The sequence below is a fragment of the Heteronotia binoei genome, chromosome 21 (assembly GCF_032191835.1).
Source record: "Heteronotia binoei isolate CCM8104 ecotype False Entrance Well chromosome 21, APGP_CSIRO_Hbin_v1, whole genome shotgun sequence".
Lineage (NCBI taxonomy): Eukaryota > Metazoa > Chordata > Lepidosauria > Squamata > Gekkonidae > Heteronotia > Heteronotia binoei.
In genome coordinates, this window is record NC_083243.1 from 152,804,629 (window position 1) to 153,055,570 (window position 250,942).

The 250,942-nt window shown below is 42.7% G+C and overlaps 2 protein-coding genes across 6 annotated transcripts; both read right to left on the reverse strand.

Moving 5' to 3' along the window:
* Nucleotides 1-9,075: 9,075 nt before the first annotated feature.
* Nucleotides 9,076-72,221, reverse strand: IGSF22 (immunoglobulin superfamily member 22). Of its 2 annotated transcripts, XM_060263229.1 has the most exons (22): nucleotides 72,091-72,221; nucleotides 65,577-65,705; nucleotides 65,226-65,362; nucleotides 64,275-64,374; nucleotides 59,317-59,356; nucleotides 57,803-57,980; nucleotides 57,028-57,141; nucleotides 56,056-56,218; nucleotides 54,325-54,597; nucleotides 52,743-53,027; nucleotides 51,199-51,323; nucleotides 45,096-45,237; nucleotides 40,782-41,078; nucleotides 38,955-39,257; nucleotides 31,872-32,045; nucleotides 25,227-25,355; nucleotides 23,927-24,223; nucleotides 20,417-20,505; nucleotides 18,265-18,457; nucleotides 16,856-17,155; nucleotides 12,985-13,311; nucleotides 9,082-9,387 (listed from the first exon to the last, which is right to left on the reverse strand). In XM_060263229.1, the coding sequence occupies exons 1-22, from the start codon at nucleotides 72,194-72,196 to the stop codon at nucleotides 9,320-9,322; spliced, it is 3,969 nt and encodes a 1,322-aa protein (XP_060119212.1). In that variant the 5' UTR covers nucleotides 72,197-72,221; the 3' UTR covers nucleotides 9,082-9,319. The 2 variants fall into 2 exon arrangements, with proteins under 2 accessions (XP_060119211.1, XP_060119212.1); XM_060263228.1 differs by lacking the exon at nucleotides 72,091-72,221 and having other exon boundaries at nucleotides 9,076-9,387; nucleotides 65,577-65,697.
* Nucleotides 72,222-80,816: 8,595 nt separating this feature from the next.
* PTPN5 (protein tyrosine phosphatase non-receptor type 5) lies at nucleotides 80,817-174,694 on the reverse strand. Of its 4 annotated transcripts, XM_060262538.1 has the most exons (14): nucleotides 140,218-140,325; nucleotides 140,070-140,130; nucleotides 139,756-139,782; nucleotides 139,441-139,560; nucleotides 132,510-132,593; nucleotides 115,654-115,892; nucleotides 114,613-114,802; nucleotides 109,213-109,297; nucleotides 104,078-104,157; nucleotides 102,738-102,875; nucleotides 99,127-99,237; nucleotides 93,182-93,342; nucleotides 89,439-89,552; nucleotides 80,817-81,127 (listed from the first exon to the last, which is right to left on the reverse strand). In XM_060262538.1, the coding sequence occupies exons 4-14, from the start codon at nucleotides 139,546-139,548 to the stop codon at nucleotides 81,031-81,033; spliced, it is 1,407 nt and encodes a 468-aa protein (XP_060118521.1). In that variant the 5' UTR covers nucleotides 139,549-139,560; nucleotides 139,756-139,782; nucleotides 140,070-140,130; nucleotides 140,218-140,325; the 3' UTR covers nucleotides 80,817-81,030. The 4 variants fall into 4 exon arrangements, with proteins under 4 accessions (XP_060118521.1, XP_060118520.1, XP_060118518.1 ...); XM_060262537.1 differs by lacking the exons at nucleotides 139,756-139,782; nucleotides 140,070-140,130 and adding an exon at nucleotides 174,560-174,694 and having other exon boundaries at nucleotides 89,439-89,547; nucleotides 140,218-140,396; XM_060262535.1 differs by lacking the exons at nucleotides 139,756-139,782; nucleotides 140,070-140,130 and adding an exon at nucleotides 174,560-174,694 and having other exon boundaries at nucleotides 140,218-140,396.
* Nucleotides 174,695-250,942: the final 76,248 nt, after the last annotated feature.

Genomic DNA, 250,942 nt, shown 5'->3' on the forward strand with positions numbered 1-250,942 from the left:
CGTGGAAAACATGCAGCTTCTTGGGTTTTTTTTTTATGTGGGGATGAAAAATGGATTGGCTGACCTGCACTGCAGCAGTCAGTGTGAAGACACATGGATGGTTGTTCACAGGACTTGGCTGGATAGACCAAAGTTAATAATTGCAGTATATTTTCCTGGGTTCCCTTATCTTGTGAACAGAGATAATTTCAGCTGGATTGTACAATGTTCCTATAGAAACTCTATTATGTATATATTTTTGGGATTCTGCACTTGCTTGCAAATCAACCATGTAGCTATTTTAGTTCTTAAGTATGAAAACTGGAAAAGAGTAGCTTTAGTTTTTGAAAGCCACTTTTTAGACAGTGACATATCTATAAACATGATCTGTGTACTCCCAGTAGTCTGCATTCTTGAAACGCTAGATACAGAGCCGGTGTGGTATAGTGGTTATAGTTTCAGAGTGGAATCTGGAAGACCCAGGTTTGAACCCGTACTCTGCCATGCAAGCTTGTTGGATGACTTTGGGCCAGTCTCGCACCCTCAGCCAAACCTACCTCTCAGGGTTGTTGTACGAATAAAATGGAGAAGAACCATATAAACTGCTTTGGATCCCTACTGAGGATAAAAGTGGTTTATAAATGATTTAAACAAATGGTCAGTCTCACATCCTGTTATTTAAATATAACTTAGGACATACTTAGACTTATTAAATCTAGCTATGGGGTGGTCTCATAATTTCCTCAGTCCAGACTGGCCAGGGGCTTCAGCCTGTAATGATCCCCACAGCTGACAGCTGTTAGACTGGCATTCTTCAGTGAATGGATAAAAGACAGGGCTGGCTCTGCCACTAGGCAAACTAGGTGACTGCCTAGGGTGCAGATCTTCTGGGGGTGCCAGATTGGACGCTTCCATGTCACTCGGTGATGTTATCGGGGGGGGGGGGCACCAGAAGTTAGCTTTGCCTAGGGTGCCAAACAGTCTAGGGCCAGTCCTGATAAAAGTACTTAGTTTTTCCCAGATGTGTTCCAAAATTGTGACTTGTTCACGTGAGAAGCTGCTTATTGGACATTCCTGGTAGTTGGTTCTTTGAAAATACGCAGACAGCCAAGAAAATACTGACAGGTCTTATCTACATTATGAGTCCGTATTAAATATGCTGAGAAATACTCATTATGATCTTGTAGGGCCCTTCTCCACCCCGGACTTTGGATCCAAAGGGGCTTTTCTGTAGGTGCAGCTGCAGAGCTGCAGCTCTTCCAACAGAATAGCTTGTCTGGCTGCAGAGGAGAAAGAGAATTTTACTGCAGTCTCCCTGTTTGCTCCTCACCTACTCCTCACACTGCCCCTCAGGAGCACAATTTCAGGTGGTAGTAAGACAGGAAAACATAATGTTGTCTTCCTTTAACATAACTCTCAGAAGCCAAGCTACTTTCCCCCAAGGGGATAACTGAGAGTAAATTAAATTGGTACTGCAAATCTGCCCAGAGTAATTCATACCATTCTAAAAGCATGGACCTAAGTTGTGCCTGGCAACTAACTTTGTGGGCAGGGACATGGAGGACACTGGCTGTGTGTGGGCTGTGATGTCACTTCACTCTAAAAAATTGCCAGAAATGCTATGGTAAAACTAGTGAGTCCTAAGAGCCAGTTTGGTGCAGTGGTTAAGTGTGCGGACTCTTATCTGGGAGAACCGGGTTTGATTCCCCACTCCTCCACTTGCACCTGCTGGCATGGCCTTGGGTCAGCCATAGCTCTGGCAGAGGTTGTCCTTGAAAGGGCAGCTGCTGTGAGAGCCCTCTCCAGCCCCACCCACCTCACAGGGTGTCTGTTGTGGGGGAGGAAGGTAAAGGAGATTGTGAGCCGCTCTGAGACTCTGGAGTGGAGGGCGGGATATAAATCCAATATCTTCTTCATCTTCTTCTTCTAAGAGTGATGTGATGTCATTTCTGGGTCATACCACATGTAACACTGCTCCCCCCCCCCCATTGCTGCTCACAGCGGCAGCAGGCAGTGGCAATTGCTGGTGGGTGGGAGGAGACCAGGCAGCCCTACTTTAGCCTCACAGCAATGTTGTCAAGAGACTGGTAGTGACTGGCCCAAAGTCATTCAGTGAGCTTCATACCAGATTGGGAATCTGAACCAAGGTTTCCTCAGTTGTACTTTAATACTGACTCATGACTTGCCCAGCTGCCCAGAAGAGTTTAAACAGAACAGGCAAATCTCCCCTCCCCAACCTGTCAGTAAAACTATGGCTGAAAGAAGCCTTGTCTTTTACACAAAGATGCTCTTGGATTCTGGCACATACATAGCTGAAAACGTACTATGATACACCTACATAAACGCAGATAGGTACAGTTCCATGGCAGAAGCCAAACTAGAGAAAGAACAGCCACTTAGCATCCCTGCTATGGCATGCTATGCTCTCACATGCTATAGTAAAAATGAAGTGAGTCAACCTGATGATGAAAGAATTTGCCTGGGTGTTCTGTGTTGAACCAGGTCAGGGCTGCACAGTTTTATTGGTCTGGAGATAACATTGCTAATTTCCCATCAACTGGTAGGCTGCAGGAAAAAAAAAAGTATTTCCAGAACTCTGCCACTTGTAATTGTCAGATTGATTTTTACTCACATGATTAAAAATATTATTTGAGTAATTGTATTCCTTTCTGAATTGTGGTGTGACCTTTGTGAGGCACATAGTTATCTGAGATAAGAGTACGGTATTTTCATTGAATCTGTTTTGCACTGATTATGAGCATTTCCATTGATCTCTCTTGCAGCATTTAGGTAAATATCCGATTATTGTTAATGCACAGATAAAGGAGGAGATACATTTCTGATGCAAATTAATATTCTGGTCAAATATAGGTTTTGCTTTCCCATAACCAACTACAGCAAAAACTATGTGTGAAAATACCCTTTCTGAGTCATGTGCATTCTTTAGATTAAGATGCTGGCATGGGAGATAATCTTGAGCCTTTCCCCTCCTTTCCCACTATTTCTCTCTTCACTTGTGTGTTTCAGATTGTTAACCTGGAATAAAAACAGTATAACCAAATATGGAGAGGTCCAGAATGTTTAAATAATGAAATATAAAATTTAAAAAGATTTCCTGTTCTTTCACTGCTGGAGTAAAAAACGATTATCCCTTGTCTCAATTAACACTTCTTAAAACAGCCGTTTGATCTGGAATTGGAGACTAAAGAATGTTTGTCTCGAGGCTGAAGATCTCTTTCTTTGCAAAATTCTTCAACCCAAATTCCACACTGTTACCATAATGCTAAGTACTCATTGTTTTCTCTTCAATCACTGGTGTAGAGCAGGACTTTTTTGTAGAAAAAGCCCAGCAGGAACTCATTTGCATATTAGATCACACACGCCTGACACCAAACCAGCCAGAACTGCATTCCTGTGTGTTCCTACTAAAAAAAAGCCTTGGTGTAGAGTCATTTCGTCTACAAGAAATCTTACATTAATAGATGTCCTTTAGTTTGAGAATATAAATTCCCCAAAATAGAAAGAATTACTTCTTTTTTCTATTTGAAGCTTCTTAGTCTAGCGCAGAGGTGTCGAACTCATTTGTTATGGGGGCCAGATCTGACATAAATGTAATGCAAGGTAGCAAAGATGTAAACTTATAAAGGACACAGAAACACAAAGGTTTTTTAAAAAAATAAATAAAACATGCTTAAAATATTAGTACTCTTTCAATATTTTGCTTGTTTAGCAGTTTCTGATATCTGACACCTCTTGCTCTGAATTATTGGATCAATCTGGAGACAGTATCTGTACTGCAGCAATCTTGAGTATGATGTTCAGATGTTGTTCAGGTATGTATCTGCAAGTTGCAAACCTACTTTTGATTTATTGACATTCATTACAGAAATCTTATGATCAATGCTTTTGAGCCTAGGACCCTGGAGAAATGGTTGGGTATTATGAGCTTTTGTAGAAAAATATGTGCTGGTCAAGAACATGTGGAGGCTTCATGACACAGAATGAGGGCTATGTGTTTGTTTTCTAAACTATAGTCTTCCCAGAAAAATAGCTGCAACTCCAATGAGACAGCCATGTATAGTGGTCAGGATCAACCTACTTATCTGGGAAGCCTGGGTTAAAAATCCCCAGTCTACAAAGGAAATGTGCTGGGTGAACTTGGTCTGGACACATGCTCTCAGCCTCATCCACCTAACTGAACATATGAACATATGAAGCTGCCTTATACTGAATCAGACCCTTGGTCCATCAAAGTCAGTATTGTCTTCTCAGACTGGCAGCGGCTCTCCAGGGTCTCAAGCTGAGGTTTTTCACACCTATTTGCCTGGACCCTTTTTTGGAGATGCCAGGGATTGAACCTGGGACCTTCTGCTTCCCGAGCAGATGCTCTACCACTGAGCCACCGTCCCTCCCCGGACAACTGGCTTGTTGCTATTTCTCATCTAAATAGGTTACATTGCTTTCCTACTGAGAAAGACTGGATCATGAAGACATGAATACAGTGAAAAGGGGGAGGCAAACCCAGTTGCATCCAGGAAAGCTCTTTGCTCTGTACCTCCTGTGTGATTCAGCAAGCCTGGCAAAGCAAGCTGTGTTGCAGAAGGAAGCAGACAACAGCCATATGCTCACAGGCCTGATAGGACTCTTCTGGGTGTCCTATCCCTGGGCCACATGTTTGAAATCTCTGGTCTAATCTATGGATTGTATGAGCACACCCTGTACTTCATAGTTTGATCTGGCAATTCTAGTCCTAGGAACCTTTAAAACGAAGAGCAAGCATCACTATATAAAAATGTCTTCAAATGGTTGGCTTTAAATAGCCCATTGGATCTGTCTGCTGCTTTTCAAGGATTTAGAAGAAAGGATTTTAGAAGAAAAGATTTTCAAGGATTTAGAAGAAAGGTTTTGCATTCATAAAGGGAAAGGATTTAAAGACAAGATTGCCATGCTTGCAGTGGTGCACAAAAACTGAAAAAAACAGCTGTTTGGAGGAGGGCGGGAAATCACAGAAGTGGAAAATGTGGAGAATTTGCTCTCTTTTAACATACATAGTAAATGTAATGTCATACACGTTATCACAATGAAGAGCTGTTTCTGAGATAATTACAAGTACAAACAATTTTTTAAAAAAACTAAGGATTGGATCTCAATTCAGGACTTTTTTTGTACCAAGAATTCCTTTGTACATTAGGCCACACACCCCTGATGTAGCCAATCCTCCAGGAGCTTACAGGGCTCTTCTTACAGGGCCTATGTAAGCTCTTAGAGGATTGGCTACATCAAGGAGGCGTGACCTACTATGCAAAGGAGTTCCTGCTACAAAAAAAGCCCTGGATCTCATTGATCATTTATTTGTATGTGTAGGGGAGGCAGTTTTTGCCAATTTCCCCCTCTTGTGGCAGACTTCCAATTCCCCCTCCCCCCCAGTTGTTCCTGTCTCCCTTCCAGTAACATTTCAGGGAGCATTTGGACCGCAGAAAGAGAGGAGAGGTGATAAAGTCCCACTCCATAGGCAAAAATCCTTCCACCCACAGACTTGTGATGGGGGCTCAATCTGCTGTTTAACATATTTAATGTGTTGTTTTTTGGTTATGGAACTAGCACATAAATTTGAGGGGGAAATTAAAATTGGCACCTTTTTGTTAGCTCCAGTTTCATGACAAACACAAATTCAAGGGGTGAAACCTTCACTTTTCACTGTTAGAGAAAGCAGATGAATTTCTATATGGTATAGTAGGGGTGCCCAAACTTGCTTAATGTAAGAGCCACATAGAATAAACGTCAGATGTTTGAAAGCCATGAGACATGAACATCAGATGTCTGAGAGCCACAAAACAGGAAGGAAGGACGGAAGGAAGGAAAGAAATAGATGGGGGAGAGGTAGAAAGAAAACTTTGAGAGCCACACAATATGTGTGAAAGAGCCATATATTGCTCCTGAGTTGCAGTTGGCCACCCCTGTACTATACTGTTATTAATGGGACCTAGCTAGGTGTAGAGTTGCCAAGTCCAATTCAAGAAATATCTGGGGACTTTGGGGATGGAGCCAGAAGACTTTGGGGGTGTAGCTAGGAGACATTGGGGATGGAGCCATAAGCAAAGTTGTGACAAGCACAATTGAGTTCTGGCCATCACATTTAAAGGAACTGCACACCTTTTAAATGCCTTCCCTACATTAGGAATAATGAATAGGGGCACCTTCTTTTGGGGCTCATAGAATTGGAACCCCCTTGGTCCAATCTTTCTGAAACTTGGAGAACATTTTGAGGAGAGTCATGAGATGCTATGCTGAAAATTTGGTGCTTCTACCTTAAAAAACAACCCCTCCAGAGCCCCAGATACCCCCAGATCAATTCTCCATTATACCCTATGGGAAGCAATCTCCATAGGGAATAATGAAGTGCACAGCAGACATTTTCCCCCTCCCATTTCGGATGATTCTGAAGTGGGGGGGGCCTGCTCCCACCTGGAGATTAGGCAACCAATTTGTTGCTAAGATTTCTGAAACTCTGCTCTGTTGTAAAATGTATGATGGTTTTCCAAAGCTCGTAGAAGCTTGTTAGTGAAACGGGATCAAGTACGGCCCTAAGATCATGGCATCTGGCCCCATCACACCATGGCAAATTGAAGGGGAAGACATGGAAGTAGTGACAGACTTAACGTTTCTGGGATCCAAGATCACTGCAGATGGTGACTGTAGTCATGAAATTAAAAGATGTTTGCTCCTTGGGAGGACAACTATGGCGAACCTGGACAGTATAACAAAAAGTAGAGACGTCACCCTGCCAACAAAAGTCCGTATAGTCAAAGCGATGGTATTCCCAGTAGTAATGTATGGCTGTGAGAGCTGGACCATAAGGAAGGCCGAGCGCAGAAGAATAAATGCTTTTGCGCTATGGTGCTGGAGAAGAACCTTGGACTGCAAGAAGACCAAATCAGTCAGTCTTAAGGGAAATCAACCCAGACTGTTCCCTTGAAGGTCAGATGCTGAAGCTGAAGCTCAAATGCTTTGGCCACCAAATGAGGAGCACTCCCTGGAGAAGATCCTGATGCTGGGAAAGACAGAAGGCAAAAGAAGAAGGGGACGGCAAAGGCTGAACAGTGTTACTGATGTAACAAACACAAATTTGATCAGACTTCGGAGGATGGTGGAAGACAGGAGGGCCTGGCGTGACTTTGTCCGTGGGATTGCAAAGAGTTGGACTTGACTGTGCGACTGAACAACAACAACATAAATTTGTAAGAAGCCAGCACCTCATTAAAATAGATGGGTGAATAACCAGGGAAGCAGCCAAGGGCTTTTAGCTAAGGAAGTTTAGGTTATCAAAGGCTGATATGTCCTAAAACAATTTAAGACAATTTCAAAAAGGAAAAAAAGTCATGCAAAATCTTGCATCCACTGCAACCGCTTGTTACACCTCAAATAACTTTTTATTGGGGAATATTAATATTTCTTAGCTCAAAATGGTAGGCCTACGAGATGTGAGGTGAACAGGATCTCTGTCTATGTCTACAGAGATAGACCACTGAAAATCCTTTGGTTAATAATGGATTTTATTATGGCATAGGTTTTCAAATAGTTACATCTCAATCAAACAATTCCAAGCATACAAGAGGTTAGCTGAATCAGTATGGATGGGGGAAGGTGATACAATACCTAGATCTTGCAGGGTAGGCTCAGTCAGAGGAAATGCAAGGCCTCTGGAGGGAAATTTCTCTTGAGAAGAAGGGGGGGTGAGGGTAAGAGGGATGGCTTTCCTTTTCTTCTGTTGCTCCTCTCTTTTTTTTTCCTTCTCCTCCCTAACCTGACAGGTGGGGTGGCCTGTTTTCTAGGGTAAATTATGTCACATCAAGCGATTCAATTACCCAATGAGGGGGCAGAGTGTCACACCAATGGAACATCAGAGTGTCATATGTGGAATATCCAATCAGAGATCATTCGTATCATAGATCCATACCCCAACATAGGAATTTTAATTACACTGGCCACATGACTTTTATGGCTCTGTTTTCCCAAAACTGATTCCTTTGAATCTCCCCAAAAGTGATAGATTTCTCCCTTAGTGTCAGACATGGATAGGCATCCATCAGGTATTCAGGAGACTGGTTGACTTTGATGGCCTTAGCAGTTAATTAAAGAAAAACAGAAACTTTGTTAAAAGTCAAAATTGTGGGATCAGTTTGCAGTTATACCACACATTCACAACAAGATGAGCACTTAACCCTTAACCTTTGTGTTTCTGCTGTCTTGCCCTGAAGAATACCAGAACATATATATACAAGCCATTTATTTGTGTTGGAGTTCCTGGGTTAACTTATTTTTTTATGCTTTGATAACAGGACTTTAAAGGTTGCCAAAAGAGTGAAGGAACTTTTACATCTCTGCCCACATTTGTTCACCTCACTGGGCCTGGAACTCTTCATTCCCAGGAGCAGAAAGATGGATGCTTCTTAACCTTTCAGCTGGCCACCATGTTTGTCTGGCTTGTGAACCAGAATCACACTACAGCCTGCCTTGGGCTAAGAAGGAATTGGATTCTTCTCCCTTATGTGCAAGAGAGACCATTCCAATTCAAATGGGGATTGCTATGTCATATTAATTTACATTGCAAGATCACATTCCAGGGGTGCATGGTTTGGGAATAAGTACAGGGGTGTCTTCCTGGATATCACGCTCCTTGAAATCTATTGCCTGATGTGCTTTTGGAATGCTGTTCATCACTTCCTCATTTAAATGCAGCTGGCAACTCCAGCCTCTCCCCACCCCCAGGATTGCACTGAATTGCTCTTGAGCAAAGGGCTATTGTTTCTGGGAGGTTTTCTGCCATATATTCTAGTCTTGGCATATTGGTGCTGTATAATAAAATACTACCTCAAGGTTTTCACTGGATGGGTTATAAAATACAGCAGGGGTGGCCAACGGTAGCTCTCTAGATGTTTTTTGCCTACAACTCCCATCAGCCCCAACCAGCATGGCCAATGGCTGGGGCTGGTGGGAGTTGTAGGCAAAAACATCTGGAGAGCTACCGTTGGCCACCCCTGAAATACAGGAATTCAGTGGAAAAGACAGTACAAAAATAAAAAGAACAACAGAAACTCAGATGCAGCATTTTTATTTCCAAGGTTCTGCTAGGTCTGACAAAATTTTTAGTCATCTCAAAGCTTTGGAGGCAAACTACGTATCAGCTATCCTTAAGAAACACACAAGGTATTATGCATCATCATCTCATGTAATATAATGGTTAGAAATGGCACAGCAATTTTAGTGCCTAAGCAAAATTAAAGCACCGGAATTATTCTGTGTGCTTAGCTGAATTAAAACTTGTTTCTGTAGGTGTTGCTCACATGATGTGCTTCGACTTCTGAAGGCTGTCAGTCACTGAATCCAGAAGGGTTTTATCATCTTTATCTACAGGAGAAAGATCATTAAACATTATCAGTGGCAGATTAGCCAGAGTGTCAGCTTGCCCAATGACAAGTGGGCCCTCTTAAAAATTAGACAATTTAAGGCCTTTTTTTTTTTTAGCAGGAACGCACAGGGATGCAGTTCTGGCTGGTGTGGTGTCAGGGAGTATGGCCTAATATGCAAATGAGGTCCCGCTGGGCTTTTTCTGCAAAAAAACCCCTGTGCAAAACAATGGTGACCAGGGGGTGTGGCCTAGTGTGCAAATGAGCTCCTGCTGGGCTTTTTTCTACAAAAAAAGCCCGGGACGATATGTTTAAAATGTTAATGACCTTTTAAGTAGCTTGAAAATATAATAGAATTCCAATATAACAGAAGTACTTTATCTCCTGACAACCAACATTTTTAGACCCAGTCTGCCACTGAACATTATAATATGATACCATTGTTTGTCATCAAGCTCTTGGAAAATTCTACCTAGGGTTCCTAGAACTAGAGTCCAGGGCAAGGTATGTGTATTAAGATTTGCATTGAAGCCTACATTCTACCAGCTGTGGGTTTTCCAGTGATGAGAGACTGGTGGGCCTACCTTGTGAACAATGTACTGGCATATATTTGGGCTCCAAATGGTTGAGTTGTATCATTAAATTTATGTGAGGTCACAAGATTGATTGAAAACCAATTTAAACTTTCAGAACATGCAGGGGTTTTAGTCATTCACATTTCTAAATCAAATGCACTGTTGAACAACACAGAAACACCCACATCGCAGCATGTTCTTGAAATGACTGCAGTTATCTCAGGATATGTTGGTTGTTTGAAGCTGTTATTATACAGTGACTCATCATGAGGTCATCCTTTAATCTCTTCAAACCAGCAGGCATTAATGAGATTAATAGGTCTGGCACAGCAAGATTATCACCACACAAAGTTTGGTGTAGTGGTTAAGTGTGTGGACTCATTTGTGGGAGAACCGGGTTTGATTCCCCACTACTCCACTTGCACCTGCTGGAATGGCCTTGGGTTAGCCTTAGCTCTGACAGAGGTTGACCTTAAAAGGGCAGCTGCTGTGAGAGCCCTCTCCAGCCCCATCCACCTCACAGGGTGTCTGCTGTGGGGGGAGAAGATATAGAAGATTGTAAGCCGCTCTGAGTCTCTGATTCAGAGAGAAGGGCGGGGTATAAATCTGCAATTCTTCTTCTTCAAACAGGTGCCAGGTTATGGCTGGAAAGCACACGAAACTAAGCAGATCTGCTCCATTTCTGAGCAGCAGGCTTTCTGGGGGGCTCATGTATGCCACCCTGACCTCCACAATGGAGGAAAGCTGGGTTATAATTTAATAGAGAATGTTAATAGGATACCTCTTTCCTCCAAAAATGCAATAGGTTGCAGTTGAGACCGAGTGGTGTAGTGGTTAAATTGCTGGACTAGGGTAGGACTTTAGTGAATCAGGTTTAAATCCCCACTCACCATTTAATCCGCTTTGTGACTTTGGGCCAGTCAGCCTAAACCACTGCACAGGGTTGTTATAGAGAAGTGAGTAGGATCATGTATGCTGCCTTGAGCTCCTTGGAGGAAGGACAGACTAAAATAAAATGTGTTTAATAAGTAAGTATTTTTCCTTGGGTATGATCTGTGTTCTTTTGTTCCCTGGAGTTTGAAAGCTGGCATCTAAGAGCTGAAGTTCTTCCTGCTTTTCTGTTTTGCAGTGAGCACAGAACTGAAACTGCAAGCTGGTTTTGGCTTCTGTTGGCCTGGCATACATTTGGGCTCTGAGCTGAAGCATTGGTTGCAAATTACAAAAATAAAGCTAAATGATTCAGCCAAGTATAGACTCTTATTATTAGGTCAGCATCAATTTCTAAACTGTGCCTGGAAATGTCATTCTTAGCTTTCACTTTAAAAGGACAAACACATACCTTGAAGCCTGATAACTGGTGGATGGGGGAGGACAGGGAGAGGGCCGGTGTTACCATTAGGCCAGCTAGGCAATTGCCTGGACCACAGACCTCAGAGGCATAAAACTGACAATAAGCATTAGGGTATGAAATCTGTCACATCTCTCAGGTGCAAATTTTCTAGTAAAAAAGGAGGAATTTCCAAGGGTGAATTCTTTATACCACTGGCTTGAACCGAATTAGCAGTTAGCAGGAGATTCAACACAAGGTTGACTCCTGTTTGCCTCTTTCCAAGTAGCCCTCACCATTCTTTAATTATAATCAGAGGAGGCTCTTCTGTGGCAGGCAGCTGCTATCTGAGGCACAACATATCCCTGCCATGGTAATTATTTTTTTCTTGTTTTATTTGCATTCTTATAGATTCCTCTAAAGAAGCATATGTGAAATGTGTAGAGGCAGTATAACTGAACAATATAATTTATATTTCCACTACACTATTGCTAATTTGGGGGGGGGGGGTTGCTCTGTCTTTAAAGTGGCTATCTTCTCCTGTCAGTTGGTTGAGGAGACAAATCATAAGACAACTGAAAATGAACCATCGTGTCATAAAAGCTGCTCCCTGTTTTTCCTTGGGATGATATGAGAACATAAGAGAAACCATGTTGGATCAGGCCAATGGCCCATCCAGTCCAACACTCTGTGTCACACAGTGGCCAAAAAAATTATATATATATATATAATACATACACACACACATATATACATACACACACACACACACACATATATATACACACTGTGGCTAATAGCCACTGATGGACCTCTGCTCTATATTTTTATCTAACCCCCTCTTGAAGCTGTCTATGCTTGTAGCCGCCGCCACCTCCTGTGGCAGTGAATTCCACATGTTAATCACCCTTTGGATGAAGAAGTACTTCCTTTTATCTGTTTTAACCTGACTGCTCAGCAATTTCATTGAATGCCCACGAGTTCTTGTATTGTGAGAAAGGGAGAAAAGTACTTCTTTCTTTACTTTCTCCGTCCCATGCATTATCTTGTAAATATCTATCATGTCACCCCGCAGTCGACGTTTCTCCAAGCTAAAGAGCCTCAAGTGTTTTAACCTTTCTTCATAGGGAAAGTGTTCCAACCCTTTAATCATTCCAGTTGCCTTTTTCTGGACTTTTTCCAATGCTATAATATTCTTTTTGAGGTGCGGTGACCAGAATTGCACACAGTATTCCAAATGAGACCGCACCATCGATTTATATAGGGGCATTATGATACTGGCTGATTTGTTTTCAATTCCCTTCCTAATAATTCCCAGCATGGCGTTGGCCTTTTTTATTGCAATCGCACACTGTCTTGACATTTTCAGGGAGTTATCTACCACGACTCCAAGATCTCTCTCTTGGTCAGTCTCTGCCAGTTCACATCCCATCAACTTGTATTTGTAGCTGGGATTCTTGGCCCCAATGTGCATTACTTTGCATTTGGCCACATTAAACCTCATCTGCCACGTTTACGCCCACTCACCCAGCCTCAACAGATCCCTTTGGAGTGCCTCACAATCCATCGAGAAAGCGTCATCTAGTTCTTTTAGTATAGATGGCTTGGTTTAGCGTGTTGTTTCATGCTCAGTGTGGTTATACAAACAATCTGGTATCAATATCTATAACGCTTGCCAAGGAATAATTCAACTTACCATATACTGTCAGTGTGCAATTGCATTTTTCCTGCCCAAGTTCATTCTCAATTAGGATGGAGTAGTCTCCACTGTCCTTGGTAGTGCAAGCAGGGATCACCAGGGTGCAGACACCACTTGTAGAATTGTACCAGAATTTAGAATTGGCTGTGATGTTGACATTGCTCTTGTATAACGTAACCACAGGACGGGGATTTCCCAAGAAAGCACAGCTCATGGTACAGTCATGGCCCCGGCGTACTGCATGGTTTTTCAATGGGGTGATGAAATGAGGGGCATGGCGCCAGTCCCGCTCATGGTACTCCTTTATCCTGGCATTGAACAGTTCTGTTGAGGACACAATAAGATCAACAGTAGCTCTAAAACACCTCAGCTACATGTTTGGTTTTGCATGCCTCAATTCTATATTGATATAAACAATTTATCTTTTAGTAACTAAAGTTTTTCTTGGGAAGTAGAATCATAGGCCTAAGAACAGTGTTATAATATTTCCAGAACTCCATATCTTTACATGCTGTCTTGGGATGCTTTACCCTGTTTTTTCCATGGTAACTTACTGTGGAATGCTACTTTTGAATGCAAAACCCTAGTTTGAAAACCAAGGATGCAAAGCTCTGAATTCAATAAAGTTCCCCAGGATTCCCTGATGGAAACTAACATGAATTTGAACGGACTTCAGGGGATGGTGGAAGACAGGAGGGCTTGGCATGAGTCAGACTTGACTGTGTGACTGAACAACAACAAAAGTGAAGGTTTGTATCCCCCTGCACTATCAGGCCTTACAGTTTAGTTTTTGTAGGGGTGTTAATTATTAGATTTAAGCTACCATGTTTCTCTGCTTCCATATAAACACAGTATTGTAATTTAAAAGAACCTTTTTGAGGGTTAACAACCAATCTTTTTTTGTTTTTTTGCTCAAAAAGAAGCAATAATGATTAAAAGGAGAGCTTGTGCATTTCAAAGGAGATAAAGCAAATTGGGATGCTTTTAAAGGGGGAAAAACCTAGTTTCTGGCCATGAAGCCAAAGGTGCTAACGTACTTCCAATGCAATCCTAAACAGTGTAACACCCTTCTAAACTTGTTGACATCAGTGGGTGTAAGAAGGATGTACTCTCCTTAGAACAGCACTGTTCTTATAGCAATAATTGACCTTGTCATGATTTTGGAATGTAGCGCAATAGCAGAACCAGATTTTCAATGGATACCTCAGATTGTAGATTTTTGCTGCTACAGTTTTAGATAAAGGTAAACTGAACTACAAGAGTCTACTACACAAGATTTTCCAATTTCTCAAGCTAATATAGCTGAAAACTATTATCCACAGTGCAGGGGTTGCCAAATGTAGGAGGAGATTTTCTGAGCTTCTGTTCTTCACTCTTGAGGCTCAGATTAGATATAAAGGGAAAGCACAATACAAGTTCTCTGGGCATTTACTGACTTATGAGTTTTCAACTCAAATGCAGTCATTTTAGCTCATGTTTGACTGAACACAGTTAGCATCATAGTAAACATCCAGAGAAAACCAGTTTGGTTCAGGGAAAAGTTACGTACATCTTATGGGCACACAAGCAATGAATCTCTCACAGTCTCCATTCTAGACTGAAAAATGTGAATAGAGATAGTCTTTGTTAAAGAAGGAAGAAGAGTAGGAGGAATTGGAGTTGGTTTTTTATACCCGCCTTTCACTACCAAAAGGAATCTCCAAGCAGCTTACAATCGCCTTCTCTTCCTCTCCCCCCAACACACACCCTGTGAGGTAGGTGAGGGTCTAATGGAACTGTGACTGACCCTAGGTCACCCAGCTGGCTTCATGTGGAGGAGTGGGGAATCAAACCCAGTTCTCCAGATTAGACTCTGCTGCTCTTAACCATCACATCACACTGGCTGTTGTAAATGGGAAAACACAAATTAATTGTAATGTACATTGAACTAGAAAAACTCTATAAAGAGAAATTTACAGTCCTTTAGCTTCATGTATGTCCTGGGTTAATTGGTGGAAAGTATTATGGAAGATAAAATTATTAACCATGCAGAAGAACAATTTTAGTCAAGGAAGAATCAGTATGACTTTTGCAAAGGTAAATTTTGTTTCACAACCTTTTGGTATCCTTTGAGAAGGTTATGTAGACAGGAATAATCTAACAATAATATATGCTTAGCATTCAAAAAACATTTTGAAAGTTTCTCAGTAAAGGCTAGTAAACAAATTTAGCATTCATGGGATAAGAGGATATGTGTCTTTTATCAATGTTTATCAATTAGTATAATTTTTCATAATTCTCATAATGAAGTTGTGATGGAGAGTGCTGCAGAGGCTGTCTGCTGGCCAGGTCCCCCCCCCTCCTCTGGCTTTGTCCACAGCCTGTTTGGGGGGGGAGAGTGTGGGCAGCAGTGCAGTGCAGGCACCACGGAGGAGGGCGGTAGGTGGAGCGGCAGGGCAGGGGGGCATTTGCCTATGGTGCTGGGCCGGGTGGGGGAGAGACCCAATTCGGTGGCCTCCTGGCCTGGCACCCGAGGCAAATGCCTAATTTGCCTAGTGGCAGGGCCGCCTCTGTCTGCTTGTAGAGTTCTTTAAAACATCTAGCTGGCAACTATTGGAAATAGGGCCATTAGTCTTGGAACCATCAGAGTTATTAGTATTAGGAAATTTATTTATTTATTTATGATTTATATCCCGCCCTTCCCACAAGTGGCTCAGGGCGGCTCACAACAATTAATCAAACATAAAATTAAACAAGTATTTAAATATATGGGCATTAGAAACATTTAAAACAATTATACTGTCCAAGCACTCATTTAAAACAATTATACTGTCCAAGCACTCATCAGGGCTTGGAGCAAGTGGCCACCCCTTTCCCAGTTCGAGGGAGGAGGCAGATGGTTATCTGTATGGAGAGATACTAGTTCGCGGGTGGAAGAGCAGGCAGAGAAGCAAACAGATTGCTGTGAGTTGGCTGAAGCACTTTGAGGTGCATGGTATCCCTGGGGATCTGGTGTGAGTTAAGAGATCTGCTGGTCTATAGGAGTGCATCTTTGCCTCCACAGGTACATTTATAAACAAAGCAAATACTGCAAAAATGTCACAGGTTTTCAGTATGCCCTTTTCAAACAGAACCAAGTGAGAAGCATATAACAATATGTTTCTCTTGTAATTCTAATGCAGGGCTTGTAGGATGCATTGTAGAGGAAAAGTGGTGGGAGAAGGGAAGTTAACCATTCCTCTTTCTCCAGCCCATGCCACCCCAAGCTGTCTTAAATTCATTTTTTTTCTCCAGCCACTCTTCAAAGCTAGAAGAAAGTGCAATGGGAATACAAGTCATCCCAGAGTCACTGTGAGGAAAAATCAGCATGCATCCTGTGTAAGAGCCTCTCCTACCTCACATTTCTATTACCTTGGAAAATGCAAGCTACGGGCCCCTTCTCTGACTATAAGGTAATGTCTTCAGCTCTCAATCTCTTCCTTTTAGCTACCAGTAGCAAGGCCAGAGGGAGAACAGATGACAGCCCAGAGCCCTTCCAGCATGCTGGTTGAGCCCATCTACCATCAATGATGCTACCCACAGAGACAGCAGTTAAACAACTTTCCTGCAAGCCAGAGCTGACCAAGAGAACTGCTTTCCCTGATCACCTTTTAAATTGTGCTCTGGTTTGTCTTTGTTTTGATATTTAAATGCCACAAAATGCTTTGAAGTTTTCTGGCTGAAAAACAGGGTGAAAATATAGCCAGTCAATAAAAAGGCTGTGATGATTTCTAGGTACAGAGAGACTATGGCAGACTTGCAAGTTTCACATAAACCTGTGAAATCCAGGCTACTGTCTCAACAAAATCATTCTTTGCCACAAATGAAAAAATTAATAATCCATGCTTACCTTTGTCTTTATTGATATGCCAAGAATCCTTTGAATCAAGAGGATCACTGTCACCAATATCATTGCGGGCAATGACTCGAAAGTAATATTTTCTGCCAGGAAGCAGACCTGTAACAGTGTACTTGTTACTGTAAACTTTCTCTGCAGCTGTGAACCATGTGGCAGTACTGGTGTCACGTTTCAGGATGACATAATGGGCACTTCCATCCTCTTTGATATCCGGAGAGTGATCCCATGTCAGAGATACGGTGTTTGGCACCTCCTCATAAAGATTCAGGTTAGTAGGAGGTCTTGGGAAATCTAAGGCAGAAATACTTAATATGAGCCAGCGCTTGTATCTGTTTGAGCCATTCATCCTTCATTTTGCAGCACCTCTCACTAGGGAGATGAACTAGTCCATGTTCTTTTCAGTATATTTTTGGGGCAGATCATACTAATGATACTATGTAATATTCCAAATCCCTGTTGAGGAACCATCAACAGATCAGATGGGCCCATGGCTTCACAGCAGAGCACCTGCTGTGCATGCAGAAGATCCCAAGTTCAATCCCTGGCATCTCCAGCTAAAGGATTTCAGGTAGCAGATGTTGGGAAAGAACTATTTCTGCCTGGAGAGCTGTGGCCAAAGCAGACTATACTGAGCTAAGATTCTCCGGTGGTCTGATTTGTATAAGGCAGTTTCAACTCCATATGTTCAGAATGATGTAGTTCTCATTTCCACTAGTTATCAGATGCCAGTATTCATGTCTCATTGATAACTATGCACCTTGTTTATTAACTGAAATGTTGTCTTCACAGCCTCATAAAACCAACAACAGCACACAGTAGCAGCCAGTAATAAAAACAATAATTGTTTAGTTTATTTGATTTATATAATTTATTTTCTTCAACTGTACTACCCAGATTATATAAATCTTTGTCACAAACAATTAGCTGTTTCTGTCCATCACAGTAATATGCCAGGTGAATGGAATGCTGTGATGGACAGAGCTGGTAGCCACACACCTTTTCACCCTCATTCAACTTCCTGAGTTTATACTTTCACACATATGACTCTTAAGAGGAGGTTCTTATTCTACAGAATAAAATGGCCCTATGCCATGCAGACATTCCCCTACACCCATTTTGGTGTTCCAGTGTCAATTCAAAAGTTCAAACAAATTTCCCAAATAGTAAAGATAATCTGTTCATGTAGACAGTGCATCGCATGCTATACTGGTAGGTTCAGAGGGAACAGTTTCACAATTCTGTCTAATCCCAAACTCACAATCCCAGTCTTCTGTACCCAGGGCCTTTTTGTAGAAAAAGTCCAGCAGGAACTCATTTGCATATTAGGCCACACCCCTCACACCAAGCCAGCTGGAATTGCGTTCTTGTGCATTCCTGATTTTTTTAAGCCCTGCCTGTACCTGCCACTCGCACATGGATGTCATAGGAAGCTTCCCCATAGTCGTTGCTGAGCACGATGCGGTAGAGTCCGGTATCAAAGCGTTTGGTACTATGGATGAGGAACTGGGAGTGTTTTTTGCTTTTGGTGATGCTCTCCCTTCCCCTTGTGGGAATTCCATCTTTTTGCCATACCACAGTTGGTGGAGGGGAGCCCTGTCAGAAACAAAATCTGTCAAAAGCAGAAAATGTAACTTATCCCACCTTCTCTTTCCCTGATTCTTTCATCCGCCTTTCTCTTTACCTGCTCTGTGTATCATACTTAGAAAGAATCATGCTTGCTACTGCTGGCAGGGGAAGGGGTGAACAAAAGGAATGGAAGGGAGGAGCCATGGTTGCTGTTTGAAAGGGATAGAGTGAATTGTGAGCTGGCAACTGTAAAACTGTAAGGAAGAGGGTGAGAATGTGGCAGGAAAACTAGCCATTTGCCCAGATTTCCTGTTGAACTCCATGCTTCTGTGATCATGAGGAACAGCAGAATCACTTCAGTGAATCCCAGATAGCTCTGAGGACCACAAAAATGCCCAAAGTAGCCTTTAGAATGAACCCCTAGCAAGCATCCTGCTATTAATGCTTGATAAAGCTCCATAGCATGGATTGAGGAGAGAAGAGGAGATTACAGGGCTCATAAAGCCCTGATTAATGTGGCATCCCAATCGGCATTACTTTGCATTATTGTGATTACTTTAAAAGAAAATCCTACACATGCAAAATGCTGTATTTCTCCTGGTAATTATTTCAAGTCCAAGGAGTTTTTCATATGCTTATGGAGGTGCTTGTCCTGCCTATATACTCAGTACATAATATGCTGTCTGACCACTTCCTGATGCAGCCTTGTGAGTAATCTGGCTTCCCTGTCCAGCCTAAACCTCCTTTCCACTAACTAGGCTCAAAATTGTTAACCTTACATAGCAATCTGTCCTTCTATAGCTACTCATCCCAACAGTGCTTAGGGTAGTTCCTGACATCTAGCGATCACGTGGGCATCCGCCCTGAGTCCGCTTGCGGAGAGGGCGGGATATAAATGTAAAGTAATAAATAAATAAATAAATATAAAAGTAGTATAACGGGAAGAACTTTACTGAGGACCCAGTTCCAGTTATAGAAGTTCAGAAATATAACAAATTATTTGGCAAGGCAAGTCATTAATAATAAATTATTTGGCATTATTACTGATACAGCAACATCAGTGTGTCATGCTTTATGGAGCAGTGAAAGCAAAATACAGGGTTTTGCCTCAAAAAGCTTACAATATAAATCTATTTAACATTGACAGCAGATATGTGTACGCAGGGAGATATGTGCAGGAATGCAAAAGGTAACAAGGGATGAATGTGAGCAAACAGTGGTACATATACTTAAGTTGACTACTCTACATTCTCCTACAAATGGACCTTGAGCTTGTTTGGAGGTTCTAGCAGGGGAGTGCCGCTATTGTATACCCTTGACCAAAGAATGGTACACTCCTTCTATCTGGGATGGTCATCCTCTTCCACCAAGCATGCAGCTTTGGGAGGGATGCACATGGGAGGTAGGGACACCCGCTTAGCCAGCCAGATCAGCTGAATCAACCTTGGTGATCAATGGGGTGATAGAGGGTGAGCCAGATCACCCTCACATGTGCAGAAATGCAAAACGTAACAAGGGATGAATGTGAGCAAACAGTGGTACATATACTTAAGTTTTGCTGAAGATGAAGCAGAAGTAATTTATACATGCTGAGGCCCTGATCTATATCAAATTTAAAAGGCCTGATAGTATCACCCCCCCAAAATTGACAAAACAGAACATTTAGTAATTTTGTGCCCCTCATAATCTGAAGCCCCAAGTTGTATCTTTAGCTTCTGCATAAATCCAGTTTTGGATGAGGGCTTCCTCTCATGTCAGTTCTGCTAGGCTATCTGGATCAGCATTGAGTGGAATGAGGATCGCACACAAACATATGCTTGCCTGTCACCCTCAGCCCACTGACAATTCAAGCCTTATTTCATATATAAGTGAAAAGAAGGTTACAAAGGAAAGAGAAGGTTACAAAATCTTAATTGCAAAGCAAACTTATAAAGTGTTATTTACATGATGAAGGAGCCAGCTATAAAGAATTAAAAGACAGCTTACAGTAAAAGAAGCATGAATACAGAGGGCAGTCCCCGCACGAACTACCATGTGACTCTTCAGTCTGGCAGTCAGATCAAACTTTGGAGGAGCTAAAAGACAAACCAGCACAACAGCAGAGTGAAAGAAAAATAATTTAAAAATGTCTGCTAAATGGTAATCAAACATTTGCTTTAACTGTTGTATCCCTTCATCTCCAAAGGATATGTAGTTAAACACCAAAAATTACAGCATGAAAACAGCAATAGATAAAAAGTACATTGCTCCAGTATCAGGTCTTTCAATACTGTTATTTTAGGCTAGCAGTATCAAAGAATATTCAAGCTGCCAAGAGGTGCTGGCAAGATGTAGGTGCTCTTGGGGAACAGTCAGATGTGGTCTAAAACACAGGATGTCAGGAATATCTTTCATAAAGATGAATTATTCTTGCTCATTGGGGAGAAATAGCTAGCTCTGGGTACTTATCAAGTATTAGTTGTAGCAAAGAGGAAGTATGTTCAGGAAAGGAAAGGAAAGGTCCCCTGTGCAAGCACCAGTCGTTTCCTACTCTGGGGTGACGTTGCTTTCACGTTTTCATGGCAGACTTTTTACGGGGTGGTTTGCCATTGCCTTCCCCAGTCTTTTACATTTCTCCCCAGCAAGCTGGGTACTCACTTCCCCCCAGCAAGCTGGGTACTCATTTTACCGACCTTGGAAGGATGGAAGGCTGAGTCAACCTCGAGCCGGCTATCTGAAAACCCGCTGGGGATCGAACTCAGGTCGTGAGCAGAGCTTAGGACTGCAGTACTTCAGCTTTAATACTCTGTGCCATGGGGCTCTAGGATGTTCAGACTCTACATATAATCCATGAGTTGATATAGAAGTCTGGTAACTGTACAAGCAGCAAAGAGACAGATTTTAATTGAGACATTAACAGTGCAATCCTAAAGAGAGTTACACCAGTCTAAGCCTATTCATTTTAATGGGCTTAGACTGGAATAAGTCTCTCTAGGATTGTACTGTAAGTTTCTATTGGTGTATTTACATTTGAGTGCAGCTGAAAGGGAGGGCTTTGAATTTGATCAAAGTAGTGGTGCACTGCAGACAGAGTGATGCAGGGAAACATTATGTCCTTGCAAGATGCAAAATTTGCATCTCAAGATTTCTCCCTTTCCCTCAGGGGAAGAAATACCACATCCAAATCTTTTCTTTTACAAAAAGACAAGCAGCTTGGGAAGGGTAATTTTTTTTAAAAAAAATGCATTGTTAGTTAATTTTCCAAAATGAAAATAACAATATGGAAATGGTACAAATGTAATATAAGTGTACCAAGGTCACAAAATACAGCTTGAAGACTGGTCTTTTTTTTTTTGATGGGTAATTTTTTAGGATGCAAATATAGAAAGGAGTGAGAGCCCTTCTGTACTAGCTGTCTTAGTAGTGATTGCACTGTCTTAGTAGTGATTGCACTGTGGGGAAAGAAAGATACCAAGAAAAATACCATTCTTCCAGTCTAGAGTTTCCCCTCCATATAGCTGCATTGAACTAAAAGAAATGCTTTATGTTTCCCTAGGGTTGCCAGGTCCAATCTTCTCCCCAGTTGGGAGATTTGGGGGTGTGTGCCAGGAGGTGGCGTAGTCATTCCTGATGAAGACATCATGCAGAGTGATGTCATCACGTCCTGGATGCAGCATGTGAATGCCCCCAACCATTTAAGGGGAACCTTCCCTTTAAATGGTTGCGGGGCGGGGGAGCAAGGGCCACAGGCAGCTGCCTTGCAAGTGACAAGCTCACCTCTTGCAGTGGCCCCCACTTGGAAAGAGCCATCACCTGGGGACTGGCATCCCTATGTACTCCCTATGTTATATCTAGTTTGGCCAGAGGTAAACAACAGGTGTTTTCTTCTGCTTCTGACCCTAGCAAGAAGAGTGCAACAAAATGACCAAAATAACTGTAGCTTTTTTTGGGGGGGGATCTAATTTTAATTTCCCATTCCCTTATCTCAAAGGTGGGTGGCAACTATGATGAACTGGACAAAATATAGCAAGAGGATGTAGAAGACCTTCTATCTGCTCAGCCGTGGAGCCCACATCATGGTCTTGGAAAGTGACCATTACTTAGCCTAGCCAATCTCACAGAGTTTACGATTAATTGATTAAAGAAAAAGAAAACATTATCCTGGATTTATAATACACAATAGTGGAATTATATAAAGTTACTTATATCACCAAAATATCAATGATATTAGCAAGAATAAGAAACTGGTGGTTGCCAAAATATAGAGTATATTGGTTGGTGTGAAAACAGATAAAATTATAAAAGAACTAAAAACTGCCAATGGTTTTTGAAATTATTCCTGTACACAATATAGGCAAGGAGGGAAATTAACCCCAAAAGTTAAATCAGTGATATACTATCAATTAAATTCTAAAATGTTTTGTCCTTGTTTTATTCCTAAATCACACCTCTCCTTTGTTCTATTCTGTATCAGAAGCAGCTTTACATACATGGTGGAATTTCATGATAGAGAGAAGGAAAAGCTGATTACAATTCAAAGCTCAGTAAGTAAAGTTCCTTTGCATTTGTACTTCTCCCCTCCTGTTTCTCAGAATCTTAGGCCCTTCCCACATGAAAGGATTAGGCAGAAAAATGATCATTAAACTGCTAGTCCTGTACATATTTGCAGCTGACATTTGTAGAAGAAGATGATATTGGATTTATATCCCATCCTATACTCTGAATCTCAGTGTCGCAGAGTGGTCACAATCTCCTTTACCTCCCTCCCCCAACAGTCACCTGGGAGGTAGGTGGGGCTGAGAGAGCTCTTACAGCAGCTGCCCTTTTCAAGGACAACCCAAGGCCATTCCAGCAGCTGCAAGTGGAGGAGTGGGGAATCAAACCTGGTTCTCCAAGATAAGAGTCCATGCACTTAACCACTACACCAAACTGGCTCTCTATGTAGGTGTTATTTTCTGTGGCCCAGAAGGTAGGACCAGAACCAATGGGTTGAAATTAAATCAAAAGAGTTTCTGGCTCAACATTAGGAAGAACTTCCTGACTGTTAGAGCGATTCCTCAGTGAAACAGGCTTCCTCGGGAGGTGGTGGGCTCTCCTTCCTTGGGGGTTTTTAAACAGAGGCTAGATGGCCATCTGACAGCAATGAAGATCCTGTGAATTTGGGGTAGGTATTTGTGGGTTTCCTGCATTGTGCAGGGGCTTGGACTAGATGACCCTGGAGGTCCCTTCCAAATCTATGACTCTATGATGCCTGTAGCTGAATCTTCTAGGTGCATCTCAGTATGCTTCCAGCTTGCAAAAATTGCTTTCTGATATGCACCCACCTTTTATTCATCCATGCTGCCTCAGGCATCAGACCAGAAAGCAGGCAGGATACAAGCACAAAGTGGCTGTAGAGAGCTTCATTCAGTACTGATCTGTCTTGCTAGCATTTCTCCCATCTTGCCCAAAGCTTTGTAGGACAGACATAGCTACAGTGCACCTGAAGGTAATCAGTACTGAACCATTCCCTATTACCTGGAGGGGGCATAGCCAGAACTCCTTCCTTTAACTCAATTGGTTCTCCTACACCAGCTTCATTCACTGCTCGAATCCGGAAGAAATATTTCTGCCGCTCCTGCAGACCCCCAACAGTGTAGCTGGTGCCAGAAATTGGGATCTTGGTGCACTTAGACCATTCCTTGGTGTCTTCAGCTCGCATCTCCAGTATGTATCCTGAAGGTAGATCACCTTCATCTGGCTGTTGCCATGCCAATGAAATGCTTGAATTGGAAGAATCAGCTACATGCAAGCCCTTCACCAGTCCAGGAGGTTCTGAAAACATAGGAAAATATCAGTAATGAACATAATGGCTGCTATGGGGGACTGGGGCATCACAACATTTTGAGATGTGCCACAATTCAAATAATTGTTTCAAAATTGGTGACAGAGAAGAAATGCCTCATAGGCTCCTTTTAGGGTTGCCAAGTCCAATTCAAGAAATATCTGGGAATTTTGGGGGTGGAGCCAGGAACAAAAGTGTGACAAGCATAGGAGTTCTGGCCATCACATTTAAAGGGACAGCACACCTTTTTAAATGTCTTCCTTCCATAGGAAATAATGAAGGATAGGGGCACCTTCTTTTGGGGCTCATAGAATTGGACCCCCTGGTCCAATCGTTTTGAAACTTGAGGGGTACTTTGGGGAGAGGCACTAGATACTATACTGAAAATTTGGTGCCTCTACCTCAAAAAACAGCTCCCCCAGAGCCCCCAAAACCTCCAGATCAATTCCCCATTATACCCTATGAGAATCGATCTCCACATAGGGAATAATGAAGTGTTCAGCAGACATTTCCCTCCCCTTTCCCTCCCCCCCCAACCACGTTTCTGGGGACTCTGAAGTGAGGGATTGGCCTCTCTACTCACGAGTTGCTGCCAACTTCTTCACAGCAGCACAGACACACCATCCCAAGAGGAAGCCTTTCAATCGGAGACTGAAGCCTCCGGAGGTGCAAAGGCACATGGTCCTCTGGGGGCCAGCTGACTGGGAGCGGCAAGGAGTCCGGGAAAGCGGAAGAACCCCTGCTGGGACCTGGGGATTGGCCAGCCTAGCTCCTTTGAATCACCTTCTACTTCAATGAAGTAGAGAAAAGTCAGGATTGGCTCTTAGATTTAAGGAAGGGATGCTTTGGGGAAGAAGCAAATATGCATCTAGAAACACATCAGCAAGTACCACAGCTCCTATGGGTAGCATGTTGGGACATGCTGGACTAGGCAGGTGTTATGGTCAAAAATATTCTTTAATCAAATACAATAGATTAGGACTCGAGACATACTGATAGGATCTCTTGCCACAACCGAGCTTGAAGCACTGCTGGGATGTCCAGGCCCTGCACGATTCACAGCCATAACCCGGAATTCATATTCCGTATCTTCCAACAAGCCATCCACTTTGTGTTTAGTACCTGAAAATGGCATAGAGGTTATAAAATTTTTATAATTAACAGATGGATTTTTAACTACTCAAGACTTTTACTCAAGGAGCTTGAATCAGATTAAAGGAAAGGAAATAATCAGTAAGAAAAGATTTTTCTGGCAGAGAATACTATTTAAATGGCTATAGGTAGGCATGTAAGTGCCATCGAGTCACAGCTGACTTATGGTGACCCCAGCAAAGGGTTTTCAAGGCAAGTGAGAAGCAGAGGTGGTTTGCCAGGACCTTTCTCAGCAGAGCCTTTCTTGGTGGTTCCCCATCCAAGTATCAATGGCACTTAGTTTCTGAAACCTGACAAGATCGGACTATCTCATGCTGCCATGCCTCCCTCAAGGGATCATACTTTAAAATTTACTCAATCCTGACAAAGTGTTGTCTGATAACAGTGGTGCATTGTAGCTTTTTGCTTCCCCCTTGTGGCCACAAAGAAGCTTCACACAGAGAAATCTGCCATACTTTAAAATATTTCACTTCATTAAATTGGCTTGCAGACTGAAAAGGGAGAACAACAGAGAAGATTATGGTACAATTAAGTGACTATGTACAAGTGGCCATTATTCAAGAAAATTCAGGACCATACTCAGTGACACAACTGTACCTATGTTACATGTAACCACAGATTTGACAGCATTAATCAAAGATATTAGTATATTTTGAACCAGCTGCGGATGAGTTATCTGATATATCTGTTATTCTCGCTTATGCTATCAGGCCTTACAGTTTAGTTTTTGTGGGGGTGTTAATTATTAGATTTAAGCTACCATGTTTCTCTGCTTCCATATAAACACAGTATTGTAATTTAAAATAACCTTTTTGAGGAGTAACAACCAATCTTTTTTTTTTTTTGCTCAAAAGGAAGCAATAATGATTAAAAGGAGAGCTTGTGCATTTCAAAGGAGATAAAGCAAATTGGGATGCTTTTAAAGGGGAAAAAACCTAGTTTCTGGCCATAAAACCAAAGGTGCTAATGTACTTCCAATGCAATCCTAACGTACTTCCAATGCAATCCTAAACAGTGTTACACCCTTCTAAACTTGTTGACATCAGTGGGTGTAAGAAGGATGTACTCTCTGTTCTTATAGCAATAATTGACCTTGTCATGATTTCAGAATGTAGTGCAATAGCAGAACCAGATTTTCAATGGATACCTCAGATTAGATTTTTGCTGCTACTACTACTCAACACAGTTTTAGATATAGGTAAGCTGAACTACAAGAGTCTACTACACAAAATTTTCCAATTTCTCAAGCTAATATAGTTGAAAACTATTATCCACAGAGCAGGGGTTGCCAAATTTGTTTAATATAAGAGCCGCATTGAATAATGCCAGATGTTTGACAGCCACAAGACATGAATGTCGCCCAACTTACTGTGGCCTACCAGCTCCAGAAATGCCAACCACACCCCATCCGATTCATTGTGCAATTATATATTATTACACGTACATACATTATTACATAATTTTAACTGATCTTTGATGGCAATAAACTGTGCTAGATAACTAAGATTATTTGCTTCCTGAATTTTTTTTCTTGAAATTGATGTATTTTGGCAAGCAGCTCCCTCAATTGGAAATGAGAGAGAGAGTTGAAGAGGTGGAAAGAAAAAATGAAAGAGCTGGAAAGAGAGGGAGAGACAGTAAATGGATGGAAGAGGGAGAGGAGACGGAGGAAAGAAGGAAGGAAGAGAGAGAAAGGAAGAGAGGAGGGAGAAAGAGAAGTGGAAAGAAATCAAATAGATGGGGAGGGAGGAAGGTATGAGAGAGAAAATATAAAAAAAGCAAATGGGGATGGAGGGTGGAAGTGAGAAAGGAAGGCAAGAAGAAGGGATGGGAGGGAAGGCGGGGAGCCCTGGCAGCCTGGCAGTGCTGCAGTGGCCACTGCCAGAGTGGAAAAAAGGGTAGAGAAAGGAAGAAAAGAAAGAATAGGGGATGTGAGGGAAGATGGGAAGCCCTGGGAGCGCTGCCGCCGCTGCCGCCACCAGAGTAGTGCCTGACCATGCAGCTGACAGAGCAGGGTTGTCAGGTCTGTGTTGGAAAATACCTGGAAACTTTGGGGATGGAGCTGGGGAGGGGGCAGGTTTGGGGAGGAGAGGGGCCTCAGCATGGTACAATGTCATAGAGTGCACCCTTCAGAGCAGCCATTTTCTCCAAGGGAGCTGATCTCTGCCAGCTGGAGATCAGTTGTAAAAGCAGGAGATATCCAGGCCCCACATGGAGGCTGGCAAACCTCTAAGGAAGGAGTGGGGAAGGGAAGGCAGGGAGCCGGCTGAGAGGGAGGGAGGGGGAGGGGCCCTGAGCTTCAGGCACTGCATATGAAAGAGTCACAGTTCAGCCAGCCTTTCCACAGAACATAACACACGGGTTCAGGAGTCTAATTTAATTTAATTTAATCTAATTTTTATATTTATACCCTGCCCTGTCCTGCAAGTGGGCTCTGGGTGGCTTACATCATTAAACACTTTACAAAAACATTAAACAACCCACATCCAGACTAGACAATATCATAATTACAAAATCTGCAAAATTACAGAATCACAAAATTAGCAAAATAGAATCCAACATAACTTAAGCACCTAGATGCTAAGGTACTGGTAAGGTGCTGGGGGAAGCGATGACTTCAGGGGACACCTGCTGGATCAATTAAAAGCCTGGTGGAAGAGCTTCATCTTACAGGCCCTGCGAAACTTGGATAAATCCCTCAGGGCCTGGATCTCCAGCAGGAGCTCATTCCACCAGGTGGGGGCCTGGACTGAAAAGGCCCTGAACCTTGTTGAAGCCAGTCGGGTGTCCTTAGGACCAAGGATCACAAGAAAACGTTGTGCAGCTGACCTCAGGGTCGTATGGGGAGAGGTGGTCCCAGAGATATGCAAACCCCAGGCTGTAAAGGGCCTTAAAGGTAAGAACCAACACCTTGAAATGGATCCAGTACTCTAGGGGTAGCCAGTGCAGTTCACGCAGCACCGGATGCATCCGTGCCCAGACAGGCCTCGATGCTAATAACTGGCCTGCAGCATTCTGCACTCGATGGAGTTTCTGGAGCAGGATCAAGGGTAGCCCCACATAGAGAGAGTTACAATAGTCCAATCTGGAGGTGACTGTTGCATAAATCACTGCGGCTAGATTATGGGGGGTGAGGTAGGGGGCCAACTGTCGGGTCTACCTCAGAAGGAAAAAGGTGGCCCTTGCAGTGGCGGCAACCTGGGCCTCTATAGATAAAGAGGTATCCAGGAATACCCCCAAGCTCTTCACTTCGTTGATGGGACTGAGTACCATCGAGGGGTGGGAGCCTGATCCCACTTCCTGCCCTCCTCCGATCCAGACATAGGATTTCCGTCTTAGATGGATTTAACTTCAGTCAGTTCTGGTGCAACCAACCAGCCATGGCTTGCAAAGCCTACAAAGTCTACAACGGCACCCAGGGTCAGAAGCTTGGGGGTGCTACTGGAGCCTTCTTTGACAATGGAGGTCCAGATATCAGCCACTGCCAAATCCGCCTTCTATCATCTCAGGCGGGGAAGACAGTTCCCTTCCTCGAGTGCGGTGACCTGGCAACTGCGACCCACACTATAGTTACCTCGAGAGTGGAATACTGTAATGCCCTCTACATGGGGCTGCCCTTGTCCTGAATCCGGAAGTTGCAGTTAGTACAGGCTGTTATTGGAGCTCCCCATGTGGGAACACATACAGCTGGGGCTGTGGAAACTGCATTGGCTGCTGGTGGTATACCGGATTCACTACAAGGCTCTGGTTATTACCTTTAAACCCCTATATGGCCAAGGACCTGCCTACCTTAGGGACCATCTCTCCCCACATGTTCCCCAGAGGGTACTTAGATTGGAATGCAAAACTTACTATCGATCCCCGGGCTGAGGGAGGCAAGACTGAAATCAGGCGGAGAAAGAGCCTTCTCAATCGCTGCCCCCCATTGGTGGAACCAACTGTCTGAAGAGGTCAGAGCCTTGAGGGACCTTGCCCGGTTCCATAAGGCCTGCAAGACAATACTATTCTAGCTAGCTTTTAACTGAACCTGCCAAGATATAAGATCAAATTGGATGCCTAAGAACATTGATTGCCATCTGTAACTAAATGGAAATTAGCACCAAATTGTTTTTTTTTTAAATTTTATTGAGATTTGTATTGCATACAGCAATATTGCAGAATGCGGGGGGGGGGGGGAACAGCAATTGTTTACATATATAAGGAATTACTAATCAAATTAATATAACTATATTACATAAGCTAACATTCAGTAGCAGATGTTATTTAACTAAGCAAAAAGAGATTATAAAAGCAAAAAACTTGTTTTAAATTATTTTAACTGTTTTAACTTAATGTTTATCTAAATTGTTTTATTGTGATTTACTGTGTACTCTGAGCCTCCCTGAGCCTGATTTGGCGGGGACAGCGGGATACAAATAAACTATACTAACTACACTACATGAAGGTCGACATGTTACTGTCTCACCATGGCATGAGATTTCTGCATAGTCCATTTCTTTCCTGAAGCTGTAACATCTGGCACTACCAGGGCTTTTTTTAAAAAGAAAAAGCCAGCAGGAACGTATTTGCATATTAGGCCATACACCCTGACATCACCATTGTTTTGCACAGGACTTTTTTTGTAGAAAAAGCCCAGCAGGAACTCATTTGCATATTAGGCCACAACCCCTAATGCCAAGCCAGCCAGAATTGTGTTCCTGTGCACTCCTGCTCAAGAAAAGCTCTGGGCACTACTATTCATATGCAGAGCCTTAGGACTGCATGGAGAGTTTCCATGGCAATTAGAGGCTTGCAAGAATTTTCATCCTGGATGGAAAATTTTTGCATAATGGGGAGGATCTACACTCTAACTGTGATGAGGATAGCCATCCTATGTATATAAAAGGCAGCCCATGTTGCAGATGACTCACTTTTGACACATGCACACTTTTGATGCATGCATACAATCCCTCCTGCCGCCTGTTTTTCTCTCATGGCCAGCACACCAGCCAAGATTTAGCAGCGCTGTGATCTAGCAATACACACTGTTTTCATACTGTAGTCATTGAGGGTTTCCATCATTGGAGTGAGCTAGGCCAAAGACAAGATAAGAAAAGGCAAAGGCTTTGCTTGATAGCTCAAGTCTAAATTTTGCCTCAGATTTTCCAGATCACCCCTGTAAATAAATAATTCCCATAAATTTGAGACCCTGACATGGATAGGCCAGGCTGGCTCAATCTCATCAGATCTCAGAAGCTATGTGGGTTTGGCACTGGCGACTACTTGGATGGTAGACTTCCAAGGAAACCAAGGTCATGATGCAGAGGCAGTCAATGGAAAACCACCTCTGAATGTCTCTTGCCTTGAAAACTCCATAGGGCTGGCATAAGTCGGCTGTGATTTAATGGCACTTTTCACTACCACTTAAATACTGAACTCTGAGTATTTGTGCTGTTTTCACAAGACAACACAGAGTTCAATATAACGATGTTACAGAAGCGATTATTCCATTTAAAGAGCAGCTCAGGCTACAGAAATGCCATCATCTGTAATTCCTGAAACCAAATTTGCACAGCAATACCTACATCCTGCAGCAGGGCCAGCTCTCCCATTAGGCAAACTAGGCGGTTCCCTAGGGTGCTGGGAGGTGGGAGGGGTGCTGAATTGAGCTCCCCCCCTCCTGATGCCCATGGCAAATGCCTAGTTTGCCTTCCTCCCTCCCCCTGCCACCACCACTGCCACCCTCCCTCCTTTCGCAGCACTGCAAGGCAGCACTGTGCTCCGTCGCCCCTCTTGCATGCCACGCCGAGGCTGGCCCTTACCAGCTTCGATGTGGCTGGTGCGGCATCTTATCCTTTGAAGAGCCTGCAAGAGGAGACTTTGCTCCCCCTCACTTTTGGTTTCAGGAAGGAGGGGGAGCGAAGTCTTCTCCTGCAGGCTCTTCAAAGGATAAGATGCCGCGCCAGCCACATCAAAGCCAGTAAGGACCAGCCTCGGCGCGGCACGCGGGGGGAGGCAATGGAGTGTGGCTCTGCCTTGCAGCACCACAAAAGGAGGCAGGGCAGCAGTGTGTGTGTGTGGGGTGGGTGGGCAGAGAGCCTGCCTGGGGCACCAAGTGCCCTCGGACTGGCACCGTTCTGCAGAAGTTCTCCCAGCATATTACACCAAGCACAAGCATCTGAATGTGCAAGTGACAACACATTCAATTCAGGCCAATTCTTTAACAACTTTCAATATGATTTTAAACAGATGTTAGCATGTCTCTAGTCTAGACACAGAGCAGGAAGAAAAAAGGCAGGAAGACAGTGTCATACAATGGCCATGCATTGCTAAGGGAGCTGGGAGAGACAGCAGCTGCTGACTTGGGTTTCAAAACTCCAGTCCTATGGTTCTTGATCAAAAGACAGAATGGAACTTACGTTCTTGATAAAACTTTTTTTCACTTTTCTTCATCTGCTGTTGTAATTTTGCCCATATATAATGGAAGGAATACAATAAATGGCTGACCTTGAATTAGTTCTTTGGACACTGGAACCCACAGATTGCTTCCTTTCTTCCTTCTTTCCACAATGTATCCCATTATTGCAGAGCCTCCATCTTGTGCTGGAGGACTCCAAGTAATAGTGACGGCTTCTTTGGTGACATCAGAAACTTGAGGTTGAGAGGCCTGCCCCGGAGGATCTGAAAAGTGTTTTTGCATGAATGAAGGAATATAACATTAGCATTCTTTAGCAAATTAACTGATTCCTAGACACAGGATAGCTTTCATTTTGGTCCATCCCAATGTTCTTCCTTCCATTTTATAAAAGGGAGATACTGTGGTGTGCTGCTTCATGAGTATTTATGCCCTTGAGCTATTGGGGAAATTGAAATGGCTGGACTGCCTGTTGCATAATGATCTTAGATATGTATTATTACACCAATCCTCAAAAAAACAAAAAATCCCGAGGAAGATCAGAAGAATTGTATACCTCCTTTCTTCTTCCAGATCTTGAATCTGAAGCTCCAGATGGAGTTGCCAGATTCTGTGCAGCTGCCAGAGTTTATTGAGGTACAATGTTGATTTAGTGACACATACTTGGCACAGAGTGGTAAAGCTGCAGTACTGCAGTCGAAGCCCTCCTCTCACGACCTGAGTTCAATCCCAGCGAAAGCTGGTTCAGGTAGCCGGTTCCAGGTTGACTCAGCCTTCCATCCTTCTGAGGTCGGTAAAATGAGTACCCAGCTGGCTGGGGGGGAAGTGTAGATGACTGGGGAAGGCAATGGCAAACCACCCCATAAAAAGTCTGCTGTGAAAACGTTGTGAAACAACGTCACCCCAGAGTCGGAAACGACTGGTGCTTGCACAAGAGACTACCTTTACCTTTTTACTTGTTTTTTTATATCAAAATGCCCAGAGAAGCACAGAATTCTGACTACAGGAGCAACCAATCATCTCCCACACAATCAGGGAGGGGCAGTGGCTCAGTGGTAGAGCATCTGTTTGGTGAGCAGAAGGTCCCAGGTTCAATCCCCGGCATCTCCAACTAAAAAGGGTCCAAGCAAGCAGGCATGAAAAACCCCCACTTGAGACCCTGGCAAGCCGCTGCCAGTCTGAGTAGACAATACTGACTTTGATGGACCGAGGGTCTGATTCAGTAGAAGGCAGCTTCATATGTACATATGTTCAGTAGTCAAACCCAAGTACCCAGTTATTTCCCCTAGCTCTGAAGAATGCTGGCCAGGACAACCCATAACTCATTGCAGAGCAGGACTGTTTCAGAGTCTCCTGCTGTGTGGACTTAACACTGAGTTGTGTGGCATTTCAGTGGTGGGAAAAACACAGGGTAAGCACTTAGCACTAACACTCAAGGGGGACAGCAAATTCCATACTGTGTGGCTAACATGTCTCCTTACAGAATCCTAACAGGTACACTCTCTTTGAAGGCTCAACCCAAAGGGATGGCAATACATTGACAGGAAAGCAAGAGCCAGGTATCCAGACCTGCTTCCCCATCCCCCTTGCATGAGGCTGTGTGCTGCCACCACAATGCAACATCCCAAAACCAAGCCCAGCATTGTGTTCATGTGGAACCACTGCCTCTCAGCACTGTGGTCCATACATGCAATGGGAAAAGATCCCAGGAAAGTTCCCCAGGAGAACTGCCAAGAAAGGGGTGTCTTCAGCCCACATTGGGCTGTTAGCTCATTCCTTTGCCAGGACCAACCCCACCTCCATGGAGGAGTGGGCTTAACATTGGTTTTTTGAGGGGGGAGTCTGACAGCTGTCACACTTTGCTGTATCAGCTTGCCAGGCTACCCTTAGACTCATTTGCTTGCAGGATCAAAGCCTTGTGCAGCAGCTGCAGTGGATCAATAATTTGTTATCACTGAGCATCTACACAGGACAGGTTTGTTTTTGTTTTGCTAAATTTGTTTATTGAAGTATTTGAATCCTGCTTCCATATTACTCAAACAATACATAGCATATATAATATACATCAAATGCTTCTTTCCCCCCTTTTCCTTTTTATTTCCCTCCCCTCCACAAAACGACCAGTAATAATACCTTATTTTATATCTATAGCCATAAGCACATCTTTTGGAGTTTAACCAATACATCATTATTGGCCCTTTCTTCTTCTACCCATCTTATATACTCAAACCACCTCTTCTTAACTTCCACAATTGTATTCTCACCTAGCTTTTCCTGTTTTAATATTGATAATATGTCCAGCTGGATCCATTCATATAAATATCCATTCAATCTGTCTATAGTCCATTTTGTAGCATCTTTCCAGCCAAACACTATAACCGCATGGACAGCTAAAATCATAGTTTTAAATAGGGAGCATAAGCTTTGAAGAGCAGCTACTGACCTGGTTTGATGAGTCATTTTGAGCATAAATCTACTTAAAGATGCTTTTAAAACTGCAGATGAAACAAAGAGAAAATGGCGGCAAAGAAAGAGCTAAAGGAACTGGCTGAACTTATAGCTAGCATGGAAAAAATATTAGAGATGATATTAAAGAACTTCAAACTAAAGTGGAACATTTACCTGAGGAAATTAAAGCAGTTCAGGCATCTGCTGATAAGGCTTTGGAGAATATGAGACATAATGAGAAAGCATTACAAGAACTTAAAAGAAAGGTTGCCTCCTTATCAGACAGTCACAGCCGAAGAAATTTGAGGCTTTCAGGAGTTAAGGAAAGTACCCAATTAGAGAAACTTGAAACGACTTTAATTGAATGGTTTCAAGAGCTTGGGATAAATATTATGGAAAATTACTTGGAACGTGTCCATAGAAGCTTAAAACCAAAACCTAAAGCTGGAGACAGTCCTAGGGATGTTATTATTGCTTTTTCAAGAGAAAAACTGCAAGATAAAGTTTGGAAAACCCTGAGAAAAACTAAAGATTTACAACTTCAAGGACAAAGGGTAATACCATGTCTTAATTTATCACCAGAGACAATACAAGATAGAAGCCTGATGAGACCATACATTCAGGAACTGTTTAACAATGGAATTTTATTTTCCTGGGGGTACCCAGCAACTATCTTAATCTTCAATGATGGAAAACTGAAGAGGGCTAAAACTCCTTCAGAAGCGGAGAAACTACTTTAAAAGCTTAATATAAGCTACAATCCTAAGGACTGCAAAGGGACTGGAGAAGAAAAGAAAAGAAAAGAAAAGAAAAGAAGAAAAAAAAATAAGGACTGAGTTAAAATGCTATGGAGTGAAGAGGAAGGACTGCAAAGGGACTGGAGAAAGGAGAAGAAGAAGAATAAAAAGAAGAAGAAGAAGGAAAATAAAATAAGGACTGAGTTAAAATGCTATGGAGGGAAGAGGGAATGTTATGGTGAATTAAAAGTAAATTGGGTACTGGCTTTCTAAGAGTATAATGCAGGGTTTCCCAAACTTTTCTTTCCTGTGGCTTGGTTATTTCATGGCCCACTAAAATTTGGGGGTGGAGCCAAGAGACTTTGGGGGTGGAGCCGGAAGACAGGAATTTATGTCATTTCCTGTGGTGTCAAGGGCCAAGTGATGTCACTTCCAGGGCACACTGAACCAAAACTCCACCTTTTCCTATGATGTCACTTCCAGGGCACTCCCCCAAAACTGCCTCTTCTTCTGAAGTAACTTCATTTTCAGAAAAATCTCTCTGAAACTCATACTGAGCCAAAATGTGGTGGAAAGTGGGCAGTCCTCTCTTTCCACTCCCACACCTGCATGCACCTATCTGTGTGTTCTTCTCCAGCTTGCAAGCACTCCTAATGCCCATGTTCAATTGCCTGCACCACCTACACACCCCTTCCTCAACAGCACTGACCAGTGTATGCAGTTGGGAGTGCTGTTGCCATTGCCATCAGGAATGACAGCACTGTGTATCACCCACACTGGACCCTGGCAGCTGCTCTACCTCAAAATATGCTGAAGCATTTAGTAGGCCCTTCCTTCAGCTGCTACTACTGGAACCCTGACTCAAGCTATAACCAAGCTTGCTTGGTTTCAAGAAAATCTTTCGACAGCTATTTTTCATACTTTTCTTTGTCTGAAACACTGGGAAATTGCTGTGAAAGGTAGCAGAGAATTGTACTGCAATTAATGAATTAATTTTCAGTTATATGAAGTTCAAAGAAGGATATTTATGAGGGGCCTGCAGCTTTTTACTGGCTGTGTTTCCCATGCCTTTAAAAGCAACCTGTTTTGCAGATATTTAGCCAGTGAACTTCTTTCATCCCTTTTAATATCTACAGGAGGAGTTTAATTTTGGTGTCAGACAGCTGTTAAAAGCAGGACAAGTAAAATGGTGCCAAGTTCATAGTACCATCACTTCCAGTGCTGTTGAGATGCCCACTCCCACTCCTCCTGGCTGAAAAAAACACACACACCCTTCTTTGCCGCCCATACTTCAAGGCACATGAAAGCTCATACCTTGAAGAACACTTCATGGGTATAAAGTGCCAGTAGACTCCAGCTTTTCTTTTAAACACTGGGAGGGGGAGGAGAAGGAAGGAGAGGCAGCCCAGCTCCTCTCTGCACAATACAGAGATGGGGGAAGGAAGGAAGCCAAACAGAGCTCAGGCTTTGCAGCCTGTGTCAGTCTTCAAGGCTAGCTTTTTTCTGCACAACAGAGAGATGGGGGAAGGAACCCAAATGGAGCTCAGGTTTTGCAGCCTGTGTCAGTCTTTGAGGCTAGCTTTTCTCTGCACAACAGAGAGACGGGGGAAGGAAGCAGAGCAGAGGTCATGCTTTGCTGGGGGCGAGGCTAGCTTTGGCTTTTCTTGTGACCCGGTAGTGAGGCTTCCATGGCCCGGTACCGGGTCATGACCCTGCAAATGGGAAACAGTGGTATAATGGATTTATATTAGGATAATGTTTTAGGCAGAGCTGGTTGTTGAATTGAAAAATGAATATGAATATGGAGGGGTGTCTATAGGAGTAGGCAGGATTTCATTTCTAAGACTGAAAAGGGAGGGAGAAATGGAATCCCTTTCCAAACCTTCAAGAAGGGATTTTTCGGGCTATAGGGGAGAGAGTTATCAGGTAATAAGAGAAATTGAAAAAAAGGGAAATAAGAGCACACTGGTGTGTGTGTGTTATAACTAAGAAATGGGAAGGGTGATTAAGTTGCTCTCCTTGAATGTAAATGGCTTGGCCTCGGATGTTAAACGTTATAGACTAAATAAACATTTGAAGGATTTAGGAATAGATGTATTATGCATTCAGGAAACGCATAAAAGTAAACGGGATTTGAGACCATTATTACATTCTCAATTATGGAGTCTACACAGGACAGGAGAGCTTCTGATTGGCCACTGCAGATCCTCCAGGTATTGCTGGATGAGTGTTTCTTAGCTACTGGAATATGTATACTTGTGTGTAAGCAAGAAAACATTTTTAAACTTGGGGAGGGGAATGGTTAAACAATATGTTCATTTGAAAGGGCATCCCATTAAGCAGGGCTTTCTGCTTTAAATGTTGGCTACTGTTGGAGTTATGCACAACCTCACTCTCTGACATTTTGTGATTGGCTCCGCTTCCTTCAGCAGTCATTTTGTGACTTCCTCTGCCTCTTGAATCAGCCATTTTTGGCTATGCCCACCACTCTCTGTCATATTTCCAAAGGTGTCCACATGTATAAAACAGTTGGTGACCCCTGAAGCAGAGTCTCCAGAGTGGAACCACCCCACCCTTAGATATCTCAGGTGATTGGGTGGTGCCTGGTGATGGACCTTTCTCTGCCCCAAACTTTGCAGAGCCACTGTCTATGGGAACAGGCCAGAAGCATTTGTTCTCTTTCGATACAACACCATGATTTTTTTTTTTAAATTAAAATTGTAATTATGTTTTATTGGTTTTATTGGTTGTGAAAATGAATGTTGTGAGCCACCCTGAGCCCGCTTGCAGAGAGGGCGGGATAGAAATTTAATGTAATAAATAAATAATAAATAATGGATTAGAAATTCTGGTAATCCTTCCTGCATATGTAAAATAATTAACTATTCCCAGATCCTGTAGGGTTTTTTTTGTTGTTGTTGCTGCCAGATTACATACTGTACCATCGCCTGAATTAAAAGGCTGATTTACAAGAACTCCTTTTTCAGAATGTTGGTGCTTTTGCGACATGGGTGTTTTTGCACACAGTGGCACATTCAGTCCTTGAGTGCTCTTTATTTGGGGATCACAGAGAGAGATGGGTAACCCTGTTGTTAGAGAAGGACGTTTATGAGTGATGATCAGAGTTTTTCCTTTCTTCTATGGGATAATGCTTTGAATTTAACTAAGTCCTTAGCCCCTTGTTTTTTAGTAATTCAGAATAAATTAATTTTTTTTTAAACTTTATAATTAGAGTGGGCCTAGAAGGGAAAAGGGAGATTTAAAAAATAGTGTGGTAAGGCTTAAGGCTATGTCCATTAAAGCTGGACCACTGAAGAAAGGAAGAGCCCCATGTGGCTGGTGATTATATCAGGGTTGCAGTGGGGTGCTTAGTGTCTTGGAACCTATTCTATTGGCCCTGGAATTACGGGGATGATCTTAAGTGCTAAGGACTCTGTCTTTCTTTTGTCCTATTTTTACTTTTCTGGGGGAAGGGGGTGTATGTCTTGGAGCAGAGATGCGTGTCTGTGGGTGGTTTTATTGCAGCTGGCCCAGCCTTGGCTGGGGGAGGGATGGACATCCCCTCTTGGCTGGGGAGGGAGCATTTCGGTCCACATTCCTTTTTGGGGTGCTGCTATTGTGAATTCTTTCCCCTCTGTCTGCTGGCTATCTATAGGGTGGACGTTGGGAGTGATTTGGGGGAGCAACAGTCAGATTGGTAGCTCTTTATTGGCTGCACCTGTGTCTGCACCATTCACTCAGTGATTGGCAGATGTTGCCATGGTTTCTATGGACATCGGAGCACTCACTGTTCTGTTTGTGTCTGTTGAGAAGCTACATGTTGTCAATTCCTCCTGTGGAATGTCCACAGGGAACAGACCAGAGGTGCCATGCTTATACCAGTGCTCAGATACCTCCACCTGGGGGCCTCTCAGGAATGTACTGTCCATAAATACTGCCTATAAAAACAGAACCACACGGCAAGCCTTCCTAACATGCTCATGTACTTACCAATAGGATCACCAGCAAAGATTTCTTCTGTCTCCAGTGGATCACTCAGGCCCTCTGAATTAACAGCCAGGATTCGAAACTGATATGCCTTCCCTTCTTCTACCTTATCTGTGGCAAATGTGGTGTGCTTGCTATCAATTTCTCCAATTTTGATCCAAGATTTCTTTCCAGATATTCTCCTCTCAATGATAAAGTGAGTCACTTGTTTGCCTCCATTATCTTTGGGTGCTTTCCATTTCATTTTGACACACTTTCCTGATTTCTCTAGGAACTCCACTTTTCCTTGTGGTGGTTTTGGTATATCTGAAGCACAGAAAGATAAATGGGAATAGTAAAAATAATTGTAACTTAGAAAGACAGTGTGGAATAGACTTGAAATAAACCTGGCAAGTACCCCAACTCAGTCAGTCAGTGGGCCCATGGCAAATTCCCAATATAATATAGCTCACAGGAATATTATGAAAAGGGGGTGAATAATGTATGCCATTCTAAACTCTTCAGAAAAAAGGGTGGGATAAAATGCAATCGACAGATTTCACAATCAGGTTTTTTAGGACCTCCAGTACTAATGATGACCAAAGATATATTAATTTCATTGCATGCTAACTTCTCATTTGAGTCACGGTTTTGACCATGCAGAACACAGAGATAAATTTGACTGACGTTCTGTAAGATTCTCAAGAACAGAAAAATGCAGCAATTTGCTAGGGCCCGTTTTTAAGCTATTGACCATTACATGCATTTAAATGTAAAGAAAAACCATGGTGCTCCTCATCCCTCCCTTCACCCCATGCATTGCCCAAGATGTTCACACTTACAACCAAGCATGGTCTGTCCTCTTGCCTATAAACTAGGATTCATTGTTAGTCATAACCTCTGTGTGGAACTTCGGTATAAACTACATTTGCAAGCTGTGCTTTATAATATTCTCTTAACAGAATACTTTTCTCATGCTCTAAAATGGGGACAGATGTCACATTGATCCAATCTCCCAATAACTCTAATAATTTTTCCTGTAAGTTTCCTATGCAGACTGCTATATGTTTAGTGTCATGAGGAAACCTCAATGGCTATGAATTTATCATTAGAATGCCATCACAGTATAATCTTAGGTCCTGGATCCAAAGAACAGTAATGCTACACATGTGGACATGTGTAGGGGAACATGGCAGGGAACCTATCTCCATCTTACCTAACAGCTAACCTACTTTTATCTTCCCCTCTGTCTTAAGCGGTGCCTCTACCCCTTCTGACCACCTCTACCTAGGAAAATCTTGGCCTAGTTGTGTGGTGCTGGCCACTGGGCATTGCCGATTTGCATGGCAGTGAAGCATCATACATGCAGCATCACATTTGAACCAGCCTGCACCAGTCTTTATTAGCTTCTACTAGTAAATAAAATTAAGAGCCAGTTACTTTAGAATGTCCCCCAAACATGGTACCTTGATGACTCTGAAACTAGTTACTTCAAGATCTCTCCTCAGGGATCCTTTTTTAATATACATATCAAATGTACTAGTTCTAATATGCAATCTGCAGAGGAGTACATGGAAGTGAGCACAAAATGTGATTGATTCTGTAGTGCAATCAAGTAATGAAATGGAATGAAACACACTAAGGGCAATGATGAAGACATGGACTAAATTAGCAGTTCTATGCATAATTACTTGAAATAAGCCTGTTGAATGCTTTAGGTCTTTAGGATATATTTTCAAGCACATGGACATAAGCAGAGCCAGCTTTTGCTTACAGAACACTAGTATAATAAATTTGCACTCCTCATAATGTTGATACTGAATTACTGCAATGGATTATTCCAGGACCTACCAACAACATTGAGATGCAGCTGAGCAAAGGCTGTTCCACAATCGCTTTTCAGTTTTAGCATGATGCTCCCACTGTCTTCCCTTACACAATCCTTGATTGTGAGCAGTGCATAGTCATTGGTTCTTTCCATCACTACCTTCTCTTCTTCTGTCACTTCAATACCATCCTTGAACCAGGTGACTTTGGGCAATGGCTTGGCCTTGAAAGGTACCTTGATGTAGGCTGTTTGCTTGGCTTTCACAGTCACTGGATGTGCAGCAAAAGCTTCGAGCACAGATGGATCAATAACAGGAGGATCTTAGAGAAAAAGTTAGCAATATGTCTGAAAACTGCAGTCTGAAATACATAGTGGAATTGTTCATATATTTGGATGCTTGATAGTGCGGTCATCACCTATGACAGCTTAAGTGCCTTTAATCATTACTAGTAGAATTCCTTTCTTAAGATGGCTTTGGCAGAAATTTAGAGTATATACAAAAATATGATTCAGGTAATTTTAGCTAAATTGGGATGTTTCACGCATTAACATTGCAATTTGAATAAAACTTCATCCCAGGATAGCATTATTCACATACTGTATTCATGAATAATGGAACTGGAAGATACCTTGGAGGTTCCAACCCCTTGTTCATCACAGGAATATACGACAACAGCATCCCTGACACATGGTTATACAACCTCTACTTAAAGACCTTAAAGAGCCCACCATCTCCCAAGACATTCTGTTCCATGGTTGTTAGGAAGGTTCTCTTAACATTTGGCTAAAGTCATTTCCATCTAATCTCCATCCATTAGCTCTAGCCCTGCTCTTTGAATGAAGAGAAAGAAAGCCAAATTGAAGCACTCGCTCTCTCTAACCATGAATGCATTATCCTGGATTGTGTGTATACTCCGGCCTCGGGAGACCCCGGTAAAGTCCGAGCCTTGGGAGACCCTGGCAAAGGGCAGCAGCAGCATGGGTGCGCTTGCAGCATGCTCGCTGCCCCCCCGCCTTTGCCGCGGCCTCCTAAGCCTCGGGAGATCCTGGCAAAGGACAGCAGCGGCATGGGGTGTGGGAAGAGGGGATGCCTCCTGGTGCCCCTAGGGCAAGTGGTGCCCTAAGCAGCTACCTACTTGGCCTTCTCCCACACACTGGCCCTGACTGTGTGACAGAGGGTTGGACTGGATGGGCCATTGACTTGATCCAACATGGCTTTTCTTATGTTCTTATTTTAGTGAAAATATCAAGTTTCATTATTATTTAAAAAAAAAAACCCAAACCAAAACACAAAACTATAGCCCTTGCTGCACAGGTAGGATTGAAAACTAGTGAGCCATGTCTGGTAAAATCTCAGCAGGCGAGGAATGTCTGAGCAGGATTTCCAATGGTCCCAGAATGATGCTTCATTGCCTCACATAGCACCTTGTGTCCACAGAAGCAGCTTATATCATGAAGCACAGATGCAAAGGTGCTTAAGTTTATCCAGGCTGAAAATGTCAGTGTTTGTTTGGATTATATTCTTTTCAATATATACAAATTTACACTTCTGGAAGTGACAAACATGACTGTAATAGGGATAGACTAGTTACAAAGAACATGAAACAGATGTTCTTTTTGTGGTTAGACAGACGAAGGCTGGAGCCAGGCCTGAATTTAAGCCTGGACCATTTGCTGAGTTCCTAGAAAAACATGTTTTGGGAAGGTCTTTTTGTATTCTGCGCTTTTAAAAAGGCATTCCAGAAAGGTGTGTGCATTGTCAATTGAAAAGAATGTGTGTAATTCTTATTACTTTGCATAATACATTCTGACAGGTGGGGACCCGCAAGGACTTGCAGGAGTCATCTCATTTTCCCCTCTTCCACTATTTCCTCTTTTCCTTTTCCGAAAGCCTCCATAGCATCTCCCCTTTTCCTGCTTACTTCTGTCCTTCTAAGGTTGCCAACCTGAAATTCTCTTGGAATCACAGTGAATCTTCTAAGTAGAAAAATCAGTTCTCCTTTGTGTTGCTAGCTCCAAGCTGGGAAATTCCTGGAGATTTGGGGGGGAGCCTTGGGAGGGTGAGGTTTGGGTAGGGAGGTGACCTCAGCAGGATATAATGCCAGTTAATCCACCCTCCAAAGCACCCATTTTCTCCAGAGGAACTGATCACTGTTGTTTGGGCAGCAGTTGTAATTCTAGGTGATCTCCAGCTCTCATTTGAAGGTTGGCAACCAAAGTTTCCCTGGAGGAAATCACCACTTTGGAGAATGGAGTCTATGGCATTATACCCCTCTGAGGTCCCTCACCTCTTCACCTCCCACCGTCCCCATGCTCCACCCCCTAATATCTAAGAATTTCCTAACTTGGAGTTGGCAACCCTAGCTCCTTCTCACCCAACAGCCAACCTACCTTTATCTGCCCCTCTCCCCATTTCCAACAACCTCTACCTAGAAAAACTATGGCCCAGTTGTGTGGTACTTGCCACTGGGTAAGGCTCACTTGCATGGCAGGGAACCCTCAAGAGCATGTGGGGGACTTCTTCACTCCCCCTTATCTTCCTCTCCACTCTATTTCTTCTTTCCCTCCCCCTGGCAGCCCCATATGCCCATATACTCTCCCCTCTCCCTGCCTCATTCTGCTCTTCTCAGCCATTCACCAGCATACCTTATATTTGCCTGCCATCTTCAGGTATATTTATTATTTACTGCACTTATATCCCACCTTTCTCCACAGCTTGCATTATTCTTCTGTCTTTCTTTTAATCCACACAACGATCCAATGGGGTAGGTTAGTCTGAAAGTATGTGATTGGTCCAAAATCACCCAATAAGCTTCCACAGCAACTTGAGGATTTGAACCTGGACCTCCCAGACCGTGATCTGAAGCTCAAACCACTATACCACACTGGCTTTCACAAGGTGGCTGCTGCTGAAGAGTAGCAAGCAGCCAGGCCTCGTTGAGTCATGCAAGTCAGGTAGTATCAAGTCATCCAAAGCGTACTGCCAAGCTAAGGTAGCAAACCTCCACATGAGACCTGGAGATCTCCCAGAATTACAACTCAACTCCAGACAACAGAGATCTGTCCCCCTGAGGGAAAAAACAGCTGGTTTGGAAGGTGGATTCAATGACATTATATTAAGCTGAGACCTCTCTCCTTCCCAAATTCTGCCCTCCTCAGACTCTACCACAAAATCTACAGGAATTTCTCAGCCTGGAGCTGGCAACCCCAGTCAGGTCTGACCCTAATGAATTCTGCCTCAAAGGCCAAAATAGTCTGGAAAGGGCCCAGCCTCCTCCCTCTGTCGTTTGTTGACAGAACTCCATAAAAGAACCTAGCAGCAACCACTGAGGAAATCTGTTGCTTAAAGCCACAGGAGCTCTTTTTCTCATTTTTGGATTTTTTACAGCTCCAAATGTATTTTTTTTAGATTTCACATTTTCCCACAAACGGGGCCCTTTTCAGGTTTGCAGAAAGTGCTGTTTTGTCTATTTAAAGCTTCAGTCACTGAATTTAAGTATCCAAAGATTAGCTGCCTTCGCTATTAGAATATATTTTCAACAATTGGTTCTTGCATTATTAGGAATGGGAAGTCAGAAAATGCATTGATTTCTACCCCTGACTACTGAAAATTGTATTCACCCTTCCTTCTGTGGTACTTCGTAGGTTTCTGTGGATGTACTGTGCATACGCTTTCAAGTATAAGGGCCACGGCTTTTTTTGAGCAGGAATGCACAGGAACACAGTTCCGGCTGGCTTGGTGTCAGAGGGTGTAGTGTAATATGCAAATTAGTTCCTGCTGAGCTTTTCCTACCAAAAAAGCTCTGCGCAAAACAATGGTGATGCCAGGGGGTGTGGCCTGATATGCAAATGAGTTCATGCTGGGCTTTTCCTACCAAAAAAGCTCTGATAAGGGTTAGGTGCAGACTTCAAAAAAGTAATGAAGATTCTTAGAAACTGAATTCTATGCCCACATACCTTGCTTGCTTTCCTATGGTAACACAGAACTAGGTCTTTATACAGTCTTGGTTTTTGTATCAAGCTGATGTCCAGCATGTAGATGTAGGGATGTCCTACAGCTCAGTGGTAGAACATCTGCTTTGCATATAAAATCCCCATGTTCAGTTGCGAACATCTCCAGTTAAAGGAACTTAGACAGCAAGTGTCAGGAAAGATCCTTCTCTGCCTGAGACCTCTGCCAGGTATCCAAGGAGACAGTACTGAGCTAGAAAGACTAAAGGACTGACTCCGTATATGACAGCTTCATACGCAAATGAAATTGAGACATGGACAGAAGAGGGGAAGGAAGTGGCTAAGAAGGACAAGGTGAGCTGCAAAGTGAAAAATCTATGCTGTACCTGCAATGCTGATAGTAGCCTCACTGTCAGCTCCTTTGGTTCTGAAAGTGTACTTTCCTTCAAACTGTTCTCCCATCTTGTCAACTATCAGTTTATGGACTGCTCCTTGTTTGACAATCTGGATTCCTCTCATATCTGTTATCTGAAGAAAAGGTTAAAAAACAAAGTTGTCCCAAATAGGAGCCTTAAGGTCACAACTGGAAAGCAGTCAAGTTACTGAGTGGCTAGTTAGTAGATTTGGTATAATGCGGTAACGGTAACAGATAGGTATTGATGTATACATACAGCCTTCCTGGACAGGGATTGCTGTACTACTGTTTTCATCTTTAAAAAAAAAAAAGAGCATGAGAGAGAAGAATGCACAGTCTTCAAAGAATACAATAAAATAATATAAAGGTACATAAAATGACTGGACATTGTGGTAAGCAGTCAATGGTGCTTGAATTAGTACCTATGTTTAGGGGAGTACAGTGGGATCATCCTTACGAGGTTTTCAAGCAGAGGCTGGACAGTCTTCTGTTGGGAATGCTTGTTTGGATTTCTTGCATTCAGCAAAAGGTCAGTGGCCTAGAAAGCCCCTTTTGACTCTATGGTTCTATACAGCAAATGACCTATAATGTTAAGCGTCTGTGTTATGTATGTGCCTTCAAGTATGTACTTCCTGCCGGCTCATTGGAGCCAGGAAAGCAGAGCTTGGGGACTGTATAATAATGGGTAGTGGGATCCTGCACCTATCACAGACCCCTGCCTGTTTGAATGAACCAATGGCAGGCTAGCGCAGGAGATTAGAGTTGTATATAGGTTTGGCCCACAGGTCCTTAGTCAGTCTTTGTTGGGAGCAGCCTTCACCATGCTTTCTTTAATAAAGAGCTGTCCTCACTATGATCTCATCTCTGCAATGCTTTGAACCTTCTATATTATAGTGGCGACGAGGATGGGATCCTGGTAGGCGACGCAGCAACCAGCAACACACTGCACCTCGCAGCAAGCTACCGCTCCATGCATAGCACCGCCATTGCTCACAAGGGTTGACACGCCAGGACAGGAGATGAGTCAGAGCCAAGCTTCCGGCTCTGCCAGCACCGGAGAAACTACTTCTCCAAGGGCCAACCCTGACCAGGCCACGGTGCCTGGCCCCCATGGACAACTGCTGGAGTTCAACCCCAATCATCCTGAAAGATGGGACCGATGGGTGAAGCGACTCAACTTCTATCTCCTCTACCGTGACATCGAAAACAAGCGGAAGCAAAAACAGCTTTTGCTCAGCCTCTGCAGAGAAGATGTGCTAGCGCTGGCAGAGAGCCTGATGTTGCCGGTGCGGCTGACTGATGATGCTGCCACGTGTAAGGCCATCACGGAGAGGCTCACCAAGCATTTCTCACACAGGCCAACACTCACAGCCCTGCAACTAGAATACCACAAGAGGGTACAGAAGGCCGGAGAGACCGTTTCAACCTTCTTAGCGGAGTTTTGCTGCCTGGCTCGAGATTGTGATTTCGTGAGCCTCGACGAAGTGCTGCTGTGCCGTTTTGTGGCGGGCATCTGCGATGAGAAGATACAGGCCAAACTGACGAGGCACAAGAAGTTTACGCTGGTGGACGCCCTGGACGAGGCGGCTGCCTACAAGAAGTCGCATAAGGAGCAGCAGGCCACTGCAACGAACCAGCTCGCCAGTGGTCCAACTTGGAAGACTCTGGTGATCAGAGGATGAATATATAACAATTTACATTCTCACTGCGGCGAGAATTGTCTTCGCTAAATATTGGAGACAAAAGAGCTGTCCAGATCTGGGTGAAGTTGTTGAAAAAATTCTCCAGGCCGCAGAAATGGATATTCTGTCAAATTTGCTAAAAGGGACGCCCGAAAGTGAAGCTAGTAGAAAATGGGAAAAATTTTATAATTGGATAGGGAGAAATAATATATTAGGAAGTATCTGTACTAGTCATATATATGATAAATTAATGTGAATATTCGTTGTTGACTTTTTTGTTTGTTTGTTTGTTTGTTTTCTGTCATAACTTGATATATACCCCAAACTACCTCTTCAAGGATGAATGATATGTTTGTACCAGAAAGATCTTTTTCTTTTTTATGATAATTAATTGTTGTAATTTGGTGAAAATACTGATGATTTAATAAAAGAAACGTTCCTGAAAAAAAAAAAAAGGAAGACTCTGGTGAGGAAGACGCACTGCAGACACATCAGGTCCTGAAGCTCCAACAGCCACGTGCCACTGACCATACCTCGACGGGAGGATGTACCAGCTATGGGGAAGCCCACAAGCGCCGTTCCTGCAAGTTCCAGAATGCCGTCTGCCACACGTGTGGAAAAATGGGGCACCTCGCACGGGTCTGTCGGTCAAAGTCGCAGTGCCCTGGCAGAAAACCAAGACAGAAAAATGGCCACTGCCACGAGGTTGCGTTCATGGAGGACATCCAGGCGCTCACTGAGGCAAGGGACCAGATATGCCAGCTTCTCATGCCCTCCCCAGGCAGGTACAAGGTGACTGTGCTCACAGCAGGCAGCCCCTGCCAGATGGAAGTCGATTTAGGGGTGGGACAGACAGTAATATTGGCCCGGACATTCAGGGAACTGTGCCCGGGGAGAGAAGCCCGGTTGAGCCCATCCCCCTTCGTAGTCTGGAACTTTCAGAAGAGGGAGGTCGCAGTACTGGGAGTAGGAAATGTCCATGTAGAATATGGCCAGTTTTCTGGCTGGCTGCCCTTGATTGTAGTCGAGGGGGACCTGTGCAGTCTACTGGGGCGGTCCTGGTTCAAGGCCCTGGGAATCCAAGTAACCGGCATCCATCACGCGCCCGCGCCCTCCCAGACCAATTGCCAGAGGGTGTGCGAACAATTCCACGCCGTTTTCGATGGCAGCCTGGGTACCTACAAGGGAGAACCAGTGACCCTACAACTAGACCCCAATGTGCAGCCCATTAGATTGAAGGCCCGGTCAGTACCCCTGGCATTAAAGCCCAAGATAGAGGAGGAGTTGGACCGCCTCGTGGCTTAAGGGGTACTGGAGCCGGTGGCGAATGCCAAATGGGAAACCCCCATAGTCACTCCAGTGAAGCCCAATGGCAGTGTGCGCATTTGTGCAGATTACAAATGTATGATAAACAAGGCACTGAAAGGCCACGCTTATCCAGTGCTGGTGGTGAGTCATGTGTTGGCCTCGCTGGCAGGAGCTAAGATTTTTGGGAAGCTCGATTTTGCGCAGGCTTATCACCAGCTTCCAGTAGATGCTGCCACTGCAGACGCACAGACTATTGTCACACACAGTAAGGCTTTCAGGGTCAAACAGCTGCAGTTTGGCGTCAGCGTGGCCCTGGGGATCTTCCAGAACTTAGTCTCTCCTTAAAGGCATTCCTGGGGTCCAGCCGTTCTTCGATGATGTGCTGATTGCCGCAGCCACGGAGGAGGAATTTGCATCCCGCCTCCTAGCAGTTTTACAGCGTTTTGACAGGGCGGAGTTGAAGGTCAAGAGAAAGAAATGTGAACTGGGGGTGATCAGCATTGACTTACTGGGGTACAGGGTGGATGAACAAGGGATTCACCCAGCTAGAGACAAAATCAGGATGATTTGTGATGCACTGGCCCCCAGGAACAAAGAGGAACTAAAGTCATTTTGGGGATTTCTCAATTTCTTACCATGCTTTCCTTCCCCATAAGGTGGCAGTAGCGGAACCTCTGCACCGCCTACTGGACAAAAGGGCTCAGTGGGTTTCGGGTCACTGGCAAGCCTCGGCGTTTGAGGCAATAAAGGACATTTTGACTTCCAACAGCTTTCTGGTGCACTTTTTGATGAGCAGCTGCCAGTCGTCTTGGCCTGTGATGCGTCTCCATACGGGGTGGGGGCAGTCTTAGCTCATGTGCTGCCAGACAGCCACGAGGTCCCGGTGGCATACTATTTCCAAACTTTGCAAAAGCCAGAGCGCAACTACACACAGATTAACAAGGAGGGTCTGGCTATAGTTGCAGGGATAAAGAAATTTCATGACTATTTGTATGGCTGGCCTTTCACAATACACACAGTCCACAAGCCCTTGCTAGGACTGTTTGCCCCTGACCGCCAGACGCCACAAATGCTGTCACTGCGGGTCTTGCGGTGGTCCATCTTCTTTGCGGGGTATCAGTACAGCCTGTGCTACCGACCGGGGAAGGCGATGGGCCATGTGGACGCATTGAGCTGACTGCCACTGCCTTCCATGGACCCAGATCCTGCCCTGGCTTACCAGATAATGTCATTTGGAGTCCCTTCTGGACCGCCTGGTACACGCTATGGACATTGCCTGATGCTCCAGGAAAGACAAGACCCTCTTGCTGGTCCTGGACTGGGTGTGGAGGGGATGGCCGGTGGCCCGGGTGGGGTCAGAGTTCTCTGCATTTGTATCTCATCGGGATGAGTTGTCTGTAAACAAGGGATGTCTGTTGTGGGGAAACAGGGTGGTGGTACCCCCAGTTTTAAGGCAGAGGATCCTCAATGCACTACACGAGACATACCCCGGTATTGTGCATATGAACGCGCTAGCCTGCAGTTATGTCTGGTGGCCAGGGATCGATGATGCCATTGAGTCCTGGGTAGCTCGTTGCCAGCCATGCCAGGAGACTCGGTCCCCCCTGGTCCCGCCTGCATTTAGATTTTGCGGGGCCCTTCCAGGGACAGGTATTCTTCCTGATCATAGATTCCCACTCTAAGTGACTAGAGGTAATCTTGGTAGCATCCACTTCCACCAGGGCGGCACTAGGGGCACTCCAAAGGGTTTTCACCACACACGGGTTGCCAGACACCCTTGTCTCGGACAACAGGACAGCATTCACTTTGGCCGAGTTCCAAGACTTTTGTGGCCGAAATATAATAAAGCATATAAGGTCGGCCCCCTTCCATCCCGCCACAAACGGCCAAGCGGAGTGGATGGTGCGGGCTACCAAAGAATCGCTCTGCTATATCATCCAGGGCAACTGGGAAGCCCGCCTAGCCGAATGCCTGTTTGCCCAACACTACACCCCTAGTATGGTAACTGACCGAAGCCCAGTAGAACTGCTCATGGGTAGGAGGCTTAACACATTACTAGACCGTATGCACCCGGACCGGGCCCCAAACCTACAGGAGGTACCAGAGACGGTCCGGGTGCCCAGGGGATCCGACACAGGGGACCTGGTTTTTGCTAAAAACTTTGGAGGGGGAGCGGCATGAGTCTCCAGGGTACTGGGGGCAGTAATGTATGAGGTCACCTCAGAAGAGGGATTCACAATGAGGTGACACATAGACCAGTTACGGCCCCGCGAGTCACCAGGGGGCAGGGTAGCAAGCCCCAACCAGCCAACAGTCCGGAGGTGGAGACAGAGGAAACGATGGCCCCGGTGGCTGTGGCTCAACAGACACCCGGTCCGCAAGGAGAATCAGAACATCTGGCTGGGGCTGAGCATCAAGAAGACCCCAAACCATTGGGCGAGGCTACAATGCCACTGGGCCCCAGCCTGCTGCACCCGAGGCTGCAAACCCCCCGTCTGAGGCCCCGGAACTCAGAAGGTCAACACACGAGCAGCGCAAGCCTGCGTACCTACAGGACTACATACAATAGGGCTTGCGAACTTAGGGGGGAGGGATGTTATGTATGTGCCTTAAAGTATGTACTTCCTGCCGGCTCATTGGAGCCAGGAAAGCAGAGCTTGGGGACTGTATAACAATGGGTAGTGGGATCCAAATACCTGCCGCCCTGCACCTATCACAGACCCCTGCCTGTTTGAATGAACCAATGGCAAGCTAGTGCAGGAGATTAGAGTTGTATATAGGTTTAGTCCACAGGCCCTTAGTCAGTTGGGAGCAGCCTTCACCATGCTTTCCTTAATAAAGAGCTGTCCTCACTATGATCTCGTCTCTGCAATGCTTTGAACCCACTATATTATAGTCTGAAAATGCTATGTTATGAGCCTCTCCCCTTCACAACCTACTATGGACTTGGTTGAGCAACCAGTTATCAGATTCATGCTAAAATGGCTGCTATACTTTCTTTCACACATTAACACCAAAGGTAGTTCCAGCTACTTAAAAGTTTCATTTATGTAAGTTCCTCTGATAGCAAAATGAATTTCTTACCTCTTTACCATCTTTTAACCACACACCTTCTACCTTCTCATCATTCAAGACAACACAAAGCTCTGCTGGGTCTCCTGTTGGAGCCTGAACATCTGACATGCCACTCTTCACCGTAGCAAATCTCTCTGGAGAGGGTAAAAATACTCTTCATTAGGGGATGAAGGGTGCTGAACAGGAATGCCAAGTATGGCATCATTGGACTTGAGAACAATAAAATATTCTTGAGTTTATGAACAGGGTTTTAAATTCTAATACAAACACTCCCTCAGATTGAGGGGTTTTTGTTACCAGATTTCAGAGATCTAGATAAGCAATGATTAATTATTTGTTGATGTGCACTTCTCCTTTTATAGGCCCAGCATGGAACGGCTCATCCAGTATCTGTGGATGCATGGCTATGCATGGCTACTTTCTCAGGCAAATGTAGTTATGTATGTCAACTGAATAGCTGCTACAATAATTTCTTCCTTTCTGGACAGTACTAAAGTATAACTGAAAGAAGTGATCTGGGCATATCATGGCATTTGAAAAGTTTGGACTACTATGTATGTTATAGTGGGCCTGTAAATCTTTTCATCCCATCTATTACATTCCCCACACACACACGCACGCATCCTCCAAGGAGCTCAGAGTGGTTCTCTTCTGCATTTTACCCTTACAGTAGCCTTTAGAAGTGGTTTAAGCTGAGAGAGGTAAATATAAAAAGCGTCCCTATGAAGAAAGACTGTGTATCTGTAATGAGGGGAGGTTAGAGACAAGGGAACATGTGTTTTTTGAGTGCAAATTTTACCAGAGCATTTGAGCAATTTATATAACTCTGTTCTGCAGCCAGTTTCCGGGGAGAAACATCAGTTTTTTATTTAGATAAGCTTTTAGCAGACAGCGGCCAGGAAATTACTTTAAAGGTGACATCATTTACAGAGCAGGCCTAAAGACATCGGAAACAGCTGATAGGTGGAAATAGTTAATTATTTTAAGCCTAATATTCCAGACTTGAAAGTTTTGGAAATTATATGCCCAATTTTAAATTGTGTTTATCTTGAGCTGCACATTTTGCTATATGGATGTTATGTGTTGTTTGTTGTTGTTATTTGATGGGTCTGACTGTATTAAACAATGGGGTGGGGTGGAAGGAAGGCTGAGAGAGAGTGACTGGCTGAAGGTCAACAGAAAGCTGATGGGAGTCTGTACAGTCCTGACAGTCTTAACCGCTATACTGCACTATTCCCAGCACCTCTTTATATAAGGTTTCATTTTACGGTTTGTGTGGGAAAAGAGATGCCACTGTGTTAAGCTCATCCATTTTATGTCTAGCATTTTACACGCAGATGAACAGCTACACTTTATTTCAGACTATTTAGTACATAATTGTCATGTGATGCACTCCTCAATAAACAAAAGCTACCTGCAGCTTGAAAATAAAAGCAACATGATGTCACTCTCCTCCCAGTTCTATCACCCACATCCCAACTGCTTGGAATCAGAGACCTTTCAGAGGCATAGTTTCATGAAACATTTCAGCACATTCCTTTGGTCAACCTTACCATCCACAATTACGTTGCAATTGCTGTAATACTCTGTGGGGTCCTTATCTTGCATGGCAACTACCATATATTCTCCTGAATCATTCAGCTCAGTATCATCTATTATCAGTTCTGCCGTCTTTCCTTCATGGGTCATGGTATATTTGCTAGATCTCTCTATCACCCTTCCATTCTTCATCCATTTCAAGGTAACATCTTTAGCGGTCAGCTCACAGTCCAGGCAAGCTTTGCTTTTTTCCTTGACACGAACATTTTTCAAGTTTCTGACAAACTTAATTGGAGTGCCTTGAGAGAGGAGACAGAGACTGGTTATACAGAATTTGTCAACCAAATCAAGGCCAAATATAAGACTGGTAGTTTAACATCAGTATATTGGTTCAATAATCATAAGGCAAACACAGAGATTCCAAGACATGGGATTGGTGCCTCTAACATTTCTACCAAAAAAAAAAAAGCAGGTCATCTCCCGATTTGATTCACCATCTAAAAATACCCACAGTGAGACATTACCAAGATTTCCTCCATTAAATCAGGGCATAACACCATGTTTTTTCTGCAATAATCTACTGGAATCTACTGGAAGGCACATTATAGACCCATTCTAGATTTGGCAAACATGTTTGTTGCACATGCATTAGTGTTCCACAGGTGTTTCCTGCACAAATATAAAAAGTGGAAAATATACAAACATATACTACATATCTTTAATTGTAAATACATACATCATCCACAATGTATTTGCTGTACACTACAAATGCAACCATCACATATACCCTATGAAGAATGAAGCTGCTCGTGCAGTTTCTTAATACCCTATTGCAACTTTTGATTGTCTTTGGAACCCTTTGTTACTATACAGAATTTTAGAAGCTCTCTGAGTATTAAAAACAGAACACTTTCCCATTATAGTATACATAGGACAGCAACCCCAGCAGCTTTGTTGGGTAAACCTATGCAAATTCTGTGTCTTAGGTGACTTCTTTCATCTTATTCTATGGTGATAAAATGAAAAAATGATGAAAAGTAAATTTAAGACTCCTTGCACATCCTACAATTTCAATGTCAACTCATACCATGAACAGATAAATCTATCATTTATTGAAATGCATCAAATCTTTGTTGTGCAAATGACACTGCCTTCTCACCCCATTAATTCTGATTTTTTTTCCTGTTATGGTCAACAAGCAACCACAAATTCTTCTTACTAAATTTCTAAAATTTATTAAAACTGACCCCCTTCTTACTAAATTTCCTGTTGCTTCCACATTTCAAAATTTGGCCTTGGTAATAATAATGAATTTATACAATGAACAGTTGATTTGATAGTTATTTTATTATTTATTCAAAACATTTAAAATCTACCTTCCCACCCAACTTAGGTTCCCCAAGGTGGTGAATAATAAAACCATTAAAACAAGATTTAGAACACGTATAAATATATATAAACAATTAAAACAAAAAAACATTAATAAGCAAGACACTGGGCAAGAAAATACTGTAATTTCTTTAATGCACTTCCAATGCCTTCTAATGCCTTATTTGAGTAACACAGACAATGAGAAACAACTTGAGCATTACTTACGCTGGATGATAAGCTCAGTCTTTGTTACTAGTTCTCCAGCTTCAGCACTGATTTCACCCATGTCACTTGGGCGTACATCTTTAATTTTCAGTGTGTGAGTTAATCCATCTTCTGATGAGATGATCTCATACTTGTCATCCCGCTTCAACTCCTTCCCATTGAATTTCCAGGTGAAATTGGGCACCTTCTTTGAAAGGCGAATCTCAAATACAGCAGTCTGCCTCTCAGTTATTTTCAAAGGCTGCAGGTCTGCCAAAAACTTTAGGGGCTCATCTATTAAAACATGAGACAAAAACAATCTTCACTCTTTATATTTGCCCTTAGAAGTTGAGAAGTCTCTACAATATAGGTCAGAACATGAGCTCCTGTACATTAGTGTACTTCTACAAAAATAATGGGTTCAGGTAGCCAGCTTGAGGTTGACTCAGCCTTCCATCCTTCCGAGGTCGGTAAAATGAGTACCCAGCTTGCTGGGGGAAGTGTAGATGACTGGGGACGGCAATGGCAAACCACCCTGTAAAAAGTCTGCCATGAAAACATTGTGAAAGCAACGTCACCCCAGAGTCGGAAACGACTGGTGCTTGCACAGGGGACTATCTTTACCTTTTTACAAAAATAATCAGAATTGCTATGACTTGTACTTGCTGAGGATATGAAATTGAATCCAATGTCTCTCCTCCACTGTCATATTCTTTTAACTTCTTCCAGTGAAGTCAAATGAAGACTCAGCAGAAAAGAGTTATTGGATCCAATGTGGTGGAAGAGAGTAATTAAATAACATTGGTTGTGGTAGATTTTCCACGCTGTGTGGCCTTGGTCTTGGCATTGTGAGACCTGATGTTTCACCAGCAACTGTGACTTGCATCCTCAGAGGTATAACCCAGAAAACTGGAGTTTTCTCTGGGTCAAATTGAGAAGAAGTCAGTAGGCAGGTAATGTATATCTACTCAGGCAGGTAGGTTAGGGCTGAGTCATTATCTTGTGGATGCTTCCTGGGCCTTGACATGCTAATGGAGGAGCTTACCTGAGGGGGTTCTTTTGTATATGGATTGGCTATTTACATTCTAATCCTATCTGTAGTGCTGTTGTAAACTGTAGGACTGGAAGTCATGCCCTATTTGTTTTAAACTTTCTTCCTTCCTGTTGAAATTGTGTTTGTGTTTATGGATTTCAATGGCTTCTCTGTGTAATCTAACATTGGATGTGTTGTCCAGCATTACAGTGTTCTGGAATAAGATATTGTGTCCTGTCTGAGTTAGGCTATGTTCAGCCACTGCTGATTTTTCAAGTTGGCCAAGTCTGCAGTGTCTTTCATGTTCTTTTATTCTTGTCTGGATGCTACGTTGTGTGGTCCTGATGTAAACTTGTTCACAACTGCAGGGTATGCGGTATACTACTGCAGAAGTGAGAGGGTCTCTTCTGTCTTTTCCTGATTGTAGCACCTGATGTATTTTTCTGGTGGATCTGAACACTGTAGGTTATGTTTATAGGTTAAATAACAGTTGATTATGAATTATTTGTTAATTGGAGGAAGATAGAGAGGAGGAGAGTCACTGGATGCAACGAACAAAAGAGGAGTTTGAATCCAGTGGCAACTTTAAGATCAAACAAGTTTTATTCAAGGTATGAGCTTTCATGTGCATGCACTGCCCACCTGGATCTAAACAGAAGAGAGTCACTGGATCTAACTTACAATAATTTCATCTTTCTTACATTAAAAATCAAATTTACCTATAACTTTTAGTCGTGCTGACAGTGTCTTGTCACCTACTAAAACATTGTATGTTCCCATGTCACTTTCATTCACATTGGTGATGTAGAGCATATACTTAGTGCCCATCTGTTTTGTGTCATATTTCCCAAGAGAATATTGAATGCGCAAAGGTTCATCACCCTGCAAAAAAGAACATGGACATCTTTGCAAGAACAAGGAGATGGTTATACACTCAGGGCATCCAAACTTGAGGCAGTAGCATCAAAATGCAAATTTCTACAAGCATAAGCATCATTTGATTACTGAGCATGCAATTCCTGGCACCCTAATATATTAAGTGACTTCACTGAGAAGTATTTTTGAGATGGCCTCTGGTAACATTAAATTTTTCTCTGTGGCATTAGATTTGTGACAGCTCATTTAGATATGCAAGACTTAATTTTATAAGAAAGCCATCAAATGATAACCATGCTTACAATTATAAAGGCTCAGTCTGCAATGGCAGTATAGGGCTGCAAAGCAGTGAATGTTGGTTGAAAAATGAATGTATGGATAATAGCACAAATTCATCAAAAGAATGTGCCATCACAGGCAAGTAAATAAAGGACAGTGAAACACCAGGAAAATTTCCCAAAAAGTAGTGAAAGGAATTGATGTTAAATTGTGTAATATATGTATTATGTTTGTGTTTTGTATGTATTATTGTGCAACAGCATGGGCTGTTTTCACATGGTAAATGTTTGCAGGTGGATTTTGCCATTCTTACACAGTAAAACTCTAGTTGCAAAGCACATTATTTAGTGTGTATGAACACACCCATGAACTACCTTTATTAGTTCTTTTTCAGTATGGCATTGAGTTCAACTGTCTTGAACAACTAGAAAGCCACCAAAATAGCTTGTTATAAACCTATGGCAAGTACCCTTTGATTCCTTACTTTGAAAATCCTACACTTCAACTTTCTTAACTGAAACTGAAATAAAGGTTACCTTTAACCATATCAGCTTAGTATTGGGATCTTTGAGTTCCAAGATAGTATCAAATATTGCTGTAGCATCCACTTTAACAGAAACATCCTCCAGAGGTTTCAGAATTCGTACAGCCTGTAATATCAATTAACTAAGAATAAATCAGAATTCTTGATAAGTTGCCACATCCCAACCTTATTTTGCTTTTTCTTAAAACTCTGCCTTTGATTTGTGCTATTCATGAAAGAGAAAAAAAATAGCAAAATGTGGCTTCTCTGTTAGTAGAAACAAGGGAATATCTGAATCCAACTAATGACTTCCAGGACTATGGATTGAACTGATAATTTTTTATAGCTAAACTTTTCACTGTTTTCAGATTGTGGATATTAAATTTGGAATATTTTTAAAGTTCTTATTGATTTTCACCCTTCACTCAAGCTCTGTATTTTAGGTACAATGTTCCTAGAGGTTTTGTAGATGTATTCCAATTAAATTTTATTAAATAATTTTCTGCTTGTGAATAACATTGCAACACTAGATAACTTTCTGTTGAACCCAGCCATCTTTTTCATTTAAACTGATATAATTCCCCTCTGTTCAGTGGTCAAAGGGGACCCCTACTACATTTTTCACCAACAGAAAAGCTGGTTGGATCCAACCCATTGTCACTGCATAAGGGCAGGACATTTGAAGAAAATTACTGAAATGCAGTCTAAGTAATAGAATATTTTATAATGTACTCATAAACAGATATATATGTTGACCCAGCATTTCATAGTCTGATGGCATCACTTACCTCAACTTCCACTTTCTTCTTCATCTCCTTCAGTTTTTTAAGGAGTCCTCGGAAATCTGTGAATCCATATTCCATACAGACCTTCTCAAAATCCTTCTTGGGTACCTTGGAGAGGATCTCCAGCATTTCTTTCTCATCAACTACCCTCTTCTCTTTTTTCTTTGGTGCCGGGGCCCCCCTGCACGTATGAAATGAACTAGCTGTTTCCAAGAATTCCTGAAGCTGAGGAGAGGTCTTAAGAAAATTTTCAAGATTTTCACAAAAAATAAAATCTCCAAGATTCAATGATTATTAAACTAGTTTGGATCCCTAAAGACAACTTACTCCCAGTCCATTGTGCTTTACTTTCTAGACACAAATATGTTCTGCTACCTTTCCATTCTTTTTGTCTAAGAATGCTCTGAGCTGTGTGGCTTAGGTTGTGTACCGATTCCAGTAAGCTGGGCTAACTGAAGTCTGAGATCCAATTTTCTCTCAACATTCTTCGAGTCATGATTTTACTATTCATTGTGCTTTCCTATAGCTTATAGAAAAGCAGAACTGTGCAGCCCCTGCTCACTTGGTTTGAGAGGGGGACAGTGTTGCAGTTGGCCTTGCCTCTCCTGGTCCCCCACTGGACTTACTGAGTTCTGTAGGGAAGAGTCTTCTTATAACTCCATTGTCTCAAGTTATTATTTGTAATGTGTAGTTTCTGGGTCCCCCTGACCTGATTTTAACTGAGACAGTCAGATATCAGGTATGAGGGAGCTCATTTCCCAAGTATACAAAACACTGACCAATTCCCCACAAGCCTTATGCCGGTCTCACGCTCCTCTTCTCTGTGGGGCTTCTGTCAGGTTTCACACTAGCTGCCCCGGGGCTGCAACTTTTGCGCAGCAAACAAGATCCTCTAAAAACTGGTTTCTGTTTGCTGCACAAAAGAGGTGAAGCAAGTTGCAGCCCTGTGGCAGCTAGTGTGACATCTGACAGAAGCCCCGCAGAAAAGAGGAGTGTGAGAGTGGCATAAGGCTATTGGGGAATCGGTCACTGATTCACTTTGGGACCATGCTTTGGGGCGAGAGGGGCTTCAGCCTTCCCAATGCACAATATCCCTGATCTGTAATGGTCGCAGGGGATACTGTTTGCCTTCTTGAGGATCTGTATATATACTTAAGGGCTACACATTTTCTCACAGATACTAGGAAACTGTAGGATAAAAGTATAATGAGCTGTTGTATTGTCTTCTGTGTTTTGCTTTGTAATTTACCTCGGAAGGCTGGGGGGTGGGAAAAATGTTTTAGATAAGTAAATATGTAAAATTGATTCATGTATTGTTTGCGTTCCTCATTAATGGCAGTGATGCTTATATTCTTACTCATGTATTGGGAAAACTCTTGTAGAAGCAGTAACAGCTTCTTGCTTACTCTGCATCAACCCAACGTCCTACAAACAGCTATACTGGAACATGCTAGCAGGAAAGTCCAGAGCACAGTCTTCTTGAGGAAAAGTAACAGGGATGGAAAGTAGTGTCTTACCTTTTTTTCAACATTTTTTTGAAATCCATCTTTTCTTGACCTTAAAAATGAAAAATATAATAGATAATTAATATAAACAACCTAAATTCTAAAGGGAGTAAAAGGGTTGGCACAAGATGTGAAAAAACAAGAAAAAAACTTAGATCAAAGAAGAAAATATAGAAATACATGTATTGCAAAATAAAGTACGAAAATGTTGTCGCAGAATGCTTGTATGCAAAACTTTTGAGAATTGCAATAATAATTTAAAACATACAGAAGTGAAGCTATAGCTGAAAGATGGGTATATTGATTGGGGTATGTTATATGCCCCTATTTTTAGTATTCTTTGTTATGATAGAAAGTAGTAAGAATGAATTTTCACAGCTTTCCTGCATTTTAAGAAGATAACATTTTATGATGTTTGAAGTTGTAAGGTAACAAGCAGAAGACTCACAAGGATTTTTTGGGGGTGGGGTTCTCATCTTCCCTTCCTAGAAAGGAAGTGACATCATCAAAATGGCGGCACCCGTGCAGGGCCACTCTAGGTGTTTCCAGGAAAACTCTATGGGTTTCCCGGATGCTGTAGCCATATGAGAGGGAAAACTCTATGGTACAATAGGCACCATAGATTTTTTACTTCCCAAATGGCTAGAGCATCCGGGAAACCCATAGAGTTTTCCCAGAAACATCTAGAGCGGCCTTGCACAGGCACCACCATTTTGATGATGTCACTTCTGGCTGACGTCATTGAATCATGTGTGCACAAAGTGCACACGTGTAAGTCCCCCGCTACAGGAAGATGGGGACTTGGCAACCCTACTGAAAAGCCCCCATAACTTCTCCCTTACCAAGGATTTCATGGAAAGGAAAGAAGAAACAATGGGGGAGGGGAAACCTGATGGTCCTCACAAATACTTGCAGGTTCCCTGCTTGTGGATATATATTGAATTTGTTTATACTCCATCTTTCTCCACAATTGGGACCCAAAAACACCCAGTGACCTTCCATGGTAGAGTGGGGATTTGAACCTGGGTCTCCCAGATCCTAGTCTGAAATTCTAATCATTATTCTACACTGGCTTTTGTGAAGTGGCTTCTGTTGAACAGCATGAGCAGCTGGGCCTAGGTAAGGCACATGGTATCATCACCCTGTGGTGCTGTTGGCCATGGCTCTGATGAGTCCTTGCTCAAAGGCCAAACCAGCCCTAGAAAGAACCCTGTTCCCCTTCCCACCTTTTACTGAGAGAAACCAATGTTTTAACTGGCAACACAGTTGTGGTTGCCTAGCAACAGGCACAGACAGTATTTGTTTTTTAAAGCTACACATGCTGCTTCTATTTATTTGGGTTTTTAAATCCCCAAGCATGTGTGTGTGTGTGTTTACGCGTAAAAGCCTAACCATATTGGGGACGACTCACCTACCCTCCCTTTGGCTGAACCATGTGTCACTCAAGGAGCAGCTCCACCCTTTAGCTCCAAAGGAGGACTGGGCTACTCAGGAAACTGCTAGGCAGTGACTATTATTAGGCAACCAAGTCAGTAAAAGACAGGGGGAGGAGGCCCTTTCCAGGCCTATTTTGGCCTCTGAGAGAAAACTCATTGGGGTCAGTCCTGACTAGGGTTGCCAGATCCAGGTTGGTGGGAAATTCCTGGAGATTTTGTGGTAGAGTCTATGGAAGCCAGAGTTTGGGAAGGGGAGAGGCCTCAGCTCAATATAATGTGATAGAGTCCATCCTCCAAAGCAGGAAGAAAGATCTGTTGTCTGGAGTTCAGTTGTGATACCAGGAGACCTTCAGGCTTCACTTAGAGGTTGGCTACCCTATCTTGCAGCACCCTCTGGGTGACTTGATGCCACCTGACTTGCATGACTGGCTGCTTGCTCCTATTCAACAGCAGCCCCCCATGACAGCCAGTGTGGTGCAGCAGTTAGTGCTTCAGAGCAGGGTCTGTCAGACCCAGGTTCTTGCTGTGGAAGCTGACTGGGTGATTTTGGACAAGTCACAGACTTTCAACCTAAGCTACCTCATAGGGTTGTTGTGCAGATTAAAAGCAGGAGAGGAGAATGATGTAAGGCATTTTGGTCCTCCCTGTGGAGAAAGACTGTCCTTTTCCTAGGTAAAGGCTGCAGGAAGTGGGGAGAAGATGGAAAGCTTAAGTCAGAGGTACAGATAAAGGTAGGTTAATGGTTGGCTGGGAAGGAGATAGGATTACCAACTCCAGGTTGGGAAATTTCTGGAGAATTGAGGGGTGAAGCTTGGAGAGGGTGGGATACGAGGAGGGGTAGGACCTCAGACAAATACGCCATACACTCCAAACCAGCCATTTCCTCCTGAGGAATGATTGTTGCCAATCTCCAGGTGAGGGCTGGAGATCACTCAGAATTGCAACTTCTCTCCAGATGGCAGAGATCACTTCCCTTGGAGAAAATGGCTACTTTGCATAGTGGATTCTGTGTCATTATAACCTTCTGAGGTTGCTTCTCTCCCCCTTTGGTCCACACTGCAGAAAAAGAGTATACTTTTCCTAGGCAAAGGTTGCAGATAGGGGGGAGAAGATGGAAAGCTGGTCAGATCACTTTCCCTTCAGAAAATGGCCACCTTGAGGCGCATACTCTATGGTATAACATAACACAACCATGCCAGCACCCCCCCTCCCCGCAAAAAACCCCACAGATCATACCACAAACACACACTGATGCTAAATGCTGCAAGGCCGAATACAACAGGAAAAGGTGACAACAATGTACTGCAGATAAAAGGAATGCCAGGCTTCAGTGCCTGCATGATCATCATCAGCACCAGTCGTTTGACACCACAGCAAATTGATGTTGAGTGCCTATTGTATTTATTCCCCATTGTCTAGAGCTGTATTTATCCCTACAACAGACCTTATTCCTTGTGTGTGTGTGTGTGGACGGACAGACAGACAGACAGACAGACAGACAGACAGACAGACAGACAGACAGATAGATAGATAGATAGATAGATAGATAGATAGATAGATTGATAGATTGATAGATTGATAGATTGATAGATTGATTTTGGATTTTTCTGTGAACTTTGGCTATTCTCGGGTTTGTAGAATATGTCTTGTCTTCTCATGGTCCCATTCTTTGGATTTAAGTATCCACATATTTTGTTACATTGTGCATTGATGATTACCGTAATTAGTCAAGAATGTGAGTGCTTATTAGCTTGACAGCTAGCAATTATTGAAAGATAATTATGAAAAACCTATAAGATAAATATAAGAAACTTAACTGATCTGGAGTGTTTCCTTTGAAGATGCTCCTTTCCTATAAGATGCTTACTTTTAGTAAATCTTTTTAATGGGCTCAAATACTTGCTCTCCTTTAATAATCTATGTAAAATCAGTAGATAGTATATACTTTTAAGTTAAAAGTGTAAACAATTGTTTTAATAAAAAGAGAAAATGGAGGTTAGATACTTTACACCCCAAACAAACACACAAAAATGTTGTTCAGGTGTACTTCTTGCTAGGAGATTAATGTTCTGATATAGGAAAACTAACTAGGTGACTAGGACTTCTTGCTTACCTATGTCTGAGTCAGGTCAAGACCAGGGTAATACAGAACAATCTGAATCTGTCCAGAAGCTGCAGCTAATGCAGAACAACGCGGCTAGATTGCTGGTCAAGTCCAACTACTGGGAACATGTGACTGTGATGCTACAGCAATCACACTGGCTACTGATCTGCTCCCAAGTCCAATTCAAAATGTTGTTTTTGTTCTTTAAAGCATAATACGGCTTGAGACCAGGGTATTTAAATGATCATCTTCTCTCACATGTCCCTGCCCAGGAATTAAGATTGCAAGGAGAGCCATTCCTGTTCCACACCAATCAAAGCAGCTCATCTGGTTGGCACACAAAAGAGAGCCTTTTCAGTAGCCGCCCCACAATTATGCAACAGCCTCCCAAAGGAGGTGAGTCTGACCTCTTCACTTTTGATCTTCAGGAGGCAGCTGAAGACAGTTTTATTTAGGACTGTATTTGACTAATTTCTTTTTTATTTATTGGCAGTCCTAGCAGAGATTTTAAATGCCATCTTTTATATGTTTTATAACTATTTTTTTACATTTATATTGTAAACCCCCTTGGTGCAGCAAGGTAGAAAGGCAGCTAATAAATGTTTTAAATGAAAGAGTGAATATATAAAATCACTCTTAGAAAATCAGAGCAAACCATAGTCTCAAACCCTGGCAGCTTTTTACTTGTGATATCAATTGCATAGATTCTGTGACATCTTTTTTGTGGCGTATTTTTGCATTTTTTTGGTGTGTGTGTGTACATGCATGCATATGTGCCCCCACACCTGGAAGTCATGGTGATCTCTGGTGACACCTGCTTGATAAGCCTTCTTCTTCTCAACTCTGGTATTCTATGGAGGTCTCCCATCCAAATCCTTGCTAGAATCAACTCTGTGTAGCTACATTCTGAGATCTGATGAAATCGGGCTTGCCTGGCTATCCAAGTCAGGGTGATAATGTGACAACTTTTTATTACTTTATTTTTCTTGCTTAGTCTTTGCTCTTTTTTCATATTTTTATTAAGGATCTGCCCCCACCCTGTTTCTGTGGCAAAGTTGTACCAGAAATATGAATTGTTACATTGTTATTATAGTGCTGCTCTATAATAACCAGCATGGTGTAGTGGTTAAGAGCAGTGGACTCTGATCTGCAGAACCAGGTTTAATTCCCCACTCCTGCTCCACATGAAGCCTGCTGGGTGACCTTGGGTCAGTCATAGTTTCTCAGAATTCTCTCAACCCCACCTACTTCACAAAGTGTTTGTAGTGGGGAGAGGAAGGGAAGGTGATGTAAGCCATTCTGAGACTCTTTATGGTAGAGAAAAGGGGGGAGGGAATTAAAAACCAACTCTTCTTCTTCTGTACTTTAGTCCAGGGAGCTTTTTATTTTTGCAAGGTGATGACTTCTCCAAAGTCTTATTTGGTGCTTACCTTCAGCTATATTCAAGGACACGGTGTAGATGATGTCAGCATGGGGGTTGGAAACAATGCACTTGTAATTGTCTGCGTCATCCGGGGTGATGCTCTCCCACTGCACAGAAAGAATAATACTCAGACAAAAGGATCAACAAACAATGCTTATATACTTGTTTGTTTTATTCAATTTCTTTTTGTGTGTGCAGTCAACATAACTTTCTAGTATTGAATTTGTGTTTCCTGAGAATCAAATTAGAAGTTGTGATAGATCAGTTAATGGGCCACTTGGTGTTTTTTAATGTTTAAAATTATAGCTGCATAAATTGGCACAGGGATAAAAGGGGTTGAATCTTTCTTCTGCACCGCTTTTTCTGAATCAGATGTGCTGCTGGGTGATTATTTGCCCCACATGCAAAAAATATACAGTCCCAGGATAAGGTACCAATACATTCTCCCATGTGGGGCAAATAATGACTCGAGGAGGGCATTCAGATTACAACAATAATGCAGTAGAAAGAATTAAAACCCTCCTTGTCCACTGTAGTCTTGATCAGGACTATAGCCGCCATTAAAATAAATTAAGTCAAGTCAAGTCTTTATTGACATAAAAATAACAGTACAAATTAATATAGTGTAAAACAGGATAGAAACACAACTTTCATGTCCACTTGTATGAACATAAATTATTTATGTGATATCCTATGGCTCAACTTTAGAGCAGAGTACAGAAACTTGGCTGACCTCTCAATAACATTGATAGAAAAATCATTCAAGAGTCTATGGACCTTAAGTGCGTCAGAGCAGTCAATCATACTGGCTAAAACAGGGTATAAATACGTATAACATAGATCCGTATACAGATAGCCGTGCAGGAGAACATGAGTAATTGACTCAACACATTTTTGTTTACATTACAAGGAGAAAAATAAGTTTAAAAGATTTTAAAGGGCTGTTGATACAAATTACCTTTAGGACATACTCCTTATTGATGCTGTCAAAAAACATCTTTGATCCTTCTTTGATTGGTATCCCACTTTCTCTTTTCCATGTTACATTAGGTTTCGGATTGCCTTGCACTTTGGCTCGAAATACAGCTTTGTCTCCTGTCAGTAAATGTGGGCAATTATCAAATGAATTTTTAAAAGTATTTTATTTAATAGCATACTACCCATTGTGTGTCAAATTAACCATTTCATTTGCTCAGCTAACTATTCTCACAGTGGCTTTCTGGCATTCATGTATCATTTTTCAACTTTTGGTCTTGAGACAGTACTTCTGTTTTATTAGTGGCAAAGTGATTATTAGGATGCTACTTACCTACAGGAGCTGTTAGTGGATGAGGTTTCTCCAAAAATTCTGGGATGCTCTCTCCTTGAGGGATCTCAAAAGAGTGGGAGACCATGCTGAAGGACTCCACAGAAGAAGATTCTCTAGAAACCACTTCCTCTGTAACCAGAAAAGTATGTAAGTCACATAAAATTTGTTGTGCAGATTTTGAAAGTATATGGCATTGTTAAGCATTTCACTAAATTATTTTGATAATTCTATTCCCAATTGTCATTTTCTCCCTTTGAGTACTGTCATAATAGTCTCTGGATTAATGTCTTCCCAGACTCTTGGTGCTGTACAGAATAATATAGGCAGTTTTGTACTCTGAAGAATCCATAATCTAAATAGTGATAGATGAGGGATGAATGGAGAGGGACACCAATGGGAATAAGGAATGAACACGAGCAAATGCAGTTATGCAGTAAACTATTATTTACAATGAAAGGTTAATCAAAAGTACTGAAGAGTTAATCCTTTCTCTTGGAAGAGAAAGATTGAGGATGGAGTTTGAAGAAAGAGGGAGTATCATGTACATGTTCTGGAATGAGTTTTACACATAATAACAATCAGGGAGAATGCATAAAGACATTTAAGGAAACAGGAACCTTTCAAGTATTAACTGTAGAACTTAGAAGAGTAGAGTTCATATGGGATATATAGGCAGGGAGATTTTTTTTTTTTTAAAAAAAGGATAACTTTAATAGCAAGAACCAGGTCTTTGTCTGGATGCAGGAGATAGGAAACCATTGTGGGTATTGAAGAGGGCCATCAAACACTCACCCTCAGGTGACTTAGCACATTTCTAGTCCTCATGGAACTGATGAGATTGGAAAGAACCATATGATTTACCAATGCAATCTTGCGATTGTCCCAGTTGTAACGTGGGAAAGGGTGCTGCAAGAATCTGTCTTGTTCAAGTGACCTGCAGTATACTCTAGTCATGAAACCAGTTGTAATTCTAGGAGATCTCTAGCCTCCATCTGGAGGTTGGTAACCCTATAATGCTTTGGACATTTGATTCGTCTTTAGGAATAGCTACATTTCTGGTCAGTATACTACTTCTGTGCACTTAACAATGCAGAGAGGGTGGGATAAAATCTAAGGTGAATAAATAAACAAAATAAATAAAGTACATACCATAAAAAATGCATGCTGCTGCTGAAAATGGCAGCCATACATCAAGTTCCTCCTCTCACCTAAAATGACTAGAATAATACTAATAATACAATAAAATATCTAAAATACATTCTCTGGCCCCACTTTATGTTACTGGCTGCTACTGGTGGGGTGGGAGACATTCAGGATTTATTTTTATTTATTTATTCTGATTTGTATCCCGCCTTCCCCACGAGAAGGCTCAGGGCAGGTCACAGACAACAGTTTTACAAGAACATTAAGCAATTATACTAATATAATTAAAACCATTAAAAACAGGTAGTAAAAAATAATAAAGTGTTGCTAACTAAAATCACTGGAAGCAGCTAGTCCATAATAAAAACAGTAAGATTTAGATTTATGTGGACAGTGTGCAGCGAAAAGCTTTAGCAAGGGAGGCCAAATAATTGGGTTCCCACTGCCTCAACTGAAGACCTGGTGGGACAGCTCCATTTTACAGGCCTTGCAAAACTGTAATAGGTCCCACAGGGCCCTGATCTCAGGAACCTTCGCTCACCCCTGGAGAGAGGGAATGTCGGGCGAGGTCCAGGCTGTGTTTCAAGTGTGGCAGAGAAAATCACATAGCCAGTGAATATCCCAGCAAACTGAGAGAAGCCAGACCAGCCACTCCGGCAAAGGGGGAGGCCAAGAACAAATCAGGCCTCATCGGGGCCCCACCCAGAAAAGGGAAGGCTGTCGTGCTGAATTGGCGGGACCCAACCCCCGAGGCTTCGGGGGAAGAAGACAACGAGGAATAGTTGTTGAGAAATGACAATGACCTGCTGTGAAGAGTGTGCAGCAGCAGGTCAACGTGATGGTTGTGCCACTACTGGTGAGAATCTCAGGAACTTTGTATTTTGTGGCCACAAGGTTTTCATGCATCCGGGCCCTCCTAGACTCGGGGTGCTCCAAGGACTTACTGTCTCCAAGTTTAGTGGATGCATTAAGACTTAAGAGGAAACCACTCGCAAACCCCCTACTCTTTGAACAGGACGAGGACGATGGACCCATGAGGGGGGAGCCATGTACTGAGGGAACAGAGATATGCGCCCTGGGAATGGGAAAACATTGGGAACCCTGGACTTTTGTGATTGCACCTTCCACCAAGTTCCAGGCCGTCCTCAGTCTGGAGTGGCTGGTGGACCACGGCCATTTTGTACAATGGAGTGGGAATGCCATCTATTTCCAGAACAGGGTGTGTGATAAACACCATTGGGAGGCAGATTGGGGTCCCCAACCACCCCCCCCGGGTTGAGAAATTGTGTTTAACGGTGCTGGAAGTCTCCTCCATCCTCCTCCATCCCGAATACCAAGACTTACAGGGGGTGTTTGACACTCGGGAAGCAGACGAACTTCCCCCTCACAGACCCACAGACTGTTGGTGGAGGGAGTTGGTGGAGGGAGAACCCCTGCCCAAATCAAAGCTGTATTCAATGAGTAGGGTAGAGAGGAAGGAGTTAAATAAATTTTTGGACATAAATTTACAACGGGGATTTATCCAACCAGCCAAATCTCCACACGTGGCCCCGGTTCTTTTTCGCAAGAAAAAGGATGGCAGTTTGAGACTGTGCACTGATTTTAAGGGCCCAAATGCCATCTCCATGAGTAATGTGTACCCCCTCCCCCTTGTAAGAGACCTGTTAAGCGAAGTCTCACGGGGGAGATTTTTACAAAGTTAGATCTTAGAGATGCGTACTTCCGAGTCCGCATCCGGGAGGAGGACGAATGGAAAACTGCCTTCAACACCCCCCTAGGCCAATTCAAGTACTTGGTGATGCCTTTTGGCTTGAAGGGGCTCCAGGGGTTTTCATGAACTTAATCAATGAAGTGTTACACAAGTTCCTCTACAAGGGCATGGTCTGTTACCTGGATGATGTTTTAATTTATTCACAAGACCTCCCCTCCCACGTCTAGTTAGCGTGCCAAGTGTTGCAGACCCTCTAAGACAATAAACTGTTTGCTAAACTTTCAAAATGTGAATTTCCCAAGACAGAACTCAACTTCTTGGGGTACCGGGTCTCGGCGGGAGGACTGGGGATGGGCCCTGCTAAGGTGCAAGCGGTAGTTGAGTGGAAAGCCCCCAGGACACGTAAACAACTTCAGAGTTTCCTCGGTTTTGCAAATTTTTATACAGGATTTATAAACAATTTTGCAGAAGTCACCCTGCCCCTAACTAACTTGTTAAAAGCCAAAGCCAAAGGCGCCAGCGCTTCAAAAGTGAATGCCAACTTGAATTGGTTCCCAGAGTGCCAGCAGGTGTTCGAGGAACTGAAAAAAAATTTATCTCAGAGCCCTGTCTCATCCACCCCGATGAGAACGAAAAGTTTGTTGTGAAATGTGATGCAAACGATATGGCCCGAGCAGCCGCACTGCTCCAAGAAGGGAAAGATGGGAAACTCCACTCCTGCGCTTACCTGTCACAAAAATTCACCCCCACGGAGTGGAATTGGTCAGTGTGGGACAAAGAAGCATACACCATTAAATTGGCCTTAGGAAAATGGCGGCATTATCTTGAAGGAGCCAGGGAACCATTTGAACTATGGACAGATCATAAAAAGCTTGCGTCACTAACCACCACCCACAAGCTTACTACCAAGTGAGGTGGGCAGGTTTTTTCACAGATTCAAATTCACATTGGGGCACATCCCAGGGAGGTTGAACTTTCTAGCCGATGCCTTGTCCCGCCTACCTCAACATGAAAGCAAATGAGAGGCAATGATAGACTCACTGTTCACCCCTGCCCAACTCAGCACTTTGGTTACCACCCGAACACAAGAATGTAAAGGGGTGGAGCAACCTGATTCCTTTCTGCCGTCTCTTAAGGAAGCATTGGTGGCCAAACTGCCTGTTAGTGGATTACAGCTCGACCCCTCCCGAGGGGCTATGGTACAAAGACAATAAACTGTTCATCCCTGGACCGCTACAAGCGGGAGTGACGACCACACAATTCCTAACTCGGGGGGGGGGATTTTGGGTTTGTAAAAACCATCCACCTAATACAACGGCAATTTTGGTGGCTGGGACTCCGAAAAGATATAGCACAATACATCACCAGCTGCCCAACCTGCATCATGGCAAAGAAAAGAGGGGGTTTACCCCCGGGCAGCTACAGCCATTAACCCTGGCCTCTCGACCCTGGGAATGCATTTCCATGGATTTTATAACTGATCTTCCCCCTTCCCACGGGAAGATGGCAGTGTGGGTGATTGTGGACACGTTTTCAAAGCAAGTCCACTTCATCCTGTGCAAACAGCTATCTACGGGAAAGAAGTTGGCACAAGTTTATACAGCATGTCTTTCGGCTACATGCTTTTCCGAGTAAGATAATTTCCTTAGCAAAAGTCTTAGCAAAGATGGTGTACTGCCTTATGATGCTTTTCCGAGTAAGATAATTTCCTTAGCAAAGGAAATTCCTTACTCGGACATGCTTTTCCGAGTAAGATAATTTCCTTAGCAAAAGTCTTAGCAAAGATGGTGTACTGCCTTATGATGCTTATGGAATAAACTGCTGAAATATTGGACTGTGTTATTCCTTGGCTCGAGGTCCTGACACATGGCTATAAACAGAAACATTGGGAAGCAGCGGCTATGCAAACCAAGTAGATGAGAAAGGCATTTTTTGGCAGGAATAAGTTGGATGAAGAGAAGAAATCTCCTCCTGCTTCTTTTACACAATTATGGCTATATAAATGGAAATGAAAAGTAAAGTAAGTATCTCTGCAGAATCATTCCAATCTAGCTATTGTTGCAATATATAGCTGCCAGGTATCCTGGCTCCTGGGCTGCCAAGTCTCTGTCACTGGGCCCAGTGTGGTTCCTGGCCTGCCATGCAGCCAACACCAGGACTGAGGTAGGTGCAAGCACAGATTATGGTGTTTTTTTTATGGGGGAGGGGGAGGATTTAAACTTCCACTTTTAAAAGTCAGATTTTTCCACAAACCTAGGGAAGCATGTTCACAGAAACACGTTTAGTGTCCATGTGGCCTCAATCCACTGATTTAAGTATCTGCAGATGGGAGCCACAAGTCATTAATAGTACAGGTTACTTAAAATCTCTCTTATTATAAGTTGTCCATCATGAAGATAACCTAGCACAGGGTGTTTCAGTTCCCTTCTTTCTGGACACGGCATCTCCCATCATCGTCCTGAGGTTCATAACCAGTTTTGAGACTCCTAGGTTTATTTCTGCCATTGATGGACAGACAGGCACATGGACACACAGATCCCTTCATTATTATAGATTCATGGTAACGGCAAGCAAAGTGGTTTGTTTTGTTATATTTGGTTTGGACCAGGGTGATAGAGGGAGAAGACAAATTTTTGTCTGAGGGCCCCACAGTTCACTCTTAGCTGCCCTGCTCATTGATGACATTCAGGAAGCACTGCAAGCCTTTTCATTTATTTTTTGCCAAGGCTTTTGAGAGGCTATGAACAGCAAGCATTGAGGGGGGGGCATGTTTGATGTCTGCTGTTTTGTACTGTTTTAATTATTACTCTAAGCTGCCTTGAGACAAGAAGAAGGCAGGGTGTAAATATTTTTATAAAATTATCTTATACATAGTGTTACCTCTAAGCTAAGTTAGTGTGAACTAGCTCACAGATTTTTAGCCTCCAGCTCACACATTTTTGTCTTAGCTCAGGAAGGATGACCCCAGAGCACACTAATTTATGCAGTAGCTCACAACTTTAATGTCAGTTACTCACAAAGCAGAATTTTTGCTCACAAGACTCTGCAGCTTAGAGGGGACATTGCTTATACACTATTTAGTAATATTGGGTTATGAAGATAAATGTAAACCCTGTTTCTTTTTATGGGACTTTAAATTAAACTGTTTATGATATTGAGGGATCTGCGATTTGATTCCCTTATATGTAATTTAAGCTCAAAAATCAGCTACCTGGAGTTGGGTTTTTTTAAAATTTAATGGGGGCAACCTTGCTGGGGAAGTGATTTATTTTCTCTAGGTATCATTTTCTCTGTCAAAAATTCCCCCTCTGCTGCTACTTAAAGCCCTGGGCAAGTGAAAAAGAGACAGTGGCCTGTACTGTGCCCATCTTTTCCCCTCTACTGAATGAAAATCCACTGGGGAGGCAATTATGATTGGTGAAATAGTGTGTAAGTTAAACCCCCTTTTCCTAGAGGCACAGCCCCCATCAACTCAGGCCCTTCATAGTTAATTTACATGTCAAGAGCTCAAAGCAAAGACCTCCAATGTGATGTGTCATTTGGCCCTCAGTCATATTACTTTTCACTTAATCAGCACTAACAGATTTAATTTACAGTTTGCAAATGACTGCAAAATGTTTGGGTATCTTTGTTTCTGGAGATTGTCATCGAGATACTTGCCTCCTACAATTTTGGTGGTCTGAGATGTGTGTTTTACTGAACTGGACATCTCAAAGGAGTGATGCTCCTGAAAATCTGTTTTCATTTGTACAACCTCAGTCGCCATAATGACACACTTTGGCCTTCTGTAGTATTTTATGACCTGAGGAAGAAAAAAAATCTCAATCATTTTTATACTGTCAGAGGAATTATAATATCAATTCCCATTTTTCTTTTTTTATACTATTAAGTTTGGGTGTACTTAAAGCAGTGCTCAACATTTTGACACGTCTCAGAGTGACCAATACCAGAACCTAGGATATATCTATACAGCATATGAAGAGATGGAACAAAACATGTAGGAACAAGTTTGAATGTGAATTTATGGTATCAACAGGAACAGGTTATCCCCTGCTTTAATGATGCCTTAGAATGCACCCAACTGTATTCCATATAAATTATTAGTTTACTCTATAGAAGTGAATGGTAGAACTCTAAACAAGGGTACTGCAACACCAGACAGCCTTGCCCTCATTGACAAAGATCCTTCATGCATAGGGGCAATGTATCTCTGCGTACAGAGATATCTAGACATCCTTGCCATATACAAGACCTCCTTCCACTGATAGTCATGTTGATGGGTCATCCTGCTATATTCTATCTGAGTACTCACAGTTCGTCAAATGACAGCAGGAAACGAAGAGATAGGCGAAAGTAAACAAAGGACAAAAAGCTGAAAGAAATCCAAATAAATTAATCCAAATGAGCTGCTCTGCATCCATGGCTGTCCATCGCCATCTTGGCTTCCAAAAGGTCAAATGAGAAACATATGCCCTGTCTGAGTAACATTTGGTAGCAGTCTGAATAGCCCTGACTAGCCCATTTTCATCAGAGCTTGGGAGTTTATTTTATTCGATTTATTCGAGTTAAGCAGTGTCAGCCATGATTAGTCCTTAGATGGGAGACCACTAAGAAAGACTGGAGTTGCCATGTAGAAGAAGGCAAAGGCAAACCTCTCTGCTCCTCTCATCTTGAAAACACCATGGTTCTGGGGTTGCCATGAGTCAGTTGTGACTTGATGACACACAATTATTAACATTTAGTATCTGAATGAAGTGCAGTGGCCAGTGGCAAACAGTCATGAAACATACTGTTGTAATAAGCCATGTGATGCTTTCCAGATGACAGCTCTGCTTATTTATGTAGCATTTCTAAAATACATTTCAACTGTGCCTTCTACCAAGTGAATATATGGGGAAAGGTTCCTATGGTAATAGGGCTATTACAGGTGGAAGCTACAACTGACTATGTGATGGGACAACTGATATGGCACTATCAGATAATGGACCTTACATGGAATATCCCAATTAACTCTGCCTGGTGAGAGGCCTAACATAATAGAATGTTAATAGAATGCTAATGTATTCAAAATTCTGCTTATTTAGATGTTTTCATTGTTACCCAGCTACTGGAATCAACATCATTCTGCACATTATAAATACCCTGAAGAAAGCATACAAAACCAAGCAAATACTGTTTATATTACATCCCAAACTTAAATACCACAAGCAAAAATGAATTATTGTAAATTGTACCCCTTCTTCTGGTTACTGGGTCCTGGTTCAAATGTTGCAGAGTCCTGGCTAGAGTCCTTACATAACTCAATAGAATTCTTATTTACATAACTCAATAGAATTCTTATTTATTCAATATGTGGGGCATTTTGACAGTTATCCACCTACCAAAATACATGTCATGTTGGACATTTATAAAACACACAAAAAAGATTAAAATCTAAGCATATTATATACCAAACTTCTTATATTTAACATGCAAACATTAATAACTATAAATTGTACCTTTTCTTCTAGCTACTGGGGTGTTGGCTGTCTCTGTCACAAAAAAGAAGTTTCTGGACCATAAGTCCTGAGTTCTGTAGCAGATGTGAACTGGCAAAAGTGTTTTGGCACTCTTGTGAAGTCGGCTGGGTTCTTCAGCATATATCAAATATGGTTCTGTAAATTTCATTCTTTAAATACACACTAGTCCCCAGTGGGCTATGTGGTTACATCCATTTCTACATCTTCAGCACTCCAATTGAGATGACAAACTCTTAAGGACAGATAGGGCCATACAGCAAAAGCCACAGCTAGTGAAGGTTAAATAAAGCACACAATCTCACTGAACTCCTGGTGTGCAATATTTGGCTGTTTGACTCAAGCAACACCAAAAATGCTTTTTGTTTTTTCTTAATCTGCAATGTGAATTTGGTAAAATTTACATTGGCTGAAACATAAAATTATAAGGTTCAAATTCCTAAAGTTCTGTATTTTCATAAGGTCATCTACTTATATAGGCTGTACTCAGACATCATTCAGTTTTCTTTGCTTGCTGCCATATTTCTGCATAGCCTCCCAGCTCCCTTCAATGTAGAATGTGATTGAAAATGTCTTGTTTTGAGAAGTGTTCAAACTGCCCTTTACCACAGTGCACCTGGACAAACTGGAGTTTGCTTGCTTCTCTAAAAACTAGGATTCTAACAGTGCAATCCTAAGGAGAGTTACTGCAGTCTAACCCAATTAATTTCAATGGGCTTAGAACGGTGTAACTTTCCTTAGGATTGCACTGTATACCAGAATTACAGAGCAAAGTGCAGCTGTCAGACCTGGCATATTTTTTTTTATCAATCTCATTAGCTGTAGAAGATGTGCACTATTGGAAATACTCTTATCTATTTAAAAGTGTAGGATGACTTAACTTTTGCTCCTGTGGCTTTGTGGCATTAGCTTTTGGTTCAACTGGTTTTGGAAATTCTCAAGTCAAGGATATGGAATCAATAGCCACATCAAGCAATAATTAAAACTGTTCTTCAGGTCATTCTCCAGGTTTTGAATTCTGCAGTCTATTTCTACCCATACTAGTCTGTTTCCACTGACAGAAGAAGTGGTGGTGTGATTTGAGTTTTGATTTGAGTTGTTTTCCCACTCTCAATAAAATCACCATATTGCATTTGATGCTTTTCCAGCCCCCTGAACTCCTGATGTCTGAACAGGGTATATAGTATTTATAAAAGTACACGTTTTGACAAAGTCTGTAATTATGTATACTACATACCTTTAAACTGCTGTTTTCTAAGCACGCACAACATTCTATTTAGGACATGATGACAATGTTTTAGATTGTCCTAAGAAAAATCAGCAATACTATCATGAGTCAGATGTTCTTACTTTCAGATAGTTCACCAAGCTATGAGTGGAAAACTTCTTTATTTTCAGTAGTCCAATAAAAAGCAGCACTAATAAAAGTTTACAACCCTTCATAGTAATGAAGGGAAGCTATACTGTGAACTGTGAGGTACTACTGTATGAGATACAAATAAATAAGAACATGTCCACCTTCTGACTACTGTCACATACTTTGCAGTCCAAACATGCACAACATCTGACTTTCTTCATATGCAAGTCAGAGTAACAGATGTGTGCCGACCCTCTCATTCTTCCAGTTGTTTACATTCACTGTAATGCCCAAAAGGAAAGTGCAATGCAAAGACTTATAAGTTGGATATGAACCAACATTTTAATGTTCCAACTGGAGGGCAACAACCAGTAAGTGCAAGACCCTTGTGCATCAAGTTGGCTATAAGTCCTGCAACATCCCAAACATCTCTGAATATCACATTATGTTTTACTGCTCCTCTATCTCGCTTTCTTGAGGAGGAGGGGGGTTGAACAAACATATCATAATCTCTCTTACCCTAGCCATTGCCACATCTCCTTCTTCATGACCAAAGCAGAGCAAACAAAATACAGGTGAAATCAGAGTAGTTGATATTATTAAAAAATGTAACTCTTAATTACAAAATGCTGGTCACAGCCCACTCACCAGGCTTTACACTTTCAAAGGCGAACTCTGATAGCAGCCTAACTCTAATAAAAGAAATATATTACAAGAGTACAACGCGCACTTCAAAGCAGAGATATTAAATGGTAACTTGTGAACATGGATCTCAGGACAGAACTTACAATTTATATATTTATTGCATTTTTATCTCACCCTGGCTCTAGGGTGCTCAGAAAAGCACACATAGGCTGTGATCACACACACTAAATAATGTGCTTTCAATTCACTTCCAATGCACTTTCCAACTGGATTTTGCCAGTTTGCACAATAAAATCCAGTTGGAAAGTGCACTGAAAGTGGATTGAAAGCACATTATTTAGTGTGTGTGATCAAAGCTATAGTTTTTCTTTCCTTTTTATTCATGTAACAACCCTGAGAGAATGACTGGCCCAAGGTCAGTACCATGGCAGAGTGAAGACTGACCCCAAGTTTTCCCAATATCAACTCTAAACTCTACACCCAAGTTACAATGATGTACTCTGTTCTTTCTCTGGTTTCTGTAATGTGTAGCTTTACTTATCAGCGTCATAATGTGACATTTTGAGTTCCTGCCTTACTCAAAATTGTTAGTTGGCACTGGCATATGGATAGGTAACTAACAGCACAACCAGAGAGGGGGGGCAGAAAGTCTTTTGGGAGCAGACGAGCTGCTACATGGGCGCAGGAAGGGTGTGTGCCAACGTACAACCGGCGCCGCCACAGTGGAGGGGAATTATGTGAGCGGGGGGCTGCCCGAGCGCTGCTCTGCTCAAGGGCAGTGGCGCCTGAGGGCTGTGCCAGAGCATGGGTGGAAGTGAGGCAGAGCATGGCGTTCAGGCAGAGGAGGGGGTGGAGTTGGGGGCATGGCCAGGCTTATGCTGCTTCCTGAGCAGTTTGGCCCATTACACGCCCCCCCCTAGGAGGCACAACGTTATGCCGGCAAAAATAGCAGCATGTCCTATAGGCACTTGTTAAAACCAAAAATAAAGGTCGCCTCCGCTGCTGCGGAAGCTCACAAACCCCTTAGGGAGCAGCGTGATTGCCTCACCAATCCCCTCGTGCCTCAGCCTGGCAAGCCCCTCCCCGGCGGCCAATCGCGGCCCCCCCTCCTAGAAATATTTCCACTCTGCCTAGCGCAACTCAGTTGTTAGGGATAGGTTCGCATGGCGGGAAGTTCTGCTGGTGAGCTCTCGGCCATACAGACTTAGAGTGAGGGACAGGTAGGCACGTTGGTGACGGGTTTTGCAACGCGCGGTTGCTTTGACAGTATCTTTGACTTGCGATGGGGAGAGAGAGGTCTCTCCCCTGGGGCTAACTGCTCGTGTCCAGGTCTCCACAGGTTCCAGGCTCCTGGAGGCTCTGCATGCTGCCCATGGCTGGGTAAGTTCCACTGTCCCCTCCCTGGTCTCCCCCTCCCTTCACTCTCGACTGCTTTTGTGCACTTGAACCAGGCAGTGGGCTCCGGCAGGCGACATTTGTTGACCCCACTCCCCTGTGCTGCCGCCAGCTCCCTTCCCTTGGTCTGCCCTCTGCCGCATTTCCAACCCCTGGAAGGGCAGTGTGTGTGTGTGTGCCAGCTGCCCCGATGCAGGTAGGTGGGTCAGAGACTGTCCCTTTAAGATAGCGCCCGGCTGTAACACAGTCTGCTCTTCCAGCTGCCCCTGCAGGTGCTCTTGATCTCTGTCTCCGTTTTGCAGATGGGACTCCCAACACAGAGGCTTCTACGTGTGTCGCTCCACCGCCCCCCTCACTCCCTCAGCTGTTTCTGCCCGCCACTCGGAATGGAGCCCCGCCCACAGCGAGACTGCCCAGCGTGCGCCAGGGAGATTGTTGCACTGTTTTCCGGAAAAATAAAATCTGAGCTGTGCTCTCTGTTGTCTCTCCTGCTTGGCGTCTGCTGCATGTTCCCTGGGTAACCCCCCACCCCGCTCTGTCAGTGGCATCTCCAAGGGAATGCCTGGGAGGATGGACAGACTTGGTTTTGGGACGGAATGGTCTATGAGCCGCCACATTCCCCCCCACGTGGCTGGACAGGGGAGGAGAGTGCCGCCCCTCAGCCTGCCCGGGCTGATAGCCTACCCGACCCCACACGGCTGTTTTGCACAGGGCACTAAGGGGGGGCTGATGAAGTGGACTCAGAGTTCTGTCACTGATGCACTCGCACTCTTGTTCTGCGGCCCCTGGGGGAGGTGTTCCATGCACATGGCAGGGGGCGTCAGGGCAGCACAGGGGTCTCTGGGTGGGGGGGGTGGGCTGCTCACTCCCAGACACACATTCCAGCCACTGTCTATGACAGCGAACTCCTGCACTTGGTACTTCCTGTTTGTCTGCCTGCCATTGGCAGAGTCTTTGACAGCGGGAGGGTGTGAGGGGATTGACGGCTTCTCTGTGGTCCCATGCAGGCCTGTCTTGCCCCCACCCCCACCTCGCCACCAAGCCAGGCTTCTCGTGTGCGCATGCCCAGCCTCACTCCTGTTCCCTCCCCGTGTTGGTGGGATGTCTCTCCTTTGCCTTTGATGGTCTGCCCATCATTGGCTCCATTCTCTGTTTGGGGGCGGGTTGGGGATGGCTATCAGCCTCTCTGGGGCCGCCTCTCCCCATCCCTGACTGTCATGAGCTGTGGCGCATGCGCCAGGACTGGCCAATGGGTGGGCTGGCCCTCTCCTCTGGCTGCCTCCGCCTCCCTTGTGTGCCTACGCCAGCGGCATTGCCATGGCGACCATGTTCTTCATGGCAAGCTACGCCTCTCCCCTCCCCACGCTCCAGTGTGCCAAAGTCCTCAGGAAGTCTACTAGCGGCACAGCAGCTATGCCACGGCCAGCCGCCACTTATGTCTGGATTGGGATGCCCAATTTAGTGACTTAAGAAGTATTCAGCTTTTCCCAAATTACACATAGGGTACCAAACTTGATGTGAGGATGCCAGTTTTGGTGGCAACCTAGTATAATTCATACTGTATTGTTCTGCCCTTAGTTCCAGAGACACAGTCATGGTTTTCCTAAAAGTATTTTGCATCAATACGCGTGGATTACAAATTCAAGACAAACTTCCTTTCCTACCTTCTGTAATATGAATACGAGAAATGAAGTGACATTCCTTTCTTTGCTCAGTGGGTATTTGCAAGCTCTCCCCATGACAGTGTCTTTTTTTAGCTCCTATGGCATATTTTCCTTATGCTAGTGTAAGTGGGAAGGCCAAAGCAGGAAAAGCTGCTTAGGAATCCCGCCCCTTGCACAGATCCCTGGGGATGAATTGCCACAGTAAGACTTTGCCTTATAAGAGTAAAGAACAAGTCTTGCAGCTGCCAGTGGGACTTCAGGTCAGAAATAATAATACCTTGACTCAGGCAAGCACTCTGACTTCTCAGAGGAGAAATCTTTTTTTATGGAACACGTTAGAGGAATTGCCTCTCTGTAGATATCTGGCAATTATGACAGGACCTGGATCCGCATTAATTTTATAAAAAAGAAATACTGTACCCAGTAGGAGGAAAGATTATTCTCCCTTACCTCTAAATGTTGATAGTTTATAGAATCCCGGAGAAGGAAGATTTTATACAAACAGCATTAAACCCACTCCCCCATGTCATACATAAGGATGTCTGTCCTGTCTGCTGGTTTCGAATGCACAGGGAATTTCTTTTTAACAGGGGAACAGTCTAACACACAACCTCAGCCTGTGGCATTATAGGAAAAGATTTACCACAGGAACAGAGGACAGCAGCTGAGCCACCAAGTGCAAAGCTAGAAAGCCAGGTCTACAGCCATTCCCTCATTAGCCTAATGGAAGTGAATGGAGGTGGATTGTGCACTTGCTTTATTTCTTGTGAGTTTTAGCTACATGCTTTGTTTGCTTGTGTTCACATGCCTAACAACAATTAATTTGTCTTTTATCAAGAAATGCTACACTTGACTGAAAACAGACTAACTGAGGCAAACATAATATTGTAGAATTTCTATACTAACCAGTTTTATACAATGTTAATTACACAAGTGCATTTTTTTCTGTTGTAGTAAAACAGAATCAAAGCATCAGGGCATAACCACTATATAAAAAACTCAGTCCAAAACACAAAATATTTTTAAAAATCATACAACATCAAGTGTTGTGTGTGTGTGTGCATCAGTGAAATGTCACAGAGTCCAAGTTTTCACAAAAGAAAACTATCAAAATATTTTTTGAAAAATAGGGGGTATTACTAAGGAATGATGCAGTGAGAAGAAAGGCAACTGTCTACAGAATTCATGCCACTATCAACCTGTTAGACTTTCAGTAGCCACTAGGCTCTTTTTTGGCTTTACCCTAACAGTCTGCAAGACCTGAGCAAGGCTGTTGATGATAGGACATTTTGGAGGGCATTAATTGATAGGATCACCATGAGTCAGAAGTGACTTGACGGCACTTAATACACATCTCACACAAACAAACATGTCTGTCCTTGCGTACTGGACTCAAAATAGTGGGTTTTTCCCTCCTAGCATAGCTAATTTGTAGAGATTGCTTTCAGTAAGCAAAGAAAGAAGGCTTCAAGCATTATTTCAGTATGAATCCATTTGAATCCTTTAATGCAGAGGCTCAGAAGGTCTTATGATATACACAGTATCCGGTAGTTTCAAATGTAAAAACAATCAGAAAAAAGGCAAAAAAGTTACTTTCAAGCTTAGTCAACATACACTACAGATTTCAGCAATACATTTATCAAAGAGTTTAACACTGTATTTGGATCTAGTAGCAATCATGTTAATTTTTTTTAAAATAGCAAATTTGACAATGATGTTTTTAAATTTTATAACAAATGAAGCTACTGATCTTATTTACAGTATAAATAGGCCTTTTTTTTCGTTCCTTTTTGGGGGGGGGGGGGTGAGGAAGAAGATGTCCTGTCACAATTTAAAGACAAGCAGTATCTTAGCTCTTAAATGCAAAATAAAGCAATATGAAAGTAAAACTATATATATTTATATATGTATAAATAAATATCTTCTATTTTGAAATTCCCATGTATATCTTCTCAGCTCTGGAATACATACGATTCTGGTTAGAGTTCGGTTGGTTTTTGTTACAACAAATTATCTTGAGTCCTTATTCTTCAGCTGCTGCTCTTGAAAACTGCTTTTCGTACAAGCTCATGACATGATGCACAAACTGATACTGTTCAGAAGTCTGGATCATTCCTCCCCTGGAAAGAAAAGCAAGGGGAGGGGAAGAAGTGTTGGGAGTCAAAATCCCATTTCTTTTTATGTACTAATGATAAAAGTCACACTGTGCGGGTGGAAACAGGACCAAATATGAAGAAACTGATCCAAAGTCTAGTGGTTTTACTAAAAGGCCTTTCATGATCTACCTCTGTTGTGATCCCTCCTGGGATGGACTCGGACTCAGGAACAGATCCCTCAGAGATGACCAGGATGATCCCAGACCAGGAGATCCAGAGGACACCTGGCACTACTGAATCTCCTAAATCCTGAGGCCTCAGTTGAAGAACATGTCCCTGAAGTTTTAGTTACAGATGATGCTACCAATATGTCAAATCCCAGGGCAGCCTGCTCCCTACCTTGTAGGGCCAGATCCCAAACTCCTAGTCCCCAGGATCTCCATCATCCAGCTGGAGAGACAGAGATGGCGCACTATTGAGAAAGCAGCTTACTGATGACTGCCTAAGTGCATATATGGTTTTTCAGGATTAGGGTTTGATCAAGCCCTGGACAGACAAAGCCCACTCTTGCTGTCCAGGATATTTAAGCTGTGGGCAAAACAGTCTTGATGGTTCAAACCATGGGTAGCCAAACATGCTTTACATTTAATTACTTCCTAACAGCCAAGCTACAAAGACAGGCTCACAGGAAGACAGGTTCCCAGCCAGGGGAGCAATTTGTGCCCGGGGAAAAGGTGTAAGAACAAGGATGACTTTGTGGGGAAGGAGCTTGGCTTTTCTCTAAGCCAGGTAGTAGAGATGTGCATTTGAGTATATCCAAACTGAAAATATTTTACTGGTATTTTTGGGGGGGTGTGTGTGTGTTTTTTTTCAATAGAATAAACATTAGATAAACTGATTGGCTATCTGGCATTACTGATCTTGATTCCACCCCCTGGAAATATTAGACAGTGTCAAATAGCTACAGTTAAACGGCATTTAAAGGGCTGTAGAGTTGGCCTCCACCCTTTCCCTGCCTTTTTTTCTTTTTCTTTCATAAAGATCTTTTTATTCTCCAGATCTGGAGCTTACCTCAGGGACCAGAGGCTACCAGAAGAGCTAGGGGAGAGGTTGGGTGCCCTTGCTCTAGTTCCTTTGGTGTCCAACAGGCCTTCTGAGGAGAAACAGGAGGGGAGGCCACAGGTGGCACCAGGAGAAGAGATGGAGGTGCACTGAATCACAGCCCCTTTCCCCTTGAGCATCTCTTCCTGTCCTCCCAAGACACAACATGTATGCCCCAATCTCCTCACAGGAGGGAGCTCCAGGGGTACTCACAACTGCTAGTAAGTGTGGGTGCCCCTACACCTTCATCATCTGGAAGCACTTCCAGCACATGGAGGATCCTTACTTTGTGCAATGGCAGCTGTGTAGGGCCCAGTTCAATTGAGGCAGTGACCTTGTTCATCTCTTGACTACCGGACTGCAGAACCATCTCAAGAAGGGGAGTTACTGCTGTGGTGCCCATGTGGCCGCCACCAGCCACCCAGAAGGTGAGTTGTTCGGTAACCACCTTCAGTTCTGTCCCTGACTGGTCTCTGGTAGGGAAGGGGTGCCAGGCATCTCTGACAAAGATGTTTGGTGAGGTTGGCATTAGGGTGTACAGGGCGGAGGACAGCAGGCAGGGATGAAGATCACTCATTGGTGAGATGATCATTCTAGATGGCCACCCCTTCACCATGGTCAAGCTCTCCTGGTGAGCTGAGTGCATGCAAGCCAAGAGGGGCATGTTGGCATGAACAGAGGGGCAACAGCAGATCTGCTGCTGTTCATCCCTCACCTCCCCTGCTAGGCAGCATCTCCTTTGTGGCAACTGCCACTACAACCTTGGAGATGGAGCTCTTCTGGCAGGCACTTGACCCCTCTTGGACTGAGAGGCACATGAGACAGGATACGGCGGCTGCAGTGGTGAGGGGATACTTTGTAAAGTCCTATGAGCTGCAGACCACCAATTCACTGAGCTACTGGGCCATTATAGAAGAGGTCTGGCTGGACTTCTCTGCAGTGGTCCAGAGGTTCCTCTTGTGCCCTCTGGCAAGTGTACAAAGTTAGCATGTTTTCTCCCATGTGGACAACATTGTCAGCTCACATTGCTCAAGTCTGCTCCCCTGGAGCTGGTCTTCCTGAAGATCAACTTTCTATTCTTCAACTACCTGGTTTGGGACTTTGAGGTTGACTGAAATGAACATGTGCTTGTGCCGGCATCCTCAGTCTGTGCTAGGAAGTTGGGGAGAAATGCTCTTCCCAAAATTAAAATGAAAGGAGTAGCAGGGCAGGTACCCAATCTGATTGGCACAGAAACACACCACCAATCCCCACTGCCGTTCTGAATCCACTGGTACCAAAATGCCTTTACAGAACCCTGGTAGCAGTGAGGCACAGGGTGACATTGGAAGTGATGCTTACAAGCTCACTCACCACGTCATTAGCTACCCCAAATCAAAACTGCATGCTGAAATTAAAACAGTAACACAAAAAATGTTCTTCATCTTTATGAATATGAAAGGGACCGAACAGGTTAGTGAAACTTGTGTGCCAAACAGAAAGCAAAATTCTTCTTTGCAGGGTGGGAAGTGGGAAAAGGAGAGGCTGTGATGGAGGGCAGCTGCAGTACCTAAAGCTCCTCCTCTGAGGCAATGATGGTGTGCATAGCTGACTGCTGAGAGAGGAGGACCCCCTCCCTTTCACTTTCTGAGGCCTTCCCTGGGGAAATGGTTTGTAATGTTTCTCTGTGTTTTGCCCTTGGTTTTGGAAGATAAACCCTACTGGGCTTCTGTGTATTGCCCATGGTTCAGATTAGCTTGCAAAAGTATTCTGCCCATCCTCATACTGCCTTTGGTTAAGGTGGGCTTTCATAAATGTTGTAACCCTTGCTTCTGGTGGGCTCACAAAAGTGCTTCCCACCATGCACTTCAGTGCTCTGCTGAGTATTGCCCTTGCTTCTGCAAAAAAAAAAAAAAGGAGGGGGGGGGGGGGAGCTGGGATTCTCCAGTTTGACATCGGTTCTATTGGGCTTGCAACAAAATCTGCTTGAGTTTGTTGTGCTGAGATTCTCTGGTTTGATAGTAGTTCTGATAGGCTTGTCACACTGACTTGTGGTTCTGTGTGGATTCCTGGGTTCTGCTTTGGTTCTTTTGGTTGTGCTGGTTCTTGGCATGAGAGGCTGCAGTTTTGCCTCTTTGCTTTTGCCTTGGAGAGGAAAAGGCTGTTTTATCCCCCATTGGAAACAACAGAGGATGGATGGGGGCATCCACTCTGGGGACCCATAAAATTGGAACCCAGATCCAATCTTTGTTAAACTTGAAAAATCTTCTGAGGACAGACACTGGCAGCTCTGCTGTAGCTTGAAAAACGGCCCTCCAGACACTTGGATAACTCCTCCATAAGGTATAATGGACCTGAAAAAATTTGGATTCCCAATCCTGCCCCCCAGATCTGAATGCCATACTGGTATAGGAATTCAGGGATATCAAAAATGTCAAAAAAAATTTTTGCTCCAATATATCCAAATCTGAAAAATACCCTCTTTTTTGCACATCTCTACCAGGTAGCTCTCAAGTAGCTTCCCACAGGCTGCCTCCAAGGAGATGGCCCAGTGCATGGGGGAAGGTGGACCTGGAGCCCCAGATTTTCCCCTTGGGATGCAGTGCAGGTTGTGCAGGCTCAGGGCCCTGTATGCCCAAAGAGAAGTCCCCTTAAGGGGCTCTGGGGGGGGGCACTGGACAGCCAACCTCATGCCAAGGTCCAAAGGATCCCAGGGATGTGGCAACAGCAAAGAACATAGGTTGGGGCCTTCCTTATACAGAGGAAGGCCAGATCAAGTGGAGAACACCTGGCAGGGTGGAAAGGGGGACAGGCAGTCTCAGTCTCACTAGACCTGAGCAGTCTAGAAGCAAGTTCCTTCAGAGGAGGCCAGGGGGTGGGGTAGACTATGCCCAGACCCAGGGGGAAGCCCCATTTGCCCTGGCTCCTGACAGGGCCTAGCCCCTAGACTGCAGAGAAAAAGAGAGGCCAGGGATGCCTTCTTCAGGGAACCTTTAAAAGGTGGGTCAAGGAATGGCCAGGCTCTCCTCCAACTACAAAGGGACCTGCCATCCCCCAGGCTACAAGAATCATGCCAGCCAGAAAAGAGGGAACAGAGTCTGAGAAAAACCCCCTTCTTCTGGTAACTGAGGCCTTCTCAAGGCCTGCCAAGGGGAAAAAAAAGAATCTGGAGGGTGCTACATCCCTGGGCTCTTTCCCTATGATGAATCAGACACTGACTAGCCGCTCACCTTAAGGATAATTAAATATCCTCTCAAAGGCAAAGATAGCATTTTTCAGGTTTCAAAGGTATCAGTTGAAGTATGGCATAGGGTGAACGCTGCAAGTGTAACATCAGTACACAACCAACCTGTGGGATATATACTAAACTTTGGTTTGAAAGGTGCCACACTGGAAGATCTGAACCCCTAGGGAGTACCTCTGCCCCTGAAGTACCTCATTAGTTGTTCCTTCTTCATCTTGCCTCCTTGGGAAAGAGCACACATGCTTCAGCGGTTCTGCTAAAAAATTCCTGGTTGATAAGAAAGAGGCTGCATACAACCACTAGGTGGTGTTGTGGCTACAGCAGTTATTGAATGAATATCTTCCATGTTACAACTGAAATGTGTGCGTGTCCCCATGAGGTCTCTGTTAAACTTGGGAAATCTTCTGAGGACAGACACTGGCATCTCTGCTGTAGCTTGACAACTGGTTTAACATCAGTTAAAATGCCCTTTCAAAACTTTCTGTGTCTCTCCACATACATGGCTAAGAGTATTTGATGTCTAAGTTGTCATTCTCCTTACCTGCCATCACCTTGCCAAAGCCTAACTATTATCTATTTAACTCACTAATTTTTCTGGGAAGAGATCAGTCCAAGCTTGTTACCAGGCAATCTGGAAGGGAAGGTGTGCATTATCCAATGTCCCACCAACATTTTATGTATATATGTATTTATAACATTTCTATGCCACCTTTCCACCCAATTCAGGGTCCCCAAGGCAGCAAACATTAAAGCATTTCAAACATTAAAAAAACACTTAAAATACAAATATATGTAAATATTGAAAACAATTAGAATGACAACCCATAAACACAGGAGCACACAAAGAGGGAGGAGCGCTAATAAAAATTAATGAGGGAATGCCAAGCCAAAAAAAAAAGTCTTCACCTACTGGCAGAAGACAATGAGAGAGAGAAAGACCTTTTTTTGGACTGCCACTCACTAGCCTCAGATGGTGAGGGCACCCAAAGCAGGGCCTCTGCAGATGACCAGAATGGTTTGGTACATTCATAAGAGCATAGGTGGGCCTTCTGGTATGCCAGGGGTGGCCAACAGTAGCTCTCCAGATGTTTTTTGCCTACAACTCCCATCAGCCCCAGCCAGCATGGCCAATGGCTGGGCTGATGGGAGTTGTAGGCAAAAAACATCTGGAGAGCTACCGTTGGCCACCCCTGTAGTATGCTGTCCCCAAGATATACAGGACTTGATTTGGGCCTGGAAGCAAATTGTGAGCTAGTGTAAATGGCACAAGACTGAAGTGATACAGTCCATATGGCCCACTCCAGTCTAGCCATAGCATTCTGGACCAAGAGTAGCTTCTAGAAAGTCTTCAAGCGCAGCCACACATACCGAGCATTACAGTAATCTAATATAGACATCATCAGGTCACATACCACAGTGGCGAGATCATTCCTGCTCTGGAAGGGCTGCAGCTGGCTCCCCAGTTAAAGCTGATGAAAGGGGCCCCTGCCCACTGCTGCCATCTCTTTATCTAATAGGAGGCCCAGGTCCAGCAGTATCCCTAACCTGCCACTTTAGGGGGAGTGCAACCCTATTCAAACAAGGAGATATCTTAAAATCTTAACAATATTGTTCCAACAAATATGGAAAACAAAAAAATGACCCACAGACTAGAAACACTCAATTTACATCCCAATTTAAAAAAAAAAAAGATGTCAAAGACTGCAACAACTATCAGACCACTGCAGTATTTTCTCACACAAGTAAAGTGATGCTCAAAATCTTACAACAAAGACTGTTACCGTGTATGGTGTGACCAGAGGGCAGTCCCTTTAAGACAGGGGCAAGCTAAGCAAGGTGCTTTGAAGGCACTGATGAGGAAAGATGTTCTGAGTTCCCTGGTGGACAATTAGGGAACAACAGACTGGCAACAGATATAAGGGAAGTTTTGGCAAGGAAACAGGGGTCAGAAAGGAGGTTGTAGGCTGATGTGGACCAAGGGAACTTGCTACCAGGAAATCCTATTGACCCATACCAGGGTTCCCAGGGCTGGACTGAGCATGAAGAAGGAGAGTTGAATGGTGAGTGAAGGCACCAGTAGTTGGCTCAGGAAAGCTGCAGGAAAAGTAAGAATGGGGCTACAGCTTGTCTCTGTTTACTTGCTTGCAAACTATACTCCAAGGATACAAGTATACTAACTGGTGCTGGTCATAGTTTTAACATACGGAATGAGAAATGCCAGATTTTCAAGCTGGATTCAGAAAAGGAAGAGGCACTAGAGATCACATTGCAAATTTATGTTGGTTACTGCTGCATACCAGAGAATTTCAGAATGAAATCAGTTTGTGTTTCATGGATTACAGCAAAGCTTTTGACTGCATGGATCGTGAAAAGCTATGGCTGGCTGCAAAGGAAATGGGGATGCCACGACATATGAGTGTTTTGATGTGCAATCTGTACTCTGAACAAGGAGATGTCACTGTTAGGATAGTATATGGCAAAGTTATCTGGTGAGCATGCATTTTATCTCCTCTATTCTGTATGCAAAAAGCTGGATTATATTTAGGTGAAGGTAGAGTGAAAATTGGTGGAAGGAACATTAACAATTTGATAAATGTAGATGATGCCACATTATTGGCAGAAAATGGTGAAGACTTGAAGCAACTACTGATGGTTAAAGCAGAAAGTGCCAAAACAGGATTACAGCTAAAAATTAAAAAGACAAAAGGCATGACTGATGGGGAACTATACAACTTTAAGGTTGATGATGAATAAACTGATTGATCAAGATTTTCTATTACTTGGCTCCGACATTAACCAAAAGAGACTGCACCCAAGAAGTCAGATTGAAACGGGGTTGCCCTGACCTGATCTCATTGGATCTCAGAAGCTAAGCAGTGCTGACCCTGGCAAGTACTTGAATGGGAGACCTCCAAAGAATACCAGGGCTGGGATGCAGGAGCAGATAATAGCAAGCCACTTCTCTGAATGTCCAAGCCCTACTAGGGGTTGCCAAAAGTCAACCATGACTTCCAGGCATGCACACATACACACAAATACACACACCCTGAAAAAGAAAAAAAACTGGGAAGGACAGTCATTTAGGAGCTAGAAAGGATCCTTATGGGTAAGGATTTGTCTTTCACTGGCAACCAAGATCAAGTTAATTCATGTCATAGTATTCCTCATTACTATGTATGGGTGTGAAAGTTGGACAATGAAGAAAGCTGACAGGAAGAAAGTAGATTAATATGACATGTAATGCTGGAGGAGAGTTTTAAGGATACTGTGTGCTGCCAAAAGACAAATAAGTGGATCCTAGACTAAACAAGCCTGAACTGGAAGCTAAAATGGCTAAATGGAGACTATTGTACTTTGGTCACATTATGAGAAGACAAGAGTCAAGACAATAAAGATAGGAAAAGTTGAAGGCAGAAGGAAAAGAGGAAGACCCAACATGAGAGGGATTGATTCTATAAAAGAAGCCATGGCCCTCAGTTTGCAAGACCAGAGAATGGCTGTTGATGACAGGACATTTTGGAGAACTTGAATTCATAGGATTGCCACAAGTCAGAAGTTACTTGACAGAACTTAATACACACAGAGTAGCAATAGATTGTTAGAACTCAAGTGATCTACCTGTTACCAATTTCTTTGTAAAAGCCCTCTGATGGCCATGAGAGGAAGAGGCAAGGAAAGTGCAGGGAAAATTACAGGAGGATGCTTCTTTATAATTGTCAAAGAAATTTCCAAAACTGTCCTTATAAATATATCTGATTTCAATATTATTTGTCAGAACAATAAGAAATGAATTAAATCTGTTTTGCTGAGAACATTTCAAAAGGGAAGGATGAGGATAGCCACAGAGAAGAGAACAAACAGGAAAGTTTGTGTCATTTATCTAGCATTGTCTCCCCAAAACTTTCCATATAAGTAACTTGGACAATAATGATCCCTCTTTATCCACAGTACCAACCTTGCAGAATTCTTGGTGACCAGAATTGTTTCTTAAAAGAAAGAAGTTTCTCTTACCTGTCTAGCCGTAGCTGGGAGGTTGTTCGGAGTATGTCAACAACACCCTCATTTTTCAACTGTTTGCAGCAAATGCTGGTGGCAATAAAGCAGCCAGTCCTCCCAATCCCTGCACTAGCCAGAGAGATCAAGAAACTGTGAAGGAAAAGTCTCCAGAAAAAGCATTCACATTTCTTCAGTAAAGAAAAGGGGCATTTTGCACAACAAGAGTGCATTTTGAACAACAGCAAAGAAAGAAAACTATATGAATAACACCATTGCACCATATGAATAACACTGCTTTGCTCATACACATCCTCCACACCAAGACAAAACACCAAAAGGCAGCTTTGATTCTTCTGGCTGGGGATGTAGGGACACTGCACTACACACAGGTAAGCAAGGGAGGGAGGCTTCTGTCAAACTGTGACTGCTTCAACTGTTGCACCATTCCTCTCCCTTCTACCTACTCTGTATATTGCTCCGACTCTTTCCTGAAACATGTACAGTGCAGAAAGCATAAACATGTACAGTGCAGAAAGGGAGGTCTCCTCCCTTATAGAAATATTACCCTTAACATGGGGCACACAGTCCTGACATGCTTGAAAGACTTAAAGCCATTCCACTCTTAATAATGATACTGCTAGACAAACACGAACATGCCTATTGCCTTTTATGTGCATGCAACAGACACAGCTGCCATGCAGTTCTCTACAAGAAATGGGTAAAATTTTGCCCCCATAGTATCCCAAGAAGAAGGGGGCATTGGTGAATACAGAGAACACCAGATACAGAATTCTGAAGCCCACTCACTATTTGCTTCTACTGTGGACCTAGATAGTCCAGGCTAGCACAATATCAGATCTCAGAAGCTAATCAGGATCAGCCTTGATTAGTATTTGGAAGGGCGACCTCCAAGGAATACCAGAATCATGACACAGAGGCAGGCAAGGGCAAACCACCTCTGAAAAGTCTCTTGCCTAAAAAAAAAGGTCTAGTTTACCAACTAGTCGTGCATAATGCTAAAAGTGCTGGAACTTTGAGCTGCCAGACATTCTTAGGATCTCCTGAGTCCTGACTATTCTACACAAAATGCCATATGATAATAATACTTATTATACTGTGGAACATTATTAATTGTTGTGCCTGCCTCTTTACTCCATCTTTTCAATAGGGATAGAAGCCAGGATGACCTCCATTCATATTACAATGCCAAGTAGCCCTCAGCGCAGCCTGCAGCATGCCCAAGAGTCAAGCTTGCATTCCCCTTTCCAGTGGGTGATATCCCAGCAGCCCAGCCCTCTCACTCACCCTCATGGCAAGCAGGAGAGACAGTGGCGAGGGTATCTGGGCATCACCTAGCTCTCTGGAAACTATGATAATACTACAGAGCTTCCAGAGCATTGGGTAATGCCTGCAAGTGACATCATAGCTGCCCCTTGTCCTGCCCCATAAGCTACTGCTGTCTGGCAACCCTACCAAAAGCTGCAATAACTAGCTGTTCTGCTGTGGGGTTACCAGCTCACTTATTCTAGCCTGGCTTTGACACCACTGCAGACTGCTTGCCATGATTGTTTTATTTATTTATTTTTATTTATAGTTGGTTTTATATTCTGCCCTCCCCGCAAGCAGGCTCAGAGTGGGTCACAGCAGATTAAAATACACACCTAGTAATAAATACAAATACAATTTATATACGTTAAAATTCATAAAACAACAGCAGAAAACTTTCAGTATCCACAGGTGTTTCAGTGTTGGGCACATTTGCAGACAAAGATAAGGATCCACTCAGCCAATCCCATAAGGATCTCTAAAAAGGGCAGTTCACCCAAGCAATATTGTCTCCTCTCAATCAATGGCATGGAGTGATAGGGACAGCTGTACCTGTGATTCTCCAGTCTGTCTCTAATCTCCAAAGGCACAGGAGCCCTGCTGGATCAAGAGACCTGGCAACCCTATTCACCAGTCTTGCCCCCAGAACTCTATGCCTGACTGTTCAATAAATATGTTGGTTCTTCCTTGTGGTGTACCCTGGGTGGGGGAGCAGCATTCCATTACACAGAAAGCAATTTAATGAGAGGTTTTTAATGTCCAGAATATGCAACTCCCACTGATGTACAACCGAAAAAGAAAGGAAAAAACCCCTCTGATCATCAGCTTGATATTTTTTTTCAATTCCTTAATCTGGGAGAAAACATTAGGATACAATGCCAAAAAGATGTTCAATGAGCCATCTGGATTCTGTCAGGCCTGATATGTCAGCATGTCACTTTAAATAACAGATGTACTGAGTAACAATTACTCCTTGATCCAAGAGACAACCCCATACTGTAGGTCTCAAGGATGCTAGTAGCTTCTTGTGTAAATTTTCATGGTTTCAATAATTTGGGCAAGCAGCTAGTCCCCTAGGGGGAAAAATGCTAGTTGCGCAATGGCTTTTATCCAAATCTATGGATGTATACAGGATTCTTGATCCGACTGGCTTTTCAAAGGTCTCTGGACTCGCTTAAAATGTTTATTAATCTTTTCTTATTAACCACAGTTGATTTTGCATTGTCTTTATGGCTGGCACTTCTCGTCATTATCTTAATTGAAATAGAACCAACCTCCTGAACATTGTTTAACGGGGGAATAATTTTAAGGTCAATTGCTCATTTCCTTTTTGAGCAGCCCTTTTCCCATTCAAACAAACACAGATGCTGCAACACATACCTTCTGTCATTAGGAGAGAGAAAGGAGAGAATAATCCAGACTGTTTGGACATTTAGAGGTCTGGATAAAACAGGCATTCTCTTAAATTTAAATTGACATAGTAACTGCATGAGCAAACTAGAGAATCAAATACAGTGATTCTGATCCAGGCAAGTATACTCTTAAAATAAATGATAGAAACATGGTATACTAATGCACTGACTGAACATATTACATTCTCATTTGTGGTTTATGTTTATACCAAAGCCCATTACAAAAAGAACTCATTGTTCCTTTTCTGCCTTCTTATCACTTTGCAGGCTGCTTGTACAGAGATGTTTAAATCAGGTTTTGAATGTTGTAACCATGAAGCACACCTGAGAAGGCCTAGGTGCAAAGGTTTCCTGGGATAAAGATGATCAGCAACCAAACATGTGAATCTTTATGGCTGTGGGGGGGGGGGGAGGAAAATATGTAATGTATTGGAGATATTTGAATTTGAATAGATGAATTTATTCCGATATATTGCAAAATAAAAAGTTTGGTCACAAAAAAAATCTTTATGGCTGTGGGATAAACACCCAGGTCAATTAGATCATTCCAAATGAATAACTACTTTTCCAGGGAGTGTAGCCTAGCAAAAAGTGTTAGGGGAGATCCTGGATCCATATATTGCTTGATTGTTCCTTTTATCATAATCTCCGTAAAGATTTATTTTGTAAGCTTTCTTTCTCCCCAGATTTGTCTGTCCTGCCACCGTTATTATTTATTGAATGATACTGAGGGGGAGGTTAGCGAGGCTGTGGCAAAGGCTGACATCCTTAAATTTAAATCTGACCATGTATGAATGCATCTGTAAGCTCAGTTTCATTTTGATTTTATCTCCAATGTTTAAATTTTTATATTCTGTGTATTTTTATTTGCAACTGTTATGCCATTAAAGGTTTGGTATGGTGTTAGGGGAGGTTTAGTGAAGGGAATGTTAGAGGAAAACAGAATTATGTAAATTTCCCCTTTTTCCTCTCCTTTCTCTTAAAGGGTCATGGAGGCTTAATGATGCACAAATAACCTACCTGCAGTGAACGATGATTGGAGCATTTTTTTCTTCTGCACGCTGCACGGCTTCTTCTACTTCCTGAACCAGTTGCAACAGGGGAGGTGCTTGATCGGGGGTCTTCTGGTCAGGCCAAGATGTATACCAGTAGTGTTTCAGAGTCCTTATTTCTTCACCCTTCTGTGAGCCAGTAAGAAAAAGAATAAGAGGCAATAGTGAGAACCCCTTTTTATTTTACTCACTAGCATTTAGGATGACAAATTCTAGAAGGGAAATTATGGTTACCAATAGCTGCAAGAAAAAATGTCTTGTCCCTATAAAAGAGGCATAATGGGATGTTATTTACTAAGTAATGTAATTTACCCCCATATCATGCAAAGCCTCAGATGCCCATTTCCACACAAGACATTTCCCCTCAGGTTTCTTGACTAGGAATGGGCAAAAGCTGGGAAATAGTGGTTGAACTCATGGTTTGCCCGGTTTGTGAACCACAAACTGTTTCAGGGCTAACAAACTGGCTCAGTTCATGATGTGGTAGAACAGCCCCCCCACCCCCGCCCCAGCATGCTAGGAACACCAAATTCACAGGGGATCTCTGGATGACACTCCTCTACTTCCTGCCATGTTTGGTGAGGATTGGGTTTAAGGGCGCAAATTAAGCCCTCCCCCCCAAAAAAGGTGTCCCATCCTTCATTGTTTACAATAGACTAAGGTCACAACAGAGAATCTCTCAGTGGAAACTGAAGGGGAGATTTTTGCAAGCCCAGTAGAACCAATGCAATGTGCAATATCCAGAACCAGTGCAATATCCCAGCAGAGGGATATACTTAAAGGAATAACAGGATTGCCCATTGGCCACTATTAGCCGCTTCTTATAAAAAAAGCTCTCCACAGACAAGAGCTCTGTTCAAACAACCAGCTCTGTCTCTGTCCAATCTGCGGTCCCACTCAGACTTCTCAGTCTGATCTCCACTGGAGCTAAACTGGAACTGAGGAGATTTCTTCTCTTCCTGCCTCCTTTAACTTGTTACATTGGTTACCATGGAGGCGGTTAGCCAATCACAGTGAGTGTCTCAGCTGTCACTCACGTAGACTACTTTCCAGTCAATCGCAGGCTCAATTGAAATACATTACGGCACAAAATACTTGCAATCAGGGGTTGTTTTGTAGAAAAATAGGTGGTTGAGCTCATTAGCATATGCTGCCCCTCCCCCCAGCCAAAAGCAACCTGATGCAAGAAGGAAGAGTCCCAGGTGAGGCCTGCTTGGGCTGGCTAGATATCCACCAGCCCAAGCAGGCCTCACTCACTTGGGGCTCTCTTGGGCCACCACCTCCCAGTCAAAAGGTCAGCAAGCCACCTGCTGTCCAAAATCACATAAGAAGTGGGAAAAGGGTGGCATGGGCTTCTCCAGGGGTTAATGAGGGCTTCTGGGGGTGTGGCTTGCTGGCTGCCTGCTCTCCTAATCCAAGGATTGTTATGCAACTGCACCTAGTATTCAATGGACAAGGTAGGTGGGGAGGAAGAGGGGGAAGCCTCAGAAAGGTTCAGGAGCTGTGCTCCTGTGAGCTCCTGCTGAAACTGAGGCCTGCTTGCAGTGAAAATGCAGAGTAGATTTTCAATTAATGGCTCTGGGCTAAGTCAAACTGCTCTAGGACTGGAATAACAGATCCCAGAGTGGAAAGATGGCCCCCAGAAATAGAATTAATGCTCTAGGTCTGGAATGACAACCCCTCAAGTGGAATGAAGGCCCCTGGGAGGAGCAGAAGTGTTCTGAGGCTGGAATCACAGCCCCTGGCAAGCACTGCAACCCAGTGAAGCATGCTCACAATCCTTCCAGACCCCCTCAGGCCCAAAGACATAGATTCTCTGGTCACAGCTCACTCCAAGGTTAAATTTCTGATTATTCATCATTAGCAGAACACATTGTACAAATAAAAGATTAATTGTACAAATGCAATGGGAAGGGGTAGTCAAACAGGCAGATGTTTGCTGAAGCAGATGTTTGCTGAGGTGGATACTGCTCCAGGAGGTAGGTGTTGTGTTATGATAAGGTAGATGTTGTTCAATGAAGCATGTGTTGGATGAAGGAGATTTTCTTCGGGAGGAAAATAAAGAGGGGGGTATCCAGGGTTTTTCTCACTGAGACTGGGCTGGGTTTGGGGCGAGCCCACTGTACCCAGTAGAGGAAGCCATTCTCCCACCCAAGGATCAAGGATGCAACCCACAGGCCAATGCTAAACCACCTAGAGAGAGGAGGAGGAATGGGGAGACACACAGGGGGAAAACAGAAGGCCTGGATCTTCTTAGCATTTGCAGTCCAGTGAGGGATAACCCAGCAGGGGGAGGTTGATCTTGAGGAAGGTCAACTCTTCTACTCTGGCTGGATCCAGGCAGGAGTAGTGAGGGCAGATAATGTCTCCCAGCTGGGAGAACAACCTCTTCCTCTGGTGGGAGGACAGGAGAGGAGATTCATGGCCATGCAAGAGAGGATGGCCCAGATGACAGACTTATGTGACCAGTACTCCAGGGGATTGGCAGGCTCAGAGGATTTGGCCATGTACTCCCTCACCATCAAATCTGCCAAATCCTCTGCCATTGTATGCCTGGCATCCCTGCTGCTGGTGACCTCTCATTTCACCATTGATGACCAGTAGAGGAGCTTCTCCCTGTTTGGGCTCTTTGAAGCAGAGGTACCAGGTGGCTGCCCCCCCTCCCCCTAGCCTCTTTCACCCATTATTCCCTCAGGCCATATCTGCTGGCCTATACTTCTTTGCAGAGCTTACACTTTCACTCCATGAGCTCTGCATTATGGACATCAATGTTGCCTTTATTCAGTGGCGATACATGCAAACCACCTTGTCTTCCCTTTTATTGCAGAGAGGATGCAACCTGGTGGCGATGCCCACCAACAACCTCTCTGTCAATGCCCTGAACTGTGGGGGAACAGCTGTCCCCTTGGGGCCCAGCACCTTGATCTCGAATCAGGAGAATGACTTCCCCAGGCTGGCTATACAGGTGTAGAGCACATTGGTGATATTCTGGAAGGGCTTCAGGACATGCACCATTTGGGACAGGGTCATCCGGTCATTGGAACAGATGCTGAACTCCTCTCCCCCAGCAGCATAGTCATGGAGGAGATGAAATTTTGCACTGATCCACCAAATGCACAGTCATTGCATAGGTGGAGTTCCAGCAGGTGGGTAAGTCCTGGAAGAGTTGGTGTTCAGGCTTATCCCCCCTCTTGCCTATTGTGCAGCAGATGGACAGACTTGATGTTGTGTGAGAACTGAGCGGCCAAGTGCCAGCAGGTCTCCAGCAGGGATTGCAGCTTGAGGGAGGCAGCATCACAGGTGGGCCTCACAGTGCTCCCCAGCCTCAGACCATCTTTCAACACCAGGTGAAGCATATGTGCTGGACAAATGATACCCTTGAGGTGCACAATCTTCACTGCTGCCAGCATTTTGGCATTGGCCTCCATGACCAGGCAGCCACAGACAAAGTTGCCACCTCCCACCCACTCCCTCAGACTACACTGAATGATGACAGTGATGTTTTATACTATGGTGCAGAACCACTTTGTAGCCAGGTGGCAGGACTGTTCCCTCTTGGGGCCTGATCTGCACCCTGACAGTCCACGGAGAGAGGTGGGCAATGAGGGAAATGTAGCCATGCTGCTGGCTACTTCAATGGACATGAACCACAAGCTACCTTACCAGCATATTTGAAGTCCATAATGGTTCCCCAATATCCAGATCTTTTTGTCTGCTAGATTGAATGCTGTAGTAACCTTAGAAATAAAAGGTCACTTTTGGGGAGTTTTCTTTTCAGAAAGCTGATGTTTCTGCAATACTGGAAAGATATGTATCTTGGCTCATCGAGCTTCAAATGTCCCAATTTCAGTGAGGAGAGACTGAGATGGATTACCTCAATACTTGAGAAAAATGAGCTCACTAATATGAATCAGAGCCTTTCTTTTCTTCTACTGTGTTGGCATAGCAGCCTGGATTTCCACTGCTATCCTGCCATGGCATTCTTGATTGGCTCACAACAGTGAAAAAAGGAGTTTATGATGTTACACTAACGTAACAGCTATTTTACACTATTCTAAGCATTTTAACTGCTTAACAAGCTTCTGCTTGTATATTATTGTATCATTAATAATATCGGCTACATACACTGTTAGAAATTGTATTTCTTTTGCTATAGTTCTTTCTAATTGCATATGCCCACATGTCATTCTCTAGGAAAGCTGAAAGCATAAAGTTTACTTTTTCTTCAGTCCTACTGAATCAACAAACATGCTGCTCAGTTTGCAGGCATGATCATTAATTGTGCTTGTTCCACTTTACGGCTGTATAATCATATTTGATTGGTGCTGTAGGATGCTGAAATGTTTGTTTCAGTCTTTTAGCTATTGACAAAATAACATTATTTTCAGCTTGATTATTAGAAAATCTTTAAAAGAACAGAACATTGTTATTGCAAAAGGCTTACTACTGTATTTAGTCAAAAGGAAGGTGACATGGAATTTAAGACACTGCCTCTCCCCAGTGTTATACACACACACAAATTATTATTGGAAATAATATTCACTTGCATGTAAATGTAGTCAGCCCCCTCTTTATGGCATATCTGGGGGGGGGGGGACCTAAACGTAATCTTGGCATTTAAGTAAATACTGTATATTTTTCAGTCCAATCCTAAGCAATGGGAAGTCAACTGATAGCCCCACAAGGAAACTGCCAACCAAACTGCAGCTCCTTCAAGAGCCATAGTCCATGCTTCTGTTCAAGGCACAGGCATTTCCAACTGTCAATGGAGATGGGAGGGGGTGGGCAATGGGAGCCAGTATGCCTAACCCAAGCCTCTTACAAGAAGCAGTTCTCCTTGCAAGTAGGCAATCAGCCTTGATTTGGGCCAGTGTACACCTGGGGGCCTTTGGCCTGATGTTGCTTGCTTGGATGGGGCTTGGGGCAGGTGGACCCAGTGCAGCCAGGTCAGTTGTGGCTGAACTGTGAGAAGCCAGCTGGCAGATGAAGCCCAGCCAGCCTGACACAGAGGCGGGGGGCATGACCACTTGGAAATAAGCCTGAGGGAAGGCAGAAACATACTCAAGCTATATGGATTCACAGGCCCCTTGCTTTAACTCCACAGCCGTCTATGGGTCCTTTGTCCATAGGTTGGGAACCACTATTCTATGGCTTTCATGTCCAAACCATTTAAGTGAACAATTTATTGTTCTATTTCATAGAAATACTAATTAATTCTCTCTCTCTCTTTTCTCTCATACACACCCATGTGCAAGGAAGATTGATCCACTAATGCCAGTGATTTCACACTGAAAAAGTACAGAGAATTAGCTCTTAATGAACACTCTAGCCCTATGATGTCACTGATGGTTTAAAGTGTCCCCTGTATAACAACTACATTCACATCTTCTGTGTGTTATCTGCATCACTGTAACAATCAGCTTAACAAGCTCAGTAATACCACAAATTGTAACAGATTAGTACCAAATGGAAGCAAATTTAACACATAACTGACCCACCATGTCGGTATTTGTATAAACAAAATAGAAACTGAGATGGCACAGTACTAGTAGCTGAGTTAGGATCATTTTCAAAGGCCAACCAAGAAACTATTATGGAACAAGCAGGATGTAATAAATGACTTGTAGACACTTGTGCAGAATGATTCATTGGATTTTTCCAATATATGTAGACATTTGGTTTACAAGTGACTAAAAAGTCTTTATATTTCACATACTTTGTCAAAAACGCCTAATTTCTTGAAATATTATATTGCTTTCATGTTTGGAAATTGGGCAGAGGAACCAATGTAGAAATAATAATACGTCAACTGTGCTATACACACTGATATAATTGGTGATCAGGTATAAATGGTATATGAACAACCCTGGATAGGATTTTCATACTGTTGAACATATATCTGTGTGGTTTTACCTTTAGCGTAATATGCCTTAATCGGTAATCATCTGCTTGTATCACTCTATTAACAGTGATTTCAATTCCTTCATAGGTAACCTGATGTTCTGGCCAGTATTCTGTACATTTCTAAGAAAATACATAAACAATAAATATAAAGCAAAAGATATGTTGAAACCAAGTAATGACTGCAAATTATTTTCTGAGACCGGTTCATATTAATATACTATTCTACCAACAGCCACAGATCCAAAGAACAACTTCCCCTGTGCTTTCATACTCTCCATGGAATTTTTTTTACATTTTTCTTTGAACAGCAGACTCTTATATCATACCAGAAACTACTTTTGAAATTCTCTATTTACTAGGTTCAGATTCTGTATTTTATGTATAAAAAAAGGAAAATGCCATCTCTAGCAGTTCTTCCAGACATAGTATTGCAACAACGGAAGAATCACATCAGGCGGAATTTTCCTTCTGATGCTACTTGTTTCAGGCACATGTGTCCAATGCAGTTCAAACTTCTCCATATAGATTTTAAAAAGCATTTTTTTCCTGCCCAAAGCAGTGCAACACTTATCCCAAAACCCTCCACTGACTATATCTAAAGTTTTTATCCAGACAAAGGAAACCAGACCTGTCTCTCTTGCTGGATCAGTTCTTTGCATGATTGTTCAAATGTTCTTTTTTATCTGCCTAGACCTAATGAACAGAAGTTACATAAAATTCAGCTAAAAGAGACCTGCTTGGGAGATCCAGTTTTTTATTTAGTGTAACTGTTACTGCTTCTTGAAATTGATGCTGCACCATCAGTTTATAACAATTGGAAAGTGTGTTACTACCATTTCCCATCTCAAATTGTTTTACTATTCTATACTTCCTCCACCTGCAGCTTCCTGTGCTACAACAGCATCCATTGTAAAAAACTGTCAAATGTGCTAGCAGCTATCTATAGCTCAGACTCCAAGGAGCTGAAATGAAGTGGAGTAAGAACACCCACTCATTTCTGTGGGTGGCCTGTCAGTTTTGATTAGACTTGATAAGAGTGCTGGAATACCAAGCCACTAATCCTTACATTGTTGGAATTAATGCATATAGCAAAGCCACAAAGCTTCTGTTTCTAGTATTGTGGCAGAACAAAAGTTTTGGCTCTGCATTGACACAGTATTTAAGATGTAGTATTCCTATATTAATTTGAAATGGAGAAAAAGCGGAATATCAAAGCTAATGAGATGCTAGTGAGAAGGAGCTGTAGCCTGTATTTACACCAAAGTCTCACTGTACAATTTAATTTTTGAAATAAGAGGTGTCAGTGAAAAAATAGATGTAATCAGATCTTTTGTTAATACAAAGATGGCTGAGATCTGCTAGGCATTTGTCCATTAATGAGGACTTCTAACTGAATATGTCTTTCAGAAAAATGTGTATAAATGTGATGCTTCTCTATCTCCTTGGTAACATCTAAACAGAGCTGCAGGTGAAATTTAGAAGGCACAGGCTGGAATAAAAATGGCAGCTGACCACAGTCCACTCAGCCCTTCCAGAAAGATTATTTACACAGCTTATCCAGATCACCAGTTGAACAATGGTGCAGCTACATATTTGCTTTTGTAAGCCAATGTCAATATTATGCTGTATGCCTATGACACTAGTGTAGAAGTCAGAAACAAAAGGTACCTGAACCAAATCCAGTTCCCTGAAGGATGCCAGTAGTGCCAACCAAGAATTAAAGCAGGTGCGAAGAAAGTGAATTCAGTAGCAACAGAATTTTTCACTCAGCACTTTCAAGGCAGCGTTGAGGTGCTACCACCAGGGCCAGTATGTAGGAGTAGGTTAGGTAGGCTGCTGCCTAAGCTGCCACCTGGCCATGGGAGAGGGGGATGGGTGCTACTTCCTGTCCCCATTTGTGCCGTCCCCACTTGCACCGTCCCTGCCCAGACATGGGCAGCAGTGGCGGCACGTAGCATGTTTGCTCACCTCGGAGGCATTTGGAGCAGAACTGAATGCCTCTGAGCTGAGCAAATGTGCTGTGCACCCCATCCAACCCCTTCTGGGTCCAGAAAGGGCTGAGCAGCGGGTGCCGCACAGTGCTTTTGCTCAGCTTGGAGGCATTCAGAGCAGCTCCAAACACCTCCAAGTCAAGCAAACGTGCAATGTGCTGCCTCCACCTAGCCTGTCTGGGCTGAGCGGGAGCTCTGGGGCAGCATGTGCTCCTTTTGCCTGGGGAGGCAGAAGCCCCAGTGCCAGTGCTAGCTAGGACATCGCTGCTCACTACTGTGCCAAAATGGTACCCCAGAAAATCTAATTGTTGACCAGGGCTCTAGTGCTGTCACATTCAAATTAGCACTCATTCCTGTAACTGAAGTATTAGCAGGCAGGGGAAACCCAGCTTTTCAAATGACAAAACTTTGAAAAAAATTAATTTCTGTGGTGCATCAGAAACATTATCTTCAGGGAAGTCACCCGTATCTCACAAGCAAAGTGTAAGAAGACTATATTTGTTTTCTTCAATAGTAAAACAGAGCTTATATTTTGGAGGATGTGTTGTTTGTTAAGCCTTTATAATATATTCCAAACTCTGACTACTGATGTTAGCTGTGCAGCAGAGTAACACTACAAGTGGAGGTGTGCTGTATTTGATCATTTCAATGCTTCAGATGTCCACTCTGGGAACATCAACTACTTATTAAAAAATATTTTAAAAACAATTACAGGCCCAAATATAGCATTAATTCAGATTAAAGTCATACAGTAATCTCAGGCATAGACTTTATGAAACCCTGACCAACCACATTTTGGCATAATAGCCTTCTTAAGTGGTCAAGCATAGTTATTACACATTAGCTATAAGACACATGACACTTTGCACTATAGACTTCTACATTACTTTGGCTCCAGACTGCATTTAGAACTGATTTTCTTTGGACCAGAACAGGAAGGTAATTTTGATTAATTTGGCATTATTCAATCTATGCGTTTCCCTCCCCCCCACAAAAAAAAATGTTCTTGAATATTTTTTCAGGTATGCAATTGAATTAGTACTACCCAAGTTACATGTATCTGGCTAGGGCAGAAGGAGATTTCAAACAAGGTCTCTTGAGTCATGGATATTGATTAGCAATAAGAAATCCTAAAAAAAGATTTCTTTAAACATTTTCATGTCATAATTATAACATTATAAATATTGCACCAAATTTAATAATAAAGCATTATCTTTTTCCTTTCCTTTCTTCTTTAGCACAATCCCAACTTGGTCCTATATTGACTAAGTATTGTAATATTACTGCAATGTCTGGAGCTAATGTTTAATATATAATGTGCTTGACCACTAAAGAAGACTATTAGGCTGAAATTTGTTTGGTCAGGGTTGCATAAGGTTTATGTCACTGTATGATTTTAATCTGAATTGAGGCTATATTTGGGCCTGTAATTGTTATTAAACTATTTTGTAATAAATAGACATATTTTTTATAATTGATATATTTATGTCCTACATTCATCTGTTTTAATACAGGGCCCTCTCATTTTGATTCCTTTAACCTTCTAGGTTCTTAATTTATTCTTTTGGTTTTTTTCTCCCCCTTTTTTCCTTTTTGTAACATCAGCTACAATATAGGATATAGTGTTACCTCATTCATCTCTTCTATATTGGTAATCATGACAACAATTGGAGAATGCTCCTGCCACACCATTCTCCAGAAGTCACTGACAGTATTAACTATGGGTCCCTGAGTGGCAATGTACACCTTTTCTTCTCCTCCATAGCCCTGCCAACAAAGTAACAAGGGTTCATTAGTATTAAATTGCACACAGCCCTTAGTCTGCCAGTCTTCACACAGAAACTGCAGGTAAACCAGAAATAAATGTGCTTCCGTTCTCTCTCTGGCAAATATACATATGTACACATAAACCAAAATATGCATAGGCCAAGAACAGAAGGCACAGCTTCAGTTTACACCAGCCACCAACAGTTGCTATGGCAATAGGAGCAATTTATGCTATGCAAGATGCATGGCTAAGCCAAGCTTGATTCTGCAGGGTTTAGTCTAGCATGACATTCATTTTGGTCTTGGCTGAGTCCAAGTAGTGTGGAAAGGATCAGTATGAATGACTAATATTCAATGTCAGGCCATCAAAAGCTGGTTTCCAAAATCATTTAAAATGTGGTTTAGCTCTCAGATTTAAGGGTGTGCAGGGCTTTTATTTTAGAAAAGCCCAGCAGGAACTCATTTGTATATCAAGCTATACCCCCTGACACCACTGTTGTTTCACACAGAGCTTTTTTGTAGAAAAAGTCCAGGATGAACTCATTTGCATATTAAGCACACCCCCGGATGTCAAGCCAGCCAAAACCGTGTTCCTGCTAAAAAAAAAAAGCCCTGAGGGTATGTGTATGACTGGTTATTAATGGAATGCTGCATCTACTCATAAATTAATAATCTTAATAGCCCAGACAGAAAACCACTTACAGTTCTAAAACTGTAAGTCTGGACCCAAAAGCAGGCTGCAAGTCTTTCATACATTGAGTTGCAAGTCCAGGAGTTAAGAGGAATAGGGTGAGCAGAAAGAGGAGGCTCGGGAAGTCTTGATGATGAATTTGAGGTTGCCTCTGCATAATACACAAAATGGCTACAAAATACAACCTGTTGCTGATGTAATTTATAATTACCAGGGCTTTTTTGGTAGAAAAAGCCCAGCAGGAACTAATTTGCATATTAGGCCACTCCCTCAGACACTAAGCTAGCCAGAACTGCGTTCCTGTCAGTTCCTGCTCAAAAAAAGCCCTGATAATTACCATGCATGAAAAGGAAAATATAAACTATTAAATGGGGTGAGACACCTGCATTTTATGCTGGGGAAAGGAAAGGTACTATGGAGTTACTTTGCTGGTGGGTCATGAAAAGTACAATAAGTGTCTCACTTCAGAAACTCTGAGAATGACTACCCTAAAGGATTGCTTAGTTCTTACCCTGATGTAGTTGGCATTTATGTAAGAGCTCAGGGGATCATCTTGATCATCTGAGGTAAGGCACACTCTGCTGTGAGGATCTGGAAAGCATGAAGTAATACTTGTCATGTACTGCAAGGAAACATGAGATTGTTTTCATGTTTTATCAGCACACTAGACATAACAGCACAGAAGTAAGGGGTGATAATATGAGCCAACCCAATGATAATTTAAATTCACTTGAAATCTTAAATTTGTTGCTCTGACTTAATACATAGCAACACTGCACTGCAGCAAAAGGGAAGCAGGGTGCTCCAAAATCAGTTACAGTTTTTTAAAAACAAAACCCTTCCACAGCAGTGCTGCGCCTCACAGGGCTTTGACTGAAGACTGATGTGCCAGCAGAGATGGGAAGTAGCTCTTTTTTCTGTATCCATGCAACTTGCACCATTTTTGATATCTAGTACTGAATTTTATATTTTGCTGCCACAGAACATTAGCTCTTGGCTTTGGGTAACCTGAAATCATCCATTCTCATCTGGTTAGGCTGGCAGTTTGGAAGACAAAAAACATAAAGCAACCAATTTCTGTGAAAGACATCACTTTAAAAAAAAATTATGGACAACAAATATATAAATCTGAAGAAGATATATCCTACAAAAGAAATATAAATTAGCTGAATTAAAGACTATTATCATTTATCTCACTAATTGCAATTAAGTGTAGAGTTGCAAGCAACTGATCATTAAGTTAAGTGCCTGTTTACCTTTCAGTTCTAACTGGAGTGAACATCTGTGTTAGACAACTTTATATATTTTTACATTTTTTTCAGAGCAAAACATTCTGCTTTGCAAGCAAGTTTCAATTCAATTACTTGCTATTTTTAAGTATGAAGCTACAGCAACCAAGTACTTTAGGGTAAGCAATGGAAGTGGAATAACCAAGTCCACAAAGCCATATATATAACCTTTAAGCTACAGCTTATGGCCTCTCCCTTTCTCCCAGTTATAACATGTGATGTAACTGACACTGTGTGTATGACAGCTAGGTAACAGTAAAGGGAAATTGTGGTTGTTCCAACAACAGGTAGGAATTAAGCTAGGGTTGCCAAGTCCAATTCAAGAAATATCTGGGGACTTTGGGGGTGGAGCCAGGAGACATTAGGGGTGGATCCAAGATCAAGGCTGTGACAAGCATAATTGAACTCCAAAGGGAGTTCTGGACCTCACATTGAAAGGGACAGCACACCTTTTCAATTCCTTCCTTCCATAGGAAATAGTGAAGAATAGGGACACCTTCTTTTGGGGCTCATAGAATTGGAACCCCTGGTCCAATCTTTTTGAAACTTGGGGGGTATTTTGGGGAGAAGCACTGGATGCTATACTGAAAATTTGGTGCCTCTACCTTAAACAACAGACCCCCCAGAGCCCCAGATACCCGCGGATCAATTCTCCATGATTTTCTATGGGAATAAATCTCCATAGGGAATAACAGAGTACCCAGCCACGACACGCTTTCTGACAACCCTGTAGTGGGGGGAGGGCCTCAAAACTGGGGGATCCCCTGCCCCCACCTGGGAATTGGCAACCCTAGATTAAGCCTGTCTTCATTTTTTTCGAGAAGACTACTATCACCCCTTCCTATCCTTACCATCCCCTCTTCTCTATGTTGTGCCCTGGAATAATTTAGAGAATTTTTCTTGTTTGTAAAGTGCCACGGAAGTTAGGGTTGCTTATCAAGGTGCTCCTTTGTTATACCATCTAAGAACCTGCAGGTCTTGAAAAGATCTACCCACACAGCCAACAGGACAGTATTACATTAGAGTCGCTTCAAGACTTGCCTATGTAACTCTGTCCATGTACTCATTCAAGTTTTGCCCACCAAGAGTTTTTTCTAAATTTAGTACAATGCTCCACTATAATACTTCTGATCAAATCCCTGATCATCCCTCCTGCTCTTCCATATCCCAAACCCTCTTTTAATTAGAGCTTGACTACAAATAAAATTCAGGCAACCTCTTCATAGTCTGTCATATTATTATATATATACTGAGGGAGAAACTGGATACAGATAAAATAAATATGCAGGTAGGGCTTGATAACAAACATTTGGTAGGTCTGCAAACACCTGATAGGCCTGCACATATCAGCCAGCCTAGACCTGTACATAACTCAAAAGGTAATTTGTAGATAACTAAATAGATGTTCAAAGGTTTGAGGACTGCAGCTATATCAAGCCTGTCTAGCAAAAGAACAACAAATGGACCACAATGCAGTGGCAATGAGCATTAACTTTGTATATATAGGATCCCTGGTTCAGCCTCTAGTTAAAAGTTGCAGCTGAGGGGCAAGGGAGGGTGATGGGTAAAATAATGAGACCACACAACTTGGCAAGAAATGGCTACAGCCTTTATTAATTACAACTGCAGGAGCAATTGAATAATATAGGGCAGGATCCATAATCATGTGACCCACTTGTTGGCCAATGACACAACTGATCACCCCAGTCTGCCTGCTGGGGGAGCACCAGAGGATGGCTCCCACTGCAGCCCATTGAACAAAGGAGGGCCAGGCTGGAGTAGAACACTCCACTTTCCAGGTCCTCCTGGTGTCCTCGCCCCTCCCTTGCAAGCCCAGGCACCTAACTGGGCACCAGGGCTGCAATTAAGCTGAGGTTGAGACCCTCTGCCTCCAAGGATCTAAAGGGAAAACCCTCTCCTCCTCTTGCTACCTGGCCACATAACAGCAGAAGTGGCCCAGGTAAGGCTGGGGCCATTGCATCTCAGTTAGCAGAACTGGAAAAACTTTTTCCTTGTAACCCTGAAAATGTGACTTCTAGCCAGGGTTAAGTGGACTATTGTCATAACTCAGTATGATGCAGCTTCATCTAGTCTGGTTTTTAGGCACAGTTCACTGACAAGGCACATTCTTTGCACACAACTGTCCCCAGTTCAAATCCTGGCATCACTGTTTAAGGAGTAGCTGAGCTAGCAAAGCTGGATTTCTGCTTGAGGCCTTAGAGAGCAGTTGCCAGTCAACGCAGACAATACTGTGCTAGATTGAAACAATCTCTAAAAGCACTTTAAGGCAGCCTCAGATATTCAGAATCTTGTGTCACCTTAAAGGCTAATTACTATATGGTGGCACACTCTTCTAAGGCCAGAACTTTAATTCATTTGATATATAGTCATACATGGCCTCATATGTATGACTATAACTGTCATAATGGTATAATAAAATTACAGATATGACTTGACTACTAGCAGTTCTAAAACCACCTTTTCAGCAAAGGCAGCATGCTCTCTGATCCAGACCACCATAATGCAGGTTCAGTTATACAGAAATGTAGAAGTTCCAGGCCTTATCACTCTTGTTGTGTGGAAGGGGTCTCCTGTGCTCATGCTGCCACATTCCATTCTTCTATTTCCCTACACTGTTTGTAGCAAACAAGAAGACAAGAATGTAGGGCTATCTCCTGCTCTAGTATTACAGCACTTCCATCTCACCCCCACCTCCCTTGCTGACTGTATAAGAACTGAAGCCCTGCTTCTTACAGCTGTTCCACCCCCAAACCAGGGTATCCAAATTTCAATTCTTAGAGAATAAACAACTCCTCACTGCTCAGAGTAACAAAGTGTTGCTACTTATCCCTGGACTATTGAAGTTTTACTGAGCCATCCTAAGCAGAGTTACATCCTTCTAAACTCTTTGGTTGTTTTCGCACTCACCTCCAGCCGGCGCGACCCCCCTCTTCACCGCGCAGGATCTGCGCGGATTTCGCACTAAATGCCGCAGAGCAGCCTTTTGCGCCGGAAACTCCTGTCGCAAAAGCCGCTCAAACGTAAATCGCCAAAAAGCAGTTTGCCGTTTGAGCGGCTTTTGCACCGGGAGTTTCCGGCGCAAAAGGCTGCTCCGCGGCATTTAGTGCGAAATCCGCGCAGATCCTGCGCGGTGAAGAGGGGGGTCGCACCGGCTGGAGGTGAGTGCGAAAACGACCTGTGAGTTTAATGGACTTAGAAGGATGTAACTCTACTTAGAACTGCATGGTTAATGGCTAATAAGACAGAGGCCCTTTTCACATTACTGTTCTAAACTGGATGTTTTTCATTGTTTCAAGTAGAGCAATGCAAGGATGGTTGTTTCATACAGCAAATTTCCTTCTGTTAATGAGCTGCCTCTAAAGCACAATGGTAATTTTAAACAGTGTCACTTGTTTCTTGCCCTTTTTCACTGCGTGATCATCCTTGGACTTTAAAAAAAACATTCTAAGGTGAGCACTATAGTGCTAAACTGCTATAGCTCTGAAGTGGCATTATTGGGATACATTGGCTCAATGGAGTCAATGTATCTCTGTGGTGCTACTAGAGCAGTTTAGCATTATAGCACTCAGAGTGTTTTTTAAAGTCCGAGGAAGACTATGTGGTGAAAAGGGGCAGAGGAAAAAGCAACATTGTAGGAAGCGCTATGGATATTTTAAACAGCACACCACAGTGATTCAGAAGCACAACAAAGGGATTGAAAATGGAAAGTTTCCCTCAAAAGCAGCTCAACCACGCTTTGCTAACCCAATGCAAGCGGATTTATATGAACAGGTAAACAAATTCCACTAGCAGCTGGTTACTAAAATGGGTCCATCTGAAATGACAGAAAAAATCCATTAGCAACCAGTTACAAAAACGGAATACAAAGGCAGTTTGAAAAGGGTCAGTGTCAATGATTATGTTCACAGATGCCACAATTAAAAATACATTTAAGGAATCACTTTCTCCATCCTTCACATTTATTACTGGGAGCCATATTACCTCCCTAAAAGGTTTGCATCACTCTCTTGTCCTAAATGGCTATTAAGAAACCCCTGTCATAAACCACAACAATGCATAACTTGTGCAGCAACAGGCCAAAAGCCTGTCTTCCATTATCTCTTTGTTTATATGAACACAGAGACAAATTTTGAATTTTTCAGAGATTTCTCTACTTTCTATTATGGAGAAGCCATACATGAAATTAGCATGAGGACAGGAAGTATGACTAATAACTGTTCTGACATGTTTGAAACATTCCCTGAAGAATCTCACAGTTGTAAAAGAAAAGCAAACACTTTAAAATTCTGTTGTAAATCTCAGCCACAAAAGTGGCTGAAACAGATCTGGTGCTTACTTGGGAGAATAGTTTTGTAGCGATTCTTTCGCACCAAACCTGGAATATCATATTCCTTTGGATCAACAAAGTTCATTGGGATTTCCTGTTGGAAATATACAACAGAAATCATTAATAGATGCATAAGGGGCAGAACGAAACAAAACCCTGTTATACCCTGAATTAAATGCGGTGTGTGATGAGGCATTAGGGTTTTTTCGGTGGTGTTTTATTTTGTAAGTCTAATTTCTTATTTTGGAATGGTAGTATTGTTTTTGAAGTAAATATAAAAATGCTTCTAAAAATAATTGGCTAACACGCCAAAATAATTAATTTTAAAGTATTTTACTATAGTAGTATAATCCTGGCATCCTGCTAGGCTAGCTCTCTTGCAGAGTTAGGTTGCTAAGTACATAGGAGTCAATGGGATTTCATTAGCTTCTGTGTTTAAGATTGCATCTGCAACCTTAGAGGCAGTAGGTAAATTAAACACTAGGGTAAGTAGTAAGAATTTTCAATATTAATTCTAAGCACTTTCTCCATCATCCTCCAGAAGTCTTGGCCCAGTGAACTGAAATCTCTGTAGTCAAAGAAGAATCAAGAGGCAATCTGTCACACTGCAGGGCATCTTCTGTCTGTGCAACTCACACATTGTTTAGGGTCACAGTTACTCCTGTTTTATTCATTTTATGTCCATGTGGGCCGTCTGATCAAACAGCTCATATATGTTCACTACCACAAGGCAAATGTTCAGGGATATGGGGGGAGGAGATTTAAGTCACACATGATATATAATTAATACAAATTTTATAAAACAGAGGCATGCTAAGGTTATGCCTTACATAAAGGCATTCTTATGTATCCCCTAGATCAGGAGTGTCAAACTCATTTGTTATGAGTGCCGGATCTGACATAAATGAGACTTTGGAGGGCCGGGCCAGGCTGTGTGTGTTCCCATTAGGCAGCAGAGATAGAAACTTTATAAAGGACACAGACAATCACAATTAAAGAGGAGGAGCCTCAGCCAATGGAGAAAATAGGGGGTTTGCTCTGTAGCTCCTGTGTGATTGAGCAAGCCTGGCAAAGCAAGCTGTTATGCAGAAGGAAACAAGAGAGAGGGAGAAGGAAGCAGATGACAGCCAGTTGCTCGGGGGCCTGATAGGAGCCCTCTGAGGGCCTGATTCGGCCCCTAGGCCAGATGTTTGACACCCCTGCCCTAGATGTAGACCACACATGTGGTGGCTGAAGAAGACTTACAGCTGACTGCATCTGCAGCCCAGCCAACCTATCCAAGCTCACATTCTGCAACTTCAGGGAGCAATATGTGAGTGGTGCCTAAGTATGTGCAGTCAAGTGGTATATAGTGCAATCCTAAGAACACTTTCCTGGGTGGAAAGACCATTTAATAGCTCTGAGTAGACTTTGGGGGTTGGACTAGATGACCCTGATGGTCCCTTCCAACTCTATGATTCTATAATTCTGAGCAGACTTGTTTATAACAGCTATCAAAGTCTAACAGTATGGCATATTATATAATGGAACAAGTCATTCAAATGCTCTTGGAGAACTATTATTATTAAGAATTATATCTTATCTAGGTCTTTAAAGGAAAGAATATAATCAGACAACTGCAATACAGTCTTAGGTTGCAATCACACACACTAAATAATGCACTTTCAAACCACTTTCAATGTACTTTCCAATTGGATTGTAATGTGTGAACTAGCAAAATCCAGTTGGAAAATGCATCGAAAGTGGATTGAAATTGCATTATTTAGTGCAGGGGTATCAAATGCCTGGCCCTCAGACCAGAACCAACCCACCCAGGGCTTTAATGAGGCCCATGGGGCTCTTTTCTCCCCCAACCCCCCTCCTGTCCTCACCCTTTGAAGTTCCAAGGCTGCTGAAGTTCCCTGCTCTTTCTGCCATGTCTGGCTGCAGCAGAAAACAAAGCTGCAAAGAAAATGCCGAGCGGATTTTCCATTAAGGACTCCATGCCCAGATAGATAGGGCCCAGAGACCTTAATGGAAAATCCATTCCATGTTTTCCTTGCAACTTTGTCTGTTCTGTTTCAGTGTTCCTATAGCCTGGCTGAAACTCATGCTTCATGGAGTTGTGTCCTTGCAAATAAAAGGCTGATGCTTTGAGCCAGCTTGTCTCTGTTAAGTGGACTTGGGAACTGATGGCTAGTGAGTACTCTAATTTGGGAACCCACAGCCAAAGGGGATATTATACTGGAGAGCCAATGCCAATCTGAGTAGAACCCCAGGGCGGGGGGAGAAGCTTGCAATGCCAATTAATTGTTTACCCAGGTTCAGAGCATTTTATATTTTTAGTTTATGCTGTGATCCTTGTGTTTTTTTCTTGATGATTTATTTTAAAAATTGCATTGCCAAATCCCGCCATTTCCCCACCTTTCATCATGTTTCCCCTGTAGGGTTGCCAAATCCAATTTAAGAAATATCTGGGGACTTTGGGGGTGGAGCCAGGAGACTTTGGGGGTGGAGCCAGGAGGCATTAGGGGTGGAGCCAAGATCAAGGCTGTGACAAGCATAATTGAACTCCAAAGGGAGTTCTGGCCACCACATTTAAAGGGACGGCACACCTTTTAATGCCTTCCTTCCATAGGAAATAATGAAGAATGGGGCACCTTCTTTTGGGGCTCATAGAACTGGACCCCCTGGTCCAATCTTTTTGAAACTTGGGGGGTATTTTGGGGAGAGGCACTAGATGCTATACTGAAAATTTGGTGCCTCTATCTCAAAAACAGCCCCCCCCCAGAGCCCCAGATGCCCACGGCTCAATTCTCCATTATTTTCTATGGGAATAAATCTCCCTAGGGAATAAGAGTTCCCAGCAGACATTCCCCCCCTCCCCCCGCTTTCTGATGACCCTGAAGCGGGGGGAGGGTCTCCAAACCGGGGGATCCCCTGCCCCCACCTGGGGATTGGCAACCCTATTCCCCAGGCTTAGAGCATTTTATATTTTTTAGTTTCTGCTGTGATCCTTGTGCTTTTTCTTGATGCTTTATTTTAAAAATTGCATTGCCAAATCCCACTATTCCGCTACCTTTCCATTTTAAACAAAATATTGCAAGAGTTTTAAGCATGTTTGTCTTTTAAGTTAAAAAATGTCTGTCTGTGTCCTTTATAAAGTTTATATCTCTGCTACCTCACATTACATTTTATGACACACATGTCCCAGCCCCACAAAATCCCATTTGTTTCAGATCCGGCCCTCCTAACAAATAAGTTTGATACCCCTGATTTAGTGTGTGTGATCACAGCCTTAATACGGGTCATACTCCCAAGGGAATCTTCTCTGAAACTCCTTGTGACAAACAGAGCCATGTCTGTCACCTTTTTAACATCTGCTAATCCCCTTCGTACTCTGATGGTAGACTCTGGAGCAAAAGCCATCAACAGCCAATCAGGACCCTCAGAATACTTGGAGGGAAGGAGAGAGTAAAGTGACTCAATTAGAAGAGGGCTGGTTAGTGTGGTGACCTACTGTGGCAGACACTGCTTTATAGGTCTCACATACTCTTTCAGGGTTATATGAAAGCTATTGGGTTGACAAATCTGTTGTTTATAGATAGATAGATAATTTTATTTATATCCCGCCCTCCCCGCCGGAGCAGGCTCAGGGCGGCTAACAACATCATTCAATTTCCCTTATACAAAAGACAAGGTTACATTAACATTAAACATTAAAAATTCTGATAAGTTTAAAATCACTTAATTAAGTTGATAAAAGTGCTAATGCTAATTGTGCTTTTATAATGGCGGTAATCATTAGCAATTTCTTTCTTCGTCAGCGAAAGCCAGTCGGAAGAGGAAGGTCTTGCAGGCCCTGCGGAATTGTTCAAGGTCCCGCAGGGCCCGCATTTCCTCTGGAAGTTGGTTCCATAGGTTCGGGGCTACAGAGGAGAAGGCCCGGTTACGGGTGCATTGCAGCTTCACCTCTTTCGGTCCGGGGGTGGTCAACAAGTTTTTTCCAGCTGACCTCAGTGCTCTCTGGGGTTCGTATGGGGAGAGACGGTCCCTAAGGTAGACAGGTCCTCGACCATATAGGGCTTTAAAGGTAATGACCAGCACTTTGTAACGAATCCGGTATGTAACTGGCAGCCAGTGCAGCTCGCGCAGCCCAGGCTGTATGTGCTCCCATTTAGGGAGCCCCAACAACAGTCTGGCCGCTGCGTTCTGCACCAGCTGCAGCTTCCGGGTTCGGTACAGAGGCAGCCCCATGTAGAGGGCATTACAGTAATCCAGTCTCGAGGTGACCGTTGCGTGAAGTACCGTTGCCAGGTCTTGGCGCTCTAGGAAGGGAGCCAACTGCCTTGCCCGCCTCAGGTGAAAAAAGGCTGACTTGGAAGTGGCTTATAAAGGCTCTAGTGAAGAATCACAAAGATTAGGAAACCTGAAGAAAAAGTGACAGCTTTAAAAGTCTAATGTATTCTGGCAGTTACTGGCATTCTCTCCACTCTGATGCAAACACAATATATTTATTTAATATATAAATAAAATGTATCTCCATATTTCTATGTCTCAATAAGTTATATTTGCATTGTTGCTCTTGAACATCCATAGTTTACTTCCCCCTCACTGTAAAATAAATCTTTTTCATTTTGGATTAAATCTCTGTCTTCCTCCTCAGTATTAAGGGGAGAAAAAGTTATACCCAGGCTTTACCAAGGGACGGGAGAGGTTACAGGAATGGCTATAATAAATAGTGCCAAACATTGTCAGGCCAGTAAACACATATTTTGCTGGCCTCTTTCACTACCGTGCTGTGGTGCGATGGGTTAGTGTAGTGTGGGCGGTAGTCCTCAGATAATCCCAGAATCAAGTTACTTTATCATCATGAGGTTTTCTGGCCAAAAATATTGTAGTGCCTGCTCCTGTCACCCCAACTTGTCACACTCCTCCTTTTAGTTTTCAAGCCATGTTTTCTGGTTATCAGAATTTGAAAGAACATCCTTCCAAATCAAAATGATTCTGAGCAAAATGTTTCATTGTTGTTGAATGACCTCAGACCTTCATTGTGAGGTATGGAAAGTGATAAATATTTCTCCATTTTGTCAGAATAGATTCACACCATTGCCAGGACTTTTGCTCCCTGATTTTTTCCCCACAACAGCTTCCTGCTTATGTTGACAGCATCATCTGTCTAATTCATCACTAGCAGAAGCTGTTTGTTTTGCATGCTACCACAAGTGACTTCACTACTGTGCTGGAAGGATCTATTAATTGGTAATGACTCAGAAAATCCAATTCCCTGAGCAGGAATGGACCACTAATGCCACTTTTCATTCATGCAGGGTAAAAGCTCAGCAAAACACAGTAGCGCAGACTGTGACCAGGAAGTGAAGTTATGCTATTAATTTTTTGTCTTCAAAACTGTAAGGTCAAAATACTCACAAAAAACTCAGTTTGAAGTACAAAAGAATCTAACGCTTTTGTGTGCAGCTCCTCTGCAGTGAGAACATTTGATGCTGTCTGGAGGTATTCTTGAGCTGATTCTTCCCTTGGAGACATGATATAACCAAACCCTTGCTCAGAACAGCCTGGAGTACACATGTCCAGGGTGAGTGAAACATTGGAGCCTCTCCTGCACGACAGTAGCATACAGGCATTTATTAGTTACTGGGGAATAACCCAACATTTGATACTTCCTGATTCCTGTTCTTTTTTGAGGTAACACATACGAAAAAAAAGTGGCAGCCTGAAATCCAGTGTCTAAAGTCTATGAAACATCAATGTCATGTCCCACTAAAAAATTAGGTTATTTTTATAATTTAGATTATTTTGGCACAAAATACCCTCACAATATATCTATACAAAACTGAGCATAAAAACATAATATGATTGAAAGCGGAAACTTGGTTATAATATCATTCTCAGCATAGCTGCATCAGTTGTCAACATCATAACAGTCATTATTGTTTACCTCAAAACTTTGCTTGACTTTGCTAGAACCAACAGATGGAAGTATCCAAGGTATCAAATTGAAAACCGCTACTCAGTAGAACTTATTTTTATAAGGCAAACAGGAATTTATCCAAAACAGGGTTCTTTAGAGGGTAATTAAAAAGATAACAGGGGAGGAGGCCTAATTTGGAAACTAAGACTGATTTTAACTTTATAAAACAATTGGATTAGGTAATAAATTTAAACAACCTTAAAAATGTCCATCAAAATTAAATAATTACTATCATTAAAATAACTGAAGGAACTACAGAGCACAAAAACATAACAAAATAGATTGAAGCTGCCACCAGTATGGGTGGAGGGACCATCAAACTATCCAACCATCCATCAGTACAATAACAGAATACATGAAAAAGTCAAGTAACCTGGGGACAAAAGCTATCAATTTCCTATTTAGTTGATTTCTACAGAATTCCTATACCCATACATTCCTTTTTGAAACTACCTGCATTTCTTTAAGTACCCTCCTACCTTTCTTGCAGTCCCACAGATTTAACTGTCAGTGTTGTTGGATCGGTCTCAGCTTTCATGTCCATGACACAGTCAAAAACTGGTGTCTCTGGCACTGGGTCCAGATCAAAAAAGTCATCTTCATTTTTGTCCTCCGTCCATTCTGAGTAGGTAAATGAAGGCTGGCGGCTCACAGACTGCCTCCTGTCCTCTTGGAGGGGGAATGGGTCATCTGGAGGAGTCTTCAGAAGGTACCAAACCTAAATGAGTTACACAGTATTTAGAGCTAAAAATCACTAGGCTTCTTTGAAAGAGGATTTGCCCTTTTGGTAATCAATGACCTCATTATACCTCTGCACAATAAAATAGCTCTAAAGAGAAAAGGAAAATGCTATGCAACCAACTCATTCTTGTGACTGTCATAAGAGAAATGCCTATTATATTATTTTATTCAGGCAAGTGGCTTTATGGAACCTACTAGGCTTATCCATTAAACACAGTGGAGGCACCCCATGCTTGGAAATGTTGTATACATGCTTCTTTGTTTAATGGTCAGCTGCATTGGGCTCACAAACATCACATGCTGGGTTACAGGTTGTGAATTTTATTGAACCCAATTTACATAAAGATTGGAGAATAGTTTTTTTTTCATGGTGCTGCAAGAGTTCTGAAACAGGACCTGGCTGCTTAAGATGTACATACTTATTCAACTCCCACCTCTGATTAATAGGTTACTGTATTATTTCAAAAACATGCAAAGCCTGTTTTCATCAAATGTGAAAATGGGACAAAAGTAAATGTGTGTGAATATTATGGAAAACAATTGCTTTTCTCAAACCATTTTCAATGCTATTAAAAAGCTTCTCTGCCTCCAGCATGTGATGCCAGCTAAGTTACATTTAATTTTTTATACACACAGAGGCACACAGAGTTTTCCAGCCATGAGGTCTCTTTTGGTAAAAGCACCTTATTCCCACACTAATATGAAAATCAAATGTAGGATATAAAAAGCAAAAGGAAGGAGACTCTTTTAAAACTGTAGTTTTTGCAAACTTACTAGTAGTATGAAAAGTTTAATTACTCCTTATGATAACTAAAATAGTTTCATAACAATTTTACCACATTCTGTTCCAAATGGATAATTTACATCATAAAATGCCCTTGTGATAGCCCTTGTGATACGATTTATATGAGCCAAACTTTAAGAAACATGCATCTTGGGACCTGAAAGCACTATTCACCATAATGGACCAGATGCCCCTTTATTGCAACATTTCACAGAACATAATTATGGTCCTATAAGCTCATATTTTGTGCTGTACACAAATCTGATCACTACAATGATAGTATGTTAATTTTAAAAAGGAGCTGAGTAAGACTCAAGACTTGATCTTGGGAGAAATGAAAGCCTGGAGCTTTTATTGCTTATTTGAGATTTAAAAAGTGCCAGAAGATCACTATTTTACTCAAACACTGTTGCTGTGGGAAGTGTCCAGACTATAGTATTTTATATGTCAGTTATGATATATCAATACATTTATGTTTTTAAAAGTGTTAATTATGTCTTAATGTACAAATTGCACCTGTTCTATATTTGTGAAAGAATTTCCTAAGCCCAATATTATTTGCTTTGATATTTGATTTTTAAAATTCTTATTTTCTGCATAGCTCAGTACTTTATATCTTCTAAAAGTATGCTTTTAAAGTAATGCTTTAAAGATTTTTATTCTTATATTTATTTCAGATCCTTCTGATGAAGCATATGCAAAGTACATAGCGGTCTCAGAAGGAATTAAATTTAATTCTCCCATTATGCTCAGTTTTCTTGGCCCCCAGACCTGCTTCAGATGACCTCACTCTCAGAACCTTGACTTGGCTCTTGGCTTCCTGACTCGGTTTTTGTTCTGGCTCTCCTGGCTACAGCCTCAGACCAGACCTGGACTCTGCTTCCTGACTGCGCCCAGCACATGACACTGAAAAGTTTTGTGTCTACAAATGAAAGGTGAGGTGAAACAAGAAGGCTTGGAGAGGATGAAGTTGGTAATGCAGTCACCTGGCATTTTCACAGCACCGTAAGTCTGACTGATGGTAAAACTGTAATTGGTAATGACAGTACAGAGATGAAAGTCAGGGAAAACCACAGCAAGACAGCTTGGTCTTTTACATAAAGTGGAGTCTTGCACAAGGTCTGAAAAGAAGACTGGACAAAAATGTTTGGGAACTAATTCTCTCAAGAGTTTAGTGATACTGGAGAGGAAATGGTACCACGTTAATCATAAATGGTATTTCCAGAAAACTGCATTAAATTCATTTAGATTTAAGGTGCTAAGCATACACAGCATCTTAATTTAATACCCTATGGGAATAGACGCAAGTCTATTTTTATTCATTATTGAGCAAGCACCATTAACAGCTTGCTGCTATGAGTATATTCAGGCCAGTAGTTTTTCACAAGATCTGCTGAAGAAAACTGAACAAGGTACTGAAGGACTTCACACAGCATTTTTGATCTATCAGGGTTGCCAAGCTCCAGGTGAGGCCTGGAGATCTCCTGGAATCAGAGAGATCAGTTCTCCTACGGGTTGGGGAATTCCTGGAATTTTGGTGGTGGAGCCTTGGGAAGCAGAAGGGGAGGTTTGGGGAGGGAAGCAACCTCAGCAGGGTACAATGCCACTGAGTTCACCTTCCAAAGCAGCTTCTTTCACCACGGGATCCGATCTCTGTTATCTGGACAGTATTTGTAATTCCAGTTGAGTTCCAGTCTTCACCTTGAAGTTGACAGCTCTAGTTCTCCTGGAGAAAATGGCTGATTTGGAGGGTGGAATCTATAGCACTATACCCTGCTGAGGCTGTTTCCCTCCCCAGGCCCCACCCCAAATCTCCAAGAATTTTCTTAGTTGGAGTTAGCGACCCTATCTCTTTCCCATTCAACAGCTAACCTATCTTTATATGCCTCTCTCCGTCTTAAGTTTTTCTTCTTCCCCCTCCTCCCAGCAGCTTCTACCTAGGAAAATGTGACCTAGTTGTGTGGTGCCACAGTTTCATGCCCCATTCTCTCAAACTCAGCTGTTCCCCAACCTACATGTTATTTTCTCCCCATCTTCAGCTATATTTATTATTTATTTACTAAATTTATACCCCACTTTTCTCCAGAGGGGACCAAAGCAGCATACATTATCCTCCTCTCCACCTGCACAACAACATCCTGAGGTAGATTAGGCTGAAACTATGTGAAAGAGCCCCGTGGCGCAGAGTGGTAAAGCTGCAGTACTTCAGTCGGACCCCTCTGCTCACGATCTGAGTTCGATCCCAGCGGAAGCTGGTTCAGGTAGCCGGCTCCAGGTTGACTCATCTTTCCATCCTTCCAAGGTCGGTAAAATGGGTACCCAGCTTGCTGGGGGGAAAGTGTAGATGATTGGGAAAGGCACCCCGTAAAAAGTCTGCTGTGAAAACATTGTGAAAGCAACATCACCCCAGAGTCGAAAACGACCGGTGCTTGCACAGGGGACTACCTTTACCTTTTTATGTGATCAATCCAGAGAGTTTCTGCAGCAAGATGGGGATTTGAACCTGTGCCTCCCAGACCCAACTCTAAAGCTCTAACTGAGATAATACACTGGCTACTGTTGAACATAGGGTGGCTGTTGTTGAACAGTAGCAAGCATCCAGGCCTAGTTGAGTCAAGCAAGTAGACTGATATAACGTCACTCAGGCTGCTTCCAAGCCTAGGGCTGTCAAACTCCAGACCGCAGAGATCTGTCCCCCTGTATAAAATGGCTGCTTTCAACAAACAAAGTTTCTGTTTTGTTTCAGATTTTTGTAATCCTATTACATTACTTATCGGATGAGCCAGTTTGTTAATTATATTGGCTTACATTGTGCAATCTCCCTTTAATCAAATTGAGAAATATGCACTGTAAATCACATAAAATAAGAAATAAAGTATTGCATGAGGCAGCTCTCAGAGAGATCAGAAATAATGTGTTGCAGTGCATAAAGATCCTGAAAAATGGGACAGATAGTTCATATTTTTATACTTGTTCATTTGTACTACCATTGGCCATAAAAGACGGTCACAGCATGGATATCTGCACAACAAAAGAGGACACAAATAATTTAGAGAGACACTGAATGTTTACTATCCTCCAGAAATTTTAAAGTTCAGTAGTGCTTATTCTTTGAATTCCCTTCATCAGAAATGATCCTGATCTGTGGAGAGAAGAGGGCATGGGCAAACCTGGGGCAAAAGCAAGCGAATCATAATAGTAAAAACCTGAACTAAGTCATATTAGTGTGCTGAGTAGCACAGAGGGAAAGCCATGAAAATTAATATGTATTGGGAAAAGAAGACTTTATTATAACATTTTTCATACATGATTATAGCAATCCTAAACTGAGTATATCCTTCTAAAATAACTGTCAATAGGCTTAAAAGGACATAACTCTGCATAGGATAAAATGGCCATTTTTGCAGAAAACAGCATTGTTTATAAATCTAATTTCCTCTGTGCAGCCACTGAAAATAATACAAAATTACAAAAAGAGTCTAGTTTCACATGACCCATACTGAGCTTTTACCTATGAGAGTGGTGTAGTGGTTAGAGTGCCAAACTAGGATCTGGGAATCCCAGGTTCAGATCTTCACTCTGCTATGAAAGATTGCTTGGTGATCTTGGGCCAGCTGTATACTCTTAGCCTACTGTACCTCACAAAGTTGTTGGGGGAATAAAAATGGAGCAGAATATCGTAAGTCACTTTGGGTCCCCACTGGGGAGAAAAGTGAGGTATACATGAAGTAAAGAAAACAACAGGGCAACTGGGAATGGACATTAAGAAAAAAGGCAAGGATTTTAAGGCAAAATCAAACTGACAAATGATATGTGAGGGGGGGAAATCAACAAATGTCATTCATACTTATGTGCCTTAAAAGAATTAAAAGAAATTAAACTTGAGAGTGAAAGAAAAGAAGTAAACTTCAGGAAGAAATATCAGTTAGTTATAAAAACAATAGCTCATGCTGCAGAAGAAATTTCTAACTAAAAAAACTCACTTTTCTACAGAGCCCCCAGGGCAAGAGCCTTTCAGCTCACACCTCTGGCAAGGAGGAGCCTTGCAATTTGAGTCAGAGCCTTTGACTCAACAGCCAGAGCAACAGTAGAGGGTGGGGCCAGCAACTACCCCCTGGCAAACAGGCCCCTCTCTCAGCAACAAACCAGACAAAAGACACAGAGAAGCAAGCAGAAACCCCTCTCCAGCTGGCTCCAAGCACTCACACAGCAACCTCACACAGTTCTCACACACAGCAACCTCCATTAAAGCTCCTCAGCAGATTAGGAAAAGTAGAATTAACACTCACTTCACCAGCAGTTTTGTTCCAGCTCCCAGCACCTTCCTCTAACTCAGATGAGTCACTTCTGCCAATTGGGAACCCACCCACCCCAACAAGAGAAGGACCTTACCTTCCCAGAGAGGGAACCCCAACGCAGTTGCTAGGAGTGAAGGCGCCCTTATAGGTGGCTGGTAAACAGGAGGGCAGTGCTATCCAAGCCTGGTGCCCACCCACTCCTTGGAGCCAGTGCCGGCCAGCCAGTAGTCAGAGACATGTGTTGCTGCTACAGGCGTGGGGGAATAAATTCTGTGCACTACTGCACCTTAGGGGGAAGGAATTTTGCAAACACATGGCTCCACTGGAGGTCTCCAGCTGTGACACTCTAGCCTTTGTCTATGGCTTCCTTAGAGACTAAATTCTAGAACATTACAATTGGTCCCCATTTTGTCCCCTGCTGCCAAATTTTTACAAAGCGGGGGTTGGACTTTCAAAGTGGGGGTTCCACTGCCCCCACTAGGGACTGGCATCCCCACCCAAGACACATCTGGGAGAAGTCAGTTAACATCATAAAAAGTCATATTGATTGGAATCCATTTTTTCAGAAGTGGCCAAAATCTAAATTTCCGCAACACTCAGGAATTGGTTTAGAACCTTAGCATTAAGGCCAAGGGGACAAATTCATCTCCTGATGAGTAGAAGTCTTGTCTAATTGTCTTCCAGTTTGATGTAGCGGTGAAGTGTGCAGGCTCTTATCTGGGAGAACCAGGTTTGATTCCCCACTCCTCCACTTGCAGCTGCTGGAATGGTCTTGGGTCATCCATAGCTATCACAAAGTTTAGGCTGGTAAGAGCCAGCGATGGGGATGGGGAGAGTGCAGTTGCAATGGAGGGAGGGCGGGAGGGCGACGCGACACAGATCAGCCTGGGGTGGGTGGGCGAAGGAGTGCGGTGATGCAAAGCAGCACCGGGAAAGGAAGGGGGAGGGCACCCGCTCTTGCTGAGGCTTTGCAAGCCTCAGCAAGGTGGGGTGGTGCCCGGCTCTCTCCCACCTGATGATGTCATCATGATGTTGTCCGGTCGCACGCTATGCGTGTGAAAAATTTTTTTAAAAAAGGGAGGGGGTGGAAGGCAAATTTCGGCTTGGGGCACTGGAAACATCAGCCCTGGGTCTGGCCCCGATCTACATGTTATCACTGCATTATCAGCATATAGAAGGATTGGAGCTTTGTGCTTAGATAAATGTGGAAGATGACAAGCTTCCTTCAAGAGACAGGGTCTGAGGTAATTTATATATAAACTGAACAACAGGGATGCAAGTAAACATCCCTGCTTGACTCCTTTGTCTAGGGTAAGATTTCACACTTATCATATATGGATGACTTGAAAATATATGGAAAGTCATAATCAGAGATTGTTTCTTTACTAAATACAGTTTGAATATTCAGGAAAAACATGGCAATGGTATTTAGCCTTGAGACGTGTGCAGCATTAGCACTGAATAGAGGGAAGAATGCTAAACAAGAAGAAACCAAGATGCAAAACAACAACATCAGAACACTGAGTTTTGAAGAAAACTACAAATATTTTGGAATTTGGGAAGCTGACAATATCAAACATGCTCTTATTTTAAAAAATACAACCAAGGACTATAACCAAAGATTTTGAAAGATACTGCAAACCAAATTAAATGGAGGCAACCTGGTAATGATAATTTACACATGGGCAGAACCATTTCTAAGATACTCAGCTGGCATTGTTGATTGAAAACCATCAGAATTAGAAGCAATGGACTACAAAACTCGCAAGATGATAATGTATCACTCATTGTGCCATAGAAGTGATGTTGATCATCTTTATTTACCAAGAAAATACAGTGGAAGAGGTCTTCTGAAATTTAAACAAGCAGTTGAATAAGAAAAACCAGCACTGAATAACTACACTAAAAAAAGCAGCTTCTAGTTGAAGTGTACACAACAGACTTATTTAAGGTTACAGAAACCAAAGAAGATAATAAAAAGATTGCAATCAAAACTCACTTTGGCAACGGGATGGAAAAGCACTTGCATGGGCAATATTTGAATGACACAGAGAACAAAGTTGATTGTGAAAATACCTGGAAGTGGGCACTTGATGAAAAAAAACGGAAAGGCTCATTCTAGCAGCACAAGAGCAGGCCCTCAAAATGTACAAGATTCAGAAGGACAGTTCTGACAAATGTTGGCTTTGCAAGACAAAGGATGAAACAGTTAACCGCATGGTCAGTGCCTGCAGTAAAATTGCTCAGACTGACTATAAAGAAAGTCACAACAGAGTTGCAACTATATTGCACTGGAATCCTTGCAATAAGTGTGGCTTACCATTAGCCAGAAATCCGAAGGAGCACAAACTGGACATGATCATGGAGAATGATGAAACAAAGATTCTTTGGGACTTCCAATTACAAACAGATAAACACCTGGAGCATAACACCCCTGACAGAACTAGAAAAAATGAGAAATAGGGTTTGGATCGCTGACATAACAATCCCAGAAGACAGCAGATTGGAAAAGAAAGAACAGGAGATGATTAGAAAATACAAAGACCTACAAATAGAGTTAGAGTGCCTCTGGGAGAAGAAATTACCATTGTGCCAGTTGTCACTGGAGCCTAGAGGCCTCAAGAAATATTTGGATGTTTTGGGCACTGAGCAATTAACACCACCTCAGCTCCAGAAGACAGTGTTGCTTAGAACAGCAAGAATCCTGTGACGATACATTGGCAATTCCCAAGAACTTGAAAAGATCTCAAAATGCAGAACACCATCTACCAGACAAATAGCAGCTGCGTAGTAGTAGTAGTAGTAGTCGTCGTAGTCATCGTAGTAGTAGTAATGGTTTTTCTGTGGGAAAAGCCCAGCAGGAACTCATTTGCATATTAGGCCATATCACCTGATGTCACCAGAAGTGATGTCACCCATTCAGTAGGTTACTTTCCGCATATTGACACACAACAGTACAGTGTCATCAGCTGCATTTCATGGATGTGTGTTCTCAAACAGCCCAATGAGAGACCTTGTTTCACCCCCTCTCCCAAACACAGCCAGAGAGAGAGCCACGTGTTGTGGAGCAGGTAGCAGCAGGCCCAGGAGGGGGCGGTAATCTCTCACACTCTTCGCAAGCCTGGATGCAAAAGAGAGGGCGAAGCACACAGTCTGGGAGCGCTTTGCTGCCTAGTGCCTTCCTTCTGCCAGAGACCTTTTTTTTTTTTGAGCGGGAGCCCTGGCCAAGCCAGCCAGAAATGCATTTCTTTGCATTCCTGTTCAAAAAAAGCCCTGATATTAATAGAGAAGGTACAGGAGCAATTTAGGTGCAAGGGAAGCACAGTGTGTGATTGCTGGCCTACTCCTTAAGCCCTTGTTTATTTGTATAGTTAACATTTGGTCTTCCAGCACAAAATACTGATTTATGTATGTTTGTTATCTCAAATGTAACTCTGCAGTTTTCAGCAGAGTTACAGACTTCCAGTCCATTGGAGTCAATGAGGTTAGAAGAGAGTAAGAACATAAGAGAAGCCATGTTGGATCAGGCCAATGGCCCATCCAGTCCAATACTCTGTGTCACACAGTGGCAAAAAAAAACATGGCAAAAAAAACCCAGGTGCCATCAGAAGGTCCATCAGTGGGGTCAGGAAACTAGAAGCCCTCCCACTGTTGCCCCCCCCCCAAGCACCAAGAATACAGAGCATCACTGTCCCAGACAGAGAGTTCCAAATACTCTGCGGCTAATTGCCACTGATGGCAGTGAATTCCATGTGTTAATCATCTTTTGGGTGAAGAAGTACTTCCTTTTATCCGTTCTAACCCCACTGCTCAGCAATTTCATTGGTGTCTTGTATTGTGAGAAAGGGAGAAAATGGAAGATTCTGTTCACTCATCCAACTTCCTTTATTCATAACAGTGTAACTGGGCATTTTGGTACAAGCAAACCAGAATGCCATCAACCAGCAACTCCCCATGTGCAAATACATGGTCTACAGCAACCACAGCAAAAAACCACATGGCCAAACGCTCGGGCCACCCAGGGTTTTGATATAAAGACTGAGCCAATCCCAGACCGGGCGGGGAGGACTGACCCACTCTGGGACCACCGAGAAGGAAGACTTCATGGTAAGTGAACAGAATCGTCCATTCTCCAGTGGTCCCAGTAGTCGGTCAGTCCTGACCTATGGGACTTGTAAAAGCAGTTCCCAAGGGTGGGCACACTCAGTCCTTTGGATCAAATAGCAGCCTGTAAAATCCTCCTATCGAATGCCGCCTCGGCTGAAGCGAGCTTATCAATACGGTAGTACTTCATAAAAGAATGAACAGAGTGCCAAGTGGCTGCTCTGCAGACCACTTCCATAGAAGGGAAAGCTCTGTAAGCTGAAGAAGTGGCTGCTCCTCTTAAGGAGTGAGCTGTGATGCCTGATGGAGGCTCCAATCCCTTGGCCTTATATGCCTCGATGATGCAGCCTCGAAACCATCTATTAATTGTAGATTTAGAAATTGCCTTACCTTTGGCTCTAGCACTAAAAGAAACAAATAAGGAATCAGAAGACCATATAGGCTTAGTTCTGTCCAGGTAAAAGCTTAAAGCTCTGCAAACGTCTAGACAGTGCCAAAGCCTCTCCTTTTCGTGCTTCAGATTAGGACAAAAAGAGGGAAGAATAAGCTCTTCTGATCGATGGAACAATGAGTTAACTTTTGGCATAAAGGGTCGGGTCTTAATACCACTTTATCTCGGTGGAAAACGCATAGATCTTTGTGATAGACAGCACCTTAATCTCAGACACCCTGCGTGCTGAAGTAATCCCCACCAGGAAAATCGTTTTAAAAGTAAGCAACTTTAAACTGCATGAAGCCATGGGCTCAAAGGGCTTGTGACTTAGGGCCTCAAGCACTATGTTCAAATTCCAAGAAGGGAACCTGTGTGCCTGTGGTGGATTAAGGAGTGACACCCCTCTTAAAAAGCGTTTAATATGGGAATGTTTGGACAGCAAGTTGCCCTTGCTATCATCTCTCACCACTGAAATAGCCACTACCTGCCTTCAGAGGGTATTGGTACTGTGACCCTTCTCCAAAATCTCCTGAAGCAAAGCTAGCACGTCTGCTATCTTAGCGGACATTGGGTCTACACAGATCTCCTGACACCAGGATGTAAAGGTCTGCCAAGTGGCATTATACACCCTATTAGTAGACCCTTGTCTAGAGGCCAGCATGGTATCTACTACCCCTTTTTGGTACCCCAACTCAGTCAGTTGTTTCTGTTCAACTTCCACGCTGTGAGTCTTAGCATCTCTAGTTGTGGACACAGCACCTCTGCCTGTTGCAGAAGATCGTTCCTTAGCGGAAGCATCCAGGGTTCTGCTACCCTGAGGCGCATCAACTCCTGGAACTAGATCCTTCTGGGCCAAAAAGGTGCTATTACTATCACTTCTTCCCCCAGGTCCTGTACCCTGAGCAAGAACCTCTGCAACACCTGCACTGGAGGAAAGGCATAAAGAAGAGTCCTGGGCCACTCTGCGTGCAACGCATCTGTGCCTTTTGAGTTTTTGTTCTTGATAGAAAATTTGGCACTTGATGGTTCAGTTCCGACGCGAACAAGTCCACCTTTGGGAACCCGAACCTCTGGCAAACTTGACGGAAGACCGCCTTGTTCAGTGACCACTCCACTGGATCCAGGGTTTGACTGAGCCAGTATGCCAACAAGTTCCCTGCAACATGTGTCGCTTTCAGGGACAGAAGATTTGTCTCCGCCCAATCCATCAGAAGAGTCAACTCTCGCTGCAGGAGTTTCGATCGCGTCCCCCCTAGCTTGTTCACAAAAGCTTTTGCTGTCATATTGTCCGTTTGAACGAGGACATGTTGGCCTTTCACTATGTCCGGAAGGTGGAACAGAGCTAGTCTGATAGGCCTCAGTTCCAGGACATTTATGCTGTTGGAGGTCTCCTGATTGGACCAGCGCCCTTGAACCATCTTTCCTTTCACGTGCGCCCCCCCAGCCAAACAAGCTGGCATCTGTTGTCGCAACTGTTTGAATTGGTTCTCGCCGAGTCTGTCTGATTTGAAACCTCCTTGGTGACAACCACCAGCGCAAAGCCTCTTTCACCCGTTTTGGTACTTTCAGCTGGAGCGCCTTCCTCTGAGCGATGGCTGTTTGGAAGAGATGTAGGAAGGACTGGATGGGTCATGTATGGGAACGTGTCCATTGCACGAGGTCCTGGCACGAGACTATAAGTCCCACCAATTTCGCTAGAGTCATCACTTGCATGGTTTTGGCTTGTAACACTGAATGAATCAGTTGTGTCAGTTTCACTTGTCTTTCCTGGGTGAGGAAGACTCTGTTCTCCCTGGTATCGATCCATACCCCCAGGTGAAGGATGGATTGAGCCAGGATGAGGGAACTCTTCTCCCGATTTAGGACAAACCCATGGGATGCTAGCACATCCATTGTCTCCTCCAGGGCTGCCTTCGTCTGTGCAAACGATGGTGCCTTGACTAGGTTGTTGTCCAGGTATGGAAACAATGACACTCCCCTGAGACGCAAGGCTGCCACTAGATTCACCAGTATCTTCATGAAGACTCTGGGTGAGGACTTTAGAACGAATGGCAATGCCTTGTATTGGTAGTGTCTGCCGTCGTAAGAGAATCTCAGAAAACAGAAGTGTTCCTGCCGAATTGGGATGTGTAAATAGGCCTCGGATAGATCTATCGATGCCAGAAAGTCCCCTTTCTGTAGTGCTAGGAGGATCGAGCACAAGGTTTCCATCCGAAACTTCTTCATCCGAAACTTCTTCATCTCTACCTTTCTGTTGAGCCATTTCAGGTCTAAGATTGCTCTCACATCCCCATTCTTTTTTGGAACGATGAAGAAGACTGAGTAGACACCCTGGGCTCTCTCCTTCTCCGGTACCGGTTGTATAGCTCCTATATCAAGAAGATGAAGGATGGCTGACAGTATAAGCTGATGTTTTTGAGGAGACTTGTTCCTGAGAACTTCCAGGAATCTGTCCTGTGGCATTGTCCTGAATTCTATGCTGTAGCCCTTGGACACCCATCTGTCTTTTACTGTCTGTCTCCACACTTCTGCAAAGTGTTGGAGACGGCCTCCTATAGCCCCTGTGGGACTGTTCCGGGCATAGTCAGGTGGCATTGCCTTTCCTTGGACCTTTGGAGGATTGTCCTTTGGGAATGAAAGATGAGGATCTGGAACCGCAGGGCTTCTGTTGCCATTTCCCCCTATAGGATTTGGAGTAATTCGACTTGGAGTCCCTCCTTTGATCCCGAAAGGGCTGGAACCATCTCTTATCTCTGTCCCGCTTTTTGGATGGGAGAACCTTCTTCTTATCCTTGTCCTCCACCAGGTAGCACTCTAGGCCTTGGCCGAAGAGTAGATCGCCTTTAAAAGGGACCGCTGCTACTCTGGCTCTTGCAGACGAGTCTGCGTCCCAGTTTCATAGCCAAGTATTCCGTCAAGCCGTCACACTCGAGGCTATGGCTCTCGGAGATTATTGCATAGCGTCCAGAGTAGCGTCCACCGCAAAGGCAGCCGACAATGCAATCTTCTTTAACTCATCTTTAACGTCCTTGGGCAGGTCTTGTTCCACCTTGGCTAATTCTGAAGCCCATGAATAAATGGCTCTGACAGCCAAGGAAGCCGACACTGACGCCTGTAAAGAGGTGGCTGAAGCTTCAAAATCCCTTCGTAGGGCTTGTTCAATTCTTTTATCCGTGGGGTCCTTTGGTGTGCCATCGGCATCCAGTGGCAGAATAGAAGAGGAGGCGAGGCTGTGAACTGGGTCATCCACCCTGGGCAGCTTGAGCTGTTTCATGGCCTCTGGAATGAGAGTATAAAACTTGGAAAAAACTGAATGGGTCGCCTTTGGCTTGGCTGGGTGTTCCCATTCTGCCTTCATTATGGAGAAAAACCTTGCTGGCAGTGGTACCAGTTGTGGCTTGGATCTGGCCTTAGGAATAGTTTTCTCTAACCCCGATGGGAAATCTGTTTCCTCTTCCTCTTTAAGTTTAGGGTCATAATTCAATTCCAAAGCTCTGATAATTTTTGGGAAGAGCTGGGAATAAATGTCAGGGGAAAACAGCCTATTCTGAGATTATTGGATTATCTTCACCTCTTCCTCAGAAAGCTCCCCTTCTTTTTTTGAGGAAGACAGATCTGAGTCCTCAGAGTCTTCCCCCAGCTCAGAAGTTTGAAAACTTTCCACTTCTATGCATCTCTTCTTTCTCTGGGAGGGGGCAGTCCCAACTTTCTCCTCTACCAGATGCTTAGTCTTTTGTGTGCATTTTTTAGACTTCAGCTTGGGGGTCTGACTGGGATTCTCCTTGCTGGGTTGTACTTCTTTTTTTACTATTTGTTGGATCCAGGCAAAGAGATTTGCCTTGGCCTCTGTTCCAGATAAGTCCACTACTGGGCTCTCCATCTGGTCCTCTTGAGAGGGTGAGTCAGACAAGTCCAAATCACAGGTATCTGTGTCCCTGGCCTTGGGGAATTTGGATGGGGCAGCCATTTTGAATTGCCCAGTCTGTAAAGAGAGAAGACACAAAATGGCCGCTTTTCCCGCCTAAATTTTCCTTCCCCTTCAACACCCTGCAGCCCCGATTCAAGCCTTGCTACTGGGCTGTGGGATTCCCCTTTCGTCCTGTAGACCTCCTCTATGCGTGGCCTTCCTTTATGGAAGTAAACAGCCTCTGGACTAGTGCTGGTGTGTTATCTAGACAAACATGGCACTAGTGACCCCTGAGGCTCAGTTATGCCGGCGAGAGGGGGGGCATCCAACACTCATTAAGGCTCCCCCCCCCGGCATCTGAGACCCAGGCCGCCTCACTTTCCCCCATTGGGTAAACTTCCTTCTCCATTGGTCTCTGGGACTCTACCTGTTCCGTCAAGAAGGAGGAGGAATTCGCCGCTGTCCTGTCCGCCCTATGCACGCTGCCGGGTCCAGACAGAGGCTCTGGACATCTGCGGGGCCACGGACATGTGCTGCCTTCTCTGCCCTGGTTGCCTGCATTCTCCGCCGTTTGCCGCCGTACTTAGGGAGGTTTCCTGGGTCTCCTGGCTTCTGCCGGACTCCAGGAAGCTTCGGGTGCCGAGGGAGGGAGAATAAGCTGCTCCATCCCTTTCCTCGCTGCTTCTGGGTTTTTTTTTTGTAAAGTTGAGCTAAGCTAAATTCAGCTGGCACGTCCTGCTCTGGAGGCAGGGCCAAGCAAAACTGAAAGCTAAGGGGAAGAGCACCCCCTCCTGGAAGGAACTTGTTTCTGGCCCTGCCTACGGAGAGGAGGAGCTACATTCCCATAGGTCAGGACTGACCCACTACTGGGACCACAGGAGAAGTACTTCTTTCTCTACCTTCTCTATTCCATGCATAATCTTGTAAACCTCTATCATGTCACCCCTCAGTTGATGTTCCTCTAAGCTAAAAAACCCCAAGCATTTTAGCCTTACTTCATAGGGAAAGTGTTCTAACCCTTTAATCATTCTAGTTGCCCTCTTCTGCACTTTCCCCAATGCTATAATATCTTTTTTGAGGTGTGGTGACCAGAATTGTACACATAACTCCAAATGAGGCCACACCTTTGATTTATACAGGTGCATTATGATACTGGTTGATTTGTTTTCAATTCCCTTCCTAATAATTCCCAGCATAGTGTTTGCCTTTTTTATTGCAGTTGCACATTGTCTTGACATTTTCAGTGAGTTATCTACCATGACCTCAAGATCTCTCTCTTGGTCAGTCTCTGCCAGTTCACACCCCATCAATGTGTGTATACAGCTAGGATTTTTGGCCCCAATGTGCATTACTTTGCACATGGCCACGTTGAACCTCATTTGCCATGTTGACACCCACTCGCCCAGCCTCAACAGACCCCTTTGAAGTGCCTCACAATCCTCTCTGGTTCTCTCCACCCTGAACAATTTAGTGTCATCCGCAAACTTCACTTCACTGCTTACGCCCAACTCAAAATCATTAATGAACAAGTTAAAAAGCATCAGACCCAGTACTGAGCCCTGCAGTATCCCACTGCTTACCAAGCTCCACTGAGAAAATTGCTCATTTATACTCACTCTGTTTCCTATTAATTAGCCAGTTTTTGATCTACAAGAAGACTTGTCCTTTTACCCCATGACTCTTAAGCTTACTAGGGAGCCTTTGATGAGGAACTTTATGGAAGTCAAGGTAAACAACATCTATTGGGTCTCTTTTGTCCACATGTTGGTCCACCTCTAACAGGTTAGTGAGACAAGATCTTCGCTTACAGAACCCATGCTGAGTTTTCCTCAATAGCTTTTGTTCATCAATGTGCCTACTAATTAATTCTCTCTAACAATTTCCACCAGCTTTCCCAGTATTGAGGTCAGAATGACTGACCTGTAATTTCCCAGCTCTCCTCTGGAACCCTTTTTAAAGATGGGGGTGACATTAGCTACCTTCCAGTCCTCAGGAATAGAGGTAGATTTTAATGGAAGATTATATATTTTTGTTAGGAGATCCACAAGTTCACCTTTGAGTTCTTTCAGAACTCTTGGATGTATGCCATCTGGGCCTGGTGACTTATCAGTTTTTAAATTGTCCATCAGTCGTAGGACCTCCTCTCTTGTCACCTCAATCTGACTCAGGTCTTTCAACACCCCTCCTGAAAACAGCAGCTATGTAGAATTGCACTGTTAATAAATGCAACATATTTAGATTATTGTAGCATTGCAAATCTGGGTTCTTATTAATACAAAAAGCATTTTAAAGTAACTGGATTACTATAGATAAGGGTGATTTCTATCAGAATGGCTTTCATAGGAGCAACCTTGACCCTCTCTTGTTTTTGAAAGTGAGCATTCTGAAGTCTTCAAGTGAATTTGTGTAACAAAAATGATTTCACAAGAAGGAATTACTAGTGCAGTGCACCTACAACCATACCAGGGAAATATTTTCTTCTACTAGTTTGTTTCTCTGTTGCTGTTCTTAATTAAATCTAAGGTGATGGTGAACACAGGCTGGAGAACCCACAACAACAGGAAAACCACATTATGCTTATTCTGATTTGGAATGGCTCATTGTATAAGAGCCCTGGATTTTATACAGCTCACTGACAATTTATAAATCCATTTGTTGCATTATAACATTCACACAACCTTCTAGAAGTTTATTATTTGTTCACATAATATATCTGGCTAAGAAACGCCTGCACAAAGAACAAGGCAATTGCATAGCAAAGCTAATCTCACAACCCACTTATTCACAGAAGTATTAATGTTAATTACTATCCTTAGTAAATGATTTTTAAATACACTTATTGCCAAGATACCAGAGAAAACCTTGCAGTTGTCCAATGTCCTAAAATGCACTTAACCACAATATGTAAACAATGTTTATTAGTGCCAACTATGTTCACATGAATTGCTAGTACCAAACAGAATGTCAGAAAGCATTTTTCATCAAAAGCAGAACACTGTGGGGACTTCAAAGGTATCAATTTAGTTAGAAAATTCTTTAAACACAGTTGAATACAGAATTCAGCTTACCAGTGTTCCCACAAGCAGCAAGCCAAAGGAAAACATAGAAAGCAGGACGTATGACATTGTGATGCCCCCAATTCTGATCAGATCCTAAAGAGCAACAGAAACCCACAGTTAACTCAGAAGCTATTTAAAGGGCTACAGCGATGCTTAAGAGCATAATTCTGGCTTTAATGGAAAATTATTAATTTCACAAACATTAATTCCTATAAATAAATCCATTCTTTATATAAAGACTTCTTAAATAGTAGTAAGTTCTGTAACTGAAACTCAGATCCCTATCCAAATTTTACAGTTTATTGTTAATCTTGCTTGAAAACCCCTATCAACTATCTTTTCAAATTAAATTCACTCTAAGAACTAGGGTACAGAATGGAAAGATGACCTTCTTGGTTGTTTCCTTCAGCTATTACAAAGCACATAGGTCTAGTCTCAGACCCTACTTTGTGTCAGATAGGGTTGCCAACAGGACTAGAGAAAAATGTCCTTTTCCTCTAATATATGCTTATTGCGTGAAAATGGAAAGCTAAGGCTTTTAATGGGATGGAGGTAAATAATATCATCTCAACCTCTATGAACTTTTTGGGAATTACTATGAAACAGGATCTAACATGGGGGGCAAATACTTTAGCTCTAGAGAAAAAGGCCCAGCAACAACTATACTATTTAAGACTCTTAAGATCACAACAACTGTCAGGGAGTCTGCTGGTTGCCTTTTATCGTAGTTCCATTGAGAGCATTTTATCTTATTGCCTCTGCGTGTGGTTTGGGAGCTGCACGGAAGCAGAGAGAAGGGTGCTCCAAAGAAGGATGGTAAGAGCACAGAAGATTTGTGGATGCTCTCTCCCCTCATTGGTGGATCTGTATAATATGGGATGTAAAAGGAAGATACAAATGATCTTAAGGGACCCTTCACATCTGGGCCACTTGCTATTTGAGATCTTACCGTCAGGTAGGCAATATAGAGTGTTGAAGGCTAAGACAAATAGATTCAGGGGCAGCTTCTATCCAAGTGCCGTGGTTAGGCTAAATGCAGGGTTATGAATGGTTATTTGTTTTTAGATGCATTTAAATGGTCTATGTATATGTCCTTTTTTGGGGTGTTGATGTGTTGGTATGTCTGTGGAAGAGCACCTCATTTCGTTGCTCTCATTTTCTTTTTTTGAGAACAATGACAATAAATTTATCTATCTATCTATCTATGAACTGGACAGGATATTATTTTCCAGGGAGTTTGCAACCCTATCTGTGCATGTGGTGCCTGATTAGGATCAGAACTGTGGTTCACCTGGAAAAGGGGAGTTCAGCCTCCCCCCCCCCCACCATTTCCCCAGTTTGAAACAGTCTTGAGAAGGGCATAATTGGGGCCTATTGGAAAAACCAAGGTGTATCCTCGGGAACAAGTGGCTTTTCCCCAAGAAGCACCCCTGGGATTGTTTCAGGCAGGAAAAATGACGCAAGGAAAAAGGCTGAAACCTCTTGTTTGCATAATTCTGTGCATAGAGTCTTCAGGACACAGCTTGTTCCTGTTCATCAAAAACCTCTTGTCCATATGCACAATGGTTTTGATCTGATTTTATAATTTTTATTGATTTTAACTATAAAAAAAAAAACATAAGCATAGATACAGAAGCATTAAAGAGGGTGAGGGGTGGATAAAGAGTGGGAGACCAGAAACAAAGAAAAATGCAAATATATCAGTTACATTTCTACCTCCAAATGAAATACCAAATTCTTTCTACCTGCAAGTATTAAATTTTCCCCTTATATTTTATCATCTTTATCTTTCATTATACACTTTTTACTAAATTATTACTTAAAATACAAGTCTAAACTATTCTTCTTCAGCACATTTAAGTATAAAAAAGTCAGAGAAGTCTCAACACAGAACTAACTAAGCTTAACCATATTAAAAATACAGACGAACTTGTTATTTTAACAATGTCATCACTAAAATGAGCATAAGAAACAAATATCTTTATTCTTCTAATTTATTTCCAACGGAAAAAAAGAAATAAGATTTAAAATATCATAAAACGTAGAGAGATAAAAAGTGATACGCAGAAAAAAAACACAGTAATTTATCTGTCTCAGTATAAACAATTTCTCCAAACAGACATATTAAGAACAGATCTACCAGATTACAGAATAATTGTGTTGTCTGCTTTCTTAAAAATTAATCCAAGTTAACTATTTATTTATATAAAATTCTTTTCAAAACTCTTCAATCCTTTAACTCTTATATCCATATTGCTCTAGGAGGAACAACTTAATATGTCCCAAAAATCTCACGGCCTTTTAAAATTGCATGTCAGTTCTTGTATATCCAATTACCCACAGAGAGAGAAACAGTTTAAAAGCCCTTCTTCCTGAAAGTTTTCCACGTCTTGATTTTTTTTGCTGAGATATACCTTCTCTCTCCTTAGTGTAGTCATCCCTCTCAATAAAAACAGTAAGGATCCCACGCCACGTGTTCCTCTCGAAAAAACTTCAATCAGTCTCAATTTCCGGTCCTTCTTTTTAACTGCGCAATAAGGTTCCATTTTGTTTTTCTTCTGTTCGTTTCCCAGCGGATCACTCTCCATTTCCAATTCCACAGACGTCACCGAAATCTCTTTAACACTCTGCTCATGTAGATTTGAGATTTCGTTAGCTTTCAACATAAAAGCTCCCATTTGCTTTTTTATCAACTCTGTTAATGAATCAAGGTCTTGCTTTAGAGAAGTTATGGTATCCATTATATCTTTTTTATAAAACATTTTGCTTGGTAATGCCATTTTTCTCTACCAAATAACTCAGTCTATTAATCAAAGTTGAAAAGTAACTCAGAGACCCAGTTAGTTTGTCTCTCCAAATCTCCTCCAGCCGTGTGTTTTGATTGTTACCATTTCAGTTGCACTCAGGTGACAAAGACAAATCTTTCTAAAATATATCTCATTTTTGTTCAGACCATATTATATCCAGATAATAGTCTCATTAACACATATTCAATTATAATTCAAGTAGATTTGAGTATCTATATTCAGTCTAATTCAAATTGTTGCCAATGTTCAAAGTTGTTCTTTGTCTTTTCGAAGTCTCATTCATGGGAAAGTGGGGGGGGGGGGGGAGGAATTCGCCTCTTTCCCTTCCTTTGAACTGTCCCATTTGTTGCTATGTAAAACGATCCATTAGCCAGTGGTATTGAAAGCAGACTTACTTGCCAAGTAGAATTGCTGTGCTTGAGGTAGGAAAGCGATGCATCAGAAGCTTGTTAAGAGGAAAAAAGAGCAAGCGGTCGGGTGTTCACCTCTTACTGCCATGATGGCGATCATGACGGCGGAGCTTCGGGGCATACAAGAAGGACAGGAACAGCCGCTGCTATGCCCCTGGCTTCTTGCAAAGCCCCATGCCAAAAGGAAACCCCTTCAGGGTCTTCCGGAGATGCTATGTCTGTGGCACCTCTCCAACCACTTGATTCAGAGGGGCCGCTAGAGACAAGCTCCGCGGACCCTCACTGAACTCAAGGAGACATAACCCGGAAGTTCACAATGCTTTTGATCTGAACTGGGAACCATTTATACAAGAACTGAGAAGAACCCACAACTTACGTGTGATTCTGTTTTGTTTGACACAGGTTGGGGACCAGACCCAATCTGCATGCTCCATGACGAGTAAAGAGATGTTAGTACTTGTTTCGTGAAGTCTGAGGCTGCCACATTTACTTAGATTCTAGGTTCCAAGTGATAACGGCTATCTCTTCCTCTACCATATGATACCAATGCTCAACAATATCTGCTATGGAAATGTGTACTTGTGCACTTCCTAACTGTCATAGTACAGCAGGTGGTGAGAAGCAAAGAAGGAAGAAAATGGGTGTCTACAAAGGCAGCCATGCTTGAAACAAAAGGATGGGCTTCATTAATCTTTAAAGTGTTGTACTATGCAATCCTAATTACACTTAGAAGGGTGTAACTTATAGTGCTTACAGTGGCACTCACAATCTCTTTGTGAGAATCTGTTCAATTGCTGGGTTAGGAGAGTTTGCAGAAGACCTCAGCAGATTTTAAACAATATTCCCAGGCTGCTGCTCTTTCAGTTGTTTATTCTTCACAGAATGGTAAACTGGGAGATGAGCCTGTACGGATCTGCACTTTGTTGCATTTGTCAAAAAACTACCATGCGCTCTACTAAATGCATAGTACAAATTTATTTCTAATCCAATTAATGTAAAGTGAGAAGTTGGGGGGGGGGGGGCTGACCTGGACTGACTCATTGCAAACAACATGTAGATGGTCTGAATGTCTCCTGCTGATTATGCACAATAAATCTAATTTAAAAGATCACAGAAAAATCCCACTTGTCTAAAGCAAATATAAGGATGTGTAATATTTGTGTTTCATAATCATTTGTTCAGTTTTTGCTTTACTTTAAGTAGCTGACGCATAATAGAAAACAGAATGGAAAGGCCAAAAGGCAAAGTAGAAGTTAGGGGATCTGAATACATTAATTTCCTGACTGAACTGCACCAAGAAGCAAAGCAAGCTTAAGTCAACAGAACTTAAAGTATAATTCTAAGCAGAGTTAGCCTTCTAAAGTCCACTAAAGTCATTGGCCTTAGAAGGGAAAAACTGAACTTACATCTACTCTGCTAACTTGCGTTGCATCTAATGTTCTGTATCCATTGTAATGATGAACAAATGTACAGCTTGATCCTAACATGCTTGCTTAGATGTAAATCTTACTAATTTTAACCCTTAAAGGCCTGGAGCCAGCATACCTATGGGAGTATGTCCCGAGAAGAGCCTTACGCACAGGACATCAGAATCTACTGGCCCAAGAAACTTCCAGCTGTCCTCAACTAGAGCCAGGGCCTTTTCAGCCCTGGCCTGGTGAAACTCTCTGCCTAGTGACTTCCGTACCCTGCGGGACTTAGTTCAGTTCTACAGAGATGTTCCACTAGGCCTCCTTTTGAGGATAGCAACGATTCTCCTCTTGGCCTTACTATGATCTTCACCATGTCCAATTCATGACCTGCCCTTGGGAAGGAAAATAATTTATGTAGGCCATCAATAACTAGACAATGTGCATTACACTGTACTGTTTTTACTTTTTAACTACTATTTATATTGTATTTTTAACCTTTGTAGTCTAATTGATGCTGTACAATGCCCTGAGCCCTCCAAGGGAGGTTGGATTGTTGTTGTTGTTGTTATTTCAAGTCAGCATGCTTAGGGGTGCAGCCTTAAAGTGTAAAGTGAATAGATGATTTTGGTATTAGAAGCCCATTAAGTTCTCAATGGTTCATTTTCAGATTATCTCTATTCATCTGGAGTCCTAGGGGGAAAAATCACTTTGTCTATGTTGCAGAAGGTCAAAAAGAATTTTTTTTTTCATCCTTTCACTCTCTGTTTCGGTTTAAAGAATTCTCAGGAAGGGAAACATGAGCTCAGATGACATGTGCTGGAAGGTACAACCTGCTGATATCAGTCTTTTCAATCTAGGCCAAAGCTGAAGGGAAGCAAGTGGTTTTCCTTCCACCTGACTCCCAACTTTGGCAGCTCTCTATTGCCAAATGATCAGAAGCAGAATGCATACCCAGACCTTAAACTCAGTGGATCTTGAAGTTAAGCAGAAAAGCACTTTTTAAATGCTGGGAGGGGGGGGGGGTTGTCACAGCACCTAGAAACCACCTCATTTATTACATAAGACTCGTCCTCATCTCATTTTGTTTCCAAGTACATTTACATATGGGACAACCATTTTATTAATGGAGAAGTGATATAAAAATCAGTTGCCAACATTCCATTTCATTCCTGCCATATCACATCATTTATGACATGATTTGAGGGCTTCATGAAAGGCTGACTGAGTGGGGGTTATGGAGCAGAGGTAATGCATTAAGACAACATAATTCCACCCCCCCCCCCCCACTCAGGAGTCTGGGGGCTCCCTCTCATGCTGCTGACACTTCACTGTATTGCTGCTTGGCCTGCTGCATTCTTTCACCATGCTGATAAAAAGGGCAAGGAAAACAGCTGCTCTACACATGCTGCCCCTTTACCAAGAGACTTTTTATAGCATGGAGACACAAGATGACCCATCTGTGATTGCAATGGCACTAAGCCCAGCAGTAGCGGATTGGAGATGTGATGACACACTTGAGGAGTGGTAAAAATGAATTTCCCAGCCCTGGGCAGTGTCAGAGGAAGGAAGCAGAAGACAAAAGGTGAGCCAGGCACTGTAGAGAAGAGAACAAAATGGCAAGGCCTGAAGTAAATAGCAGTAGGCAATGGCCCTAATTTCACTCCCACGCATGAAATCTCATAAGCCTTTCACTACTAAATAGCAAAAAAAACACATTGTTGACTACAGTTCAGCTATCCTGTCAATTTGCTATGTCTTCCAGATGGCTGGAAATATAAAACATACATAAATGTCATATCAGAACAGGATTGGTAGATTCCAAGCCTATTTTTGTGCAGCATGAAAGTGTCAATGGTGGTGGGGGGGAACCCCCACATTTATTCCAGTACCTCCTTAACAGAAATTATATTAGTATGTGGAATGACAATATCCACTTGTACTTGGTTATCCTAAGGTTCCTTACCTGAAAGAAAGTATTACACACCATATAATTCCACCCCCCCCCCCAGATAGTTACATAGAAATTTCAGATTCAGAGGAAGTAACAGGGGCTATTACCTTCACGCCCCGCTTATATGCTTCCTGGAAGCATCTGTCTAGTCACTATAGAAAACAGGATGCTTGTTCTGATTCAGCAAGGATTTTAAATGAAGATTGTTTTGCTCTGCAAATTGCTCACTAGTCTACTTAATATAGTGTTTCTTAGAAGCTATACTATAATGTAAGTCCTATATTATATGTTGCATCTATTTATTTAATTCAAGAAGATATCAGCATTGCCATTAAAGCACAGAGAAATCAGTAAACATACCTTGCTAGAATCTGCAGCCAGCTGTCCAAATGGAGTGAGCACCTTGGACAACACATCAAAAGCCTTCTGAACTGCAGGGAGTATCTCACAGCCATCATTCCAAAACATGAAGGAGAAAACCTGTGCAGTCAATCAAATAATTAATAATGAGGACTGTTGTCATTATATTGCTTTTCACTCTATTTTTAAGCCTGAATAGCCCATTGAAGGTTTTTATATTTTTAAAAAAATCAGATTTATCGTTGTTTGTGTTTTAAGGAGTCAGATATTTTGCATGCTGAAGACACTGAGTAGAATAAAAAGACATATTGTTACCTGGTTGTAAAATGTCACAGCTTTTGACAGGGCGTTTTCGCACTGACCTTAATCGGCAGCGACGTCCCTCTTCACCGCGCAGGATCTGCGCGGATTTCGCACCAATTGCTGCGGAGCACCCGGGAGAGCCGCAAAGTCCCGCGGCTTTTGCAGCGCAAATGGAAACTGGGTTTTGGCAGTTTCCATTTGCGCCGCAAAAGCCGCGGGACTTTGCGGCTCTCCCGGGTGCTCCGCAGCAATTGGTGCGAAATCCGCGCAGATCCTGCGCGGTGAAGAGGGACGTCGCTGCCGATTAAGGTCAGTGCGAAAACGCCCTTAATTTCAGATATATCAGCATATATGACATGGGAAATCTAGCCCCTAAAGTATATTAATCTAAAAAAACACCTCAAAAGCATCACTGTCCTTTCTTTTTTTAAAGAAGATGAACTAGCTCCATCTGAGTTAAGTCTCAATCCTTACCAATATCTGTGAAAGGGCAAACAGGTAAATGACTCCTCCTGTAGTCAGTCCATTCCACCAAGCCACCCAGTTATGCCGAGTCTCCTCAGAGTCCTTCTGAGACTGTTTCGTCCTGTTTTGTGGTTCATGTAGTCCATCAGCTTCATCCAATGGTTCCATTACTGCTGACTTGGAAAGACCTTCAAATATGCAAATAAAAGGTGATCAACAGCAATGTACACATAACACTTGCTGAGGCTGCAGTAATTATATAGGTAAATGAACAGAAAAAGTAATTGTATACCTGACAGCACCCACATCAGTAAATGTGACATACAAATGTCACATTTTAGTACTGGATTCCTTTCTGCCTTCTACTGAAAAAATATGTGGGAGTGGATTCATTATTATCCCTTTTGAATGTATGAACAGAATCTGGGTTTTGTTATTCACTAATGAGCTGTTGTTCAGATTTTAAAAAGCAGAAAATTATTTCATTCCCAGTTCTGCTCTTGCATTGGTTGATCTCATTCTATGTTCTTCAGTTTTTTACTCTCAGTTTGGCTGTATTGTTTAGAATGAAATCACAGGCCTTGCTATTGAACCTTTACCAGCAATGGGGTAGATCCACAATTTTATGGGTACAAGATCTTTCCAACATTCTCCTACCTATCCTAGCTCACCTTCAGCTACTTCAGCATGCAATGTGAGTGGTGCCCTTCTGACCCCAGGAAACTTTTTAATATAGACTCATGACATTGCTGACAGAGGAGGCAGGACAACTGATTTTATTCCATTCTTCCTCTAAGAACATAAGAGAAGCCATGTTGGATCAGGCCAATATAGGGTTGCCAAGTCCAATTCAAGAAATATCTGGGGACTTTGGGGGTGGAGCCAGGAGACTTTGGGGGTGGAGCCAGGAGACATTGGGGCAGAGCCAGGAACAAGAGTGTGACAAGCATAATTGAACTCCAAGAGAGTTCTGGCCATCACATTTAAAGGGACAGCACACCTTTTTAAATGTCTTCCTTCCATAGGAAATAATGAAGGATAAGGGCACCTTCTTTTGGGGCTCATAGAATTGGACCCCCTGGTCCAATCGTTTTGAAATTTGGAGGATACTTTGGGGAGAGGCACTAGATACTATATTGAAAATTTGGTGCCTCTACCTCAAAAAACAGCTCCCCCAGAGCCCCCGAAACCTCCAGATCAATTCCCCATTATATCCTATGAGAAGACGTTTCCCTCTCCCCCCCCTCCCCCCCCCCCCTGTTTCTGGCAAATCTGATGCAGGGGACTCTGTACTCACGAGTTGCTGCCAGCTTCTCACAGCAACACAGGCACACCAGCTGGCCACTTTATGGCATGGAATAGGAAGCTGGCAGAACTCACTCACCTCCGGAGGTGCAAAGGCACATGGTCCTTTGGGGGCGTGGCTGGGCTCCCCTCCCTTCACCGGCCAGCTGACTGGGGGCGGGAAGCAGCCTGAGAAAACGGAAGAGCTCTGGGTGCTGCGATTGGGGCTGGGTGGGAAGGGCTGCCATTCTCCCCCTCCCTCCCCCCCCGCTTTCCCTTTTATGGCCAGCGGGGGGAGGAGGAGGCTCCAAATTGGGGGTCTCCAGGCCTAGCGGGGGATTTGGGAACCCTAGGCCAATAGCCCATCCAGTCCAACACTCTGTGTCACACAGTGGCCAAAAAAACCAAGTGCCATCAGGAAGTCCACCAGTGGGGCCAGGACACTAGAAGCCCTCCCAATGTACCCCCTCCCCAAGCACAAGAATACAGAGCATCACTGCCCCAGACAATTCCAACAATATTCTGTGGCTAACAGCCACTGATGGACCTCTGCTCCATATGTTTATCCAATCCCCTCTTGAAGCTGTCTATGCTTGTAGCCGCCACCACCTCCTGTGGTAGTGAATTCCAGGCGTTAATCACCCTTTGGGTGAAGAAGTACTTCCTTTTATCAGTTCTAACCCCACTGCTCAGCAATTTCATTGAATGTCCACAAGTTCTCATATTGTGAGAAAGGGAGAAAAGTACTTCTTTCTCTACCTTCTCTATCCCATGCATAATCTTGTGAACCTCTTATCATGTTATCCCTCAGTAGTCATTTCTCCAAGCTAAAGAGCCCCAAGCGTTTTAACCTTTCTTCTAAGGGAAAGTGTTCTAACCCTTTAATCATTCTAGTTGCCCTTCTCTGGACTTTCTCCAATGCTATAATATCTTTTTTGAGATGCGGTGACCAGAATTGTACACAGTATTCTGCGCCATCGATTTATACAGGGGCATTATGATACTGGCTGATTTGTTTTCAATTCCCTTCCTTATAATTCCCAGCATGGCCTTTTTAATTGCAGTGCACACTGTATTTTCAATGAGTCATCTACCATGACCCCAAGATCTCTCTCTGGGTCAGTCTCTGCCAATTCACACCTCATCAACTTGTATTTTTGGCCTCAATGTGCATTACTTTGGCCTTGGCCACATTGCAACCCTGTGTTCCACATGTCCATAAAGGTCTGATGGCTTCAGAAAAGTAGGTCTCATGGCTCCAGAAAAGTAAACTTTCCTTTAGCTGATGAATCATTGGATCCAACCCACACAGTATAGTGGCAAAATGAGATAAATTTCTGTGTGCTATTTCAATTTCACTTAGTATGAAATTGTCATGCAAAAGTTGCCTAGCCCAGTTGTGCTCATGTAGTTTTACACAAGAGTGAGCAGCATTCATAAATAAAAAGGTGTGGCCTTCATATTAATAGTAATAATAATTAGAGTGTTGGACTAGGATCTGGGAGTCCAAATCTCTATTCTGCCATGGAAGTTTGCTGAGTGACTTTGGGCCAGATACACATTCCCAGCCTATCCTACTTCAGAGGGTTGTGGTGAGGATAAAATGGAGAATAGGAGAACAATGTAAGCTGCTTTTGGTCCCCATTAGGGAGATAGGTGGGATATGAACCAAATAAATAATAATAAATAATAATAATTGCTTCCTAAATATAATGACTGAACAATTTATGGTACATGCATGTTACACATTCCAAGAAAATTCCCATTTTAAACCTATTAAGAGCCAAATCTGGTTGCCAGTCTCCAGGTCCAGGCGGGTGTTCCCTTGGTTTTGGGGGTTTCTGCCTGCAACCACCCCCACCCCCAAACAGTGTCATGTTGGATCAATCCTACACTGCTCTCTTACCCATGTGGTGACACATCACTCTGGGACAAAGGCTGGAAAGGCAGGCACCCAGCACACAGAGCATGAGGCATTTAGGAATCCTCACACCTCCTGTACTGATTGCAGCAACATTCTTATGGAAGGAAGGATCCTTGCTCTTTGTTGCTCCCTCTCTTAAACCCTCAGCCTGCCATTGTGAGCAGCTGACCAGTCTGATGGAGGGAAGGATTCTCGCCCTCAATCTTGCTCTGGATGTCTCCCCCTTTTGTGGCTTGCCACCCAGGCTCCATTCCTTTGTGCTTCCCCACTCCAGTCACCTTGCTCAACTTCACGTGTGGGCTGGTCAGGCAAGGCCAGTGATAGTCAATGTCACAGACACAATGACATTGATGTGTCAGGGACATTCCACTGGAACAACAAGGGGACCTGGCAAACCTAGCTAAATCATATGTGTACTTAATCAGAAATACATCCTCCTCTTCCCAGGTAGGTATGCAGTATTACAGATATATTGTTTCCAGGTAGGTATGCAGTTCTGTGCATAATATCTCTTGGAGATTAAGCCCCATAAATTCAGCAGAACTTACTTCTGAGTACAGGATCTGGCTGCAAGCTATGCAGTAAGGCCGCTCTCTAAACAAATCAACACACTCATAAATGTGCTAGATATCAGACCAAGCATACAGCTCATAACAATGGACAACAGATCTGGGCTTTAACTTAAGCTGCATCAGCATGTTATGAATATATGAAGGTACACAGAGCCCAACCACTAGTTCATCTTGTTCAGTGATGCCCACCCTAAAAAGCAGCAGCTCTGCAGGATTTGTGGTGGAAGATTTTTCGCAGCACCTCCACACTTCCTTTAAATGATGTCAGGATCTTTGACATACAAGGCATACACTAAGCTATGTTCCCTCTACTGTTTACTACTATAGTGAAAACAGACCTCCAGAACTAAAGTATGTTGAACTGTTGTATGGAAAATTGGACAGTAATTGTCAATGAAGGGGAGACCCCTGAATAATTAATGAATAACTCTATATAATAATAAATGAAAATATGGTTTTTGTGCCTTCAGAAGAGAATGCCTGCTGCAATATTTGAAGCAGCTGTAACTGTTAAAACCAGGCAGCCCAAATGGGTGTGAGTCACAAATGTGTATTGATAGCAGGAAACTCCTTGCTGAATAAGATAAGCAGACACACTGGAAAACTACCAGGGAGAAAGGGGAGGGGGGAGGTTGAATCTGATAACTGTGAGGGCCAGCATGCAGGCATGCTTTTTGCTTAAAACGGATGGTTTGAGAAGTGTGCGGGGTTCATTATTTTTAGGAGCCTTGCTGTTCAAATGAACCTTGCTATTGGTGCCAAATAGTAAAATACCTCATTTTCAATCAGTAAATGTGTGGCTCGTTATTTCCCTGCTACACAACATGGTGGCATTGGCCGAGGAATAGCAGGGAGGATTTATCCTACCCTTAAGCGGCCTGAATAGCCGTTTGCCTTCCACCCTCGTGGCGGGAACAGCAGACTAGGCGCCAGAGTCATATTTTTGACTGAGTCCAGCTCTCTCCGCTTCGGTGGGGAAAGGTATTCAGTCGGCCAGCCAAGATCCCGCGCCTGATTGAACCGAGGTGTGTAGGGAATTGGAAAATCTTCAGGATTGTGAGTATGAACTGTTGGGAATTTTGATTGCCTCTCCTTGGGAGAGAAGAAGGGTCTGATCACCCCTTGAACTCTGTCTAGTAGGCTCTGCCTTGGAGCTGAAGCACAGAAACTAGGATCTGGGAGGATTTCTGTGGTGTGTGTGAATGAGAGACGAAGCCTCTAAGTGAGAGGGATTTTCTGTGTAGTTCTCAGTAAGGAGATCTTACTGGGTTCACGAGAGAAAGGGAGTGTAAACCCTCAGGGCTCCCTGGCTGCCAGACCCCTTACTGGCAGCTCCTGTTTTCTGTTTGAGAGCCAGTTTGGTGTAGTGGTTAAGTGTGCAGACTCTTATCTGGGAGAACCGGGTTTGATTCCCCACTCCTCCACTTGCACCTGCTGGAATGGCCATGGGTCAGTCAAAGTTATCACAGAGCTTGTCCTTGAAAGGGTAGCTTCTGGGAGAGACCTCTCAGCCCCACCCACCTCACAGGGTGTTTATTGTGGGGGAGGGAGATAAAGGAGATTGTGAGCCGCTCTGAGACTCTTGAGTGGAGGGTGGAATATAAATCCAATGTCTTCTTCTTCTTCTGTTTTCCCTAGAAGTGTGTCTTGTCTAAATGTTTGGTGCCATGGGGAACTTAAAAGCCAGAATTCTGGGAAATGTCAGAGAATGGTAGTTCCACATGGGCAGGCAAGGCTCCTTTGCCCTAAACCTCCCTTTCAAGAGAGAAAGAAAAATCTAACTTTTGGATTTGAATGTCTTTTAGAATGGAGAGACCTGGCTTTGCAAGGTAACAAAGACCTCTCTCCCCTTAATAAAATAAAGAACATAAGAGCAATGATTTGGACTAAAATTAGATGAGGCCAGTTCTCAGGGGAAGGCCTGGAGATATCCTGGAATCACAGCACAAAGTTCCAAGCTGCAGACTTGGTTTCTCTGCAGGGTAATGGAAGTTTGGTGTGAGAGCTCAGAGCCTGGTTCCCTCGGAATCTCATTTTTCTTTAGACTTCCATTTTAGATCTCAAGCAATCTGTCCTGTCTGGATATGGCAACCCCATTCAGGAAATAAAACTAACTGTAGAGAATGTGGCCTTGCCCAAAAGATCAGGTCTCTGTTAGTGTGACAAAGTCTGCCATCTGTCTGGCCAAGGTGGGTCAGCAGACTTGCAAACTGATAGCCTAACACAGGTCCAAAGTCTGGTATTTCCCCCAGAAACACCAGGAAGGTAGGTTGCCACCAGACTGGATAAATCCTTTAGCACAGAAGCCCTAGTCAAGCCTCTGCCAATTACGAAAACTCTAGAGAACACCAAGCCACACCACTGCAGCAAGGGGTTCCCCAAGTCAGTTTTCACAAATTGATAGTAGGTATTTCCAAAGGCTAGTGGGTAAGTTTGGCTCAGATTGTGGTGGCCCTGAAAGCATTGGTTTTAGTGAGTGTTCAATGTAACTAGCTAACTGGGTATAAATTCAGAGAGCTAGATATTATCATACAGAGTTCAAATGTCCAGATGGAATCCAAGGGTTTCCCCAAATGGAATTAAGTCAGGAGGCTGTTCAGAATAATAGGCTCTAGTCTAGGTTAGGCTAGGCAAAGAAATGTACTTATCATGTTATTTTATGCCTCCCAGACCCTCGTGGTGTATCCAGTTAGGGCTATTCAGCTATCTCAGCACTAAAAATTCAGTCGGTGCATGGCTGCTGCATTACAGTTAGCCCAAAAGAACTTAGATTCAGCTCTTTTAAAATGCAGCCAGGATGTAAATTAAATAAATACAATTTATTGTCATGACTGAGAAAGAGATTAAAGAGTTGCACCTTTATTTTCACCTTTAAAATGCCAGAACTAAATATCTCTGAGAAAGAGAGATTAAACTAGTTTTGTTAAATATTTACTGCTTCAGTTCTATAAATTTCAGGCTCAGGGGAAGGCCTCTGAGCATGTACAGAGAGTGCCTAAATCAGCCCCAAATTGGAGCCTGGCTTAGGGAAGTTAAAGATTGCAAATTTGCAGTCCTCCTGCCCTTCCCCCATAAGAACACTGTGGCACAGAGTGTTAGAGCTGCAGTATTGCAGTCCTAAGCTCTGCTTGCGACCTGAGTTCGATCACCAGTGGAAGCAGGGTTTTCAGGTAGACGGCTCCAGGTTGACTCAGTCTTCCATCCTTCCAAGGTCGGTAAAATGAGTACCCAGCTTGCTGGGGGGAAAGTGTAGATGATTGGGGAAGGTAATGGCAAATCACCCCGTAGAAAAAAGGTCTGGGTGAAAACGTTGTGAAAGCAACGTTACCTCAGAGTCGGAAACGACTGATGCTTGCATAGGGGACTTTTACCTTCCTATCCTCCCCCCATTGGGAAGGAATGTTAATCCTCTTCTCTTTTCTCAATCTGAAATCTTCAACAGAACCAGAAAAGGGTAAAAGGAATAATAATTTTTAGAATGCAGTGCCCTGAGATATTAAGAAGGAAAGAAAATTTTCACCTCAGGTCTCTCCTCTTGAAGGCAACCAGGTATCTTTACAGAAAGAGACCTGTCTTTTTATAAATCAGATCCATAACCAGAAAAGGTATATAGCCAAATTTAGTTTTAATTGTAGAAATAAGAAGTGTAAAATCTGAACCCCCACCAGGCAGATATCTCATCACCTTCCCCATCTTGTGTTTATAGATATGCCCCAGGGTATCTAAGGCAGGAGACACAATTGAGATATTTTTCTGAATATTCTCCTGGTTTTGGGTCTAAGATATAAACTCAGACTTTAAACTCTGCAAGAATGCCTCCACAAACAAAATGAGTAATTTTAGATGCCTGGAAGGAAGATGTGTATATGTTAAAACAAGAAAAGTCAGTCTGAAAGCTCCTTGGCTTGCTCAAAACACTACTATGTTTTGCAAGGGTGCCATTCTACAGGTGGAACCTGGAGATCACTCCCAAAAATATAATGTAATGCCCAGAACATTAAGGCTAGTGCTTCTGGGAGAGAAAGTGTCCACGAAAATGGACTGCATGCCTTGTAATCTTCAAATTTAATTCAAATATTCAGAAATCTCCAGCCTGGAGCTGGCATTCCAAAGTTTTACTTACAGCTAATCTTTCTCTGCCAGAGAAAGGACCCTGCCTGTAAACTGCCTTGAGGCTAAGAGTTCTAGATTAGAAGCTATTCCTCTGATAATTTATTTCTTTTTGCTTTAGCCTTTTGAGTCTGAGAATATTTTTCTAGTAGCCGTTATTAGTTTCCCTTGTACTTAGATTGTGTAGCTTTAATTTTAAGGGGAATATTTATAAGATAGTTAGCTTGTGAACTCCTTTGCTTTAAAGAAATGCTGCACCTAACAGATCTCTTGTTAAGTTTTTTGATCTGGGTCAATGGGTTGGAAGTTTATGTTTGCAAATCTTGGGTTTATATGGAGCAGCTTATTCTGCTAAAGCAATACAGTATCCAACCTTTTTGAAATTTTATTCTCTTGTGATTTTTTGTTAAGTACATCTCATGCCAGAAGCATGTGGTCTTCAGGTGTTGCATCTGGCAGTTTTTCTGTCTTACTTTGGGCTGCTTCCCAACTTTTCATTAATTTGAATATGGGGGTTCCTCTGGTTGTTGGTACTGAGTTTTTGTTTAGAGCAGTGTTTTAAAGTTCTGCCTCACAAATTTTGGTTTCTACAAGACCCCTTTTCATTTGAAGTTATAACGTGTTATAGAGGAACATCTATACCCTTCCTTGGGTGGAACTGCCCTCTCACTGTGCATCTTCTTTCTTAAGTCTTGAGAGACTAATACTTTGTTTTACCAGTGATGCAGTTATTCTTACTGTCATGTTTCCCATGGAAATACCTTTTGTAGACTTATTGGTAATTTAGTAGGGAGGATTCCTGAAAACTCTAGGTCTTCATTGGAAATCTGGACTTTAATAATGTTCTGCATTCCTTAAAAATATACATCTTCATTTGTTCTTTTGATGTTATTTATAATTATGATCCATCTATGAACTGTGCATGTCAATCTTCCTGTTCAGCTATATGGTGAACATCTTACTTGTGGAAAGAAGCATCTATATGCTTATCTATCATATTTTATGCCTCCATCTATAGTATTGTGTTAGAGCATGACTTTTTCTGAGTGTTTTGTTCAGAAAATTCTTTCTATTTTTCATGTTCTTACCATGGTAGGGCTCCAATTCTGTTTGATTTTGTGTTTCGATCCAGTCTCCAGTCCTGGCCAGGCTTGCTACTGGATAACACATTTCCATTTATTTGTTTTAAGTTCCTGCCTCTCTGTTATTTCAACCTTCTTTGTCAAGGTGTATTAACCAGAATTTGCCTTCCAGGATTGTTTTGTTATATATATGAAGAAAATCGAGATCTGCAATTCAAGTTTAATGCATGCTCATTATTATATAGTAATTTTAAGAATTACTGGTATATCTGCTAAGAATTGTTTGTTTAAGGATTAACTATTATTTGCTTTTAGGATTTTTGTTGTTAAAGTTTGATGAAATCCACTCTCACACCTATGTGAGACCCACAGAACAAATTTTGGATGACCTGATACGGAGGAAGATGGGGTTCAGTGGACTTGAACACCCCACTGATGTCCAATGGTTTAAATTCTCTAATCCAGTTCTCTAATCATTTTTGGGTCTGATCCCTCACATACATGTATGTTAAAAGCTGGCATTGTTCTGTTGAGGCCTCAGTTTTGTTTTGTGTTTGTTTTTGAAGTTTTTCTTCCCTTTTCGTGACCATTTTCATAATCCAGGGGTAACTTCAACTCTGGTAATCTCTTTTTGGAGCTCCAAATTTTGTGCACAATTTCATGTTTTCTTTTTAAGATTCATATCTGTTGCAACAAAATAAAAAGCCTCTCATGAACCATTAGGTGCTCATTTTCTATATGGATATGCACTAGCCTGAATCATGAGAAGTGATGCATGGGTTGTATTGTGGATTTGTGTTCTGCATAATGTATGTTGTATGGAATCTGTCCTTTAACAGTGGAAGGGTAGAGACCTTGTCAAACTGAAACTCCACATTGGAAAGCTGGGCTGCATAGCCAAGGCATGCCTCTGAGTGACCTTCTTCCCCACACACATCTTCTCTAGATGGACAATACTGGGATGTGCCAGTGTGAATGGATAATCCCAACACTATCTCTCTCCTCCTGTGACCCATCTATACCCCATCTCTGTCAATATACTATTTCATTACCCCATTGTAGTGTCATTTCAGTCTTTCTTGGGAATGTTGAAAACCAAATTGTCACCTAGTTGCCCTTCTTCAGTGGGCATACAAAATTGATTTGCTTAATGATGATGGTCAGTCTCCTTCAGATTTTAAAATAATAAAAAAAGCTTTCAGAAGACTGAAAGGGGGGAATGAAGGGGAGACCCCTGAATAAATAATGAATAACTCTATATAATAATAAATGAAAATATGGTTTTTGTGCCTTCAGAAGAGAATGTCTGATGCAATATTTGAAGCAGCTGTAACTGTTAAAACCAGGCAGCCCAAATGGGTGTGAGTCACAAATGTGTACTGATAGCAGGAAACTCTTTGCTGAATAAGATAAGCAGACACACTGGAAAACTACCAGGGAGAAAGGGGAGGGAGGAAGTTGAATCTGATAACTGTGAGGGCCAGCATGCAGGCATGCTTTTTGCTTAAAACGGATGGTTTGAGAAGTGTGCGGGGTTCATTATTTTTGGGAGCCTTGCTGCTCAAATGAACCTTGCTATTGGTGCCAAATAGTAAAATACCTCATTTTCAATCAGTAAGTGTGCGCCTCGTTATTTCCCTGCTACATCTACATAATAATTTATTATATAAATGGTTTTTTAATTAAACATATTAATTTTTGGCACAAACACAACTTTCCTCCTCATTTGCTTCTGAATAAATTCATAAATTAACTTGCACAAGAACTCTCTTCTGTGACAGTGAACAACTTCTTTCTTATGCCCTCTCCCCTATCCAGTCCCACCCACAATGGCCTACTGCAATCTCTGGGCAAATGGAACAGGAGCTGAATGCCAAAATGTTTGAGGAGACTGCTTGACTTCACAGTCATTGCTGAGTCATCAATCCTTGCCACATTAATTTTCACATTGTGCCCACTCAGTCCACCTGTCATTTCATATGGAAAGAGAGATGGAAACACTGAAGTTATGTTCTCCTCCCATTCTATTTTTCTATGGTGGGCAGTTTTTACCAATGGGTTGTTACTCTACCTTTGAGACTATGCAGTTGAACTTAGATGGAAGAACCAGGACCTAAGAGTTTAACTACATTTTCCACATATATGTATGAAACCAGAGCCCATTGATAAAGTGTTGGCTTCAAATTGCCCCTTTCTGGAGGAGGCTGAGTACTTGTTATGCTTTTGCTTCTGGAAATGAGGCAAAATCTACTAGCAATTCCTTTAGCACTGGGAGCCTTTTGGGTAGAAGAACTCTTTTTTCTCCCATAGGACATTTTTTACCACACAAAACTGATGGAAGGGCTGCTGAGAAGTCCAGGAGAATTAGTCATATACCATGCCTCTTTCCCAGAGGACGCTGTCAATTATTTATTTATTTATTTGTTTGTTTATTTATTTATTTATTTATTTATTTATTTATTTATTTTTATTTAGGATTTATATCCCGCCCTTCCCACAAGTGGCTCAGGGCGGCTTACAACAAAGAGTCAAACATAAAAGTAGACTGACATTTAAATATATAAGCATTTAAAATATTTAAAACATTTAAAACCTTAGAAACATTAAATATCACAGCAAAATATATAACAGGAGTCTGGCAAGCTACGTTTCGTTTCTCATCAGTTAGGTGTGGGCTAGCCGGAAGAGAGTTGTCTTACAGGCCTCGCGGAACTGAACAAGGTCCCGCAGGGCCCTCACCTCCTCCGGCAGCTGATTCCACCATGTAGGGGCCATAACAGAGAAGGCCCTATCCCTGGTGGTGGATTTTAGGCGGGCTTCTTTTGGCCCGGGGATAACGAGAAGGTTTTGGGTTCCCGATCTCAGTACTCTCTGGGGAACATGTGGGGAGAGACAATGCATTTTCCATACCTAAACCATACATGAGTCCAAACTGAAATAGATCCAGAACAACCAGCCTTATACCAAATTAACTGGACTGCCACTTCCCACTCAAGCATTTTGCTCCCAAAGGAGATATTACCTATAATCTATTTAGAGTTGCTTAAGTCCTCTGGATCCAAACAGGGCTTCCTTAGGAAAACCATATCACTACCTCCTTCAAAGCTGTAGGAATTTTCCCACCCTTCAAAGAAGTACTGACAGCATGGAGAACTCAGATAACAGCTGTCTGAGTGGTTCACCCTAAGCATAGCTCATCAATGAGAAAATGAACAAAGTAAAAATGAGGATAACCAAAGTACCACAACTGAAACCACTGAGAAATTTTGTTCATAGTATCATATTTTTGAAGGTAGATGGCTATCCTTTCTTATCTGCTTCAGCACAGAACCTCTGCATATTCAGTAATACAAGTCATGCCCTCCCAACCAATTTATCTACTCTTTATTTTGAATGCAGGCAAATACTGAGGGAAAACATGACATTTCATGCTTCCACTATAATTTTATAGTCTTCTGGGAAACAGAATGGACCTTAAAGAACAAAATGTGCTCTTATGCAAAGAGTTAGACTGGGTCATACACATCACATTTATTTTCATTTTCATTTTGTTATTGTTCAAATAAAACATACACATGGATTACATATTTAAATCTCACCAGTTCACAATGCATGGGCTCAAATATCTTCTTATGATTATGAATTCAACTTTTAAATGCTTGCAGAGGTACTACTGCTTTATTTGGAATTGCACGTTATTCATAATTCAAATTCACTATTTATCAGCTTATAAGTAGCATTGTGCAACCTGTTCATAGTGTAATTTATGGTTGATTGCTTGTGTTTATCACCTAAAAGCAAAAGAACTAAATAAACCCATTATTTTCAACACAGTTCTCAAGGGAAATTTTAATTCAAAGAATTGCCTATACAAAATGGCCCATTAATTCCAATCCAAGTTGACATTATTTAGAGGATACCAGATTCCCAGTTTTAAGAGGCTATAAACATTAATCTTAAACTGTTTTAAAGAGCTAGATTCTCCAGAGTTGTGTGATGGTGTCAGGCTGCATCCTGTATAATGTGAGGACATACCACAAATTTCCCTACACAAGCAGAGGAAACCCTGGAGTATTCCCAAGACTGATAGGTACTTTTTGCTGCTTCAAACAGCACCATTATATAATTCAAAAATCAAGGCCCAGCATCTTCTGCAACAGTACAAGAGACTCTTTCTTTGGAGGCAGGAAATTCAAACAATATGTGCTACATTCATTTGGCAGAGGTTGTATGTGAAATGAAAAATGCCATTCTCAATTTAGTGGAACTGTTAAACTTGAAACTGTCAACTCAAAAGGCCTTGGGAGCAGTTTTAAAAGAGTTTGCAGTGTTTGCAGTGTGTTCATGAATCCAAAACATAGCAATGAAACAGAGAACTCGTTCCATAAATGGCTTGCATATTTTCTAGGTAAGCCACAGAGAGCTGAACTGTAACAAACAAAAGGAGCTGTCAGGCCAAAGATCTACATTAGCTTTCTGTAAGATATGCCTCTGCTACAGTGAAAGGATACCATTTCATCATTCCCTTAAACAATTTATTTTCATTTGTTTATTAACTTCATTTATACCTTGTCTTTCTTCACAATAGGGACCTAGAGCAGATTACTTCGTTCTCCTCTCCTCCACCTTATATCTTCATAACAACTCTATGAGATAGATTAGGCTGAGAGTATGTGACTGGGCCAAGTTCACCCAGCAAGAGGAGACCTGAACTAGTCTCCCAGATCCTAGTACATCACTCTAACCACAACACCATACCGGTCCCAAATAATCCACAATAATCCACGAGAGCCAATTTGGTGCAGACTCTTATCTGGGAGAACCAGGTTTGATTCCTCACTCCTCCACTTGCAGCTGCTGGAATGGCCTTGGGTCAGCCATAGCTCTCACAAAGCTGTCCTTGAAGGGGTGGCAGCTTCTGTGAGAGCTCTCTCAGCCCCACCTACCTCACAGGGTGTGTGTTGTGGGGGAGGAAGGAGTGGATTGGCAGGTGCAAGGGAGAAAAGCGAACCCACATGGCGGCAGTGGTAAGGCGAGGGCAACCTATTGGAACACCACCTGCCTGTTCTGGCCTCAGCCCCTCACCCATCAGGGGCATTGGTGGGTGCTGGGAGTTGCTGGCAGGTGCTTGGTCTGCCTTCTGTCCCACTAGGGGAATGGCTGGCTGCTCTCACGGCCCAGGGTGGTGGAGGGAGGGAGAGGGGCAACGAGGAGGCCTCCCTGCTCAGCCCTGCCGCAGCCTCTTCCACCTCGTCCTCATGGGGTTCTCCAGTGCCAGGGCCCACTTTGGCTGGGGGTGGAGCCAGTTCCCCTGCTCCATGTTTTTCCTCCTACAGGGCACCCAGCGCTCCTATGGTCAAATGCTGCCCTAGGCGGTGGCCTACTCTGCCAACTCCTTAGCACCAGCACTGGTTACTGTTAGAACTGCACATGGAAAAACAGAATGTTTTCCAGTTGCCAAAGTGTTTGACAAGAAGGCTTTGAATTCAGCAGGAGCTCAAAGGAGCACAGCTCCTGAACCTTTCTGAGGGTTCCCCCTGCTCCTCCCCACCACCTTGTCCATTGAATAGTAGTTACAGCTGCATAACAATCCCTGGATTAGGAGAATGGGCAGCCAGCCAGCCACCAGGAGCCTTGCCACACCCCCAGCAGCCCTCATTAACACTTGGAGAAGCCTGTGCCACCCTTTCTCTGTTTCTTATGTGATTTTGGGTGGTGGGTTGCTTACTGGCCTTTTAACTTGGGAGGGGGTGTGTGGCCAAGGAGAGCCCCAGGTGAGTAAGGCCTGCTTGGGCTAGATGGATCATGATTTCTTTCAAATATAATTTTATTTTTAAATTTTAAAGGGCTACAGAATAGGGGGGGGGGGGAGAAAAAAATGGTATAAGAATAACATACAGAGAGCAACTTTACAGATATTAAGGACAATCCTTGATTTAAAAATATAAAGAAAAATGTATGTGTTGGTAGCTTAGGAAACCACAATAACAACCTACTCAAAATATTCTACCATTTTCTCATAATATACTATAATTTTGTCCTATCTTATCAATTATATAATAAAATAAAAGATAACTTCTCATTAACTTTTATATAATTTAACATAACAATTAGTTGTAATAAAAACTATATAAAATATTTCTTAATATTTCATATAAAGTTGTCATTTATAAAATAAATGGAAGAAAAGGAGATTTGATTTATACCCTACCCTTCTCTTGGAGTCTCAGAGTAGCTTACAATCCCCTTACCCTCCGCACAACAGACACCCTGCGAGGTAGGTGTGGCTGAGAGTGTTTTCCAAGAACTGCTCTTACCTGGTTCTCCCAGGTAAGATTCCACACACTTAACCACTATATCAGACTGGCTCTCATAACTACAAAGATTAACCAAAGTGAGCATAAAAAACTCTCCAAATGTTCTCAAATTCATATTTTGGTCTTCAATCTATGTAATTTGTCAGTTTTACCAGAACTGCATATCCTTGCATTTTGTCTATCCAATTCTCAAAAGTTGAACAACCCTCAATTTTTCACTTTGCAGCAAATACTACTCTGGCTGCAATTAATGTGTATCTAAGCAATTCATCCATTGTTCTATCTGCATTCACTAATAGAATTCATAATAACATAGTCTCTGGTAACATAGCAAATTTTATATTCAATTTTTAAAAAAAACTTCAGTGTGTATTTCTTTCCAATATTTGCTAGTTTTTTTACAAGTTTTTTTACATACGGTAAAAGGTACCATCTATCTCTACATTTCCAACAAAATCCTTTATAGTTTTAATCCACCTTTTTGATGTTTTTTGGGATACTATACCAGCGATAAAAGGTTTTGTACCAATTTTCTTAAAGTGCTTGACTTGCTGTGAATTCTATGCCAGGGGTGGCCAATGGTAGCTCTCCAGATGTTTTTTGCCTACAACTCCCATCAGCCCCAGCCAGCATGGCTGATGGGAGTTGTAGGCAAAAAACATCTGGAGAGCTACCGTTGGTCACCCCTGTTCTACGCCTTTCTTCCATTTCAGCAATGGGATCCCCTTCCTGAAATTCTGCAAACATTCACCATGCATGTCTTAACTTGTTCTGTTGCTGTGTTGCATTGTAATAAAAGTTTGTAAATATGTCCTAAAATATTATATTTTTAATGTTATCTTTTCAAATTCAGTCAAATTTCTTAGTCTACTCCTCCTACATGCATAACTTATTTAAGTCTTGATGAAAGTTGAAGATATGTTATTGCATATTTTCCTTCTTCAGTAATAGTTTGCCAGGATTTAATTTTCCCTTGCTTATTGGTTATATCTTGATATGTTATAAAACCATTATTTTTCCTCTCAGCTTTGTCATAATAAGCATCTATTGGTGATATTATAAGTTATATTGGGGGACTTATTTTTATATTACGTTACTACCAGTTTTTCAATAAACTGTCTCTGATAACATGACCATTACACCTATTAGGTTTTTTAAGTGTGTGAATCCCACATGGTTTCATTTTGTCCTTTAAAGCACCTAAAGCAGGAGCATTGAACTCATTTGTTATGAGGGCTGAATTTGACACAAATGAGACCTTGTTGGGCCGAGCCATGTCAGGTTGGGCCAGGCCACGTGTGTACCTGTTTATGACTAGGTAGCAGAGATATAAACTTTATAAAAAACACAGACAAACACAAAGTCTTAAATAAAAAAGCTTAAAACATCCTTAAAACCTTAGCACTCGGCCTTAAAGGTGATTTCTCTGTATTTCTCCCATGGGATTCAGGGAACTGGCCAAAGGAAGCTCTGGCTCTTTCTTTCCTACCCCAGGGGATCAGGAAGGGGAGGAGCCTCAGCCAATAGAAGGAAGAGAGGTTTGGCTCAGTAGCTCTGCTGTGTGATTGAGAGAGCCTGGCAAAGCAAGCTATCCCTCCCCCACTTCCTCCCCAAGAGAGGAGCCTCAGTCAATGGAAAAAACAGAGGTTTTGCTCTGTAGTTCCTATGCAATTGAGCAAGCTTGGCAAAGCAAGCTGTTATGCAGAAGGAAGCAAGAGAGAGGGAGAAGGAAGCAGATGACACCCAGTTGCTCGGGGGCCTGATAGGAGCCCTCCAGTGGCCTGATTCAGCCCTTGGGGTACATGTTTGACACCCCTGACCTAGAGAGGTCATCTGGAAATTTGGAGCAATATGTCATCTAGGAATGACATTTTGAGTGGTTCATGGTTTGCAAAGTGAAGTTCAAGGCAGGTGAATTGGTCCAAACTTTCAAGCAGTTAATGGGGGGTTGTGTGGGCTCATGAATGGATACATTTGCAGATAAACTGTCACCACTCAAACAAAATGTTTACCAAACTTTATAGCAACATGGGGAGCAGAATTTTCCAGCCTTGGAAACATTCTTATCGGTTTCAAACCAGTCTTGTCAGTTTCAAGATGGTTTTTTCCCCTTGTCTGTTTTCCTTTCCCATTTTCTTACACAGAGCTTGACCCATGCTGGGATTTGCTGTGACTCTGTGCTTTGAGATAAGTCCTTTTAAGATTGCAATGCCAGTGGCACTCGGTTCTCCAGGGCATCCAGTTTCTACTGCAGAGATTCTCTAGCTTGACCTTAGTCCTGTGGCACTGGTTCTCCTGGGCTTGCAAAAATGCCCCCCATTTCAGATTCTACTGCACAGATTCTCTCTCAGGGACTTTGATTCTGTTCTGCTAGGCTTCTCTTATCCTGGCTCTTTTTGCTGCCCCCCCTCCATTGGAAACAATGGCAGATGGGGTACCTTCTTTGGTGGCTGTTGCTCAACTGGCCAGCAAGCCAACTTTATTTTAACTTTTTAGGGGGGGTACAGAATAAAGTGTTGGGGAAAAAATAAAAGGTAAAATTACAATAACACAATACAGAGTGCATTTTTGTTGATAGTGTTGATAATCCTTGATTAAGATATGCATATAGAGAGGAAAAATACACAACATGATAGCTTAAGAATTGACTATAACAACCTACTCAGCTTATTCTAACATTTTCTCACAAATAACCTCACAAAAATGTTGTATATAATTTTAACATAACAATTTGTTGTAATAAACATCATACAGAAGATAATATCCTTAATTTTTCATATTGATACTGTCATATAAAATGTTCAAAGATTGGCTTTAGTAATCATAGAAAACTCACTAGTTATTTTCAAATCCTTTTTTCAATTTTTGATTAATGTATTTTGTCAGTTATGCCATAACTGCATATTCTTGCATTTTGTCTATCCAAACTGACAAGCCAAACTTTGATTGGCCAGCATACCCGCACCGGGCCTTGATTTGTTTCCTCCACCCTCATGATCATTCTGAGGAGCGGCAGCAGGCAAACACTGGTGCCACTTGGCTGGCACCAATTATTTCCTTATGATGAGATATATAATAGACTTTGCAAAATATATAATATATTTTGATATATTAAAAGCTATAGCGAGTATGTAGAAATGGCAAAATATGTAATATTGAATATGTAGTAATGATTAAACTAATAATGTAGTTGCAAAATAGATCAGTTATTAAATTTGAAATATAAAAGCACCTCAACAAGAAAAAAATGATACATTTAAATTGGTCGATAATTATTTAGATCTGCTGGTCCAAGGTAGATTTCCTTAGCAGTGGACAAACTACAGCCCATTTCAACACTGGGACAACTTTCCCCCTCTCTCAAGCAAACATTAACAACCTTTCTGGCTATCAGCCAGTCCCCCTGGCATCTTTAAGCAGCCAGAAAGGGCAAAGGTCATACATTCATGTGGTTGGTCTCAAACAACCAAGGTTCCTTCTACGCCCTCAGACTGAATAAACTGAAAACTATCTCAAACAACTGAATAAGTGGCACCCAGGTACCACCTGACCCTGGTCACTGCTAATACATACTCCAAGCTGGTATTGATGTAAGAGAAAATGGTCACAGCAGACCATCAACTCCTCCTGCAAACCAGATACCAATAGGCCTCTGACAATCTAGAATAGTTCCACTGTGCAGACTCAATTATGGTGGGAAAGTAATGTTGCTTTGCTGCCATCATCACCACGGAGTGAGATATATAATATGAACTGAAACCTGTATCCTGTTGGTTTTCTCCTGACTCTTACTTTAGTGTCACTCTACCCTTGTTTTTTCATCACCCGCAGCACCTCAGTAAATTAAGGGGCTGCTTGGGCTCTAATGCCTGAGAGGGGCCTGAGAGAAAGAGTGTCAACCAATATATACCAATTCCCATTTATCTCTGTAAAGTTCTTGCACAATTTTCCATAGTAGCTATTTGTTTTGCTTGGAAGGGGAGGGGAGGAACTTATGGACTATATGGAAAAAGGCAGGTGCACAGCTTATTCCAACACAACTGCCTACTGATTCTTAAACAATTTAATTTTCTCCTATAGAGCTCTCTAGTTCATGCCGGTGGGATACTTTATTGTTCCAAACAGGATAATGGCATTCAGAAGAAAAGGAAAAAACCTGAACGAATGTAGGAAGAACAGCGGAGTAAAGCTTGAGGGCCATGCTGTGTTTACATTGTTCAAGGAAACACCTAAAAGAAAAATTATTTTGGATAACTTATTTAACTTAGTTAATTATTTCTCCTCTGTAGCGCCACACCTCTTTTCCATACTTGGAAAAAAAATGTGATTCTATTTTTAAATGCAAATAGCTTTTGTGTTTGAAAAAGCAGCTTATGTTTTTTAAAAGCACAAACCTAGAGCAGAACTCCTAAACCCACAACAAGTATTGAGTTATGCTGTAATACACCTACAGACTGCACCTTTCCAACTTGGATAGATCATTGCCATAACTCTGCTAAACAAATTAACATACATAAACAGTCTTGTGTATTGCTTGCTGGAAACCACATCCTAGTGAAGATGCAGTCCATCCACAGTCTTGTTTTGAATGCAGTCTACATTCCAAAGTTCATTTACAACTTTCCACAAGAAATTTCAATTTGTTTGGGGCTTTTATTTCTTCAAAACTGTCAAAATATGGAGGTGTGTGTCAGCTGGGGGATGGATTCCACTGTGAAATTTTAAGTATGTACACATTTATATTACTGATTTCATTTGTCAAGAAATTAATCTTGTGTATACAATGTGTAAATATTTGTGTCAATCAGCCTCATGTCCTAAGTACCTTAAGGATTTGTATCTCTGAAGTGTGCCGTGGCAGAAGCAACTTATCTAGTTAAATGTAAGGATAATTAGTCTCACCTGTACTACCAGTAGCTTGACAGTAGATCATCTAAATCTAAGCTTTGACAGCTAGTAATCTGGAAGTCAATGATCTGACAGCCTTAATTAGATCTTGTACTGGATTGGCTGCCTAATTAAATCTGCTAATGGCAACAGCCAGGATATAACCAGGTCAGAGATTACACAAAGGAGAGCTTCTTCATCATCTTGATGAGGTGGTGAAGCTGCAATTGACTATATGGGAGAGTGCCTGACCAAGGAATGTTCAAACACGCAGGGACTCAGGGTGAGCAAGCTGATGTTGTCTACATTTGCTTTGCTTTTACTTGATTGTGAGATTGCCTCTGTGTGCTGAAAGGATAAGCAAGGGATGGAAGCTCTGCTAAAGGGCTGCAACAAGTTGAGTTCCTTCAGCAGAAGATTTATGCAAAGTGCTTATCAGTAGCTCTGTACCAAAGCAAGGAACTATATGGGGCAAGCAGCTTGGGACAGCTGTACAGCTTAAAGTGTAGGAGTTAGTGTGGCTGGCTGCCAGTAGACTTTTGTTTTGTATGTGTTCCTCATCTTTGTACACTATTATATTCTGTGTTTGTTTTATTGTCTTTTTATGTTTTATCCATTACCCTTTGTAAATAAAACTATTTCTATTTTGTAAAGTCTTATTTGGTGTTCTGTAGACCAGCCACTATTTTAAAGCTTACCAGACCATAAGAACCCAATTTCCTTAATGTAAAGGTTTAAATTGCAAATTATTATCTGCTCTCCTCCCAGATTTGAGGGGGCATAGCCCCAAACCCCTCTCAGCCTGTGTGACATGGTGTCAGCTATTTGACATCATTACACTTTAATACATTACTTGTTCACTCTGTAAGATGGTGAACTATTTATACTTGATTTCTTTTCTTCTTCAATCCCACTGAATTACTCCATCATAACTTTTCAGGAACACACAGATTCTACTGCCTAGACATGTGGTTTTGTTAAACTTGGGAAAGGCTAAAAGCAAAACACAGCCTGATCCTGTGACATCCCCCCCCCCACATCCTCTGCCACTTGCTTTCTGGACATGTACTCTCAAACAGAACATTTCTGCAGTCTCAGGGCTTCAAACTGGGTTTTAGCGGTTTACATTTGCTACGCAAAAGCCGTGGCACTTCCTGTAACTTCGGCGCAGATAGTGGGAAATCCGATGGCCGCTGCAGAGAGAACAGGAACGTGACCGCGTGGTAAGCTGTGAGCAAAAATGGTCATAGTTTTATATTGCAGAGCTGGAGCTTCCCAGGTGGTTGAGTACCATCTTAGGATGCCTGGCTGGAGCTGCCACCTGGCCAGTTCTCTGCAGGCTTGTCAGGGGAGGAATCATCAGATGCTGCCTGCTTCTTAATGGTAAATCAAAGTAACAGAGAAAGTGGGAAAGGAAGACCTGTGGCAAGACAGAAGACAGGGATGCCGGGCCAGGAGCAGAGGGAACCTGTGCGGGCTTTGGGGAAGCAACCCGGCACTTTCCTCTTTCTGGCTCAGCATGTCCAGAGCCCCCTCGCCACATCCCTGGCCTGGTCCAGCAGAGGGGAGCTCACCTGGCTTCCCCTCTTCAGCAGTGGGCAGCACAGTCCCTAAACTGGTGGTGCGAAAGCCTTGCAGGTTGGGGGATGCTTTCTCAGGTGAGCACTGAAGATGTCCCTGCCCTTGGGCACCCACTGACCACTTCATCCCCCACATCCTTTGTTCTCAGCCTGGGCTTTGGCATCGAGACTGGCCACCACAAGAGCCCACCTCCCCATCTGGCCACTCTTTGAAGGCAGCCAGAAGGAGCTGGAGAGCCGGGACAAGAAGCCAAGCTGGAGCGGGCATCTCCGGGAGGAGAGGCGTGATTGGCTCATCCATCGCCACTGCCAGTTCTGAGTCTCAGGGGCAGCTTGTGCTGGCCGCCAAACTCCTGGCAGCAGAGGAGCAGGCACAGCACAGAGCTCCAAACAGGGCACAGAGAGAGGCGATACGATGCCGGCAGGCACCAGCCACGCAAGGTGAGTCAGGGGAAGAGCTGCTCAGTTGCTCCATGTGCGGGCTGAGTGGGAGGGCTGCGGCAGCCTTGCTGGTGCCCTCTCTGGTGGCAGGAGGGAAAAGTAAGCTTGGGAGAAAAGTGACCAGATCTGGCCTCACAATACTAGAATCTGCTGCTGCATCACACAGCCTGGGGGACTGCCTTGGCAGTCATGTGCGGGGCAACCAATTCAGTGCCCTGGGGTGCCAGCACCCTCAGCAACTGCCTAAATTGCCTAGTGTCAGGGTCGGTCCTGCCCATGCCAGAAATTCCCATGTCCACCCCTGATTCTCCTTCCATATTTAAACATGGCTTGTCCTGTGCCAAATCTGTTTCCACTGGTCTCTACTTTACATTGCAAGAGTGTATAATAACGAGGCTTATATTATTGCAGCATGGTCTACTACATGAGGCTACCCACAAAAACAACCTGGAAATTTCAAGTAGTGTAAAATGCAGTTGCTTATCTCCTCACTGGGCTGCACAAGTCTGATCATACTGCATTCCTTTTAAAACACGTTCACTGGATGTCTGTTTCAAATCAAAGCACTGATTCTTACCTTTAAGGGGTTCAAAACCTGGGACCCACATAGGGAAATGACCACTTCACGTTACAAATTTGTGGACCATCTTTGATCCTTCCAATACTTTCCCCGTTTCCTCACTTAAAGTATCCCAACCTTCAAGGATGGCAACTATCTCCCAAGGATGTCTCAGCTTTAACCAGCTCTAGCTAAAAAGTCTCTATCTGTCCACATTTAGACTGCTAACCATGGCCTTTTTTGAGCAGGAACGCACAGGAACACAATTCAGGCTGACTTGGTGTATGGTGGTGTGTCCTAATATGCAAATGAATTCTTGGTGGGCTTTTTCTACAAAAAAGCCCTGTGTGAAACAATGGTGACATCATGGGGTGTGGCCTAATATGCAAATAAGTTTCTGCTGACTTTTTCTACAAAAAAAGCCCTGCTGCTAACTATTTCTAGAAATCCTTCCAGCAATCTATCTCATAACTATCAGAGACAATCTAAAGGCAAGGGAGATTGCCAGACATGCAGAAACATTAATTTTAATTTAGTTCTTGGTCCTTATTAGGTGGCACTTGAAGCAAAATTATTCATGCAGTTAAACTCCACATCTCTTGTTATACTCCCAAGGACCAGCAAAATTCTTCAAACAACCTTCTCTTGGCTGTACCTTCTCTTACAATTGTCCATATGGCAACAGTTAGGTCACAGGCTTTTCCTATAATAGCACTGGTTCTCTGGCTTATCAGAGTACTGTGGCGAGCACTTTTACTCACTGAACTTAGAAAGGCATTCAAGGCAGTTTTATTTCAGAGGCCATTTGGTAAAAGATTTGGCCATTTGGTAAAAGGCCATTTGGACAGATGTTACTTTTTTAACTTGTGTATTTTAAACCTGTGTCTAGTTTTATCTTGTTGATAAACTGATATATCATTTTTGTCTCCTTGGAGTATGTTACTGCTCTGTTAGCTACCTTCAACCTAAGAAGATAAGGTGGGATATAAATATTTTCAGTAAGGAAACTTGCAGTAGCCTGTATAGTCTCTTGTGGCACATTAAAGACTAACAAACTTACTGTGGTATAAGCTTTTAGTGAGCCAGAGATCATTTTGCAAAAGTGTAATGAAATCAATAATATGACCTACTTAAATATCACAATGGAATCCACCCCCAGTGGACACAGTCCCCATATTTTGACAGGTTTGAAGAAATAAAGGTCCCAAACAAGCTGAAAATTCTCGTAGAAAGTTATGATGTCATAACTGTAATCCCGACAATGAATAAATGTCTTAGTTGAATTTTATCATTCCAGACTTATTTTATTGGGACAGCCTTCTGATGTGGGCAGTACATGACACAAATAAAGCAATAAAAATAAGTATCGTATTTTTGTGCTGTCTGTGTGTTCCCACATTACAATAGCATTCCTTGAAGTTGTGGTGAGCACCTTGATTATTTCACCTCTTGACAGAAGTCTTTTAACCTAAAATAGGGCATTAGAGCAAAAGGTTGTCAAAAATCTTCCTGGTGAGCATCATTATGTTGAAAACTAATACTGTTCAAGACTTCCCAGTGATATGAATCTCAGGGAAAATATGAACAGGATTGCTTTTGCCATTCATTCCTGTCAGGCAAAATGCAAGATGCGAAGAATGGGACATGTGAACTATCATGTCCATGAAAACAAAAGTAAAACGCACGTGAAAAGCAGTGAGCACAGTCTTGCTTACTTCTAGCAATCTGCTCTAAACAAGTCGAGAGACATTTATTTTTTGCAGGATTTTCTCATATCAACTAAGACATGCAAAAAACTCCAAGGTAAATTGATCTGGACAGAGGAAAATGCTCGCAACTCCTCAGAGACCTTTTCCACTGCTGCAGGGTGTCTCTGCACATGCTCCTGCCATCACATGGCAAGTATAAGCAGACTGAAAGACACTAGATCCCATGTCACAGATACCACCCTCTGATCTTGTACAGATTTTCCCAACCTAAATATCTTCAAGCCTTTCAGTGCCACGACACATTCAGGACAGGTAGCATTGCAGTTCTGCTGTTTACCCTGCATTAGAACCTTTCTTCTTTCAAATTCCCAGGTCCTTCTGACCCCTATGGTGAAGATTATCAGCTGGCACCCTAGTTCTGCATTTTAACCAAATAAAAGCACAAAAAGTAGAGACAGACAACCAAGGAACATGCCCCTAGGAGCCGCACATAGAGCCAAAGGAGGTGACAGTCTAGCCAGTGGCTGTGTCTGCAAAACTTGACACAACTGTGGCCACACTGAGACACCAATGCACTGATGCTGTTCCTCCCAAGAGCAGTTTCTGTTAGAGCTTTCTTAGCTCCACCTACCTTACAAGGTATCTGTTGTAGGGAGGGGAAGGGAAAGGAGATCATAAGCTGCTCTGAGACTCCTTTGGATAGTAAAGGGTGGGGTATAATTTTTTTTAAGAGCCAATTATTACATCATTCTGTAATGTCCTAAAACTTGCTTAAACTGTAAGTTAAGTTTACAAAATAAGCTTTTGCTAAGCTTACAAAATAATAAGAAGCCAGGACGGTTTAAAAAAAATAATTGGAGCATAGGGTTTAATTTTGTAAAAGTTATTAGGCTGACCTGGGCTTAAAAACAATTGAAACCAAGTGGACTTTTTTGTTTTTTTTAAAGGTTAGGCTGACCTTTTAGACTTCAAAAAGTTTTAATTGGCTTAATTTGGTGTGGGGGGGATTAGGCTTTGCTTGTAGGCTAGGAAAAAATAAAGTAAACTGATAGAAATAAATAAAATAAACCCCACTACCTCCCCTTCTAAGCAGGTCCCCCCATGGCCATTCGCAAGATGTCCATGCAGATAGGGACCATCAGGAAAATAACTAGCCCCTTTGGGAACACAAGCATAAGGGTAAAGCACTGAGCTCTACAAATTGTGTATCAGGAAAGAGATGGTTTGACTGGACCTTTTGCTTGTGGTGCAAAGTTTCCTCTCTCACACCCTCCAACAGGAATGCTGAGGGAGCATGTTTTTCCCCAAGAGGCAACATTGTCAGCCCACATCATTTATGCCTTGCTCCCCTGAAGGGCTGAGCAATCAGTCTTCCTGAAGATCACCTTGCTACTGTTCAACTATCCTGCCCTGGATTTTGAGAGCAAGTAAAGTAAGCATGTGCTTTTACCTGCAACCTCTGAGACAGTGTTGGGGAGTTTGGAGGGGGAGGGGACACTTTTTCCAAAACAGAAAAATGTAAAACAGAAAAAAAAACCCAGAGAAATTAAGCAAATTCATCAGCACTATGTAAAATCCACATTCCAAATTGTGTTATGAAAATAATTTTTTTAACCCACAATTGAACCTGTTATGTATGTGAAGGCATGCCTGGATATGTTGGGTATAGCATCCTGAGCTTGAGACGCAACACAATAGACTGAGAGGATCCAAAGATATGCATCCCGATTGGCTGCATAATTCACACTGGCCAATCGGGAGGCAGTATCAGAGGATCCTAGAATCTGCCAATGAGGATGCATATTCTAATAAAGAATCCTAAAAGGGCACAATCGCAGAAGAGTTTCTGCTTCTTGGGGTCTGGGTTTCTCCTGCCCCAACTGTATATATTACCACATGTTCTGGTGCTTAGTAGTAGTTTGTAGTCACTTAGTACAGGGGTGGCCAATGGTGGTTCTCCAGATGTTTTTTGCCTACAACTCCCATCAGCTCCAGCCAGCATGGCTGATGGCTGGGGCTGATGGGAGTTGTAGGCAAAAAACATCTGGAGAGCTACCATTGGCCACCCCTGACTAAGTAGACATGCTGAAACACTAATAAAGAGCTTTTAATTACTGTGCAAGAGCCTCCTCATGCATCAAACCCAGTATTTAACAGCTCAGGGGAATGTTGGTGTGCAGCTCAGGGGGAAGTTGGTGGGGCTTAGCACCTCTTGGCACAATTCTTTGCAGAAAATAAATAACTGCAGTACCAAAAGTATTTTTGTTGCCATTCTTACAAAAAATAAACCCACAAATATCACTGGAAGAAGGGATATTAGGAAAGAAGACAAATTAAGCAGAACTCACAGAAAAACCTAAAATAAAGTTTGTGCATGCTGTATTACTGTTTGTTTCTTCTTTAAAGGGGTAGCAAGGAACAGGAGTTCCAATGATGAAATGCAGCTGTATCTCTCTCGGCTTCTCCAAGCCTGTGATGGTGTATGCTGCAGATTGAAGAGAGATAATTTAACCCACCCACTCTTACTTTCTGAGGTCTTCCCTGTGGCAGTGACGTTAATGCATGTGTGTCTGTGCCACTGTCTTGACAGGTCTGTCTGGCTGCCTTTGTACTAACTTGGTTTGGCTTCAATTCTTTGGTTTGACATTGGTTATCTGGGCTGCCACAAGGGTCTTGGTTCTGCCAGGCTTCCAGGGTGTGTTTCTAGTCCTCTCATTGGCCTGGGCATGCTATGCACATGCAAGAGTGGTGTGATTACTCCACTCTGTGCATGTGTGGCCCATGTCTATGTTGCTGGCCAGCCAGATGCCATCCGGTTGCCATGGCACATCTCTAACAGTATCTGCTTTTTAAAAGCCAAGACTGCTGCAGCTAACTCCTGGTCTGATCTCACCCCATTGCACTGATGCTTTGCTTTCTGCTACCTTTTGAGTAGTTTCTTTGCTTGTAACTTTTCAGTGCCAACTTCTCTAATTTCCTCTCTTAGTTCATTGTTAACTTTTTGTTTTTTAAGATCATACCCACTCTACCTACCTATACAATGCTTGGGGCACTTTCACACACATTAAATAATGTACTTTCAGTGCACTTTGCAACTGGATTTTACTGTGTGAAATGGCAAAATCAATTTGCAAACACTGAAGTGGACTGAAACTGCATTATTTAGCATGTCTGAAAGTGCCCTTGTCATATTACTGCTTTGCTCCCCAAATATAATATTGGGGATTTTTTTCCTTCCATAGGAGGTTGTGATAGAGAACTCCAGCTCCTTTTTCATATCTGCCAACCCCCTCTGTACCCTGGTGGTCTGACAGAGAAAGCCAGCAATGGCCAATGGGGGTACTTGCAACCTTCAGAGAAGAAAGGTTGGAACAAAGGAGGGGGACATTTAACTGATTTTTGTTTCAGTAGGCTTTAGAGAGTGCTTCAGAGAGTCTCTCTGGGGAAAGATGACTGTTTTTTGTGTTAACATAGTGTGGCCCACACTGGTTTAAGATTCTCTTACACAGTCTGATATATTTGAAAACTATAGGGCAGACTGAAGTCTGTTGCATATAAAGAGCTCTAAAAGGTTAGGCAAGCTGTGAAACAATTTAACAGCTCTTACAGTGGCAGTTACTGATGTTCTCTCCATTAAAAAACAATATTTATATAACCTGGAAGTAAACTGTATCTGCATATCTCTCTTCCTCCACAATATACATTTGTATAAAGTTTATCTTAAATACCCAGAGTTTACTTTCCATTGCCAGTATAATAAAGCTGTTTCTTGTTGTTTTTAAGGTCTGTGTTTTCCTTCATGGTAAATCCAGGGCAGACAAGGGTATTACCAAGGGAGGGAAGAGTATGTGCCTCAGAAGCTCCCTCACAATTTACGGCAGGGGTGGCTAGCTGTAAATGTACAACACACTGGCAAGCCAATAAATATGGCTTTTGGTCTGCTTTGTGCTGTGATTAGGGAAGTGTGGTGTGACCACCAGTTCTCAGTTAATCTAAAAATCAAAAATATATTAGAGCTCTCTCACACTACACCAACCTGCCAGAGGCCTATAATAAAATATTTTCTCTCTTTTTTTGTACTTTTGTATTGTGCGTGTGTGTATGTGTCTGTCTGACTGTCTGCACCTGGAAGTCATGGCAACTTGTTGACTGGAGGATATTCAGAGATATTCAGAGAGCCTGCCCCTAGCCTCTTGGCTCTGGTATTCCAGAGGTCTCCAAGTATTTGCCAGAGTAGACTCTGCTTAGCTTCTGAGATCTGATGAGATCAGATTTGCCTGGGCTATCCAGGTCAGGGCATAATACAACATTCTGATGACTATGGGGATACAGCCATGGATAAATGCTACAGCTTCTGCTTTGCATGCAGAAAGTCTCAGATTCAATAGCTGGCATCTTCAGCTAAAAGGATCAGGTAGAAGGTAATGTGAATCCCTGGAGAGCCACTGCCAATCACTGTAGACAACACTTAATAGGTCAAAGGCCTGACTTAGCATAAGACAGCTTCATGTGTTCCTGATAGGACAAAGTTTGGAAAGGTGGTAGGAAGTTATTGTGTTTCCCCCCAAAAAAGAACTGCATGATCTTAAGCACTTAATCCTCTCAATTTATGTAAGTAAATCAAGCACAATCATGTTATCTCTACTGTTATGAATGGTTTCATTCTTATCTTGCACACATTTGAACTTTGCAAGGTCATGTCACAAACCGAACATACTGCATTTCAAATATATGGAAATGAGTATGAAATACAAACAGTGTAGTCAAAGGACCACAAAATACAATATGTTCACTTTATGGCATTTCTACACAAATATCAAATGGTTGGAAGGATAAACACAATGACTATTCACAAAAGCAATCTGTGTAAAGTGCCAGCAACTTGCAGCTGACCTGTGGTGACCCAACAGAGATTTTAAGGCAGGAGATGAAGAGAGGTGGTTTGTCATTGCCTGCCTCTGAATAGAAACCCTGGATTTCCTGGTGACCTCCCATCCAAGTACTAACCAGGGCTGACCCTGCTTAGCTTCTGAGAGCCAACTAACCTGGTCTATCCAGGTCAGGTCATAACAGCAGTAAGGGTGATAACAATCTTGCTTCTGCCATAAGAAATCTATTCCTCTTTAAAGGGCTTCTTTGTTCCCATTCACTTGGACAACTTCATAGTACACAATGATGGAATGATTTCATAGATTAGAATGCTCCTAAAGTTTAGAGGCAGTTTCAGTACAATTCCAACAGTGTTCATAGATGAGGTTAGAATTAATTTTTGTACTCTATGTTGCTTGTAGCTTTTATATTTAGCGCTGTGTTTCATTTTATTTTATTTTAAAAAAGTGTTAAGCTGAGGAAATTCTGCATGCTCAGTAGTTTTAAGCAAGAGCTTTATGCTCAAATGTGAATATGGCTTTCCCAATTAAGTCAAGTAATGAAGAAATAAAACAGTGGTGCCATAGAAATAAATTTTATTCACTCTCTATACCCCAATATGCTTCTCTCAGCGGGATCTATATAAACATTTTAAAAATAAACAGAAAATATAACGGTCATAGACCAGCAAACAATTCATAAAAGTCCAATTCATAACCAATAAAAGGTGATATAAATATGCAATAATTATTATACACTAAAATATGATACCACCTAAAATATACATAAAATACAAATACAGACTTTAAGACACTGACACTGAAGATATAAAATTAGTGTTAAAACCAAGGATGAACTAAAAACCCTGTCTAGACCTCTTTGTTTCTTCACTTAATAAATAACAGAAAATATAAGATTTATTTCTCAATGCTAAAATACATATTAAAAGATTATATGTGTAGAAATAATTAATGTAAAACCATAAAGACAGGACTCTTGAGCATGTACAAATGTCTCAAAAATGTTGTACACTTAGCAAAGTAAAGTAAACATAGAGAACGGAAAAACTATAGAAGCAATATGATATAATAATATAAAGTATATTTGACTGAGTACAGTAATTCTATCAAACAGAAAAGTTATCAAAATTAACCTGCACCATTTCAAAGCGTCAGTGATGTTCCCTATCAGCCAGATGTCTCTCTAAATACTAACATCCCACAAGAGGGTACACTATCTATTTATCTATAATAGCAAATACACTCCATAAGAGAGACAACGGCTGCAATCAGACAAGCAGTTTGAGCCAATGTCATTGCTGTTCCCTTCCAGATTTAAAGTGCACAATCAGAAAACAACATCTGCCTCCTGTTCCCCACTCGTTGGCATCCCGATCTGATATGCCACTGAAGCAGAGATATTAGGCACTGGGGAAAGTCCCATCTTTATGGATGTCAGCACTTTCACCCCGGGTTCCTGGATGTCTGAACTTCCCCATTGTGAACTCAAGCAGGTTGGGAAGTGTGAGCTTTCCATTCCGCCACTTTGTTTGGTGTGTTTTCAGGTAGAGATGTTGTTGTAAGTGCTGAGTGAGAGCTAAGATTTCTCAGATGAAGAGCTACTCAGAACTAGCACTCAGTCTGTAACTGAACAACCAGCCATAGCTGGCTCTGAGCCAGAAGGAGAGCAATAAGAGGTCAGGTTATTGGCTGATCAAGAGTCCCAGCCTACAGCTGAAATGGAGCCAATGCTCTGACGCAGTAAACAAGTCTTCAAAAGCCACTCCCAGCCTACCTAGCTCACCCTCACCCCTGCAGCACTAACCTGTCAGCAGGCTTCATTTTGGGCAGGAGCTCACAGGAGCAGAGCTCTAGAACCTCTAAATTTTATCTTGCCACTGTGGCCTCATAGGAGAAAGTACCGTAATTTAAAAAGTATGATGGGAATAAGGTTTTATTATGACAATTCCAATTTAAGAAGCATTTTAAGGTAGTTGCTGAGCTGATATAATTTAGTACACCTTCCAGTGATGTCAGGGCATATGTCAGGATGTGTGGCATATGCAAATGAGTTATGCTAATGAGTTCTGGCACCTCTTTACTACAAAATGACTCCTGCCTGTAAGAGACGCTTAGTGTTGCAAGAAAGGAGAAGTAGTCCATTGTCAGCTGTCAGGAGACAAATGAGTAGTTTCACGATGAATGTCAAGAATTGGCTGGGAGTTTAGCTCATTAAAATTTGGCTGTAACTTCAGCCAGGAGACGCAGCAGTTTGTGGATGCGACAAGTACACTTTGTTACTGAGCCACCAACCTTGGTGTTACTGGACCTCTACAACCTTAGAATCAGAGTTGGAAGGGACCTCCAGGGTCATCTAGTCCAACCCTCTGCACAATGCAGGAAATTCACAAATACCTTGTACTGGACTTGCCCTCTCAGCCCCACCCACCTCACAGGTGTCTGTTGTGGGGGGAGAAGATAAAGGAGATTGTAAGCCACTCTGAGTCTCTGATCCAGGGAGAAGGGCGAGGTATAAATCTGCAATTCTTCTTCTTCTTCAAACTCCTTGACCCTAGACTGGACTTTGGTAAACCTGCTCTCTGGAACCCCTGACTTTTGGAATGGATTTTGTTTACTCTCTGCAACTTTGCCTGTGACCTGCCCTTGCCTCCTGGGGAAGCTGCACTAGTACAGATGTGCTCATAAGCAGTTCTTCACCGCTCGTGAGTTTCTGTACCCAACACTGTCAGGATTGGAGGCCCACTGTTAAGTTGTTTGTGAGCAACAATTCCTTCCCCACAAAAAAACTTCCTGTTTCTTCCAGTTAGAAAGCCGTGGAAACAGGTAGCCCAGTAGTTAGGCTCCCATATTGACAGGGAACCTGGGGAGGCTAGCAACACTACTCCCCATCCCACTTTCCCCCATGCAAACTGTGTTAGCAGTAAAATAGTTGCTGCTTGAGAACATCCCATGACTGACAAGAGTAAATCTAAAAAGGCTACTGTCCTGCAAATCTGCATGATGCTTACCACCTCCCCCCATGTATCCCAAGAAAGAAAGGCAATGCAAAGGAAACTGAGAGGAAACTGAGGAAACTGAGAGGGTCAATGTACTTGGCAGAGGAATTGCAGAGCTGTCAAAAAGGAGCTGGAGCTTCCAATAGATTCTTATGCACATGGCTGAAAGACAAAAAAAAAAAAAAGGATGTCGCAACAATCTGAGCAACCGACCATGGGGCATGTGCACAGTGATGCTAGTTCTGGGTTGGATGTCTGATCAAAACTTCCAGTTACAAAATAAAGCAGTAAGTAGGGGCATGGCCAGGTCACACCAAGCCTGTAGTCTGACCACAGCAATAGAGTGTCCCACTAGTTTTTTCCTAGTGGTACTCTCTGAAATTGTTCTTAAGAGGAACTATTTTGTATTTAACAGTAAATTCTATTGGCAAGCCAAGGATATTGCCATGGAAAAAGTAAGAAATTACTCAGGAAAACTAACATTGACTTTCAATAGTACCAATATTGAATTGGAAAAGAGCATATTTAGGAACTAGAATACCTTATATGACATGCCATCTTTTAACAAAAAAGGCTACTACTTTTAAGTGAACTGACAATTTAAGAGATAAACTGGTATGCATTAACACAGCTCGACTGGCCAACCTACAGAAAATTTTACTGGGATCAAATTTTTCATCTGGTCATTTCCCATGTAATAATTAACCATTACTATGAAAAACTGTAAATTAACCATTACTATGAAGAATTTCATTAATCCACATGATGTAAGCAATATACTTTAAACCATTTCATAGCACACAATTCAGATTATGTGGTTTACTTAATAAGTAAATAAATTTTATACTGGAATAAAATTTATACTGGAAAAACAAAAAGGAAATTAAAGCTGTATATTGGTAAGCACCAGCATAACATCTCACATTTAAAAATTGGGGCACCATTGGTGCAACATTTTTTAGAACAGAAACATGCTCCCACAGATTTTTCCTTTTGAGCAGTTTATAGATCACACAGCTGTAATAAGACCCTCCTTGGAAAGGAGGCTGAGTGGCTCTTTCAGTTGACTACTATGGCACCACATGGATTAAATAAGAGTATTGCTTGGCCCACACTGACTTTAGAAGAAAAAGCATAAGGACAGTAATTTTTTGTTCACAGCTGGCTAATTGGGAATACCAATGACAATTTGAAACAATGTGAGTTAGTTTTGACAACTTTTCTGTTTGTCAGGATTACTGTGCTCAGTCAAATATAATTTGTATGATGACATCATATTGCTCCTATAGTTTTTCTGTTCTCTGCAATGTTTACTTTGGTAAGTGTATAACATTTTTCAAGACATAATGCACTTTGCACATGCTCAGAAGCCTTGTCTTTATGATTTAACATTTTGATTTTTTTTACAAATATAACCTTTTAACATGTCTTTTAGTACCAGGAAATACTAAATGTTCTCTGTTAATATGTCTATATAGATATTCCTGAGGAAGTGATGGGCAAAACATGTTTGAATATAAAGAGTGAACAAAATCTATTCACATGCACTATTGTGCAGATTACTCATATGTAGAAGTGCACATTTGTAGAAAATTACAAAAGCATGTGTGAGGTTTCCCCCAGTTTGGGGGCCCCCAACCCGCTGGCATGGAGCAGGCCACCAGGGGGATCCCCACACCCAAAGAGTTCTATTGCCATTGCACCAAGCACGTTCTAGCATTCAAGGGAAAAACCCAAATCCTAGACCGTCCCTGGCACGATGTACCCAGCATGATGACATCACTTCCGGGTGACATCATCACTTCACCTGCACAAGAGGATTCCCTGCCACAGCCGAAGTAGGACTTGGCAACCCTAGGAAGTAAAGTAACAGGATTTTCTCCAAAAGTAAAGGTAAAGGCTCCAAGAATGTTCCTTGTTAGAAATATAATATCTAGGAATTGTTGTCAGTGAGCCCTCTAAAATGTTTACAGCAAAGCAAAAAACCAATTAATTACTCACCATCTGACAAGCAGATCAAATTCTTCTCAGTCACATGGTTAATTCTCCCAAAGCTTCCTCCAGTACTCTTTGGACTGGAATGCTACCTTCAGAGACAAATACTTTGTGTCTGCTAAGGTTTTATGCATTTAAAGCCTTACAAAAGAAAGAAAAAAAGGGAAAATCAATAACCAGTATTGAATATCACTAGTTCTCAAACAATTTTGACTCCATGGTCTTGAATTTATTTATTTGGAAGAATGATTGTTGATAATTACATTAAGATCATGGTGCATGTATTTATTACCATACCAAGTGCTTCCTTCTCTCTCCCCTCTTGAATGTACACATCTTAACATGGTGAGGGGGTTAGTGTGTGTCAGGAAAACTGAGAGCAATACTATAAGGGGTTTAGACTCTCTCAGGAGGCTAAACTATCAACAGAATCACTCAAGGTGGAATGGACACAGATAACACACCAGAGTAAGATGCATCCACCCCCTTCAGGAATCAGTCACATCAGCGCAAGAGAATGGACAGTTTCAATGGTGATGGGGGCAGAGAAATCCTTGAGCAGGGAAGTAACACAGGCAGATAACCCTGGTTAGTATTATGTAGAAGGCAATAGTAAATGACTTCTGTTCACCTCATAACTTGAAAACCCTATGATGACACAATCAAAAATGAAAAAATTAGCTGCTAGGGAAGAGCAAAGGACAAGTATGAATAGCAGTATTTTTAATAACACAACTAGATTCAAGCTGAAAAGATGTTCCGTTGTTGATGTAAATGGATGCAAAAGGAAAGTCTAAAGCTGTCTAACACATATACAGGAACAGGAACATGGAATGTGATTAGTATCAATTGAGTAACCTTAAAATCATAAAATGAGAAATGGGACATATAAACACTGCAGTCCTGGGAGTGAGCAAAGTAAAGTGGACTGGATTTGGAGATTTTCAGTCAGAAAATAGTAAAGTGTTTTACTTGGGAAATGCCAAACTCAGGCAAGATATATTATGGCAGAGAAGCTCAATGACATTTTTTGCTTGTGTGTTTACTATGGAAAGTGTGGGGGCATGTACCATTTTCAGGAAGGGAGTCTGAAGAACTGAGCCAAATTGAGGTGACCAGAGATTAAATTCTAGGCCTACTGGGGAAATTGTAAATCTCTTAAGAACTTCATACCCCCAAGAGTTCTTAAAGAATTCAGATGTATGCAAAATGTTTTATATCTTTGGACAACAATAAGTTTTGAGTGTGTAGATAGTTTTTTATTTCTGAGTAATTTAAAAAAATTGTAGAAAGAACTCAGATGTGAGATAGCCAGGGCTCTTTTTGTAGAAAAAGCCCAGCAGAAACTTATTTGCATATTAGGCCACACCCCCTGACATCACTATTGTTTCGCGCAGGACTTTTTTGCAGGAAAACCCCAGCAGAAACGCATTTGTATATTTAGCCACACTCCCTGACATCAAGCCAATCTGAACTGCATTCCTATACATTCCCGCTCAAAAAAAGCCCTGGAGGTAGTTGATCTACTAACTTGTATATGTAACCTATCACTAAATTCAGTCATTGTATCAAAAGACTGGAGAGCAGCAAATGTTACACCAATTTTGAAAAAGGGATTCAGAAAAGTACAGGCCAGTCTGCCTAATGTCTGTCCCAGGCAAATTAGAAGAAACTAGAGGGACAAAGCCTGCCGGAAAAAATCAGAATAGCTTCTGCAAAACCCTTTTGTGGGGCTCAACTCTCTGCCAATTCTAGCACCCAAAAGGATGGGGGGGGGGGGTCAGGCATCACCATGGCCACAGCCTCCAGTGCAGCAAAGTGGTTCCCCCTCTCCCCACACTTCTAATCTTAGCCTGGCTTGATCTCCCATTTACCTTCACACCTTTATTCTGTTTCTTGCCAATTACCCTAACAGGGCTGTGGCAAGATACCTTCGTGATGGCTTTAACTACAGTTTCCACATCCTGTTTACAGGTCCCCACATTCCCACAGACTGATAATCTCAAGTCAGCTCAACAGCTGTCTGACAATGTTGAGCAATGTTGCTAAGGAGTGTGCAATAGGCAGGGTAGCTGAACCTTTCTGCTCCAACACCATCCCTAATTTCTAGGTTTCACCCCTGGGGTGGTGCCCCAAAAGGCTCCCGGGGAGTTCAGGTTAATACACCACCTATCATATCCCAAAGGCTCCTCGGTAAATGATGGGGATGGCTCTGGAGTTTTGCTCTGTGTGGAAGGCCTCTCTTGATCATGGCATGCAAATCGTACAATCCTGTGGGCCCCCTGCCCTCATGGTCAAGTGTGATATCCAGTCAGCCTTCTGTCTCCTACTGGTAGACCCCAGGGATTTTGCCTGCTTGGCTTTAAATTTGATGGCAGCTGGTACATTGACAAGGCCATGTCCATGGGCTGCACCATGGCATATGCAGTCTTCAAGATCTTTAGCATCTTCCTTGAATGGCTGGTTAAGGGCCACACTAATTCCCCCAGACATTACTCATTATCTGGATTATTTTCTTCTTTGCTGGCCCAGCAGGAACCTCCACCTGTGTCATGCACCTGGCCTCTTTTCAGGAATTGGTCCCAAGCTGGAGGTGCCTCTTGCTAAGGATCAGATTGAGGGCCCTCCACCCAGCTGATGTACTTGTTGATTCTTTTAGATTCCATGAAAGCACCTCCTGTCTCCCCAACGACAAGCTTTCTATCCTTCAGGCCTTGCTAGCACAGGCACTTAATAGCAGGAAATGCACACTTCAGCAAATCCAGACCCTCCTGAGTCACCTTATCTTTGCCTGTAGGGTCATTTCACTGGATTGGGCTTTCTGCATGCAGCTCTCTTGTGCAACGGTAGGTGTCTCTTCACCACACTATCACATTAGGGTCTTCTGGGGCACCAAGGAGGATCCAAGGATCTGGCTTTAATTTTTCAAGGGGGTGTTCATTTGGAAATTGCCATGGAGCCCTGGTGATTCATTGCAGGCAGGTCTACTTGGATGCATCTGTCAGCCTAGGGTTTGGTGTTTACCTGGCAGGTTGATGGTGTACTAAGCACTTGCCTTCAGGGTTGAATGAGACAAGTATACTTAGGGATTTAATAGTCCTCCAGTATTTTCCAATTTTGGTTGCTGCACCCATTTACAACGACATCTCTGGTGTGACAAGCAGGCAATTGTCAGGGTGATTAACCAACATCACATTCTGAATGGGCTATATAGTTGGTGCCAGGTTCATCTTGACCTACCTCCATGTCTAAAATCTCATTCTCAGCCTGATATATTACAGGTACCAGTAACAACATCATTGAAGACTTCTCTCAGTTTCAGGAGGAAAGGTTCCAGGTGCTATCTTCCAATGCAAACCACTACATGGACCATTTCAAGAGGAGCTGTGTGACACTTGAGAGCAGGGCTTTTCTTGTAAAAAAACGCCCAGCATGAACTCATTTGCATATTAGGCCACACACCCCGATGTCACCATTGTTTCACACATGGCTTTTTTTGTAGAAAAAGCCCAGTGAGTTCTCATTTGCATATTAGGCCACACCCCTTGATACCAAGCCAGCCGGAACTGCATTCCTGTGCGTTCCTGCTTTAAAAAAAAAAAAAGCCCTGCTTGAGAGTCAGTGATTGTACAGGGAGTGTTCCAGCCCCTCTGCACAACAGACACCCTGTAAGGTAGGTGAGGCTCTGAGGGAATCACAATTGTGCTTGACCCAGACCATTGCACCCATTACATGACCAGCCTGCCATAATTGGTTTGGATTTTGCATTTGCATTAGTTCTCCATCCATTCAGTATGATGTGCATAACCATGAACCACACAATCTGAGCACACATTTGTGACCACCGTGACCTCTGCACAACAAAGCATATACTTTGCATTTTACACAATAAAACTTGTCCTGTACCCAGGACAGGCAAAATCCCACAGTAATTTTGAGTATCTATGGATGTTTTCCCTGTGCTCATGACAACAGTATCCAAATACTTAGATTATTATAAGCGGGGGAAGGGGGTTGTAGAAACAGCCCAACAGGGACTCATTTGCATATTAAGCCACACCCCCTGACACTAGGTCAGCTGGGACTGCATTCTTGTGTGTTCCTGTTCAAAAAAGCCCTGATTATAAGCATGAATATGTCAGAGCAAATAGAGAAAACTGTGCTCTGTGATATAACAATTTTTTCAGACTCCACTGCACATATTTTAACAATGAAAGAATATAGAACAAAAACAGATAACTTAGTTATTATATTAAGAAACATCCATTAGGAGCAGTGAGCAGAATGTTCACAAGCTTGATCTAAACTAGAATATGTAGCTGTGACAGATTATTCCATTTATTTCAGAGATATTTATCTTGACAATTCAAGGCTTTGGGTATCATCAACAAAACTGTTTCAGAGCATGAGCATGCACTAACTTCCTTTTAAGATAATCCATACCTTATTTATATATATATATATATATATATATATATATATATATATATATATATATATATATATATATATATATATATATATATATATATAAAAGAAATAAAAGGCATTTAGTAAGAACCTGTGGCACCCCATGTGGCAGCATAGCACATTCCCTGCCTACACGGAATGTGTGGGAGCCTTGTTAGTCATCTAATGTGCGTAATTTATTGGCACCATGCCCTTGCTGTATTGTATGATAAGAAAGATGATTGATTATTTTATTTTTACTTTTCCTTTACGCAAAAGTCAGACAGTGATCTTCTCATCACCAACTATTACAATTTATTGTTGTACTAGTAAAAATAGTATGGTAGCTGGACTGTAAGAAGTAAGGAGGCCTTTCAGGAACACACAGAGAAGCCCACAAAGGCTATTTAAAACCTTTTTTTTAAATCTCAAATAAAATTTACTTCAGTGTAAAACAAATGACAGATCCTGTGCAAAGATCACAATGTGTGATAAGGAAAGTAATCATAATATCAATATATTATACTTAGTACATGGGATTTCACTTGAAACCACCAGCATAAACTTTGAATAGCTGCCAAATTTCTCTAGATTTTATATAGCAGAATTAAGGCTCCTCTCTGGAAAATGATGGGTTGGATTCAGCAAGCTTTGTCACTCAATTTCACCCAATTTCACAGCTCTTATTTAGCCACAGCGTATTGTTGGAACTCTCTGTCTTGGGCAGTGATGCTCTGTATTCTTGGTGCTTTTGGGAAGGGGGCACAGTGTGAGGGCTTCTAATGTCCTGGCCCCACTGGTGGACCTCCTGATGGCACTTGGGTTTTTTTGGTCACTATGTGACACTGAGTGTTGGACTGGATGGGCTATTGGCCTGATCCAACTTGCTTCTCTTATGTTCTCCCACCCAATGTCACAGCTCCTGTGCCACCTGGCCTGTGTTCATGTAGACCCTATGATCCCCAGCACAGCCTTTTTCATGGTGAAAGGGGCCCCCCACATCATTTCCCACCAGCAGAAGTTGGCTTCATCTAACCAAATGAGCTACAAAAGGAGGGAAAATCAGTGGAATCACCTCTTCCTCCCTGGCACAAGCTGGGGAAGGCATTTTTACCCAATTCCCTCTCCTAACTGTATCCTTCTGTACTGTACTGCATTTTTTTCACAAAGGCTCCCCGGTTTTCAGATTTTTGGGACAAGCAGCAGTTTTCTGAAGGAAGGAGTAAGGGTTATTTCTTGTCTACTGCTAGACAGGTCGTGGCCATAAAATGGAGAGATAAAGAACCTCCAACAATCCAACAATGGCAAAATAAACTCTGGGAATCTTTTGTATATGGTAAGATCTCAAATAACGCCTCAAGGCCAGATTTAGCAACTTATCAGCAGAAATTTCAAGCTCTTTGGTACCCTGTAGTGGAGTACCTGATAAATCATGTCATTCCAAAAATGCTTACTATTGAAATTTGCTTTATTTTTAATGTTTTGGCATGCACTTTCGTATTTATTTTAACAAACCAGATCTTTTTAATTCATTCTTATGTATTAATGTAATAAAAATATTCTGATGCATATGGTTGTTTATTTTTCTCATTGATATGACCTCCACTGTGCTATCCCTTTTGCTGTAAACTCTATTTATTTCAATAGTGTGATTTGTTTAAAAAAAAAACAGTGGCCCTCAAGATTGCATCTCTTATGCAATCTAAGAAATATTTCCATCCCTGATTATACTTTGGTCAAATAATTGTTTCCTGAAAAATAATTTGTAGGGATTGCCTCTCCCCATACGAGCCCCGAAGACTGCTGCGATCAGCCAATCAACACCTTCTGGCCATCCCCGGCCCAAAGGACATCCAGCTTGCCTCAACCAGGGCCAGGGCTTTTTCAGCCCTGACCCCGGCCTGGTGGAATCAGCTCCCTGTGGAGATCCAGGCCCTACCAGATTTGCTTCCGTTCCGGATGGGCCTGCAAGATGAAGCTGTTTCGCCAGGCCTTTGGTTGAGGCAAACAGACATCCTCTCATTCTACTGTCTGTACCATCTATTTCCCTCCCCCACAATGGGCTGAAAAGCTACAATGAGCCGAAAAATTATGCTTTCACCTGAAATATGTGCCTGCCTGCCTGTGTATATTTCTGAGTTTTTGAGTTATGTTTTATTGATACATTATTAATTTATTGTTGTATTTTAACTGTTTTACTATGACTGTGATCCACTCTGAGCCCATATGGGAAAGGGCGGAATATAAATTAACCAAATAAAATAAATAAATAGTATCCTGGAACTCAAATCAGGAGGGAGCAGCCACAATCCAGAAGGAACCAGTGCACCTCCCCAGAGGTCCATAATGAACACGTCAGAGTTCTGTTAGTCTAAATACATGGACACTCTTCTAAGGCAAAAGCATACAGTAGAACATAGTTCCTTTTTAAAAAAAAAATAGGACAAGGCACATTAGTATTCCATACAGAAAGAGCAAACATTTCCAAAGCACATATGTGACTCAGGGGGTGACAAATAAGTCACACTTTCAAAAGTGACTCATACAATTAAGGGCAGAAGCTTTGTTCAAAATAACTGGATATGTTTGATTTTGCATGAACAAAGTATATAGGTGGTTTACTAATACTATATCTGGATACACCAAAGCCATTTTATATACTGAAATAATTTTACTAGGAATCATGGACTAATTCCTTTCTATCTAGCTCTTAACAAATAAATAGATATTTAAGGGGTTTTTTTAAAAAAAATCCCACAGACGTTAGGGTGGGTATAAAGTGCTAATTGCATTTAGAAGTCCACCACAAATGCATTGGATTAGAATTGTTAAGACTTAAGAGGAATCTGCTGGGGAATTAGTTATGAAAACCAGTTAATGTACTATGGCCACTGATAGAAAGAAAATGCTGGACTAGATAGACTATAGCTCTGCTCCAGATGGAATATTATTATGATTTTAAATAATCTGCTACATATGATAGACTAATCAAACAAGATGAGCTAATCCTCCTTTCAAACCATAATGAAAAAAGTGCCTGCAATTAATTTCTACTACTCTAGGAAGTTTATTCATATGGGTTATTTCACAACTAAAGCTATGAACCAATTTAATGGTAATTTAAGTGACATTTATCAAGGCCTGAGATGAAATGGGCTGATTCAGAAGGTTTCAGAATTCTTACCACGTAACTGATCTCAGGTACATATTACATGTCTGCTCGGATAGCCTAAATGTGACCTGATCACAATATAAAAATGCATTATAAGTAAGTAAAATCAGTTCTCTGTCATGTTAACCTAACTACTCTAGCTAAATACTATGGAAAGAGAATGATTTCCTTCTATTCATTTATGGTCTACTTTACCATAATTATGTACTGTATCATTAATTATAATCTGTATTTAAGTATTGATCCTCTGGCCAGAAGATACTCATATTCAGAGCAAAATTCTAAAATATTTATATCATAAATTTAACAATATCTGAATTATTGATAATCCTTCAAATACGTGGTTCCTATATCACAAAGCACTCTTAAGGTCATGACCAGCACCATGAATTGAACTTGGAAACACAGACCAGCAGCCAGTGTAGCTGTTTCAAAGTGGGCAACATATGTTCCTGGCAGCCATCCCCTGAGAGAAGTCAGGCTGCCACATTCTGGACCAGTTGTCATTTCCAGGTTGCCTTCAAAGGCAGCCCCACATAAAGCATGCTGCAGTAATCAAACTGAGATTACAGAAGCATGGATCAGCATGACCAGATCAGCTGAATGGGGAATCAGATGTAGCTGAGAGAAGGTACATATGTATTTGTCACTTTCAAATCAAACAGAAAAACACAAGTTGGCTTGTCTCTTCAGATCACTGAAAAACAGAAAACACCCTTGTGCAGTTTGCTATCAGCATAGCATCCTACCTATTTTAAGGCAGCAGATGGTTTGTGTTACAGTATGCAAGAGGACTGTATTAGGTAAAAATGCTGGTACCCCTATGTTCAAACCCTTAAATGCTAGGGGGAAACTATTTGGTGCAGCCAGGGTAATGGGTTAGATACCCAAATTTCTGATCACCCAAATCACTTCTGTCACTTGGAACAGGATATGATTCACCCCAAAGATAGCTTGCTGTTTAGCAGAGATGTTTTACCAGCCATGTTCCAATTGTCTTTACAAAAACTGTTAAAGTGCTTATTTTTTAAAAAATCATTAGTGTAATTTCAGCTATTACTTTATAGCTAACAACAGATGAAAAAATTCTTTGACATCTCTGAACTTTACTTTAGTAATCTGAGCCCAATCCAGAGGCCCATGGTACAAGCTATTCATTGCACATGCAGAGTTCCAGAACACCTGGACATCTTCATATTCATGTATTTCTCAAGATACCAATCAGAATGTATGGAGGAATGTGCACAGAGCTTGGCTTCCTCAGCTGTAATTAGTAGGAAAACACCTTGGTGTTTATGGGCAGGGTGGGGACTTCATATGCGTTATAAAAAAAAAACTATTAAAACATGATTCCTGAACTCAACTCCTATGTGTCAATATTAAACTGACTACTTTATCTACTAAGACATATTAACAAGGACAACAGTTTCACATAAAAGGTGGAATCCAATGAAATTTAGTTGTAAACCAGTTCAGTTAAAGGCAACATGAGTACACTTAGTCACAGCTAGAACCATAAAAACAGTCCCAAAACATGTATGTCAACAGACAAATAGGAAGAATGACAAAGGAAAGAGGAGATTTTTAACTTCCTGAAACTGCAGTCCTATGAATATTTACGTGGAATTAAGACCTATTGACCAAAATGGGGTTTCCATGTAAATATACATGAATTGAGACATAAGCAAAGTGTCAAGCATGGTAAATTCCAATGGTAATTAACTGTTTAATGGGCCTCCATAAAGCTGGTCTGTGAAACATCATGGAGGACCAAAGTAGTTGGCTCTGTTATTCTTACCCCTCCTCCCTTCTTGATTATTGCTGTGAAGTAGAGTAGAAAGAAATGAAACTAACAAGAGAAAGAGTAATCGACACCTTCCCATACATTCCTGCTTGGGAGTGTGAGACATCTGGGGAAAGCAAGGACAAGACACTTATAACATTGTGAAAATGTAGACATTTATGATAGTTTATGTGTTAGAGAGCATTCCTAACCCCCACCTTTGGGAACCCTTTGAAGTGTGCCTTAAAAGAACTGTATCAATGTATTGTCAGTATCATTCTCAAGAACCTGTACCAAGAAAGCATATCAGTCTATCAATAAATGTAGTTTTGTATCTACTTGACTCGTCACTGAAAACTGCATGCTTGACATTTTGAGAGTGATCCTTTGAAGGAGTTTAACAGCCCTGGCAACTTTGTAACCGGATGGCTGAAAAGATTCCAGAGAGCAGTGAATTTCCAGAACCAGAGGAAGGGGTGAGAGCACCAACACCACCGTGGCACGTTTTGGATGCCCGGAGAGTTGCGGGGAAAGGCTCACCTCTCCACATTCAACAACTCTCGGTCACCCTCATCAGTGGCAGCCGCGCACGTCCACCACCATGATGGATGAAGCCCTGGCGCGCAGAGATGCCATCCTAACCAGGCACATGCGTCGGGTGAAGATGGCCACAGGGACCGACGAGGCAGCCGAGCCTGGAGAGGAGGGGAGTGCAGCCGCAACATGCTCGGAAGCCAAACCTCCCTTGCTGGAAGTGGAGGCAGAAGGCCCCTCGGGATCATCAGGCCCTGGGGAAGAGGAAGATGAGATCGCTCGTGAATTCCATATGATGGTGAGGAAGGAGGTCGAAGGGGTCGCCAAGGGGTTGCGGGACGAGATGCAAGCGATGACCACTGTCATGGCGCGTGAATTCAACAGGTAGGTCGAATGTATCCTGAGACTGGCCGACCCGAGAAGAATCCCGCAACTGCCCGCGGCTAGACCCTCGGCAGTACCACCCTGAGTGCAACCAGCGGAACCGCTGCCTCCCTGAGAAGGGGGCCGGAGAAGGGAGCTGGAGGCTACCTTCGACGGGGATCCTGAGGAGGTGGAGTACTTCACCATTCAAGCTAACAGCTACATGCACTACTAGAGGAATACATTTCCAGACGAGTTCAGCAGAGTTGATTACCTAGGGTCGAAGCTGAAGGGAGCGGCTAAACATTGGTACGTGAGCCTGTACAAGGTGATAAGCCCCGAACTGGATAACGTGGCCATTGCTGACTCAGTACGAGGACCCACTTCAGGAGACTCACACATTGGCCACTCTAAGGGACATACAACAAGGATCCAAAACGATCCACGAGTATGCGGCAGAGTTCCGTTCCAACGCGGCCAAAGTGAGGGGGCGGAGTGAGCTGATGAAAATCGAGCATTCCACCTGAGGGCTGAATGCGAGCATTCTGGATCGAGCCCTACAACAAGCAAGACCAACCACCCTGATAGGGTGGATACAGCTGGCAGGGGAAGTAGAGACCAACATGAAGAGAGTGGCCTTGCAACGGCAGCAGCAGAGCGGAAAGGGGGGTCGAGTTCCGAAAGCTGGGGTGAAAACGGAGGCGAAGAAGGTCCAGGTGGGTGGTGGAGGAGGAAAGCCTCCGATGACCTGCAAATGTTTCCGCTGCGGGGACCCGAACCACCTGGCAAGCAACTGCCCCAATCCCCCTCGACCGGCGTTGACCGGCTCCAAAACAAGCACCCCGACGCCTAAGAAGCAAGCCAGCTACCCTAAGAATGCGGCGAAGACAGCGCAGCAGCGAGCTCAATCCCGGAAGAGGAGACCATTGTCAACAACGAGCCGGTGGGAAACGAGGACGACCTGCTCTAAATGGTGCCAACCAGCAGGTCACCGAAGCACCGGCACCACTAAGGGTGAGAGAACAGGGTCATTGTATTTTGTCCCAGTGACTTTGCTAAACAGCAAACTCAGGTGTTTCATTCACGTGAAGGCCATGATTGACTCGGGGTGCACAAGGGACATAATCACCCCCAAATTAGTGGACACCTTTTCAAAGCAGGCGCATTTCATTTCCTGCGCTCAATTGCCCACAGCAAAGAAGCTCGCTTACTTATTTTTCCATCATATTGTGAAAATCCACTCATTCCCTGACAAGATAATTAGCGACCAAGGGCCACAATTCATTGCCAACTTCTGGTGGGAGTTTTGCAAATTGATGGGGATAGAACAGGGTCTGAGCTCAGCTTACCATCCTCAAACTGACGGACAGACGGAACGAGTGAATGTGCTCTTAGAGCAATACTTACGGTGTTATGTGAATCACCAACAGTCTAATTGGGTAGATCTGCTGCCGTTTGCTGAATATGGTTATAACAATAGTGTGCATAGCTCGACCAAAGCCTCCTCGTTTCAAATAGTGAACTGGTATGAGGCAAACCTGTCCCGTTGTTGCCAGAGGGAGAAAAATCCAGAGAGCCCACAACATTCGAACAATGGTGGGAAAAGTTAGGGAAGAGTTGAAGTGGCATACCGGAGAACTTGGAAGCAGCCAAGGAAGCCTATAAGAAACAATACGACAAATCTCACGTCCCTGCCTGGGACTTTAAAGTAGGAGATACAGTGTTTGTGTCAACCAAGAATCTCCCACTGAATCAACCTTCCAAGAAACTGGCGTATCGCTTTTTGGGGCCGTTCAAAATAAAGAGGGTAATCAATAAGGTGACAGTTGAATTAGAATTGCCCAAAATGTTTAGTAAAATACACCCTGTCTTTCATTGCAGTCTTCTGCAACGAGACCCGAGTGGTACTCCTTGGCACCCTCGACTGCCAGCTCCGCAACCTATCCAGATTGGGAATCAGAGTCATCATGAAGTACAGGAGATTTTAGATTCGAAATTCAAACGTGGAGTATTGTATTATTTGATTAAATGGAAACATTTTCCTGCCAGCCAAAACGAATGGGTGGCAGAGCAAGATGTGATGGCCCCCGATCTGATTAGTAAATTTTACAAAGCATTTCCTCAGAAGCCCCGGCGTTGATTAAAGGTATCAATGTATTGTCAGTTTCATTCTTAAGAACCTGTACCAAGAAAACATCTCACCCTTTGAACCCTTCATCTGCAGCATAGAAGGCAGGGCTCCTGGCAGCTGGCAGAGCCCTTGGGAGCCACTGTGTCAGTGACAGGACCCTTGGAAGATGCCACATCAGCAGCACAACCCCTGGCAGCCAGCAGACCGCGCCCCCCCGGAGATGCCATGTTGGAGGCAGGGCCAGGTGGCCCCAGCAGCCACTGTGTCAACTGCAGCATGGCCACCAACAGCCAGCAGAGCCTTCAGGAGCCACTACATTGGCTGTGCGAGTTTATTATCTGTGTACGTGCAGATACATTTTTTAAAATGTAGTTTTTTAAAACTAAGATTTTTCTGCAAACCTTGGTCATCCCCCAAATTTAGAGAAAAAATCTTATTTCTTTCAGTGTGAGCCTGTTTCATAGATAATAGATATCCGCAGATCTGCCCACACTTGAGAAAGAGATGTATAGATGATGATTAATAACTATTGTTTGAGGACAAAACGTTGCTGGGATATTTAATTCTCTCCAGTTCAGTCTTTAACAAGCATTTATGGGTGGAGGAAACTCTGCACATGGCCCAACAACTGCCATAATAGAAAATGCTTCCATTTTAAAACTAATTCTGCTAAGCCATAATTTGCTCCATTACTAAGGGGCCTAAGCCTACCAATCTCCAGGCACTGGACTCTGTTATTTGTAATGAAATTGAACACTCTAAGAATTACAACTTTTTAAATGTATATGACAGATGCTGAAAGTTAAGAATAAGGCTGTCCATTGGATGCCAGGGGTCTAAGTGAAAGCAGTAGTTAATATCTATAATGTGACATGCACAAACATATGCCTGTTAAGGCCTCATATCTGCTTTGGAAAGTTTCTCTAGCCTTGTGTAGTGGTTAAGAGTATCCAACAAGGATCTGGGAGACCCAGGGAAGACTGGGCTAGCCTTCCTTATAGGGTTGTTTCAGGTAGGTAGCCATGTTGGTCTGAAGCAGCAGCTTGAGTTCAGCTATCTGAAGAAGTGTGCATGCACTCAAAAGCTTATACCCAGAATAAAACTCTGTTGGTCTTGAACGTGCCACTGGACTCAGACTTTGTCCATAGGGTTGCTGTGAAGATAAAATGGAGAAGCGTAAGCTTCTTTGACGCCCCATTGGGAAGAATGGCAGGTTACAAATGAAGTAAACTAAATAAATAAATAAAATATACCTAATCCCTTGGATTGTGTTTACTAATAGTAAAGATGTCCTGCAAATGCTCAAAAGCACTACCCATGCTCCAGGGATGAAAACATGTTTGACTAAACTAAATATTAGTCCTTACTCAGATTATCGTTTGCATAAACTTTGCATAATTCCCCACAAAGATTTACCACTGCTTTTCAGTACAAATATAGCTTTAGCAGTCACCTAGATCTGTGCCTGCCTTCCCAGCTCTGATTTTTCCAATACCTTCAAAAGAATTCAGTGCTCTAAAAAACATTCTACTGTAGAATTTTGTAAATTGCATACATATAAATTTCATCTATTAGTTATAAATCTTCTACTATCAGTATCATTTTCTTACAGCACTGTATTCAATTTGCTCACAGTTCTTGCTGAGACACGTGCATGCATGTATGCATATATGTCTGAGTTTTTTCCAGTAACAGGAGATAGCCACTCCAGGTGCTGCTTTTTAACGCAATCATAGTAGTTCCCTGGTAGGGATGTGCATTCGGCTCGGCCGAGCCATATTTACAGCCGAACCAGTGTTGATTCGGCCGCATACGGAATAGCCTGCAGCCGACTTCCATAAGCGCCCATTACACGGCAGCCGAATAGGCTCGTTGTGTAGTTACGAATAGCTATTCATAAGCAAACAGCTGTCAATTCAAAACAAAAGGCGGCAATTAGCTTCTGGAGCTTCAAAGGAGCTCCTTTGGCACCTTCCCGCCTCTGCCTTAACATCCCTGGGATCAGGGAGGGGGGAGGGGGAAGAGGAGCCCCAACAGCCAATCCAAAGCATGCATTTGTAAAATACATTGGAAATGCATGCTTTGAAGGGCTTTCTAAGGAGTCTTCACTTCCTGGCTGACTCCTCCATGCTGTGTGTAAGAGATTGCTTAAGCTGCTGCAGCTCTCTCACTCAGACTTCCCTGGAAGACAAGGTAAAACACTCTTTGGGTTCTTGTTTTTATTTATTGTTGGTAAAAGGACTTTTTTTAAAGACTTAGAGTCCCTTTACTTATCAAGATTTGGGTGGTGGTGGGGTAGCTTATTTGGGGTTTCTGCTTGGGGAGGGGGCCTGGGGTGGGGGGGTTTGCCAATCTGCCCATATCTTAATTTAGTGAGAGGACTTTTAAAAGTGCAGTGTCCTTTTACTTCTCCTGATTTGGGTGGCTTTAATTTCTTGGGGTTAGGGTGAAGGGTTTTTTGGGGGGGAGGGGGTGGCAAAGTTCCTGTATTGTTAAAAGTTAATTTTTTACTGTTTTAAAAGTATTCAGTGTTTGATTTGTTGCTGCTGTGCTGTGTTGTGCTGCTGCTGTTACTCTTTTCTTTGGGTTCTTGGGGCGGGTGCTGTTTGGCCTAATTTCCATTGTTTAAAAGGCCACTTTTGTCCCCCTTTTCTTGTTGGTGAAAAGGCCACTTTTTTTTAACACTTGGCCTTTTGTGATTCTGCTGGTTTTGTTTTGGTTTTTTAAATTGCCTCTGGTTGGTGTGGGGGTTGGTGAGGGTGTGTGTGGGCTGGGTCACTTTCTTGTTTTTATAGAGTAGGTTGTGTGTTCTGTGGCAGGGAAGCTGGCACCTGGGTGAGAGACCCAGAACCAGCGGGCTTTTTGTGGTTTGCCAGCTCTCCCCTTGTTATTTGGGGCAGGGCTGGAGAGCTGGCATCTGTAGATTGTGTGTTCTGTGGCAGGGAAGCTGGCACCTGGGTGAGAGACCCAGAACCAGCAGGCTTTTTGTGGTTGACAAGCTCTCCCCGTGTTATTTGGGGCAGGGCTGGAGAGCTGGCATCTGTAGATTGTGTGTTCTGTGGCAGGGAAGCTGGCACCTGGGTGAGAGACCCAGAACCAGCAGGCTTTTTGTGGTTGACAAGCTCTCCCCGTGTTGTTTGGGGCAGGGCTGGAGAGCTGGCATCTGGGTTTGCTGCAAGCAGGTCTGCAGAGCAGACCTTGAGCAGATTGTGTTTTGTGTGGCAGTGAGGTTGGCAACTGGGTTTATGTTGGTGCCAGGCCTGCAGGCCCAGGGTTCATAGATTAGATAGAGGGATGTAGTGCATTTGGGGCCTATAGAGATTCTCTGGTGTGAAGTTAGGTTTGGCTTTGGGTGCCCCAGGAATTGGACCCCATGGTCCAATTTTTTTGGGACTTGGGGGGGTTGGAGGGGAGAGTCCCCTTCAGGTCTCCTGCAAATTTGGGGGCTCTCCCTCAAACCCCCTCCCCTCCAGGCGGCTTCAATTATATCCTATTTGCCATTGATTTTAATGGCCCATAGGGTATAATGATGGAATAGGGGCACCCTCTTTGGGTGCCCCTGGAATGGGATCCCCTGGCCCAATCTTTTTGGAACTTGGGGGGGTTGGAGGGGAGAGTCCCCTTCAGGTCTCCTGCAAATTTGGGGGCTCTCCCTCAAACCCCCTCCCCTCCAGGCGGCTTCAATTATATCCTATTTGCCATTGATTTTAATGGCCCATAGGGTATAATGATGGAATAGGGGCACCCTCTTTGGGTGCCCCTGGAATGGGATCCCCTGGCCCAATCTTTTTGGGACTTGGGGGGGTTGGAGGGGAGAGTCCCCTTCAGGTCCCCTGCAAATTTGGGGGCTCTCCCTCAACCCCCCCCCCTCCAGGCGGCTTCAAATATACCCTATTTGCCATTGATTTCAATGGCCCATAGGGTATAATAGGGCCGTATATTCGGTAATAGCCGTGCATCTACCGTATATGCGGCTATTCCGAATACGGTATTCAGTAGTGCATGGGGAATCCGAAATTTTTTTCCCTGTGCACTTCCGAATCCGTGTAATTCCGAATTTTTTTTTTTTGCACATCCCTATTCCCTGGTAAGAAAAGCCATTTGGTCTACAGCCTTGCCCCTTTTAAACATCAATGGTGACATACTATAATAGCCTACCAATGTGCGGTCTGGGGTATTTTCAACTAAAAAGCTTTCAAAGTGTTAATTTTTTGAAAGATTAGATTTATATTATATAGTATACTAAAAGGGTCATCTTAAAATCACAAAATTGTATGTACTAAAAGCACCATAAGGACTTTCCCCATCTTAACTACGTACTTCTGAAAATTCAAATATGAACATAAACTTTCCTTGTTTTGTTCCTGTGGAACAAAAGATATCCGTAAGTATTAATCCATTTTGTAACATCTTTTTAATGGACAGACAAAGCATGTCAAGCAGAAATCAACAGGTAATGCTTCAGGAATTATTGCACTTCTCTCTATGCTCCGAAGATATTCAGTTTGAATTTGTTGAGGTCACCATCATAGGTTACTCTTTAGAAATTTTTTAGAGATCATTTTTACTTAAGGCTTTTATACATCCACTGGTAACCAAAATTTCTATGAAAAACAAATTCTGACCTATAAAATATGTGAACTGTACTGTCACTTGAAGCTTAAATACTGCATTTACTCAAATGCAGAACTAGGTTTTTTCCTGGTATGCTATACAAAAATGTAGGGGTCATCTTACATTCTCATGCAAGTTACAGTTACGTCCAGTAAGATAAATATTTTCTGCATACAACAGTTTTGAAGGGGATAATCCTACATTAAGGACCATCTTTCTTTTGTGTAAGTGGAGTAAATAAAAAGCTCCCCATCCTGACCTGTTGAACTGCTGGTGGTGTTTTATTGTTTTTCCTGGTTGTGTTGTGTTGTGTGTGTGTGTGTGCCTTTGTAAAGACTTTTGGAGTGCCCACAGATAGGTCCAGGCTTTTTCGGCCTTGGAGGTTCCTTAGGGGAGAATCCCCTGTAGCTGCCCTGCAGTTTTGGTGTCTTTCCTTCAAACCCCCTGTTTGCCAGTTGCCTTTCATTATACTCTATGTTTTGCCATTGACTTCAATGGCCCATAGGGTATAATGGTGGGATGGGGGCACCCTCTTTGGGTGTCTTTGGGTGTCCCTGGAATTGGCCCCTCTGTCCAAGCATTTTGGAACTTCAGGGTTCCTTGGGGGAGAGTCCCCTGCAGATGACCTTCTGTTTTGGGGGGTCTCCCCCAAAACTCCTGTTCCCCAGCTGCCTTTGATTATACCCTATGTTGTGCCATTGACTTCAATGACTTCAATGGCACACAGAGTATAATGACGGGATGGGGGCACCTTCTTTGGGTGCTCCTGTAATGGGATGTCCAATCTTTTTGGGACTTTGGGGTTCCTTGGGGGAGAGTCCCTTAAAGCTGTCCTGCAGTTTTGGGGGCTCTCCTCCAAACCCCCTCCTCTTCAAGTGGCTTCCATTATACCCTATGTTGCCATTGACCTTAATAGCCCATATAGGATATAATGGGGCCAAATATCTGGAAATATCCAGATATCTCCTATATATTCTGATATACTGGATACTGGTATATCTGGAATTCCAGATAGTTTGGCCTTGAATATTTCCGGATCTGGACATTACTGATTTTTTGTGTGTTATATACAGCTCTACTGGCAAAATAAAGTTACAGAAACAAGAATAAATCAATGTAAAGCCTTTTACTGGACCAATCAAATTAGTGCAAAATAAAATCCATGAAAGGAAAATGGTGTAAACCAGAAAGAGGTGGCAAGTCTCAGTCAGAGAGACCAGCCTTGACTTTCTGGACTCCTAAAAGACTCTCCAGAAAAGGGTTGTTTTCAAGAGCTGCTGCAAACTTAACCGACAGATAATCTCCCTGGGATGTGGGTCACAAAAGTTTCGAGTGCAGAGTGAGAAGCCTCTCTCACCACCACCCCTTTCTCTATCTCCCCCTGCTTTCTGTCCCCCAACTTTTCCCTCCTCAAAAGTAACTTGACAGGCCATGCATGCACTCTGGCTGTCATACATCCTCTGTCATCTCATAGGGATTCCTCCCCCCACCTACACAGGAGGCAAAGAGCCAGTCAGAGGTGGCCAAGGCCAAGACCTCCCTCCCTACAAGCTGCCTCAAGTCCCTCCTTCCTTCCTCCATCTATTCTCTCTCTCTATTCCCACCTCTTTCACTCTTTCCTCCCATCTGTCTCTCTCCCTCCCCTCCTCTATTTGTCTCAAAATGAGGGAGATATTGCTTGTCAAATGCATCTCTCTGTGATAGAGTTTGTAGTGGTGGCTGTTGAATGAATACAATGGGAGCCAGGCTGTTTGTGACAGGTGAGCTGCTTTTGCTTTTTCAGTGACCGCTTCTGGATCTTGTATGTCGTAATAGGATCTCGGGAAAAGACACAGTTTAAAAACTTCAGGCAAGTAAGGGAAAGTTGGATTTTTGCTGTGGGATGTAGTTTTGATGGAAGTCTTTTCTTGCTGTTTTCTGTGTGATGTACACTGCTGTATCACAGTGTTGAGATACTGAAGACTTTGAAGAGTGAGATGCTCTCTGTAGCTCACGCAATTTTTCTCCAGATTGCCAGCTCTGATTTAGGAAATACCTGGAGATTTTGGGGTGGAGCCTGAGTGGTGGGTGTTGCCTTCTGACACACTTCCGGTGATGTCAGGGGGTGTGGCATATGCAAATAACTTATACTAATAAGTTATGCTAATGAGTTCCTGGAAAGCTTTTTCTATGAAATGACCCCTGGAAGAGACCATTGGAGGAGGAGAAGGTGGTGGAGTTACCAGCTGAGGTGGTCAGCGGCAAGGCAAAGGAGATGGCTGCAGCAAACTGTACAGCAGAGATGTAGACATGAAGAAGTAAAGCAACCGGGCCCACTCCAGGAGCCCAGGGGAGGTGGCATTGGCAGGGAAGAAAGCCGCTCATACCCAGGACAGCACATGGGTTGGGCTTCTTCCATAGCCAGCCCACTCCCTGTTGGGCCCAGTTTTGTCACCGCCACCAGAAAACACCCAACCCCAATATCACAGCCATCTCCTCCACCTTGCTGCTGAATGCCTCATCTGGCAGCCTCTTCTCCACCTCTGGCCTTTCCTCCTCCACCGGCCTCCTGGGTGAGTTCCCTCTGAGAAGTTCAGATGTTGGAGGCATCCTCAGGCAATGTGGGGAGGATGGGTGAGCGCCCAGACATGAAACAGCTGAGCTTCTGGGAGCACTCCTGCCTCTCAACTATTTTTGTAGCTTTCTGAAAACTCCATTTAAAGAGAATGCATTCCCTTTAAATGAATTTTGCTGGGATCATAAACCAGTTTGTAAGATAGTGAGCCAGTTTGGTTTGGTTCATGGTACAGTCACAAACCAAATTACATTTTTGCGGTTTGTGCCCATTCCTACTGCTTAACATAAACATGGCTGGAAGGAAATAACATGGTGTGTCTGTCCCTACTAATGCCCCCTGTTTACACAGTCCTCCACCAACTCTGCACAACTGGTCAGGAACAAAGTGTGGCTATTATTCTCCATGAGTCATTCAGTTTCTGCAGATTTCCAGTGCAAACTATCACTGGCATTGACTGTATGCTCCTTATAGTCTGGATTAAGGATAGACTAGGCATCCTGCTTGTCTACGGGCCACCTAGTTCTCCAGTGGGCAACCTCCAAGAGTTGTCAGAAGTGTTGTCAGATGTGATGCTGGAGACTTCTAGACTGATCATTCTGGGTTATTTCAACATTCATGTTGACAATACCGCATCAAGATTGACCCAAGATTTATAGCTTCTTTGATTGCCTTAGGCCTCTACCAAATTTTTACTGGCCCAACACATGGACATAATTGTAACGGACTCAGGCAAGTTAGCCTGGAAGCTGGGGAACAGCCTTGCAACGTTTTGCTGGGATGCAGCCATGGAAATGAAAATGTAGCGAATTGAAGGGACTTGCAGAAGAAAAAAACGCCTCAGAGTTTTAGTCTGGAGTTGGAGCTTGGGTACTGAACAGTATGAAGACTGGTACTTAAGCTAATCAGTTGTTTTGAAGCAACTGGAAGGAGCTGAGGACAGCCTGTGGGGCTGAGTTCCTTGAGTGGACAGAACTGGGCTAAGCTTAGAGATGTAAAATTTCTGGAAATTTTGAAGCTTGGAAAAAAACCCAGGTTTTTTTTTTTCAGTTTTTTTCCGGAAAAAAATGGAAATTTTCGGAAAAATTGAAAAAGATGCTACATTAACACTTTTTTTTTCTTTTCCAGATTGAAAGTCATTCTGTTCTTTTAGGAACATAAAATATGACTATGGACAATTTTACCTGGCATGAAATTATCATAGCTAGCATATTAAAAATATAGTATCCAAACAATTATTGCAAACAGAATTTACTTTTTGAATAATATTTATTTGTAATTGTAACAAATGGAAGAACAATCTCCTGAACTGTTTACTAGTTTATGTGGAACAGACAAAAAAACCTCCACAAAACAATTTTTAAAAATTATTCATATTTCCTCTCCACAATATTAAATAAAAATAAAAACACATTCTCATAAAAAAGAACTGAAGAGGAGGGAAGAGTATAGAAGGGAGTGTAGGACTAAGTTTCAATGAATGGGCATGACCTAGGACTTGCTTTCCTCAGTGCACAGAAATTAGAATAATCTGATACCATACATATTTTTTAGAAATGATTTGGAAAATATTTGAACTTTGTCTTAAAATGTTTTATTCATCATGTTAAAATAAAATGTTCCATAATCAGTTTTTTCTTTTTTCCAATTTTTCAGAAAAAAACAAAAAAGGCTTCAGGAAAAAAACAGGTTTTTTCCTAATTTTTCCAGGGGGGGGGGTTGGGCCTTCACATCTCTAGCTAAGCTTTTGTCTGTGAGAATTTTTAGTCAAAAGGGGGTCAAAACCAGGCACACGGTCGACCATCGGCTACTGACCTGCCGCCTCGCCGACGCGGGGATTCAGGGGTTGGCCTTACAATGGCTTTCCTCTTTCCTTGAGGGTCGGGGACAAAGGGTCGCAATTGGGGGTGAACTGTCCTGGAGACACACGCTTGATTGCGGAGTGCCTCAAGGGGCGGTTCTCTCCCCGATGTTATTTAACATCTATATGCGCCCCCTTGCCCAGATTGCCCGAAGGTATGGGCTGGGTTGTCACCAGTACGCTGATGACACCCAGCTCTATCTGCTTATGGACGGCTGGCCTGCGTCCCAGAAAATTTGGACCAGGTGTTACAGGCCGTGGCTAGGTGGCTCAGGCTGAGCGGGCTGAGGCTAAATCCAGCGAAGACAGAGGTCCTTTGCTTGGGTCGTCATGGTCCAGGAGGGGAAATCCCCCTGCCAGTTTCTGACGGTGCGCCACTGACAGCGGCGCACAAGGTCAAGAGTTTGGGGGTACTATTGGAGCCTTCCTTAACGATGGAGGCTCAGATAGCAGCAACTGCTAAGTTCGCATTTTTTCACCTTAGGCAGGCGAGGCAGTTGGCTCCTTTCCTGGAGCATGACGACCTAGCAATGGTGATCCATGCAAGGGTCACCTCAAGGTTGGACTACTGTAATGCCCTCTACATGGAGCTGCCCTTGTGCCGAACCCGGAAGTTGCAGTTAGTGCAGAATGCCGGGGCCCAGTTGTTATTGGGCTCCCAAGATGGGAGCACATTCGGCCAGGGCTCCGGACTCTGCACTGGCTGCCAATAATATACTGAGTTCAGTACAAGGTGCTGGTTATTACCTTTAAAGCCCTATATGGCCTAGGACCTGCCTACCTTAGGGACCGTCTCTCCCCACATGTTCCCCAGAGAGTACTGAGATCGGCATCTCAAAATCTGCTTGTTATCCCTGGGCCAAAGGAGGCCCGCCTGCAATCCACCAGGGACAGAGCCTTCTCTGTAACGGCTCCTTTCTGGTGGAACCAACTGCCGGAAGAGGTGAGGGCCCTGCGGGACCTTGGCCAGTTCCGCAGGGCCTGTAAGACAGCCCTCTTCCGGCTGGCTTATAATTAACTGGCACTGGAAGCTGAGTGTAGTTTTAATAGACCGCCGTTATATGTTTTATTATTTTACTGTTTTAACTGTGTAAGATGTTTTAAATTCAAATTATGTTAGATTTTTATGTGTTGTTTAGAAATTGATTATTTTGCCAATCATCTGCCTGCCAGTTGATTTGTTTTAATACAACTAATTAATATTATTTTATCCCTCTTCCTTGCCTTTTGTGAACCAATAAATATTCTTTTGTGGTTTTTGAAATTTAAAAACGTCTGGTGCTCATCCATATTTTCTGACAGAATTTCTGTAAGTGTGCCTGAGGTACCGAGGGAAAGTGACAGGGGAAAATTTATAGTGGTCAACCTCCCAAGCTGACCCTGACCAGTTCCTCACAATAATATTGTATGGAGCCTCAAAGAAAAGTTTGGTTTCAGGACTGGAGGCTCACCCTGAGCCATGGTCCAACCACCACCTACTTACAGCCAACTGAATTACGAACAGTTTTTGCCAAACAGTTAAAAAATGTAACTATGCAGATATATAAATAATAAATTTAAATTGCAATACTCAGACCACTTGCTGGGAAATTTCATCTGTTTCGATGGAATTTGCAATTAGGGCTGTCCCAAAAGGAAGATGCCTTCCTTCAGGGGCGAGGAGGGGGAGGGTTGTCACTCAGTGGTAGAGCATCTGCTTGGTATGAGGAAGGTCAAAGGTTCAGTTCCCAGCATCTCCAATTTAAAGGATCAGGTAGCAGGAGATGTGAAAGATCCCTGCCTGAGACCCTGGAGAGCTGATGCCAGTCAGAATAGACAATACTGACACTGATGGACTAATGGTCTGATTCAATCTAAGGCCGCTTCATGTGTTCATCACCCACATTCTAAGCAGCAATGAAAAGCCCCCCCCCTTTTCTGAAACTGTGTTGAAACTGAGCAAAAGAAATTCACCCACAAAAACAGCAATCTTATGCCACAAGAAATAGCTGTGTCTAGGAACAGGCTCCACATTGGAGGACTGCTTCTACGATGGTCAAACCATAGCACAAGTGGAAGCAAAGCTCAGGAGCTAGACCGAAGAAATAGATTCAAATGACTGATCTCTTTTAGTGCAAGGTGGGTTTGGTGGTACCCATCTTTGAGCAACATGCATCAGCAAATTTACAGCTACTTGTCCAAATCATGAGTAAAATTATCCCCAGGCTACCAAGTAAGGAAGAATTGTTTTTCCCCAACCCACCAATATATACCAGTGGTAGCTCTCCAGATGTTTTTTGCCTACAACTTCCATCAGCCCCAGCCATTGGCCATGCTGGCTGGGGCTGATGGGAGTTGTAGGCAAAAAACATCTGGAGAGCTACCATTGGCCACCCCTGATATATATCAATTGCTAACAAATGTTTTTGAGTGGGTAAGCTAGCAAAAACTTTTGTGGACTTGAAGTCCTCAAGAACTGCACACATGGGTCCTCTGCTATCACTCATCAGCAATCAAATGTGTCCTTATAGCAAGGAGAAAGAGGCTATCTTAATTCACTCCTTTGATAGAGACCCTTCTGATCACAAGCTATGACACATTGACCTAGTTTCATGCTAGTTAAGAGCAAATACCATGAACAGTTCTAAGATCTAGGAGTAACACTGCAACTGGATATTGTATCGGTAACAGTAGTCAGGTGTTGCAAAATACAATGGATTTGTCTTCTATTAACTGTGCTAACAGCATGCATGCATATTCTCCATAGTTCAGAACTGCCAGTATGCAAACAGCAGCTGTTTAAATCAATGAATCAAGATCTGCTATTGCCTGGGATTTCCCTTGTGTATGGTTTTTCAAAAGACTGCTCATGCTTGTGCTCAGCATATCTGTGGAGGTTACAAGACGTCAACAGGTGTTTTAAAAACTGATTTTGTGATACCATATGAAAGACTTGGCTGTGATTCAGAATCCTGACTTTAACCCAACTCTGCTTTACCGCAGATTTATTATGTGATTACTTGTCTCACCTGAATTCTCCCTTTCTCACGCTTATACATGGTTGCCCTCATGTCACAGTCATGTTCTGACAAATCCGCAATCTCGGTCTTTTACACAAAAGTAAAGAGAACCCACTTGTTAAAAGGAAAAGAAAACTTGTGCTGCACTTTAATATGACAAATGAAACAGTCAACCTGTGGATTGTGGCTACATGGTATATTGGAACTGCACCCCATTGGGCACATATCTGGGAAATACTCATAAAGTACTCATAAAGCACACTGAACTGTTTTTTGTTACCTATTTGCAAAGCAAAGACAGCCTATACATCAGACCCTTGAAATAGAGACCTTCTTCTATATGGTACCTTGCTATACTATGATACGGCCTTTTTCCTGCAGAGTTGCCAACAGAGCAGTCCTTGTAAATCTGCTTCACTATTTCAGTTTTACCTTGTTGAAATGTTAATGCTGTTGTGATATGTTTTTTAAAAAATTATTCTGACTTCTTCAAGCTTTACTTATTTTTAATATAAAGTCTTCAGATTAGAAATTCTCTCATACTGTGAAACTATATCAGGGACCATCTTCAATATTTTCCTTTCTAGACAAAATTCAGTTTTGATACTTCCTTTTTCTTCTGTAGCATATCCTGGAGCTTCAGTGCCTGGCAATGCCTCAGTCTCCTTCAGAATCCCTCCACAGTTATGTTTTCAGATGTATCTGACTCAAACCAAGTATGCCCCAGACTGATTTAAATCTAGCAAGGGGTGGGGGGAGACAAAAAACCCGGCACACTAAAAGTACCTTTTTCTGCTTTGAGGAATTAGTTGGGGACAGGGAGGCATTTTTGATCAAGGAAACTGCACAAGGGTGAAAGAATAAAACTTTTGTCAGCACCACAGCCCAGATCCATATCAGCACCTGTGCATCTGGTTTTTTTGCAGCTAACATATCTGAAGATCCAGTCAGAGATCCGAAGATCTGTATGTAGTTTGGAACTAGCACCTTCAGTTCCCTATTCTAGCCACAGAGGGCAGTGAGGGACACAGAAAGTAAAGTTTACAATCCTCTCAGACCAGCAGTTATGGAAAGGAGGCAAGCTTTTGGCACACAGATCTCAACTGAATAATTTATATGCCATCAGACCACCTAATCATGGGCATTCATTTCCCTTGTGCTCTCACAGACTTCAAAAGAGCCATAAACTCTTGAGTCATAAATCTTTTGATTAGATTAGATTTTTGTCACCTACCTTGCTTGGCCCTATGGCTTCTTCAAGCCACTGCTGCCATAATGTGACTAAGTGGCAAAGCCTGGCCCTGCCAGGAGTGTTTCCTCAGAGGCCATGGCAGCCACTTCTTTCCTGTCGCTCTCTCCTCCCCTCAGCCTCACCCCAGGACAGACGATGATTGGTCCACTGGGGAAGCTGCTAGCCAGAGGCTGTTGCTACACAATACCAAAACCCACCAAGTCTAAACTATAAATATTTAAATTCTAATAGATTTCCAAAATAGTTTCAGAGGCTTATTAAAAACAAACAAACCAGTTTCTATTACCGAAACATGTATTTCAAATCCAAATATTATCATATTCCATTATCAAAATTCCAGACAAAAATACATACAGGAAGTTCCATTTACTGATATTCTTCTCCTCTGTAAGTTTCAATCTTAATACAAATAGCCATTCAGTCCATATAATTCAGCAGGAGCAAAAGTACAAACACACCTGTAGCCAGGCTTTGAGAAGTCAGGGGGCCTCAATTTTTTTCAAGGGGCACTCATGTATGTTGCCTGTCCCCATCTCCCTTGGCAGCTTGTGCGTTGCCCTTTTAAGAGAGGGCTTCTCCATGCCCGAATGGGCTCCCAGAGCCAAGGCATGTCCATTGTTGCAGACACTCCCATCCCTGGCAGTTCCCCCCACACACCTCAGCCCACTCCTGTGGGGATAACCCCTCTCACTCTCCCTCCAAACCCGGGCAAAAAACCCCACTCCCAAGGGCAGGACAGCTGGAAAATGGTGGTGGGGAGAAGGTGTGGTGCTTCGGGAAAGGGAGGAGAAGTGGCACTCACGATGACAGCTGTTGCTGGACACTGGGTGGCAGCTCCTCCTCCTAGTTTCTCTGGGAGGCTGCTGCTGCTGCTTCTTCACTGCCCAGATTCGGCTGATCCTCATGAAGAGAGAACTCAGCTGGCTGCAGCTGCCACAAAGCATCTCCGTGCTGCTCCTGCCGCCAGCGGTGGCTGGGCTTTTCCTCCCTGTCTCCTCAGGCAGCTCCAACCATGATGCTCACTTCTGGCACACAGGTCCCACCTGTCTCTGGTGCAATTTAAATGGTCTGCCAATCAGCTGATCGGCAGGGCCTTTAAATGGCGTGGGAGGCTGGCTACTGCTTCTGTCGCTCCTCCCATGTGTGATTGGAATCGTGGGGAGTAAGGGGGCAAGCTGGAGGCCAAGTAGGGCTGGAAAGTCAGGGGGTCTCACAAGTAAGTCAGGGGGCTATGCCCCGTGAGGCCCCCTCATGGCTACGGGCCTGAGTACAAAAGTTCATTCAGCCATCAATACGCCCATTCTGGATAGTTCAAGACATTTCAATAAATATCTTCTTTGGTTTCAGGCTGTTAAATGGAACCCAATTTTAATTCTTTTTTGCACAGACACAGAGTCCAGAGCTTTGCAGTTGAACTGATTCAACAGGAACTGCAAAGCTATGAACTTTGTATCTGTGTAAAAAGGGTTCCAGTCTGAAACCGAAGAAGGTATTTATTGAAACCTCTTGAACTATCCAGAATGGGCATATTGATGGCTGAATGAACTTTTGTACTTTTGCTCCTCTGCTGGATTATATGGACTGAATAGCTATTTGTATTAAGGTTGAAATTTACAGAGAAGAGGAATATTTGTATATGGTGCTTCTCTGCTGAACTATATGGACTGAATAGCTATTTGTATTAAGACTGAAACTTACAGAGAAGAGGAATATCTGTAAATGGAAATTCCTGGATGTATTTTTGTCTGGAATTTTGCTAATAGAATGCAGTACTGTTTCAATTTGAAATGCACGTTTAGGTAATAGATGCTGGGTTTGTTTGTTTGTTACTAAGCCTCTGAAAATATTCTGAAAATTACTATTAGAATTTTAAAATTTATGGTTTAGACTTGGTGTTTTTTGGTATTGTGTAACTTTAACACCAAGACCCCTTCTGTTCATGACTGAGAGGCTGTGAATAAGATGGCATATAGTCCACCCTCCAAAGCAGTTCAGTTCTTTTCTCCAGAATAGGAGAAAGATCTGTTGTCTGGAGTTCAGTTGTGATCCCAGGAGACCTTCAGGCTCCATCTGGAGGTTGACTATTCTATTCTTTTCCTGGCAGCATCCTGTGGGTGACTTGATGCCACCTGACTGGCATAACTTAACTAAGCCTGGCTGCTTACTCCTGTTCAGCAGCAGCCTCCCTATGACAGTCAGTGTGACACAGCACTTGCCAACTCCAGGTTGGCAAATTCCTGGAGATTTGAGGGGTGGAGTCTGGAGAGGGGAGGGTTTGAGGAGGGAAGGGACTTCAGACAGGTACAGTGCCATAGACTCCACCCTCCAAATCATCCATTTTCTCCTGGGGAACCACCGCTGCCAATCTCCAGGTGAGAGCTGGATATCACTCAGAATTACAACTGCTCTCCTGATGGCAGAGGTCAGCTCCCTTTGAAGGGGGGAGTAAATGCCTTCACTTGGCTGGATGGGAAGACAGCAAGGCAGGGGCACTGATGCAGAGCCTCTTTCTAGAGCCCATTATATTTTTCCTCACAACGGGCCTTATTCCTAGTATATATATATATATATAACTAAGAACACAGAGTATAGGTAGAGCCACTGTAAAACTATGATCCACTCAGTGAACTGCATTAAACAGCCTATTAACACATATCAGAGAGCCAAAGTCACTCCCTAAGTGCCTTTCTAAAGAAAGCTTTCCTAAACCCTGAAAGGGAACTTGTTTACTGAGCTTCTTTGGGGAGGGAGTTCAACAGTACAAGTGCCACCATGGAAGAGACTTTCCTTCATGTGCTGCTCTTGAGGAGCAAAAGCCCGCAAACCAACAAATCACTGAAGAAAAGAAAGCAGCAGTACAGTCTGAGAAATGTTTTAGAAGCAACATGTTTAGCACAATATAATTCTTAAAACACATGGAAATCTTCATTGGTACAACAATACAATATACCAGTCATAGAAATATGAATACAAAGATGGCATTACATGCAGGGAAACTATAGACTCACACAGTTCCCCTTCCATGGCTTTTCTGTTTCCTTTCCATTAACCCAGAATGAAGAAATGAAGCTCAGTGGTAGGACACATCTTTGTACATGTACAGTCCTAAGCTGTATCCCTGGCATTTCCAGTTAAAGGATTTCAGGTAGCAAGACTGGGAAAGGTCATGATGCCTATGTTTGAAACTCAGGACAGATGCAGGTGGATAGCCATGTTGGTCTGAAGCAACAGAACAAAGTTAGAATCCAATGGCACCTTTAAGAAAAGTGTGCAAGTACAAGAAAGATCACACCCTGAATAAAATTTTCTTGGGTCTTAAAGGTGCCACTGGACTCTATTCTGTAGACAGTTTGCAAGTCAATGGAGACTTCACTGGACTAGGGCTAAGTAGACCAGTGTTTTCACCCAGTATAGTATAAGGTAAATTTAAATAACCAAACGGCCTACATGTGGTTCTCATCCCCACCCCAGACTGTTGTCTACACCTAGCACTGCTAGCCACATTTTTTCAGCCACCTCCGGAACAGAGCACCCTACCATGGAAACTTCTTTCACAAGGTTGTAGTGGTCCATGTTAGGTTATGGCAGATGTGTGACCATAGCAAAGATGCCTTATGCAAGAGGATAACAGTAACATTCAGATGAGGTCTGAATGGACTATTAATTTGTGGCAAGGAATATAGTCCAGAAGTGACTCTTAATTACTCTTAAAAATATACATTTTTTAAAAATCTGCTAGTTCGAGTTAAATGTTCTGAATACATAAATGAGCTCAAGCTATTAAAATAGAAAATACACTTCAGTTTAAATTGGGTTTTAAACGAATGGCCTAATTTTTAGTCTGTCACAAGAACATATGCGATTGCTTTACAAAACAAAAGACTACCAGTCTTTTCTGCTTCATCAAGTACTATGTCCAGATTGTGGCTCCTATTGCAGAACCATAATAGATGAAGCTTAAGTGTGTTAATTATGGGAAGCAATTCCACATTTATTTTTAATATCAGTAATCAACAATAACTTGGTTAAAAAAAAAAGCAGACACCCTTCTCTTTCATTCTTCTCCCTCCCCGAAATGGATACCTCAGGATGCAGAGATTTTTTTCATAATGAAGGGATGTTGGACACACACAAAACTATATCAGACAGGGAGGTAATATGGAATATACAAAAGATTGCCAAAAGAACAGCAAGATCTGGGAAAACTAGGAGATAGGAAAAAGCTTTTCTGCAACCAGTTTTGGATAGGTCCAGAACTGAAGCTGTGATCCGTCAACATAGGGGGCAACATTCACTTGAATGAGATTGAATAAAAGTTTTACGACTAGAACTTCAAGCATACAAATAAGTATACAAGTTGCTCAAAAATAGTATACTCAATGCCACACTAAGACCCTGGATTCAACTTTGCTGCCATCTGTGAATTCTAGCCTGCATCAACGGGAAACATTTTAGACCTATACCTAACAGTGAAGTCTCATCTCTCATAACATCTTCAGTTACTGTCTTGGATAATGCAATGGAGGGAAACAACATACCTGCAATGACTGTAATGTTCTTTATCCCCACACTTTTGAGATACGCTGTTCTAAACTCTAACCTGTTTCCCACTGCAACAAGAAAATGATCTTATCTGTTCACATTTAATAACAAAGTGAAATTCTGCTGAGCTTCAGCCTGCATCCCTCTCCCACACAGAACAGAAGTCAATATCTGAATACAGGACCTGCTGCTAAGCACACAGACCCTATTTCACACAATAAAACTTGACGTAAACAGCAAAAATCCAAAAACACCAATAATCATGTCAAACCAGTGAGCAGAGACAATATCTAAACTTTTGGCATAGATTTTTAATGCCTAAACCTATTTCAAACATCAGTCGTTGACTGCAAGTCAAATCAACTTTGCCTCAGAACATCTTTTGATTTTATTGTAAAATACAAGGGGTAGAAATAAGGTTACGCTCATAACGTTTGGTATATGCTTTGGGAGTGTCCAGTCATTCTGTTTTTCTCGGAAGAAGTTACTCATATCAATTTTGTATTAGAATGTTCATTGATTTTTGAGGATTCTTAAGAACTTTTAAACTATCTGCCTCTCTCTGGTCAACAGAAATGGACCCTTCATGCCCTTTCTACAGCTAGAAGACTCATATTGTAAAATTGGAAAGTTAAAAGCTCACTTCCAGTAAATCAAGTGATTGAGGACCTTAGAACTCCATCAACAGTTGAATACATGGCATACAGATGACTATTATGTAAGGACTTATTTTTAGATATTTGGAAATAGTTTACAGACACTTATGTGTAGATCCACCACTACTGTTGTTATAATTTTATCTTGTCTTTATGCATTTTTCCTTTTTAAAAAAATCTTAACTTTGTTGCTGGATAATACGTTTTTTTCTTTGTTCTTTTTCCTACAGTTCTGTTTTTTGTTTGGAAAGAAATAATTTTTTAAAAGTTTTTTTTAAATACTGTTTGGTATATGAGATATAAACTGTATCACCAAAAACAATACATTTTGCTAAGACCTTTAAATTCAATTGCACCTACATGCCAAGAACCAGGTATCTGGCTCTACACAGTCACAGGTATTGTAGTTGATACAATACCTGTGGTTGACTCCAGCAGCACCTTAAAGGCTAACAAAATTTGTGGTAGGGTATGAGCTTTTGTGAGTCACTGCTCACTTCTTCGCAAAATTCAAAAAATGTGTTAAGTCTTTAAGGTGCGACTGGAGTCTTACTCTTTTCTATTGCTATAGACAGGTGCCTCCGGCACTTCCAAACAACATAGCCTTTTCAGAGGTGACTGGGCTTTGTAAAAGGGTTCAATAAGCCAGCAGGACTTCATTACCTGTACACCACTGACTATGCTGTTCTCAGCAGTGCCATCTAGTCTAGCAGGCGACTTTTGACTGTTTCATCATAAGCTCGGATTTATTTAGGCAATGTTATTCTGGGAAAGCACTACAAATAAAAAAAAAATCTGTTGTCATTGTTGATATTCTACTGCAATCAGAAAGCAGTGATCAGGTTAGCTACCTAATGCAGTGATTTAGAACAGACACCCAAGCCTGAACACACTTTGGCTATCTCTTCCCAGACGTGTCTGTCTCCATTGCCCAGCGAATCTGCCCCCGGGCTTTTAAACACATATTAGAAAGGAGAAAAATTACCCTGGCAGCGTCTTTTCCTCCATCAAAAGCATGTCGACTTTGTCCGGAAGAAGGGTATGCTAGCCTCCGCTAGGTGTTTGCGCTAAGGGGGGACCAAAACCGCTGCGGGGGGGGGGGGGTGATAATACTGACCAGCTAGGTTATAGCTTTTGGGCTGTCTTTTATTTATTCGTAATTTGCAGACGACGCATGGACTATCTGAACTAGAGTCGCGCATGCTTGCCCCCACCCCCAGGTCCCCCCGCTTTTGCATTCGCCTGGCTGAAGGCTGCGTTTTCGTTCCCGCTCGCCAAGCTAAAGCCGGTGCCGCCGCCCCCACCCCCACCCCCAGTCCCTCAGGCTGCTGTTTCTGGGCCACCGAAGCAGGCTGCTAAGAATGAAGAGGCTGTTGCCGAGAGCCAGAGGAAAGGAGCAGAGCAGAGCAGCTGCACACACTGGCGATCCGGCCGCAACACCCCCTGCCCAAAGCAACCGCCGCAGGAGTCTGGATTCACCTCGCCCGCCCCTCATCCCGCCGGCACGGTGGGGCCTGCCGGGCGCCTTTTTGTTTTTCCCCAGGGGCTTTCCCGCCCACCGCGCTGCCCAGCTGCCTTTCCGCCCGCCACGCCGCACACAGCCCCCCTGGGCCCTACCTGCTCAGTCCCGCCGTGCTTCAACGACTGAAAGACGAGGCCGGCGGCGAGGGGGCGACACTCCGCTGGCGGAAGGAGACCGACCACCGCCGGCAGAGCATCAGCGAAGCCGCCGGAGAATGGAAGGTGTGCGCGCTGTTCTTACCCACTGCAAAGCCCCCCCCTTCCTCCTCCTCCTCCTCCTTTTCCCAGCTCAGCCAGCCTCGTCTGCAAAGCCCCCCCACCCAACTCCATGGTGCAAAGCTTCACAGCCCCCGAACGCTGCAGAACTCCACCCCGCGGCACATTGCGAAGCCCCCCTCCCCTCTCCCCGCCGCCGCGGTGTTGTACGGCGCCAAACGCGAATCAACGCAAATGCGATTTCCCTTTATGTTGGAAAAGCCTTCTAGAAACGCTGCCGGCACCTTTCAGAGCCCAAGCGGCGCTAGAAATTTTACCATGCAGAGGTCCAAACCTAACTCATTTTGCAGGAAGGGCGCGCACACAAAAACATCTGGAGAGTTAGCCGTAGTTATTCAGCGGTAAACCAAAGGCACTCTGCACATGCTGGCTTCTGCAGTCCAGAGTGGAGCTGTGGCATTGAAGAGCGGTCTAGGACTCAGTTCCTCTTTATTGAGGATACCAACAGTCTCCTGTTTCATTATGCAAAGCCTTCAGGGCACTCTGCAGAACTCCCATTTACTGAAAAGCTCAGTTTTCCACGTAGTAAAAATGCCCCTCCACGTGCTATACATACCCCATACTCTCGTGCCCCAATATTTAATATACCCAAACCCTACTAGTGTAGAGATACTATCCCATCTTTACAGGATCTCTTCAGACAAATCTCCCTGCCTACTCTTTCAGGCCCTCCCTCACTAACACAATTCTAACCCCTCAGCTATTTTCCAAACTGCAACCCAAACCCCCAAAGGCACAGATGAATTTTTAAGTTATGGAGTAAGCAAGCACAGTAAGGAAGGCAGACTCCACTCATGGTCCCCCCCACACACACACTCACTCTCTTTTTATTGCTTGAGGTAATGCTTTTGTTGCAGGTGAAAAGAGATGCGTCTGTGTAGGGAGGGAAGGGTCATTTTAAGGGGGGAAAGTCCCATTCTCCCTGTTTATGAAAATGCCCCTGGGAAGGGCTGCATAGTTGGCTGGCAGCGGCAGTAACAACAGCCGCCCACATACCCCATTAAAACTGTTCTCCCCCATATCTGTCTCTTTTCAGCTCAGTGGGTTGATTGACAGAAAGCCTTTCAAGGCTGCCCACGCACACACGCACACTCACACACAGACATCTTTCTCTAACAGAGCCAGAGGAATGGGGGGGGGGGGGGAAGAGACATGAATGAAATATTCAAGCTGCAGAAATGCCCAGGAGCAAGAGAAGGCCAAAGAGCTGGGGGTGGGGGGGGGGGGGAGATTAGCTTTCCAGGGAACAAGGGTACTTAGAGTCTTCCCATCTCTCTTACAGACAGCCTCAAAAGCAGTATATTTTTCATACGTTAATATCATGTAGAGACTTATATTGCTATGCACACACATTACAAATGCCCACAGCAAAAATCAGGTGCCAGTCCTGTTCACACAACCACTGGGGGAATTGTGGCTGCCGTAGAAAATGCTTGATGACTCTGCCCATGCCATTTTCCAGACAGCCAGTGTTCATTCAGGATTCAGCTTTTGGCATGTTGCCTCAAGAGACCCATTTTTAGTGGTATGTCAAAAGTTGATCTTGTGCAGGGAAGAGTATGAACACAAATGGCAAGCCATAGAATTGGGAATTCTTGAGGGAGCCATCCCGCATGGGAGGCATTGCAGCCCACTTACCTGAAGAATCACATTCCTTCTATAAGCCTACAGGCCAGAAGTCTGCTCTGCTGGGGTTGCTCTGCATTCAGCAGATGTGTACAGTGATGGGAAGAATACAGACTTTATGTGCTGCAATGCCAGTTCTGTGGAATGGTTTACCTGAGGAGGTAGGTGTGTAAGGTACCATCACTGATTAATGTTGGTTATCTAGAATCCAGGTGATATTCTGCATTACTATATTTATTGGATTGTTATTGTATATCACCTTGAATATTAATAAAGCATTTTTAAAATATACATTGTAAAATTAAAATTGCTCTGTTTTATTTATTTTAAAAGAGATCCATGTGGATAAGCAAGGACACATCCTTTCATGTAATGTTCAATTCAAGGTATTTTATTACCCCAAGCAAGGTACACTTTTGCTGCTTCTCACATTTGTTCCTGAACAGTACAAAATGGATTCATGGGAAATGACCCAGTTTCTTGGGATAGTGTGTTCTTTTATTGCAATCATTCAGAAGAAGTTGTTTCTGGGAATAGGACTGGGTTAGATTTTCCAGGCATACAGGCTGAACCCACGGTCCCTTCCTCCAGAGGGGGAAAAAATCCTGATTTTCTGTGCAACCTTAAGCAGAGTTATACCTTTCTAAATCCATTGAAAGTCAATGAGTTCATAGATGGATTGCGCTGTTTAATCTCCCCTCAACCATAGGCATAAACTATGGGGGTGGGGGGCTCAGGGACTCAAGCCCCCACTGGATTTTTCCTGAGGGGTCTGAGTCCCACCCCCCGGGCAACCAATACAGGACTTGGGGGCTCAGGGGCCCAGGCCTCCCCCGGGGCAACCAGTGCCAAGTATAGTGATAAACTCCTTTGAGTGTATGAAAATGTTTTCCAATCCATTTTGGATTTTCAAGAAGGAGAGATAATGGTCTTCAAAATCATGGATGGGGTAGTGGATCCTGTGGAAAAAATGCATTTTTCTCCTGGGACATTGTGAGGCAGGAAAACTCTCCTGTATGTGTGTTTTTTCCTCTGTGCTGGAAAGAAGGGAGTTAGTGGTGTAATGATCTTCCAAGCTCACCTTCTTACAAATGCTAATTCAGGTAGCAGAGCAGACAATGGAAAGACAGATGGATAGATAAACACCCCCCTTCTCTCCTCTCCCTTCTCCAAGCAGGAAACATATGTGTTGGCAGGGCTTTTTTTAAGCAGGAACGCAGTTCCAGCTGGCTTGGCATAAGGGAGTGTGGCTTAATATGCAAATGAGTTTCTGCTGGGCTTTCCCCACAAAACAGCCCTGTGTTAAACAATGGTGATGCTGGGGTGTGGCCTAATATGCAAATGCGTTCCTGCTAGGCTTTTTCTACAAAATAGCCCTGTGTGTTGGTATAAAATAGGAAGACTATCTCTGGAGACAGGAATAGCTGTTTTGACCTGAGCAGACCTGGGCCATGGGGGTGGGGAAAGAGCTTTGATAACGTTTCTGGCAATAGGAAGAGAAGCTCTCTTGCTGCTGGATCCATCAGGACAGATCCCATATGAAATCTTGGAAAGGCGGCTATTTTGTCCATCCATCTGGCCGGCCTAGAGGGCCGAAGCACACTTGATATTGTAAAAGGCAACTGTGATCTGCAAAGGTTTTTGCAGTATTTTTGGACTCTCTTGATCAGGGGTGGGAAACCTTTTTTCTGATAAGGGTCATTTGGATATTTATAACATCATTCACGGGCCATACAAAATTATCACCTTAAAAACAGTGCTCCGCTGAGGGGGAACGATTCAGGCTGGCAAAATTAATGCAAATAATTGTTATTCTGTTTGAAGTCTCGTGGGGAGAGCCTAATTCAGCACACACACACACCCTGACCTACCACCCTAGGCAAATGCCTAGGTCCAGACATATTAGGTCACACACTCATTAGCATATTAGACCACACTATCTGAGATAATCACATGCAAATTGAACTGGTGGTAGTTGACTCCCACTCCGCCACCCCCCCCCCTTCTGCTGCCTCCAGCAGACCTTTAAAGGCACCCACATATCCCAGCAGCAGTCCTTCACAATCCCCATGAGAGAGAGGAGGGGGGCTCAGCCCAGGAAGCCCCGAGGGCCGGACCAAGTGATCTCGAAGGCCGTAAATGGCCCTCGGGCCTGAAGTTCCCTACCCCTGCTCTAGATTAATTACTAAGGTTTTGATATTCAGAACAACAGCAATACATAAATATGTTTGGTGTCTGTTGGAAAAGAAAGTATAGTCCTTAACCTTGGCTGGCTGCATCCACTTTCAGTGTGGCAACAGTCAGACTTTGTTGGGCTCAACATACTTGCTTGGCTCCAATATACATATGGATGAAAGTGAGACATGAAGGGGACATGAAGATCAGAGGCCTTTTAAAATTTCTTTTTGTCCTGTGTGCAGTCCAGAGAAAACATTGCCAAGGAATATGCACTCTGTACATGTTCATGCTTTTCATTTTGCTGTTATCTAAAATGGTGTGGTACAGGTTCAAAGGGGCAACCAGCTAACTAATGGATTCAGGTGGGATATCTGTTTTAGTCTGAAGCAGCAGAACAAAATTGGAGTCCAGTGGCATCTTTAAGGCCAACCAATTTTAATTCTAGGTATAAGCTTTCGTGTGCATGTGCACTGTTTTATTTAGATCCAGGTGGGGAGCTGTGTTGTTCTGAAGCAATAAAGTTTGAGTCCAGTGGCACCTTTAAGACCAATAAAGTTTTATTCTAGGTATAAGCTTTTGTGTGCAAGCACACTTCATAAGATGCAGGTGAAACAGAATTTAGAGTCAAGATGCATAAGTACTAGGTGATGATAGCTGAGACTGGATGTGGGGTTTCCGGTTTCAGCGCCTCCCTGTGGGGACCAATCGCAGAGAGCTCCTCTGATGATCGCCCCCAAATTGGGTGGTAGGAGGACTCCCTGGGTGGGGGGCGGATCAAGGCCCCAGGCGAGGGTCCTTTCTGCAAGCAACTTGATGGAGGGTTGCGGATTCGACAGCGGTGGGGTCTGCAAACTTTCTGTTGCTGTGAAGCTCCACTGATACAATCACCATGTTAACGGCCCAAGAGGTAAATGCCAGGCTGCTGTAAATTTGCTTTAGTGCCTTTGCTCATTTTTGACAGTCTGCGTGTCTTCTAAACTTTAACTGTAAGTCTCTCTACATTTATAAAAGTCTAAAAATCGATGGGAATTACTGGCTGTATGGGGCAGAACTAAGTTGAAGTTTGAAAGGGGCAAGGAGGGACTTGGGCTGAAGCCAACCCTTTTCCAAAGATCTGGGCTTTCAAGAGACTTTTTATAATGGAGATTTATTTTACGACCCCAAATTGCTTGACTTATTAACTGTTTCCTGAAGACTTTTTTTCTGCCAGGCTCTAACTGAAAGTCTCTCTGCATTTTTAAGAGTCTAAAAATCAATGGGAATTATTAGCTGTATGGGGCAGAACTAAGTCGGAGTTTGAAAGGGGTGAGGCTGCAGCCTCACTGGAGCTGCAGCCACCACTCATTTCCCGAAGATTTGGGTTTTCAACAGACCTTTTATATTGGAGAATTATTTAGACTATGACCCCAAAATGCTTGCTTCATTAACTGTTTCCTGAATTTTTTTCCCTTGTGGATAGATAGAGCCATTTAAAGATCTTTATGTGGATTACAATGGTGTTCAAGGCTTGACTTAAAAGGAGGTGAGGTAACATTTGGAAGCATTGACTTTATTTGTTTTTTGTATTTCTACTGTATTTAAGTAACTTTACATCTTAAAGGCATTTCTATTTAATATCAGAAACTTTTAATATCTGAGGACTTTGAAGTTCAATATCTTTGGATGTGGATTACTATAATCAATCTTAATTATTGAATTATAACAATTGAGAATGATTGAAAAAAGTGCTTTGAATTTGGAAGAGACTATTGAACAGGAACATTTTATTGCAGCAACTTCTAACACTACTGATTTGACTTTCACTTTCTTTCTGGGATGGATATAGTGAATAGCCTTCGTTGTTTTTTATAACTCTGGGTATTTATAACCAGGGGTATGTGATTTTGTATTGTTATTGCTACCTCTACTCTCTGTGTTTGGGCTAAGACATGGGTTGTGTACATTTGTGGTATTTCTACCGGTGAAGGTTCATATCTAATTTGTGACATTATTATTAAAAAGAAAAGAACACTCTCTAAACAATTGATAGACTAACAGAAATATATTAGTTGGGAAGGCCAGTTTTTAATAGTGCTAGTTTTATTGATAACTTTGATGTGAGCCCATTGATCTGAATTTTATTTATCAAAATTGGTTAAAAAAAAAAAAAAAAAAAGCAGATAAAAGAGCCACCACTCCATCTCCTAGCATGCCTCCCGGGCCCTGTTAAATTTTGGCCATCTGGAATACAACAAGAACTAAAAGAGATGCAAAATAATCTTTTGACTGCTATTGCGCAACTGGCTGACAAGACAGTAAATCTGGGAGACCAACTAGCTGAAGTAAAAAATGTACTGGCGGAGATCAGAAAACAGATTTCAGAGGTCAACAAAACAGTTAAGGCCCTCGACTCCAAAGTGGCAGCTTCTAATTACAAAGTGAAGGAAATTGAAATAAATCAGAAAGCTTCAGAGAACAGGGTCCTTCAGTTGGAAATGGATAGAGCTGCTTATATGCTAAGATTTCAGGATGTTCTGGAAGATAAGACAGAAGACATATCCAAGGTAATAAGCAAAGCTCTTGCTGAAACTTTACAGGTTGATCCTTTGAAACTGGAAGAAGAAATATACTTGACTTATTGAGTTTCCTCTGCTTTCGCATGAAAGAATGCCTTACCAAGGGAGATACATGCCAAGTTTAGAAAGCAAAAATCGAGAGATTTAATTCTCAGACAAGAGACCATCCAATATCAATAGGTGGAGAAAATGTCAGAATTCTTAAAGAGATCCCATGGCCAAAGCAGCAAAAGGGAAGAAAATATCATGCTTTGTTGTCTTTTTTGAGAGAAAAAGCTATTGCCTACACCTTGCTAACTCTGGAAGGTCTTGTCTTCACGTGTGAGGGTAAAAGACACAGAATTACTTCAACCTTTAAAGCTGAGAACTTTTTGGAGCGATTTGCCGGGAAAGACAAGAAGAATGGTGAAGGCGAAGAAGAGCATGATACTTCAGACCACGTCGAGTCATCAGAAGAGGAACTAGCTCAAGATCCAAGGCTGTACCCTACAAGACTTCAGTTAAGAAAAAATAAAAAGATAGTAAAGAAAAACCATCCTAATGGCTAGAGAACAGATTACTATTCTTTCACTCAGTGTTAATGGCCTTAACTCCCTGGCAAAGAAAAGGAAAACCTTTGTTTACCTATCTAAATTTAAAGAAGCAGAAGATATTGGATTTATATCCCGCCTTCCACTCCAAAGAGTCTCAGAGCGGCTCACAATCTCCTTTACCTTCCTCCCCCACAACAAACACCCTGTGAGGTGGGTGGGGCTGGAGAGGGCTCTCACAGCAGCTGCCCTTTCAAGGACAACCTCTGCCAGAGCTATGGCTGACCCAAGGCCATGCCAGCAGGTGCAAGTGGAGGAGTGGGGAATCAAACCCGGTTCTCCCAGATAAGAGTCCACACACTTAACCACTACACCAAACTGGATCTCCTAAAGCAGATGTAATTTACCTACAAGAAACTCATATAATTGTAAAAGACCAAAACCTACTTAATAAAAAATTGGGGACTGTATTCTTGGCCTCTGATGCTAAACAGAAACAAAGAGGTGTAGCAATTTACATTAAAGACAAATTACATCCGCAATTTTTATTTGCCTCAGATGATGGAAGAATTTTGTTAGTGAAGATTACAATGGATGGAAAGAAAGTTTTATTAGCAAACATTTATGCTCCAAATTAACATCAAGGTAACTTCTTTAAGGAAGTATATAGTAAATTGGCAAGCTTTGATTATGCTGAACATTGTATAATTGGTGACTTTTAACACAATTTTTGATAAGACTATGGATAAGAAAACATTCAAACAGATGAAAAAGAGAGGTTTGCTATTGCCTTTGAGCTTTTTTAAACTGGCAGAGGAACTAAATCTAGTGGAATGCATGGGGGACGAGATTTCCCTTATCTAAGGACTTTACCTTTTACTCAGTTAGACATCAATCTTGGTCAAAAATAGATATGTGCTGGATGTCTATGGGTTTGATGAAGGATTTGGGAGAAATAGAAATTCATACAAGAATCATCTCAGATCACAGTCCGTTAATAATAAAAGTTAAATGAATTCCCAAAGAACAGAAGATGGCATCTGAACATGCAGATCTTGAAAGACAAAGATTTTGTTCAAGAAACTAAGAAAGAATTTGAGGGCTTCTTTAAACAAAATATTACTCAAGATGTGAAAATGCACTCGGTGTGGAATGCAAGCAAAGTGTATTTCAGAGGCTTGGCTATTAGATACATCTCCAAAAGAAAGAAGGAAAGAATGCAAAAATTTTCAAGATTTACCTACCCAATTAAAGATCAACAAAAATATATTGAAGCAACAACCATCTACGATAGAACTGCTGCATAAAATAAAACTGCTGCAACAAAAACTTAAACTGTTGTTGATGGAAGAAGTGGAGAAGCAGCTGAAATTTGCCAAACAAAATTATTTTGAAAACACCAATAAGTCAGGAAGGTGGCTTGCCTATAGACTTAAGAGAGAAAATGCAAAAAAGGACCATCACAGCTCTGAAAGGAGAAGACAATAAGGAAAGATATACAAGGCAAGAATTGGTAAAGATAGAACAATTTTAGAAAAAATTATATGTGTGATATCCAAGCAAATTATATTAAGCAACATAATTTAAAAGCTTTTACAGAAGATCAACAGAATTTAGGGGGAGGTATTAGTGAGTTTCCTGCATTGTGCAGGGGGTTGGACTAGATGACCCTGGAGGTCCTTTCCAACTATATGATTCTATGATTCTAGAAGGCTTTAAATGATCGTATAACAATGAAAGAACTGGTTGAAGTGATTAGAATGCAAATAGAAAGGAAAACCCCTGGTCCAGATGACTTACCCACGGAATTCTACAAAACTTTTGAAGACTCTCTCTCACTCCCATTCAAATATCTTTTAGATAAGATATGTGATGAGGCAATGATTCCTTCTTCTTAGCAAGAAGCTACTGTCTCTCTGATTCCGAAAGAAGCAGCTGATTTGAAAGATATTAAGAATTATAGACCTATTTCACTTCTAAATGTAGATTTACAAGATTTATGCAACAATTCTGGCACAACGTCTTCAGAAAGTTTTTCCTGACTGTATTCATCAAGATCAAACTGGTTTTCCTCCAAAAAGACATTTGAATAGTAATGTTAGAACAATATGTAATATATTGGACTATTATGAAATGCATCCTGATAAACATCTTTTTAGATGCAGAAAAAGCCTTCAACAGTGTTAATTGGTGGTTTATGCTGCAACAACTGGAGGAAATGAACTGTGGAACTGAATGTCTAAAGAAGATCCAGGCTATATACACTTATCAAAGTGCAATGGTGTTAGTAAATGGAGACTTAATTGAGATCCAGAAAGGAACCAGGCGAAGTTGTCTGCTATCTCCGCTGCTTTTTATCTTGACTTTGGAATTACTAAACAATCAAATTAGTGAGGACAGAAATATTAAGGGCACAACGATTAGAGGTGAACAATACAAACTTCGGGCCTTTGCTGATGACTTTATATTAGAACAACCTCTAGATTCTGTTGATCATTTGATGAGAAAATTAGAACAATTTGGTGTTGTGGCTGGCATGAAAATTAATTATCAGAAAACAAACATTTTAATGAAAAATATGGCAAAGGACCAAATAGACCTTTTACAATGAAAATCGGGATTTTCTTTTGAAAAGAAAGTTAAATACCTTGGTATCTATTTACTAAACAAATTACTAATCTGAAGGCAAATAATTATGATGAGCTATTAAAAGAAATAAAAGGATTTGGACATTTGGAAAGATTTGAATGTAACTCTAATGGGAAGAACTGCAGCAATCAAAATGAATATTTTACCAAGACTATTCTATTTCAAATCATTCCAATTTTATTGCTGAAGATGTTTTTTGTGACCTGAACAAACTAATGGCAATGTATATTTGGCAAGGCAAAAAACCAAGAATAAAACTAAAAGCCTTACAAGATTCTAAGGAAAGAGCTGGTTTTGCACTACCAGATTGGCAATTACATTATAAAGTATTGACGAGTCAGAGAATGGATGCTATTGAGTGACAAAAGACTATTATTATTAGAGGGCCATGATCTTACCATGGGATGGCACTCTTATCTATGGTATCAGAAAATCGAAGGATGTGGTTATTTTAAAAATCATCTATTGAAAAATTCCTATATTCAACATGGGCATGGATGAAACAAAAAATATATGGATGAAACAAAAAATATATCAAAAAATTCCAAAATGGGTTTCCCCGGGAGAAGCTTTTGTTCAACCGGCATTGTTAACTCAAAATATGATACTGAAATATGAGTATCTCTTGAAAGAAAATGATGAGTTAAAGATGAACTCAGATTACAGAATGTGACCATGGAATGAGCGAATTGAAACTAGATATGCCAAAGATAAAGTAGTGGGTTTTGCTACAGAACAATATGGGTTTGATAAGATAATGTTGGGGCCTCACCAAAAACTGATTTAAAAATATATTCTCTGCTATTGCAGGTGAAAATGCAAGATGAAATTGTAAAAGATTGTATGATAAAATGGGCACAAAATATAGACCATAACATTATAAGAACATAAGAACATAAGAGAAGCCATGTTGGATCAGGCCAACGACCCATCAAGTCCAACCCTCTGTGTCACACAGTGGCAAAAAATGTTATATACACACATACACTGTGGCTAATAGCCACTGATGGACCTGTGCTCCATATTTTTATCTAAACCCCTCTTGAAGGTGGCTATACTTGTGGCCGCCACCACCTCCTGTGGCAGTGAATTCCACATGTTAATCACCCTTTGGGTGAAGAAGTACTTCCTTTTATCCGTTTTAACCTGTCTGCTCAGCAATTTCATCGAATGCCCACGAGTTCTTGTATTGTGAGAAAGGGAGAAAAGTACTTTTTTCTCTACTTTCTCCATTCCATGCATTATCTTGTAAACCTCTATCATGTCACCCCGCAGTCAACGTTTCTCCAAGCTAAAGAGTCCCAAGCGTTTCAACCTTTCTTCATAGGGAAAGTGCTCCAGCCCTTTAATCATTCTAGTTGCCCTTCTCTGCACCTTCTCTAATGCTATAATATCCTTTTTGAGGTGCGGCGACCAGAACTGCACACAGTACTCCAAATGAGACCGCACCATTGATTTATACAGGGGCATTATGATATTGGCTGATTTGTTTTCAATTCCCTTCCTAATAATTCCCAGCATGGCGTTGGCCTTTTTTATTGCAAACGCACACTGTCTTGACACTTTCAGTGAGTTATCTATCATGACCCCAAGTTATCTATCATGACCCCAACATTGATATGGCATCTTGGGAAACATAGTGGAAATCTACAATAAAATTTACTAGAGTGGTTACTTTGAAAGAAAATGTATATAAAATGTTTTATAGATGCTATATCAATCAGAAAAACTATCTAAGATGTATCTTAATGTTTCTAAAAAGTGCTGAAAATGTACTTCCCAGATGGGGCCATTTTATCATATGTGGTGGTCTTGTGAAATAGTTAAGAAATACTGGGAAATGGTATATGAACTATTGCAGAAAGCGTTGAAAATTCAAATACAATTTGTACCAGAACTGTTTTTACTGAATATCCTTCCCAGTGAATATTCAAAGGAAACAAAGCACTTGATTGCTCATATCACTACAGCAGCAAGGATTTTAATAGCACAATGTTGGAAACAACAAGAAATGCCAAAAAGACAAGACTTAATTGAGAAACTATTTTGAGGCAGCGGAACTGGATTCACCCTCTTTTTTATTGAAAGGCAGATCTATGCAAGATTGAAAAACCTTTGGAAACCATTTTATATATGGCTTGATACACTGGTTTGATCTTATGATTTATATGTGATTAAATTCATAGAAAGTATTGTCAAATATTAAGATATTAATGTTCGACAACTAGAAAGCAATTTGTGACTTACAGTTAGTAATTTTTGTTTCTCTCTTTTATGCATGTAAGATCTTTCTATGCTTTATATTAGTAATGTAAACATGTAACAGTTTTTTCCCCTATATCCCTCTCCCTAACCCATTCCCTAATACCCTTGAAACCTAATAAAACATTTAAAATGGCATTTTGCCAGTTTAAAAAAAAATGTGAGAGAGATCTGTGAATAGCAGTAAATTAGCAAGCAAATACAAGAGTTAACAAGCAGGTGTGGGAACAGGGTTTGAGTCCAGTGGAACCTATGAGTCAAGTATAGTTCTGTTATGGGTATAAGCAAGAATGTGTTTGCTCCCTAAGATTAATTAAAACAGATTTCTTCAAACATTACATGGGGGGGCGGGAAGGTTAAATTGCCAGGAAGAGCTAATTGGAGTAAAAATGTCTAAGTAACTGAGCAGTACATACAGCTAAGATTGGAATAACTCATTAGGTAAGACATGAAAATTGCAGTAAATTGTTATACAGTTGATAATATAATTGATAATTCTTCACACCCCTTCCAACCCTCCCAGCAATTAACACAGAACAATGGTCACATTCAACAGCCAGTTTCCTTATCACTACCCTTCCAGGAAGCACCACCAAACAATGGGCACATCCACAAACCTATTGCCCTTTCACCACACCCCCTCCAGCCTAGAAATAGCAGCTCTCCAGCAGCCCTGGTCTCACTCAATGCACAGCAGCCAAGAAGGTCAGAGCGCCTGCTCCGGTTGCAATGCCACTGAGGATGTTCTCCACAGCCGAGAACGAAATGGCTGGAAGAAAAACTTTCTCCAGTAGAACACGTAACTTGAGCCCGAAAGATTCTACAAACCCTAATCAGTTGATAATAGTTAAGTTCAGCTCAGACCCCCCCCTGAGCCTGCTTCGGCGGGGGAGGGCGGGGTACAAATAAAATTTATTATTATTATTATTATTATTATTGGCATAAAATACAGATAATAAAGAAATTAACAACGGATGTGAGAACGAAGTTTGAATCCAGTGGCACTGTTTAGAACAACATAGTTTGATTTCTGGGTATAAGTGAGAACTGAGTGTCTTAGCATGTATAGTAAGAGAAGCCAAAATCTCTGTTAAGACCTGGGGATTCCATTGTTCTGAGTGTTGTAATAGCTTGCAATTCAGCAATCTCCTATTCCCATTGTTTCTGAAGTTCCTTTGCAATAAAGCAGCTAATTCGTGGCCCCCCACTAGGTGTCTTGGAAGGTAGAAGTATTCTTGTGTTCTTGCATATATAGGAAGTACTCCTTCAGGTATAGATGGCAGAAAATGTCTTTCAGCTCCCCAGACACAATGGACACAAATCTGACATTATGAATCACAAGACTGAGAAACCTGCAGAACATCTGAACCTTCCGGGACACTCAGTGGGGACCTCAGAGTAGCTGCTTTATTGCACAGTTGCTTTGAATGCACAGCAACTATTTTCTATTCTGTCCTGGCTCAGAGACTCCAGCCATGCATTTACCAGATGAAGGTATCCATAATTTTGTAAATTTCAGTACAATGTTACCCTTATGAATAAGGCAGAAACAAGACACCGGTAAATGAACATCCAGGAAAACTTTTTTTAAAGTTCCCTTAAAGGCTTTTCTGTGTTGCCTTCTAGTGTCAAATTTGTGACCATTAGTTTATCCTGTGCACATGATATGCATGTTTGCAAATTTTAAAGTGGCTATTCTAAAAGTGAATTTCAAAAACAGGGCACAGCAGGAGACTACTGAGATATCGCTATAATCACTGAACAACTCCCGCCTTTTCCTGGGTTTGGCCCAGCCCAGGGGCATTGTTGGGGGGTTCCAGTTAAATTTCTGGGGAGCTTCTCCCTAAATCTCCCATGGTCCCACCTTCATAGGTAGTGATAATAGAGGCCCCTCCCTGTGATGTCACTGGCTCCTCCCTATGATGTCATTGGGTCCCAGTTCTTTTAGGGACCTATTATAGTAATTCCTCTGGCCAAGCCCCAGCTTCGCCCCCCCCCAAGAAATTGGAAAGCCTATGCCCCTGCCTTCAACTACTTTTTGCCAACTTATTTATTTATTTTCTTTTATTTATACCCTGCCCTCCCCATGGAGAGGCTCAGGGCAGCTTACAGGTAGTGTAATTATGATAGGAACAGAAATAAAGGTTTAAAATCCAACCAATCAAAATTTAAAATGGATACTTAAAAGCCAGAATAGAGCTGCCACAATAATAACATACAGGTAAAAACCTTCTGGGCAGTATTGTAGAAGGTTGGGTTCTCAGCTACAGAGCTGAGCTGGCAGCAGGGAAGCAGGGCCGGCCCTAGACAGTCTGGCACCCTAGGCAAGGCTATCTTCTGGCGCCCCCCCCCCTCCCGCACTGATAACATCACTGGGTCACATGGGGTGCCTAATTTGGTGCCCGCAGAAGGCTGGTGCCCTAGGCAATTGCCTAGTGGCAGGGCTGGCCCTGCAGGAAAGACCAAAAGATAGAAGTTTGGGTGCCCCACCGCCTCAACTGAAAGCCAGGATGAACAGCTCTGTCTTGTAGGCCCTATGGAATTGCAATAAATCCTGCATCTCAAATGGGAGCTAGTTCCATCAGGCTGGGGCCAGGGCTGAAAAAGACCAGACCCCAGTTGAGGATAGTTGGACATTCTTCAGGCCAGGGATAACCAGAAGGTAAAACATATGGGAAGAGATGGTCCCTGAGATATGCCGGTCCCTGGCTGCCTACAGCTTTAAAAGTCAGCACTTCCAGCCGCTTAGGAAACAACTATAGGTTTTTTTAAAAACAAACAATTAACCGTAATAGTCGAGAAGACAATTTCATTTTAAAATGTTGATTTTGATGCTTTATCAATGAACGAAAATGGGCACAGAAAGCTGAAGTAAGGTATTTCTTACAGTTCTCATCTCCTTTTGTAATCCTTAGAATCTTCCACTGTCACCTTTGCTGGTTTCTTAAGTCTTAGTGGGCTGCATATGGAAGTAGACCATAATAAATGAATCTAGTGTGCATTTAACATTAATGCTACTGAGAGCAGCAAGACAAGTGATAGCAAGGAATTGGAAAGAAGCTGAGGAATTGACAATTAATCACTGGAGGGATAAAATGAATTATATAATTATTTTGGAGTATTTAACGATGAAGATACGAAGAATGAACGGATTAAAGGTTAGGGAACAGGAGGAGGGGTGGTTTAGGAAGATGGTGAGATATTTGGAAAAGTTTAAACAATTTAAGACGATTGGTTGGTTAATAAGAAAATGAATGGATAAGATGTTTAAATAGAGTGATGGAGTTGTATTTGGATGAAATGTTAATAGTTATAAATTTATGGAATATTATAATGTATCTATGGCCTGGGACTCTCACAGAGGTGGATTGGTGTTGGAATATATAACAATAAAATTTAAAAAAAAAAAACATTAATGCTACTGAGAAGAAAGTGCAGAGGGTAGAGCATCAGCAAATGAATTTCAAGGAATTTGTTTTATGTTAGTTTATGCCAGTTTCTCTGCATGTCTCAGTAATTTACAGTTATATGATTATTAGTTACAAAGGGAAGCAGGGACAGTGTGGTGCTGCTATAACCTGTAAGGCTTCAAATATTAGAGGTCACCAGGGCTTTTTTTTTTAGCAGGAATGCAGCAGAATGCAGTTCCAGCTGGCTTGGTGTCAGGGGATGTGGCCTAACATGCAAATTAGTTCCTGCAGGGCCTTTTCTATTAAAAAGCCCTGTGTGGAACAATGGTGACATCAGGGGTGTGACCCAATATGCAAATGAGGTAACTATATACAACTTGGAAAACACTGTGGGGGTTTTTTTGGGGGGGGATGAGGCTTGCTCTGGACTGAGGGGGGGTGGGGAATGAGGCTTGCTCTGGGCTTCAGCTTTAGTTGCCATAGATACCTATATTGCATAAAAGATAATCATGGAGGACTTCTTTAAAATCAGGATATGTGGAGGATAAGCATAGAAGTGACTTTCAGACTGGCAATTTCCGAAGGAAGGAGAAAGGAACATTCAGTCTATATCACTTCAGGTTGTACCTTTCTTGTTATAGTACTTGTGGATTGTATGAAGAATCAGCCTGGCATAATTTGCAGATTTAAACAATAAAAACACCAACAATTAAAACCGTTCCAAAACCCATGTATGCAAGTTTATAATAGAAGGAAGAAGTGGTCATGCTCACAAAGGTCAAGCCAAAATGCTGTGGTTCTGATCAGACTGTGCAGAGCTAGTTTTAGCTTTTCTCTGGGACTGCTTTGAACACTGCAGAAACCTGCAAAACCAGTTCACTTATAGAGGTAAAAAGTAAATGGGGGTATTATGGGCAATGTTAACTCTATAAAAACCTCCAAGTTTCTGTATAGCTGTTGCCTATACACAGTTCAAGGTTGTCAGATTCAGCAGAAACCAGAGCACTTATGACAAATGTGCTGACAAAAATGTACATTTGCCAGAACCCTTCTTTTTACTCAAACATTAAAAATTGCAAGTGCTTAGTCCTGTACTGAATCTGGCAATCCTGGAAGACATCAGTAATTCTTTGACACACAGTCTTTTGCTAAGCATGAACCACAGCAGGGTTTTTTAAACTGTACAGTACACTTCTTGGAGTGTTCAAAACTGGGGGGGGGGGGGGGTATATACGGTCATCGTTCCCCTAAAACCCAAACGTAAAAAAAGGTAAAGGTGCAAGCACCTGTCATTTCTGACTCTGGGGTGATGTTGCTTTCACAACGTTTTTTGCGGCAGACTTTTTACGGGGTGGTTTGCCATTGCATTCCCCAGTCATCTACACTTTCCCCTCAGCAAGCTGGGTACTCATTTTACTGACCTCGGAAGGATGGAAGGCTGAGTCAACCATGAGCCGGCTATCTGAACCCAGCTTCAACCAGGATCAACTCAGGTCATGAGCAAAGCTTAGGACTGCAGTACTGCACCTTTACCACTCTGCACCACGGGGCTGAAACCCAAAGGTACAGTACCTATTTAAGCCAGTGTAGCCATACAGCTTTAAATTAGCTATAAAATGAATGATGAAATGTTGCAGTAAAATCAAGTATTTAAATCATTTTGAAACGTAGTAATGGTTTAACCTAAAATTGTCATTATTTTTTTATTCCTCAATACTTCTGTAGAAAAATATAATTTGCATCCCAGAGGATTTAATCAACAGTTAACTGGCAAAATGCTAAATGGCAAAATTCCAATTGATTTTAATTAGGGTTGTGAACATATTAAAATTTGGCCTTAATCAATCAGCTGGAGTGGCTACAAAGACTGTAGGAGTTGGGAGTCTTACATCCTTGTGTCATGTATGCTACAGAGATCATAGAATCATAGAGTTGGAAGGGATCTCCAGGGTCATCTATTCCACCCCCCTTTACAATGCAGGAAACTCACAAACACCTCCCCCTAAATTCACAGGATCTTCATTGCTGTCAGATGGCCATTTAGCCTCTGTTTAAAAACTTCCAAGGAAGGAGAGCCCACCACCTCCCAAGGAAGCCTGTTCCACTGAGGAATCGCTCTAACTGTCAGGAAGTTCTTCCTAATGTTGAGCCGGAAACTCTTTTGATTTAATTTCAACCCATTGGTTCTGGTCTTATCTTCTGGGGTCACAGAAAACAATTCCACACCATCCTCTATATGGCAGCCCTTCAAGTACTTGAAGATGGTGATCATATCACCTCTGAGCCGCCTCCTCTCCAGGCTAAACATGCCCAGCTCCTTCAGCCTTTCTTCATAGGACTTGGTCTCCAGACCCCCCCCCCACCATCTTCGTCGCCCTCCTCTGGACCCATTCCAGCTTGTCTATATACTTCTTAAAATATGGTGCCCAAAACTGAACACAATACTCCAGGTGAGGTCTTACCAGAGCAAAGTAAAGTGATACCATCACATCACATGATCTGGACACTATACTTCTGTTGATACAGCCCAAAATTGCATTTGCCTTTTTAGCTACCACATCACACTGTTGACTCATGTTCAGCATATGATCCACTAATACCCCTAGATACTTTTCGCACATACTACTGCTAAGACAAGTCTCCCCCATCCTATAACCATGCATTGGATTTTTCCTACCTAAATGCAGAACTTTACATTTATCCCTGTTAAAATTCATTTTATTGGTTTTAGCCCAGTTTTCCAGCCTGTCAAGGTCATCCTGTATCCTGTTGCTGTCTTCTACTGTATTTGCAACTCCTCCCAATTTAGTATCATCAGCAAATTTAATAAGCATTCCCTCTATTTCTTCATCCAAATCATTTATAAAGATGTTGAACAAAACAGGTCCCAGGACAGATCCTTGAGACACTTGACTTGTCACTCCTCTCCAAGAGGATGAGGAACCAGTCACAAGCACTCTTTGGGTGCGATCTGTCAACCAGTTCCAGATCTACCTAACGGTAACAGGATCCAAACCACATTTTACCAACTTGTCAAAAAGGATAGAATGTGGAACCTTATCAAAAGCCTTACTGAAATCAAGATAAATGATGTCTACAGCATTCCCCTGATCCAGCAACGTAGTCACTTTCTCAAAAAAAGAGATCACGTTAGTCTGACATGACTTGTTCTTGAGAAACCCATGCTGACTCTTAGTAATCACATCCTTTCTTAATAAATGCTCCAGGACCAACTGTTTGATGATTTGTTCTAAAACTTTTCCAGGAATAGACATCAAGCTGACGGGTCGGTAGTTACCCGGATCCTCTTTTTCCCCCTTCTTGAAAATGGGGACAACATTCGCCCGCCTCCAATCTTCTGGCACCTCTCCTGTTCTCCAAGAATTCTCAAAAATACTAGCCAGAGACTCAGAAATTACATCTGCAAGCTCTTTTAGAACCCTTGGGTGCAATTAATCTGCCCCCAAGAACTTTTCATTTAAAGAAACTAGGTGTTCATGTACTACCCCTATGCAGATCCTAGGTTGGAACTTCCTTATATGTTCTGTTCTTGCCATATTGAGCACCTTTTCCCTCAGAAGAGAAGACTGAGGAAAAGTAGGAATTGAGCAGTTCCGCCCTCTCTTCATTACCTGTTACAATTTCACTTTCTTGCCCTCGCAATGAGCCTACCATGTCCTTGCTCTTTTTCTTACTCTGAACATACGAAAAGAACCCTTTTTTTGTTATTTTTAGCATCTTTGGCCAGCCTAAGCTCATACTAAGCTTTGGCTTTCCTAACTTTTTCTCTACAAGCACTGGTGATTGGTTTATATTCATCCTTGGTTATAAGGCCTTCCTTCCAATTACTAAAGGAGTCTTTATTTCTCAAGTGTTTAGAGAGCTGTTTAAGGAGCCACTTCAGCTTCTTTAGGCTTTTTCCTTTTTTTCTTCTCATAGGAATCGTCTGTGATATCACTTCCATTATTTTGCTTTTAAGAAACTCCCACCCCTCCTGAACTCCCTTCCTCCTAAGTATTTCTGACCATGGGATTTTACCCAGCATAGTTCTAAGTTTATCAAAGTTTGCCTTTCTGAAGTCTAACCTATAAGTCTGACTACGTATAGCTTTTCCCTTCCCTAAGACTGTAAATTCCAAAATCACATGGTCATTGCTGCCCAGGGTTCCAACTATTTCCACTTCTTCAATCAATTCTTCCTTGTTGGTGAGAATCAGATCCAAGATAGCAACTTCCTTCTTCACTTTCTGGAAAAGGAAGTTGTCAGCAAGACAAGTCAGGAATCAATTCGACTTTTCATTTTTAGCAGAGTTGGACTTCCAACAGAAGTTTGGGTAATTGAAATCTCTCATGATCACTGTATCCCTTCTCTTGGAGAACTTTGCAATCTGTTGTAGGAGTATCTCATCCAAGTTCTCTGCCTGGCTTGGTGGTCTATAGCAGACCCCCACAATAATATCACTGTTATTTCTTACTCCTTTTATTTTTATCCAGAGACTCAACTGAGCTGCCATGCTCAGATTCACATATGTCCTCACAAGTATATACCTCCTTCACATATACTGCTACGCCTCCGCCCTTTCTCATTTGCCTGTCCCTTTTAAATAAGTTGTACCCCTGAATCCTAATATTCCAGTTGTGAGTGTCATCCCACCAAGTTTCAGTAAGGCCTATTATGTCATAGTCTCCTTCCTGTATTAGGACTTCCAGTTCCTCCTGTTTGTTTCCCATACTCTGTGCATTAGTGTAGAGACATCGGAATCCACGTTTTATTCATCACGAGGGTTTAGTTTCCATACAAACCTGCAAGTTAACATTACCTAGTGTATGCGCCACTCTCTGCAAATCTTTAATGTTCTTATCCCCAGTTTCTGGCATCATTCAAGGCTTTGAATTATTGTCTCGCTCCCCCAAACACCCTTTTTCCTACTGCCATAAGGTGCAAACCATCTCCTGATAGAAGACCACCATTTCGAAAGCGTAAGCCATGGTCCAGAAATACAAATCTTTTCTGATAATACCATCGATACTGCCAGTCATTTATTTGAAGTATTCTTTCTTGTCCTATGCCACGGTCTTCAACAGGAAGAATTGATGAGAAAACAACCTGTGCACCCAGCTCCTTCACCTTCTGACCCAGAGCCACATAGTCTTTTCTAATACGTTCAGGGCTATGACAGGCAGTATCATTCGTTCCCATGTGGATCAGCAAGAAAGCATAGTAATGCGTGGGCTTGATAAGTCTTCCAATCCTTTCTGTCACATCCTGGATGCGTGCACCTGGCAAAACACCAGATCTCTCGGGATGATTTTCTCCTGATTTTCTTTCTCCTTTGGGTTACATTTTTCCAGGAACCCTCCTCCTGTGTTGAATTCGCTTCTAATTGCTGAGATACCGTTTCCTCTCCCTTCTCTTGTCCTTTCAAGAGCCCCTCATGCGTTTTGTCAAGAAAATCCTCACCTTCCTTTATACCCTGCAGTGTGGACAATTGTGCCTCCAGTCCCTGTATCTTCTCCTCCAGCAGGGCCACTAATTTACACTTGCAGCAAGTGTAATTGCTGCTACTCTCAGGTAGCAATACAAAGATCTCACAGGCTTTACACGTCACTGCCTCTGCTCCCTCACCAGCCATGCTGCTGCAATCCATTTCAAAATTTTCTTTATCTTGACTGCTCTTTAAATCCCACTACCAACTGCCACTTGAAACTACTTGTGAATAACCACCCACCTTTCTACAGAACCTCCAGGCTAGACCCCCAGGCCAAGAGCCCTTTGGCCATTGCCCTTCAGCTCGCGCCAAAGGCTCACACCTCTGGCAAGGATGAGCCTTGCAAATTAAAGGCTCAAGTCTCCACCTGACTCAACAGCCAGAGCAACAGCTGAATGTGGGGCCAGCAACTACCCCCAGGCAGACAAGCTCTCCTCACTCAGCTACACAAAAGACACACAAAAGCAATCAGAAACCCCTCTGCTTATCTATGGAATGTTTATAAAATGGAAAGTCTTCTATATATTTCCCATATTGATAGATGGCTTTCTGTGTTAGTAACATGTGGCTGTTGACACTGAGCATGGAAGATATTCCCCAGAGGAGGAGGAGGAGATTGAATTTATATCCTGCCCTTCACTATCTGAAGGAGTCTCAGAATGGCTTACAATCTTTTTCCCTTCCCCTCCCCACAACCCCTGTGAGGTAGGTGGGGCTGAGAGAGCTCTCCAAGAACTGCTCTTGAGCAGAACAGCCCTGACAAAGTTATGACTGACCCAAGGTCATGCCAGCAGTTGCATGTGGAGGAGTGGGGAATCAAACCCGGTTCTCCCATATAATAGTCTGCACACTTAACCACTACCCCAATCTGGCTGCAGAGCTTCATGGCTAGTGTTGATCAGAGGGGGGACGGTCACATTTTTCTTTCCTGTTTATTCCTGATTAAGTGTGCTTATGCATACAGATAATTTTTATTTTAAGATGTAAAGTGAATTCTTGGGGGAATAATTTCCTTGTTTCAAACTTATTGTTGACCATGCTCTATGGAGAAGCAGTATGGAAATAAACAAAAGACAAACAAACAAAATTCTTCATTTCAAAGATAGCAGAGCGCCCTAGCAGAGCCGCCATTTTAAAAAATTAAACAAAATGTGCTTGACAAAAGCCCACATACTCAGAATACAATAGGGACTTGTTTAACCTCATACACATCAATCTACATCAGTTAAAAAGAGCCAGGAAACAGAAAATACTGCAGCAAAGCATGGAGGGATAGTTTGAACTAATATCTTCACACCATAGCAACAGAACAAGTCGGTAACTAGGGGTGGAGCAGTTGCAACAAAAAATATTACAAAGCTAGCTGTAATGGTCTGTAGATTAGCATTTACATTTCTCCACTTGGTAAACTGAACACCTGTATTCACCAAGAGACAGACAGAACTGAATTTTCAGTCAGAGTTGGCTAAAATGGAATGAGTCTTTGGGCACCTGATAGAAGATCAGTGGTTGTACAGTCTGTAGTAGGAATCTGTTTGTTTCTACTAGGTTCTGCTTCTGTATTTTTAAATAAACAGATAAATGAAGGTAGCATAAGTTTCCAGTGCTCTCTGACTCACAGGAAACTTACAGTTCAATCAGTCCCATAGCCAGGATTTTTTTGGGAGGGGGTGCCAGGGTGAGGGAAGGTTAATTAAATTATTAAAAACCCCCCTTTTTTCTCGCTCTGCTCCTCTCCTGCACCATGGTCCCTCCTCCCTCCCATGATCTCATCCTGCAGTTTTTGGTATCCCAACTTCCTCCCCTTGGTAGCCCAGTAGCTGATTCCCAAGTGCAGAGTCCTGCCCATGCCACCGAGATGCTCCCGGAATTGGGTGGCAGCATTTTACTCAGGGGTGAGTGTGGCCTTGGTGCGGGACGCAGCTGGCCTGAGGGAGCTTCGGAGTTCAGCCTGTGTGAAGCAGGGCACCCAACTGTCAGGGCTGGGAAGGCAGTAAGAGAGAGACCCTGGGAGGGGGCACAGGGCTACTTGCTTGGCTGAAGATGCATATGCGGGACACAGCCATCTAATAAAAAGGAAACATGGATAGTAGGCTAGGGGGACTGTGGGCAAGGGAGTCCAATCTCTGGTTGTGCCTCCCTCCTGATAGCATCTGTCTGCTGCTGCTTTTCAACCACTGGAGTGAAGGACTCTCTTTGTCTCCAGCAGCTGCATAGAATGTGCTTGGTGGCCCCTATAGGCAGCTAATCAACATTGTTGAGGCACAGAGATTCATTTCAGAGAGAAAGAGAAACAGCAGATGGTGGGAGCACAGAAAATTAGATAGGGGGCACTGCTCTGTGTGCCCCACCACTGGCTTCAACTGAGTTGACTCTGCGTCTCCAAGAATTTTTCTTTGCCCAAACATAAGAACATAACAAGTGTCCTGCTAGATCAAAGCAGTGGTCTATGTAGTCCAGCATCCTGTTTGTGAAGCAGACCCTGGACTGCCAACAAACTGGTCATAGCAACCCAGACTAGGGATGGACAGAAACTTGCTCGCAAATGAAAGTTTGTAATGAATTTTGGCCAGTTCCTGATCCATGAACTGAAGGTCAACTGGCACAAACTTCCCATGAACTTTCAAGAGGTTTGTGGTGGTTCATGCATGGATACATTTCCAGACAGTCTCTGCTCAATCAACGTTTACCAAACTTCAAAGCAACAGGAGAGGTGGAATTATCCAGTGTGTGCATTCGGAGTGTGGAGCTTTTAAGAGATCCATTCTACACACTTGATGCCTGTCATTTCCTGGGGGCATCTTGAACATATGAACATATGAAGCTGCCTTATACTGAATCAGACCTTTGGTCCATCAAAGTCAGTATTGTCTTCTCAGACTGGCAGCGGCTCTCCAGGGTCTCAAGCTTAGGTTTTTCACACCTATTTGCCTGGACCCTTTTTGGAGATGCCAGGGATTGAACCTGGGACCTTCTGCTTCCCAAGCAGATGCTCTACCACTGAGCCACCGTCCCTCCCCAGTCTTCTTTGGAGGGGGGGCATAACTCAGACGCCCTAAGTCCAGCCTGCACATAACTTGGAGAGCATGTAGAATTCCTCTGAGAGTTTAATATCTCTAGCTTGCACAGGGTCTATTCTGTAGACTCCCAAATCTCCTGGACCTGCACCTGTCATTTCCCCAGAAAGCACTGCCCTATTATCTTCTTTGGAGGACCATAACTCAGTCCCCATAAACCCAATCCTTACTAATCTTGGAGGGTAGATAGAAGAGAGTCAGCCAGAGATCCCCTGTGAGTTTGGTGTCTCTAGCATGCTTGGAGGGGAGGTGTTCCACCATATCGCAATCCTCACAAACTGAACTGAATATTTGTATAATGTTTTAACATGGTCAAAATATTTCACATGAATTGTCTCAACAATCTTCATAACACGCATTCAGGTAAGTCACTATCCCACCCTTTCCTGCAATGTGGGATAATACAGTTAGGTCCAGTGACTGTGTTGTCTGGGTGTATGTGGCAGCAAAGTTGGCACTCAGGTTTAACAGCATTAACCACACCATCTCAGGCTCATTCACTTGTTCATCTTCCAACATTATATATGCCATTAAATGCCAACAATGCTCTTCAGTTCTCTACATAGGGCAAACAGGACAAACCCTACGACAAAGGATAAATGGACACAATGACATCAGGAATTACAGAACTGAGAAACCTGTCGGAGAACATTTTAACCTTCCTGAGCATTCAATGGGTGACCTCAAAGTAGCTGTTTTACTGCAAAGGAACTTCAATAACAGAGTGGAGAGAGAAATTGCTGAATTACAAATTATTATGAAACTTGGAACAAACACCTCCCCAGGACTGAACAGAGATATTGGTTTTTTATCTCATTACATATGCTAAACCAACTCTCACTGGGTATAGCTATACATCCACAGTATTGCAATGTATTTCTCTTTTTGTACAGTGTATCAGAATAATTTTTTGGGGTTTTTTGTTTGTTTTTTTGCATTGACATACTCAAATAAGGGATATGGACTGTTTTTCTCATTACATATACTAACTCATCTTCCACTATATTTTAATGTACCCTTTTTTTCTAATGGCAAACTAGAATGTATTTCTCTTTTAGAACCAGTGTATCAGAATATTGGGGTATTTTTTGTATTGACATACTCAAATAAGAGATATTGGCTGTTTATCTTATTACATATTACTAACCCATCTTCCACTATATTTTAATGTATTCTTTTTTTTCTAATGGCAAACTAGAATGATGTTATAACCTCTTGAGAAACTAATGCCCTCTATTTAAACCCAGAACTAACAAAGCCAGAATGATACCCAGATTTATGACACTTCACACTTATGACATCAATCTGCTTTTTATCGCCCTCCACTGTTGTTTCAGCCCAGTTAACAACACTAACAAACACAGACCCCAGTTTGTGATTCTTTTAATCTGCTAAAAACATTTCTGTGAGTCTGCATACCAACTCACTGCCCACTTTTTCTATATGTAGGACTGCTTGCTATTCCATTTTAGTCTGATGAAGTCTGCTTAGAGCATATGAAAGCTTACATTCTGAATAAAACTTAGTTAGTCTTAAAGGTGCAATTTGTCTACTGCTGTGATTCCATGTTGTTAATTTACTGGATGGCTTCCTCATCACCACATATTGCTTATCCAGTTCATGCTTTTCTCTGCTGTTTGCATTATTCTCTGCCTCTGTAAACTTTGCAGTTCATCATTCAGAGGCTGTACCTCAGCAACTGGTACTTTTCTCTTAACTTAATGGGCTGCACAAATGCTGTCAGTCACTGTTCTACAAATATCCTCATCTGTCTCTCTTGAACACATCACTGAATTCCTTTTGTATCCTTTCTAGACTCATGTTTCTTTTTCTCCTGGATTGACTGTTACTCCACTGTCCACTGTTGATATGTAATCATACATTCTATAACTTATTCATTTTATAGTTAAAACAATCAAAATTCATTTGGTGCTAGGTCTTGATGTTATACTTTTTTCAGTTTTTCAATGGCAACGGTACTCCTTCTATGATGTAAGCTCCATGTTAATTAAAAGCCAGCTGGAAGAGAGTGGTTTTGCAGGCCTTGCAGAATTGGGCAAGGTTCCGCAAGGTCCGCACTTCCTCTGGCAGTGGGGGGCTGCAATCGAGAAGGCCCTTCCTCTGGTGACTTTCAGTTTGGCCTCCTTTGGCCCAGGGATTACCAATAGATCTTGTGAACCAGATCAAAGTACCCTCTGGGAGGTATATGGGGAGAGACAGTCCCTAAGGTAGGCAGGTCCTCGGCCATATAGGGCTTTAAAGGTAATAACCAGCACCTTGTAACGAATCTGGTATACTATTGGCAGCCAGTGCAGTTCCTGCAGCCCAGGCTGTATGTGCTCCCACGTAGGGAGCCCCAATAGCAGCCTGGCCGCTGCATTCTGCACTAGCTGTAGCTTCCGGGTTTGACACAGGGGCAGTCCCATGTAGAGGACATTACAGTAATCCAACCTCAAGATGACTGTTGCATACATCACTGTTGCCAGGTCGTCGCACTCCAGGAAGGGGACCAACTGCCTCACCCACCTAAGATGAAAAAAGGCGGATTTAGCAGTGGCTGCTATCTGGGCATCCATTCTCAAGGCAGGCTCCAGTAGCACCCCCAAGCTCTTGGCCTTGTGTGCCATTTTCAGTGGCACAACGTCAAATGCTGGTAGGGGGATTTCCCTGCCCAGGCCACCGCGACTCAGGCAAAGGGCCTCTGTCTTCCCTGGATTCAGCTTCAACCTACTCAGCCTGAGCCATCCTGCCACAGCTTGCAACACCAGATCCAGATTTTCTGGATAGATAGAGCTGGATGTCATCAGCATATTGGTGGCAACCCAACCCATACTTCCGGGCAGTCTGGGCAAGGGGGTGCATGTAGATGTTAAACAACATCGGTGCGAGCACCACCCCTTGTGGCACCCCACAATTAAGTGGGTGCCTCTGGGACAGTTCTCCCCCAATCACCACCCTTTGTCCTCAACCATCAAGGAAAGAGGAAAACCATTGCAAGGCCAACCCCTGAATCCCCTTGTTTATCACATTTAAGGCATTTGTTCCCCATGAGCTAAAAATTTCTTCTTTTGTCCTGGGTATTTACCCCACACTATTTATATTGCTCAGTGGTGTTCACTGGTGTTTTTGTGTTTGGTTGCTCCCTCTTTCTGTTTTGGACTTTACATACTGGCTCCAATAGCTGTTCCTTCCAAGTTCTAGTCCAGACACCTCAGCAGCTCTGCATATTTTGAAACTTTTGTCCAAGAAAAAAAATCAGCTTCCATCAGCAATCTCTCTTGTACTCAGGTGTCCTGAATTCCACACACTATCCTGCCTCCTATTAGTGTGTCTTTAATCACTCTGAATTTGCAGCTGGCTGCTATCATTTTCAAATTGATGCAATACTCATCAATGCCTTCCCTCATTAATTGATTCCAAGTTTTCAAAAAGTACATTCTTTCTGGGGTTACAGTGGATAACATAACAGGCCAATATCATGGTCAGATTATACCGTGTTTGGAGAATATTTGCACACGTCTCACTTATTCAGGACTTTTTTTGAGCAGGAACCCACAGGAATGCAGTTCCAGCTGGCTTGGCATCAGGGGGTGTGGCCTAATATGTAAATGAGCTCCTGCTGGGCTTTTTCTACAAAAAAGCCCTGTGTAAAACAATGGTGACACCCAGGGGTGTGACTTAATATGCAAATGAGTTCCTGCTGGGCTTTTTCTACAAAAAAGTACTGCACTTATTTATCTATTTTTTTTCTCCAATCATATATGAAAACAATTCCACTTTCACAGCCTCGTCTTTATCTGCCATTGCAATGCCCACATACAAATGTAACTCTTCTTTCCAGGACTTCGATGCCTGGGCTAATTTCAAGGCTTGCAGGTACAATGTCCCTGGTGGTTTCAGTCTCTCAATTTTCCCTCTCTTTTCCTTTAGGTACCCCCTCCTTTTGTTACAATGCTACCGACTGATCGCTGCTGGCCCTCTGTCTAGGATTCAGTCACCACTGCCACCATATTTCAAAATGCATTAGTACTATCTTTATTTTAAAATACTCTCAGTCTTCAAACAAACTTTAAACTTTATATTAATAACTATTATACAGAGCTCTCTCAAGTTTTGGACTCTTGTTCTGTGGAGGCCCCAACTGAGGAGAAACAGAAAGTAGGTGGGCTCCTCCCAGGAACTGCAATGTATTGATATAGTGTGTTTTCTCTCCCCCACTCCCCTCCACCGACCTTTTCAAGTGTTAATTCTTTTGTGGCAATTTTTGAACTGCTCCTCATCTAAAATGGTATTTGTGGCCATGAATTGGCCAATTCTCAGGTGTGCCCACCTGTAACATGTAGTTTGGCTCAGACTGCGCCTGACTAGGGCAGGGAATCGATATGTACATAGAGTTTGGGATTAGGAATATGTAGACAGACAGTTTAAAAAACTAAACACAGAACTGTCTCTGAGATTGCTGACTTCACAAGAAACGGTTTTACCCTTAAAGTTGTTTGACTTTCACTGAAGCTTTAGCTGATGTTATAATGCTTAGACTTAAAGGTTGGTTGGCACATATTTCTTTTTTACTTTACACTTGATAATCAGTCTTGAGATTGTATTTAGCACTGTCCCTTTGGTTAAGTCTAAGGTCTTCCCTCTAGACCCCTTTTCTCTGGCAAGACTTATTATCTCCTCTTTAAGATAAATAACCTGGGACTTTGGCATTTGAGGGTCTTTTAATGCCACTGCATACCCTTTGCCAAGTTCTGATCTCCCAAACTGACAATCTTCTCCCACTGGACAGTAAGCTTAATACTGGAGAACTAAAATTCCCTCTCAATATGTGATTCTTTGTTTTATGCACAAAGAGACTGTTTGTACTTTTGGGAACAGACTCCCACCAGAGTATCTCATATATTCCAAGCCACTCCACACTGGCTCTGGTACAGACTCTGTTTTATTAGGCTTCTCTCACATGACAGAGTGTCTCAAGCAACCACTTCCTTCTCCATCCAATCTCCAACTCCTCTCCTCTCCAACTGCTTCCCCAACTGCCTAACTGACCCTCTTTCTCAACAGTTAGCTGCCGTTCCCCAATCAAAATAAGTTCCATTAGCTGTCACTCATTTGCAGTTCCATTAGCTGTCACTCATATGCACTGCCTTTAAGCATGCATATACCTGCAGTCCATCACACCTGCCTTATATTTAAAATCTGCTAGCTAGGGCATGTATGTGAAACCCTGAAAGACACCCCTGGACTGACACCCAAACAATGCACCCCTGGAATGTGATATTGCAATATAACCCTAGAATATTAATATGACACAGCAATGCCCATTTGATCTGGGATGGTCTCTTTTGCGCATAAGAGAGGCAAATCCGGTTCAATCTAGGCCCTAGGCAGGCTGGAAGGATGTCAAGCCTGGTTCACATGCTAGGCAGACATCTTGGCTGTGCTGAAAGGCTTAAGAGCATCCATTTTCTGATCCTGGAAATGAACAACTCCAGGCCCAGAGAGGGACATAGTGGGCAAAGCTGTAAAAAATCCTCCATTCCTTGTGGTAACCTCAAAACATAAAACCAGCAACACATAAACAAATGGTCTGTATGTATGGTCTGGTATTCCTCAGGAAAGACAGCAGAAACAGAAAGGTTAAAGGCCAAGAGTCATATTGTTGTGTGGATGTGTGCTATATCTGTAATCTGGTCTCATTTCTTCCAGGGAATCTGAGTTCTACAGAATTTCTATTTTTCTTTAATTACTGCTAAAGGCTATCAAAGTTAACCAATCTCCTGAACACTTGATGAATGGCTATCCATCCTGACATGTAGAGAGAAATCTATCACTTTTGGTGAGCTTCAAAGGAACCAGCGTTGGCAAAAACAGGGCCATAAACCCATTTGGCCAATGTAATTAATATTCCTCTTTTGGAGGGTATGTGTGTATGACACCATGTTTTCATTGGATGTTTGGATATGACACTCTGATTTTTTATTGGGTACTTGGGATATGACACTCTGTTTCCTCATTGGACACTTGGGCCTCTTGATGTGACATGACCCTAGAAAACAGGTCACCCTACCTGTCAATAGTACCTTCCTAGCACTCTTCCCAGCCTCCTAGCATTCTTCCCAGCTTTGTGTACCTTCCCATCCTCCCTGGCATCCTTCCCTTCCTCCATCCCTTCCTGCCTTCACCCCCCTTTCTCAAGAGAAATCTCTCTCCAGAGGTCTCGTGTTTCCTCTGACTGAGCCTACTCTGCAAGGACTAGGTAATTGTATAACCCCCCCACACCTATTCAGCAAAACTCTGTGATTCCTCTTGTATGCTTGAAAATTATTTGAATGGGATGTAACTATTTGAAAATCATTTCCTATAATAAAATCCATTAATTTAACCAAAGGATTTTCAGTGGTCTATCTCCGCAAACATTGACAGAGATCCTGCTACACCTCACCTCTCATAGACTTGCCATTTTGAGCTAAGAAATATTAATATTCCCCAATAAAAAGCTGGTTGAGGTGGTAACAGATTGGTGGAGAATGCGATTGGCATGTCCTGTACTTTTGGGAACTGTGAGCCAAGCCTCAGAACCCAAATTTACAGACGTAGAGAAAAGACCCTGAAAAATCCTTGTTAAGTGTGTGCATGTGGGACTCTGTGTGCTTGAAAACGATTGGTGGGGATCAACTTTCTCTTTTTCCTCTCTACGGTTGAGTGTTGTCCAGCCGCACCGATTGGGCCATGAGATTCCGTGCAAACGGCAATGAGCTTTAGTCGAACGCAAGGGGGCAACACCCACTGAGGTCCTTGGGAATCAGTGCCCATCACGGGCCTTTCTGTTTGTTATTTTGCCCAGGGCTATCTGGTTGGGTTCTCATAGGCTAAGGGAAAGTCTCACTTGTGTGCAAAAATCCCCTTTCTCAGGCAGGATGCTGTCTCTTTAAGGAGCAACTCAAAAGAGAGAAAGAGAGAGAACAGTTTTATCCTTAAAAAGCAGCTCTGATAAGCCAAAAGAGACATCATGTCAGACAAAGAGGCGCCCTCTTCCCCATCCCAAACAATGTTCAAACCCAAAGAGAAATTAGGCAAACTTCAGAAGTGGCTTATCAAGCAAGGTGAGAACCCATGGAAGGGAGGTGTGTTTAAAGGGCCAGACCCACGCACCACCCTGAAAAATGCCTTTCAAGATTTCTGTGAAGGTTTTAAGCCCCATTCATCCACTAAAGACAAGTACACAACGTGGGGTTTATGGTCAGCTTTGGGAGACTGTGTAGAATATGCACAGGAGATGCAGGCTAATTATGAGGAAGCTGCAGGAAAATTGGCAAAACTAGAAAAGGAATTGGCTGAGAGAACAGAAACAATGCAGAGAGAATCCACAGAGAGGTTATAACAGCTAGAATAGGAACTGACAGACAAGCTGAACACTCTAAAACAGGAATCTGAGGAGAAGTTAGAGGCTACTGAACAATTATACATAGAGCAGATAGACACACTACAATATGAGGCACACAACAAATGGGGTCTCTCTAGATACAGAGTTATGTGAAAAATTGGAATTAAAGGAGAGAGAGATAGAAAACTTGTGTGCTGAGAAATATGACCTACTGGTCGACAAGCAGGCCTATGTCTCCAGTTCACTAGATGCCCCCAAAAACCTTAAGGATGCTTTGGCCCGTGCCAGTGCAGCAGAATTGAGGGTTGTAGACTTGGAAAAGCAACTCACAGAGACTCAGCACGCTGCCAAATTTTTAGTAGAGCACCAGTCTGCACAAAAACTTGAGTCTTCACATGATGCCTGCAGGAAAGAAATACACTCCCTCACACGCAAATTAGGACTCCAGAAGGCCTCGATTGCCTCTGTACATCCTGGCACTATCGTGGACATGGATTTCTCTGAGCTAGTCCTTGCTGACAGTCATCAGGAGGATGCTAGGCCCCCCACCTCCTCCTTGCAATCCAGACTGTCCACAACTTAGACCAACTAAGCCAGCAGCTGCACCTCCCCCCGCCCCAGTCACCAGTGAGCCAATCAGCACTCAGGCTGACACAGACCCTATTTCAGAGCAAGCCCCTGACCCAGCTCCTGTACACTCCGTAACCACAAAAACAGTTTCTACCTGTGGAGCTAGTGGGAGATTGAATGTTCAGGAGATCGAAGAAAAGGTAACCTGGAAGCCCCAGGAGGCAAAGGTTGTTGCTGACCAAATTGGACCTCTTACCAGGGAGACTGGGACCACCTGGCTCACTGCAATTCAGAACACCTACCCAAATACTACCGGAGAAGACCTTTCTCAGTTGGCAAGTCTCTGTACAAATGGAATAGACAGCCCCACAATTGAATAGACAGCCACACACTATCTCTCAGCTTATAGAAACCAGCTTGAATGGATGAGAGAGGTTGCAAAATTGCTCTGGCCTGGACGTCCACTTGAACATCTGTATATCACAGAAACCCAAGCCCCAGGAGAGAACCCTGAAGCATATGTAGATAGGAAAAAGCTTTTGGCCCTGCTAGCTAGGTAAGTCCAATGCCTGCATGGAACCTATGAATTTGATGATGCAGACTTTAAAACAACACTTGTGGCAGGACTAAATGCACAGACAAAAGCCATCATCGACCTACTTGATCCCCTTGCAGTCCCTTGGGACAACTTAGCAGCCAGAATTAGGCAGGCTACTGACTATCTGAGAGAGACAAGAGGCCTGAAACTGCAAAACCATTCCAATCATAAAAATCAGGAACCCAAAAACTCAGAGCCAATTCAGGTAATCGCATATGCTAACAATGGGCCTCATTCACAGTACCAGAATGAGACAGACAACCTACCTAATGCACCTCAGCCCCCTCCACACAGCTGGAATAGGGACAGGGCAGGCAACAATAGATACCCAAACAGGAATCAAGAACCTGGGTACAGACATGACCCTGCTAGAGCTGCTCCACCCCAGAATTTTCACCCAGCTCCCTCTCCTAGACAGAATCCCCCTTCAGCTCCAGCACAAATGACACAAGGACTTGCTCAGGGACCACCACACAGTCAGGCACCCCAGCCTCCCCCACAAGAAACACTTCGAAAGGATGTTTGGAACCAGCTCAGAGACACAGGAGCTGATATGTCTTACTATGACAAGCAACCCTTGCAAGTGCTCCTTGCAGGCCTTTTGAATTCTATGCCACCTGCTGCTATACAAAATCAAGCTGCACCCATGCCTGCTGCTACACAAAGTCAGCCTTTACAGTGTCAACCGGCACACAGTCAGCTTGTACATAGCCAGCTTGCACAGAGTCAACCTGCACACCTGAGGCCCACAACCCCACCACAAGCACAGAATTCAAACCCTTTCCATGCCCCTCAAGGACATCATCCCCAGAGTGTACCAAAGGTGGCAGCTGTTTCAGAGTCACGGGGTTGCCACAACCAACATCCAAGGCCTAGCCACCACCAATAGGGCTGTCTGAGGTCCTTGCCTTTACCCCAGGAATGCATAGCTAGATTAGCCCCTGATGAATGGGGAAGGCCAACAGTTAAGGCAGGTGTTGGGACCTCAGGGAAAGAGTTACCTGCCACACTTTTAGTTGATACAGGAGCTTCACTGCATGTGCTGCATCCAGAATTGGCTGCTTGTGGGACACAAACTGACAAGGCCACAACTTTGGAGGTCTTTGCAGGAGGGTTCCACAGGACCAAGATCTGGAAAGACATACCCCTGACAGTAGGCATGCTCAAGACCATAATTGCAGCCTGTGAGAATCTTAGGGAGGACACAGGAATTTTAGGAATGCCCTTTCTTAGGGGACAGAGCATTACAGTCGATTTGGCCAATGGTGTCTTATGGCAAGTTCAGAATGGACCTGAAATAATATCTGCTGTCCACAGATGTGCTGCTCTAAAGGCTCCCTTACTCCTAGCCCCAATTACAGGCAACTCTAGGGTGGAAGAGTTCCCTGAAGTCTGGGTCACAGACAAAGTAGAATGTGAAACCGTTAAAGGTACTTGTGTTCTCATTGAAGGGGAGGACCCACCCCCACAGAAGCAGTACAGATATCCTAAAGAAGCAGAAATAGGGATAGGGAAAACTATTGAAGGTCTCTTGCAATGGGATGTAATTACGTCCATGCAATCCATCTGCAACACGTCCCTATGGCCAGTCCTCAAAGTAGACAGAGTGACTTGGAGATTGACAGTGGATTTTTGAGCTCTTAATGCAGTCACACCTCCTGTGGCTCCAGTGGGGGCAAAATACAATGAAATCCTGACGGCCATTGCTGCAGGGGCCAAATATTATAGTTTTCTGGATTGGCCAACGTCTTTCACTCAATTAAACTACATGAGTCCTACAGGTATAAATTTGCCTTCACATTCTGAGGTCAGCAGTATGCTTTCAAAAGGACCCCCCAGGGTTTCCACTCTAGCCCCAGCATTTGCCATGAACATGTGGTTCAAATGTGGGAAAAACTGAGTCCTGCTTCCCAACCTCATGTTCTTTCGTACGTTGATGATATTCTCGTCCATTCAGACACAGAGGAGAAAACACGTGAAATAATAAAGGAGGTCTTAAACCTCATTAGAGAGACAGGCTTCAAGGCAAATCGAGAGAAAGCCCAATTGGTCAAAATGGAAGTGAAATACCTTGGCCTCTCTTTAGGAACTGATGGACATACGCCAGACTCTCAGAGGGTAGAAGTTGTTTCCAAGCTTCCGGCCCCTACTGACCCCCCTACTCTGAGAGCACTTCTGGAAACAGTCAACTTCTCTAGGGTTTTCATTGAATTATTTGCAAACAAGGCACATCCCTTATATGCACTCTTAAAGAAAGGAGTTCACTGGAATTGGATACCTGAGCAACAGAAAGCCTTTGCAGAGCTCAAATGTAGTTTGGTTCAAGCCCCAGCGCTTGCACACCCAGACATGACTAAGCCTTTCTACATACAGCTAGCCACTTCAGACAAAAACATAAGGGCCACTCTAAGGGTTATTGGGGCTCTCTAAGGGTTATTGCCTATGCCTCTAGGAATCTCACCCCTGTAGAAGCCAGATTCAGCCCCTATGAGAAGTATTGCCTAGCTCTGGTTTGGAGCCTCACACGCTGGGAATTCATTATAGGAGGTGCAAAAGTCATAGTCCAAACTACACTCACACCCCTCAAATACATCCTTTCAGGGAAAGTGCAAGAGGCCTTTTGGCTAGATACAAACCTCCCATCAGACCTGGAACCAGTTATAATAAATGATGCATGGGTAAGGTCTCTGGTTACTGACATTTCTGCCATTCATAAAAAGGTTGCCCTGCAGTTAGGCATAGCCCACCAAGCAATGGATAAAAGACTGGGATGGGTAAGAAACCAAGACAATGGGAAGAGGGTCAATTCGTAATGTACCACAATTTTTCTGAAAAAGAGCATGCCCTCACTGCCAAATGTTAGGGACCAGTCCCAATCACAAAGAGGATCAGCTCTGCTGTGTACCAAGTTGCCATCCCCAAGTCAGGAGGTACCTGACTCTGTGGGCAACCCTGCTCCAGCTGCTCCCCAGCAGGACCCTGAAAAGCAACCCCCAGACAAACCTGAAAAAAGCAGAGTGGTAAAGCTCCAGTACTGCAGTCTAAGCTCCCTGCTCATGACCTGAGTTCGATCCTGGTGGAAGCTGGGTTCAGGTAGCCGGCTCCAGGTGGACTCAGCCTTCCATCCTTCTGAGGTTGGTAAAATGAGTACCCAGCTGGCTGGGGGGAAAGTGTAGATGACTGGGGAAGGCAATGGCAAACCACGCCGTAAAAAGTCTGCCGTGAAAACATGAAAGCAACGTCACCCCAGAGTCAGAAACGACTGATGCTTGCACAGGGGACTACCTTTATCTTTTTATAAAGTTCAGGCAGATCTCACTGAATTATGCTCCTATACCTGTTGTTATTGATCTGGCTGAGACTATTGTGACCCTTTGAGGTTACAAGCATTGAGCTACTTTGTAAATATAGCAAACTTGGCCCTGTACCCCAGCAGCAAGGGGGGGCGCAAGCCTCTGTTATTTGTGTGTATGTTTCTTTCTTGATCTTTAGCTAAAAGTAATATGAGACCAGGCATAACCCTTTTCCTTTACAGAATACACTCTTCCTCAAGGAATGCACTTCAGGATGAGGTAAAGTATGGATACCTCTTTCTTTTTCCTGTGGAGCTTTATCCTGTTAGAGGGAATGCTCACACAGATCCCTGTTCCTTACTGGAGTTGTCAGAGGGCTCCAGGAACCAAAATGCTATGTCCCATGTATGGGCTTCATTTAAACAACAGAAACCCAGATGCCTATAGTGATTTGTATCTCTTTTACTCCCCAAATCAGAAACCAGACTGTCCCCAAGAATCTATTGCCAAATGCATTCACAAGCTTTCTGGTGAGGAGGAAAACTTCTGTTATGACCCAGCAAGCGACGTTTCCTCTGCCCTCCCAGTGGAATGCAAGCCACTGACCCGACAGCCAAGCATGCCAGAAGGAGACCTCCCCAAAGGAGAAGCCCACCAATTTTGTGAATTAGCCCTAGTCTCAGCAGCTGCTTGGAATATAGGTGACCCCAGCCTCCTACCATTTTTCCCAGCTTCATGTACCTTTACATCCTTCCCTCTCTTCCTGTCTTCACCCTCCTTTCTCAAGAGAAATCTCTCTCCAGAGGCCTCGTGTTTCCTCTGACTTGAGCCTACTCTGCAAGGACTAGGTAATTGTATAACTCTCCCCTTCTTACCTATTCAGCTGTGATTCCTCTTGTATGTTTGAAAATTATTTGAATGGGATGTAACTATTTGAAAATCATTTCCTATAATAAAATCCATTAATTTAACCAAAGGATTTTCAGTGGTCTATCTCCGTAAACATTGACAGAGATCCTGCTACACCTTACCTCTTGTAGACTTGCCATTTTGAGCTAAGAAATATTAATATTCCTCAATAAAAAAACTGGTTGAGGTGGTAACATATAGAGGAACTGTGTTTTGCTCTTTTCTTTTGGATTCCTTGCTCAGTCTGGTGCTGTGCTGAGAGTATGCTTGTGAACATTTTCTTTTTAATAAATGTTTTATAACTTCTGATACTGGTGGTAGTGATTCTCTGTGCCACACAAACCTCCACCATCTTGGACATACTGTATTGAAAGGAGCACCAGGAGGAAGGGAGTGCAGTCAGTTGGCAAGTGGCTACTCCCACAGTGGTGTACAAGGCAGTAAGCTGTTCCCATGGTAACCAGACACTAGGTAGTGGGAGACACAAAGGCAAGGCCTCAGAACTTGGAAAGGGAAACGGGGAATCTTGACCCTTCCACTGGCCAATTCCTACAAAGTTCAGGTGGCGGTGGCAGCAGTTGATCAGAGAGAAAGAAAAGCTCCTCCAGAAGTTGGGAGAACAGTGGAGAGCAAGGTGAAACAGAACTTGCAGGTCAGAGAAGGACTGTTCTGCCACAGCAATATATAAATGCTTTAGTCAATAATTATAGGACAGGATGGCAGAGGATCCTTAGTATGTTCTCATCCTGGTATTCTGATCTGAGACCCAGAAGTGTATTTTGCCTCCTCACAGATGTTCAAGATTTATAAGAAACCTGTAACCATTTTACAGGAGGGCTTCATAGCTATGGATCATATGCTAGGGTTACCAGCCCCCAGTTGGGAGCAGGGGATCCCTTGGTTTGGAGGCCCTCCCCCTGCTTCTACTCTTAGGACCTAAACTGGAAGGTATTTCTTTATTTATAATATTTGTATTTTCATGTTTTTAAATTTTAATTGATTTCAATTTACTGACTGTTGCGATGCAGAATTTATATTTATATTTATGTTTCTATTTCCAGATATATATTGGCAACATTACTATTTTCAGCATATGTAATTGCTGCTGACATAAGGCCAGACACATTTGTGGCCTCCAAAAATTTATTTGTGTGGAAGGATAAATTCTTCTGACGAGTATAATGTACATTGAGGAAATTATTTTGGCTTATTCTGAAAAGTTTTTTAAATGGATTTTTCTGTTCCTATCTGAATTTATTTTCTTTCAAAAAGACCCTGATTAGAAATTAGAACACTTGGATTGGTCTTTTATATCTTGGAGAATGTTGTGGTTTGTAATGTCAGATTTTATGTCCATTTATTCTTTGCATCATCCTGGACTGAATCCTCCTGGATGGAACTGAGACCTAGATTTCCTGTCTCATTACCAACACTGGTATCTCCACACCTACTTCCTCACTGCATATCACACATAGCTCTGCTATTGTCATTAACCTGCTATTGCCATTCGACATCTGATATCACCTTTATAACGTTTATGTATCCTATACCTTGTGTTACATTTTATGGCACACATGGCCCAGCCCAACAAAGTGGCATTTATGTCAGATCCAGCCCTCATAACAAATGAAGTTTATACCTCTGGTTTAAGGTATTATTTGACCTACAGGTCAACAGTACTTCCACATGAATTTGATGTAGTGATTTCGTACAGTTTTCTATTTGCTCTAAAATATTGTCAGAGGGCTCAGGATAGAATACATCAGATCAGATATAATACATAATAGATTAAAAACAGTTAAAACAATTTAAAACAGACAATCAGCTAAAGATACACTGGCACCAGGGCCAGAGCTGCCAGGCAGCAAGAATTACAGTAGACTGGACCAAGTAGAGAAAACAGCTGCAGCAAAAAAGGCCAACTTGATTTGGATACCCACTGCCTCAACCAAAGGCCTGGCGGAACAGGCCCTACAATACATTAAAAGACCTGTCAGGGCCCTGATCTCAAGGGGGAGCATGTTCCACCAGGCAGGGTCCTGAGGCTAATCAGATGTCCTTCAGGCCAAGGATAACCAATAGATACTGACTGGCTGAATGTAAAGCTCTTTGGGGCACATACAGGGAGAGATTGTCCCTCAGATAAGTCAGTCCCAGGCCGCAAGGGGTTTTGAAGGTCAATTCAGTAATTCCTAAACCTCTTCTCAGCTGAAAGCCAATGTGCCAGAGAGAGAGAAGGTTCTTTTGGCAAGTTCTGTCTCTTGTGTATTGTTGATGTATATGATTGTAGCAGTCTGTCCCTCAGATTGCTTCAGGGCAGCTTACACATTCATGTAAGTACATGGAACATAAAACCACATTAAGATATAAAAACATAAAAAACCGTTTCAAGTGCTATAATGATCTTTGAATCTTTCTATTCTGTTTTTCCAGCTGCGTTTTCTAAAGACTGACCTTAGGTTCTTGTTCAAGGTGATCCAGTTGTTTCAGAGTCTGTTGTAGTCTGTGATCTTAATTTACAAATCCCTGGTGGAAGAATGCTGTCTTACAGGCCCTGAAGAACTGTGTGAGCTCTCACAGGGCCCTAACCTCCTCCGGGAGCTTGTTCTACCAGTTTGGAGCTAATGCAGAAAAGGTCCTGGCTCTAGTTGTCATGAGCCTGGCCAGTTTAAGGCCAGGGATTGAGAGCAGATTTTGTGACCCTGACTGAAGTCCTCTCCAGGGAACATGTGGGGAAAAGTGGTTCCTAAGGTATGCATGTCCCTGGCCATATAGGGCTTTAAAAGTAAGAACCAGCACCTTGAAACAAACCCGGTATGCGATGGACAACCAGTGCAACACTTTCAGCACAGGTTGAATGTGCTTCTGCAAGGGAAGGCACATTAGCAGCCTGGCTGCAGCATTCTGCACTAGTTGAAGCTTCCGGGTTTGAGACAAGGGGTAGCCCCATGTAGAAGGCATTACAGTAATCCAATATTGAGGTGACTGTGGCATGAATCACTGCCACCAAGTTGTTGCATTTGAGGTAGGGGACGAACTGCCTTATCAGTCCAAGATGATAAAAGGCTGATTTGGTGATAAAAGGCTGATTTGGCAGTGGCTGCCACCTGGGCCTCCATTGTTAAATATATATGCATCATAGATAATAATTCCCTAATAGAATTGGTCCAATCCAGTTTTCCCATTGGGTGTGGTGTGCACTCCATTTAGTAATTTATCCATAAACGACCAGTCAATCACTCTCCCGTGCCATTCACTGGCTATGCACTCTCCGTGCCATTCACTGGCTATGCTCTCCTACTGCCAGACCCAGGACAGATGAAGATTGGGCCACTGGGGAAGCTACTAAGCAGTAGCTGTTGCTAGGCAGCTGATCTTGCTTCTGTCAGTAAAAGGCAACCAAACTTAGTTATCTCAGTAAAAGGTGGGGGAGTCCCTTTCCAGGCCTCTTTTGGCCCTCGAGGAAGAACTCATTGAGCCCAGTTCTGACTAGTTCCAGGTTGGTGGGAAATTTCTGGAAATTTTGTGGTGGAGTCTATGGAAGCCAGAGTTTAGGGAGGGGAGAGGCCTCAACTGAATATAATGCTATAGAGCCCACCCTCCAAAGCAGTTATTTTTTCCAGGGGGAGAGAAGTTTGTTCCTCAGTTTAGTTGTGATACCAGGACATCTTCAGGCTCCACTTGGAGGTTGGCTACACCTGACTGCTTACTACTGCTGCTGGGAAGGAGACAGGGTTGCTAACTCCAGGTTAGGAAGTTTCTGGATATTTGAGAGATGGAGTCTGTAGTGGATGGAGTTTGAGGAGGGGTGGAACCTCAGAGAGGTACAATGCCATAGACTCCACCCTCCAAACGAGCTGCTTCCTCCTGAGGAATAATTGTTGCCACTCTCCAGGCTTGGACTGGAGATCACTCAGAATTACAACTGCTCTCCAGATGGCAGAGATCAGCTCTTCTGGAGAAAATCTGTTTTGCAGGCTGGCCTCTGTGTCATTATACCCTGCTGAGGTCACTTCCCTCATGCTTTGGTTCACACTGATTTCAGACTGGTCACAGACTTTTAGCCTAACCTACCTCACAGGGTTGTTGTGCAGATCAAAAGGGGAAGAGAAGAATGATGTAAACTATTCTGGTCCACACTGTGGAGAAGGAATGTACTTTTCCTAGGTAGAGGCTGCAGAAAGGGGGGAGGAAATGGAAAGCTGAAGTCAGATCAATTCCCCTACAGAAAACATCTGCCTTTGGTGGGTGGGAAGGCACCAGGGTTGGGGGGAGTGAATGTCCCCACTTGAGTGAGAAAACAGCAAGGGGGGCACTCACCCAGAGCCTCTTTCTAGAGTCCATTGTATTTCCCTCCACAATGGGCCTTATTCCTAGTACCTATATAATATACTTTACCATTCCAACATCATTATATTGTGACTTCCTAATGTACATTATGCTTGCAATTTTGTATTCACTAAATCCATAAAACTTCTGAAAGCATAGTGAAAAATAATTCCCCGTTCATATCAATTGTGATGTTTTAGCTATAGAACCAGAGCATTAAAAATGCAAGGGGCAGGAACCCTTGATTTCAAAAGCTACAAATGATGTTTTTGACATGTGGAAAATGACAGGGTAAACACTGTTCCATATATTGTAAATGGAATTTGGCCATATTTCTTAGATATATGACACTGCTAGAGAGGGACTCTGATGGCACCATTTCAGCTTTGTTGTCATGGTTACTGTGATGCAATCAAAATGTCATGGTTACCAGATCTTCATTTATTTCAACTATTTGAGAAAAAGAAGACAGAGCTTTGTCCAAAGTTTGAGAATATTCCTTTAAAAGAATGATGTTTCAAAAAGAAAACCCACTTTGATGTTATTGGTTCATAGGGCAGGTGCACAAAATACATTACTACTGACTGATTCACCTAATATGCAGGTCTATAATCTTTTCTTGCTATTCTAGACAGGTTTATAAATGATTATGTCATTTTAGGACGATTATATATTAAGCAGTACTGAGTGTAAAAGAAGCCACCCACTTTAATGTATGTGTGTCACTGAAATGCTGTTGATTCCAAATTGTGGAAGGAGTTACCATACACTATTTTGGCTTAATTGTATTTAGTGACAGGAATGGGGGGGGGGGGGGGAACCAGCAATGAAAAATTAAAGTATCCAGTGAGGAAAGTATAGTGGATTTAACATACACAAGAGCCATCCCAATCAGGTCTACTGAATGGGGATTATTCCAAAGAAAGCATTATTACTGTACTAGATATGACCTGTTGACCGGAGACGCTTGATCTAAGCCTCTAAGGTATATCAACAGATTACTCAAACCATCAGACTGACAGTTCATACCTTGGTTGAGACATAGAATGGGAAGTGATACAGTAACAATGGAACAGTTACCTGTAACTAGAAGGTCATTTTCACTGCACCCAAATTTTGTTATATTTTGGTTGCTCAGAAAATATGAGATGATCCTCCCAAACACTCCAGGTGATGGGGAGCATAGCAAATGCCCATTATTGTAAAGATCATGCAGAAGGGCTCATGCAGAACTGCCAATGTCATCATTTTCGATATTACGCAAACCAATGTTTTAAAAGAACCATGTCTATATTCCTGTACAAATATCCCTTTTCTATTGAAAGTCACTTTAAGTCAATGCAGCTGCATATTCAGTCTTTCATAGTGATAACAATGTCACAGGATCTTTTGTCTCCTATAGTCAGAAAGGCAAAACATTCTGGCCTGTTGTGCACAAAATAGACAGATGAGGCTGCAGAAATGGAATATGCAGAACCAAACAACAGAAATCTTGATATAAGTGGATGATTTTTTTTTAAGTAGTTGAAACACAATATAGTTACCATTATTGATTTCTGTCAGGAGTGCTTCCATGTAGAAACCCCACACCTGTCTCAATGTGAACAACTGTGATACATATGAACATGTTTCAGTGAACAAAAATGCTCACATTTCACTGGACATAAGGAACAACATCTGAATTATACACTTCCATAGGGCAGTGGGCAGCAAGAGCAGCTGCCTTGGGTTCTACACTCAGGGGCTTCCGCGGGGGGTGGGGGTAGGAGCCAGCAATGATTCTGGGGTCTCCATCCTGGATTTTTGCCCAGGGCCTCAGAATCACTGCTTTTCATTTCCATAACAAGCCAAACAGATTTGGCTTCATGTGAACTTAAATACTGCAGGCTTCAGCCAACAAATCATCTGGAGCAGGGGTCCCCAACCTGCAGCCCCCAAGCTCTTTTTGTGTGGCCCTCCAACCTGCTTTTTTGCTGCTATCACGCTCAAGGCATTTTACCTCAGGCCCACATTGTTCTTCCTGCCTGAAAAGACACCATCTTCCTGTCCTTTTCTTGCAAAAAACACAATAAACATTGTTTCTTCTGGTCTCCATGATTCCTTCTGTCAGCCCTCTCTTGGTCTTATCTGCCATACTAGCATTTTGGCCATGATAGGTGCTTTGCTAGCAAGCAAAGCTCAGGTACTCATACAACCTAGATTTTTCACTCCCCCCCCCCTCCACCATGCATTACCATGTTGAAGACTATGTATGCATGTAAGGAAGATAAAGCAGCTGTGTGAATGGGTACAGGAGATGCCTGGCCTGCTCTTATGGAAAAGATGGGGGAAAGGACAGTAAGAGGGCTGGTATTTTTGCAAAATAAGGGTACCAAGTGTTTTGCATACTGAACATTTCTAGACGCTCCACCCATCACGGATCCCCCAAGTGGCTTCCAAGGCTACTGGTGAGGTTGCTTCTTCCTTCCTCATCAAGACCTGGTTGCTCTGATTTCTTGCCTTGTTTCTTCTGCCTCTCCTCCCCCACCCACTCCACCTAGGAGTCTTCTCATGGATAGGTGATTGCTGGAACCAGTGAGTGGCCCCTTGAGTTGAGAGGAAAGGAGTACTCTCTGAGCAGGGAGGCTTATGGGATTCCTCTTCCCACATCTTCCTCCAGCCAAGTTCCCCTCCCCACAACTGCCATTTTGCTTGTTATGACTGAGACTTGGCTGGCAGGCAGTGATGTGCACCCTGCATATAATTTGGAGCCAACTTAATGGCATATCCTTTGCTCCAGGTGGAAGGCTGCCCTTTCATTTGCTCTTTTTCTCTACCTGCC

What these genes read in the sequence shown, in the direction of transcription:
- PTPN5 (XM_060262535.1), bottom strand. Translation starts at nt 140,376, where the DNA reads ATGGAACCATTGGATGAAGCTGATGGACTACATGAACCACAAAACAGG. An exon ending in TGCTGCTTGTGGGAACACTG is followed by an intron (nt 115,893 to 132,509) that starts GTAAGCTGAATT and finishes TAACTCATTTAG; the next exon opens with GTTTGGTACCTTCTGAAGAC. An exon ending in ATATAGAAGAGATGAATGAG is followed by an intron (nt 99,238 to 102,737) that starts GTAACACTATAT and finishes GTATTTTCTTAG; the next exon opens with AAATGTACAGAATACTGGCC.
- IGSF22 (XM_060263229.1), bottom strand. Translation starts at nt 72,196, where the DNA reads ATGGCGACTGAGGTTGTACAAATGAAAACAGATTTTCAGGAGCATCAC. An exon ending in TCCACTAACAGCTCCTGTAG is followed by an intron (nt 65,363 to 65,576) that starts GTAAGTAGCATC and finishes ATTTACTGACAG; the next exon opens with GAGACAAAGCTGTATTTCGA. An exon ending in GTCCAAAGAACTAATTCAAG is followed by an intron (nt 25,356 to 31,871) that starts GTCAGCCATTTA and finishes TGCCATTTTCAG; the next exon opens with GTACTAAACACAAAGTGGAT.